Below are 281,175 nucleotides of genomic sequence, written 5' to 3'. Positions count from 1 at the left end.
ACCACTTGTGCTGGTAAGGGTCTGTAATGCAGAGACTAAAGCACCATCTTAGATGTGAGTGATGTTCGAATGACAGCTCAAGCTCATAAACAACTGGGATGGGATTGAAGTTAGTGAGCACGGTCGCAGGGGCTGTGAGTGGCCAAATCACTTCATCTCATGTGCCAATCTTCTCTACGCTCTAATGTAATTAGTGTGGATCCCCTCTGCCTGCTCTGGCCTTTTGTTGTTTGATAAATGCAATTAGATAAAATGAGCATCAGTAAGCTAAGGCCTCAGTAGTCTGAAAAATGTGACAAGAAAGTCATTGTCATCAACAAAGTGGATGAAAATGTGCTCAGCCCACTTCTCCTTGAAATAGGGTTACAATTGCATGTACCCTCATGCAAATACACACACACACACACCTGAATGTTTCCATATAGTCGACAGAAAATGTCACTGGGCTCAGATTCTGTTGGCCTTTGGTGTAACATTCATTAAACCTGAGGTAACTATTCCTTGGCCAGTTGGGGGTAAAGAAAAAAAACAGCAATAAGCACAACATTGACATACTGTCACCTCACACACAGCTCGATATGGCAAAAATATTAGCAAAAAGTTGCTTATGCACAACTATCTGATAAGGAGCAACATTAGCATTCATTTGTACTCGTGTTTTAGGTCTAATGTTTACTCTTTTTTCTGTCATTTTTCTTCTCCACCAACTCCCATCAGAAGCTCCATCTAAGTCTCTAGTTTCTAAATGCATTATGTGTTTAACTGTGGTTCTGGGCAATGTTTTCACGTTTTGTTTTAAACTTTTTTTGCTGAAAACAGTTCCCTGCTTTGACACTATGAGAGTAGTTGGTGCAGACCTGAAAATGCTTAAATGTATAAAGCTAAGGGGAATGCAGAACTGGGAGATAACTGTCTGTTGTTTCATCACTATGAGCAACCCCTTTCATAGTATGCTGTCATTCAAAAAAAGATTGATTTCTGCTGTGCCACCTTCTTGTCCTTATGCCATCCCTTTCAGGTCTTATACATAAATATTCTATTTTTTTCATGCTTTATGTTCTTCCAAAGGAGAAATAAATAAACAAACAAACAAACAAATAAATAAATAACAATGTCTCTTTACAGGAATTATGAGCCTGTTACTCAAAATACAGTAATCTATAGACCTTGCTGTGTCCACATCGTGATACAAAACAAAAATAGTTCCTACAAGAAACTGCTCACAACAAGGTCAGTGAATTTTAAGCAACCAGGTCAACCAAGGGTCCCATTTGTTCCATTATATTCAAGAAAAGGCAGACATGTCGACAGCTGTTATCTCTGAAATTCAGTAAACACACCAAATCAATCAGAACAACTTCTATAGTCAGCTAATCACATTCAAACTAAGCTGAAAAATTATATTTTGTAGGTGTACTGTGAAAGAGGTGAAAGTGGATTAGGACAACAGTGTGACTGAAGGATGATCGGATGGAGAATAGAAGGACATTTGGATCATCTATACATACAGCGGGAACCATTAGGTGGCAGTATATTGGAAAGCAATGAATAAAATATACAAATGTTGTAGAAGAAGATCATCTGACTCAAATAGATGCATCTGACTGTAAACATTGGACTGTGCCGGACTTTCAAGGAACAATGGAGGCTGCTAGATCGTACGGTTGTATGGTATGATGTTGTATGGTGAAAATTGAGATGGAGCCATTTCAAGCGTAAGAAAGGTTGTTGAAATTATTATATCAAGCTGAAAATGGGTGTTTTCCTCCATCAATGAAATATCTGAGCTGGAGGAATAAAATAAAGTAAATTATAAAGCTAATTATAGGGTAGTGGAAGAGTAAGTCAAGTGGTTGGTAATAGAGTTATTAATGTGTATTGCACTCTGTCACTTAAAATATGAGTCTGGCCACATACAGTATTATAGGGCAGGAGGAGTGAGATAAAACCATATGGATAAGAAATGCACTTTAGAAAATGAAAGGCAGAACATATGGGTAGCTATTGTATCCTTTGTCTCTAAATTACTGCCCACAGGAGTCTGTTACTTCCCTCTCTGTGACATTTTTCTCATGCGCAAGTGCCAAATCCAGCCGTGATACGGTACATTCAAAGCTGTTTCTGAGGATTAATTTGACTGGGCGAATAAACCTGAGTGTGCGTTTGCACAGATAGCCAGCAGTGATGTTGGAGGGTAAACAGTGTGTGAGGGATGAACTCAAAATGATCCCGGAGTGAGATAGCACAATTATATCCCATCAGCAATAATGCTATGCAGGATTAGGCTGGTAAAAAGGTTTATCCTTCAGTCTAACGCAAGCAGCGGTACATGATTAGCATTCGTGTGATCTCTGTATTAATACCATTTATTTTCTTTTTTCAAATTTTCTATATATTATAGATATTTACTTATCTGTATTCATGTTGGGATGAGCAAAGTAGCAGAAAGCAAATAACACTGGCAAGGCTTATGAACACAATCACATGCAACTTAAGGAAACCTGACAAGAATGAATATTTTTAACTTATTTTCAGTTCTCACGCAAGCACTTCAGTCTGGAGGTAAAGAAAGTGAAGCAGAACGCACCTACTGTAATTATGTTTAATTGATTTAAATCTAAGATTTGCATGCAATGCTTTGTCTCAACCCTAATGAAGCTAGCATGTCTGGTTATAGATTGTAAATCACATTCAATTATAAGTGTGTGACCATCTTTTAATTTTAAGTCTGTACATTTTTTTTTCTAAGTCAATTTGGATCCTTACTTGAAATAAATACCTTTTTGTGTGTGACATTCCTCAAGGCACTGCACACAATTTATATCACTAACAAGCATAAATTACACCTGGGCCTAAAAACCATTTGGCTCTTCATAAATTCCTGCTTTTGCAGTTTTGAAAAGAGGAAATTGCAGAGGCATTTTCCTTAGTCATTTTGCATTTTGAAAGGTAACACTCAAAGATGCCAACACCGTCTGCATCAAAAGACTGAGACTGGGAATGCTGAATAGTCACATATGAGACACATCATTTCAATTCTCCACAAATAATGTGCGTAACAAGAGTGACAAATAATTCTCCATCTTCTGGAAGTCTTTCGTGGGAAGACACTTAGTCAGACCTAGCATTTAACCAATCCAGTGGCATGAAGATGAGGGAATAGAAAGCAACACGACAAAGCAGTAAAAATAACGATGTTAGAATGATGTTGGTCCATAAAAACAGAGCAAGGTTTGAATTTACACATTTGATTTGAACTGATTTAGAATGATTTTCAAAAACTGACAAAGAGGCTTTGATCATATCATAAAAAAGGGTACTTAATGGATTTACCAGTGATTATAACATAGTAAAACAAGTCTGTGGCGTTTAACCACATTGCTGTATATTGGAAAAAAAAATACTGAACTAGAATTATGTTAAATTTATATGCCATTCCTGTTTTATCCAATGTTGAGATCACACCCGTGTTTCATCTTTATTTGTCGTCTTCCCTGCGGTATGTCTAAATCCCTCAAAGCCCTTGTGCTGCCTGCCAGGTAGGAAGGCAAACATCCCATCCTTTCCATACTGTTTCACAAACTTTGCAAGCACCGTCTTTGTCATCTTATGTGTGCAGAATTCTGATAACTCTGAGATAAGACCAGTCACATTAAATACTCATTCCAGCCTGCGGAAACATTTCATCCAGGTCTTTCCTAAATAACCAAGGTGTGTCTTCACACTGGTCAGTTTGATTGCCTGTTTGCAAGACTCTTGACAACTATGATGGTTTGGGGCTTTGTCCATCAGTAACTTAAGGTGAACTGGTAAACAATTTCTAAACGTGATATAATATTCTAATCAGGGTGGTCGATTTCCAGGGATGTACTGTAAAATGCAGTGTCGAGCAAAAACTTGAAAATCTATCACAGAGCTGAAAAATGGATTGTAATATCAACTGAGTCTTATCAGTTGGTTATGTGAGCTGCATGGCGTAGAGGCAGAGCATCACTGGGTGCTTTTGATTACCAGTGTTCTTTCTCATTTCACAAAATAGATACAAAGTAAATTTTCTCCTAGCTTTGACTGCTTTCCATGTGTGTGTGTTTTTCTGGCTGTAAACAGTGAGTTGAGTTTCTCTGACTGGCATTTCCTGTGACAACAAACCACAAAGTTCCACTCATTTTGACTCATTTTGGCAAACTAGCGAAGGGTGTCTACTGGATGCTTTAGATAGTTACTCGATTTTTTTCTTTTCCTTTTTTTTTCTGTATTATGCATTGCATTGAAATAGCCCAGTCACCACAATAAAAAAGAAGGGGAGGCAAGGCAACAGCTACCAAGCAACAGACCAGTGCTCAAGACTACCAACATTTGAGGCAACATAAACAGATATTTTTAACATACCAAGCATATATCTTTGACAGTGTTTAATGAAAATACATCTTACAGGTGACAAAAACAGAAATTTTAAGCCAAAATATGATATTTTCCCAGCTCTAATCAAGTGGCTTTTGTGCCTAAATCTAACCAGAACTTGTGCTCAGCATTGTAACAGCATACATTTGTAATAATAAAAATGTAATGAAACATAAAGCATCTAACTTTGTGCCCCTTTGTATGAAGCAAACCTGAACCAAGAGCTTCTTTTACTGTTACACATTTAACATTTTGAAATGTGAAGTTTGATTTCATTTCTCATCTTCTTCATTCATTTAAGTCTAAGCAAATGCTAGTATCACTTGCAGGTTTATTAGCCAGTTGCATCTCAACAATGGTCGTATGCCATTGTTATATGCTTTACATGGCAATTTTGTTACTGGTACTTAGTGGAGAGATCTCCCAATTTGTTATTAAATGAGTAAAGGCTGTGTTCACAAATCTAAGCAGTCAAAACTTCGGTTGGTGAGAGAGTTCGTGTGTTTGTCTCAGGAACACATTAGGTTCATTTCCTAGAACTCTGTCATCACCACCGCCTTCCCACACAGTGTTATGTCTGGCCAGGTGGCAGAATCGTTCCCCACTGACAGCTTTGGAATAATATTGGACCTGATTCTCATTCTCTGAATTAACAACAAATGTCTGTGCAGCATTGTACTGTGGTGCACACATCACTTACAATGACAGTATTATTTTTCACATTTCGTGCTTCGCTATATATTTTCAGTATTTTTAAGCTAAAGTTAGTGCTTTAGTTTTAGTAAAGAGGTTTAGAGCACATTGTGTCTAATGGCGACCTTTTCTGTTATCTTAGACAATCAACATGGTGCTTCTCAAATCATCTGCAGCTGACTGCGAGTACGCAGTGGAGCAGTTGCCCCTCTTTTGACTTTAGTGCAGCAACAATCGATTTATATGATCCATCCTGTTCACGTGCCCTGATGCAGAACCAGTCTTCATCATCCAGAAGTGCATGTTCCAGGTCCGTGCATGACAGATGAACCCCCGCAGAAATTGCTGCAGCACTGCACCATAACTACTTCTTTATTTGAAATGAGAAAATGACAAAGGTGATTTATAAGACAGCATAATTGTTGCTGCATTGCTTAAATGATATGTTGCATCACTGAGAAGTGCCTTCTATTGAATCTTCTCATATTCAGTTTTAAAACCTACCTTGGTCCTCCTGTTTTTGCTGCAGCAGTTTTGAGATCCTCAAAGTCCAGTAGCACCTATGGGTTCACACACTCTACTTTTCAATTGCCTCAAGCTCCGCCATTTGTCAGCTGTCCTCTATGGAAAGGAATTCAGCTGTTTATTCAGACATTTTGACTACTGGCAGGGTTGGATTGTATGTGGTATTCAAAGTTGAGATAAATTTCAAGCAAGATGAACATTGTATAACTCCCGTGTCCCTCAATGATCCTAACCTGTACTGATCACTTATAATGGAGAAAGAAATTTGGATAAAAATATCTTTCGTAAGCACTTGCAAGTGCCCACATCCCAGGTGTCACTGTTTGTATGTGTGTATGGGTGTTTGAAGGTAATAATAGTTTGTCTGTTTACCTGCTGGAGGATAATTTCCTTCTGGAATTCAACAAGAGTATCCACAACCTGCTCCAAAAGCAGAACAGGAGTTGCACCGTTGCATCTGGCATGAAAACAGTGGACCAGTTTGCTCCACGCTCATGCCATATCTACAACAGAGGACAGGCTGCCGAACATTATGGACAACCAGCATGAATCCCTGGCATCTATCTATGATTTCCAGATCTGAGGCGGTGGTACTGGGGTTTGACAAGACCACACAGAGGCTGTAGTGTTGAGGATGGATATGCCAGTGAGGTTTCTCTAGCAAGAAAAAGCATATTTTCAAGGTTGACAACGTTCCCAAAGGATACTGAAGCATAATATCCTTTAAAAGAAAAAATACAGAGATAGAACCAGGCTGGGTGCAAATGTGGCAACTTTGCTGGCAAAGAATTTATTTTTAATACAAACACTTCACTAGTTCAATAAACTTGGTGAAAGAAATACACCTACTGGATAACTTTCCAGAGCAAACACAAATAATATGGTTATGTTTAATAATGTTTAAAATAAAAGAAAAGAAGGTGAAGATTATGATGAATAAAATTGGGATCGCTGACATCAAAAACTCCGAGAAACATTTGGCCAAGTCATCATGCTGTGCCAGTGTTCTCGATACAACAAATGTCTTTGGGTATCTTCAATATTCATAATTTTATTAATTTATTTTTTACTGGGCTCAAGAGAAGTAAGGCTCCCTGAAATGTACTTGTTAGCAAAAGGACTGACGTCCCTCCCCTAAGGTTGCATTCAGCCCTCTCATTCATTTGACTTGGACCACTCTATTAACACATTTGTGGTGCCAGCACATAGAGCTTTGCCAAAAATAAAAGCACGGGGTTGTCCAACAAATGCAGTGTGACATCACCCGGACAATAGCAGTGGTGGTAAATCAGACATATGCAAGCACAAATTCCTGGCAAATTACTTTGTAATAAGAAAGTAGGATTTTATTGTTCACCTCACAATCACACAGACAAAGATAAAATGAATGCTACCATGATAACTTTCCCAAGCAGTACAGTCACTGAAACCATTGTCCTGTGTTCTGGCATCTGGCAAGCCTTCAAACTCATGGATCTAATTCTCCAACTGGTCTTCCTGGATTGTATTTCATTGTCTCACTGGTACCTGAAAGAACTCATTCCCACCAACATGGCCCTTTCAATTTTTCAAAAGCTTATTTTCTATAAACCCATTTTCCCTGACAGCTTTTTACTTTGAGTGAATGAGATCCTACTTTTCTGCCACAGTTACAACAGTTGTGGTTATTTCATATTTCTCTTTTTTTTTTTTTTTTTTTTGTTCATGTCAGTGGTTTGACATAGATGGGGCTCCACTGGAATAAAATGATCTCATGCACAGAAGTGCATGAGCAAAGATTTAGCAAAAAGAAAAAAAAAGTAGTAACATTTGTAAGCCATTGTCAATCAAAGCTGATAAAACTATGTAGTCGTCATGATGAGGCAGTTTAGTTGTTTTTAGTTTTGGAGTGTTAAATACAACTATAAAGAATTAATTCTAAATTAACCACTAAGCCCTCTTAACCTATGTTTACTTGCAACCTATGATTAATTTTTACATTCGCAATAATTTGCTGGGACAAATGAAGGATTGACTGTCTGTCGTGTTAAAAGACAATGAAGCCTTTCACCTCAGCAAATTGGAGCATTTGAAACACTATATTACCCTGATATTGAGAGGTTATTTCGATTTTGTTGCATAATCCTATTATGTAAGTAAATGATCTGTTTGTTTCACATCTGATTTTCTGATTTAATAAGTACGGCTTAAAACCAAGCGGTAGTATCTGAATACTGCTACCCACAATAGAAATGCACTATTAATTTGCTTGACTGCTGAGTTAAAATGCGCATTCTTTTTGTTGTCTGTTGTATTTGGGACCCACATAAACATACACCACTGACTAGATAAAGAAATGACTAAATAAAAGGGGGGAAAATGCAAATAGTCTGGCTGTTAGACAGTACAGAGCAAATCCATCTTGCAGACTGTGCTTCAGGGGTGCTTTGCAACACAGGAACAGATATATTTGTGACTACAACTCTAGAGACTTTATGTGAATATGAATGCTCAGGGAGCCAAAAAAAAAAATCTTCTTTATTGCGTGTACATGTGTGGGTATGTTTGGGTGGATGCATGACAGCAAGGATATGTGTGAGCATGTCTATCTCTTAATATGACAGGCACATGCAAGTGTAAAAATTTCATTGCTGGCAGCAGGAAAGAATGCATGTTGACAATTGTGAAAGCTTTGTGTGTTCCCTTCCACAGTCAGGTGAACTTGAGCGGTTTCAAGCTCACTGCCGTAATGAATTTTCAAGTGAAGCATCAGTCATAAGCGTTATATCTCACCATGACTGCGGCCCATTGAGCAACATCTCTGCACCACAGCTTGATCCATGGTCATTCCTCCCCCCCTACACTCAGTCCATTTCCCCCCTTCCCCTTGTCTCCACACCTGCCTCTCCAATCATGGATGATCCTGGTTGATGGCGACTTCACCAAGGCCAGTATCGAATGCATTACTCATAGGGTCAAATATTGGTCTCAAGTAATATAATGCATCTTGCAGCACTACAGCTTCTCAAAAACAAGACCTTGTTGTTGTTCACTGACAACGGCAGATTTCAAAACTCAAAGAAGGTCATGGATTGACTGTCATGTTTAGTTATATCACAGTAATAAAGACTAAGACAGAATAAAATCTCCTTATAGAATAACATGGCCGGTCGTATATTTCACATATTCTTATAGCTTATACTTGGATTTAGGATCACATTCCTTTTCTGCATAACTGTCAGGCATAACCTTTAGATAATGCTGAATGACCTTTAGCATACTGGCAAGCCTTACTCTCTGGGTAATCTTACCCATCAACATTAAAATCATTTACCAGGTGGGGGGTTGATAAAGCTTACCGAGCTTTGATGATACCACAAGGGCTGCAGCAATTTGCAGATACAAATCAGAAAATGATTTTGCATTAGCAATCATCCCTGGGTATTTGCAATTGCCCTGTGGGATGCTGAGAAAAAATATGATTATATGCCATATACTGCACTTCAGACAGTTTTTAATTGAGGGAAAACTGGCATTTAATTAACAATTGACCAAAAGGAAATGAGTTTTATTGATTTGTTTGCTAAGGGAAAACATTCATCTATGCATGTGCAGCTCACTAGTTCAGTCCTTGGAGGGAACAGACAGAGACTGAGTTGTTTATCAGCAAATATTGTAGCTAACACTTTGAATTCTCTCTTGAACATTCAATATGCAGACACGTGCCTTCAGGGAAGGGAATAATTGGGCTGAAGAATGGGTGAATTTTCAACAAATTCATATGCTTGACACTTGCGAGGACAACCGTGTCATCATGCCATTATATGTCACATGTCCTCAAATGACTGCAAGTTCAGATGATCCAAAGTGAATAATATAAAAGAGAATCATGAAAATCACATGCTTGTCAAGTGAGTTCCAAAGTAAGTTTGCTACATTTTGACAATTTAGACTGGCTCTGTGCTGTGTGTAGCTATGATATGTTAATGCATTATGATAAAAAAAAAAAAGGAAGAAAATCAACCTGGAGCTAAATTTATGCATTTTAAGAAGGACTGAGAAACAACCATGAAGGAGAGGGACAGAAATTGTTTGAGTGACTGAAACAATGGAAATGCTTTTTGTAATATGCTTCTGCCTGTTCCACCAGGAACATGTGATTATGTTTGTTTTTCAGAAATTGAAAATGGAAAATAAATTGTTTTGTGGCCAGACTGATGACAGTAATGACCAACATAAGGTGCATCTTAAATCTCACTGTGTTTTGTTTTAAATTAAATGTTTTAAAAGACCTGTCTTATTTAATTCCCCAAGAATATGAAGCATATAATTTAAGTGTGTATTCTAAATGCTGTTTTAAATAATACATGCAGTTGATATGTGTAAAACATTTATGAATTCTGTTAAATGACGAAAATTCACATAGTATGAGGGCAAAGTTGAGACACGGACATAAAACAGCTGCGGTTCCAACTGTGCTTTAACATTTGGGTTAAAAAGGTGTAATGATGGAGAAAACCACTTGATTGCTTCTCGTGCTGGGTAGACATTTTGGTCAGATCAGCTAAATAGGTTTTTGACTGCTGCATTTCAGCAAAGACACACAACTCACAACTTCTTGTGAGAAGGCTGCTGGGTGGGTGGCAGGGATGGTTCATTCCAGATCTCCTCGCTAGCAGAAATGTGTGGGTGGAGGAGCATGTCTGGAGTATGAAAACAGTGCCAAGGTTGTAGATCATAACACCGGGTAAACACATGGCAGTGCCACACAAGCACCTGTAAACCTTGTCACACACACGCGCACACACACACACGCTCACCTTTCCTTGTTCATGTCTGTGTTGGAAAGATGCCTGCCTTGTGCAAACAGATAAGAGCACTTTCACCACCATCATCCAGGCCTGGGTCTGATCATTACAGTCAAAATTAACTCAGCATCCCCAAACCTCCTGTTTAGCCTCCCTTTAATTTCTTCCCCACCCCACCCCCACCCGCACCCCCAACCCCCACCCCTGTCTCTGCTCCATCTACAGTGCCGTGAGCTACACTGAAGAAAGGGCTGTGGACTAGAATAGTTAAACCTCTTTGTGCTTTCTCTCATTTTATTACCTTGGCTTTATTTCGTGATATTAATATGTTGTGTGTTGTGCAGAATTAAGTAAACACAGCCAAGGGAGAGTGAGAATAAACAAAGCAAATTAAAAGTAAGTAAAAATGACTGATCTCTTGTCTCCCTCACTTGATGGATCTTGAGCTTGTGCTGACTGCTGATTAAACTGGCAGAGCCGTTCTGACTCTTGACTCATTGAACTGGTTTCAAAGCAGCCTGTGTGTGCAGGGTGTTTGTGTCTGTATGGTGTGTGTGCGCTTGTCTTTTCATGTCTAAGTGTGTGTGTGTGTGTGTGTGTGAGAGTGTGTGTGTGTTTGCATAAATAAGCAGTCCAGTCATTCATCATGGTTTCATTTCTCAGCTTCATGAATAATGTCAGTGTGTATGCATCCATCTGATGTCCGCCAGTATGGGACTGCAGTGCAGCTTCTGGGATCTCTATTCATTGTAAATCAAAATTAGTCAATTGAAGTGAATCAATTCTCTACACCAAATGCCATGTATATTTTGTGAAACTGTAAATCCCACTGATATGGAAATCAGCAAGCATGTGTTTGAACACTTTCTAATAAAGCAGGGTGACTGCTGCCAAAAGATTTGATTAGTCTCTGCTCATACTCATGTAAGGGTAATGGGCCAATGAGACTACTAAAAATGTGCATTTTGAATTGAATTGTAAGTGAGAAATCTAAGTTTTCACAGCAATGGACTAACATTTGACTGTTAACAGTAATTTAACAATAAAACTGGTAAATACATGTTATGGGTATAAATAATCTGTGGTCTAATAGAAACATTGCAGTGATTGAGCCTATGGGCTAAGCAATGAATGGAGTAAAATAAATAAATAATTAAATGAGGTCCCTTGTGGACTGGAAAGACCTGCCAGGGTAATTAGAGGACAAAGCCAATACCAGAACTGAAACAATTACTTGATGAGTCCACTTACAGAAAATTAATTGGCAACTATTTTGACAATCAATTTACCATTTAAGTCATTTGCTGAGCAAAAATGTCAAACAACCTCTGGTTCCAGCTTTTCCAATGTGAGGATTTGCTGCATTTCATTTTCTTACATGAGACATTAGCCAAATCTTTTTGGTTTTTAGTGCGCTAGTTGGACAAAACAAGACACTTACAACATGAGTTTCACTGTTTTCTGAGATTTTACATGGTAAATATTTATTCTGATTGCTTGTTTTACCCTAAAAAAAATCCAAAACACAATACTGTTCCATTTAAAAAAAATCAAAGATATCGACCTTCTCCACAACCTTCTCTTTCTATAGACATTCTCTTCCTTGTTGTTGGTTAACAAATTTCTTTTTGTTATTATAATTGGACTTCTCCGTTGATTGACTAATCAGTTCATCAATTGTTTCAGCAACAATGAAAACCATATAAAATTTTTAAACATAAGTTTGCTTTTTCTTTCTCTCTTTGTCATTATTGTAATAGTTATATTATTAGAATAGTATTAATAAAATAATATAAATGTTAAATCACAGACTAGAAGTAACATACAGTCATTCAAGACATGGCAAGTACCGAGAGGAGGACTCTCTATTTTTCCTGCAAACACTAGTGTCTGTCACCACTGAGACAGCATAAAGATTGAAAGGATTTGAAAGAGGCCAAGATTCCATATGTCGTTAGAATAGAACGATTTCTCAACTTTGAAAACAGTCCTAGCTCAGAGTGAACGTTATTTGCTCAAAAGACTGAAAAACAAGACAACCAATGTCTCTGCAGTATCAGAATAAAGACACGACAGATGGATGACAGCCTTCAGCTGTCCTCAGATCCCAGTTTTTCCTACATCCTTGGGTTTGAAACCAAAGGAGAGGGACAAAAAAGATGGATGGAGTTCAAGGATGTCTGACAGATGGACAGTAGAGATGCAAGGCTAGCCCCTAGCAGTTGTAATTAAGTTGCGTAATTGCACAGATAATGAGTCAGTCTGCCTTCAAGTCAAAACACTCCATGACACACAGCAGAAAAGACTCTGTCATTCGCATGCTTTACTGAAAATGTCATTTTGCAAAATTTGTTTTAGTGGCGTCTGCAGCCAATGAATCAAGACTTAACCAAAGTGGTGGCAGGCATGATACAGTCCCCATGATTACCACTGCAGTTTTTCACCAGAAAAATCTGTCCAGAATGCTCAGAAAGTTTCTTAGTAAAGTACGCAGTGTGTTTGTACTACAGCACAGAGTCCACTGTGTGTGTTCTGTGTGTGTATATATATATATATATATATATATATATATATATATATATATACACACACACATACATATATATATATATATATATATATATATATATATATATATACAGGCCTTACAGTTTAAGCTATCCTCTAAAGAGCCAACACCCTAAAACACATAAGGAATAAAGATTTAGCATTTGTGGATTTGTGGAGCTGCCAAACAGAGAACCACCAGCAAGATATATGGATTTGTTCATTGCAGTTGCATTTGTTAGTGGTGTAAAATGCATTGCAATGCACTAAGAAACTAAGACTTCTTTTACAACCTCCTTTCTGACTCCTTTGTAGATGCCAAAGCAAGCGTCAACTGTCAAGGCAAGAGATGGTGTGCACAGTAAATCTTTGGATTGTTTGGATTTGCAGTTTTATTAAGTAGACAGAATGGCACAGTGAAAAAATCTGAATTCATGAGAATCTTTTTTTGGTATTATCGATGTTAGGCAAGAAGAAAAGCGTGTGGAGGAGAATGATGTGGCAAGGTCATTAGCACACTGTCTGCATCAAACTGAGAGGCTGCAGGAAGACTGTAAATCAGTCAAAGCCCCAACTAAAATAACCTCGCACTGAACACAACAAATCTGAATATGATTTTGTTTTCACAGTAACATTTTTGGTGAAAGGGACGATAGAGACAGTGAGTTTCCATAAAAGTGACCTCAGTGTACTCCACTGTGCACTTCAGGCCACAGCAACTGCACTCACAGCTTTCACCCTCATCTTTGTGATGGAGGTATCCAGTGAAACATGCAAGAACTCATTCTCAAATCTTAAAAGCATTTGGCTCTGAGCACTGCATTGCACGTTGTTAAAAAACACAGGGCTCATCTCATTCGGCTTGCCTTTCAAAAAGGCACTCAAACGCAAGTTAAAAGATGCATGGACGTTTTGGTGAGGACTCTGTGTCCAGAAACACAGCCTTAGTGGGAACAAGTCCAGAGGAACTTTGGGTTTTGTGGATGTGTGCGTGTTTGTGTGTGAATGTTGTGTTGCCTGATTGATATATAAAACACTACATAACACTGATTCACTCTTTAAATGGTCTTTGCCTTTGGCTGTTTGGCCTTAATGGCATTGTACTTTCATTTGCATGCACACCTGTGGTCATTAGCTATGTTTACAACTTATTGTAATATTAACTTTTAAAATATTGCCAAAAAGGGGGAAAAATGCAAATTAGCTATGTTTGCATCAGTAAGTTGGTAGAAGCTAAACTAGGCTACATGAAGCATAGTTCTGTCATAATTTGACTGTAGGTCATAGGCTACAATGCATGCAGAAAGTATTCACACCGCTTCACTTTATCCACATTTTGTCACAGTCTCATTCCAAAATGGATTAAATTCATTTTTTCATAGATTTTTTTGCAAATTTATTAAAAATAAACATGTACATAAGTATTCACATGCACACTTATTTTTGGGCAATTTCTCCCACTCTTCAATGCAGAACCTCTCAAGCTCCATCAAGTTGGATAGGGAGCATCGGTGCATAGCCATTTTCAGATCTCTCCAGAGATGCTCAATAGGATTCAAATCTGGGGTCTGGCTGGGTCACTCAAGGACAGTCACAGACTTGTCCTGAAGCCACTCCTTTGTGATGTTGGCTGTATGCTTAGGGTCGTTGTCCTGTTGGAAACAGGTTATCAGCAAGGATATCTCTGTACATTGCTTCAGTCATCTTTGCCTCAACCCTTACTAGTCTCCCAGTTCCTGCTGCCACAGAACACCCCCACAGCATGATGCTACCACCACCATGCCTCACAGTAGGAATGGTATTGGCCAGGTGATGAGCAGTGCCTGGTTTCCTCCACACATGACGCTTGTCATTCATGCCAAAGAGTTCAATCTTTGTTTCATCAGACCAGAGAATTTTATTTCTCATGGTCTGAGAGACCTTCAGGTGCCTTTTGACAAACTACAGACGGGCTTTCATATGCATTTTAATGAGGAGTGGTTTCTGTCTGCCAGCTCTAGGAAGAGTCCTGGCGGTTCCAAACTTCTTCCACATACGGATTATGGGGGCCACTGTGCTCTTTGGGACCTTTAATGTGGCAGAAATCTTTCTATACCCTTCCCCAGATCTGTGCCTCAACATAACCCTGTCTCAGAGATCTACAATTGCTTTGACTTCATGGCTTGGTTTGTGCTCTGACACACGCTGCCAACTGTGAGGGCTTATATAGACTGGTGTGTGCCTTTCTAACTCATGCCCAATCAACTGAATTTACCACAGGTGGACTCAGCTCAAGTTGTAGAAACCTCTGAGGGATGATCAATGGAAACAGGATGCACCTGAGCTCAAGTCTGAGTGTCATGGCAAATGGTGTGAATACTTATGCACATGTTACAGTTTTTGTTTTTCATTTTTAATAAATTTGCAAAAAATTCAAACAAACTTGTTTCACTTTGTCATTATGAGGTATTTTGTGTAGAATATTGAGTGAGAAATTTAATTTAATGCGAGTACTTTCCAGATGCACCGTACATTGCCAGGACTGTAATCGCTAGAGTAAAGATTACAAACCAGAAACAAAACCAGTCACCTTGGCAATTTTAGAAGGGAACACGAGAACTGATCTGGGAATGGAAGTCTTCTGGTAAGATGTCATTGTCTTTCTTCGTCTTCTCCTCCTCCTCCTTCTCCTTCTCCTGGAACTAAATCAGCTGGTCAATAATGTGAGTTAAATGTTTGTTATGTCAGAACTGTTCACAAAACGTGCACACAAAATGTATTTCTGTTGCCATATGTTTCACATTTTTATGTTTTCATGACTTAAACCATACTTAACCCTTGTATTATGTTACGGGTCAATTTGACCCATTTCAGTTTTCATGTTGACCAAAGTACTGGTTATCCTTTCTTTTTCTTCCTGCAATTTTGTGACTTTTCCTCATCTTGGGTCATGAACTGGTGTGTAAAATCTGGACTCTTTGATGTGTAGTAAAATGTCTGTGCAGAGTTTGTATACGAAGATGATGTTGCGGGTCATTTTGACCCGGACACTTTAATGTGGGTAAATAGCTGTTTAGATCCAAATTAAACACTTTGATCTCTTTGATATACTTTGTTTAGATTGCCAAATTATTTGTATTTTGAAACAGAGGCCCAGGTGTGAATGGAGGAGGAACTTTCTCACCCTTGTGCTTGTCACTGTTCTCATGTCATCTCTTTGACAAACACACCAAAATGAGCTCCAGAAGTTTTACAGTTGAAGAAACTATGGCACTGATGTTGAACTGGGATAGTGATGCAGATGAAGAGATTTCAGAGACAGAGGATCTTTCAGAGACTGAGGACAATGTTATTGATGATCCAGATTGTCAATTTTCTTCCGATGAGGATTCAGAGGACGAGTCTGCCGTTGGATCTCCATCAGCTGAAAACCAAGGAATGCAGCAACCATCATCCACAGAGGGGACATGGACATCAAAAGATGGTAATATAAAATGGTCAACATCACCACACCAAAGCCGAGGTAGACTGTCATCTTCCAATGTCATCAAAATGACTCCCGGTCCTACACGATTTGCTGTCACACCAGTTGATGATATTCAATCAGCATTTCAGCTCTTCATATCGCCAATAGAGAAGATTATACTGGACATGACCAATTTGGAGGGGAGGCGTGTATTTCAAGAGAAATGGAAGCCACTGGATCAGACTGACTTGCATGCTTACATCGGAATTCTGGTATTAGCTGGAGTGTACAGGTCAAGGGGAGAAGCAACTGCAAGTTTGTGTAACGAAGAGAATGGAAGGCCAATCTTTCGAGCAACAATGTCTCTGGAGACATTTCACATGATATCTCGTGTGATCCGATTTGACAACTGCGACACAAGAGCTGGTCGACGTGAAAGAGACAAGTTAGCTGCGATCAGAGATGTATGGGATAAATGGGTTGAAATTCTGCCTTTGTTGTACAATCCTGGTCCCCATGTTACTGTTGTTCCATTCAGGGGGCGCTGTCCTTTCCGACAGTACATGCCCAACAAGCCCGCCAAGTATGGCATCAAAATATGGGTAGCTTGTGATGCAAAACACAGCAACATACAGCTGCCAGCGCAAGACTGCCCGTTGGCCCTTGGTGATTTTCTATAACATTGTGGATGTGTCTGCTTACAATGCCTATGTCCTGTGGACTGAAATCAACCAACAATGGAATGCCGGAAAATCGTTCCGACGTCGGCTTTTCCTGGAACAACTCGGCAAAGCACTTGTTACTCCTAAGATGCAGAGTCGAGCCAGGCCACCTAAAACCCCAGCAGCTGCGGCTGTCATTGAAAAGGTCAAGCTCACGTCACCCAACCAATCTGTAATGGATCCATTAGATACAGGTGTGAAGAAACGGAAGAGATGCCAGGTCTGTCCCCCCTGAGATGACAGTAAAACAAGTACCTGTTGTGTGAAATGCAAGAATTACATCTGCAGAAAGCACACAATTACATTCTGTCCATCGTGTGGAGAACAATGAAAATGTTGAACATTGAAAATGGGGAAAGTCAAATGACAAACAAAAGTGTTCGTGAAGAGAGGAAAATTAAAATAAAGATGTTATTGGTTTTAAAATTAAATAGTTCTTAAATATAGTGTTGGGATTAAAAATATATTGTATGTCTCTTTTCTATATGTTCCTATAATCTAAAATAAAGATGTTATTGGTTTAACCTGTTTTTGTTTTACTGTTAGTTGATTTACACAGTACGGGTCAAAATGACCCGCAACATAATCAACGTCATTTTTTTTCAACATAATACAAGGGTTAAAGTCACCCAGCCTTACTGTAGTCATGTTGTCATGACTCTTTTAATTTGACTATTGAACAGTCAGCGGTGATGAGTGATGAACAAGGGAAATAAAGCATTTGTATTAATTCAGTGTAAAGGGAAATTAAAGTGCACTCATCAGTCTTAAAGTTCTTAGCATCTCATTTAGGTGTGCACTGAACTGCTGTTATTCTTTCATAAAATGTGTTCTAACAAGCACTGAATCTAACATGAGTGATAATGACCGTACATCCTCTCTCCTGGTGAAGACGGGGATGGAAGTCAGAGACTCCCCAGAGGGCACATTTGTTGCCTCAGCTTTAGACTGAACATGTATCAGGATAAAAAATGACTGGAATCCCTCAGTCTTTCATCTTGACAGTCATGCAAGACATTCTGTATGTGTTTACAACATAGGCGGGAGGCAGACAGACAACAGGCATGAGCTTTGAGCGGGTTTGTCACTCTTTCAGTGCTTGTCCTTCATCTTTCTTTTTTTACCTGCATCTTATCTAAGATCTTGATTTTTGTTTTCATTTGATTTGGAGCCTCAGCCCTGTAAACAGCCTCAATAAAGCTAAGACAAAGACTGTCCTCATCAATAAGTAACCAAGCTGCTAAGAATTTCATTGAATATGTTCTAGATGACCCGTAAAGTAAAACTAAAGAGATCAAGAGAGCTTATTATTATGGGCAGACAGAGAAGCAAAAATAAAAACAAGGTAACGTTAGAAATGTAGTCAGTTGCACTTGTATTATCCTCCACATCTGGAAAGCAAATTCACTGGATAATGAATACTGATCCTGCTCAAATACAGTTGAACTGACCTATTGAAAGAAGTTTGATCAGATGCAAATAAATGCCTCTCATATATTTTTAAGCTACAGCATGCACATAAATGTTGCAATTTGATGTATCTGATTTTATTTGATTGAGTTATTTTAAAAGTATGAAGAGTACAAAACTGTCAACCAGTTTTCATAGATAAACATTTTTTTACTCAGTATAAAAAAATTCTGCATGTTTTTGATAGATGTGTGTTGTTTAACATGATGCATTTTTATCAATATTTAGATCTTTCAATTTAATGTCTCACAACATTTTCCACAGCTTTAGATCTTATGGCTTCCTTACGAATAAATAAAGTTTTGATGGCCCATAAATGAATCCTTTTGCATATTATAAAATATGAGGCTACTTTCAATTCCAGCGTTTCACTTACAGGTGAATATGAAGATATGAAATTTGCACTCAGTACTTGCACTTCATTTACAACTCTTTCTGAACAAAAACAGTGGGTATTGGCCTACAACATGAGTGAGTGCTGACATGGGGTTATACTAATGATGCAATGCCTGAGGCATACTGACAGGTATGCTGTAGGGGGGCCGAGCCAAAACTGCAGGCTGCTGATGCTACTGCTGACAGATATTGACTTCTTCTGAGGCAAGGCCTTGCGTGGATGTGTTGGTGATTACCATGTACTGCTTTTTGACATGTGGAGTGTGTCAGGCATATTTAGACATTTGAAGGCTCACACCATGACACCGAAGTAGTCTTACAGACTAAATACATCTTAGTTAGAAATGGATTCCTTTAAGGGCTTTTATCCCCAACTATGTGTAACGGCTGGATTATATACTCCCATTCCGTTCTGAGCTCACATTGTGCACCCATCATCCATCCTCACCAATCCAAAAGAGAATTAAATCCATACAAGCACTTCATCCAAACAACAGAGCTACTTGTAAACATTAAATATGAAGAAAATATCACACAAATAAGATTTGTACTATTATTTCCACAACTAGTTTAATTCTCAACCAGACCACCGCTCCAGCAGACACAGAACTATAATCAAGCATCAAGTTTAAATGCATCTAGCTGAGGTTAGCCTTTTTGCTAATGATCAAAACAAGTAAAATAAAAGACAACATGCTTGACTTAACCCTGTTAAATAAATCCAGCTTATGCATCCATGGTTGACGTGCCAACAGCAACCACTAGCAGCTAATGCAACATGACAAAATATAAAGAAATATTCATGTATACACCATGTTGTCTTTTATATTTTATATAAATTATATTTTAGATTTTTACATTTTCTTCCACAAAAAAACATATGATGCAAAAGCTGGATTTAAGGCATGCAGGCTCTCCAGCTGTGGCATCTCCTCTTTATTTAATTCCAAGGATGATGTGAGAACTTGTGATAATGACTCCTTCCCGATATAGAGTAGCTTTGGGGTTTCTACACATTGATGCTTCCTTGACACTGACACCTTTGTAAAATAAATGCCTCCCAGTGCTTCCAAAGTGAGTGCTTTAATGTCAGCAAATATAGTATTTTTCTCCTAGTCGGGAGGAGCTGTCATGCATTATGTAGGGCTGCAAGGATGATTTTTTATTATTATTATTATTATTATTATTGTTATCAGTGTTATAGTATTATATCAAATATTGTTGTTTTTCAATGTATTTTGAGTGAGCTTGAACATGTAACTGCACTGCAGTGCAGTACATCCAGCCATGATACACATACTATACACTTATTTGTTATTACAGTACCTGTCAGCTTTTTAAGTGAACTTTCTGCATTTTCATACACAGGATATGATATCTATAACCCATCAATCAACAGTAATTTCAGTATTATCAGTTATACCACGAGGTCATCAAAATATTACAAATACCTTTCAACATGATGCATTACAGCTCAGCAGTATGACAAACTGAACTGCAGTAACACTAACAATGAAAACACAAAAACATACAATAAGCTTGTAGGATTGAATGTAGGTAGATGTACTTATGTTTAACTAGTGGTAAACTAATTACCATTTCTAAACTGGTAATGAATGAATATATGAATGAAAGATCTTTCAACATATTTACAATATCATCTTAAAATGCATATTAAAATATCTAAAATTTCTAAAAATTAAAAAAAAAACTTTTTACAAGTCAAGTTTTTTTTTTTTTTACAAGTTTTTAGTCATTTTCCAGCACAATTTGGCCAGCGCACCAATAGACAGATAACTCAAATATGTGTAGAATGTGACAATCAGGCCTCAGATCTCGTGGCTCTAAAACTTATCCAGCAAAAACAGGCTGGGGAAATTGACAGGATTTTTATGCAAAGGAGGGATGAAAGATATCTCTTCTCAGAGACATGCACAAAGAGTATTAAAGAGGTTACGATAAGAGCTGAGATACTGAAGCCAAATATCACATCCAGCAAAGCTCTCTGAAGAATCAGACTGTGATCTGAGCTCCATCGCCAGCTGTGGCTAAATGACACTTGAGGAGGATCTCCGAGGCCACTTGGGTGGTGAACCATTAACAAAAGGTGTCCTCTGTAACAGCTGTCACAAAAAGGCTTTGTTACATCGGAAGATGTGTATTGAAAATATATATACTTTGCCACTGTAGTTAGTAAACTTTATAACACTGGTAAAGTATATAGTGTATTTACCCATAACGACATAATTGTAAATATAAAGTTGAGTTCAAAAACATTTTTACAACAACAGTTGTAACCATTTAAAAAGGACAATGAACGGCTCGATTCAATATAAAGAGAACAGATAGTCCATATTGAGGCTAAAGGTCAGCTGAGCCAGAGATTCAATTACTCTGCTGGAAAACCTATAAAGTGGAACCAGTGTATGGCACGGTATGTGACTGCACAGCATCACGATCAGACTCCAAGTATACACAGAAACACTCAAAACACACAAACTCGGCAAGTTATATTTCTAGTTCTCACTTCACAGAGAATTTTTTACTCCAGCATCTCAGCTCACCTCAGGGATTACAATAGTCTTCAGTCAAAGTAAACAAGTGCAGTGTAGCACAGATGGATAGATAGACGGATAGATAGATAGACGGATAGATAGATAGCTGCTACATTTTAAAATGTATCATGTATTCCTGTAGCCAGTTACACTGCCATAACATTTATTAATTTTGGAGTTTGTATGTGACAAAGTAAGCTACTAAAACAAACGATAAGTTAAATGACAAACAACAAAACACAAAACAAAATCAAATCTGAAACTCAACACAAAATAAAGAAATTCTGAAGGGTAAATACGGAACCATATGTAGGACACAGGCGGCAGATAGGGAGGAAATGACAGATAATCGCCTTGCAAAAGGAAACTGAGTTGACACCTTTATCTTGAATTCATAAATAAATAAAAGTAGTGGCTGAAATGAAATAAGCAGCAACAAGGGTCTAAAACTTTGTTCCCAGCAGTGACAGAAATTGCATTTTCAACTCTCTGATTAGGTTTTAATGTGAAGAATGAAGGTGATGCACCAGCCTCATCACTGAGGGCAGTTGCTTGAGAAACACGTCCAAGGCCTTTGTCACCATATCACCATTTCTCTGTCTAGAATTCCTGATCTGGAGCATTGTCACGTCTCGTTGGTAATGCCTGATGTTATCACTTACCACAGCTTGAGGACAATACACAACAGCGCAGATTATCAGAGTTTTAAAAAATCCAATTAATCAGGAGTTTAGCGGGAGAGAGTTTAAATTTAATCTCCCAAGGGAGGAGGCTTCATGTACCTCATTGAAGCATGTCAGAGTTCAGGGGTTTAAGGGATTGTGGCACCGGCTTACCGTGTCTGGACAGGGACAGTTATTGAGTGCACTCGTCCTTGGGGTCGGACAAGGGCTTACGTGCAAGTGATGAGAGTGACAATGGCAGTTGTCTCTGATTGTGTCCCACAGTGTTTGGTTTTGCAAAGGAAATGAAAAGGAGAAAAAAGAGGCACGAAAGAAGTGTGGAAGAATGCATTCAACTACAGCTGAAACGATTAGCGTTTATTGAATTCAATTAGTGCTTAAAAGGATTAGAATCAAGTATTCGAAACAACAATTTTGATGAATTAATTAATCTCAGAAGTCGTTTGTCACACAATCCCAGGTTGCAGCTCCTCAAATGAGAGGATTTTCTGATTTTCTTTTTTTCTTTTCTCTGCTTCACATTGTTCATTAAATATCTTTTTTGGTTTTGGCCCGTTGATTGGACAAAAGAAGCAATTTAAAGACCTCAGCTGGAAAATTGTAAAAGTGATTTTACTCTGTATTATTGCTAAATGATCACTAAATTTCAGTATTCATTTCTGTTCCGGCGTCAGATCCACATGCTTAACAAAAAGATGGTTTGGTGTCTCTCTTGTGTCACAATGCTCTGCTAGAAAAAGGTGGATGGTCCCCAGCTGGAACTGAGTTGTTGCTCCACATGAGGAATTTAAGTATGTCGGGTTCTCACTCACAAGTATGACTGACGGATTGCCGACCTTGTCTTGGTTCAATTCCTTATGGTGTTGCTTGAGATTCATGCACATTTTTGTCATCATAGTCTTAAAGTCTTTGCAGCATTATCCACTGTGCGCTCAGCAGCTGTGAAGGACTCTGCTCTGAATATTTGTGACTCATGCTATCAGAATTCTGCTCATATCAGTCCATCAGATTAATTAATTCAATGCTGATGAAAGGGCTCCCTCCATATGTTCACCTATACAACAAAATACAATTCTGACTGAACTGCTGTTGAATATGATGCATCTGACCCTGGGCACAGTGTCAGTAATAACAGACACTTAAATTTATGCTTAAATTCGTTGACATTTATATGTATTGTTTTTTGCTGGATGTTAATGCTCTGCTCATGTATTGGAACATGCTGTTGCAGTCCAAAAAATTAACAGTTGCAATTTTATGAGAAAAACAAAACATATATACTGTCTGAGATATTAATGGATATGGAGGGCGTATGGATGTTATGAATTAGTGAAAGCCTCTCTTATCATCAAGCTAAAGAAACAGCCTGTATAGCCTACAGGGACCAGTAGAGGCACAGTGAAATGTCCATGCAGGTACAGGTTCAAATTACAGAAAATAATGTGTTCAGGCGAATGGCAGGAGGATGATTCATGCATACACGAACTCAGAGTGACAGCTGTCTCGTATTACAGCTTTCAGTTATCAGATGTATTAGTGTTTCTGTCTGTGCAGTAGCTGTGACTGCTTCGACACAGTATGTTGGTGCTTTAGTGTCAGATGTTGCTAATAATGATATAGTGTAAAAAACAGGGTTTTTTTTTTTCCTCTCTTAAGTTTGCAACTTTATATCAGAGTTTTTGCTCTAATAATTTTAAGATTTTAATCTAAAAAATTTTGTATTTTCATTTATTTTTTCGACCTTACGGCCCTACGATGCTGTTATGCTATTGTAGCACATAGCCTGTTAAAAAACAGAGGTAATACATATTAATGTTATACAACTAATAACAATGTAGACACTTTTATTGTTTTGTATGCCCTATACAGAAAAATCACCACACAAAAGTTAATCATTTTTTCCTGCATTGGACAAACAGCATACAAGCCAGTCCTGACTGATATCATCCGTCAACCTAAACAGGTCACGTCCTTTCTCCTCTCCTTCCTTCTCATCTCACCTACACTCCATTAGGCGCTGCAGAAGTTCAAGTTCAGTTACTTAACCGAAAATATCCATGCGCCTCCAACAGTGTTAACTCTGCGTCGATTATTCAAGTTCTGCAGATCAGAATCCCTCTTTGTACTTTTGTGCATTTCAATATTTCACTTCATTGCCTCCCTCCTCTCTCTATTGTCCTTTAACTTTATTCTCTTTCTTTTACACTTGAGACTCAGAACTTAGAACTGCACACACACACACACAACACACACACGCACACTTACTGTCAGTAGAGGTAATTCTACCAATATATTCCCTCCTACGTGATTGTGACTTAGGTTGAAAATGTTTTAATTTATTTTATTTTTTTTGTACCACTATTGTATTACTAAATCACATTGTTTCTCAGGTATGAAGCGCAAAAATAAATGTCTTATCACATTGTTTTTGTAATTATTGTTATCCATACATTCCTCTCCTATAGCACTGAGCCTATCCCATGATACACTGACAGGCCTGTGTATGTCACCAGTCTATCAAACAAACAACACAAACAGACCGAAAAAAAAAACATTCACACTTGCTGTATCTGTGTCTTTACTTTCTTTTCCCTTTTCACATCACTGTTTCTTTCTCTCACATGTGCAAACTGAACTCTCTTCAGTTTCAGCAATTCAGGACAAGATTAAAAGCTGCATGCTCACACATTTTTATATGTGTTTTCTGTGTTTCTTTGTGTTTGGAAACCTGAAGGGGGTTGCTCCTTGGGACTCATTTTCAGGCGAGGGAATTTTTTGCTGGCTCTACAGAAAGCACACAGTCATGATTGAGTGTGTTTCCTTGGATCAATAATCCTGGACTATGCAGTATCAAGGACGACAACAGATTCCTGGATCTCTGCAATCCTTCTCCGACACCTGCGTCAAGCCCTTCCTTGTGAAGACAGGGTCCCATGGTTAAACGACGGACTTGATGCACAGTCACGATAAAGCACTACACCCAGAGAGTCAAGGCAACGGTGGTAAAACAAGTTCTCATTAGTCACCCGTTCCCTATTCTGCTATCTCGCCTGGAGCTACTGCACATGCTTTGAATACATTCACACTTCACATACACACCCATATAGATGCTTAAACATGTTCAAATGCAAGTTCAACAATATATTTGAAATCGAATTTGACTTAATTTTAATGGCATGTTTTATGAGACCACTGGACATCTCTTAAATAATTACACAGAGCTGTATCATATTAATGCTTATTTGTAATCAGCTTTGGTGTAGCCCTTGGCTGGTCTTCCTGACTTGCTAACTGGCTGGTTGAGATGGATTTTATGCAAGCAGCGTGGGAGGTTTACATATTATCAAACTGCCGTCATGGCCTGCAGTTCATCTGCCAGCTTGTTTATCTGTTTATCCCTTGCTATTACTTTAATTAGGTCTTTGTACTGGAAGCCACAGCAGTCGTAACAAGAGCTCAGAACAGCATGTGAAGACAGAATGATAGTAAATAGGGCAAAAGCAAAATGGACTATGTGTAGAGCAGACTCTCTGAAGAGATATAAGTCAGGGCCCTGGCAGCGCTGAATGCTGTAATTGCTCTTTTCAAAGAGCCCCTGCCTTGCCAGGACACAATGGGATGACCTTTTTGTGATTGCAAACCTCTATTGATGGTGAACCACAGTGGCCAATACCACGGTCTTCTCCTTTATACTATCCCCTGCTGTTGTCATTCTAATTACGTAATAGAAGTGTTTTTACAGCATCAGTATTTTCTCATTTATTTAAATGGTTATCAATCCATGTTATTTCAAAAGAAACAAGCCTCAGTTTTGTTTTGTGTCTTGCCGTTCATGTTATGTCCTTGTTTGAGTCAGTTTTGGTGACAAAGAACACGAGCTCCCTGGCTGTCAGCTCAGATATTCACCATCTGGCTATTCTTTGAAGACTTTTTGACAGTTGTTTGAATTTCTAATTTGCTGAGGAAGCCCTTCTGTGACGTAAGGGTCCACAGGAAATGCAATTTTAATGCACAGCTGCAGCACGTAATAAATGATTATTTGTCATTACGTATTTGGAGGCATAGCTTTAATGAACCATAATACAAAACTGCTTTATTAGTACATAATGACACTTAAATGTTTGACTGTTCCACTGCAATATTATTCATCTCTAAAAGTAACACCAAAAAAGATAACAGACCTTGGCAATATCCAAGTCAATGGGAACATGCTAATGTGTTGCTCAGAAATAATGTCTAGTTACTAGTCTTATTTTAATTAGTCCATCATATAAAAAAGTGTTATCAGTCATCATAGTACAACAGTATAAATATCTACAGTATACTATCAGTTTTGATAAAGGTTAGAGCAAACACTTCAGCAAGGTTAGGACTGCGCTACTCATTCATTTTCAGCTCCCATTTTTTCAGCCAGTGAAGGAATTCATAATCCAATATGCCAAAAATGTTGAGCCATTGACTTTGCCAACATGCCTTGGACTTCACTGAACGCCAAGTGCCACCCAGAGAAACCGCAGAATCAATCACATGGTGTGATTATCTGAGGTAGAAGTGGAGAGAAGAGTATGCAGGTCTGCTCAAAGCTAACTTCACAGGACAGGCCAAGCAATATTTCACAAGGGGACTTAATTTGGCCTCAATTAATTTTTATTCAGGGGATGCATCCTTTAGAGTCAATATTTCAAGACTGAATACATCATAATGTGGAAACAAGGATGTTCCAAAGACTCCTCCACAAGCAGCTGAGAAATGCAGACTTCTACTGTCCAAATCTGAAGGACACAAGTAATGTTTTGTTAATAGGCTTAAATATTCCAAAGACTACTCATTAATGGCTTCACTGCTCACTTTGGGGCCTTTTGTAGACAATAGATTCGTGAGCCCATCCACACAGACATGTGTGAAGCTTCCCTAGCTTCATAGAAAATATCAGGACATTGAGCTAGGAAGTTAGGAAGTAAAATTTCAAATATCACCAATTAAAATCTGGCATGCCAATGCAAAGCAATTCGTATCAATTCTCAATTTTATTTAAATAGTTACTTCTAAAATATATTTTTGTTCTGTCAAAGCAAAATGCATCTTGTCTGTTTTTACTGAATTGAAAGTTTTGCCATGTACCAGAGGTTTGGCATTGTGATCTATATATTTTATGACTCTGTTGGTCTGTTTGGTCCATGAGACTGTATGTTCTAGAAGAGAAATCTCTACCCTGTGGATCTTCCTGATGTTTCTTCCTTTTTTCTTTTTTTTTTTGGAAGAAACGTACCCAAATAGAGGGTGTGACGAGAGGGGGTGTCATACACTTGTTCCTATGTAAATATCAACAATAACTTGACTATTGCAAATACTGTGCTCAGAACTGCATCGACTGAAAACTCAAATATAAAAATCCATTATCCATCCATTAAGTAGTTATTTTGGTTTTGGTGAAAATTGACTGGCAGTCTGATGCTTAGCAACATGCTATAAACAGAGCTGCATAGATACTGTGAGGAGGCAACACTCAAGCGCAATGGATCTAATTATAAATATGTGTAAGCTTTTTGCTTTACAGAATGCATATTACTCCACTACTTCTTTGCCCACAGAATGTGGGCTCCTATACATAATTACTATCACAACGTGAAAATATCGATTCACTGTACATCTGACGAGTCGACCAACAATACAAAGGAGACTGTGCCCCATGCCAATCATGCACCTCATCAAATTGTCAGTCTGTCAGCGTATTCCAAGTCTAGCTGGTGATTCAGTTTGAACCTGGAAAAACTCTGACACTCAAATGTGATACATGAGCTTAGATTTCAAGGCCAAATTTTTCATAAAAGTTCATCAAGGCTGTTCTGTCTGAAGGCTCCCCCTAATTCAGCTGAGAAATTGTGATGTTGTACACATTCAGAATTTTAGTATTTCCTTAGTCTTCCAAAATTCATACAGAGTGGCACCATGAGCATATTAAGTATTTCAGGAATAGAGAGAAGAATGGATTAATTTCAGTGTATTTTACCTTTGCTGGATGTTTTTGTTTTTAGCATTTTTGTGACAGAAGACAAAGGTTTCTGAAAGACAAAAACTAATATAAATTTTTAGACATAAATTTAGATGGGACACTTTTCTACAGGGTGCAACCTGTTAATAGCACGATCAAACGATCCTACAAATATGACAGATACAGTGTAGTAGTAGTAATGTTACTAACCCGAACGAGTAAGTCCTTCCATGTGGTAAAAAATTATGAATCCTGACCACACTTGCAGGGACGAGCCAGGATGGAGGCCCCTGTCTCTCAGTGATGTGTAATATGAAATTCCTGACATTCCTAAAGTCATGAGCCTTACTTTCAAAGCAATGAATCTGCCACCTTTATCAAACCTGAATTACAAGCTGCCACCAACTGACACAATGAAACGCTTAGCTCTAACATATCCTGACACACACCGGACCGCAAAGCACTGATCTTATTGCCAGAGAAAGCTGTCGGCCTGTTGGCCAGAGCATCACAACGACATTAACATCCAGGGCTTTGACTACATCTGCGCTATCTGACATAAGATGCTCCAAATTGGACAGAAAGCTCTTTCCTTGACAATTGGTAACAAGAAGTGCATACTTTAAACTCACTGGATTAGAAACAGTTGCAGCTAATTAGGGTGCACTAAGCATAACTTGCACAGATTAGTTGATTCCTCTTTTAGGGATAGGAGTTTTACAGCAGGGGTCCAGCATTCCTTCTAAAACCCTGTCAGCCCGGATCACATCACCCAGATTCAGTTTGCATGATTTGAATAGGTAACACACGGTAAATCTGACATAAAAAGAAGAGAGAGAGATTTTAGAAATAATTATCTGGCATTTTGATTTTAAGGTTTTGCACTGACATTCACGGTCCCCAGATCTGAATATCACTGAATACCTATGATTATTTCTCTGAAGTGCAGTGCATAAAAATTATCTATTAATACAGTATGTCTGAACTAGAAATGTTGTGCAAGGAAATGAAAACATTTCTGAAGCAAACACGGATAGATGGCTATAGAAGGCGGTTTAGCCTATAGGTCATGTTCGAGAGTTCCCTGCAGAGGTTGAATTAACTTCTTTTCACTTAAAAAACAATACAAAATCAACAATTGCCCAAGGAAACCAAACTATTTCTGAGCTATTGTGTACCTGCATTTGTATTATGTCTGCATTCTCCGCTGCCGCTTATGTGCACTCACTGCATTGTACATCAGTGGATTTACTCCAAATAGCATGGCTCCCCCCTACCGCCAGTCATCCCCCCTATTTTCTGCATGTTACGTGAGTAGCATTGATGTAACATCCCCAGACACTGCCCTGATTTTCTTATTCAGGAGGTATAGGGCCTCTAAGTAGCCATCTATCAGAAAATCAGTGCCCCAAAACCAGTTCTAATTGTGCTCAGACTCTCTGGTGGCCACTGCCAATGATGCATCAGATCAAGTGTGTATGACCAACCCATTAATTTCCAATCCATTGTTTCGCGAGTACTGGAGCCTCAGTGAACGTGAGTCTTGTTTGTTTTCAACTCCTCACCCCTACTTTCTCTCTTTTGCTTTCTCCCTAACTTTGTTAGTCTCCCGACTCTAACTTTTTCCTCAAAATTTTTTTTTTGGCCTCAGCTTTGTGCTTGGATACATGAAAGCAAGGCAGCAAGCCAGTGGCAGGCACTCTGTCGGACATGCCTGTTTGTCATGGATGCCTCTCAATGGGCAAAAAGAAGAGCAGCAGACAGTGTTGCTCTGGGCAACACAAAACTCCTTGTGTATGGTGACTTGAGTCACTGGGTGCATCGGTCTTTATGTCCAGCACTTTCAAGTGCCATTAGCGATGTCCATGGCTACATTGACATTAATCAGGTTATCCTCTTTGCATTACACTCATTATTACAAAATGTAGGCTGAGTGGCTGATCATTGCTCAGACCAATGCATCTTTAAATTCCAGTCCATGTTATTAAGTTTCAAAATAATCATGGCAGAATTATAAGGAAATTGGATATGAAATTATGCTCAAGACATATTTTCCATAATGGCACACAGGCCAAAAAAAAAAAACATGTCATATTAGATTTGATCCATTTTGGTTTAATCCATTTATTTTTTTTAGTTATTTATTTAATTCTTGCTCTTTATATGTTTTTGTTTCTTCCACAGTCCAAGCTATCATTTTTTTCTGCTTTTCATATTTCTGACCTCCAGAAAAGAAAAACGCTTCAAAACAAGGTCACAGTAACTTAACACCAGCATATTAGGCTTCTCAAGGTCATATGAGTCTAGATAACAAACATATTACACATCAGGCAGAAACAGCAACATGGTCATCCCTTTGTAGTCTGTTTCTCTGGCCAATATTTTCTCAACTTTAAGCTCTGCCTTGTTGCACCAGCTGATGACAAACTCTCTGGTTGTTTAGCTTTCTTTGCCTGCCAATTAGCACTGGGTAGATAGCATAAACTTGGCTTGTCTGAGCTTGTTCACAGAAAATGGGTCTCTATCTAATGAGTCAATAAGGACCAGTGAGGAAATACCATACATTCCGACTGTAATGAAGAAGTCAAACCGTTGCTGTGATTTTTTTGGAGATTTTGCAGTCACCTACAGGCAACCTTTCCTTGTGCCGCTGACAGTTTAATTACACTGAAATTTATTTAATGTTAATATTGCCTAATGGAATTTTAATCACACCTCTCCTCATTAGTCATTCTTAATGTATGTGAGGTTGTAGCTACCTTTCTCTCCTTCTGTTCCTATATCTTGTTACCTTTTTCCTCAGTCACTGCCTCTGCCCTGCTTTCTTTTGCTTCTTTGCAGCTCGCCTTCCACTACCTTTTTCTCTTGATCCCAACCAGCAATATTCCACATCTTTTTAATTCTCACTTTGCATCCTTAAGCTCTCCCTTTCCCTCAGCTTTCCTATCCCTTCTCTTTCTCTTTGAGGTGTGGCTGTCATGAGATGAAAAGCCACTTTTTGTGCCTCCTTCTTTTCCCTCACTTCACCCCATCTATTTGACTGCCTTTTTCCCTTCTGCTCTCCATCCCCTCTCACATCCATCCTAAATCAAGCAGAGAGACGCAGCCGGGAACTGTTCAAACAAAATGCTAATGGTCTGCTAATGGATCCCTGTTTTCCACAGCTTTGCCTGGTAGCTGGTAAACTATATAGAGAATTTACAGAAAATGCCACCCTGAAGACATACATCCATAGCTACCTTATTAGGAATCATAATTTAAAGGGAATGAAGCCATGAGTAGTGCCGGATACCTCCTGGTGGTGGTAGTGATTGGAAGAAGACAATGCTGAGATCTGAATAGATGTGAAGAGGATGGGGCTTCTGGTGAGCTCATACCTGGGCACTGGAACTGATGAAACTGGAAGTGAATGAGGTGAAAAAAGAGGTTTGTGACAATTTACACAGAAATGGCAGTTAACAGCAGCAGAGTGAAGAACAGTTTTAAAGTTTGATAGCAATGATATGATTGTCTGATAGAGAGCTCGGCAAAATGTGGTTGGTTTAACTTCAAGCGTAAACACCCCTTATCAGCTGATACAAGGAAACAGGTGAAGAGTGGGAGGGAGAGAGAGAGAGAGAGTGCAATGAGACTGAATGATTAAGATAAGGAGAGTCTTCCTTCTTTAACTTATGCTAAGCTTAATTTGAATGGTATGATGTGCAAGTGGCAGATATGGCAGCATAAAGGTTTTTACTCAGGTGTTGGACGATCAGCTTCAAAGCCACTTTGACACAGATTCTACACGTCTCTTAATCTCTGGAGCACCCTGGCCCAACATCTCCCGGGCTGTGTCTCACTATGTTAGAGAATACTTCACTTTAAGCACACATTTACTTTTCATCAATCTTTGTCTTAGTAACTCTTTCAAAATGTAAAGCAAAGTTCTTATAAATGGTAATGAGTAAAGATACAGAAAATTTTACAGAAAAATCTTAGCATTTAAGGTGCTTTTGGGTCTCAACAGGTACAAGCCACCCAGCCAGCAAGTACCTCTGGCAATGCCAGTCCGGCTGTCCATTTTCAAGCTAGGTATCTAAAAAAAAAAAGCATTGTTTTATAGAACAAACACAGTAACCGCAATATTATTTCCTATAGTTCCCTCTTAAACTCTTATCTCTAAGCATTCTTATGTAGTCCTTCCAGTAGGTGCTCTGCTGGAGTGTCCTCTTACTTGATAGTACCTGAAATTCTTGGAAGAAAAATGAGTCCGTATCAGATGTCCAAACAACCTTTTCTGGCTGTTGTCATTGCAGAGCAGCAATCTACTGGCTCTGTGGTCCATCCAGATCACTTGTGTCTTCGCCCTGTGCACGTGCAGCGTCTTTAGTTGTTGCAACATGGTTTATTACATATCTGCACTAATAAATTCTGCACCATTATAAATAAAAATACAAGGGTAATTAGAGCCGCATAATTATGTTATAATTATCCAGTAATATGGAAATGAAGTGCCACCCAGTTATTTGTCAGTATTCAATTGTGAAAAGTGAAGCAGAAATAAAAAACAAAACAAAAGTAAAATAACAATAAATTTGTATATTCAGTATGTATGTGTTGTCATCTGTTTCCGATTTGTGATTTTGTGTGTGTGTGTGTGTGTGTGTTAGACAAACAAAATCAACAAAATTCTGAGTGCATATGCTGGATACTATATGGCATCTGTGTGTAAGTATACAAACACTGTATCTTGTAAGTTGAAGAGCCTCAGAGTAAATACAAAGTATGCCGATTTGTTTGCTCAGCTATATTCTGTGAATACATTGCACAAAGATGAGAATGTAAATCTACGTTCAGTGGAAAAACCATTCAAGCCAACCTATCACACTCAAGAATGCAAACAAGCAGGGCACTTTCTGAAGTGCTGCACAGTCAACACTGCAAGAAGAGATGTCAGGAATGAAGCACCAGGTACTGTGATTCTTGATTAACCTGTCGTAAAATACATAGGCCCAGGTTGCTGTAAACAGAGGACTTCTCTCATCCAAGGTGGGCACTCAGTCCTTCGAAAGCCATTTCTCAGCATTATCGATTCATTCCCCGCTTGGTGAACTGAATTACATTCGATCCAATTTGGTTTCCCACCTTTTCTCCTCTGCAGGACAGGAGACTTATTTGCATGAAGTTGCAATTGAATTGTAGTGGTAAGAAAGACAGGAAAACAAGGGAGAAGAGGTCAGCCACACAGCAAAATCAGCGTACCCAAATCAACTCAATCAGAGTAAATTCCAACACTTTTGTCTATATTTTGTCAGGGGCAGTCGTGGATCAGTGGTTAGGGTGTCGGACCCGTAACCGGTGGATCGCTGGTTCGATTCCCCGTCCCGGTGTCCATGGCTGAGGTACCCTTGAGCAAGGTACCTAACCCCCACTAACCCCCACCCCCGCTCCCCGGGCGCTGCACGCGGTCGCCCACTGCCCCGGGTTTGCTGTGTGTGTGTGTGCATGTCACTTGGGTGGGTTAAATGCAGAGAACAAATTTCGTTGGAGTGAGTTCCCCTCCAATGACAAAATATGTCACTTTAATCTTTAATCTTTAATCTATATGGGTCCACACCACAAAGTGTTAATTTTACTCTTTTTGAAGTGTTGATATCTTAACACTGTAAATGAGTTACTATTCATAGAGTCAAAATCGAACACTTTCCAGCATTAACCAGTGTTAGACATTAACTTTCTCAGTGTTGTTTGCTATTACAAGTGTTGAATCTAATTTACACTGTATGGTGTAAAAATACTTTTCTTTTATCTGATACATGTCAACTAAACTATAATTAAAAAAAGAGGCCAGGTTAAGGTTAAAACATTTATTTTTAAAACTCTGCACCACATTAACTTTTTAAAATATACTTTTAACATGCAACAGTATGTAACAATGTATGCTGCCTCACTGTCATTAGAATATTGTTTATCAAAGGGTCTAAAATAAGTCAACTTATCAACACAGATGACATCATGTTCATTATTTTTCTCCTCTATACAAAATGCATGAAAGTGGTCATCAAAATACACTATATTAACAACACAATCTATTATAAAAGCATGCTTTTCATATATTACAATGTTGCAGATCTTTTTGAAAACCCATAGGTCACTGAATGTGCCAGTGCATTTTTTTTCTTCTTCTTTTTTTTTTTTGAGCAAATTCTTAACACAGTAACTAACTTTAATAGATTCTTTTAAAGAAATTATGTTTTGCTTTGAATCTCATACACCACATATGAATAAGAGACAATATTAACAATCTGCAAAAAAAGAAGAACAAGGTTCCAGTGACTATTTTCCCTTTCAACTATATCACCAAATATAAGAGGCATATTGCGCAAAACACACCATGACTGAATGGGATTTAAACCTAAGTGCTTTGTGTTGTCGTCCATTTTTAACCCACCTGGTTTGTTTTTACGTTCTGTATAACCATAATTAAAGCTCTGTATCCTGTCTGACAAAATGTGCAAAGAAAGGTATCCATTTTCAGGTACTGAAAAAAACAGCTAAAGCTCATACTGTACGACTGCCTCTAGCAAATCATGCATTATATCAACAGCATAGTTATCAGTGCTGTAATAATACTAATGAATTGAGCACACAAGATTTTTTTAACACCATAAACAGCTGATAGAGCAGGATCTTAGCTTAGTGCATTGCAATGTTCAATGTGAAGTTCTTTGGAGTGCAGAATAAGTCCAGGAATGTTTTCAATAAATACAGATTGACTTTCTTCCTTACTTGTCAAACAGAACCCACACCAGTGTGTTGCACTGAATGACTCAACAAAACCTAACAATCCATTTAAAGCAAGATTATCTCCCTTGACCTGAATTACAGAGCCAAACAATTACAGAGGTTTTTTGATAAATGGAGGCTGTATATAAACTTCTGTGTAGAAATGAGCTGCAAGATGTATATTAATAAGTACAGAGTTCAGCTTGGGTGGAAGGTTTTTGAAAGTGAAATAAACACAGCCAGCTTATGGATCCCTTTTTTTTGCCATTTAGCCATTTCAAAATCGTCATAAAAGAGTAATATCTGTAGAGTGTAGCTGTGTTTTGAGAATAACGGATGGTTTTGGAAATATGACCCATCATTAATGTCTTTGTATATCCCCATTTAATTAAGTTTCTCTTGAAAGAAGCACTCTCTATTTTTGAATATTGACTTTAGTGTACCTAAAATCGGTACATTCATGTACTTGTCTGTGACATGAATTTGACTATAGACCCCTGTGGTTCTATCTCTTCGTGTATCCATTTTCACCCCAAGAACAAGTTCTTTAGGCTCAACTATTTCCCATTTTTCATCATAAAAATTTTGCCTTTTTGTCACAGTGTTAAATTTTGTAAAAGGATTGTCTAGTTGATTTACATTTTGCTCTATGTTTTGATAAACCCTTATATTCAGGAGAAAATGTCTGGAGAACTGTTTCTCAAGCTCACTCTTGATCCAGGGGTTTTAGCCAACTACAGGCCTATCTCCAACCTGGTCTTCAATTCAAAACTTTTGGAGAAAGTTGAAAATTGAATTGAATTGAACTGAACGTACTTGAATGTTTTAACCGTTTTCTGACCTTTCAAAACAGATGACACATCAGCGCTCTCGCAGTAGTCTTGCTTCCTTCCTTCCAAGTTCCTTGACCCGTAGGGTTTCTTTTGCATTTCCAACGTCCATATTGTACACGGTTGTTTGAATGAATGTGTAGAAACTGCAGAGAGCTTCATCACAGGATAGACTGAAGACGAAGTGAGCTTTGAATAGCTCATCAAAAGCAGCCACTGATGTCTGAGCCTTGCATGGAATTGCCTTCTGGTCCACAATGATGAAGAACCTTTGGACTGTCTTCTTGTCCCGACCAATGCAAAGGGGGAAGGGCTGTCTTTGATCCACTTTTTCAAGAAAAGTAGTGATGCTGGCTCCTTCCTGGAGTTGAAATGGCACATTAAACATAGTCATCAGATGTGGTATATTTTTTAACTTTAAAACTACATAAATAAACTCAAACTTTGTATTTTCTTTGTTGTTAATCAAATTAACTTCAAAGAATACAGAAACCTACCTGTAAATACCTTAACAAATCACGACAAACCACAAAGGTGGTTTGCCGCTTACGCTGAGCTCATCTTAGCTCATTTTTTCTGGCCTCTTGATGTAGGGGACAGGAGATATAACAGCAACAGGATAGCATATCACCATCCCATCCTTAGAAACAAAATGTGTATTAAAAGAGAGAGCAAAAACTCAAGTGGCAACTGGAGAGAAAACAAACCAAAACAAACCACACTTACCAGATTTATTCTCAGTCACAGGGTCAAAGGCTGTCAGCAGCTCCTCAACATAAAGCTTTGAAGGAAGATTCTGGTATTCTGTGATGACTTTACTTTTGAAATATGAAAACCACTTTGCAAGAAACCTTCCAGATACTTCATTGCCGAACATCAGAGAAAAATCCAGTTCAATCTTTAATACCCATGTACAGGTTAATTACTTTAACTTGGAGAGGAGCATATATTTGAACTACTAATAAAAATGTCTGGTTTTGTATGTATACACATAGATACATATATGTCTGCGTGTGTGTGTGTGTCAGGGAGTCAGCGTGTTACATAATCCACAATGCAGCACATTGTAAACCAACATCACATGTTAACAAATCAGTTTTCTTACCACAAGAAATACCAAGAGAACTTCTGCCGGTTTCTGTAAGGATCTGTGGATAAAACCATAATGACATAAATAAAGTCTTCGTTATTCATGTGGTAACAGAAACTTTGGTAAATTTGGAAATTTTACCCTACATAAAACATAACAATAGTACAAAAATGTCTTTTATCTGTACACATTGCCAAAGACAGGTTGGAAATATTGCAACACTGCATTAATGACAAAAAACATGATAGAATACTGTAGCTACAAGAAAATGCTATGACCCCTCAGTTTTGAACTAGAGAGAAGGAGACTGGAATTTGTTGTACCTCAGCAGTCATACACTGGCAGTGTTTTCTATCTGGTCTCCCTACCATACCATTTTATCAGCAACAGAGCCATTTTCAAATATTAACAGCCTTGAGTCATCTTCTTTATGAGTCAGGGTTTTTGTGGTAACCTTTGCATTGGAGAAACTCCTGGGTGTAGAAGAAGCTTGGTGGCATACAATTTCACAGTCACACAGGTCACAGATGTAACCAACAACAGTCAAGATATGCCTGTTCGCGCATTCAGTCTTGTTTCTTGTATCACACTTCAGGATTGCTGCATGTCTGCTTAGGACAGTGCAACAGTATTATAATGATGTGTGGACACCCCACATTTCCCTCTTTTCAGTAGAACACATCTGGTAAAGCCAGGGGCTGCTGACAGGACAGCAGGCTTATTAATGATTATCTTCAGCAGGTGTCTCATCGTACTGTATCCTCTGACCTTTCCCTCTGAAGAAAACAGTCGATGGACTGCAACAGCGCCCAGTCAGATGCCCTTCCTCCTCCTCCTCCTTATGCCCCGCCAGACATGTTAGAGAGCCAAACAGATTTGAACAAGGATGGGAGAAAATATGGGCTACTTTCAAAGCTTCTTCATTTTACTATGGGTTTTAAAAATTGGCTGTTTGTATATTTGAATTCCACTGTTACCTTTTGAAAAAAGCAGGTTGTTGAAGATATAATTCTGAGTTTGTGCCTTTTCTAATTATTTATTATTATTATTATTATCCCCTCTCTTTTTTTTCAAAACACTACATTCTATGCTTTATAGCATACAATTATGCACAAATGTGGGTCAACATATTCCTCGGATGAAAACTCAGAATTGATGACATATCTTGACAAGCACTCCAGCTATGCCATTATCAAATATTGCCTAGAATCCCTAAGCAGCACTTAGGGGAGAATGAATAAATTGACCCTTCATTTTTTAAGACAGTCGGATGGGTTAGCTATCCCCACATCACCTTTATTTTGCACTGACAAAAACAAATTAGTGACAGGTCTTAACGATGCCTCATCTGTTTTGTACCTGCGTGGAAAGTGAGGTGTTATCTAACATCCCAGCTCCCTGCTGAAGAGCAAAGCAGCACCCCAAGAGTATCTTTTTCTTAATTTCTTGTGCTGTATGTTCAGAAGAGATATCATGGATGCCATGAGCTGCACTGCTTCTGTCTTTGCTCCCGTTTGAAGCTCCTGACAGGCTATATAGCCTGAATCTTCCTTCAGGGAAACCAGCAGGACATTTCTCAGATAGAGACCCTTTAAAGGGTTCCAGTGGTTAGGGCTCTGAGAGAGAGAGCACGAGCTCCTATTAGTGTTACCATTTCACTCGGAGTATATCTGAGCTGAGGGTAATTAAGAGACTGTTCCATTTCTGACTGAAAAAGGATTATTTTTAATTGATTTGATTTATACATTGTCTTATTTTCACCTTAATTACCCTATTTTATCCATAATAAATGATGTTAAATAAGGTCAAGCAATTTATTGTATCCCTTATTGTTATCTAAAATTGCTATAGTTCTGGGATAGGCCTTTTAGATAGGCGTTTTCAAATGTTACAGCTGGAAAAGCATGTGTGTAGTCATCGTGTCACGTGAACAATGGCTGCACGCCATTTAGGTTTCACAGTTTCAGAGATCTGCTTTTGTGCAAGTTTGTTTAAGGACACAACTCAGTTGCAAATAAAATGAAAGTAACGTGCTTTTCCAGCTATCATCAGTATTTAATTGTCTAACAGGTGAAAAGGAGTTTTTTTGTTCTTTTAACATTTTTGAATTCACTCTACTGCTGTAAATTAAAAATTTGTTCTAATTAAAACAAGCAAAATAACCGCTACCAAACAAAGCTTTAATACAGATCATAAAATTAACATTTTGAAAAGGGAGTTTAGGGACTAACTTATGGAACCAAAAATATATTGCTGGATCAAAATTATTAATTAATTCACAAAATTATGAAATGTGTCAAGCGCCAAACACAGGAATTCTGCACTGGCAAAGATAAACAGCGTTGACAATTAGACCCAAGACATTTACTGGTATATTTGCTTCAGGATGATACAAACTGCTTCCTCAAAATTTACTAGCATTAAATCAGCATGTCCCTAACAAAGTATCAACAACAAGCTGAACACTTTTACTTTCACCAAGGTTTTATTTGTTGTCGTGTTAATCCATGGCATGACACTACTGCAGTGTACTCTTGATATTTTATCCACCCCTTGTATGTGCATCATTGTCCTGAGGGAGTCCAGCCTGTCATCCAATTAGGACAAAATCTGATTTCACTAAAAGGCTCCATCATTTAGGAGGTCTTTTAGGGAGCAGGCACTGAGATGCATTACAACTGGGAGATTGTTTGCATTCATTTTCACAGCAGTTAACACATTCTGCTTCAGCTCTTAAGCAAATCTCTCTCCAGCTCATGTTTGAAAGGGCAACTGGCAGACACAGAGAGGCGGATATAGTCAGAACATCTAAAGCAGCTATAGTAGACTGTTTATAATAACAACATAAAGTAACAATATGGAAACAGTGTGAAAGGTATGCCCGAGGTCTCCTTTATAGACTCTTTAGAGCTTTATAGTTTCAGCTCACTGTCTGACTCGCAACTTGTAGTTTCACTCTCATCACTCTCATGGTGCCGTTTTTGGCCTCAGCAGGCAGATTTTCTCAGTGAAAAAGCTATAAAAACCGAACTGCAGAGAACCAAACAGCAGGCTAACACAGATAGTGACTGCTGATGGCTGCTGAACATAGTGGAGCATTAAGTAGCTAAAGGGCAGATATTAACCTCAGGGGTTGATGGAGACCATAATGTGAATACCTGACTCAAATTCATCAGGTGGCCAGAAATTCACCTCCAAATAATAATAATGTTGTTTTGTAACATCTAATGTTCACTATATCGATCATTGGTCATTGATATACATTGATCATTTATCAACAGTGTGTTCATTCATGTCCCCAAATATCTCAGTTAATGCTCCGAACATTCAACGGCTCTGCAAAACGTTTTTCGTTTTCTCTTTTTTTAAAAAAAAAAATGCAAGCTTTTTGAATAGCCTGCAGCTTTGAAAAATTAAAATTAAAAGAACTCATTTGAAACTGATTAAAAAGTAGAAAACGCACATTTTCACAAAAAAAGAACAAAACTGAAAAGGTAGTGCTCTAATACAAATCACAAAGCTTGAAAAAGCTTCCAACAGAAAGGCAAGGGTACTGGGTCATGGGAGCTTATTTCTGGCCTTTTTCCTTTCTTTCTTTCTTTTTTCTTTCTTTCTTTTTTCCCCCCATTACCTACTGTACTTTTAAGCAACCAACATAAATGCTGGAGATGGATTTAAACTCAACTAGCAGTTGAATTATAGCATCTGTAAGGGAAGCTGCTTACCACAAGCTTCTGTTTGTCCAAGGAAGGGTCTAATTAGCCAGACACCTGTGTGAAATAGGAACCCTTTTGAAAGCAGGACAGGTCTTTGGGCGAGGAGTAATTTCAGAAGCATCTTTATTGAACAACAGAAAACTTAGCTGTACTGAGGACCAACCAGGGAAATGTTTTCATAGTGAGGCAACAGCGCAAACCACTGACTAGACATGCCTCTACAAGCACACCTGGGGAGAAGGCTCATTAACAAAATGCAACACACCTGGGATAGTCTTTTAAAATCCTAAAATTGTCAGAAGGATATGGGAAGTTTGTCTTAATTTGTTGAAATTGTTTGTTATAATTAATTCTTCCTTGATGGCTGTTACTAAAGCAATGGCCTGTTTGAGCACTGAGCTGAGCCTGGAATGACAGCTTGACATGAAGTCATTCTGACGACTGGATGAAAAAGAGCATATCAGCCTCTCAGTCTTTTATATTGCAGCAACTTTTCAACACATTGTGTATTGTTCTTTTGACCAGCAGTTGCTGACACTGTAAACTGGCTGACATTAATCTGTTCTCAGTGCAAGTCACTGGAAAACCCCACATTAACTTTCAGTAATTCAGGAATCATGTCCTAAACTAAGATGTAAAGACAATTTATTAAAGTACTGAATCTTGTCCTCTGACCTGCATTAAATGTGAGTTTCAATAATGGTAGGACAGTTTTCTGTTCTGTTCTGTTGTGAAACACAGCCATATTTTCTTTTTTCATCCACTTTATTTTAACGTATTCCGAGGGTGAAGCTGCTGTCTTTACAATCTGGTGTTCATACCCTGACTTTGACCTTCAGGAAGATGACTGACACTTTTATATGCTTCAAACAATTATCCAAATTGACATGTATTTGCAAAAAGGCCAAAAATGTCAATATGTATCAATTACATTGAGAAGGTGAAAATACACAAACATCAAGAGTCACAAGGCGAAAAATTAAAAAATATTTTCTTGCATCAGGAGGTGGGAGCCCAGGCATAAGGAAGAAACTGGAAAAGGAGTCAATTTCACTGAAATCTCACTGGATGATCTCTCAGTGGTGCAGTATCAACTATTACTATCGCAAGCAGGAAATTTAAAACATGACTCATTGAGGTATTTCCAGTAAAATTGCATTACTTGCAGAACATATTCAGTGGTGTGTTAATATCTACAATGATACCGAGGATTATGTATACACAGGTAAAAAAGTATGAGAAAAAAGTTGCACTTGTCTCAGGATGACTGCTATATGTTAAGAAGCGACAACCACAGCATGGAATAGAAATCACAAACTCAACTCAACACTGGCACAAGCTATGAGGAGGTAAAATAGGCTGTCTGTCTCAAAGGCTGTTTTGTGGTGCTATTTCATTGGATTTGGTAACACTTGTGCCGTCTGATTGTCACATCAATATTTCACACATCCATCTGGACAAAATCTAGTATTGACAAAGGGAGCATCAATATGCCTTGCAGCATCTACTCTACCTGGAGATTCATTAGGAGCAGAAGACAAACACAAGAGACACCCCCAACGAAATGGTTAAACCAGGGGAAAAAAAAAAGAAAGAAGTTTTTTCTTATATTATTCAAACTCTGCCTCATTAGCAGTTGCTATAGTCTCCACCAGCTCGTCTTGTGTTTGACAGTATTGAATATTTGTGTATGAATCATACTACGTGCATGTATCAAATTTACGTATTTACTGGGACCCCCTGGCACCCAAGACAACTAATGTATACAGAAAAGGAAGCACTTACAGAATGCAAATACAGCCTGAGTATAAGCCAGCCTTCATTATAAGACTCATTATAAACTAGAAAGATATACAGTATTTCACATTTTTTACATGTCTTGTCACATTTAAATAAAAGTTCATTAACATAACAGGAAAAAACAAATCAAGCACTGGTTAATAGTTATGGTGACTGCAGCCCATCTCAAAGACAACTAGAGATTCAGCTTTCTGTTTATTTCCAAAGCTTTCAACTGGATCGCTGCTCTGGTGAGTGGCATTCTTCATTCTATTTTTCCGTCACACATACTCTACTGTCAAGTTCTTGGAAGCACCTAGTTTTGGGGCCACAGAGAGATTTCCTCTGACTGGATTTCTAAGGCTGTCTTTAAGGATTTGCCGTCTTCTAACATGAAGTTCTGTGACAGTATATTTCTTGGCCAGTCAATTTCTGTGGCGATGTCGGGAGACACTTTCTAATACTTGGGAATTCTAGACAATGCTTTCAGTTTTCTTATTTGAGGACTGAAACCATCACTTCTCTGCCACCTATAGCAGCTGAAATATTGATACAGCAGAAATTATGTACAACCCTGCACAAATGTGCAATTTGACATTATTTTTGGTGTGGCTCAAGAGCTGAAAGCATCAGAAAAAGAGGATGGAGATGCATCTGTCAATATGAGCTACCTTGGAGAAGCTTGTGCTTACAGACCTGAACATCTGCCAGAACCCTAGGATGAGGCCTGACTTATGCCCTCATATTTTATTACCTCTTGATGAGCAGGCCTGTGGTGCCATTAATCAAACGCCACATGCCACACATCCTCCTTGGTCAAGCACAGCTCCATCTTCTATCCCTCTGAGGCACCAAACTCCACTTTGCATTTTACCTTTGAAATTGCTCTGCCGAAATGCAAAGTAATTTCCGCATTGAATTATTTCACAGGCTAGTCCATTAATGTGACGGGCTTTGAGGCCAAGCATGGTCAATCAATGCCTTTGCGATTCATAAGCAACATTTTTTGCTACCATTGAAAGCCGTTCAAAGACAGAATTTAAAGTCACAAAATTCCATTCAGAGAAACAGAACAAACTATTAGTTCAGAAAACATCATTTTCCAAGAAAACTTCTGTGCTGCTATAGAGCGCAGGAGACAATTTTTTTAAAGGGGAGAAAGTACAAAAATATGTAATGAAATTCCTACGAACATGTTGTCATTCCCTTACCTGAACCCAACAAGAAAGGTCAACCTGTCCGAGATTCACATTCCTCAGATGAAGCATGGCCACCCCACACACCATTCAACACATTTTTATATAACAATCATCTTCATTGATTTTAAAATTGGCATTCATGTCCAAAAGCTGCTTTTTCTTGAAAGTATTTTCATCATATGTCATCCAGGTCAGAGACAGTCCTCTGTTGCAAAATGGCCTTTCCAGCAAGTTTGTCTGCTATCTCAGCTATTGTCATTACGTTTTGCTGACCTCCATACTGTGGCATCTCATCCCCATCTCATTAAACCTTCCCATTCATCTCTTCCTGAGCCCAGCACTGCATAGTATATTGAAATTTCTTTGTTGTGAAAGTTGTCCCTCTCAGCTGGTAACATCCCAATACTGTGGATGTGTCAAAAAAAGTAAAAAGGCATTTGTTATCTGTTTTGCATGTGAAAATTTGTTTAAATATCCTCTTTAAGACATCCACAGTATCCTAATTTAAAATGCAAAGCCTGAGCCACCAGCTCTGAGAAAGAGCAAATGACAAAGGAGATAGGGGACAAATCTGATGAAAGGTACTAGCGACAGGGAAGCTGTCACAACAGGTGCTGGCTGTCCAGATGATTTCATAAAGCCAGTGTGGTTGTGGGGCAAACCAAGTGGGACATGTAATACTCTTGTTGAAGTGCCAGGACCCTTTTGTTTTTTTGTTTATTGTGTTGTTTTTTTCTTTCTTTTTTGTTTGCTTTGTTTGATTTCTCCGGTGTCTCAATGTGCTTTGTTTGACTTGTGTTCTACAAAGGCAATCTGGCAAGCTGAAAAGATTGAAAGCAGTCCATGAGGTGAAGACTGCTTTGTCAGGACAAATATTCATGTAACTGAGACATCGACTAGTCTTAACCTAAGTGTCATCCCTGACTTATCTCATTTATTCTAAGGAGGACGCTAAGCTGTTTGAATCCTGTGCTATGGTTAACATAAATAGGGAAAAATACATCCCACATGCCCGTTCACCAGTCATTGAATTTGCTACAGCAAATGAGCAAAATAAATCTCCATGAGTAAAATGAATCATTGCTGACCTTTGGTTTTAAACGGGACACAAGCAGTGGTCTCCTGGGTGAAAGTGTCTGACCACCCCATCCACCCCAGCCTCCTCCATATGTGGACTTTGTTCCTTGTTTATCTCTTGACTTCCTCCTGTTCTCTGGTCAAAATTAGTACAGCTGCTGGAATTCGCCACCTAACAATAAACATAAATATGAGTCCTAATAAGCCACTTGCACAGATGACCTATACAGTCATTTTTGATGAGAATGGACTGAAATATCATTTCTAAACAATATTTTGCCCGGTTGGTGGGGTTACTTGGTCTTCCCTGTGGGCATTATTAGGTTTTGCTTGGTGGTTGATATGCTGTTGTGCATTTTTATTTCATTTTATTTATTTATTTAGAGTTTTGCTACATAGTTGCTGGGGTGTCTGCAAAAAGTGAAAATCTAAGATAAAATGTCTAAATGAAGGCAATATTTATCCAACAAGATATTACAACAACAAGATTTTCCTGGATGTACTTGAGCACCATGGACAAAGACAGAGGAGAGTCAAGCATTGAAAGGTATTGACAGCATTCACATTTAATTTTCCTTGGCTCTCTTTGTTAGAGTCCACAAAAATACCAGAATCTATTGCTAAAAAAGATCTCTACAATGTGCATCTAATTATGGCAGTCACAGTAGTTGCAGAGTGATGCATGCATTGCCGGTTAAGGATACACCAACCGAATCCTCCACCATCAGAATGAATAGGCTTACGAATTAGCAGTACCATGCTAGACATGTAGTCCAACTAGTAGCACGCTCTGCTCAGCTTGCTATTTTCCGGCTGACTGCAAGTTCATCAATGGTTTTGCAAGCTGAATAACATAACAGAGAAATTAAATTTTTACACAATGTGCAAACACAGACACAGTTTCAGTCACTGGAATAAAGAGAGCTTTAACAGTACTTTAAAATGTACGCATGGGGTTGTGTGTTTGTGTGTGTGTTTGAGTGTGTGTGTGTGTGAGTATGCATCCTACTAAGGGTTTCAGGTGTCAGTTAATTTGGGGGTGGAATCCATTAATATCAGCTCAGTGCCTCTCCTCTCCATTTGTGCAGGTAGAGACTGACTGGTTCATTCTGACCTGAGAAAACCATCCAGGGCCGAATCTCCTGCCTGCCAAATTAATCTGCAGGTTTTACTGTGACCACTCTGTTCTAAGTCACCAAATACGCCATAAAATCCCTCACAGGCTGCAGCAGTACATCTCTTGATATGTGTGGCTTGGTGTATGGTGGCCAAATAAAATAACCATTAGAAATCTGCATTTGAACTCTGCAAAACTGCAACACCCACACAGAACATGGTCTATGCTAACAAACAACATAATTAAGCATTCCTATTTTAAAATGCTATAAATTCCTATATTCCAGGTTAAAATGCAGATATATTAATGTTATAACAGTGCTGAAATAGTGTTATCCACTCTTTTTAATAAAAGTAGTATTTAGTGGTATTTATAATGTCATCACATATTAACTTACATCACATGTTGGCAATAGCAGCAAGGGAGAGTTCACCTTAAGCCATGTGAAAGGTCAGATAGAAAAATCTAGAGGGATATCCTAGTCTACATCTGACATCAAAAAAGTATTTAAAAAATTTGCAAGGGGAGGGAGAAGATCAAACAAACTGTTTAAATATTTACAAGATCAAACTAACTATTTACGTATTTACCAGCTATAGAACACCCCAATCCAGAGATCAGAGCATTGAAAGTGAGAGAGAAGCTCAAACTAACCATATCTAGTATTTATATAAGGGATTAACATATTTCCAGAACAAAATCGGCGACGTGATCATAGAAACTTGCTACAACTGTACTCCCACTCATTCAGCAGGAAGCGTCCTCCTGCCTACACCGACGCCCCAGCTACTGCCTGCACATGATGCAAGAGAAGAGGAAGAGACCCCAGGACACACTCACGCGGCACGCATGAGAATAAATTACATTATAGGATATTTGAATTTATTGCTCACTGTATCCCCGATGGTTTGAATAATATGCTAAATTTGACACTGGCTGCTTTTAAGAATTTGCCAAAGTTGGCAGCAATGCACCTGATGCAGCAGGCGGGTCGGGTATTGTTGCAGTCCTACTCTCAGGTTTACTGAGGGTTTCTCTAGTTTCACCTACACAAAGTGTATGTCTGCTGGTCTGACACGTTTGCTCTTCTGTGGCCGCTGGTCAGTTTTAAAGTGATTGCTTTTCCCATTGTTGCGTTTTGATTCTCAGTCGCTCTAACTCTTTGTTTATGTTTGGATCACAGAGTGCAACTTTTAAAAGCAGTCAGAGAGCACTGTGGTTTAGAAGAAGAGCTACAGAATGTGTGACATGATGGATGCTCGGGCCCAGTGTTGTGGAAAACGTGATTCCACTTCACACCTAATGGACTGGCAAGCCACCCCATAGACTGAGCTCCTAAATAAAGGCTCAGACATTTTGCCAAGCTGACAGCACTGCTGACATGAAATTAAGGCTTCACTATCTATCTCAGACAAACACTCCCAACAAGTTGCATAAAAAAAAGTATATCCTTCATTTGGGGAAATCGGCATCCCATGGTTGCAAAAATTAAAATTAAGAATACATTTTAGATGTGTGTAGAACCTGCAGACACGTAATAAGTCTGAATCAGGCAAAGGAAATGAATCTTGTTCAACTTTAGTTAGTGGTTGCAAACAAAATGACAGCGAATACTGAGTCTAGTCTGTTCAAGAGCCACATCTGATATCTTATCGCAGTGCAGTGAGCTTTACACAAGAACACAGACAAAAACAGATATCGGCAAAAAAAACAAAGACATTAAAACACAACACCTTCCTGCTTTTAACCTTTTCTTAAAGCTCTCCAACTCTGGGTATTTAGGCATCACAAACACAGAAGAGAAGAGTGTGCAAACAGGGAGGCTGCCCTGGTCTGACCTCACCAGAAATGGGATGACTTTGATATTCCCTGGGCACACGACATAAGGTACTCAGATTAAAAGCCTTTTATTCAGCATGACCTTTCCCTTTCCGTTTTTCCTCAGAGAAATATTCCCTCCTTCTATTGCCATCTCAGTGACAGGCTATCCCCACCAAAACAAAAGGCCAAGTGCTGGGCGACACAAAGTCAATATGAGCGACTTGTTCGCGTTTGAACACATCACATAGTAACCTCTGTGTTATTGTTGTTTATGTACCAAACAAACAGAGGAGAAAATGCATCCTGAGATGGGACATGTTGATTAATCGATCAGAGACTGATGCATTTCTAACTAGATGTAGATCAACTCTATTCATTAATGTCTAACGTTGAAGCAGATTTTGTGCTAATCTGCTCTTTCGTCTACAGCCTTAAAACTTTTAAATTAACATTTTCAGTCTTTGTTTCTTGATGTAGTTTTAATCATTTGCATTTAACAGTGGCCATTCTATCATCCGGCATTGTGTGGTCAACAACACCCGGTGCGATACATACCAGATTGAGTTCCAGTCTCCATCTTTATCCCAAGCATTGGTTATTATCACCTCCTCTCGCGCTCCATATGTCAGGCCTGTGTGAAACCAGTGCTCTTCTTATATCTTATATTTTCATGCTTTACGGTGCTACTACAACATACCGGAGGTTTTGACAGCCCACTTATGTCAAAGTTTTTTGAAAGGTATTGTTGTTGACTGCTGGACTGTTGCTCAAACACATGTGACAAAAATAGAACAGAATGTCCTGCTTCAGCTGAGCAGAGTGATTGATTAAAACTAAACGCAAATAATATTTTTTGATATTCTTTGGGCTGCTACAGCCTGGATATCTGTTCTATAAATCACGTATCCTGTTTTTACTAGAAAAAAATCAGAGGTCAAAGGGAGGAAATTTGTATTTGATATGTTTTAGTTTCATGATGGCACCCCCAGTTCCCACTGGCTGTGATTTAGCCTCTGGGGGCCAATGTTTTGGGGCTTCCAGTATAGCAAGCAGATATACGGATAACGGATTACAGATTTTCAGGCCGCAACTTCCTCTTTTGTGTGCCATTCATTGTTTATAGTCCAATTAGCAACTTGAGACAAGAGAATGGAATTGGAAAGGACATTTCAGCCAATCTCTATAAGCTCAAATCATCTGCATATGAATGTGTATCCTCCCCAGCTTCACCCCAATGCGTCATAATGCCAAACTAGAGGCTTTAAAGCAGTAGTCAATAAACCAGTGGGGGACGTCACAGTAGGTTTGCACTTGATGCAACCAAAGCCCACTCAGACATGATTGATCGGTACTACTCGGACAACAAACAGATTACAAACAGAAACCAGAACAGTTCCGATACCAATGCCTTACCCCTCACCTACTGCACAACTATCACATGCACTCTGCTACAAAACATAAGAGTAACAGAATTTGAAGAACAACAACAAACACATTAGCTTTCCTGCTAAAGTGTAAAGTGTCCTTCTTATCTAATTCACAAATAACAAGATACATCCTGACCTGCAATTTAGTTTGCTGAATGAGCAAGTGGGAAAGTTTGCGGCTTAGGTAGCTAATTAGCTGCTCAGCTGCAGCACATTAAACAGCATGTAAACGTAACTGCAAATGTCATTTACATCCGGTTAGATGCTATTGTGGTCTTTACTCTTAAGTGCCACTAACAACAAGTTGTCTGCCCACGACAGGGAAGGTATAGCACAAATTTGTTTACTTTGTCTTTCACTCTCTACATTGTAACACCAACATGCCGGCAGCCTGCCAGCTGCTGTCAATCAAACAGACACAAACACACCCCTCTAGCCAGCTGAGACAAAAAGGAACATTTCTGATTTCTTTCCCCAGAGACCTTTATTCTTCCTTTAAATAATAAAACCTCTAACAACAATATATTTTTTAAAAAAGCACACTGACATTTTTTGATAACAAGATGGGATGACTAAATTTAGTTTCAGTTGGACTTTAAGGCATTAAGTGTCTTTAAGGTCTACCAGCAGAAATCCTACAGGTTTTAAATATGGGACAAAAGACAAAAGAGACTGTGGTTAGTAATGTTTAAGTACACTGCAGAAAATGAAGGCGATATTTTCCCATACTTTCCCATACCTAAAAGTATATTTAAAGCCTCATAAGAAAAATCATTAGCCTACATAATAGCTCTCTGTCATGTGTGTGTGTGTGTGTGCGTGTGCAAAACAAAACCCACTGACATCATTTGTGAAGTAGTCCCATAAAGTTTGCTTGCACTTGAGCAGTACCTCACAAATTTGGAGCTGTGCCTGTGACATCTGACCATACACTCACTTTACAATGGTTCAGAACACACCCCAAACATAATACTGGAAAAATATATTCGGGCACATATTGAGGGAAATTGTACAACTAAATATATGGTGTTATGGTTAACACATATGGCAAAGGGCCTCATTAGGACTAAATATCCGTCTGAAAAAGACAAGAAAGCGACTGCAAATGTGCATCCACAAACACACATGAAACCATTATCTCTCTCACTAACGCGCACACACACACACACACACACACACACACACACGTCCTCTATCTTTGATGTGATGATAAAACATGGAACATAATCATGATAATTTGATTTTCGCACATTAACATGTATGTTGTTCCCCTAAATTCATTACGGCTGCGCTTATGGCTGAGGGCTTTGTTTGTCATTGTCCAATTGGTCTGTGCCACACGCTCGTAACTTTATCTCTCAGTCCAGCTTTCCATCCACCATGGCCAATTCCTCTCTCCCTCTACCCACAAAAACTGTCCTCTTTGCACAAGGCCCCCTCATTCATTCTAATTAAGCCAACTGAAACTAAATAGCAGGAGCTTTGTTTACAAGGGGGCTGACTGCGCTCAGCATTCTGTGCACGCAGGCACTTGTCTTTACAGCCAGTCAGGGGTTTATCTGGAGCTACACTTAACTGCTTACACTAATTTATATTTGTGTTTTCCTTTGCACTTATTTCCATATCTGCCACTGTGGGGCTTAGGTTGCCTTCACAGAGGAAATTTATCATTCACATTTAAACCATAACACAGACTGCATCGCAAAAGTACGGGCACTCATTCAGGTTGGAGAGACTGAGTGATGATGCAATGACATCATCACCAGAAAAAAAAAACGGTAATGCAAGACAAGGTCAGTAATGTAAAAAAGCAAAATAAAACAACTATGAAAAACATTTAGATTAAATACAAGCAAGTTAAAAGAAAACATCAAATCCTAAAAGTCTCTTTGGTGCCTTCACATGATTGATAAGGGATCAAACAGTTCAACACAATGCATTTTGTGCCAACCTTTGGAATTGAGACAGAAAAACAAAAAAAACACTGGTTTGCTTATAGCCAACTTCAGTGGTGTCTGGATGAGTTCAAGTTACACGTGACATGCAGAAACACTGCCTCAACTGTGCACTTAGAAAGTCTGGTACTGGGTTCAGCCCATTTTCAGTAAAAGCAGTAAACATGAAAAGAGAGACCAGCATTAGCTGTAAAAAGATAGAGCAACAAGGATGAGAAAACTATAATCTGTTGTGGCAGTGAGAGGAGAGCCAACCCAGAAGACAGAAAAAAAAACCTCCAATACCTGCAAAGCATTTAGCTGTGGCCAATTACACATCAGCCTGATCACCAAGCAAGAAGCTCAAGGAGAAAATGTTCAGTACCCTCCATCTTACGCTAATGGTCGATTTTTAAAGGAAAGAACATTACTCTTGTAGAATATTGAAAACAAATGTGTGATGGGCTGGTGCTGCGGATCAGCAGTGCATATCTTCCTTATTACAGCAGCACAATGCAACAATGTATAACTTACTTAAACAACTTATGAACAATTTTACTGTCGCAGACAAATTTCACATGTTGGAATAAAATCATGAGAGTTTTTCTTGGGTTTTGGCATCATCAAAAGTACGTTTTCCCATCATCAAAATCTTTTGCAGTGAGTTTATGATGTCACCCAACAAGCTACAAGCCCTCCTCCAACACATGGAGGTGCAGCACTTCTTACCATTAAGTTATCACATTATCACATATCACATTATAACCTTACCCTGAAATTAACCACATATTAGGTAACTGATTAGTTTTGTATGAAACGGTACAATAACAATCCTCTCTTGTCCTCCTTTGAAAAGAAATTCTGCAGGTTGTTCCACATATAAAAGACAGACAGAGGTACTGTCCTGCTCCTCAGTCTATATATTTTAAAGCTTCGTCTTTGCTATGTTTCTCTCCATGAGGATGTCTGACAAAACCTGCCTTTATGGCAGTGAAAAACACACTTCACTTGTGGGTATCTCATTTGAAAGTGTGACTTGAGACATTCAGCTGGAGGACACCTAACAATTTTAGACAAGGTGACAAGCGAGGATACGTGATGGTAAAATTGCTCCAGAAATGGGACCTGTTGTCCTTCCCCATGCAGTGGAAGCTGTTCAAGCTTCTTGTGGGGATCTCCATGTGTGGCACCGTTTGTGTTCTTAGCACAAGTGAGGAGACCACTGGGAAGTGTTGGAACATGCTAGGACATGTACTTCTCTCAGCTGCTGCAGAAACAATTGTGAATCCCCAGTTTGGTGAATGGATGGACTGGCGTGTGTGCTGGACTTTTAGTTCAGAAGTTATTCATTTCAGTGATAAAAGCATTCACTCAAATAAAAACAAAAACAGGGTTTACGTGATTTTGGAGATGACTTTTAGACATGGCACATGTTATGAGGTGGAAGTGTATTTTCCCAAAAAAACAAAAATCAAATGCATGATCCTTCCTGGTTTGCATTTAATATTCCTTCTGGTGTGAAAGAGATGATGGCTTCAAATCACAAAAAAAAGGAAACCATCCACATGCTGCTCATGAAATTCATTTTTCATCATCATCTAATATCTGTAATTACAGTAAAAGTTTAATTTTGCGTTAACTGTAACACACCAAATTGTTCTTCGCCATATATTACAGTAATTACATAGGTCCATAGGTAGTTGCCACTTCACGGTGAGCAGTCACATATCCAACCTGCAGAAAGTGCTTTATGATAACAAGCAATTATTCCAGTAATAACTTATTGCAGACTGGACATTTTTATGAAATGGCGCATGTTCAGTGGTTATTGGTATGTAGGGGAGCATGGAGCATAGAAGAAGAGCAAACATAAAAGGAGACAAAGCTATGTTCTCTCACCTCTGAGGTGTCAGCTCCAGATGTGTCTGCATTTTAAGGGAATGGGATTTGCTTTGAGCACACAGCACAGCCTACAAGTTCGAGGATTACCCCGGTCCAGGTTGTGCATACTCAGTGAGGTGTGAGCAAGATAGGGGTGTTTGTGAGAGAGTGAAAGTCTGAGCGTGAGTGAGAGATGGGGAGAGAGTATCGTCATTTGTAAACAACCTTGTGTGCAGAAAAGCGCCTCAGGGAGAGAAAGTCTGAGGGAGAGACTGCTTACTCCGTGTAGCTTCAGTTATGCTCACATATAGCCTCCCAAATTCAACATGCCCTCAAGGCTTTGTGGGCTCCATGTCAGGAAACTCGTAACCTAATGCTAAGAAAGGTATTTAAATAAGATGATGTGAACTGCAAACAATGTGTAAAATCATGAATGTGTCGTCCAAGTCAGATCATTTTTGTGGCACTGCTTATATGTGGTGACCAATTTATTTTACACAGATTGCAACGTGTTTCCATCGCTACCCTGCGTTACCGAACCCATTAAATATATTATTAACATATTTGCTCTGTCCTTTGCTCTACAGTGAGGCTGAATGTCTTCTTCTGCTCCTGGGCAAAGCAGTCAATGTTGTGTTCAGAGAAAATTAAAAAAAAAAAAATAGCACCATCTGGTGGTGGCCAATTTTAATCCATTTATCAGAGTAATTAAATGTAATGGGACGGTTCCCTGCAGCCACTCATTATGCAGTGTTACCAGAAAATCTAACACTATAATGAAAGCTATACTGGGATAGTTTATCTTTTTAATTTCATCATCATCACCGGTCAACGCTACACAATTGACACTTTGAGGAGTACTTATGCAGTGCTTGGGGACATACAATTAAACAATTGACCTTTAGTGTATATAACTGTATTAGGGTCATTAAACTTGGAAAATGTTAAGGCTCATATGATTTTCTCCCACCTACATATATGTGCTCTTTAGTTGTTGTTATTGTTTGTCTTGTTTTCACTATTTATTGCCTGTTTATATGTAAGTAAAGCACTTGATTTTGTAAAAAATAAAATAATAATAATTTCAGACTAAAAAAATAAAAATTATTATCACTGTATTTTTGTTGTTATTTTAATGTACAACTCATAGCAACCTGAAAGGCATCTTCTTTCATTTCTTCTATAGTCTAACATAATGTGAATTTTATTGGAGGTCGCAGAACAAGACCGTACCTTTGATCCGATCTGTTTATTCACACCAGCGCAGCTCATTTCTCCTTGTCTGATCCCATTTCCTTTTCTCTCTGTACTTTTCTGTTATGGATGTTTTTTCACCTTTCAGAATGGTTAGTTATTAAAACTGAAATCTGTAAACATACTGTATGTTCTTTGGAAAAACAGGAAGAACATCCAGAGGACCCTTTGACTACTGTTTAAAACAAAAATTGTTGGTGACAAAGGTGACAAAATTGAAGTGTACTCAAAGACAAAAAATATGCTTGATTTTTGAGTTTGTTTTTGTCAGACAATGCAGGGTACATAGGAAATTAAAGAGCTACTCTCTGCTGGAAAAAAGCGGAAAAAAAGCTCCACAAACATCTCAGGGAAAAAAAATGAGATATTGAGTCTCTGGATAAACATGTTATTCCCCATTGTTGAGTTTTCCACTTGTGCAAGATATTTAGTGATCTCAGTTTCATTATCACATAATGATGCAAGCTGATGCAGACCATTAACAATTAAATGAACATGTCAACAACCCACAGTCCACTAATTATTAAACTTATTTTCGCTGACTGAATAGAAGTTGTTATTCTGATGGTCTGACTAATGTCTAACACTGACATGTTGACTTGAGAGCCTAGCAACACCCCATGATGTATATGGTTGATAAGCAATTCCATGGCAACAATGAGGCAGTACTTTCTTTTCTACCTGAAATGTACATCTAACATGAAATTTACAAAGACACAGGGCTTTGAAAAGAAATGTGTATATTTCTCACAGCCCCATAAAATGCTAAATCTCTTTTATCACATATAAAACCAGACCCTCTTACCAACGCCTTAATTTTTATAGCTTCAAGGACTGATTTTGCCCTGAGGTCATTGTTGCATGCTTCAAGTATACATAACAAACACTGCAGCAGGTGCAATTTCGCGGTAAAAAACAAAAACAGATTTATCTTGAGACGCACACAACCTGAAGAGGTAAGCAGGAAAGCACGTACACACACAGAAACGCTCGTCACGTAATGCATTCTGTGCAAGGCCAAATGGTTCCATGGTTGCATTTGGAGATGATGACAGTCCATAAACATGTATTGTGTGCCTTGGCTCCAGCCCTGAAAACACGATTGAATTTGTATAAAAATATGGAAGGCTCAGAACTTCAGTAAAGGCCATAAATGGTTGAAAACACCATTATTTCTATAATTTCACCCAACAATAAAGGTTGTATATGACTCATTGTAACGCTATTATAGTGTAATGTTTTCTTCTTTCTTGTGTTCCAGGTCATTCATGAGTCAAACTTTGCTGAACCAGATAAAAATAATTAAAAGAAAGACAGTTTTGTGTGCTATTCTATGATTTGAATAAACAGATTTGCACATGTCTGTGACATTGATGTGAGAACATCTTAGACAACGATGACATTAATTGATAAATATTAAAAAAATACTTTCACAGTGTTGTAACTCCAACCCAACTAGCTCCAGACATAAAAAGCTCTTTATGTGTGTCCAGTCCAGTCTAATAATCTATGTATATATTAATATACACAAGACTAATAGGCTGATGAATTGAATTTTTACATTTCATTGCTTTACTTACTATGGAACTTTGTAAAACAAACTTTTTTATTGCTGTTACCACTTTCATTAATGAAAATAACCTGAAAACATGACTACAAGTCGATGCTGTGTGAAAAATGCTACAATTTGACGGTCCTTGTTTTCAAAATCTTAAAATCTCTTCTTTTGAATTACAAACACTCATGATCTCAGCTTTAGTCTTGTGGCCTGTAGTGTGGCCAACGCACTGACAGCAGGCTGCGTGCATAATACGCCACTAAAACCTGGCTTTAATGTGTTCAAACTGTGAGATCTCCCTCATCCGTCATTATGCCAAACCGTGCTGTACATGTCCACTACTTGGGTTGAAAATAAATTTTCCTCCATGTTGCTAAGTCTCTTTCCACTGCCAGCGCTGACACAGAAGTGTCATCAGATCAGGGGCAGAGAAGTTCATCTCATCGACTGCAGATGCGACAAGTCAGCAAATGAAAATGTCACAACTGTGGCAAACAAGACCAGTCAAATATCTGAGTGTAGTATTTAGGCTCTTTATTCTGTCAATACTCTGCCGCTTTTCTTGCATTATTATTAATGTTTGTTGGGAGTTTGCTATTTTCTGACACTGCAAGTCTGTATAAGGCACCAGAAAACACAAAGAACAGTTTTCATATTTACTTTATTAAGATAATTTCAGACAAAACATATATTTCTTCAGAGACAACAAAGAATTAGATGACACTGGATGAATGTTGTCTCAACAAACAGACCCATTTTAAATGGTAAGAGGCTGCACAAAAATAACACAGAATTTTATAAAGCAGACATTCTGACTTGTTGTTAAGGCTTCAGAGTTTTTGGAGAGAATTTGGACATTGTTTAGAGACTGGAGGAAGAATGTAGGCACATTTTGTATTCTATACCTACACACATACACACACACACACACACAAGCACACATAGACACAAAGTATACATATACTCTGTATATGCACACATTGACACTCAAATATTTCGTTAACTGTGCCCGAGGTGGAGGAAGTTGTTGTCAGAGGCAACAAAAGGACCTGCAGGGTTAACAAGCAAATCACTTGACAGCCTACTTGACAGCCTGTCTAATTTTACTGTCAGTGCTCAGACAGAACGTCACGGGGCTCGTTTAATACAGGTACGAAATACCTGACATTTGAAAGAAAAAAAAAAACAAACGCTGAATATTGTTGCCATTTCCCCAATTTACATTTAAGAAAGGTTCTCACTTAATGGCACATTTCCACAGTTTTAGCTTTGAACGTTTCCTGGAAACGAAAAGTTAGTGAGCGTCGAATATTTAACTGGGAGGCTCCTCTGTGGTGAGAAACATCAGACAATACAATGTCAGGATGTCAGTATCAGCAGAGAAACGTCATGTTTTTGAACAGCAGGGTGAATCTTAGAGTTAGGGCAAATGTAAAACAAATAAACCAAATGTTCTTTGACGTGTGATGTGACACGTACTGTCTGCTCGTATGTAGTTCAATTGAATCTATATTAGAGTTAAAAACAGAAATTGCTATAAAAAAACAAATTTTATGCATTTGGTAAGTGCTTTGATTAGGAAATGTCCCAGTTCACCAAATACATCAAAGAACAAAATAGGTTAAGAAAATAGTTGAAAGTAGGAATATTATACAGCACGTACATAAAAACATAATAATCAAAAAAAAAAACGACATACAGACATTAAATACAAATTTACCTCATCATATTGCACAAATACTCAAGTGGCAATTTGTACTGGCCCTCTCTGCTCTGTCTCCACTCAAATACAAAAAGAAAATCAGGAGTGCACAGATAAACATACATGCACACACACTGAGTGAGAGAACAGTCAAAAGCTACATAACTCACATACAATGAGGAGACATGTTCCAAAGGCAGTTGGATGAATGTTATTTTGGCATTCAGTTTGAAGGTGAATAAATTATTTTAGCAGTTCAAATCAGGTGGTGAGTAATTATTGGGAATGTGATTATACAGTATATGCATCAGTAAATCAGAGCGCGTCAAATGTATATAAGGAAAGGTTCGAACATCACAGTTTTGATGCTTGTGTCAAGGATACAGTATGCACTGTGGAAACAAATTGCTTACTTACGTCACAAGACTCGACGTGTGATGGGAATATTTTAAGGAGGTAAAAAGAGTAGCATTAAAAATATAACATACATTTACATTTGTACACTGAAACAAACAGTGAGTTGCACGGATCAACCGTCATGCTACAGATGCAGCCCTCATGAAAGTCCCCTTCATGCACCTTTGCAGCTTTTAAAGCAGTCTTCATGGTATTGTTGCAAAAAGTATATACAAAATACGGTCTTATACTGTTGTTACTAATGATTATATTATGGAGTCCAAATAGGCTGTATTCAGAGCTGGTGCTTTATATGGGAAGTTTAAGTTCAAAAGTTAGGGAAAAGTGAGGGGGCTCGCAGGTGTTTTCTCATTTGCTTCCTTTTAAGGAATACTAATTAAAGGTGAATTTCACTGTAGAATATTTTAGCCATTTGTTTGTACCCCTCCACAAGGAGTAAAAGTCCCTAAGATTTTAGTGCCTTTGAGGCAGCAACACTTCAGGATGTAGCAGGGATGAAGGATTGCTTGTTTGTCAAAGCGAAGTCTATGAATGTGTTGGTGATCCATGACATCCATTATAGGTCTGAAAATTCTTTCCCTTCTGGGCACTCATCTCCAATCGCAAGACAGAGCAGAACATTAGTGTCTGACTCATATTCAATATATGAGCAAGCACAGTGGACAGTTTATACTTGCTTAAATTCAATCTTCAAGGAAGAGGAAGGAAGAGTAATGGCTTGTACACCAGAAATAGCTGCATCTTTGTCAATGTTGTGATGATTAAGCTGGTCTGAGGTCATAATTAAATTTGCCTGAAAACACTTTATATGAAATATATAAAGGTCTTTTTCTATAAATGTGTTTGTATATGTTATCATAGACTAAATTAATTGTGGTTACAACCAATAGTTCAGCAATAGTGATGGACTTACACTTGATTATAGACTGTGATGATTGTGTAGTGACAAGAAAAGTACTGGATTCCAACTCCTGACAGACCATTCTGAGGAACTCCACCCTGTGGGCGTAGCTGTATTAGTGGCGTTTAGTTCCAAATATAACACAAGTCAGAGGTCTGAGTACTGATGTGGCAGTTACTCCATATTAGGGACATGTTACTCAGCTCTGAATACAACCATGCTGCATGCTGTACTGTACATACATACAAGAGTGAATATTTTTAAGCTCGTATAAATGAAAGTACATTTTTAGCGATGGTTCACAATTTATCGCTACCTATGATCCATAAATATGATTTAAGAGTGGATTGGTTGACTTATTAGGAAATCAAGTATGTTAATCTGGGAAAAAAAAAAACTTGACTTTGATATGAAGGCCTTAAAAGAGCTATTGGATAGCATGAAAATGGCACCATAACTTCATTTCAAATGACCAAGAGTATCAACTTTAAGTTTCACCAAGTGACACACAAGTAAAACAAAAACTGAAAAACGCAGAAATTAAGATCAATTCACCAGAGAAATCTAGTGTTAAGTTCAAACTCAGCACCAGACTTCAGAGTAATAGGAGGTAGCTGTTAATCATTGACCTAGAACTCCAATTAAGACAAATAGCCCTTCAAGTGAGCACTTCATTGACTGATCAGAGATCCTTAACAGGTTGAGCTTTTCAAAGCCCGAGGCTTGTTGATAACTTTGTGAACTGACCTAGCCAAAAGGCCTCTGTATTTTCGTGGCTTAGATGTGAATGCAAAACAGCTTTTCATCTGTTTTTCAAAGTCAGTCTTTTGACTGGTTTGTCTCCTGTCTAACTATGATTGTGCTGCCATCACACAAGCACAATTCATTGAATGGAATGCAGTGAATTTCCTGTTAGCTCTTGGGGGATATGGTTTGTTTTTCCTGTTGCTGGGAGCCAATTTTTTTTCTCTTGCCCTCTTTAACTTCCTGTCTAGGAGCTTGACTTTACAGAGAGGCTGCAGAGGTGAGCGTCAGAAACCAGTGATTAGACTTCTGTTAGCTGTCATCCATTACACCCCCTCCCTCATCTACCATTTCAAACTCCCAGATCACATCCATTTCAGGCTTGGTGTGTCAAAGATGTGGACTGTGCTTTTTAATAACAATTTGAAGGGGAGGGGCAGGGAAGTGAGAAATGCTTTTTAAGCATCTCTAAAGAAGACAAAAGCACAAAACCCGTATAGGTGACTTTGAAGGGAGGTGGCGGCCCTGCTGGTATTGGAGATTACCATAATCTCATGCCATGCTGCTGGTCGGTGTGCTCTGGGTGCTTCCAATGCTGGCGTTGGCGCTGCTGTTCTCAGAGGGGGAAGGGTTGGTGGAAACAGGCTGCCGTTTCGCTCTGGAGCAGGGACATCCTGAAGAAACATGAGAGAGATGCCGATAAGATGAAAAGAAGAAAAGAAAAAAAAATTAATAATAAAAAGAAAAGGAAATAAAAATCCTTACCAGGAAGATTTGCAGTCGAACTAATGTCCAGTCCAGTTGGGTACCCTGAGTTAAAGTAAATAAAGATAATTTCAAATCCAGACATCAAGCCAAACATCACTTCAGATATTTATTCATCCAGGAATGTTAGTCATACATTTACCTGTTTTAATTTTAATAAACCACAGTGCTCCAATAAGTAATACTCCAATCAGGAACCCTCCGAATGCAATGCCCAGAACACCAGGTAGGCCAAAATCAAAGCATGGTGGGGCTGAAATTGATACATGAAAAAATACAAACAATGTATGCAAGCTTCATTTAAACAACAGCAATCACAACAACCACAAATCAGAAGGGATGGTTACCGTTCAGGCCAGCACAGTATGAAAACACATTTGTAGAGACTTGAAACACAGTAGGTGGTTCATCACAGTGAACAAATCATCAATGCAACAAAGGATGGATATTATGTTACTGTACATGACAAATACTGTACAGAGAGATATTTCACTTGGCTAACAGCAAAAAAAAAGAAAACATTGGTTCTGATCTGACTTGTTGATTTCTCCAGAGAACCCTAGCAAACAAGAAGTCACAGTTGCCTGGTTGCCTGCAGCAAATTTTCTTGCAGTTTAACAAAACATCCAAAGAGTAATTATACTAGTGTGTCTAGTCAGTACTTTGTTTTTAGGCTACAGCATCTTGAATTGAAGGTGTAGGAGTTTCCTGGCATGCAATAAACAAACAAGTTTTTCTTCTTTCTTTCTTTAAAAAAAAAAGAAATCCCACTTTCATCTACATGATCATCTACATAACCAGGTGTTGTATTCCTGTTTTACTGACACTGCTTGTTAACCCTAATAAATTTTTGACCAAAAAAGGGTTCAATATAAAGATTGATGGTCCTGTATAGTTTCCAAAACTACTCACAGTAATGCAAAATATATGCAATTTCTTCTCCTCCTAGTTACTGTGACAATACAAGCAAAGCCCGGACAGTAAACAGCAGTCATTACTTTTGCAGGGTTAGACCGCAGCTTCACAGAAATATATATATATATATATAAAAATTGTTCTGTATTATTTTCTCTGTTCCAATTTAATGATACAAATTTTAATTTACAAACAAGTTTGGCACTGGTGATGTTCTTTGGGCACACTGTGTGCTAGCTCACTCCACACAACGTGCTTCACTGCTAACAAACTTAATAGAAAATATAAGACCCCGAGCCAGCAGCAATAAAGAAATCATTTTCCCTCAGTTCAGCTCTAAAAGAGTAAGAGAACAGGCAAACACTAAAACTCGCTCAAGCCTTTGACATACAGGGCACAGATAAAGTGCACTAGCCTGACAAGGCCAATCCACAGCTTTGCTTCACTCATTGTGGTCTGGCAAGGCCACGAAAGGATTACCTTGGGACAGACGTCATCTCTGGAAGGCTGTGCAACAGATCATTAACACTTTCCCCTTCACTCAGACATCACCTTAAACTCTTCCAACATCTCATTGTACAAACTAACTACTCACTGGGCAGCCATCGATCATTGCTTGCCATTTTCAAGCTGGAAAAAAAAAACATGCCAGAAATTATTAAATTCTTGAAAAGCTTGAAAATGTTCCACCAAGGTCAGATTTTAAATAATTTTGAAATAGAAAACTGTTAAGGAGTTTGGAAAGTTAGAATTCTGACCTAAACTTTGACTTCTTCAATATGTTCTGTATGTGACTGAGCTGCTGTCACATTGTTTCCAGACATAGCCAGTGTGTGCACACTATGTGCTGCATGTCAAGAGAAACTGTGCAAACACAAGCTTGTTCACGTGTGTTTCCGTCTCCCCTTCTGCTACCTGTAGATATCCGCCCACAAGTATCTAGAACATTTGGAAGAAACTAATCATCACCTTTGTACGAGTTTCTCTCACCTGCCTCTGCTGCCTCCTGCCTCCTGCCTCCTGGTGGTATGTGCTAGGCTAAGAACTATACTGGGCTTCATACATTACAGCTCTCCTTTCCTGAAGTACATTAAAGAGAGGACATGAAGGACAGAAGACAGCGAGTTTGTTTTGCGGAAACGTGCCACCACTCAGCATCATGTGTGTTTAAATAATTGTAGTTCAACTTCCTCTACATGAACTTAATACCAAACATGCAAAATTTCAACTGAACTGCACAGCACAAAACCTGATATTTTACATGTGACTCCGTAAAGTTTTATTTCTTGAATTAAAATAAGACTACATTACATACTTTGTACTTTAATGTTTATTTATATGATGTTTATGATATTTATTTGATGATTACACAATAAATATGACCCGGAGCACTGAAACAGTGACATCTTGTGGGCATGCACGCCAGCTGCACCCCAGACCCCATTTGTTGATCTTTCAGAGAGAAACATTCCTTGACCCCAAGTGAGCCAGAAACATCACAGCAACTTGAGCAAGCTTTCTCTAGAGACCTTTTTTTTTGTAATCAGCTGCTGCATTAGTTTGTATAAGTGAGGCTTTGACAGCAAAGCTGAGTAAATAAGAACAGGAAGCAGAAGCTCCAGTACAGGTGGAAGAGAGGATACAGACAGCAGGCCTGTGCTGTGACTCCCTGGAGCCCTCTGTATGAAATCTAGCAAACAGGAATGACTGCTCAATGGAGCACTCAGCCCTCGCAACAGAATGCAGTCTGCTAGTCCTGCTGATATAACCCTTGTGTCTCTGACACTTGGCTAATGAATGGAACCCCATAAACAGACCTACCAAACCACCATTGTTCCTTTAAAACTAATCCCATTCCTGTATTTCACTAGTGTCCTGAAAAAACATTTCTAATTTTGTAAGTTAAAGCAAAACACTGAAGAGGAACACAAACAGGACACAGGAAAGCAAGAATGAGTAGTTTAGTCAGTTTCTCCAGCACATACAGTCACAACACTGACATATCCACTTTTATCTTTCTCTTCTGGCAGAAAGGGGGGGGGGATAAAAGAAGCTTAAGGTATAAACAGGTCAGTTATCAGTTTTACAAAAGGAGTCTGACAAACTCCAGGTGATCCCCCCCTTTAATCAACATCTACTTCCTTGTGTCTTTTTAGCCAGAAAATGAATCATTCTAATTTTCCTGGAGATGAATCATCTGGCTGGAGACTATTTTTTTCTTTGAAGAAAGACATCTTTCGTTGTTTGAGCCAATTGTGTTGAATGGTCCAACAATAGTACCAAACCCAGTGACTGTGTTTGGACAACAGTCAAGCCCCCTTGGAAACACAAAGGACTTTGCCCCTCTCCCCTGAGGGCCATTACTTCTGATTGTGGCCACAAGGTCAGCCTGCAGACCTTCCTAAAGGACAAGGCCCTGCCCCGAAACCCCTTACTGGCTTCACCACATATCCTGAGTTCACTGCTATGACAACCGAGCGTGCAGCACTTGTTGTGCACTGAGAGCAACAATAGAATGAAAATCATAGCAGCAAGCGGCAAATCGCTGGCCAAGCACCAGACTAGCAATTAAGTCCTGAGGGCAAAAAAAAAAAATTTCAAAGTTCTACAATTTAAAAGCTTATGAAAGTTCAGAGAGTTTACTGTTAGAAAATTAAATTAGAAAAATCCATCTTCATGGTAAGGGCTTGTCAAGTAATGACAACGTCAGGGCAATTTTTCCCACAATTTTGTATGAACTATTGTATTTCTGCAGTTGTTATGCTTGGTGCATTTTTATTGATGTGAAAGAGAATAATTTTTATAATAATAATATATTTTTTTATAAAAATAATAATTTTTATATTATGTTGTTATTTGTTATTGTTTATTCTTGGAATGAATCACAAAATCAGAATCAAGAAACAAAATGAAAAAATGATTGAAAAAATAAACACTTATTGTTCTTATTACTGTTGCTAATGTCTGCGTAGCGGTTGTGAATTTTCATGTTGTACTTAACTGACTAGAAATTATTTGTCTCATTAAAAAATTTAAAAAAGAAAGCAGCATTGGAAAACACCATATGACACATCATATGAATACTATATAACCCCGGGCATGAGGAAAAAATGCATAAAGAATATGAACAAGCTAGAGCATCTGAGTTAGACTCAGAAATGTCAAATGATCCATATTTTGAAGTTTAAAATGAACTCACTTGGTGATTGCAGACATGGCTGGGTAACCTGCAGATTCCTCTTCACTCTTCCTCCATCTCCACATTTCTAGTGAGGTGGTGTAAGAAAAGTAAGTTTGCCATTTGCTGCATTTAAGATTGGTTTTATGATCAAGTCCAGTCAAACTCATCAAGTCCTCTCACACAAGACATCTACACTATCACTCATTCAAAACCAGGCTGATCAACTCCTACCTCACTGTAGCAAAGTTTGACGGAGCATTCCAGATCCCATGTGGTGGGCGTCAGCTCTTGGAGCTGATCCAAGGAGAAGCTGAGTCGAGTGCTGTTGGGACAAGAATTTAAAGAGCAGGTCTCTGGTATGAAGGGCAGCTCTTTCACTACAGTGCATGAGCCCTTGGAGTGCACAAAGCAGTTGATCACCTTGATGGTCAAGGCAATATCCCCAAAAGTGTGCCCTGAAATCTGCAGGAAAAAGTAAAAAAATCAAATGAACTGGAGCAGGACAGAAAGAGCACAAGATTCTGTCAAACGGGCATCAGTTAAGTGCAGTGAAGTGAAATGTTTTGGACAGACTGACTAAAATTAAATATTAGCTGCAGGTAGACAGCAAACCATTTTGGTGCTATTCCACGTTATTTAGCCATTTTTGAACAGGAGGGTTAAGAGACATGAAAAAATAACTAAGATGGGTTAATGATACCTTACCTCTGCATAAATTCTCTTGTCACTCTGCACTTTGGTGTTAGGGCCCAGAGGAGAACGGTAGTCTGGTGAGGTGTACAGCTGCATCTGCAGAGGCATCTGATGAGGGGCATTAGTTGTAATGGGAATGACTGGTTCTGGGATTGCTCCTGTGACTGAGAGGGAAATGGCCGAAGTTAAAAAAAAAAAAAAACTCAACAAAAGATAAACCATATAGATTTTAGTCATTCTTAATGTACTTTCTTGAATTTCTAGTGCACTTAATAGAGATAGTTGTCCTTTCCTGTATGTGCTTTGCTAGTGTACCACTCAACATCGGCATGTAAAACAATATACTGAATGTGATAAGTACAATGATGATAGTGTGCGAATGTTTATTAAGACAGCTATTATCCTCCCAACTTTCCATGTCACTGCTGTATTCTATCTCCTCTCTTTGTAGAAAATGCCTCAAAGTTGAAAAGAAATTCTGACCTTTTGTAGTCTTACCTGCTGGTCCTTCCTTTTTTGTGAGGACTAGTAAAATCATAGAGCTCCCTGGTATGAGTTCAGTATAGCTGGTGAAAGTGCTGGATTTAAAATAATTTAAAGCCTCCCGTTGTACAGTCTTTGTACTGTCATTGTTCAATACAAGCGAAGGCAAGATTCTGTGTGTCATGGCAGGCAGCAGGATGTCATTGTTAGACTGTAAAAAGAGACAAGTTCAAATAAATCACTTAGAGACAGTCTTGTACAAACACTCGCTCAATAATAAGCACATTTTCACAGGCATGCACAGGAAAGATTGTGTGTGTGAAATCATCCAGCTGTTATTTAGCAATCTATACTGACAACAACATAATCACATACAGTGGAGTCTTTGTCCTCTTAATAAATCCTATCTTGTATGTGGACAACAGATATGCTGACTGTGTGTGTGTGTGGGGGTGGGTGTAAACTTACACCAAACTGCGTGTGCTGTGAGTTGAGGAAGGTCCATGTGGTTCCCTTAGGGCCTCTCACGAACACACTGGTCTTCTTCTCACTGTCCACACGAATTGATACATTGCTGCAATATTAAGAATTTGAATTAGAAGACCAATTTCATCAACAACACATAAGATGCTACGTGTCGTGAATCTCAAAGTTTACCAAATGCTGGCACTCTCTGGGATGTTTATGATGTGAAGCTCAGTTTCATCACTGGGGTTCTGTTGCTGTGGCGAGCAAGATTTTAACGAAGAAGCCAAGGGTGTTGCTTCAATCTTCATGAAGAACTTCTCAAATGCATCTTCATTTTGAAGTACGCAGTCACGAGGGCCAGGTTTGGTTCCTGTAAAACCACAAACATTCTTTTTCCATAAATGTTCATTTATTGTTCGCAGAATTAAAATGAAAAATGGCAAGTAGAAATTATAAGTAATAAAATTATTTCTGCATGCATAATCCCATTTAATAAAGAAGACAACGGCTTCAAAAGTGGACTGCCAGCACTTGTGTTTAAATACTTAATTGTGGCAGTGAGATAGTGGCTGCAATAAGCAATATTACAATAAAAGCCTATTTTTGTTATATTTAACAGGGTAGTTTCACTGAGAGTGATGCTCTGAGAGACTCTTTCCATTCAGCGGGGCTCGCAACTGAATCACAGCCCAGTCTGTAACAGGAGACCAAAACTGCTGGGGCAGGCACATTAGCACCTTGAATTAACCACTACGGGAGGTGTTACAGGAGCAGTCTCATGAGAGTACACTATGCTCAGCCTTTGACCAAATAATGGTGACCGGTGGTTTACCGGTACACCCTGATGCACTGCTCAAATTGCTGTTTACAGTTTGCTTCAAAACACCACCATGGAAATGGGAATGTACATCTCCCACAGTACCTCATAAAGGCTGAATGAAAATGTCCATCTTCTGGACTTATGGACTGAGAACTCTTGGGCTTCAGTTGCATATCATCTGGCACGTTCACCGCCATCATGTCAAGTCTGAAAGTTGCGCAATTATATATACTGCCGAAAGACAGGCCTAAAGGCTACAATAATGAAATGAACTTTGATTTCTACATATTTCTGTCATTATGTGGTTGAACATTATCTCTGGTCAACAAGAATTAATTACGGTTTCAAGAAAGTAGGCAATCATTGTACATCAGTCTAGGGAAGTCTGCGCCCCCCCCCCCCCTCCCATGCAAATTCCCTGAAAGTCTGCTTGAGAGCCCTTGGGGACAGGGGTTTGGACAGGTCTCACAAACGTCCCAGGAATGTGCCCCTAAACTCCACCAGCCGTGAATTCTGGACATTTGGATTTAGCCATAGTCTTATCTCATCAATAGCCACACGCAGCATCTTCGAGCCAAAGTATATGAGCACATATACATATGGATGTGGATACAGTGGAGTGGATTATACTACAGGCATGGTCTGAGAAATTTATTCCACTTGAGCCCAACTGTTCTTGTATAGAGGAAACAACCTACACAGGTCTAGAACAATTTTTAGTGCAGCATCACTTTAGACTACTTTCATTACTATGTTCTGATTGGCTTGTAGTTGAGCAACTAGAATTAAAAAGTAGCTTCCTTAAGACTGCTAAACGTGCCTCTTTTGCCTGAGCAATAGCACAATTAGAATTTAAAATGATATTCAGACATTCAAGAGACCTGAAGATCGTGTATTTTCTCTTCACCGAGCCTTCAACTTGGCAACCTCCTGCTGTGTAGTCATTGCACAGACTTTTCAAACGCCCACAACAAGGCCTACACAAGTTCACCCAACACCCCATTATGGTCCAGGGGATATAACAAAATAGCGATGTAAACTGCTCTACTGCTTGAGTACTTTGTAAGCACTTGTGAACTATGAGTCAGTGAAAGCACAAGCTAAAACTAAGAGTGGCTGAAAACACAGCATTTCATTACAATTTAATTAACACCTTTAAAAAGGGAATGGAGGAGTATGCCAGTGCCAGACAGGGATGTTAACCCATCACCAACTGCAAAACCCCAAAGCTAATACACCTGGAGAAGTAAAGGCTATCATAAAGAGATTAAAACTTAATTCATCCAAAATACTTAAAAAAACAACAACTGGGAATAAAAACAGTCAAAATTCCAGCATCACCCCAGCTCACTTATATCTAAATACATCACAGAGCTCTGCTCTGGCTCAGACCGCCTTAAGGAGGCTTTGTTAGGAAATAATTGTGCTTGCGTTGAGCGTCCCGCTGCTTTTGCTGCTGGCACCAGCAGCAAATACTGTTCTTAATGTCAAACCTTCATGCCATGAAAGCTCATTTTAAATCATAGTGTTTCTGTGCCTCCATCATCAGCATTGGTGGCTGTTGGTCCACAGATTCCCATTCCAAACGCCTTGATGTGCAATGATGTCCTGTCAAAACTTACAAAGTTGAGCTCAGTTGCCCAGGGCCTTAGTTTAAGATTTGCATTGACTACTCGAGATTTCCCCATATGACAAGGCATACATGCAGCTATTTGTGTTTCAATCATGCAGCTATTTTTGGAATATAAAATATGAAATCAGTTTGTTGGCAAAATCAAAGCTTCACATGTTCGGTGCTCCATAAATACAACTTTAGGCAGGCATATTTAAATCTACACGAGCTGTGAAATTCTGTTTTGCTGCTGTTATTGCCCATGATGTTGTGTGCCCACTGCTGTGTGTGATAAAGGATTAGAGGATTAATTTCTAAAATGGTCACACATAAGACTTGTCCAAATCAGCCTGGACAGTCATAGTATGTATAAATAAAATGTGAAAAGTATAAGCATGCATATAAATTAAAAGAAATATTCAGTGAGGAACTAATGTTCCCTAAATGATCAAATACAACTAACAGGTGATATTAGGGGTTGTTTCCACCTGAGCAACACACATATGACTTTTAGATTTGTATTCAGTATCATATAGAATTGTGACACTGTGATATGTTTCAGTAGACTGTAAATTCTCTCATTTGGTTAAGGTGCCTGATGGCAGCCGGTGCTTGGCTCCCACACAGATGACTCTAAATATTAAAACAGCATGGGGTCTTTCTCTGTATGAAACGCAGCTTTAGGGGGCAGGCTTTGTTGTCATGTTGTCGTGTCTCTCAGTCAGCTCTGTAAATATCGTCTGATCCTGTATGTACCGAAAGAAAAAGAAAAGAAAGGACACAGTTCAAAGCAGCATGCTTGGTTTCCTTCCATTTATCTGTCTGTTTATGAAAAATCTGTCCATGTTGCACCATTATGATGTTAAGATCAGTGCGTAACAAGTGTAGGTTTGAGGTCCTTCGGGCTAAAATGTAAAAATCAAAAAAGCCAGGTGGAAACACTGCTTTTTGTCATGCAATCCGGTCTTCATCACAGCACAGTGTTTTCTCAGTGATTTCATCAGGGCCGGTTTTACACACCCTTAAGTTGAGAGAAGAGGTTAGCAGGCAGAGAGCCCTGCAAACAACACCACATCCATCCTTCATTACTGTACTGCAGACTCACTGCTGAATTACATAAGCTGAAGCTGTACGTTGTGCCGACAGTAATTACTTTGCTCTCTTCAGCACCAGAAATATTCTTTTAGACCACAGAAGCGTGCAGATAGCACAGTCCAGATAGGGATCACAGTGTCAAGGTTGAAAAGTCCTTATAATGCTGTCACATGCATCCTTATTTCATATGCTGGCAAGAGTGTCTAGGTTACTCAGTAGAACAAACACTGTTAGTGTAAGAAAGTATGTTAATAATATTCACACAAATAATTCTCACCATTATTTGCCATCAATGACACTCTTTGCAGATTTAGGATTGTGGTGAATGAAGTCACACCCCCAAACTTCTGTTTCGCCCACTCGACCAGCTCCTCATCTTGCGTAGGGAAGTCTTGCTTGTGGAGGTTGTGGTGAATCCCATGTAGAGCAATTGTTGAGTTACTGTTTACCTGCAAAGTAGAGGGCACATAATGGAGTAAGTCAGCGTTATATTTATTTATATTTATCTCATGTTTGGCCTCATTTTGTCATATCAAACATGTTTGCCCATCCCTTTCATTCTCTTCTATTACTCCACCCAACTCTCCCTCTATTCTCTAAGCAGGGTCCTGTTAAAAAGAAATGTTTATTATGGTTAAGTGTCCACGAGCCCAGTTGCACAACCCTGTTGGAGCCATGGTCTTTCCTTTGCTTCCTGAGTGGGGCCAGGAAATGGGACCTTTTTTAGCCTTGTGCGTCACCACAGTCGGCTGGAATCTGGCTCCATACAAGGTATAAATATATACATCCATCCCATCGACTAGACACCGCTGTTTCCTCGTCTGGACCAATGGGAAATAATGGAGTTTACATTACGCTTTGCATGAATAAGAAGGCAGGGGAAGGCATTGGAAATATAGGAGTAGAGATTGTCTATAAAAGGCATCTGGACAATTAGACAATCAAGATAATAAAGTTTTATTCCAGGCACAGCCTTCAATTGTATTTTAGTCTACACTGATTTGTCCTCCTCTTCTTCAGCAGTCCGAAGGCTTAAGTAGAAAATAATGTGTAGTATAAGTATATGGCCTCTTCATTTTGTAAACACTTATGCCCACAACCTCTCAAGAACAGCTCATTCTGATGAAGGAAGCTCTTAAAACTTTGACAGGACAGAACAAGGATATCATCAAGCAGAAACACTGAGGATATCTTTTATTCAAAGTTAAGTTCTAAACGGAAATAAACTGAGCTGCACATTGTAAGACAGTCATGTTTTAATGTGATCCGTTTTAACCGTTTCATTTATTTTTATTATTATTATTATTAGGGGGCTTTATAATGTACAATGCATGAGTCGTGTGATACATATTAACTAGATTCTGACTCAACAATTATTCAGCTTCCTTCATGTCATCACTGTTTTCTTCTCTCTTAAGTACAATACGACAACTATGTATCATACACATGGATATTTGGACAAGGCAACACAGCTCAGAACATTTCACCACATGAGATTACAGTGGGGAAAAAAAATGTGAACATTGAAGAGTGGTATTGCACTGAGCAATGTTAGATAGAGCTGTATTTTTTTATGATTCATTCTGTTAATGGTTATTAAATCTGAATATTGTTGCTTAAATAACAAAATCCCACTCTTGAACTGTCTAGTATGCGTGACAATTTTTATGTGTGTCCTTGCGTCATAAAGTGAAACAGAAAAAAAAAAAATGTTGAAAGCCAAGTAAGCCTAAGGGAGTCATCGGTCTTTCTACATGAATATTTGATTGACGTGAGATCAAAAATAGCGTGAAGGGAAACTCCAAAAATAAAAGAGGGAAAACAAGTCACGATACAACCAGGCAGATGACGGAGGCCTGAGAAGACATATGAGAAGAAAAAGGGAAACAACAGCGGTAGTCTTTCCAGTGATTACAGAGGAATTTGACTCAGATTAGTCTCTGTGAAATCAGACTGATATTCTGCAGGCTCACAGAGAAGTTCAAGGAGCTCAAAAATGTTTTGAGAGAAAAGCGCATCTCTATCTGCAAGATATGACAGGAAGTTCTGATGATACTCAGCTGTAAAAATGTTGCGCAAAAGCAAGGTTTAGGGAACCTGTTTAGGTACACTATATAGACAAAGGTAATCAGACACAGCTCTTTATGAATGGGCAAACAGTTCCAACAGAAATACTCCAAAATCTTTTGGAAAGCCTTCCCAGAAGAGAGAAATCTGTTATACTTGCAAAGCTGTCTTTGTACTTAGAATGCAACGTCATTAATGTCCCTTTTTGTGCAATGGTCCGCTGTCCCAATACTTTTATCTATACACAGTGTATCTTAAAAATATGTTATACTGCATAGTATGTGAAGTAAGGTGACCAACAAACGGTTAATAATCTACTGAAAGTCACAACACTTTAATTGACAAAAATCTTGCGGTCCCCATTATTTTTTCTGTACTCAGGTCAACTTTGGGAGGCCAACAAGAGCTGTAGGTTGTGACACCGTGCCAAGTTGTCAAGCGGGTGACGTACCGCAGTGCGCATGCGTCGATACGTGTGCAGCCTGTTACAGACGCTCCCGATCTTTCTCACTGTTTTTTACTATTTTATTATTATTCGTGACTCCTTTACTTTCTTTTTTACTCTCTGGACTACAATGTCTACTATCTACCACACACCAGGAAGTTGTGGGTCTTTTTGGTGTTTTTGTTCGTCGCTGAACTACACTTTTCGGAGCGGCGATGCAACTCCTCGCTGCCCGCATTGTTTACACTCGGGATCAGCTGATGGACCTGAAGCCGGCCACCGCTCCAGGGAAAACACCGCGAGTAATCCCTGCTGAATGCTGGGTTAAAACGCACAGGGGATGCAGGGGAAATAAAAAGTTACGGAGGAAGAGGGAAGCTTTGAAACAGCGGAGGCTTATGACTAGGAAGTTTAAGCCGTGTCTCCCCTCTATCGTCATGGGAAATGTGAGGTCACTCGGGAATAAGATGGACGAGCTGACGGCACTGTTGCAGAGTCAGAGGGAATACCAGGAGTGCAGTTTGATGTGCTTTACGGAGACATGGCTGCACCAGGACATACCCGACGACAATGTGACGGTAACGGGCTTCCATACAGTCCGTGCGGACAGAGACTGCGCTACCAGCGGTAAGCACAAAGGGGGAGGGCTTGCCGTGCTCGTCAACAACCGGTGGTGTAATCCAGCTCACATCACGGTGAAGGAGCGCATCTGCAGCCCGGATGTGGAACTTTGTGCCGTTGGACTACGTCCATATTACTTGCCCAGGGAGTTTTCACATGTTGTCATGGTAACTGTTTATGTTCCCCCCTCTGCAAACCCCAGCAGGACATGTGACACTATTCACTCTGCAATAGCCCGGATACAGACTCAGCACCCGAGTGCATTCATTGCAATCTCGGGTGACTTCAACCACACTAACCTGGACAAAACACTCCCCACTTTCACTCAGTTTGTGAACTGTCCTACCAGAGAGGGAAGAACAATAGATCTGCTGTATGCAAATGCAAAGGACTGTTACAGCTCTTCCCCCCTCCCCCCACTAGGCAGGTCAGATCACAACCTGATCCACCTCTCCCCCTGCTATGTGCCTCTCGTAAAGCGTCTGCCCGCAACTTCAAGGACTGTGAGGAGATGGACAGATGAGGCGAATGAGACACTCCAGGGCTGTTTTGAGGTGACAGACTGGCAGGCACTCTGTGAGCCCCACGGCGAGGACATTGATGGGCTCACTGAGTGCATCACTGCCTACATAAACTTCTGTGTGGACACCATTGTCCCAACCACAACGGTAAAGTGTTACCCCAACAACAAGCCGTGGGTAACCAAGGACATCAAAGCCATCCTCAACAACAAGAAGAGGGCTTTCAGAGCAGGCAATAGGGAGGAGGTGAGAGCTATCCAGCGCACCCTGAGAATAAAGATCAGGGAGGCAAAGGAGAGGTACCGGAGGAAGCTGGAGTGGAAACTCCAGCAGAACAACACGAGAGAGGTGTGGAGTGGCATGAGGACCATCACAGGTTACGGGCCAAACAGAGGAGGAGTTGATGGCGGTGTGGAACGGGCGAATGAGCTGAATCAGTTTTTTAACAGATTCGACACAGGGACCCCAATTCACACTTCAAACGACTCCTCAGCAGTAAGGTTGCAGCAACCGGCCACTCCAGCCTCTCTCCCTCCCCCCACATTCCATCTGGATGACCTCGCTCACACCTCGTCCCCAGAAGCCTGGGTGGACCACTCTCACCCGGGTACCACAAGCACTCCTCCCCCACCCATCACCCCAACGATGACATTCACAGCTGACCAGGTGAGAAGACAGCTGCAGAGACTCCGTGCAGGCAAAGCTGCAGGCCCAGATGGCGTGAGCCCCAGGGTCCTGAAAGCCTGTGCCCCCCAGCTAAGCGGAGTACTTCATCATGTCTTCAACCTGAGTCTGAGTCTTCAGAGGGTCCCCGTGGTGTGGAAGACGTCATGCCTCGTTCCTGTCCCGAAGACGTCGCGTCCCAGCGACCCCAAGGACTACAGGCCTGTGGCCCTGACGTCACACATCATGAAGACCCTGGAAAGACTCGTCCTGGAACAGCTCAGGCCCATGGTCCAACCACTTCAGGATCCCCTTCAGTTCGCCTACCAGCCCCGCCTTGGAGTGGACGACGCCATCATCTACCTGCTGAACAGAGTCTACACTCACCTAGACAAGCCGGCAAGCACTGTGAGAATCACATTCTTCGATTTCTCGAGTGCGTTTGACACCATCAGGCCGGCTCTGCTGGCTGAGAAGCTGACAGCGATGCAGGTGGATGCCCCACTGGTGTCCTGGATCGCAGACTATCTGACGGGCAGACCGCAGTACGTACGCCTGAAGTGCTGCCTGTCAGATGAAGTGATCAGCAACACCGGGGCTCCACAGGGGACTGTCCTCTCTCCCTTCCTCTTCACTATTTACACCACAGACTTTACGCACTGCACAGAGTCCTGCCATCTTCAGAAATTTTCTGATGACTCTGCAGTGGTTGGGTGTATTACTGGGGGGGATGAGAGAGAGTACAGGACGGTAGTGGACAACTTTGTCACATGGAGCGGGAAAAACCACCTACAGCTCAATGTGACAAAGACCAAGGAACTGGTGGTGGACCTGAGGAGGACTAAGGCTCCAGTGACCCCTATCAACATCAAAGGGGACACTGTGGAGGTGGTGGAGGAGTACAAATACCTGGGGGTGTACTTAGACCACAAACTGGACTGGTGCAAGAACGTGGACATGGTCTACAGAAAGGGCCAGAGCCGCCTCTACTTTCTGAGGCGGCTGAGGTCCTTCAACATCTGCAGGACGATGCTGAGGATGTTCTACGAGTCGGTGGTGTCCAGTGCCATCACATATGCCGTTGCCTGCTGGGGCAGCTGCCTGAGGGTGAGGGACACTAACAGACTCAACAGAATCATCAAGAAGGCCAGCCATGTTGTGGGAGAGGAACTGGACTCTCTGACAGTGGTGTCTGAGAGGAGGATGTTGTCCAAAATAAGAACTATACTGGACCTTCCCTCTCACCCTCTCCACAATGTGCTGATCGGCTACAGGAGCTCGTTCAGCAACAGACTCATACTGCCACGATGCACCACAGAGCGACACAGGAAATCATTCCTGCCTGTCGCCATCAAACTGTTAAACTCAGCACTGTGACGGACACACTCACTGTTTATACAATGTACATATTGGCTACTTTTACACATTGTACATACCTGTATTTTTAAATTTTCTTAAAAAATTTTTTGAATACAGTTTTTGTAAATACTACTGTACTTGAGATTTTAGTTTTGGTTTATCCTATTTATATACTCTGCACTTTTCTCCTTTCTTGGTCGGGAATACTGCATGTGCAATTGTCTGTAGAAACAAGAATTTCCCTCCAGGGATTAATAAAGGAATTCTGATTCTGATTCTGATTCTGATACTTCGTCAGACACAGAACAGATGCTGTTTCTCTTACACTGCAATCTGCAGTAAAACACTATTATCCCCCAGTGATACTGCTCATCCCACGAAAACATCCTGCAGTCACAGGCAATGTTGTCCAGGCGCTCGACAGGACATGATACAGGATGTGGTATCGCACTGCTGTCAGCGTATCACTAACTGATGACACTCTATAAACATTTCATCATCATCACTGTCCAGCTGTGATTTTTATTTTATTTATTTATGGGGTTTTTTTCTATGTACTGGCCTGTTGTCCATTTCTGCAAAGAATTTACAATACTGCTGACCATTTTTCAAGTATGCCATAACTTTTTAAAAATATGTTTTCCTGTCTTCAAGATATTTCAGTGTATGTCAGTATTAGAGTAGGTTGAGGTATAGATTGTGAAAAGATTGTGTCATCTTGACTTTTGTGTCAACGTGAAAATATTTTTTGTGTGTTGAAGACGCTAAAAAGACAAGGTTGTAAAAAGCCTTCAAAGTGATGAGTTCATGTACAAGGGGAAAACTCTGAAAACTCAAAACATGCGAGAACCAGCTGCCAAAGAGATATTTAGCCATAGGTTAGGACATGGAAGAAAAAAACTGGCTATAACTTCATAACAGAGCCAGTTTAGGAGCCTCTTTTGTTAGAAAGGTTACCGGATGCCAACCGACAAATCTCAAGTGTTCCCAAGACGACAATCCAAGATTATGCAATGATAATGTAAGTCTGAGAAAGAAATAAAGCTGATAAAATGTTCATTGTGATCCTTCCTTCAAGGAATTTCAAACCTCAACTCAACTGTCACGCTGCACTGATACGAACTGACACTGGTGGCTGCCTTAAAGGTAAGAAAAACACATTAATCAGTGCAGAAAAGTGCAACTCTGACAACTGAGACTGGCAGGCAAAATGTGTGATGAGAAGCTGACACACTAAACAGCACCAGCAAGCTAAAACTGCTTACTTCATGGACCGATAAGATTTGGAAATGTAATCTTAGAGAACTTATTTTGTAGCTGGGTTCCTTAACAACTGGAGATGCTTAATGGTTTGAATTGTAATTTAATCAAAATTATTATACATGAATAAAACTCATTAGTCTTTTTCATTAAGAAATGAGTTTTATCATTAATACGTTTAGAATTACTAATCCAGGCAATCTCATTTATTTGGAAACTTTAGTTCTTTTTAATAAAATTTTGTGTTTAATACAGGCTGTTTGGTGAGAAAAGATTGCACCTACAGAAAGACTTTTCTGTCAAAACCAAATTTAGGGACTCAGTGGTTTGTTTCAATAACAATAGTTTTGTGTTTGATTCACCTCAATAAGTTCATCATCAACAGCCATCTAAATACCAAAACAGTCTGACAGCACTATTGACTAAAATAACCAAACTGTTAATGGCCACACTTTATACACAGTATTATTTCTGTATTTAATTACACACACAAGCTGTTGAATAAAAGTTGTCTTGTGGCCTTAGTAGATTTAATTCACAGATATAACTGGAGGACAGAGTGTAAAACTAAAAATCTCTAATCTCTTTGGAACATTAATGCTACAGCCCATGACATCAGTCCCTTTCATTGCTGGCCACTCTAAAGCTTATCTTAGCAATTTTATGGTGTGTATAATAAAAACACAAACTGCCTCGTGCAGAGCAGCCACAGGGGAATATCTGTGGAAAGCCAACATGGTTCACTGTCTCTTAACTGTCCCTGAGAGCTGCACAGCTGTGGCAGACTGACTGTACGTTAAACAGCTGGCACTTGACGGCAGCTAAGCACATGTGGAGAAATTTGAAAATTATACAATACTGAAAAAAATAACCTCCTCTACTGGTGTCCCCATACCCTGTTCATTTTTGCTAAACAATCTCTTATATTGATACCAATCTAATGGGATCACACCCTGAAGGTTGACACAGAGGAACACAGAGGCATTACTCACATAAATGTTAACATTGGTGCCGATGTTGCATGCACCAAAGGCCACGTAGGGAGATGTGAGGATGAGGTTCACTGGCTTGGCACTGGTCATCTCCAGAGAGAACATTTTGGTATCCTTGGAGGGAAAAAAAAAGACTTGTTATTCAAAAATGGAAAATGACAAATTACAACAGATTATTCAGCTGCAAATTCAACACTGCTTAAGCATGTTAATAAGTTAACAACCTCTAATCCTGTATGAAAGCCAAAGGGTTTGGCGTTTGAGATTGTGTCGCAGGCGAAGAAAGTTTGGCAGTGGTGTGAATCTCCAGGTGGAACACTGGGAATGATTAGGAACACAAAATAGCCGTGTGGCATAAATATTCGCTCACCCTGTGAAGCCACCCATGGGGGAACTACGATGCTGCCTTTTAGTGAGTTTTTTAGTGAGTGTACCACCCTGTGTGTGTGCTGTGTTATGCAAACAGAGCAATAAAATGACAAAGAAAAAACTTTGTGAAACGTTTCAAATAGTTCAAACAATGCATGGTGCTCCTATTATTACATAATGGCTCATACATCCTACAACACACACAGGGATGCATTTATCTGTGCAGTCTTGTCAAATGGATACACATGTGACAGGCTGCAATAACATGTAATACTGAGGGTTCAAGCTTTGCTGTCAAGACTGAAAATTCAAAACATTCTAGCCATGTGATTTAAGCATTTTATAAAATATGACCTAAATTATGAGAATTATGAAGGACTCTGAGACATCACAAACAAATACAGAAAAAGCCATTTTATGATCTATTAGCACATGATCAAAATCTATCAAAATCTACTCCAAGCCAGCATTTGTTTTCTGTATAAAAAGGAATATAACTGTTCCTGAAGTTGCAAACCTCCCCATCTGGCGTGGGGGTGTCATTAAATGAACACACCTCAAGTTGACAGAGAAGCGAGACATTCTGCTTGCAGCATCAAGTTTAAAAATAGTTCCAGCTGCACTTTAATTCTACACAAGTTTGATTCCATTGCTGCCCTACTGCAAAAATCAGTGAGGGATGTGACAATTACCCTTGTTTTCGCAACAATGAAATGTCAACACATGCATCTCTCCAGAAAAAGCAGTGCCAGTCATTTAAGGAGGGCTCATAAAGACAGACAGGAAGCTGTCTCTGCTGTCTGCCTTTGTATTGACAGAGACATTAATGAGGTAATGCAGCTTGCCTCTATCCTTACTTCTATAAGCAGTGTGAATCAACTGGGGGAAACAGTCAAAAAGCAAATCAAAAGCTATCAAAATGATATATTCACTTGACATGCTATGAGCTTTTTTTTTTTTATTTATTTATGCAGTATGTCTTTGAAGCATTGGAAATATGAGACAAAGCAAGGACATAAGAACTATTTTAGGCATAGAATTTATGATCAGTTATGTATTTCTTATAACTCGTTACCCTGTGTCCTCCCACACACACGGCTGATTCCGGTAGTATTTATACACTGTATATAAAACCTCATTAACATAATTTTACACATAATGTAATACCTCATTAACCATATTTTCAGCTGAGGGTAACACAATGGCAATGTGATTTGCTAATCACCACCACAGTCACTCTATGAATCAGCCTTAATTACCGTGCCGCACATGTGCGTAGGGTAAAGCTGGAACTGCTGAGTTTTACGGATATAAGTGGTGGTGAGTAAACCTTTTCACCGTGGAATAATAAGTCTCAGTTTGGAGGCATTTTTCCCCCACTGACTTAATTCCAATAAATCCTAGGTCTAATTACTTTTATTTCTGCAATAGCCCCAAGATAATTAGGTTTAGAAAAGTGAAAGAGTCATGGATTTGAAATTGGTTCAATTTTATGACTCAATGCATTAGAAATGAACAACAGCATTGGAAAAAAAAAGCAAGGAAATATCTCTCCAGTGTGATGCTTTTGTGGGAATTTAACATTCATAAATACAAAATTCTGCTTTCATCCATCTGTGATGCCTTTCTGACACCAAATACTTTATTCTGTTTATTTGAAGGTAGATTGTTTTCAGAGCCTGGCTTGCTGGGGAGACAATGAGCATGCTGGGGAAACAGCGTGAATCCCTAATATTAAATTCATTTCCTTGCTACCTGATGCTGCCAGAGCTTGATTCAAGAGAATTGTGATGAGCTCAGGCCTGTGCTATGGAAATTTTCAGACCGGTACAAAACAAATTAGGTCTTAGGAGACCATCAACAAATTGCCTATGAGCCAAACACAGATGCATTGCACGCCCGGTGCAATGGACACAGGGATCAGTAATAACACACATACACAGACACACACACACACCTTACTACCAAAGTCTTGTACAAAGTGGGTTTTGCATAATGTCTGCTGCACTGCATAAATGTGTTCAGTCCCTTCCTTTTAAAAATTGGCCAAAGGGGGCACTGTGGTCCCAGGAGAAAACATAGTGACATTTGTTACTGAATGGACCAGGAGTCAGGTTCACCCGTAAGAAAGACCTGCTTGCTGTTGTTAATGTTGTTGTTGTTGTCATTTTAACATTTTAACAAGATGTCTGCTTTCTATCCTTGCTGCAAAATATATTAATAATAAAAAGAATACAGCTTGATTTCCCTGAAGAGAGGAGGAACATAAGAGTGGCTGAGTTATCATGACACGAGTCTCTTCCCATCACAGACATTTTGAATTGTTGGCGTGCAGTGCCTTCCCAGAAATACAACTTTGTTTTTACCTGAAGCTCTTTTGCACGCACTTGCAGTAAATGAATGAATGGGTTTCCTATGGTGTCCATTGTGCCTCACACAGAGATATCTCAGAGGTGTTTTCTTTAAATACACTTTCCTAATGAGCTTCACTGTCTCGCTGTCTAGTTTCCCTCCCTTCATCCTTTTGTGACTTTCATTCTTTCATTTTGAACTTCGAGTCATGACTGTTGCTGACCCTGATCACTCACCTTTGCTACTTTTGTTCCTGTGCTTTCAAGATACAATTGTTTTCCTTTGGAGACTTTTTTTTTTCCTCAGGAGCATTTTTTTGTAGGGCCTTTGCTGATGCAGTTTCCAGTTATTCTTTTGGCTCTCTCCCTTAACTTGAATTGGCTCCGCTGGTCTAGTCTCGGCCTTATGCCAAGACCCTGACTACCCAAGCCAGTGTGTGACATCAATGGACCCTGTAGAAGCAGCTCCTCCCTATGATTTCTTCTAGTCTCTGGCAGCCCCCTTGATGCTACCTTTATAATTCTCTGTGGGGTCAAACTGTGAGAGTCAACTGTCTCTGGCAGGTTGTAAATCAGTATGAAAAACAAAGGGATGGGGAAGAAGGTGATAAGAAAAATTTAAGGACAAAGAAAGGGGGAGGCAAGCACAAAACTCCCATCTGACTGGATAGTTTGGCAAGAGATGAAGACGTTTGTCTTCCTCCATGTTTATAAGAAAGATCTGTTCTAAACAGTCGAGAGCAGATAAGGGGTCTGTGTTAGGAGATCTTATGTCCACTTTCTTCTTTCATTTGATAAAACACCCACTCATAGTCCCAGAAGAGAACAGAATATGTTAACTCTGTACGACATCCATTGCATCACACAGATCCCCAGCCAAATTCCTCCCACAAACCCCACATCAATTAATACTGTTTTATAAGACAGCTTGTACATTGTTTTTGTACAAGCTCTTTTGCAATGAAATTTGACTTTTCTCATTTTCCCACAAAAACATAATGTGTCTGGTTTTACTCTTTAGGCCTAATAAGATGGCTGAGGGGAACATTTCCCTCCTAATATGCTTTAAATCTGTTCAGTCATCAAACTTCTTTCTCTTCTGATTTCCAGTCCATTAAATATGCTGCAATACTGTTTTCCATTAACTGAAACTAAAAACTTGGCAAAATAGTTCAGAAATATTTATGTCAATAACCCATGCTTTAAAGAATAGGCATTCATCTGCTTTCACAGTGTTAGCACTTAATTCAGGAAGGAAACACACCTACAGATCCAGGCGTCAGACATGTCAGACACTTAATGATAATGTGTCGTTATGTAAAATAAAAACTTTGGTATCCTCAAAATGTCAAATTCAAAAGACGTAATTCTGAAAGCAAAGCACTACATTACAATTACAAAACTCAATAAGCCAACTGAGTTTAATGGTGAAAGTTCCCTTAAGAAAAAATTATGACAGGATTCTCTTTCTTAGAAGTCAATGAAGGATTTATAGATGTGATGATTCAGGCAGGCATTGTATTACACCATCCTGTGTTGGTGCCTTAGTTAGACTGCACATAGCACATCAGCTTCCCTCCTCATAATCACTACCAAATGAGAAAGAATGACCAACAGAGTAAAAAATAAAAAGAGACAATAAATAAACAGCAATTGCTTAAAACAAGTTATGTGAAAGTACTCCATAAAGATCCCTAAGTGAGAACAAACAGAAGAAGCAAACAAACAGAGCACACTGATAAAGAAATGACTAATGTGAGCTGAACAACAATGTTGGACAGTGAAAAATGGAGTCTGGCACAGCAATAACAACATATAGATTAAAAGTTTTCTGAAGTTACTTTCCAGTGTCATTCCCTAAAACTAAAAGTTGTACAATCAAAGTGACCCAAACACTATCTTGTTAGGTAAAAAAGGAATTTTACACATCTATACTTTAAGCAAACAGTCCAACTTGCAGAGCTGGATTATCACAGAAGCCTGTTTGTTTAAAAAAAAAAAAACTGGGGCATGTTAATGTCTGGCATCTGTTAAGGGTTAGCTAGTTATTTGGCTGACAGAGGTCGGCATGGGAGTTTGGATGAGGGTTTGTGGGAACTTTGGGGTCAGACTTTGTACAATCTCAAAATTACTTGTGCAAAAACATTAACCAAAATAAAGAGCACCAATTAAGCATGGTGCAATAAGATAGGCTAACTCAAGATTTAAGAATAAAAATCATCAAAATCAATTCAGCAGGACCAGGGACATCATCTTTTTTATTCCATACATTGTTCTTCCTCACCAAAACCTAGAACCTACAATACCCATAATGCAACTTTACTTCCGACAGTCCAGACAGGCATTCAGGTGTGTTATGTATGGCGTGGAGACAATGAGCAAGCTACAAAGGTTTGCTAAACACATTTATTAAGCCAAGGTTTTCACTTAACCTGTGGTGATGCTGACTCGAGTGACATCACTTGAGGTCATTTATCAGAAAGTGATTTTATCAGATTTTGTTCAGCTTCCTCTGCAGCTCTAAAAACCTTTGAACATTAAAACATTAAACGTGAGGCAATAATCCTTACAACCTGCAAACAGCTTTTATTGTTTAAACAAATATGGCTTTTGCTTCTTCCATCTTGCCTCTTCTGAATCTAGTTTATCTGATGAATCTGTGTGGTGCACACTAACCTCTCATTAGGTCATTCTGAACGTGGCATTTTTCTCCTACTTGCCAACTGTCAGTGTTGAGTCAGCTCATCACATGACCATCTACCCTGCCCACCCAGCTGCTCCTTGTTAGTAATTAGCCTCAGTATATACAGAACAGAGATTATCCATGTTGTCTCAGCATTCCTGTCTTTATACGCCTTTTCCACAGCAGACATTTTGACATGTCACTAAAGGAAAATCAGTCTCCACCATTGGCTGTCCTTGATTTTAATGCTGTGACATATGGCTTCCAATCTGACAGAGCCTCCAGATCTGTCCATAAAAGATTTTGTTTTATTTTTTGTGTCTGTGAGTGACATGTTCTATTATCTGAAAAGTGTAACATGCATACAAAGTGTGTGTGCAATGCATGGACTGGCAAACTACTGCTCCTTAGGTGTGAGTGAACTTGACATACAGTACTGTCCACCAAAAGGGATGATTAATAGCATGACAGGTGACGGTATTGGATTCAAATGACAAGTAAACTGAATTGTCACCTTGACAGACAGCTATAGTGTTGACTGTGCAGTCCCATTTCGGAATTATTATCTGGTCTACCAAGAAGGAAATTTTACTGTGACTATACATATTAAGCAAGTAGTAAGTGCATTTCTTCAATTACAATATTTCAGTTTTACTAGCCTGTCATTCCGATTTTTCACCTCTTCACATTTACATAATTAGCACTGGCTGCTCAGTCTCTCATTTGAATAACCCTGGCATGCTTACCATTATATTATAGTTCAGGTTAAAGATGTGAACCTCTGCGTTGTCCTCACCGATGAAGCTGGTCCAACAGCCAGTTTGCATCTCACGCAAGTGGATCCATGGGTTGTCAGCATTTCCTGGATCACATGTCTGACATGTAGCTGAAAGAAATCAAGTTAGTGCGTCAGTAGCATATAATTGAGTTACAATGAATAATTTCTTTGTGAATTTCCCCATTGTGGGACAATAAAGGAAATACTATCTTCTTGCTTCCAACACTAGTACACAAATTCCAGTAACTCATCTTATGTGTCTAATGCAAAATAGTGCAAAATTATGGCTTTATCCACAACAATCCATATGTCATATTTGGACATCAATAGCATATGAACAAAGACCTACATCGACTGAGAAATGTTACATAATCTATGTATGAAAGGGGATAAATCAGCGGATTGGATTTTAAAATGTGTTGGGAGGACTACAATTTTTAAAAAAAAAAACGAATCTGCCAGTTCAAGTTTATCGGACGTGTCAGGATGCCAGTGTGCAGTCATCCATCAAGCCTGCTCACTCTGCTCTCTGCTACAAGCTGGCTGTTTAACCTGGGGATCCATGTCTCAGGAGGCTGAATTAATAGAGCCAGGGCTGTGTGGTCATGGAGGAGGCAGGGTATAAAAGCCTGGTGTTTGACCTGGGCTCTGTGTGTGTGTGTGTGTGTCTGTTCCATTGTACTAGATTATAGTGAGTCGCTGCATGCACATTCTCAGTCTAACCTGCCTGTAGTTGGCAGGGACAGAATATTTTCCAGCAAACATCCTCTTTTGCCAAGAAGAATACAGTGTAAAGGGTCAGATGTCTTTTCCAGCTCAATTAGGGATCTCCTTCCTGGCCCATCTCCCACCTTTAGCTGATTAGAGATGAAAGGTTTTGACTGGTACATCCCGTGGCATGGCAGTCTTGGTGACAACCATCACAGCTAAACCTCTACTGCGCATGCCTCAACTACCCCCAAAACATCTGGTGCTGAGACATATAAGCAAACAAGTGTGCCATCATAAGAGAAACAACTAATTTAGTAAGCAAATGCTGCATGACATACTGCTCCACTGAGTTTTATCGTGTATTTGGTCTGTTTATCCAGCCAGACACAGAGAGGAGATGTGGAGTAAAATAAGTGAGATGAGAAAGAAAGAGGAACAGAGAGGAAAGGGTTTATAGGAAATTGCAGAGTTTGGAAGGTCAACAGGATGTGCCTTATTTAGCAGCGGCACTAATCAAAGACCTTGGTTGAGGCAATGTCATCACCAGTGGTGGAGGAGAATGGACAGAGACAAAGATAAAATGGGATAGAAAGTGCTGAATGCAATGAAAAACAGCAAGAAAGAGCTAGAACATGTTACATAATCAGCACTTCCTCCCGTTTTTGTTGTTCATATAATGAAAATGTGGTGGGTATGATGGTCTCTTATTGTTCAATTCATTTTTTTATTTATTTGTTCATAACGTTTCTGTCCCACAATATGTCAGATGGAAAAAGAGACACTGATGAAACATAATTTTAATTTGATCTTTTTTTTTTAATTAGATTGTCACACATACAATATCTCAGATGCTACTGACTGATGGAAATATGTGAAAATAACACATTTTTTGTTTGTGTCCCATGGAAATCTTTTCCTTCCTTTCTGGAGGAGTGATATATTGCACCCCTACTCTTTAGTAGTATTTCACAGTCAAATCTAGGACCCATTTGGCACTAATTAGGAAACTGGGGGGTGGGGGGGGGGGCAACATCACTGTTTTTTAGCTTAGCTTTTCTTGCAAATCAAGATGGAAAGTCAACTATGCTCCTTTGCCATCTCGTTTTCCCTCCCTCTCCACGGAGGTCAAGGCTGGTTTCCTGTTATTCCGGCCTTCTCAGTTAATGTCTGTTGTTCAATATCCACATCCATAAAGTTATTTCTCTCTTGTTCTGCTGTGACAGAGTCAACAGCCCATGACTGTCGCCCGAGAGGTCTTGATATAAATCACACTGACTGCGTAAGACTGAGCGAGCACGCGCTTGTGTGTGGGTGTGTGTAGATGCATGTGTTCCTGGTCACATTTTTTACGACTCACCATAGGATATGAAGAACATTCATTTTGCCCTCTTGACCCCGGAAATGCCAATGGCCCCGCTAAGCGGTCTTCTGCTAAATGAGGTATATAAGAACCATTCCATTCCCTGTCCCTTTTATCTACTTACATCAGTCCCCTGCATTTCCCATTCCATGAGAAGACATGTTTATGGATGCGGGTGATTTCCATTTAGATGTTAGGTATGATGGGGAGATGTGAATAGAAAATATTATGGGAAATTAGGGAGGGAAGAAAGTGGGCTCAATTCACGAAAAGTTCATATAATCAGATTTGCTTGAATTCTTAATGCAAATTCCATTTCAGTAGTTACAGACTTCATATTAATTGGTATCAATTCATTTGTATGCCTGAATACACTAATGATAATTACCACATTAACAACACCATGTGCCCAAATTACCAGACTCAATAGGCCGTTTTATATCACTAAAAATTTATTAAACATATTAATGCAAACTGATCAAAAGCATATAAAACTGAGACCAATGAGTGTGCAGGCAGAATCGATCACGGACAATTTGCCGTTAATGAGGCGGTGTTTTGAGAAAGCTCATTTCTACCTGGGAGTCACGATCAACTTAAGCTGTAATTAAACTTTCCATGTCTCCAAGTGCACCAGAGTCTTCTAGGGTCCACATAAGTAAATTTCATCTTCAGAGGGTGAATGTGTGGGCTCTGCATTGTGCAGAACGTATCCTCCAAATGGAAAGCAGTATGAAGAGAACTACCACATGTCTGTAGAGTCCACAGCTGTCTGCAGGTGTCCGTGTAAGCATCCATTTGGAAGTACATTCAAGGCCCTTACAGTATAACTTCCCTCAGCAGTTTTCATGGTTGTCTCCAGCACCCTGGAGCCACAACTAACAAGAAGAGCAAAAGCCCCTATCTTGTAACTTCACATGTCGGAGGTCTGTCTGCTTTTTCTTCCCTAACCCTCCAGGGCAAAGATAGGAGACTAGCTCACCAAATCACAGACATCCGTTTTCCGCATGTGTTCAATTGTGCATAGTACCAAGAAGACGGCACCACTTAAAGTGACCATTTTAGGGCATCTCAGCATCTGCTTGGCATTAACTATGTTCTGTTTTCAACAGCCACTTTTTTCATTAGCGCGTTAGCAAAGTATGAACTACAGTACAATAGAAGCTGAAGTGAAGTTGAGTCTTATGGATACGGAGGTTAACCCTTACAAATTTGAGCTCACACTGACAAAGCTGAGTCCAGTATATAGCTGAGTCTGTCAAGTTGAGATTGAGATGTACATAACATTTTAATATTGTTATCCTCATTATAGTCATTGCCATATTTAGCTGGGCAGAGTGAACTAAAGATGTATACACTGAAGCTAAATTCACCAGTAACATCCCAATAAATGACTCTCCATGAGTGCATCTCTGTTGTTTTAGGATTTAAATTAAGACACAGGAGAAATGTGATTAATTCATGCGGTCAACCTGAACCTCCTGAATTAACTTGTACTGTCCATAATTATGCCTCATAGCTGCACTGAGGCCAGCAGCTGTGCGTGGGCATTACTGGAGACTTTGAGGTGATTTATTATTAGGGATCAAAGAAGGCCTACACAGTGCTAACATCCTGTATTTCTCCTTCTTCTGCTGCTTTCTGTCAGAAGTGTTTGAACAGAAAAGTCCCATGACATGCTAAAGAGGGCCCATGCCCTGCCAGCGTGCAAAACCTCTCTGAAAGACTTTAACAATGGTGAAACATAACAACTCAATAACTGTCCAATATCACAAATATTTGTATATTTCAAAAGTTGGGTGGGTCAGATGACATCACTGTGAGTAATGCTCAAGAAAATAAATTTCCGTAATGTGGGAAGCCAAAGAGGCATTAGTAAGACCAAAAGGCTATATGAGAAGTGCACTCACAACTCCATCCACATTATTACATTATGCTAAAACACGTTACACATGTATTGAAATTATGGTGACGAGAAAAAATTATTAAATGAGTCAAAAATAATTAAGAATATAGCAGAAGTCACGTCGGCCCACTGTGGCTCCTGACTGTCTAACTATACAAAAAGCAGATGTTTGCTGTATATCTGACTGACTAGATCATCACTTCTTGTTTCGAAGTTGTCAGCATCTCGTTGGTCAGCAGAAATAAAGATGACCTTCGCTAAATTTTAAAATGAAAGAACTCTGATGGGGTAATAATCAGATGAAAGAAGAGGACACATCTTGGGAAAAGGACATAGAAACAGGACATAGAAATTCAGTTTGATGGATTCAAAATTTGGATTGACACAATTTCGTTGCAGTTGTTTGCTGTGATCTGCTGAGGTAATGTTTTCCATTCACAGCATGGGTGCATGTGTGTTTGTGTGCGTTATTACATCATACTGTATATTATTATATTATGTATGATATTATACTCTTCATATTTGCATATGTGCAAATGTATTTGGTATACAAGGCTTGTTGTTAGTGCTTTGCCACTGCTGTTTATGTTAGCCAGGTACTTCTGCCAGCAAATTTAACACCTCAAGAAGTGCCCGTCTGTCTGTAACTGTTGCCTCAACCTTGAGCATCAGCGCTGTGCCGACACTGCCAACTATCGACAGGCGGTAGCAAACACTTGAATTTTGAATTTCTATCACACCATAACTAAATGTTGATTTAGATTCAAGGGATTGAGGACCTGCTGCCCAATAACTAGCTGCCTTTTCCACTCACCTCGGGCGAGCAAGCAGGCCAGCTTGATTTCATGCCCTGTCTTTCATGCCCTCCCTCATTGTAAGTCACTGTGGAAAAGAGCATCAGCTGCTCGCCTAGGAGTTTAGATGCAAAAGGGAGAGTTGTAGAACTTGAAGCTATGGTGCGTGGCTGTGTTTGAAAGAAAGAACGAAGGAGGGGGGGGAAACAGAAGGGAAACCCTGACAGCAGACAACGTCAAGCCCAACTGTCTCCCTTGGTCCCTTGGGGTAAACTGTTTGTGTCGAGGGTCGGACGACGGAGTCACGATGGGGAAGGGGGGAGGGGGCGGTCGGCAGTCCTATCAGAGTTAGTTGGAGAGGGAAAGGGGAGCTTCAAGGCTGGCTCAAGTCTCACTCTGGACTCCATACACACACACACACACACACACACACACACACACACACACCTATTGTCCCGCCGTTTCCGCAACTGCAGATTGAGGCCTGACCATCCACAGGAAGGTAAACAAGCTCTTATCAGTGCTCTGCAGGGGCCTGCACTGTCCCCTGGCCTCTCACCCCTGCATACTACACATTACACACTCCATACAACACACAAGCTTCCTGACCATCTCACCTCCTTCTCCTGAAGTCCTAAAATTCTTTCAAAAAATTTTTTTTGCTGATTAGTCTTGTCAGTTTAATAGCTTAAGACTTTTCGTGTGTGCCTGTGTGCCAAGTCCTGTGTTTGCTGGAGAGGAACTGAGGATGTGATAGCGGGTCTGGAGACAGCCTGTCTTCACACTAGCTCTGTTTACACCTCTGGGAGCCATTCGTCCGTCGTCTCATCGTTGTCGGAAGCCAGCTGAACAACAAGTCTAACTGTGGCGTATGGAAGGTCTATGGCTCACTTCCTTCGTTGTTCGCTCACTCACTGTATGCCCCGTCTGTTGCCAGTAATTAGCCAGTCTTTGCTGCATTTGATCGTATATATGTTTTGGAGGGTATTTGAAAGCAATCAGCAGCAGAAGGCATAAAGAAAATATACAGTAATTTTAATGTTGATGCTTGTATGAGCTCTCAGGTAATCTGTTATACTCCAGACCCCATCAATTACTGAGCAAAGTGTGACTTTACCTATTTACTTAAGTGGTTAGTTTTCCCTCAGTACACTGACAGAGCACTAGCAAAGCACAATTAATCATCTGAGTGTTAACTGGTGGATAGACTAATTTAGCAAGTTTCATGCTAACTGCCAGCAAACCACAGCAGATTGAAGCGGTAGAGATTCACTGCACAGTGGTTGCTCCCAATCATTCAAGATTAATGTAGCTTTGCACAACATATGCTTCTCGTAGAACCAACAGAGATTAGCTCGTTTTTGCCAGTAAATATTAATGCTTTCCGACATGAAGGCGGCATACTAATAAAGGCTCTGTTATTTTTTTTTTTTAAACATGTTTAATGTGAGTGAAGTCAAAAGTGTAAACCACCAAAGTGCAACATAGTGGTTCATAGAAGCTAGCATTTCCACTGACCGCTCTTTTAATACTCCACATCAGATGAAATTTTCAACATCAATAAAAGCAGCCTGTTTTCCATTATGATCAGTTGAGAAACACAGCTAAGACTACAATATTATGTGTAAAAATACCTTTAAATTTATAAGATATCAAACAATCTAACCGGCCCTCTAAGAACTTAAAGGTTTCCGAAATATCTCATAGATCTATGAGATGGCTTCAGGTTACGAGTTCATTTTTACTCTAAAACTAATGGAAGTGTCTGGACTAGGGAGAGTTGTTTGACAAGTGTAACTTTATTCCCTCCAGTCTGTGAAAAGATTATTAAGTATCCTGAGTTTGACTGTTGGATTTGTGGTTTGTTACAGTATATGAGCAGATTAAAATAATCTGTCAGATGTCTCAAGGCTTTTCTCTTTGAGTCACATATTCTGCTTTCTGTCATATCACAGAAATATGAGCAACATGAAAAATCCAATGTCCAAAGCCAGTGAGGATTCTCCCATCACATCAAACACAAACACACACACCCACAGTCAGACATCAGAGAGAGAGATTTCAGCTCTCTAAATACAGATTGACCGGTGTGGCACCTGAATCAACAGGAAAACTACCCACCCAGAGCTTGAATCAAGAGGTTCTGCCATTACACAACACTGAACTACAAACTGCACACTGTACAGCACTGATCATTTTAGAAATCAGCCATAAACTGTGCTCTGTGTAGAAAGATAGAAAGATATGTTCTCTTACAGAAAAAAAAGAAATTGCATTGACATTTTCTATTAGGGGCTTTGCTGGCATTTCCTTTGGGCCAAGTAAAAAGTAAAAGCAAAGCCTCTTCATTCGTGGAAAAACATGACATGAAGCATTTTAGAACATTTCAGCTGAGAACATTTTGTTCATAGATACTCTGCCAGAGACAGATTAAGTGGTAGATTCTGCCCTGCATAACACTATCCTGATTATTTTAAAGTCACCAGTGAATAAGGGTTTGGTACAATGAAGACATATATAAAATGACAATATAAAATACTTTCATGTTTTTCCATGTTTTTGGAAAGTCCTCCCCAAAGTTTCTTTAACCCTGCTTTGTGAGCCATTGACTTAAAGTCATAGGTGAGTCAGCTGACACACCAAATTCTGTCCCAATACACAGGTACACTTCCTGCATTTGTGCAAACCTCAGGGTTCAACACTGGCAGACCAGAAGATAAGAGTACATAATGCCATGTTTTATCTGTGCAGACAGCAGGCATGTTGACATGAGCACAAGTGGTCGTCGTGCTGACGCGGCGTTTATCTTGCCCACTACTAATGAGCCAGTCAGTGCCCATGCAACTGCAAAATGAAAAGCATTTGGCCAAAAGGCGGAGGGTCAGGGGATATTCAGACAAAATCCAACAAAAAAAGGCCATTATCTGTTAACAGACCTATAATGATTATTATACTCTTCATATGATGAACATTATAGATTACTAAACTTTTCTTATATACTAAACTCTTTCTACACTTAAAATTTAGAATCAGACTTGCCTATTAAAGTTTTGCTGAAGCACCATTAAGAATAAGAGGGACCCAGTTACATAACGCTGAGGTGAAGATCAAACAGTATATGTCACGTAAAAACTTTATCGTTGTGAGATTTTCAACAAAAAGTACTTTTACTGTGTAGCATGATTTACAGAAACCAGTGTCCTCTCTTAGCAAGAAGAGCCACAATTTCTTTTCCAGAAAGAAAGTAAAGTAAAACAGGGAGACAACACAAAAGACCTGCGTTACATGTAATTCAGCTGTTTTTTATTTTTGCTTTCAGGATCCCACAAATATTTTTGACGTGCCACATTGCATGCTAGAACCGACATGATTATCAGTCAAGTGTTACCTGGTGAAAATCATGTGGGAACAAACAGAAGAGAGGAACGTAGCATTAGTGAGGCTCTCTCGCACTGCGTTCTGTATTCAAACAGAGGAAAAGCAAGGCAGTCAGAAATGGATTGTTATTTGGGAGGGGCATAACACTGGAGGAGATTGAAATCGGTCTGAGGCAGCGACAAGTGGTCGCGTCTCCCTGCCACCCAGTCTGACTGCAGGCAGAGCTGGCTCACTACAGTAAAACAGGGGAAGTGAACTGTTTTGACTCTCAACACCATTTTTAACATGGCATTTTTTTTTCTTCTTCTTCTTTTTTTTTAGCTTTCAGTTTATTCTACTACAGCATGTCTTTCAAGAAACCTTCGTCATCTCTTTTAGACTCCCATTTTCTTTTTTTTTTTTGTTTCTCTTTTACTGTAATTAGTCAGTCTTTTATTTTCACTTTTTCTAAATTATCACGTAACAGAATCTCCATATCTCCTAGTCTTTATCTATGTCTCATTCTTTTTCCTCTCTCTTTTTTTAATCCCCTATTTACTCATCTGTCCCCACATCTTCCCTCTGAACCACTTATCTGCTCTTTGACAGTCACAAAAATTTGACCCCCCACTCCCTTACTGTCTCCATGAATCAGTCTTTATGAATTGTTATCTCTGTTTGTCTGTCTGTCTGTCTCGCTCTCTTTCCCTCTTTGAGATTCATTTTCAAACAGCCCTCCCTCCATCTCCAGCGGCTCGCTAATCACTTTTGTGCTTTTCCTTCAGCCCGTGGAGGGAGACTCTGGGGTAGGCAGAAATGCGGCTGGAGGTCTGGCAGTTAACATCATGATGCCTGGCTCCCACTGGGAAAGTTGTTGCAGCAGGGGGCATATTCAACACTAGTTCCCTGCCAGGAAATGCCGGGCACACAGTGGATAAAAATCGCTAAATACAAAGACTGCAGCCAGACGCATAGATAATTGTTAATGCGTCCAACTGCTTCAGTGAGCTTAAGTGGTAGCGGTTATAGTGATTTCCATTATAAAGTGGTCAGGATATATGAAAGTCTCTCCTAACGGCGTGCAATACAATTATCTCCCATGTAATAAGCGAGTAGGCAAAGAGAATATGTAAGTATATATACTTAGATTTTGAAGTCCTTTGAAAGCCCAATCAGGACCACAGTGCTATCTAAGAAAAATCCATATGCTTGAATTCAGTTTTTAAAAGCTTACTCATTAAAACGGCTTTACTGTATCTCAGTAGATGTAGTAATTAGTTGCATAATGTCTTTGCGCCCTGAGGCGTGAGAGAATAATGATGATGTCACTGAGGTTATTTAGATTTGGAGACAATTTCACTACAAATTCCTCACGAGAACTTATGTACAATACACTGATGGTGTGTGATCTGACAGTGAAGGTCTGCTATAAGATGTCAAGTGGCCATTTTTAGAGCTTGAAAAAAAGGAAATAAATGAAAGTCAGAATATACTGGCCTTTGTGGCTTCAGATTGGCCTGTTCTTCAATCTGTCCTCTTACTATGGATGAGAAATACTAAGTTGCCGCAGTAACCCATTCAGAGATATGTAAAAATGTATTTAGATATAAATTATGTACATTGTCCCGTCTGAAGCAGATGGCGTCACATTTGTACGAGGCCAAATTGAATAGATCAGAAGAAAGTTTTGCAGCTGCCCCGTAGCAGTGCACAAACAGGATGAAATAAACAAGATTACTGAAAGAGTAAATGAATGAAAAGCGGCAATACAATTAGAAGCCCAGGAGGGAGGGCGATACTTTAATGTGTTTTATTAAAAAGGAAATCACTCAGCTGACCAAAGATAGAGAGAGAATGAATTCCCCTTTTGCAAAAACATCAATGCCTGTATGATCTCAGCACGAGTACCCAGTTAAATGACTAAAGGCATTCAGATTAATAAAGACACCACAGGCACTCAGACTAAACCCATAGACTGGACCATGTAAGGCCTTCAAAACAAACAGCAAAATCTTCACCTCTGGGGGTGGGGTGTAGTGAAACTAAGGCCAGTGTGGTGTTGTTTGTTTTATTGGAGCCTGACAGTAGCCTGTCCAGAGATTATGGATGAGCTGTAAAAAAGAGAGACGTGACTGATGCCCAACATATGGGGAATTTTAATAATTAAAGTGTGAGGTGGAAGCAAGCATGATCTTTCCCCGGGTTTGAAAGAGAGCCAGGGCTGCTAAAAACAGGAAGTTTTTGGCAAATTTCAGCATTAAATTAAGAGTTGTGTCTCAGTTCTTTTGTCTGGATATTCAGACAAAAAGTGAGTTTTGAATCAGGTGGGCTTAACAACATAATCACAATTTATTCTGATCTCATTGTGAACCATCCGGCAAGTATCTCTAAATGTTGCAGGATCGGTCAGATTGTATGGAAGGTAGTGTATTTAGGGCTGTACCAGTTCTGAAATTTCCATCTTTTGGCTTTAGATCAACTATAACCACTTAAATATTATATTACTGGCAAACTATTGCCAAGTAATGTAAGACAGTGTTGAAACTGAACTTCCTTCATTAATCAGACAGTCATCACATTGCACCTGTCCAAAAATTAATAAATGCATAACACAGGCCAAGGAGTTACTCTAAGAAAGAATTAAGTCTCCAGTTTCAAGAAGTGAAGTGTATAAGCAAGTATATGAATCTCAGGCCTCTCTGGCTTTTCTGACTCACTTGGCAATTTTATATATCATATATAATGTTATCTGACAACTACAGAGTAGATCTAGCTGAGGACTGTTTGGGATACTTTAACTGTGAGCGTAATAGCTGCTGTCCATTCAAATCGTTCTCCAGGCATCACACAAGGATTTATTAAGGCTCATATCAAGGAGCTGACTGACTGTCAAACATAGAAAAGTTTCAATAAAGCTAAAGCAAAACTGAGATCAAGTAAAACAATATACCGTCACCTGCAACTGAGTGTTGCGGACTTTGTCGCTGGCTTCAGGCAATTTTTGATTTACATAAACTTTTTTGGTGCACATTTACTTCTTCTTTCGAGGAACTTTCACATCGTCTCTGCTCCCACGGTGGTATGCAGCTGGCGAGGACACCATTAAACAAGCTGACCTCATATCCCTGTGTGATATGGGTGCTGTTTTATGTTGCAGCACTATATTCAGTCTGGGAATGTGTAAATTTGATTTTGTATAGAGTACACTCTTGGCTTCGGTGTGTCACACCCAATGTTTGGGCTTCATTTGTTCAACAACACCACAGCACTAAGCCCAGGAGACAATGTCAGAGAAAATGACAAAGTAATATGACAATACTGGACAATGTAACGATGAATAAACAACGCCTGAGATATAGGAACTCATACATGTCGCACCAATGTTTTGATTAATGCTTCAACATTCGGTGCACGGGTTCAGAGCACACCTGCTGTCTGAGAACAGTTTCACAGCTCCCTCTGGGTCGTCTCCTACAGCTGTAGTAGCAGATTAAAAAATAAGAGGAACAGAAAAAGAAAATCTTTGGGGGGGAAAATGATAGCAAATCCAGGACTATGTGTCACAAGGCCAATTAAAGCTGAGCTAAACAGCTCCTTACAGACTTCACCAGCAGACAGTGAGACTCGTCCCCTGCGGTGGAAACTACATGAGGTCAACTCTCCACAAGTCTGCCAGTTGGCCAAAAAATACCTCTGTATCCCTGCCACCAGCACTCCTGCTGAGAGGGTGTTTAGCACTTGTGGCAATATTGTGATTTGTCATACAGGAGGTCAGAACCGAAGCCAGATTCGGTGAACAGGCTTGTTTTCTCTGGCACATATTTCTAACAGTGATGTATGCTTTCCAGGGCCATGTTGCCTTATTTTTAAAAAAAGCAAGCTGGAAATGCCAGTTTATTTTTCTGATGTATGTGCGAAGACGCAGAGGAAGAAAAATGTTATTTGTTATTAGCTTCACCTTCAAGCACCTTTAATGCAGACAACCTTATTTTGCTGACAGTTCATGTTAAAACTGCATTACAAAACAGGAGTGTGCATTATGCTTGCTTTTATGGCATTTAGAGTCTGAAGGAAATTGTACTTTACATATTCATTATCACATTCATATGCTTTGAAAATACCAGTTAATCTATAACAGATTTAAAACTATATCTTCTCCCCCATGTTTTTAACTAAAGTTGCTTAGCATACTGCACTTTTGTTACCAATATTTTTCAAATGTTATCAGGGGATTTAAATGGAATGGTAATCAATAATAAATATTTTAGCATCAACTCATTAATTCAAAACCATGCAGCCACCGCAAAACGCCAGATTGTTGCAGCGAAGTGAGACCCAACAGCCTGAAGCAGCAATGCAGAGTATTGGTAAGAGTCTGAGGCTGGATCGTGGCCTGAGGGCACGAGGTGGGTTTCAGCTCCCTTTGCCACCTTGTATGGATTACAGGTTTGAATTTGATATGGGCAGCCACGGGCAGCTGGTGGAGGAAGTGTTGGAAGAGGCCAACCGAAGAGGATCACATAAAATCAATGAGCGGCCCACAAGTTTTTCTTCTTTCCTGTGCCCGGATTGTATTTCAATAAAATATTCTTTTTCTGTAAAACCTGAAAAACTACACAAACAAACTCTTTCCAAGATGACTCAGTGGATTAACAGTCTGAATGTCATTTGGAGTTCAATATGTTTTGAACTTAGCTCTGGTGTTGTGATCCTAATCTCCCTTCTCTATTAACATACTGCGCTGTATGATCTTTGAGCTGCTGTGGGGATAAACCACCATTCAAGCCAAAAGCTACACACACACAGCAACAAACAACACAACAGCATGTAATATTATGTCCTGAGATGGGCAGGACTATGTGCCTTTGAACTTTTGATTGACAGAAATATAACCAGGAGACTCAAAACTGACTAAATCCCATGGCCCATGGTCTGTTGTCTAAGGTAATACACTTCTCAATAATTGTGTTTTCATGTTGGTGTTTTATAATGAAACCCAGTAACAAGAGCTCCAAATGTCAAAAGCATTTAATATCAGCCTGTAGACTTACCAGAGGCTGCAGCCATGATGCACATGAGCAGAGCAAACCGTGCCACGTGACCCTCCATCTCTGTGAAGCTTGATTTTGAGGTGCTGGTGGAAGCTGAGTCTGGGTCTCTGGGGTGTGAAGTGTTGAAGTTTGAAGCGTCCTTGTCTAACGGCAGAGCAGCACCGACTGTGACAGCAGAAGCGCAGACAATTCCAGTCTGTGAAGGTTGAAAGGTCAGGGAGAAAGAAAGAAAAGAAAGGAGGCGGGAAACAATGAGTTGATGTGATGGTTGGCAAGGATGTGATCCGCCGCCAGTCTCATGCATGTCACTGTCCCACTCATGTACACGAGTCTTTCTCCTGTGTCATGAAAGCGTTGCAACACAAAACTCTGATGCTGTTTAACCACACATAAGTAGCCTATCGATGATTCACGTGAACATTAAAATTGCAGTTTACCTCTTTTAAGATGTCTGACTAAATCCCACTTCCATGAAACAAAATAACTGAACACAATGGAGCACTGGCCATTTGCCCGAGCTATTCAACCTTGACAGTAAGGGAAATGTTGCTTAAATGTCTTACATTCCTTCAGTGAGATGACAGGATTGTCTTCCTGAGACAATCCCACAATATTTCTGCTTGGTGCACAATGAGGGTCTGAACCCAAGGGTTATCTGGTGGTCACTAACTTCTGGCCGACCGTTTCCGGAAGCACTACGGCATCGCTTTCTTTAAATAATACCACAATGCCGAGATCAGATAAGAAGGAGACTGCTCTTGTTTTATGATTCATATAGAGGGAAAGGAAGAGCCTGAGTAAACTGTTTATGTTCTTCCAACGCCAAACAGAAACGTTATTTCCTTAGACTTACTGACTGGAAGAGCAAAATGCCTTTAAACCTTAACTCCAATAGTAAAAAAAAAAGTGGGGATACTTTAGAAGAGGCTCACTTTGTGAAATAAGAGTCCGCTAATCTTGATAACGGAATTAATGTGGCAAAACGGATCCCTCACACACGACTTTTTTGGCCACAACTCCTGTTTGATTAGTACTTCCTGTTTGTTTGACCGCAACATCGGCTGGACACATCAAAAGAGTGACAGACTAGTTTGTTTTATTGTCGACGACTAGTCTGTTTTATTAAGGAAAGAGTATTATAACGGCTGACAAGAGTTACTGCCATGCAAGCTATCAGGGAAACAAAGTAGCCCACGCAACCCCGAGTCAATACGAGAGGAAAAGCAAAGTCATGAGTGTCAAAACTTACTTTTTAGAAACGGTGGCTTTCTCGAGTAAGCGCGGCTTTGTAATCCACAGGAGCGCATGCGTCTGCCTTCAGCGATGTGCACTAACGTCAAGGATGTCAGGACTTTCCAAAGTTTTGTGCAGCCTGGGCGGTACAGATTTACTTTTGTACTCCTCCCACCGGTCTTTTTTTTTCTTTTTTCTTTTCTTTTCCCACTTCATGCTGCCCCTGTCAGAGCATTGTCTTATCTGGTCAACGCAGAAACAACACAGGGTCTCAGTTAGTTCAGTGATTTTATTGCACAAATTAATTTTATATATAATGAAAGCCCCGTTTAAGCCATAGCTTTTAATCTCTGAGGTAACTTACACTCTCATCTGCTCTGTGACAGCTTGGTCTCTTATTTTGGCAGCTCTTCACCTTCAACTTCCAGCTCTCACTGGAAATATTGCTAAAAAGCTTAAAATAGGCCATTTGAATCTTATAAGGACATGGCTGAATTAGGAGAAGAGGAAATAAATATCACACAGTAGGCTACTGACCCACAGATGATGATGATGATGATGAACAAAAACAACAATTTCTCTGACATTTTCGGAATACACTCTTGTGTGACAAACTGTAGTGGTACTTTCCAAAGTGGGCTAACATGAGGATTTCTAGACAAAGGGTGGATAAATTCGCCTTCGTGGAAGACCTTCAAGAGTCATAACTTAATTTGGCATCAAACTATTTCCAGCAGAACATCAGTCACCCGTATTAGTAATATCCTAACATTGTTGTCTCAAATATTCTGTTAGATTCCTTTAATTATAGCTGGGTTTTTCATTTTTTTTAAATGCCACTTCTCTTGGTTTCCCCAGTCATGCTCAGTATTTGCATCATTACAGTCTGTTGAAATGTAATTGTGAAGTGTCATGTTCTAAGTGTTCGTTCCCTTGTGTTTGAATGTGGTTAATATTTTGTGTTATTTTTTTGTGGTTAGGCTGTGATTGCGATGTGGCTGACCATAAATACAGTAATATTTCAAAGCACACCCCCTACAAAGAATAGAACTGTATGTACTCTGAACCCTTAGCCCTTAGCTTTCCACCTGCACAACATGCGTGACACGTCTACTTAACAGCACAGCGTAGCATCGGTCTGTCTTTGTTGTGTTGCAAATGAAATGATAAAAGCACTGACAGTGATGAGAACAGTCAGCTGAATGAGTATAATGTAGAAGTGAGGTTTGTATGCCTCAGGGAGGCAATCTCAGTGTAATTACAGCGCTTGTATTGAGATTATTTTCCATTTATCAGTTAAAGGACCAGTAGTAGGATTTAGTGCCATCTAGAGGTGAGGTTGCAGATTCCATCCAACTGAATACTCCTCACTCTGAGCAGCGAAGTCAGGAGAGATAGAGTAGGCAAAGCTTCGCCGAAAAGAAATGTCAAATTTACATGATAGTTGCTTATATTGATCATTTCTTTATATGGAGAATTCAGTTTTATGTTTTGTTTTGTTTTTTTTTAATTTTTATTATTCATATTTTGTCTAAGGGTTACAGATAACTTAATTAAAACTGCTCAGAACAGTTGTTTCAAAAGTCTCAAAAGAGTTAAAAGAAAGTTTCACACCATGTATTGTATTTGCATATTAAAAAATAAAGGAATCTGTCTTTATTGTTGGCTAATCAGTTTATCTGGATGAAAGCTAAAATGAGAAAAAGCAAAAGCTTCTCTTGGAGGCACATCATTTATCTTTGATGACTGCACCACTAGTGGCTTGTGAGGAAAAATAGATTTGAGCAAAGAGTAGACGAAGCATCCTTCATGTACTGAACAGACTCAGAGGCGTTTTCATTGCGTCAAATCAACTCTCCACACACTCTGTCCTCAGGCAGAGCACAGGAGCAGCAGGAAAGAGAAACACATGTAGACTTCAACAATGCTACAAAAGCATTTAGAGCATTTACAGCAGCACAAAACTGCTGTGGCAAACAAAATTTCACACACTGTAACCCCTGTTTTGACTGTGTGTGTGTGTGTTTATGTCATGTGTAGTGTTAACAGCAACACTGGTATGCAGCAAGAGATTAAAAACAAGCTCTTTCCTCCTCCCCTCTGCTCTTCAGTGAGAAAAGCCAGTCAAGCAATTTTCAGTTAAAGGTCCAGTGTGGGCTTTAGTGGCATCTAGTGGTGAGATTGCAGATTGCAACCAACCAAATACTCCTTCCCTGGTTTGTCCTTTCTGGGCTACAGTAGAAACATGGCAATGCAGCACAGCAGAGTCTGTTGAGGAAGTATTGCTGTAAAGGATTCATTCTAAGGTATGAAAAACACAACAATTCTAATTTTTAGATGATTATAGGCTTACATGGATGAAAACATGTAAATATAATATTCATTTTCTGCCAACATTTCCCCCTAAATCCTGTGCACTGAACATTTAGATTTGTTCCTAATCCTGACATTAAAAAGTTGAAAGGAGTGTTAGTAGTAAAGTGTATCTCCAGGCCCTGACTGGCCAGAAGGAGTGCTGGGAGAATTTAGCGGTCTGGCACCCTGACTGGCCTGTAGTGTATACTCATTTGTCAGGTGGACATGTCTCCAGTTATTCTGAGCAACCAGAGCTTCATGATGATAAAATAAGTCCAGTCAGGTACAAAACTAATGCTAGGAAAGAGCACAAAAATCAATTATAGAAGTGCTCGACTAACTGTTGAAACTGAGGACTGCTTTTTAAACTAAAAATGAATTGGGTAAATGTGGAAATTGGCCCGGACTGACTTTACCTGCGTATTTCCTCTCTCATATATCAACTTTGTGATTCAGAAACACAAAGTACCTGCACATCACAGGAAGGAAGTGCAGTAACAATGCAAAAAAATAAAATCTGTTTGTTACAGATTCAGTGCCGCAAAGTCATAATAAATGCAAGGCTTGAAGGAGGCAGTGTAGGCTTGCCTAGTAATTGGAAACTTTGTATAAACTATTGTAATGGCTCTGATTTGAACTCTATTGATTTGACAAGTGGATCAATATTTATCCCACAGTTTTCTTCTCTTCAGTTAAGCAGTTTAGCTGATAATACACATGCTCGAGATACTGAAGAAAAGAACATATCTGCTTCTGTAATTCTAAATTGAGCTTAATGTGCGCTTAAACTATAGACACTCAGCAGCAGGGCAAACCTAGTTAATCCATGATTGCAGATCACAAGTGCTTAATGGCTAATTGGAGTAACTGACAAGTGCTAACATATCCACAGCTGTACACAGAGCCTTGTCTCTGACACTACTTGATATGCTGCTCATTCACTCTGTGAACTTGCTTTGACCTCATTCCTTCAGGCAGCACGAACAAAGAAATGGGCACATGGGATACTACACCAAGCAGAGACGATTTTGCCTTACACTTGTACTCTGTGTTACTTAAATAATTGCTATCCTTTAGTAGTTGACATGACTTGGATTTAGAGGCATATGCCGCAGCTGGCATTCATTTGAGGTGCTCCATCACATCTGAGGCTGGCCAGAAGACACTTCTACAGTAGCACTCTCTTTCAATGGCTTTCCTTTTTATTGAAGCCTACCCCCGACTCTACACCCCCGCCCATGAGTAGTGTTTCAATAACAGGAAACAATCGGCCTTCATCTTTCATCACAGGTTGACGCTGGTTCCCGCACGGTGCCACTGGGTCTCTGTGGTGCCAGCCAGCCAGTCCGCCACAGTGTAGACCAGAGGAGAGAGAGAGAGAGAGAGTCATAGAAAATCAAGTGTATGCACCAGCTTTCTCATTTCCTTATCGTCCTCCAAGGGGGGATCTGACGCATGGCCTTGCAGCGGTCATATCCGAGACTGATACTAGATGAACAGAAGCCCGTCAGGGTTACAAAAGGAATTGAATGTACTTCTAAAATCCCACGAGGTAGCTAATTGACAGGGACTTCATTATAGAAACATCTCACTTGTAAAATCAGATCTCACTTGAACGTGAATATAATTCAAGAGGGGTTTTTGCTGGAAATGTAGGATTCAGTTAAGTGAGTGGTACTGGATAATTTTACACTGGAGTCACAAAACTGCATGCATGTGACAGCTACCCATGTTTAAAGCTGCATGACCAGGTTACATTCAGCCTACGGGATTTCTTTGGAATTCATGAGTGACAGTACATTTTCCATCTGGTTTATTTTAGTATTACCGGCCTAATTGAAAAAGTAGATGATGCCAAACCGGTGTGTGATATTCATAGATGATTGCACATTACTCTCCCTATAATTATGTCAGACTCTGCAGGTACAGTAAGTGCACACAATTAGCTTATCTGCCTTGGCCATTAAGCCCATTTTCAAGGATATAACCTTTAGTTCTGCAGGTGGATGGGAAACAATTTATTTTTGTTGACACTTACAATATCTACATGTGATGAATGTTTCTCATCCTGATGAATGTAAGCTCTTCCCTCCTTGTGGCTGATTATTCCTTGACCAAGTTGATCATCTATACTACTTCTGAGTGACCTAAAACTGAATATACAGTATGTCTTGCTTTACCTACAATAAAGGAATGGCAAGATTGCAATTGCATCACTATTTCTGCACTTGGTAGTTCAAGGGGTCATCTTCAGACTGTATTCATAAGAGGTTCACTCCGGCTCATAGTTTCCTCTCCCCCCCCCCCCACATTCACAGAAATGTGTCCCCTTCTGTCTTTCCCTGCTGTACGTGATAAATATCACTGCCACCTCCTTTATTTTCCTTTGTTTTCTGCTTTTATGAGGTAAGAGCAGCATTCCAAGCATTCAAACAGCATCCTCGATGACTTTATGAAAGTGCATACGGACGGCTCTTCTTGATTGACTTTCCGATAGACGCATCCTGTCCCCCCTCAGAAGCTGTTTTCCTCTTCCTTATCCCTACAGTGCAGAGTCATGATCAGAGCTCTCCTTGGAGGCTGGTCCGGATACCTGTTGCAGTGTTTGCTTGGCCAGCTGGACATGTGTGTGTGTGGGAGGAAGGTGAGAGGTAAAGGAAGACCTGTTGTTCATCACGGGCTCAAAGGAAAGGTTAGAATAACAGTAGTGGCTGCAGCAGCGTGTCCTGTATCCTGTTGTGTCTACATGCCCCAGCACCTTGGCCATGTTTTCTGAATAGAAAAGCATTTCCTTTTTCAACTTTGAAATGTTATCAAAGTCCCTTGTTTAGGCATGTGTATGCGGTTGTCCAGGATTACTCATAATGTATTACTAAATAGTATAAATATATATTGCACATATTATGTGTTTTTCCTTATACTTTAATTTCATTCTTGTTATATACCACTTTATAGACACCTTATTACATGTGTACACCTTGATGAAAAAAATAGAACCTGTGATTGTAGCTGTAAGTGTATGAAGTCCATGAATGTACACGTATTTCACCAGTTTGCCAACATGGGTGATCTCTGCCATTGTTCAATGACACAATCATAAAGGAGTCTTTTTCCTTTTTCCATGAGGTCTGGACTCAATATGGCAGGGTCAAAGAGAGAAAAAAGGATTGTGTAAAGTGCAGGTTTGCCCAAGTGTGAGCAAAGTGCTTTAAAGGTTAGGAGATGGTTGGTACCTCCTGTGTGCAGTATGTTTTGAAATGTCACTTGGATGCATCCACAGACATGTTCACCAGACTGAGAGCAAGACTTATGTAGAAACAAAGTAAATAAAAATAAATAAATGGATCTCTAGATGCCACTTTAAGCAGACTGATGGCTGTGTAAGCTTAAAACTGTGAATTCCTATTGCTGGAGGAGTACAGTTAAGGCATCTTTGGACCTTAATGGCCTTCGGTATTTTTAACCAAAATGAGTGGGAAGAGTATTGTTTCTGTTGCGTGTTTTGTCCTTATGAAATTGATTCTGAGAAGAGAAGATTAAATAAATAAATAAATAAAACAACAACAACTAGGCACAGCTCATCCAGTTATGTTGTTTTACTGCAGTGCATCAATAGCCTTGCAAACTTGGCTGAAGACGTCATCCACTGGCAGTTCGGAGTCAACCTAAGCAAAGCAAGATGACTTGTGTGAGAATACGCGTATACATTATACATTTTTATATATATATTTAAATTTGCTCCTTCATAGCACTTATACAGACCTTCCTCACAATGCCACGGCCCTCGTAGAATGTGATGACTGGCTCGGTTGCTTTGTAATATAAGTCCAGACGCTTCTTGATGGTCTCTTCGTTGTCATCAGAGCGGCCGCTGGTCTCACCGCGCTTCAAAAGCCTCTTGACCATGGTCTCTGATTTTGCATCAACATACAGCAGCAGGCAGGGTTTGCCAATCTGGGATCAAAGACAGTTCGCTGGTTTAAGATTTGGGGTTTTTTTTCTCCTTGTTTCAGTGATGAGTTACAGCTCGACGTCTCATGCCCTCTCCTACCTTCTTCTCAAACTCCTCACCCTGCTTCACCTCACGGGGGTAGCCATCAATAAGGAAGCCCTTAGACACATCAGCCTTGGCAATCATGGCATCCTTAATCATGTCCAAGACTGTGTCCTGAAAGCAGACCCAAGACATTATGATGAACCTTCTCAATGATAAGGCACTTCTGGTGGTTTATTAGACTGACAGTTGTTTCTGTTACTTTGCTCTTCCCTTAAGTAAGAGGAGGCTCAACACCTCTTTAAGACTGTTTAAAAATATGAACATTATAATCTTCATAAAAGCGGGATTTATTGTAGGATTGTTGCATTAGACTGTTAGGTTTAGGTACAATGTAGTTAGATAATAAACCTGTGGTATTGCTCAAGTATATAATCAAAAAACAATATTTTTTGTGAAAATTATGAAATTAATTTTTTATCCCCATCCTCTTACCAGGGGCACAAGCTCTCCCTTCTCCATGATGGCCTTGAGCTGCTTGCCCCTCTCAGAGCCAGAAGCCACCTCAGCTCGGAGCAGATCACCAGATGACAGGTGGGTGTAGCCATACTTTGCAACTACCTTCTCGCACTGGGTGCCCTTTCCAGAGCCAGGCCCACCTGAAAGCAGTGGTAAATAGCTGAGGTTAAATGTTTTGTGTGGTGCAAAATGAGACAAATTTCAGACTCGGAGTGTACTCACCCACAACGAAGATGATCTTGGCATCTTTAATTTTGTCTGAAATGAACAAAAGAAGTTCATAAGTGAAAAATGTGTGATGTGACAAAGCTTTCCTCCAGCAAGGTAGATTAGTTAAATTCACTGATAAAAGATTTTTGTAACAAACCGTCTCGACAGTCAGGTGTGGAGGAAAGGCGTTCAATGGACTCGGCAATGCACGTATTTCCCATTTTTAACTTGCAGGTCACAGTGTCGCCTGGTCAACTAGGCTGTTTTTACTGTGCTTGCTTTAGTGGAGGTTTGTGCTATGACTCAAACAGTGTTGCCACGGCAACAGTTGTCACCTAATAATCTTATGTAGCCAGGTATATACAACGACTGAGAGAGCTCGAAGGCACTGCAGCACATGCAAATGGACAAAACACCAGCAAATAAAGCAAATGTCATCAATATTTGTATGTGTTGTGAGAATTTGCTGCGTGTTTGTCTGTCTGGTTGTGTTGTGTGTGTTTTGTGTGTGTTTGCAGTGCATATTTAAAATTGATGAAGATGTTTTCTTGCATTTGGAACATCATAACAGTCTATCAATCATATCTAAGTGCAGTTTCTTGTAATATATGGGCAATGTTAAATGTTAAGACTCTACTGTATTCTCAAAAATCAGCAAAAGAGGGCAGTAGAGTATAATAAACCAGAACCAGTCTGCTTCTGCTTTGTTTTACCTCCATAAGATTTACAGTGCAAATAAAAGCTAGATAGAGATAGATAGATAAAGATATTATTTACCTGCCATTGTGTTGCGTTAGATGAGTGTTTTCCTTCAACTGAAAGACAGAAAATGACACAGAAGAGTAAATAAGTTAAATATGGCAGATATTTTGACAAAGGCCATTCTGTTGTGGTTAACTGACATTCTGTATTCTGTGAAAAGAGGATCATAAATGTTATCTCAGAAGAGATCACTTTAAGGGCTTAATGACAGAAAACCCAAATTAAACTTTGACATTTGTTTTTCATTTTTAAAGTTTATCAAATATTAACTTTGGACTCTCCAAATAAATAGTTTCATATTCTAAATTTCAAAAGCTAGTCCCAAAAAAGTATTTTTATTGTTGAAGCAGCATATTCAAGGTGATTCGGTTATTTCTCCAAAAGCATTTTGTTAAAGTGTATGACATGACATACAGTAAATGTTGTGAAGTGAGTCTTCTGCTTTTACCAAGAAAACCACATCTTTGGCTGCAGCTTGCTATGTGTAGATATTTTAACTCACACTGTGAAGTTTTTCACTTCCACTTTTAGCACGTTAAATCATCTGTAGCTGCTAGTAATGTGTGTTCACATGCGCATCTCTCCATATATCTTAAGGATGGGTAATTGGTGCACACCCTTATTTATGTAAATTTGTAAAAATTGATTTTCAAATGTTTTTATTAATAGAAACCTTACAATATAAACTCACTTACACGTAGCATGACAACATTAAGTAGCTTTTACATCATGTGTCATCTCTGTTAAAACATTAGTATTATATTTTTTTAACAGTGTTTGGTTGCGCTCTTCAACAGCAATTCAGTTCTTGTATTAGAACAGACAGTCAAAGTCGTGTGTGAGTTATTTAAAGCTGCCAGTTCAGAATAAGATCACAACAGTTCCTCAACATTTGATCTGGATGGGAAATGTCTACGGCATCTGTGTTAACAGTACCAAACATGTCTACAGAAGACAAGAAGACATGGTTTCCTGTTTACACTTCTCTTTTAGCTGACTGAAAGACGAAAGAAGTTAAGGAATTCAAGGGGACTGGCATGTGTAAATAGATCAGTTCATGTAGCTGCTTGCCTGTGTCATGTGTCTTGGTTGAAAATGGACACGTTTGAAAGAACTGGCTTTAAATAACTTTAAAGATTTGGCTCAAAAGGTGCTGCCAAAGCTAAAAGAACCAAATAGTTTTAGCTACAGAGTATAGTATATTTGGTGATACACTGACTGAAATTTTGTCACCTGTTTTGCATGTTCTTAGATAATAATGCGTCCCACTGATGTTTGTCAGTGTCAGAATGCCACCTTATGGAAATCAAAAAATAGAGAAATAGCTGATTTGAGTTTTGTCAAACCAGATTTGTGACAAAGGACTGGTTTCTTAGGTTAAGGAGTGAAGAGTCATGCATGAACCCATGAGAACTTAGACTGACAGTGACAAACAAAAGGTCTATTTTGATATATTTGATTTTGTCTCTCCTTAAATACTTACTGAAAAGTCTTGATGAGTAGTCCTCTTCCATACATATTTTCTTAGCCCTACATGCTACCCAACATTAGACTAGATTTAACAGGATCTGAGTGCAACCTTGTGACAGTGTGGTTGTTTGCACACCAGCACACGCCTCCTATTCAAACATATTGATAAATAAGCTTTAAGGAAGGTGAAAGGTGATATGTGTCTATATAGATATCTATATCTATATAGATATCTATATATATAGATAGATATATATGACAAGTTACATTTTTTTTTAGCTTTCTAGAGCTAACACGTGTCTCTTGGTTCACCATAAAGATATACTTTAGCAGAGCATAAACCAAAGCAGCCTTACAGCTTGTTCTCTGATTCTCACATGCAATACTATTCAGTGCTAGTGGCGCCTCTTCTCAGGTATCCAGTTTTATGCCACTGGACATTAACCCTGTGGTCTGTGTAAATGTCACTTGGAGGCTGGCATCTGAGTCAGCACCGAGCCTGTTTGGGAATCCCTCTCTGGCCTATTATGGTGCCATCGTCTGGGTCCCCTGCTTCTTTGGCATGTCCAACGTGTCCTGGTTCTCATATGGTGCAAACAACGTTACATCGCTCTCGGTGTGGAAATTGCACAGTGCAGTGAAACATTACATGGCTTTGCTGCAGGTATGATTGTACCATTACATTTCCCAACAGAGGCTGTATCAGTGCTGGAAATGTAGCAAGATGTTTGAACTGGACTTTATCATGTGAGGACAAAGCCCTGTGAATGTTGCACCAAAACTGGATCCATATTGTTTCCCCTTTAAAATGCATGATTCTCGTATGACATAAATAATGTAACACCACGCGACTGAGTGTGCTGTTAATGCAGAGTGTACTTTAGAGAACCTGATACATGGAGACACATTTGAACATGTGATTTTGTAATTCTATCCTTGAATTGAAATATAGGGAGGCTGGACTCACTGCAACCCCCACCCCAATGTGAGTCCATCTCGCCTGTCCTGCCCTCATGTCTTATTCCTGTTTTTTAACATTCAGCCCTGCTAAAAAAAGACTCAGTCAGTCTGCAGCTGTTAAAGGATAGCGTGTCAACCATTCTTAAAAAGCACATGGGGATGAAGCTTTCACCGACTGCTCCTGAAAGCAACAGGAGTGCAAACAAGGCACTGAGTACATGGTCTATTAGTACATTCTTTCTGTGAACCACTGGTTACTAAGGCAGGCTGCAAATTAATTGAGTGTACCGTCCCTTTAAGATAGAACAGGGCACCCTTTGACGTCAGTGCAGTGAGAGATATTCCATGATGATTGTGAAAGGATGGAGCCAGATCATTTTGGTGTTAGCTGTGGCTGTTGTGGAGGTGTTTGTGTTCCAAATTTCAAGCTTTGGCTTACTTTAATATGCAGCATCTACTCAGAGGAATCAATAGCACTCAGCCCCTAATCAGATATTAATGACCATTACTGGCACTACAAGCATGGCAGTGGAACTGAAAGGCTAGAGCAGCTTGTACAAAAATGGTCTTTAATGGCTGTAGGTGGAGCATAATGTCAACATGTTTTCAAAGCGAAAGCAAAGCACCTGCGGTGAAATGTCAGAGCAAGTGCCATTTACATTTTAGCAAACAAGTATGACATCCATGTGTGAATGACACATGGGAGCGACATGCCTTTGCACGATGCAGAAATGCCTGATCTTCTGACAGTGTCAACCATTTTAAACTGTGTGACTAGCCAAAGTGACAGTTCACCATTACAGTCTCTGTTATTCACACTCCATCCCATCAAATAGCCCTGCCCACTGTGGCTGCACACACTCTTCCTCCTTGACATCTCTCCATTTGTCAGTCGCTCTGATAAAGTTAGACCCACTCCCTGTCATATCTTTGCTGCTCTTCCTCTGTGGAGCCTTTGTCCTCTGTACTGACCTCTCTTTCGCGCTGTGGCTCTAGATCCCAGTGCAAGGGGCTGCCGTCCCTGGATCCCCGTGTGTGTGTGTGGGGGTGTCTGCACAGTTCCTGCTGTACGGCAGCCCTCCCTCCCCCTTGCTATGCCTTTTTATAGCTCAGCTGAGCCTGCTCAGCTCGTGTTGCATTCTGGGTAAAAGGGAGGGAGAGCGGACAAGGAGAATGAGGGAGGGAGCGAAAGGATGGACAGGAGGAGGCAGGGGTGAAATTAGAGGCAGGGGGACTGGAGGGGAGGGCTATGACAGAATGCAGTTTAAAATTTGGTTAGTTCAGATGACCGTTGTTGGAGCCTTACTTTAAATTTTGTGTTTTAAAAAATTGTTTGCATTCCTTCTGAATCTTGGTTATGCAAACCAAACTGAAGGCTGATAACAGGTTTGGTCAGCCCTTTGTGCTTTGTTCCACCCAAGATTAGAGCTTGGGAAAACTAATCCACTGATTGTGCTGTTCTAAGAAGGTCTCCAACTTATTTCCAGGGAACTGAGTGTGATATTTCTGTGTTATAGAGATCAGTGTTACTCATGCAATCTTGCTTAAAAATACAAATGGATGTGTGCTAGCATTACAAAAGCTTTTCCTATTCATATTTTTAAACAACAAAAGCCAGAGCCCAGAGAAACATCTGAAACATTTTATTAAAAGCATGAGGGGACATATTCATGTCCTCAAAAGGAACATAAATACAAAATATATTTTTATGTACAAATTATGGCAGACAAATAGAAGCGTACCAGGTACTTTCTAAAAATGTTAATTCACAAAAAACAGAAAAAAAATTGTTTTATCTCCCAATGCTTTGTTTATCAAAGACAGATGAATCAAGCAGAACCACTATGAAACTTAGTATGTGATCCATCCATCCTGGTTCAGAATATCTCTAAGGTTCATAAGCTTTGAGGTACAAAAATGAGGTATGCACTAACTTCTGAATAAAAAGCACACAGGTAAGGTCAAACATGTTTTTTTGAAGTACCATCATAGACACTCTGTACAGCAAAACTTAGAACGTTCATAGGAACATATGGATAGAAATGTACAATGGGGTTCGCTTGATTTTGATGATGAAATGAAATGTTACCAGATATATAATAATTCAGTAAAATCTCCACATTTATGGTACATGTTTGCAAAACTGCTGATGAAACCAGAGAAAAGTTCTCAGTTTGGTCATACTTGCACAGTATTACAATGTTGTCCTGCGAATATTTAAGTGCAGGGAACAGAAAGCACTCTGTGTTTCACAGAGGTAATACAAGGTTTTGACCACATGGGGGCAGCACACAAGCAGCACAGCTTGGAATTAGTACGCCAATGTTGTCCAAGGTCTTAAATTCCTCAAAATTTGACACATCCATCTTACTCACTGGGTTTCTGTTTCTATGTTAAGAAATAATAATAATGGCAGTGAGCAGGAGTCTGTTATCTGAAGTTGAGATCATTATGGGCAGCACATAGCGTTACTTTAAAAGCTAAGCAGAAACATTTACTGGAGCTTTAATTATTACACAACTTTATTCTTCAATCTAGAAAATAAGCAGCTACGTCATCATTTGCCTCGTAACCCCTGTTACGGCATACTGTGTGAACAGATGTCTTTTTCTAAATACCGGTACATGTAAATAACATGTATGTGGGAAATTGTAATCCAATCAGCCTGTCAGTTTAAATAAAGTCAGAAAAAAAAGAAAAAAAGATGAAGTTGGGCTCTCAATCAGTGGAAAGCCTGAACGAACCAGAGCAGTTTGTTTAACACTGGATGGACATCCCTAATACTGTTACTGCACGACACATAACACCAGTTTTCTATGAGAAGTGAGAACCACAAAAACGCAACGACAGCAACAGCTCTGATCGGAACTGACCTGAAGACAGTTGGTATACACATTATCAGTCACGTCTTTATAAAAACTGTTCGGGTTTCAGTGCAAAACTGTCAATTTTCTGCAATTTTCATCAACTCTGTTTCTATCATTAAATCTTTGTGATTTTCACAACTCACGCTAATCATTCATATTATACTGTATGGCCATCATGTGCTTCCACAAAACACATCTGACACCAGTAAATACAATCGTGAGTCTGAAAAAAATGCTGATTAAGGCATTAGATTGAGTACATATTTCAAATTTGTTATATCTTTTTACCCCAAAGTCATTTGTTTCTTCCCCCTCACTACTGAGCCTCAGTTCTGCTTGTTTTCCTGTTATAGTTACACACATTTAGAACATAATACATCCAGCAACATTGGACAGGGCACCACCTATTGCACATGGACTTTGTCTTGTTATTAAAAATCTTGTTAGTTCACCCTTCAGTGCTGTCTTTACATGTTGGCTCATGCTTTTTTCAATCCCTACGCTTTTACTCTCTTAGACATGAAGTTGTGCAGAATTCTTCACCGAGTCCTAGCTGGAAAAACCACCAGGTGGCTCTGGATCAGGGGACTGCGGGCTGTCCTGGTCTTCTGTGGGCAGCTGGACACGCTGCTCATCCATCCGCTTGGCCTGCACCCTCTGGATTAGACTGAAGAAGTCTTCATCAGGCACTGTGGGGGCATGCTGGCCTGCTTCTGGCGGAGAGCACCGCTGATCATCAATTCTGGAGGACTGCAGTCAGACAGATTCATAAATTTAGAGCGCAAAGCCCAATGTGGGACGACATCACTGAATCCATGCTTTACATATGGTCTGCTCCTTATACAACAATCTACAAACTCTGTGAGACTAATAATTCGGAATCAAAAAGGGTGAAGCCTTTGAGTTCCTGTCAAATGAGAATTGTGGCCTTGCCTGGCATTTGATAAGCATGTTGAAGAAGTCATCGCTGGGTTCCTGATGATCTCCCTCACCCACCAGGTGTCCCAGATTGTTATGGGTGATCCTCAAGCCTGGAAGGTTACCAACGTTAACACGCTGGTCATCAAGGCGGCGGCTCTGAGAGCTAGCAATTAAGTCAAACAGTTCCTCAGTCTGGGGGGAAGTGGTAATTGCAGGATCTGGGAGAAGAGACAAAGCCCACTGAGGTTTCGGGTCTCTAGAAAATAGCCAACAAACAACAACAAACAAACTAAACAGGCATGTAAATACTGTTCTCAACTGACCGATCATCTCGTTCAGGGATGGCATGGAGTTCGCAGCACCTTCTCCATTGTCTCCGTTCTGTGGTTCATCGAGATGGCAGCGCTGGTCATCCATGCGGCTGCTTTGGAACTTACTGAGGAGGTCAAAGAAACAGTCTTCATCGGAGGGATCACGGCCCAGCTTCTGAAAGAAAAATACCAATAGGTGATCACATATTCTCAGCTAATAATATGGATACATATATTGTGATACTTTTTCCTCATTGATGCTTTTATTTCACTGCTTTTTCTCAAAAAGCTAAGAGGTGACACAGGCCCAACACAACTGAGGTGTTTCAAAACTGTGTTTTTGAACTGTTTCTCAATCCAAGAAAGATGCAGTGCAGATAAATTAATTAAACTCAGTGTCAGTATGAGTTGGATGAGTGTGAGGATTTTCAAGATGGCCAGCTTGTGGATGAGTAAAATAATAGGATTAACCCACAAGGGATGTCTTTCCTGCAGAGACTACCTTGGCCCAGATACTGAAGGTGGTACAGTATCATTGAATGTAAAACAACCCATTTGTATTTAAGTAAAATGGCCCACACAGATGAACCATTTAAAAGCAGGTAAAAATACATAACTTGAACAGTGTAAATAGCTGTGTGAATAACAATGTGTATGTTAAACGTCCTTGATCTCATGTCAAGCTCGCAGTGCTGGATGTGAGCATATAGCACCAATCAATGATCAGCTGATCAATGATTCAATCACTGACTGACTGAATGTTCTGACTGACAGGGACAGTGCTGTTTGTTTTGAGATAACACCAATAGGTTCTCTCTCCCAGAGACACAGTCGAGCTAATGTGCTTAAGTTAGCTCAGGCTGATAATAAATGCATGAGAAATGTTTGCTAAACAAATAACACTGAGCCAGCAGAGCAGATGTTTGACCAGCGCTACTGAAATATCCTGGCAATCAGACTGCCATATTATGATACCGATTGAGAACTCATCTAGTGGACAGCAGCAATAAAATGAGTTGTATACAGTGATGTGAAGCCAAAATAAAAATTGCTGCTGGCTCATTGAGAAATGTACAAAACAAAGTAATTGAACTACCAGAAAAAAGGCTTTCAGTTATATTTTTGAACAAAATAATACATTTCAGTTGTACTTCCTCCAACACGTCCTACAAACTCACAGGCAAGAAGCGGGTTTCCTCACATATCTGAATGACTCTGCAGAGTACAAACTGGAACTCCCTCGAATCCTGATCACCCTTTTCCTTAAAGTTTTGAAACAGTTTTGTTTATCACACTGTGTACCTTTTGAGTTACTAAAGTCCGATTGTTTAAGCGTTCTCACTTCATCAGTTTGAGAGTTGTTATATTAGACTATTTAAAACAGACACAAGATTCTGTGAAAATGACTCAAAGAAAATTCAACATTATAATACACTATACAGCTCACTTCTAAGCTAAATATCATGGTGGCATGCTGATCAGCCTTTTAGCTCAGTTTAATGTTTAACACGACACGACAAAACAATATTAACAACATGTCTCGAAGCAGATTAATGGGAGTTGGAAACAGTCTGATAGTGTCCTCATTTAAAAAGAGGAAAAAAAAAGCTTTTTGACCGTAATTCTGTCCCATACTTTAACAAACTAGCCAAATAAACATTCACAATTAAAGTATTCCAATGTACCAAGATGTAAGATGCAACTTCTTTAATGCCAACTAACGGATGGAGTTAAAATCACTTTGCCCTGCGGCAAGATGTGAAGTAGGTCAGCGTCAGCAAGACACCTGATTTCACTCTATTCTAGGGATAATTTATTTTTCCTACGGCAACTTTTGCTTCAGACAAAACAGAACTTTTGACTGTTTATCGTTAAAAAAAAAAACTCCTCCACTTACATCAACTCACTGAGAGACAGAATAAAAATACACACACACATATGCAGTAAAAACATGCAAACTGCAAATGCAACTGCAAGTGTCAAAAACAATCTAAAGGAAAAGAAAGCGAATGACCTCCTGTGTCCTCTGCACCATGTTGTTATTCAAGCTGCAAACTATAAATGAAACATCTTACCAGCAGCACTTCTTCTTTGTCCTCTATCTATCCCACTCTCTCTCTCTTTCTCTCATGTCTCTCTGAGCTCTCTTTCCCTCTCGTTCTGTCCACACGCCTGGCTCACACCTCCTTCTGTCATACTTTCACCCACCACTTCACATTTCTCTCTCTCTCTCTCTCTCTCCCTCCCTCTCTCTGCACTCCCTCCCTCTTACTTCCTCTCCCCCTGTATCCCTCTATTCCAGCCATCTTTGAATTTCTACCATCTCTCCCTCTTCCTCCTCCTCCTCATCCCTGTCTCCCCCTTTTTTTCCCCTTTCTGTCCGTCGCCCCCCCCCCCCCTCTCTCTCTCTCTCTCTCTCTCTCTCTCGCCATTTTTGTTCCCTTCAGTCACTGTGGGAAAACAACTCATTATGGGAGGGAGGGTGGGGGTGGAGGTGGGGGGGTTGACCCTGCAGGGAGGGTAGCAGTTCTGTGATCAAGGTCACATTATCAGCACAGAGGGAGAGGTGGGGGTGGAAAGATGGGTGCAGGAGTACAGTTATTAGTAAAATGCATGCCAACAGTGGTAGCCAGCAGGGATCAGCCACCTCAAGTGTTAAAAAACCCCTATGCCAAAGGTCCACTCACAATTTAGGACTGTTTTCTAACGAATAAATAAATACATGGATTAATAAACAAATAAAAGTGGCCATGTGATTATTATTTACTCTTTCCATGCTAATCAGCTGTGACTTGCAGCAGTTTGTCATCTGGCCTTGGCCCCACGGTCTCTGTGCAGATCTCCTCACTTCCCTCTCTGCATTGTCCAATTAATCAAGTAGGCCAAAGGGACGGAACAAGAGAGAAATGAACTCATGGTGATGATGAAAGAGACAGAAAAGAGAGAGAGAGTGTGAGGGGTAGGGAAATTAAGATGTGTATGTGTGTGTGTGTGCGTGTGTGTGACAGAGAGAGGGGAGAGGAGTGAGTGTGAATAGATGAGAATAAAGCACAGTTACAATTACATCTGAGGTATTACAAAATTTAAAGAAAACTGAAAAGAAAAAAAGTTTGTGTGTTGTAGTTTTTGTTTGTATTTTTTTCCTTATCATGTGTAAAATACGAGGAGTAACCAGCTGCTCTCTGTTTTATTTACTGCATGCTGGATGTCATTACAGCTCCAGGACAGTCAGTAGTCATGGGAGTGAACCAATCTGTAACATCGAAAAACTAACCTAAAGCAGACTGGATTTCTTTGCATTGCTTACACCAATGAGATGTTTGTTTATTTCAACTGGTTCATGAGGAATAACAATGACAGAATGTGAAGTTTACTTTGACAACTAATGATTCGATGGCTCCACAAAGTTGGTGCACTATTGTTTTTTTCTAGCTTCCCCTGGACAATACACACTACGGACAATGGCTTGACAGCCGCTTTCACAGACACGCAATTATTGTTAAAAAGACTGGCAGATTTGAAAAGAAGGGTATGCTTCAGCATCATCACGATTACCAACATTTAGATCTGGATTTCCAGGGTCTTGTGGTGAACTATCATTATGTAGTCCAGTAATTTTCACTTTTTTCTTTTCTAGCATGTCAGCTCGCTGATTACAACAATTAACAGTGTCACAGAAACACGGCATGAGTGGGTACAGAGGAGACACAGGACGTTAAGGATGCAACAGCTGCGAAAAGGCATATTCATTCTAGTTCACAGCAAATGGAGCACTGTTGGGATTTAATGAGAACACACCCTTTACACTGTATCTGACTTCTTACATCATACTGTATGACCTCAAGGGAAATTAAGGGAACTGTTCCCAATTTAATTTCTCTAATTTCTCTCATTTTCTCTTCAAAGCAGAAGCCCTGAAGACATTTTGGTGAGCGGGGTGAACACACAAGAACGGAGAAAAAAGCAGAACTCAGCTGTCTGTATTTCAGGTCCCCTTGATGCTTTCTATGAGAAGAATTACACCCATCTTTCCTCAGGTGGGCTCTCGGTGAATGATTTGAAAGGAGAGCATACTTTACATTTATGGCGAATATGAAACTGGGGCTGACATTAGACATTTTGGTGGGCTGCTTAATACTCTGAGGAATGAAATATAATTTACAGCGTCAGCATACTTTTTTCTGCAGTTGGCAAAAAATAAAGAGGAAAATACTTTGATTTAATTCCTGATCCTTAGGCGTTCTATCAAGTACAGTACAGTACAGTTGCAATACCTGAGTCCCAGAACTGATGAGTGTTTGAATTTGACTTTACTGGAAATTGGACACTGTGCTATGGAGTGCAGTAATGCATGGCGTCAGAGAGAGCAAAAGTCTAATTTTATGATCACAGTTTCGATTAATACAAATGGATTCCAAATTACTGATCGATACGACCTGAACTTCAGAAAAGGATGAAGCTAAAGATATCTAAAAAGATGTTTACAAGAATCTTTAAAGAAACAGTCTTAGAAAAGACTGATACCACCACACCGCCGGGGAAAATATAAAACCATCATCACCAGTAGGTCACCTTAGCTTAGCATAAAGACTGGAAACAGCTAACCTGATTTAGTCCAGAGCTAAGCTTATACCTGGCACCACATAAGGAACATAATAAGACCAAATAATGAAACTAATGAGAAAATGAAGCTACAGTAACTCACTGGCACTGGAGGTGGGACTTGTACAGTGATGTCATCTGTGTCAACAGGAGAGTCCAACCACGGTCTTTCATCTGATGACTGACTGTCGGGATAGCCTTTTCTTTTGCCTGGATGTGACAGTTGACTCTTGGATTTCTTGGATATGCTTTCCAAATCTTGGTTCTCACCATTCTGCAGTAAAAGAACATGATTTTAGAAAACTCTTTGGGGAGAGGTGTGTGGATCACATTTCCAGCACATTTCTCTCTGGAGTGAGGGACTGAAACGTGAGAAAGAGAAATCACCTTATCTGAAGAGTACTTCCACAGTTCTACACTGTCCATGCTGTTTCTCTTGGTGAATTTGGGTCTCGCTCCTACAGAACAAAGTATACAAGTGGATAAACAATATATAAATAAACATCAGTATATATTTGTAGAATCTCTCCAAGTCCGGTTTCAAATCGAATAAAGCAAAGTGTGCTTTGTCTTTTCTCTGCAGCAGCCTTTCATGTCGGCATTGGTCCCATGATGGTCAGTGTGGATATGTGGTTTCGAGCACACAATCTGAATAAGAGTCTGTTTGCCAGATATGCACGAGAGAGGAAAATGTAGGACATGAGTGTGAGTCTCTGCCCGGGGGAAGGTTCAAGAGCACAAACATCACACCAAAGCCGAACTGACTGTAAAGGTAAAGACTGAACAGTTTCTTTAAGCTTCATGCAGATGCTCCCAATAATCCATAGTAATTTCTTTATTTAAGGCTGTTGTTGAAAATGGTGATTTAGAGCTTGTAAAGACAAGAATGTTCATCTTACCCCTTGGAATGTACGTACACTCTGCTTTCTCTCACTCAACATCTCAGTCTGAGATGTCTGTCTCTCCTTAAGTTATTTTCACTTTTAAATGGCCACCAGCTTACTCAAGCCTGCGTGTTATTTTCATCAACATTTATGTTAAAAGAGCAGAATCTAAAAACTGCTTGAGACAGACTTTAAAGTCAGTTTTAATCTCTAAAATAATTCTGTAGTTTAAGGCCTCAGGTCTCTGTTTTTAATTCGTATTCAAACACAGAGTTGTTTTTTTCCCCATTGGCCGCACCCTTTCCCTTACCATGTGTGAGGAAAGGGAGTAACAGAGGGCTTACATAACATTCAAGAAATCAGATTACAGTGCAAGTGCATGTAACACAGAGGTGGAGAAGACAACAATGTCCGAAAGAGGCCTGAAGTCTTCAGTTCACCGAGTCACAATTTGATTCTACAGTCAGCTAATGTTTACATTGCTTTTTAATGATGACCAATATACCAGACTAAACGATTTAATAAATATTCAATTCACTGTTAAAATATTTAATTATTTACAATATGCAATATGAAAGCTCTCCAGTCTCACTAACAGACGAAGAGCACAACTCCATTCACACACATCACATCATCTGAATAATTGTAATTAGTGGGAACAATGACAACGTAATGTTTTAATGATTTAGGAATATAAGAGGCTTCCAGTGTTATTTCATTATGAACATTCAACAGAGAGGCCATAACAAACATACAGTAAATTAAGGGCCCTCTAAAACCAGACTCTCCCACTTAAACATTATAGACACACGTATCTCCTTTTTTGCTAAGCGAAAAAAAATCAATTTGAAATAAATTTGAAGCAGCAACAAGCTAACCTAGCTTAGCATAAAGACTAACAACAGATTGAAAGTGCTAGACTGGCTGCTGGTCTAAGTTCACAAAATCTGCCTACTAGCCCCTCTGAAGCTCACCAACGGATACATTAGGTTTCACACAAATAGAAAAAGAACTTTTAGTGTCACCTTGCATCTCAAACTCTGAACTGGAGGGGGACAGGTCACTCTCATTGACCCCCAGAGCCTCCATCAGCTGCTCCACATTCATTCTGGCTGTTAGTTCCCCATTTCTGTCTCCAATCTGAGGAAGAAACGAAGAAACAGGGACAAAAAGACAAACACAGCCAGTGAGGTCATGTTAGGCTGAACACGAGAAGCTTTATTTTTGCGAAAGGTAATAAAAATAATTGTCTCACTTCTTTTGAGATGTCCAGGTGCTTCCGGGCATAGTGCAGAGCTTGTTTGTGGTCCCCTAAAGACACATATGCATTTCCCAGGCTCCAGCAGGCACGACCTTCACCAACTCTAACAGGACATGCAGACAAATGTTAAAACTACTCGTGCGCTCAGGTGTGTTTGTGTTGTGTGCATTAGATAATGCTCAGTCTACCTATCAGTAAGCTCCTGGGCTATGTACAGGTGTTTCAGGTGGTAGTCTATCGCCCTCTCATACTGCTGCAAAAGAGTGTAAGTGTTCCCAAGGCTGTAACAGGCCTGAGCCTCCATAACCTGGTCCCTCAGCTGCCTGGACAGTTGCAAAGTTTTCCTACAGAAAAAGAAACAGAAGGATAAAATAAGCAAAGGAAAGATTTAAGACATACTGGTAACAAGAGATTTTTGTTCTTGTGTCATACATCAGAAATGCTCTTTTTATATTTCAGCGTAGTCACATCTTTTTAGCAGAAATTGGTTCACTTCACTTTCCTTCCACTAGATGTCAGACTCTCCTCTTTCCTCACCTGTAGTACTCTGTGGCTGTGATGAACTGGCCTAGGAATATCAGGGCATTGCCAAGGTTACTGTAAGCTCGCCGCTCTGCCGCTTTATCCCCAAATTCTTTGGCTATGGATAATCGCTGTGAACAACAGAGAGGACAGCAGGCCAAGTCAAACCAAATTAACACAATATTTTCAATCTGCCTCTGATTTTTAAAAGTTAAATGACACAAAATGTTAAATTCTCATTTCATTTTACCTTACTTTACCTTCATTTAACCTTAATTTTTTCACTCAGTGTAAAAGAAGAGGCAATTACACAAGACTGAGTTGCAAGCTGTACTGGACACATGACTCCACAAAAAGATGTGATGCTGAAGCAGTAGTGCATCAAATCAGCTCCTCTGATTCCCTTTAACTGCAGCATGCTCCCTTACATGGCACACTGATAGATTTATAATGGGAAAGAGAGAAGAGACCAACTTCTGCTGTGAGGAAACAAGTGGATCACAATTTAGAATGACATGAAACATGGGGCGTGAGTGCCAGAGGCCATACTTGCCAATGATTCATCCCAAAACCAATTTCCTCTGTTTTTTTTTCTAAGAGAGACCATCAACCTTGTTGCTGAACATTGCTGAGCCAGAGGTTAGATCCCCCTATCTAAAACTGGCTGTGACTTGGCAAGTCTTGCTATTTTGCATATAAAATATTGGCCTGGACTGAAGGCTGTACAAGGCAAACTAGGGAAGATCTTTTTCCAGCAAGAAGCAAATATCTGTGGCCTGTTCCTTCACTGAAAAGGGAGGTCACAAGAGGCTGAACAGGCCTTTGACAACAGGTTTCAAATTTATCAAGTGGCTTCAAGGAGGACATTATGCCCACACAGCAAGGGGACAAGTCACCAAAACAGCCCCAAACCATTTTGTGATGTGTATGTTTTGGACAAAGCAAACCATACATACTGAACATAAAACAGGAAGATGTTTTCAGCTTTTTGCTCACAGTGTTTGTGACCTTATCTAAATAAAGGGAGCATAGCTGCAAGGTGAACAAGTTTGTTAGGCCATTGCTCTGGTGACGCAAGGTCACTGTTCTGTTCTAGCAACAACAACAGGGCTGATGCCTCTTATCTACAGCAGCAGCAGTATAAAGACAATAATGTGATGCTGGGAAACATTTTAAATTTCTCACCTGACGATGAAACTTGATTGCTTCAACAAAGTTTCCCAGCAAATAGTGGGTGTTGCCCAGGTTCCCATAGGCCCTACCCTGAGCAGCTCGGTCCCCAAGTTCTTTGACCAAACACAAGTTCATCCTACAGACATAAGCACACATCAACATGTTAGCGTTAATGTTCTTAATTTTATATGTCCATACAGTAATCCATTGACATTAGACAGCTAAATATAAGTCTGTCGTATATTCCTAAATATGTGCATGGTGTCCATGTGTGAATCTCTTGAACCTTTGACAGTTTCCCAGTCTGATGTTAACTGCTCCACTGTCGAGCTTTAACAAGGCCAAGATAACTTCACTATGAGATCAGCTTCTATTTGGGGTTCATTATTTTTTATTTATCCAGGCAACAGCAGATGTGCCTGATGTTTTTCAGGAGCAATCTGATTCACATTCATGGAGCAACACACATTCCGGCTAGTGAGTTGCTCTTCTGCAGTGCACCCTCAGAGAGTTTAACAACGTGACTTCATTTGCATTTTACCGCATTTAATATGTAATAAATTTTAAGAGCTTAACCCCGATCTACACATTAACCACAAACTTAAAGCGTAGCACTTGTACACCCATGATCTCGAAAGAAATATAGTATCTCTAGATAAACTGGCACCTCAGAGCAGCAACTCTACGAGGTTTAAAGAACTGTACACAGAATTCATACGGAGATAAAATGCGTATATAATATGTGTATATAATATTTCTTTTGTGTTTAGTATCAACATATTACTTACAAAACCTTGTGGTCTAACTAAACTGAGCCATCCAAGGACAAATCTGACAAAGCTCCAGAGCCCTTAGGTGTGACAGTAGATCTTATCTAAAGGGCAGCAGTCAGTGTAGCTTTTCACAAAACTGGGCTATGAGGCAGACTAGCCTGCAGGAACCACTTCTAACAGAGGCAAACATGAGTCTGGAGTTCGACAGACAGCATAATAAACATCAAGAGCACAGAGTAAACCAAACTGTGTTGTGATAAAAACAAACTCAAATCTACAACAACAATGTAAAGCAACATTTTGTTTAAAACTGACACAACTTATCATCGAAATGAAACCGAGCTGTGAAGTATGACAGCGACAGCATTTTGTGAGGTTGTTGTTAAGCAGTAAGTGAGGTGAGGGAAATGTGAAAACAAATGCAACAACAAATAGTTGATAATTCAAGTAAATGTAATTTTGTATATAAATGAATACGATCTTAAGGCAAACACTAGCCATGGAAAAAAAACATCAAGGCTAGACTGTCTCTCGACAAGAATTATGAAACTGCAAACACACCGTGTGGCCAAGTCAATACGGAAATATCAAAATGTATGTCATGTATGTAAGTTTGCTCTTTTCCTCCATGGATGACACACTCCATCCAAGTTGATTAAACTTGAGAAAACCTACAGGGAAACTTGAAAAATAGAGATCTGAAAAACACACATCCAGATTTGGCACAAAAGTGCAGATGCATTCAAGAACAGCAAAAGGGGCAATAACTACCAGAGGTGTGTCAAAGCAGGGATCAAAGCAGTGACACACAACCCTTTTAACTGAAACATCTGCATGTAATTTTGAAAATTATTCTAAATGTATCAATGTTACGGAGTTTTCTGCATGAAATCCATTTTAGCACGACAAAATGCATTTCGGCCCACCTGTTGAATACATCCATCTGTCACATACTTTCATTACTCAACAATACATACTCATAAAAACCTGTAGCCCTTTGCAGTGTGTCTCTGACGTCAGGAGGCAGGTCTCCCGGTTCCTGGGTGCAGCCCCATAACTGCTGTTTGCCCTTCGCGTGAAAAACGTTCCCTATGTTATACAGAGCTCTGGCTTCTCCAACCTATAGCCAGACAATAAAGAGACACAGAAAAGAAAGGTTTATAAAAGGGTAAATATCGCTTGCAGAAAAAGCTCTCTGCAGATACCGAAACGCGTGTGTAGATCAATTACAAAGAGTTCTTAGTTATTTATTTTTATTCTAATGATTTCTCCCTCTTTTCCCCAGAAAGACTGAGTACACTAGTGCATCTGGGACATCCACATATGTTGCACAGAAATAAACTGGAAGCATAAAAATGCAAAATGTACATATAAAATGTCTCAGATATTATGTGGTTGAAAGAGGGAATAAACAATGCCCACAGCAAACTTCTGAATGTATTGTAACTTTTTTGCTATTAAAAAAACCCCATGCTTGTTACCTTGTCACCCTGCTCTTGAGAAATATCCAGATGCCTTTGACAGCATACAACAGCCTCATCAAATCGCCCCAACACTTTTAATGTGTTACCAAGGTTTCCACTGGCTTTTCCTTCTCCAATTCTGTCTCCTATTGTTCTGAGAAAGCAAAGACAAACATTGTTGATGTTCAGTGGCAGGAGCAAAGACTACAGTTTGTCTCCGTTAAGGTGTTTAGTTAAACGGTAGTCACTGAGGTACTTTAGCGTGATTTAATTGGGAGATGCTGTGTAGTAAATTTTTAATTGGATGCTTACTTCCTAGGACCAGGTCCCAGTGGCCCTGGTGAGACTGTAATGTAACAAGATAAATCTCCCCTGGGTCTTTGATCGCTTCCCTGCTGAAAGTACCAGCTGCACTCACTGCAGGAGGACTGGATTATTCATATAAGCTAAATATCCAGCTGGTGGTAGACGACTCGCACTATACGAAAGTCCCCTCACTTTTTCTTGGGATTTTCATTGTGTCAGTGTCAGCATAATTTAATTCCTAATGCTCAAGTACGTCTGTCAGGAATGGTTACATCAATCCTACTCTCCTGAAAACAGCTATTGCCCAGTTTCAAAGCATTTTTTATTCATGGAAATTATAAACTATTACCAGAACAAAACAATAAGGATTCCTTGTAAGTTGAATTGCCTGGCCAGAGCAGAATTATCTGTCTTCGCATTTGTCACAAATTACATTGTTTCTGTATCTGCTACAGTCACTGACGTATCAAGAACATTTAAAAATGCAGACAGCAACTACTGTCCTCAAGTGAGCCAAATGAAAACTTGTGTAACTGATAACAAGAAGCACTTCTCTCTCACAGTTCACGATTATCAACATAGACTCTGATTTTTTAAACACCACAAAAAGGCACCTTCAGGTTAATCATTAGAATGTTTAGTTAATTTATTATGAGGGCTGTGCTCTGTTGCAACCAAAGCAAACTAACAAAAAGCTTTTCTCTAAAATACAGTTGAAAGCTGCCAAACATATACAGCCTGAGCATTTCCAACCACCTGATATCTGACTGGATGAAAATATTGGACCTCCTACAGTAAAGAAAGTTTGTTCATGCACATATTCTCACAAAACTCAGAGCAGCTCAATACAATTACAAACAAACAATTTACTATGTGGTAGATAGCAGATACAATGCTCACCTGGCCAAGGTAAGGTCATGTTTGTGGTATTCCAGGGCTTTGCTATACTCTTTGAGGTAAAAATATGCATTGCCCAGCTGGCTGTATATGGCACTGAGGGTCTTCAGGTCTTCTGTACCGACCTGCACAGCAGCCTCAAAAAACGCTGTTCCACCTTTAAAGTCCCCGGCCTTGCACAGCCGCTCTCCTTCCAAGGCCAACTCCAAGCATGAGGCCTCCATCCTAAACATACATACAGGGAAAACAATATTGAGATATCAGCAATAACCATACGTAGAACAATACATAGCAATATGTTTTTTAGATTCTGATTTATAAAAACATACAGTTTTCTTGCATTATCGGTCAAATGTATCAAGCTGCATCACATATTTGGAGTGTATGAGATTAAAAGCAACTTGGCATTATGTGTACATTAATGCTTTCCAAAAAGATTACAGTACTCCGTTTACTGATAATGTACATAGTCCATGTGGACACGGACAGCAAATCAATAATGTGAGTTATTCCTGTGTCAGCACACATGTATCCCTGCACCCCTACACATCTAAGCTGAAAGATAAGAGAAGCAAAAGCTATCAAAAGCTAAGTCAAGAGGAGTCTTCCAACAACTTTGGCAATGGGCTGGTTACCATGGCAACTGGATCAATGACGCTGACTCAGGGAAATATTCAATCCGTGTCTACAGTGAACTTCCTTGCAGTTCAGGGACATTTCAGTCGAATTCTAAGGTAGTTGACGTAACCTTTTGATAGTCTGAAAAGTACACATCTATATGATACAGAACACATAGATCTACTATTTTTGAGACATTTGCTATGTGAAGAGACTTCCAAGAGACAAAAGAACCATTGATCAGAATACTGATGATTCAACAAGGGCCTAGTTGGGGAGTTGTATCCAGAAAGCATCCATCCCAGATTCAATGTATAATCCAGGATAAACTAAAGTACATCCATTTTGGTTGCAGCTCTAAATTCCAGATAAGGTACTAGAATGTCGAGTTTAGTCAAGGATTATCCTTGACTCTAATCTGTTTTACAAATAGCACCAGACATATAGCGATGAAATGTGGACCATATGCAGTTTCACCTGCAGGGTTAGTGGAAATCTCAAAGTGTTTCAATTTGTTTCATGGACTTATTCAGAAAACACTTAATGTCTTCCACATTTTTACACTCCTGTTCATCCATAACGTATGTCTTTCAGTTATTTATTTACACCTGGTTGCCCTTTTCTTCTTAGTGCCACCATACATGATTTTGTTAGGGATACAGACATGCCACTACCAAACCACTAGTTTGATTCCTTGTAATATGGTTATCCTAAATTTAGGACAATTCAACAATTAACTCAGTACAAGCACTTTAGTAGTTTGGAACCATTTTTCAGTCAAATGAAAAGGTAGATCTCTCCTCTTTTGTCCTTCATGCCAAAAACATGACTGTAACAGCAGGCATTTTTTCAAAAGGATTATTGTAGCACATAGTTAACAATAATTTACATTAAAAGTATGATCTTCTGGTCAATTTCTCTCTATTTGCCCTGGTCTAGAATCAGTGTTCTTAACAAAGCCATTTGTTTGCAAAACCTTGCTTCCCAAGCAGCAAAATGACCACAAAATCTGTCCTTGTACCTGTGTTTTTGCTTGGTTCGTGTTTTATCCACATACATCTGTAGCTCCAGGTGTAAAGGCCTTAGCATAGCTTGAGGTCGGGGTCCATGGTGGACCAGTCTACACATAGCTCTCTCAGCTCCAGTCAGAGGACAAGGCTCAGAACCCATGAGGTCAATGTCAAAATAAGGCAGTCCACTTATCACTGACCATGCAATGCCGAGACTTTTAGTGATATCGGCTGATATATCTAATTGAGATGAATTTCCGAGTCCATATTGTCCATTGAATTACTCCATACCAATCCACAATGTCAGCAATGGTGCAGCAAACCTGTATGCAATCCAAGTGGAATTTCTAGACTGAGTTCAGAGGTGGCCAAGAATCACATCTGCTCTTCCAGTCCTCAAGAACGTTCCAAAAAGCGAAGGGTGAACAGTTTAATCTAATAGTGAAGTAGAGAATTCCGCAAAAAGTAGTTTCACTTCACCACTGAACTATGTTCATTTGTCTACAAAGAGCATGTTTCACCACCACAGAAAGCTGAGATGTCAACTGCTGTTATGTCAGTAAGTTCTTACTATCCCCAACAGAAATGTGTCCTCTTCTACCTGTCCTCAGCTATGGCAGCGAGATCCAGAGTTCTGCCTGTCCATCACCAGTCATACTCATACAAAAGAGGGAGGGCTGTGATGTGGGGAACTTATTGAGAGAGAGATTAGGGTGACAGTCAGTGGCAAGAAAGCGAATGAAATTCTTCGAAGCAAGGCCACTATCCCAATGAGAGATGAGGGACAGAGAGAGAGAGAGAGAGAGAGAGAGAGAGAGAGAGAGAGAGAGAGAGAGAGAGAGAGAGAGAATTGCTAATCCAAGGACCTGCACATCCTTGGTAGACACCACACTATGCACTGATTGGCTCAGACTAATCCAACTATCTGCTGACACGGGCAGAAACATTATTAGGTCACCAGCCAAGACAAATAAGACTGTGAGTAAAGAGGAGGAAAGGGACCTGTAAATGTCATCTGAATATATTTTTTCAATTCTTTTCACTATGAATAAACAAATGTATGAGCAAGACCTCTTTATTTATGTTCACATTTGTGTCTGTTTTTCCTGCTAAAAATCATTTAATGTTGTATTTTGATTTTAACTCCCTACACAAACAAATCATGCTTACATTGCGTGCAGAATCTCCATTGAGGAAATCAGTCAGTGGTTAGATAACGTTTAGCTGAATGGATCCACAACTTGAGTAGTAATAGCTGGTAAATATAGTATGATCTGCATTAAATGATCACACTCATGCTTATCTGTGAGACGCAATACAAATCACCAGGGCATGTCCTCGAGGCTTTGACACTGTGGTGCTGTGGTGTGTAACAACATAACAAATACAAAACAAGTCCAAACATGCTTTAGGTGGGCTTGCAATGACATTAAAAGGTCACCATTCTGGAAAGTGGAAGGATCTGGTTACCACTGTAGATAAGAATCCTTTAAAACACACAAGGTCATCTCCTTGGCCTTAAACAAGACAGTAACAACTACCTCCACCGCTGTGGGGGAAGCTCTGCAGCTCTGAAATCCTTCACTGGAAAAAAGCTCCGAAATGCTTATAATTCCAGTAATCCCAGTATGACAAAGTCATCAAAGGAGGGCCCGAAAAGTTGTAAACTGTGCCAAGGCTAGCCTTCAGTGCAAACAGGAAAGTGGAGAAGCCACTTAATAGCAGTAGCCCAAGGGATGGAAGGTATATAATCAATTCAATTACAAAAGATTACAGACGTGATATGTTTAGAATTGAGTAATCACATCAATGAAGATAGAAGATACCAAATGTAGTTAACCGATAAAAGCTGTAAAAGCTCTCTCCCTTCAACTTCAATTATTCTGATGCTGCGCTCAAGTACACAATAGAGGAGGCAGAACTGTTTCCATGTGACAATGGGGTTTCAAGGAGGTAAGCATATAAACCTAACATCCATACAATGAAAGGCAGATGCTGCGACACCGCAAGGACATCCGTGCAGCATTTTTATGGGAGCACGATATTGACAGGGCGTCAAAACAAAGATGAGGAGCAAGACATAAGGACACTGAGTCCAGTCACAGATGGTGCAGGAGTCTCGGGAAACCACGACTAAACTGTAAAACCCCAAGTTGTTAAACAGACTGTGGAAAGAGGGTGTAGCTTTAAGAGCACATGGTGACGTTATTTAATAGCTGAGCTAAGTTAAAAGGTGAGCTAAGCTGCCGCAGTTGTAAAATTAGCTTTTTTTTTCTTCATTAAAATTAGCGGCCATAATATATTATCACTCATCTTGATCAAAGTCAGCAAACTACAAGTAATGCACGAGAGCTAGCCTTAGGGATGACTGACAGATGAAAAAGAGGGACAACGGAGAAAGAGAACAAGAGTGATAAAAAGACATTTATGGACAAACAAGACAACAAAGGATTACAGTCCACGAGAATAAAGTGACTTTCATTCTTGCCATTGTTGTGGTTGGCAGAAGAATGGATCTGCGCACTACAGTATGCCATTCTCTCCTCTGATTACCACCGTAATTGGTCTGTTTGGGAGACACTCATCCCATAATAGCCTGCCTGTGGTCTAACAGAGACAGTCTCACAGTGCTGTTACCATGGCAGCACAGAGCACATGTGATGTATTAGACAGGTTCTGTGGAGTAAGTTAAACTGCTGTGTTTAAGATGAACTATGTCATGTTTGTTATTTCAGCAGATACGGCAGATTCATTCAAATACGTGAACATTGTGTTCTTCTGCCATGAGACAAACTTAATACTAGGCTTAGCTTTGGGCAAGTTTAAAGAATAGTACATAAGCAGACACCCGTTTAGATGAACATATCAACTGAAAACTCCAGTATTACAATTCAGATTTTCAGAATGACTTTTGAAATAAATCCTCTGTGAAAAATCTATAAGGTCAGATGAACTCTAGTGAAATATAAGCTCCCTCAGATGGAGAATGGCAGTCAGTATGTTATTAGAGCTAATAAACCCAAGTAAAGCGCAGTAATCCAACTGCATTAGCTGAATTAGGACAGGAACATGATCAAAAACCAGTACCTATTCATGACACTGTATCCTTAAATGGTTCTGCACTGTACTCTGTACTGTACTTCCTTCTTTCTGAAAGACAGTGAAATGTAGAACAGGATTTTGAGTCATGATGAAACCTGACAAAGTCTGGATTAATGAAATGGCACACTGTCCTGATATGACAGTGTGTAAGAACCTTTACCACCATCCAGTACTGTTTTATTGCATTTAATGCATGTCACTGTACAAAGTACAGACTGCACATATTCTATATCCATTCTTGATTTCAAAAAAGGTGTTGCACTGTGAACAGTATAAATAGAACAGAGTGCGATAGGATGCTAATGCTTTTTGACATACACTCAATTGAAAACAGTATAAAGACAATATCTTTAATGTTTTACCACATAAAACTCATTGAGTTCGAAATATGCTTATTCTGACTTACAGGGGCAACAAAAGAGTGGGGAAAGTTGTGTAACGCTCAAAGACCACCTGTTTGGAACTGGCTCAGTGGTAACACTTGTTAGTATCACGATTGGGTATGAAAGGCGCATCCTCGAAAAGGCTGAGTCATTCACAAGCAGGAATGGGGCGGTCACTTTGTGAAACACATAATTTTCTAAAGGATACAGGCTATGACCGGAACACTTCTTGCAACTGTTGTCAGTAAACACTCAATTGCAAATCATTGCATTCTGTTTTTGTTTGTGTTTAACACAACGTCCCAACGTCTTTGGAATTAGGGAGATTAATGTCAGACATAATTAGGGGAAAATAAAATTCTAAATTTATTTCATTAGAAAAATAAGCAAAATTCTCTTGTGCAATTTTCTCTTGGATTTCTTCCTTTATTCATGAATCCATGAGCTACATCCAGGGTTCTGCAATACTGTCCCCATTATTCTTGGCCTAGCTAAGAAACTGTGTGCTCAGAGTAGTAATCCAGCCATAATTACACGGTGCCACAGCTAGTTGTCAGGGAAACCAAAGAGAAACTCTCTAGGAATGTTTTTTCCTCTTGCAGTGCATGTCTCTTTCAGTCAGACCAGAGCTATCTCCTTTCTTCTTTTGACTGATTCTGTTGTAAAAAGGCCTGTTTAATTTTCCATGATTCAGTTTCTCTTAGTGTCTGTGGCAGTATTAATAGCGTACTGTCATCATGTATCATCCTAGTAAACAGTGAGACATAATAACATAGTACAAAATTTAAGGCAGGAATAACTATAATATTTTGTGAGGTTTTGTGAATTCTAAGATTGAAAAAGTGTAGATTAGGTGCAACATTTGGCTCAACTTTGGTTCAAATGTCTCAACTTAAATTTTGTATAAAAGGTTTTCAGCGTTGAAAAGCAATTCCTGTATTCTTTGACATGGTCTCTGTGAAGAACAGGACATTAATGACATGCTATCTGCAGTGTCGGTCATTTAGTCTTCCTCACAATGAGGCAGCTCCTTCTGATTGACAGTGATTATGTTTTTTAACCAATTCTGTAGTTAATTGAAAACATTTAATGTACCACTGAAGACAGAGCAGAATAGATATCTGATGCAGTGTAATTAAAAGCTAAGTCTCTGAACTGATAGTCTTTCAGTCTATATCCATAGCCTTACACTGCTTTCACTTTGGCAACATCTAGAAACAAGCAACATCTACAGTCTGGAACCAAAGTCCTAACAAAACAAAAGCATTTTACGTTAATTGTTTGCCAACAAAGACCCTACAGTTAAAATCAGTTTGTGGCTTATCTGTGGCTACAAAAGCCTAAACACACACACACACAAGTAGCTACAACCCTCATTGTAGAAAGGTTATGTATTGACTTTACCCATTTGTAAAATAGAGGAAATGCAATCAGAGGGTAGACCTGGCCATATGATTATAACCAGCACTATGAGCAACTCTATGTGCTTATTTTGTATGTGTGTGTGTGTGTGTGTGTGTGCATGTGTGTGTTTGTCTGGGACATGACAACCTTGCAGGGCTTATGAATGTCACTTCACAAGTCAACAGTTAGCCTATAAACATTCCTGGCAGTCCACTCTGTATCACAGACACAGGACTTCCAACTGTATATCACAAACTTACATTACCTTGATCCACCACAATGATCAAGGCAAAGAGATGAAAAAACACGAGTCAACTGATGAGTTGACTGAAGGAAAACTGACGGCTGATTAACTGTTTCATTCATTTATCAAGCTAACTAAGTATCTTAGAAGTCTGGACTCTTGATCTGATAAAATACTGATTATGAATACATCAAAATGAGAATTTTTCAGTGGTTTCTGACAGTTACATGCAACAAGTAACTGATTCATTGAAAAAATAATAATGAAGCCCCACTAATAAGCACTATACACACATAGTACTAATGGTTATTAGTTATCTGTTTTGTTAAAACTTAACAACTACAATGTGAGGTATTAAATATTATTATTCAGTGGGGAGGGGTATTGAAAGACAGTTTTAAGTTGAACCTGTTTTGTGATTTGCAAATAACACAATAATACAGTTATTAGTCAGGCCGGCAGAGTGAAAATTTGCAAATGAGGTGGGTTGTGGCTATTACACGCACACTATGAATGCAAATAAGGGAGTTTAGACTGGTAACATTTGGACAAATACAGCTATACAAAATCCATCTTCCCACACGCATGCGTATGTGCATATTTCATCTATGTGATCTCATGACCCTGCACATATGGCGTGATTCTGTCCACCTGACACGCTCAAAGCAAAGCCATGTGTGCTGTCAAGCTAAGTGTCCAACTTGGACAGAGACACTCCTTGCTACAGTATAAACCCCCCCTTATGTCCACATCTTATGAGGCTCCTCTCAGTCTGTACATTCCAGCCACAGCAGCTCAGTGACCCGAGCCAGGAATGAGGCTTGGAAGTGGGATCTGGCTGCAACTGCGGCTGGGTCTTGAGCTTTAAATCAGTGAAAGCTGGCTGGTCAAGTTCCGCCTGCCTGGCTCCTCCTCAGTAAGCAAAAGCCCTGAGCTGGCAGCCTTATTCTCTGCTCTCCCTCACTTCTGTCTCTCCAGCCGCTCCCTTTCGTCTCTCTTTTCTGTTCATCCTGACTGCCATTCCAAGAAAGGCTACCAGGCTGACTCCCTCCCAACTGTGTGTCGATGTACCGCCACGGGTCCTACCTCGAGTGCAGCCTCTTGGTGGCCAGATCCTGGTCCACACCGTTAGCAGCAGACTGAGCCATAGAATCGCTGCTAGTCTCCCCTGCCTCCTAGCTTGCTTCTTCCCGCTTTGAGGCACCCTTCACAATGACTTCCTCCAGAGGCAGCTACCCTTTTCTTCCCTCTTGAGCCGTTCCGCTTGTCTGTCACTCCCCTCCCCGTTTCACTCTCGTTCTTTGCCACTGTCTCCTTTTTTTCTCCCTCCCCTCTTTCCTCGTACACCACAGCAATGGCAGCTACTGAGGAAGTGAGGTATTGTGCAAAATAAACCATTAAAACACGCGGCCCCGCCCCCCAGATTACGTCACAGGCCGGAGAGTTTGTGTGAACGTGCGAGCTAGCGTGCGCTTCACATGTAAAAACGTACTTAACGTAGTCCCGTGCTCAGACAGTGTAACAATATATTGTTCTCTAAATGCATGTAGTTTGTTTCTTTCTCTCTTTGAAGAGTGATCTTTGACTTTCCTGTCTGTGTTTATGACCACACCCATCTGTGGTGTGGTCAGACGTGCTTTATTCTCACCTGCACCCACAACCAGCCAGCGGTGGGTTCAGGGTCGGGCGGAAAAAACAGCTGCATGCGCTGGGGCTTCACTGTGAAAAATATTATTGTGGTCAAGCAGCTCCAAGCCCCGGTTAACATTAAAGAGATTTTATTGGTTTTAATGTTGCTTTTGATAGTCTGATATCTAATTAACCAGTTACTTCGACTGAACTTTAACACAACACACTGGTCAGGTTTTCAGCTAGGTTTTCTCTGGCTCTGAGTGAAGAGCACATTAGTTTTGCATAGTTCGACTTATTTCAACATTTTTGTTTTATTGCTGTGCCACAGATGGGGAAAGGAGCACACAGGACTGCAACTCCTCCTGTCAGTACAGCTGAGATTTGTTGTGCAGCTTTCCTTTGTGAGATCTGTACAACAGTGATTGGTCAAAGCTAGTTCATCTGTCCTGGCTCGGCTGACTTTCAGCTCACCCTTTTCCACTAAGTAGCAAAGTAGTGTTGCTACGTCTTTGTCCAGTGTAACCTCAAGCTTTTCCATCATTCTTCAGTCTGCCTCACCAGGCTTCTGTGTTTGTGTGGTGTGATCAACAGTAATGTAAACAAGCAAGCCAATTGTCTAGTAGTTAACACGATTTCATCACACAAGTATTGGCATTTTTGTGATCATGTCAGACCCCTTAATGAAAAACTGTTTCATAAAATCAGTTTTCTTTTAAGGGCATTTAAACACAATGTGCAGTGTTGCTCGTACTGTTAATTACAGTGAGCATCAGCCAACAAATCCAAGGCTCAATGCAGCCTTCATCTGCTTTACACTGTCTTGTCTGTCAGAGTTGACTTTTGTCCACCAGTCCATCCCCCATCACTTGAATGTGGGCCAGGTTCTCCTAGCTCACTGACGGAAACAGGCCTGGTACCTGGTATTTGTAATTTTGTCACCGTAATTTGTTTATGCTGTGATGTTATTGTGCTCTATACACTTGTGACTTGGCTTGCAGTCACTGAACTTGAAGCAAGAGTCCAAGGAGCACTAATGCTAATCTGTTCCTGCAGGAACCCACCTTGTTTGATGACAGTTATTATCAGTCATATCAAACATCATTAGTTAAATTCTACTAATAGAGTGCTAAGCCCCACATACATGCTGACTGGTGTTTTCTCACTGTGCCAGTTTTGATATACTGTAAGTATAGAGACAATTAATGCAGTGTGCCACATTATCAGTCTATAGAACAAAATTGCAAGCACAGCAACTTTCAAACTGCCTGACTGTCCTGAACGATTTCCTAATGCGTCCAGTTACACTATATAGACAAAAATATTCAGACACACCTCTTTGTGGGGCTGTTTTTCAGGAGTTGGGCCCCTTTACTTCCAGTGAAGGAAAGTTTTAATCCTTCAGCACACCAAGACATTTTGGACAATGCAATGCTTCCAACTTTGTGGCAACAGTTTAGGGAAGGACCTTTTCTATTCCAGCATGACTGTGCCCCAGTGGACATAGCAACAGCCATAAAGACATGGTTGGATGAGTTTGGTGTGGAAGAACTCGGCTGGCCTGTACAGTCCTGATCTCAATCACAACTAACACCTCTGGGATAAGCCTCACCATACAGACACAAGTGTTGGGCCACCTGACTATTACACCAACAAAGACATTAATGATATTGTATTATAAATACATAGAGAGCTTTACAGCTATAACAGCTTCCAGTCTTCTGGGAAGGCTTTCCACAAGAAGTGTTTCTGTGTTTCTATGTTTCTTGCCCATTCATGCATTGCTTTTAGAGGGGACCAAATAAATGCATGTGATGCCTTAATATTTCTATGTCTTTAATACATTTCAACTCAATAGTTACTGAAATATTTATAGAGGATTATCCATCCATCCACTCATTAAAACAGCTTAGCTAATTCCAATCACATTATGTGTTACATTCATGTATAACATGAATATGAACATAATCCCTCATAATATGCTGCATATCGTTTCATTGTCAACTTGTTATAAAAGCTGCAACTACGACTACAACTATGTTGTGCCTGTATTCTCTAAATATATCAATCACTATGAGCCTCACATAATTAAGATCTATATGGAGTGCCTGAGCTTCACCATAAGAGGGCAGCATTGCACTAGTGAATGGCAAACGTAAAAGAACAACATTTGTTTCAGTTAAGGTCTCTTGTTTTGGTTGCTACCTATCAGATCTTGTGGATTTTCAGTTCCTCTTCAATGATATTCATATGAGAATGTGAAACGAAATTCAGATATGTGACAATGTACAGAGCCACACAAACCTATATTTCCGTCAACCAAGCCTCCTTCATCTGCCAAGGTGGGAAATCAAGCACAAATAAGACGATAAGACATCATGAAAAATATGCTTAAAAGTTAGCTCGTCTTTAAGAAATCCAGGCCTTCTGTGAATTTTCATTTTATGCAAGGAATATTCTGAACACATATAAACTATAAATTAATTTGCTATTATACATAAAAGTTTATTTTCATTATTCTATATAAATAGTAGTATTATGATATATATTACAGTATGATTTTGTATGGAGTATATTAATTAAGCTAATCATTATTTACCATTTACTATTATTACTATTTATTCTTATGTCAGATGCTTTTATTGTTCAGAGCAGCTATGACAAACTAAGGATAATAAGAAAAATGTTCCTAGAGGACAAGTGGCCAGTCACTAATCTTCAGAGTTATGTATGTTTATGTCAAATTTGTTATCTGCTATTCTATTATTGCAATGAGAAGCACTTATTTTAATGAAATTCCATTTGAAATAATAAGCTCCTCAAAACAGCTACCTCATGCTCTTAAATTCTGGTGTTTTCTCTCTTTCCCTGGTCTATTGCTTTACGTTTTGTTGTGTTTTTGCTTTAATCCTCCGGCCGTATATCTGTTGGATCTTGCGCATGGCGGCAGTAGCAACAGCTCATTACAGACAACAAGGAGCAACAAACACAAAATGAGACTGAGGTAAGCTGATTTCAGATTTAAACTGAGCAACTCAAATTTGTCTCTCTCTTGAGAGGCAGCCCTTTTTACAATAACAAAACCATCTGCTTGCATATATTAGGTACTGTAAATTTTGTATTGTTTTTCACAGGGGTTGCAGAATCTTCAGTCACACCAAAGAGACAAGCATTTTCTTTTCTCATTCTTGGTTATTACTGTATTTAGTGTATTTATGTAGTGTAAAAAGCACAATTCTGTTTCATCATTGTTCATAAAACATGGGGGTTTATCCATTAATGAGGCACAAAGGTCACATTTTTGTTGTCTGATACTTTACTCCAATCTTGAATCTATTTCATTCTTAAAACATGCCACAGACTAATGCTAAAAAAGCAAAGCACCTGTCACAGTATCTCCTGTGAGCAGCACCTATGTATATATAAGTTTCAAATATAGCTCATTTTGAACAGGTTCAAAATGGCAGAAAACGATTAAATCTGCCTCAAGCATTTAGGTGTTATGTGTAAAATGTGCAGACTGCTAAATATGTAAAGCTTGGGCTTTTACATTTACATTAAGCCAGTTTAAAATCACTTGACCTCTCATGAGACACAATCTGAAGATTACTTCAATCTGTGTCTTCGCTGATTTAATCAGTGGGATTTATAGTATTCTGAAGACATGCATATAAACCATTTAACTTTATATTAATTTTGATAATTTTCTCTTATTATTCATTCATATTTTTGTTTACATGAATTCAAAAACATGTGCCCAGACAACTTTCAGTGAATTTGGGTTAAATGAACTAGTATATTTACTGTCGGGTTGCAGTTTATTTAGGGATCATCATCTTAATTGTCACATTCATCCACGTTTTGAAACAACCAGGAAAATATTCTCAAAAACTATGATGTCTGGCAATGACATCAATGGTATATCATTTAAAAATAATAAATTAATAAATAGAAGTAAAACTAATTTGGGCGATATAATCATTATTTGTGGTCATAATACCCTGGCATGCAACAGATATCCATAAACTGTAGGTGCAACATTAAGTGGTGAACAACTGATAAATCTATTATCGTAGCATCTTTTCTCTGCCAGTGTTGTTTCTTTTACAATTACCTATCAAACATCTGGACTTTCTAATATCTGAAAGCAGGACAACAGGCCCATGTGGCTCATTATAATGCACTTTGTTAAAACCTGGCTATTTTATGGCTCTAATAATAAAGCAATCTCTCAACAAAACTATGCGGTAACAGGGGCTGTGCAGCAGAAAACAATCTGAATAATGGGAAAATCGGACCTAATCTTCTGCAGAACCTCAGCCAGGAAGCTTGTAGAGAAGATAAGGGGAGGGAGTGAAGGGCAAAAGCAATGGATGAGCCTTTAAATCTGAGAACCCAACTGGAGCTGAATTTGCTCAGCTCTATCCTTAAACCTCTTTGAAAGCCTGTTATCCTGCAGCAATCCCCAAGACAATGCTTGGCCTCCAACAATCCCCTTATTATCTGTAGAGGCAAAGTTGTGTTGACTTAGTTTTCTGTAATGTTATGCAGACATGTTTATGTCAAGGAAGAGTAATATTTAGCAAATAATGTTGCTATCCACTGTATCTTTACAGGGACTTTGAAACCACATATCCTTTATGCATTAACTACAGATTGGATTACAGTTGACATATTAGATGTGCCATACAACACAGCTTTCTAATTTTAATTTTTAATTAATTTGACATGTTGTCTATTGGGCTATATACAGTATGTTAATATATTTTGGCTACTGCAAGCTATGTATGGCTAGATTTTCTCCTGATGACCAATGGGTGGCAGTATTGTTTACAGACCTCTCTGGCATGGGTTTACTCAAGGTGGACAGTTAAGGTGAAGATTATAATGTCTATTAACAGTGAGGAAATAATAACATGAAATTGAATCATGGAATGTGAAATAAAAAGCACTAAATAAAATAATACTTGCATGTACATTGTGATGTTTTGTTTGTCTCAATAATTGTTAGAATTGTTATTCCTCTCATTATTGGGCCTACAAAACCATTCCCAATGCAATTAAGTAATCAGCAGCCTCTTTTCCTTGAAATTTCCTGTTTGTGTTTACACCGGCAGCAGAGAGAGTGTGAGAGAGAGTGTTTCCCTGATAAGATTGTACCTTTGGATGCTAGCCATTATATTTGTCTAAATTAGTGCTAAAACGTCATATTGACTTTAAGAAATGCAAATTTGCAAAAAATAAGTAATGTGGATTTTGTTTCTCCCTCACTTGCAGTACACTGGATCACTTCATAGCTAGTATGGACAGGAAAACATTTAAGGAGGTTATCCCCAACCTTGTTCATTAAAGGGACAACTTATTGCAATCTTTTGATGATGACTTTTGGTGTGCTTTTGTCATTGAGCGGACCACTATGGACATGTTTACATAAAGAATTATTTCATATTGTTGAAAAATGGCATGACTTTAGTTTCACCTGTTGTTATGGCAATGCTTGTAAGCATGTTTTTCCATGAAGATGGTCCCTATGGAAAATGGTCCCTTCTTCTATTTTCTTACAGGTTGCTGAAAACAGCATATGGGAAAGAAAATTATTGATTTGTGTTCAGAGCTTATACTCAGCCCCACCTGTCATGCTGAAAACAGGGTGTTATCTCCCATAAGCCACTTTACAATTAAAGAAAGTTATTATGGAGTGAAGGTCTGTGTGTGTGTCCGGTATTCAGTATTGTGTAAGGATCACAAAAAAGAAACTATAGACACAAATGTTTGCACGATTTTCAGGTTAGCATCTGGCTGTGTCAGCTTGTCATATGTGTATACACTATACCATATATCAGCTTATCATCTGTCCATGCTTCTGTCTGTTTGCATGTGTGTGTGTGTGTGTGTGTGTGTGTGTCACTCTTGTCTGTCTGTCTGGCAGTATGATAATGCTGAGCCCTCATGAAGCTGCTTGCATCTCTTGTTGTGGCTCCTTTTTCTTGGCCTACTTTGAGAGAGGTGAATTGAGGGCAATTCGAGTCTATGGGTAAGGGGATTAGGTCTCCAAACATGCTCCTCTCCAGTTTGGGATTTTGCCCCGATGCCAGACACTTAAAGTCTGCCAGGGATTAAGATAAAGAGAGAAGTAAGAGCGGCATGTATTGTGGTGTGCGTGAGGAGATGTTTTTAACAACACAGAAAGGAAGAGGAGGGGTGGGTGGTGGTTAATTAAAAAAAAAAGATGTATGATGATGATATGATCTAATACATCAATGCAGCATTTGTTGACCTATTTGCCTGTGGCTCGTGCCATGATGTCGGTCAGTGTGTTTTCAAGGGATAAGACTTAATAATGGAGAAGCTGTTCTTTTCATTTCCTTTGTGTTAGTGGATGATCTCTGCTTAATTCAGTGGTTTAATTAGGAAATGGCGTGGATCTTATCTCAGTGTTATTGGCATCACTGTTTCCTGACTTAAGAGGACAAAAGAAAACTTTTTGCCTTGCACAAGAGCATCCAGTGTTAAGAAGCATGCAGGGAAGAATCGTAGTCCATCTGACATGAAGGCCCAATTTACAAAGCAGGCACATTTGCTATTTTGTTTCACTGACTCCATTTTGAATCTCCCAGTAAAATTGGACATCATCTGCATATAATTATATTTTCATAGGTCAAAGGTTTGCTGAAATACTACAGTTAAGCACAACAACAGGTGTAATCAAGAATTAATTAAGGCCTCAACTCACAGATATTTTGCATCGAGAGAAAAGGGGCACGTCCCCTGAATTAGAGAAAGATTAGAGCATCAGGTTGAGGTATTAGTGTTCCTGAACCTCTTATTTGGTTTTCAGAGTCTTCGTAAGAGTCTGTCTTTTCCTTTGTGTTGACAGAGCAGGGGGCTTCCTCCACCCCTCCACCCTGCGTCTGGAGGCTCCTCCTGGGTAAGAGGCTGCTGCTCCATCACGCTCCTCCAAGAAAGTGGGTCATGAGTCTGAGACTGTGGGATTACTGACCGTCAGGCAGGCGTGTGCCGGGCCGCCTCTTATCTGTAATGTTTAGACCCCCCCACCCACCCCTCCCTTCAATGGAAAAGAAAGGCAAAAACACACACATGCCCTCCACCACTCACTGGTACACAAACACCAACTAGCCTGGCAATTCATAATCACAACACACTACGGTCATCTCTGATGGAGTAACTGAGGAACAAGTATAACCTTACAACTCCCAAACTTCTTATGAATCATCTAAATAATATTCACAACAATTACAACTTGGTTTAGTTTTATCAAAATTGAACATGCAGAAAACACAGTTGAGATGTCACCCTGGGATGTGTGATTTGTACAGATTTTCCAATAATCTCTTTTATAATTTACAGAATCCCAACCAGCTTGGCAATAATGACATGTAATAGTGACACCATGATAAATGCTAGCTTTTAAACAGCTGACCTGGTGAGACTAATGGCAGGCTGGTTGTCTGGTGCGCTCTGACATGTAGTATGATTAATCAGCAAATGAATTGCTCATAATAAATACATTCATTTTGCAGCACAATGATTACATCCATCATTCGAGGTCACTGTTGCCTTTGTACGGTCGCTAATCAGTATACCTCTCCCTACTTTCTACCTACTGATGGTGATGGTGATGGTTAAGACTGGATTCAGAGCAAGAGCTGGTAATAAAGTGATGGGGTAGGTTTATTGGTAGATGTAAGAGATGAGTTTAAAATGAAATTGGAATTAGGGCTGTTTTATCTTATCTTATCTTATCTTATCTTATCTTATCTTATCTTATCTTATATTATATTATATTATATTATATTATATTATATTATATTACATAGAAAAGGAACTATAGTTCATCTCCTTATCTCACTGTTTTGGTCCAGTTTGGTGGTTCAGCTAACTCTGCTTCTGGGAGGGTTGAGGGTTCATTAAAGCGAGAGATGGGTGGGACAGAGATTTTAGTTAGAGTTCAATTATAAGCACTCACTGCCACACAAGACCTCCTTTGATTGAGTCAAATTGAGCCATGATGTTTCCTTCAGCTGATTAAGGTTTCTTTGTTGTTTTATACTATCAGTCTTATAAAAGTCTTCTAAAGGTGTAGACATTGTATATATATACAAAATTACATTCTACTGGAGTACCAAGTTACAAGACAGTAATATTATTGTCATTTTTGTCAATCGGCTAATGTATTTAAAATGCTGTCTTTTGTCTATCTCTTTCACCTGGTTAAAAAGGTACAAATATTTTTGCAAATAACATGTTTTTTGTAATTTGATACCAGAGGGAATATATTACTAGAACTCAATGCTTTCTAAAATGTAAAGGATAATGAGTAGGTTTGATAAGAATCTGGTTCCTTCCTGCTTGCCTTACAATAAAATCCCAAATGTAACTGAATGAAATATTTCAGGTGAGGCCTGCTATGCTAAAGCAAAGACTTTTCAAATTCCTATGCTGTATTTGTGAAACATGTTATAACATGTTAATAACATTAATAATGGTTGTATTCCATGCCAGAGTCTTGGCTATTGTTAGTAGTGCAGTACGTTACTATTCATCTAAGATGCTGTCAGAACATATCTTCAACTACTGATGTTAAAAAACTCACTTATTCAAATTCTGGTTAAGATGAAGACTGCAGTAAAGCCTCATTTCAGTGAGTCATATTTTATTCCTTCCTTTTTGTCAAATTTATTTATTCTAAAAACTGTAGAGTCTGCCTTTTTTAAAATTATAAGAAATCTCCCCAAGGTTGCTGAACCACAAATTCCCAAAGAAATATTGTGAACTCAATGTCCATGTTCTAGCTGTCTGTCTGTTAGACATTTATATAGAAATGTGAAAATGAAATTGTTAACTAGCATTTTAATCTAGCTACCTATCCTATCAAGTTTTCCAAAACTGATTAAGTGTAGATAACATAGGTTATTTTTAAACAGTCTATGGCTGTTAAGCTCATATTACTGGTAAGCTTCTTTGAATGTTCTCTGTGAAGTATTCCTACAAAAAATATACCACCTGCGAAGCAGACAGACCCCACAGCAGGCTAACATCTGTAATGACAAGCTATGGGTCAAGCCTCAGCTCTGCCTGAAAGGTTTGAACTCTGACCTTCCAGGCATTATGGCTTTGGGGTGGCTTATCATTGCTCTCAAAAGCAGATATTTCCCACCCTGGACAAAGACAGCTAAAACACAACGTAACCGGTCGGGTCCCCAGACGGTATGTCGGAACTGAGGAACAGCATCCCCCATATAAATGGATGGAGAGTTGTTGGCCTTTATTGTCTGAGCATGAAACCCGGGACACATGTTGGGTGGTAAAAGTGTCAAGGCCTGACTGAAGGGCCATTGTATTGGTTTCCAGTGGTAGAAGTCAGGCTTTGTTCTCTGTGTTGTTCACCATTAGCATATCAATATTCAAAAGGGTTGATGCTGGGCAGAGGTGGCAGTCTTTTTAGGCTAAAGTAGACCCTCATGCACAAATAATGAAACCTGCATTTGACTCTTAAGTACCAGCTGTTGAAGTTAAGCCCATAATAATGATAAGTGTGATGTATCAAAACCAATCTAAAAGATGAGCTGACAATGAATCACAGTGTAGGGTATGTATCCATTTTGTATTTTTCTTTAAATTAATTTAAAGATCGATTTAAATGTCTTATGCCAGTTCTCTTGTATAAATAACAAAAGGGCTAAATGGTGTCAGCCATGCTACCACACACCACTCCTCCAGCATTCCTCCCTCCCCTTCCTCGACTCAGGCCAGCTGACCCCAGGACTGGCAGGCCAGGCCGGGGGACAGTTAGCCTCTAGTGTTATTGTGTGTGTGAGGGGTAAAGCCACCAGATAGTGTCGGTTACTCCGAGGGCCAAGCGGAGAAGCGGTTGGGCAGTTTAGCCAGCTGCTGGGGGGACTGAGCCACGGCTGGCCTGGTCAGTGAAACCTTGCCAGATGGAGCCATTTCAAAACAATAAGAGCTGCCTTGCTATGGTTGAAAGCTAGAGGTTGGTTGCTGAGGAGACGCAGAGGGTGGGCCTTTATTTACAGTATACTTTGTGGTGGTTGGATTTGCTATGCGTTCAAATATTTTTTGGGTCAGCAACTTATTCCTCCAGAAAATTTGATTACCGTAGTTTCCCACTTGTCGTCTATTACCACTTGAATAACCTCTGTGGGAGCTGATTCATACCTGAAAACTGATATGCAACATCTAAGTAATGTTAAGTTTTCCTCTATTTATTAAATATCAAGGATAGCTTTTCAGATTCAGATGTCATTCTCCTGCCATCTTTACCAACTTTTTTTCTCCCTCCCTCCTGGGATCGTTCTCCCTCTCTCTCTCTTCAACACACACTTGCTCTCTTCCTCTTTCTCTCCAGACAGCAACAGGCTGAGGTGTCCTGGGACTACTCCGCTTAGGAGTAACCAAGCCTGGGTAATGAGGCGTGTGATTGGTCCCCTCCCTCTTGAACAAGGCCAGTCTTTGGAGGACATGATTGATCATGACAGGGGCACAATGGCAGCCTGGTGTCGGAGGGGTGGCATGGGTGCACATGGACCCCCCGCGGTAACACTCAGCCACCCAACTCTGCTGTGCATAAGCAGTTACATACACACATGCACATGACATGTATGCACACAGCGGCATTTGAGGACATGCACAAGCACGTAAAATGACACATGAAGACAAAACAAGACTGTGTGTTCCAGTATGTAGAAGAAGAAGAAGAATCAACTTTATTGGCAGTATATGTATTTTTACATAAACATACTGAATTTGACTACTGCATTTATCCCATCCTTAGTTGAACACACACATGCAACACCCAGCAAATTACATGCAGTGAAACACACACAGGAGCAGTGGGCAGCATCAAGGGCCCAGGGAGCATGTTGGGGGGTTAAGTGCCTTGCTCAAGGGCACACCAGCCGGCTAATGAGCATTTTTTTTCGCATTAATCACTCCACCACACCCAAATTTTTCCTGCCCGTCCGGTGGGGGAATCGAACCGGTGACCCTCCGATCACAAGCCGCTTCTCCAACCTCTAGGCCACGGCTGCATGTGCATGTAAAAACGCAGTGACAGTCAGTGAGACTATATATTTTAAAAAAACTTCTCAGATAATATGGCAACTCTCTCTTGAAGATCGATAATAGACAATTTAGTCTCAAGATGTTTTTTTCTGTTCTATTTCTGCCATTCAGTTAAGGTTTCAATGGTAACAGTTTCCTCTTCTCAAAAACTGCTCATGGTTTGTGTTTAGCTGCATTTAGCTGCATATTTATCTGCATTTGAAAGATGTCAAAATTGGGATATTTTTTCACAATTTTTCAGTGTATTCATTTTGAATATCACTGTCAAACTCAAACTGTATTATTTTACTGCATTATATATGGCAGGCTGTACAAGAATTTGGCCAACGTTCACAATGTTTTATTGTTGACACCTGCAAGAGGGGTGAGGGATGTTGGGGATATGTTTTTGCTCCAACAGAAATCCTTTTTAGTGCAACAGCACACCGATATAATCTATTTTATTATGCATGAAACACAACAGATCCAAGCAAAAATTTGTATTCACATTCCATTCTGTTTTCAGGTAAGTGCCCCCACTCGAAGGAAAACAGAGGTAGGTTCACAAGCAGCGTACCGTTTGTTCTTTTGAAGTAATCCTTAAGGGCAGAGGCTTGTCTAATCCGCAGGGCACTTGTAAGCCTGTTGATTCAGCTCATATTCAAGGTCAAAAATCAAGTTGTAGTGCAAAAGGCTGAGTTTTTATGAAGGACCATTAGTGACTGATTGCAGCTGCTTTCTCAAGTAGGACCCAGGTGTATTAACATCTCGCCAATTTTCGGTGATGACGCTCTCAGTTTCACAGAGGAAAACAAAACAGGATAAAAGCCTCTGCATGTTTTAGGGGTTTTGCTCATCATAAAATCACAAATTGGTTGTAGAGGAAAAGAAGGCTTCTAGAAAGTCTTTTTGAAATCTTCACAGATTATTAATCCACCTTTATTAGTAACTATTTGAGATCACAGTTTGACAGATCTCCTAAGTCTCCATGCATGTCCTCATTGTGCTGCGTTTCAGTGCAGTAGCAAACACTATCTGCGAAGAGTCTCTTCTCTCAGTGGATGAAAGCAACCGGAAAGCAGCTGTGTTGTTGTGCTTGTATTCTAAGCTCCTTTGATGCTGCGTTGGCTTTAGGTTACTGTGTACATCTCCCTTAAGTTCTCTGTTAATCTGCATAAAGATCTACACTGGCTTGTTGATCAGAGATTAGTGCCTAACACAAAAATATATTTTCTGCTCATCCTTGAAAACAAACGTGAAATAAACTGAGCATAGTTTTTCTTCTTTTCTTTAAATCTTGACATCATGTTGATGTAGTGGATGGAGGGAGAGAGAGGGTGCAAAGAAATAAAAAAAAGGGAGGGGGTGGGGTTGATTTCCTTCCCTGATTGAGAGTTTAATTGCCCTGCGTGGACTAATGAACAGCATAGGTCTAATTGGCTCGCAACACTTGTGATCTGGCGTGCTGAGCGAGTAAAATTGAATCAAAGCTGTAGGACTGCGTCAGAGTAGGTTTGCGCTCTGTGGTAGTATTTGGCACAGGGTCAAAGGAAAGAGGCTCAGCACTCAGCCAAATGTCTCTGCGCAAACTAGGCTTTATATTTTCTCAATCTAGAGCAAGAAACAAACAAAAAAACAACTCCAGTTTTTCTATTTAAAACAACGTTTTAAACTCTGTGGAAAGAATGTCCTTTCACTCCTTTTTTAAATTTCATTCGATCCCAGACGTAACATCACACAAGCTAACCGCACGTAGGCCTCCGCCTCGTCCACTTGTATCATTAAGGCGATGCTGTCTATTTTTAACCAAACAAAAGAGAGACGCAGCGGTGGAAAAGCATGACAACAATGTCCCGTGCAGGGCCCAATTGCCCCATTGTGCGCCTTGAAAGGCAGACACGTGCGCCACAACGCAGATAAAGAGAATGAGGGGAGGGCAAGTTTGTGTGTGTGTGTGTGTGTGTGTGAGTGTGTGTGCATTTAAAGATACCCACGGGGGACACAGGAGCAGCATACACGCCTCCCGCCCGTTAAGAGAAACTCCCCCTTTCAGCACCTTGGACAGAGGAAGCTCTGACCGCCTCTTGCTTTGGTTGAAGTTAAAGTTGCAGGCTCGCCGGGCTCACAGTCAGGTCAGCTGACGACGCTAATGGTCAGACACTTTCCCACCGCCTCCCACAGCCGTCCCTCGTCTCCACCTCACCTCGAGCTTATCAACACGGAATCAAAGAGGAACTTGATGAATATTCAAAGTTTCCGTTCTCGGCAGCTGACGGAAGGAGAAAGGTCGACGTGCGTCCTCCTGAACGCTTTGCAGAAATCAAGCTGTGGTCGAAGAGCGCTCAGTTCACTCTCGAGAGGATAAATCTCCAGGGAAGTGCGTGTTTGAATCCACTGCGTCCTCAGCAGCTTATTAGACCACCCTGATTTCTTCAGCTGGAACATCACCGAAATGTTGCTTGAACATCCGGGCTCAAGTTGTCAAAATACAGGAAATTTCTCCCGGTACAGCTCGGGCCAAGGTAAGAGAGTATTGTTAACTAATTGACTAATCCATTGTGCATTTGGATTTGGGAAGGATACAGGCGGTATGGAGTTTAAATTGCTATCCAGGGGTCCGTTAATGAGTCAGGCTACACTTAGGCGTGAAATAGAGGATAAAACAGCACAGCAGGAAGTCAGAGTTAACTCTGATAATGGTAAAGTGTTATTTTATAAAGAAAAGCAGCCGCACTTCTACAGAAGGGATACTACCTGTGATTATGATCTATTATATTAATTTAGATCATTTGCGGATTGGAAACGGGACACAGATATCAATAAGCGATGTTGCAGAAACCCTTTCTGTTATTCCCCAGCTCGCGTTGATGCACACAGACCGTTTGGAGGCGTTTCTCGTGTGTGCGTTGCGTGTGGGAGACGTTATGAATCTGTAATGAGCCTTCATTGTTGGAGAATCACACCAACAGATGTTATACGCGCGTGCTGTCATCTCACACCGCCGCATGCGATTGTAACGCGAGCGCAGGGAGCGGAGAGAGAGAGAGAGAGAGACTGAGAGAGACCGCAGGACGCGCTGTGGTGGCTGCGGCCGTGCGACAGGCTGCAGGCAGGCGCGGAGCTGCTCGCCACCTGCAGCCCACTGGCTCGAAGTGCTCAACAGGTGTCACGTTCCCTCCCCGACAGGTGGGACACCTGAGGTTGCTGTTGGAGGCGGTGATCACGCAAGTGGTCGGATTCAAAGCTTCCCGACAGCAGCTAAATTATTAGTGCCTTGCAGGACTACAAATAATATATCAATATAGGAGTAAGCGTGTTCTTTCAGTTTCAGGAATAAGCTTATTGTTTATATTCTATTCGCTCACAGTTGGTTTTATGCATTTGAAATTTTATTTCGTGAGACAAACAAGTGAGGCTGGACACAACATTTTGAAATGGATTCCTGTAGGTGTGAGTTTGTTTTAGCAGTAGCTGCTGGCTTTTGGAAACAAAATAAACGCTTTGTTCATAATAGATGATTCAATCCAAAAATTTAGAATCAGGTCTGTATCTTAAAAAAAAACAAAAAATGTACAAAATCAAATTAACGCAACCAGGTCAAACTAAAACTGTGAATCTATTCCTGGCTGTCATCCTTGCGACTTTCTCTGACCGAGTGACCATCACTCTGATGGTCATTTCATCGCTTTGTTGTCACATTACAGTCGGCTTCACCCCCTCAAAAGTGAGCGATCAATACGACATAAAAATTATTACAAAGCTGAAAAGTAAGAGGGGCACCCATGAACCCCTCAGCTTTCTCCAAAACGTCTTTCATATACTCCTAAAATACAGGCAAATGGGACATTGATTTTAGATTCATCAGCGGCTGTGGCACTACCCGTGATTTCCCCAGGCGCTCTTTTGTGCCAAAGATCAGTGTCAATAAAATTCATTGGGGTGTTGGCCCGATCAACATGTTATTGAACAGCCAATCTCTCCCCTAAATAAACACTTGTCTTTGAATGCTCAACACACGAGTTGAAGATATGGTGTGTGTGTGTGTGCGTGTGTGTTGAATTGATTTTAAAATGCATTGCTGTCCATAATAATGATAAATATTAATTATGCCAACAATCAAAACTGGGATATTTTTATCATCTCAAGTGTGCAAATCTGTTTGTAAAAACAGAGCCATCATTTAATACTTTACTAAAATATAATTACCAGACCATTTCTGTATATATTTTTTTTTTAGATATACAGTGTTCTATGCACTGCCTGGAAATAATAAATGAAATTAATTAACATTGCAGGCCAAGACAAGGGTCTAAACAAGCTCACAGTATTCCCTCAGGCCCCAACCTTTTTCCTTGCATGGCTGTACTGGAATCTGAATTATAAATGAACTGCCATGAAAAAAACTATTTGGTCTATTTTACATCATAAACCAACACCAAAATATTTTGGGGCTGTAGATCTAATTTTGTTGTTGTTGTTTCTGCTGCGTTGTTCCTCAAAAGTGCAATCATTAACATTTCTTTTAATAATGTTCTCTCTAAACGGATAAGCCATTAGAGAGGCTTCGTGCTCAAAAACAGTGACGATATTAGAATCATCGGAAACAATATCAAAACAGAACTGGCTATAGAATATAGTTTATTTTACGAAAAAGCGGCCTGTTTGCCTCTTAGAAAACCGCAGGCCTAATAGCATGAGTATGTTTTTCATTTCCTTTTTATAAACATTAAATAATAGCCATCAATTTAACGGTGAGAATGCTTGGAGAAATGGATTTGAGGACGAAGTCAATTCAGTTTTAAACGTGCAGTTGGGATAAATGGATTTTTTGCAAAATACAAGTTCAGTTTAGAAACCAACTTAAAAGACTGCGTGACTTTGGATATGTTTTTCATGTTATCTGAAGAGTAACAGGCCACAATATTGTAACGCATCTCAGAGTAACGTTACCACCCTGCACTGAAAGTCCATTGGCTTCTCCTCTCGCCTCCTGTTTATTCTCCTTCCGGGTAGAGGTACTCGGTAAGTGATGTTAATCTATCTCCCTGTCGCTCGGGAAACGGCGCAGCGTAATCCTGCACAGGCTTCAACGCGGTGAGGCATAAAAGCAAACTCCAAGGGGACACTGGCGCGCGTTTATCTTCGCACTGCGGCTCGTGCAACGCAAATTTGAAAGCAGCTGCTTTGTGCATGAGTGCAGATAGATCTCAGATAAGACAGAATCGCATTAATGTGAGCGTAAATCATGAGCAATGGACGGACGTGGTGAGCGTAACTCTCCAAAAGACGCACCGAATAACACGGAGATGCTCCTCGCTTTGCTGTCGCACAGCGAAGAGCTACGGAAAGGTAACCGAAATATCACCAATTTCTGATCTGATTTTGTACTCTTTGTGTTCTACGTGTGTGTGTCTCTGTGTGTGTGTGGCATTTGATCCTTACTGCTGGCCTTTTAACAGGCCTGTAAGTGAGACTATTTTATTAATTACAGTCTGTTGATAATGTTTCCACTATGTACAGTAAGTGCAGGCTATCATATGGATGATGGATGATGGATTCTGTGTTTTAAGTCGGGAAAATCGTCGTTTCGGGTGTATCAGTTTTACAGCTGTTGACACCGAGGACATGTGCCAGTCTCCGTGATACCGGTCTGTTTTAGCCTTTCTTTTACCCGAACCGTCGTTCAGATGTCGGCATATTTTACATTTTGTGCACCATTTTAAAGGGAAAATCAGGCAAACTCAGTTTTAATTTGGAAATTTGTTTGTGTTTACGCGGGTTTTTGAGCACGACATAAACTCTCGTTTAGCTTCAGAAGGCTGAGCGTGCTGAAGAAAACATGTCTAAAGTATAATCAAAAGATTTCCTCCGTGTTTATGCTTTCAGTTTTGAACAAATAAGAGCCGAAGCATCCAGCCTCACCTTGCTAGACGTTGTGAATTTAGGTGAGCAACTTTTTGGGGGGATTTTCCAAGCATCTATATTTTTAATATTCTAAGTGGGCCCCACAAGGTGAGCAAATTGCTTGGACACCGTATTGGTTTGTACCGTGAGACTATAGGCCGCAGCTTTCTAGTTTTACAGCAGGCGTTGAATTAATGATGACCTGGATACACCTGTTCTCGACGTGGCTCCCACCACACTTGTGCAGGGCTTCGCTGGCGTTGCCAGAAGAAATGCTTCATCAATGTTTCACGATTTGTCCGCAGCAGGACAATAGGAATGCGATTCCTTGCAAGGGTGGAATATGAAGTGGTTGAGCCTTTTTTTTATTATTAATAATAATAATGAGGCTTGATAAAGTCTTACTTGACATTTTAACTGTCCATATTGTCACTTAAGTTTTTGTTTTGTATCTGTTTGAAACTGACTTTGCGTAAAAGTGCTTGTTAAAGATGATTACACTTGAAACAGTAATAACCAGCCGACCATTATTCAGTTAATGAGGTATTAATTGCTGTATTTTACAGCTTATTTAGGGGTTTAAAATACCTCTCATATATATTTTGTCTTTTCCAAGAATCATACAACTAGTTTTGCATTGGATTTATGCTCAGAATCGGTGTCCATGTGGGCTTTTTTTTCCAGGATTAATTTTATATGTACTGCTAGTGATAAGATTTTAAGATTATTTAAGATTATTTTTAATAAATCATAGACTTTAAAAAGAAAAGCCAATTATTTAATTATCTATTAATCAGTGAGGTATATAAATGCACAAGTGGTTTCAAGTCAAGTTTTATTTAAATGTCTGATTTCGATCACCTGAAACCCTCATTTCCACGTCAAACACAAGGACTGCCTCCGTAATGTAAAATCAAATAATCTATACATAATATAGTCCAGACATGTGGTGATAAGGTGACTGAGTTTGGGAAATAACTTAATGTTTTATGTTTTTCTTTCAATCGTTTGAAACGAAAGCCACATGTAAGCTGGGGGTGGATGTGGTTTACTTATTTTGATGGGCTTGGAGAAATTTACAGGTACAAAAAAGTCCTCCCAGCACGAACCTTCGTGACTCACTGACTGACTGACTGACTGACTGTATGATGTGGACATGAGACACAGTTAGTGAATATTGCAATAAATTCTAATGATGGAAAACGATGACGTGGGAGTGAACTTTTCAATTGAAACGCTCTCATTTATTAATTCATTCGTTTCTAAACTTACCTTTCTTTTGTTTGTGGATTTAGACTACCGCGCAATGCAATTGTGTTTATGTGGGTTTGTGTTTGTGTTTGCATCTCGCGTTTGCCGGCTACTGGAGTCCACATGGTGAATAATGTTTGTGCTTTATTTACTGACCCCTTTTCAATCAAAGAGCTGTTGAATTGGCTGGGAGGTGTTGTAACCTTTTTGTATTGTTTTATTACTTTTAGGATAAAAACATTCAGATAGAGATAACAGTTTTTAATTACATTCGTGTTGCATGTGAACCTGAGTAATGATGATGTAGAGACGGAAAAGGTCTTCCTCGGATTTTTTGTTTTGTTTCGTTTGTTTGTTTATTAAAGTCAATATAATTTAATTTCCTACTGAATACTGGTGTTGAAATGGTGCGTTACATTTTGTATACTGTATTATAAAGTGCTAAAAATGAAATGAAGAAATCCCAAACTTCAAATAAAAAATATGCAAAGGAAGCAATAACAAATCTACAAAACGTTAAATCTTTACGCGTGTTTCTACATATTCACGCTGGTGATCTTTACAGCTTCTCACTGTCACGTCTCCTTCTTGCATAATCAGTTATGCACAGTAAGAAGTGAACAAGTCGGCCTAAGCACAATAAGCACATCCACTTGTCGTCGTTGTTCCCCGGGGCCATTTGACATCTGAACTGGCTAAAGCGATTCTTTCTTGCCTCCTGCAGAAATCCCCGTGTGTGCAGGCTGCAACCAACACATCGTGGACCGCTTTATCCTCAAAGTGCTGGATCGCCACTGGCACAGCAAGTGCCTGAAATGTAGCGACTGCCAGGCGCAGCTGGCAGAGAAGTGCTTCAGCAGGGGCGACAGCGTCTACTGCAAAGAGGATTTCTTCAAGTGAGTAGCTCTCAAATATTTTTATTTTGCGTTCATCTCTTTTATGAATAATATCTCCAGTGACTATGATGATGTTCGCTAAGTTATTATGAACTGATGGCAACTGTCTAATTTCCCAAAAGGAGATTCGGGACCAAATGTGCAGCCTGTCAGCAGGGCATACCGCCCACACAGGTGGTGAGGAGAGCGCAGGACTTCGTCTATCACCTGCACTGCTTTGCCTGCATCGTGTGCAAGAGGCAGCTGGCCACTGGGGACGAGTATTATCTGATGGAGGACAGCAGGCTGGTCTGCAAGGCCGACTACGAGACCGCCAAACAGAGAGGTGAGGCGACGCACTGTTTTAAAGATACGGAGCTTACGCTTGCTCTGTAAGTTACGTGATGCGTAATCCATTCTTTGACGCGACAGTGAGGTCACCCATAAACTCTGACCCACCTGTGCTAATTGTATCGTAGCCCGCAGCCCGATCGATAGCAAACTACTTCAAGAGGAGGCCTGCAGGCTTACACTCGCACTCTGCTGGCACTTGAGTGAATCAGCTTTCAGTAACTCTTATAAATGTGATCGTGTGTGAGTTCCCGAGCACAGAAAGAAAGAGGGAGGATGAGAGGTGTGTGTGTGTGTGTGCGTCCAGGACCGTGTGTGTGTGTGTGTGAGAAAGATATTAATATGATTAATGATGTTATAGGTGCAAGAACTGATTTAAATATCTAAATGTGTTAAATGAAAATTGCCTTAAAAGACAAAGGAACGTTGTATTTTCTTAATTCACACCCTGCAGTTTCCCACTTTGATTCATGTACATTAGCAAGGCATCGACAGGGAGATTTTCATACAGGACAAAAAACGATTAACATTAAATTAAAACAATTTTAACACGTAAAAGAAAACTTTAGTAGAGGCAGACGTGTCAGACACACAGCAAAATTCCCTTTACTAGAAAAACAAATCTGAACACTCACACTTGTGTCTTTGGGTTGGTAAATATTTACCCGAAAGGAACTTGTAACAACTGTTCAAAGCAGAGGCTTAAATTCTTATGAAAGTGTATGTTAAGTATAATTTTGTGACTGTTTTTTTATGGAGACATTACACAAACAAACAAAAAGTTGCCAACACATTGTAAATCTTTAAATTAAGTCATATGAGAATTTTGTTCTTACCAAAAACCCACCTACAGTATAGTCATGGAAATCTGTTTCTCATCAACAGGAAATAAGGGCTTTAACCAGGCTCTGATTGTTATTATGCACATCTTAGCATCTAAGGCAGGGATTGCTTTGAAATAGTTTATTTATTATTTATAGTGGTTAAATATACGTAAAGTGTTGCTAGATTTTCATGTTTAAAAACATTTTCGTTAGATACGCTGCTTATTTTAAGCAACACTACATCACATACAGGCTGTGTACCTGATAGGGCAGGCCGGGTATGGTCTGGTTTTATCTCCCCATCTGTTTGTTTGAATTTACTGCCCCACCCAGTGTTGATTTATGCAGCGAGTTAACACAAGTTTTCACTAAAAACACACACGTTTATTTTACTAATGAGAGGGCGCAATTACTTGGGCAGCATCCATTTGGATGATGGTTTTGTATTTTGCTGTGCTGGCCAACAGATGTGCAGACATGATGCAATTATGCAGAGGATGCCAGTTTTTAGTTTATAGGCAGAGTGGAATTTATCCATTTATGTTAAATTAGAAAGTTGTATATTATACGAGCTGTTTTATGTTATCAGTTGCTAAGAATATGTGATCCTGTCACATATTTTCATGCTTCTCACCCAGAGACATAAAGTATTTCTCTCAGGGACAGTATAGCAGAAGATCTCTCTTGCTGATGTTATTATTTTTATTATTATAAATAATTTATACAGTATATAAAAAGTTGTATAGACAGCAGTGTCTTGAAACACTGTACATAAATGTGTAATATCATCATTAGGCTGTGAATATTTACTGTATAAATTATCCAATCTGCATTATTTCTTGTTCATTTAAATACTGCAATTTCTTTTCCTGAGACCTTTTAAAGGTCTTAAACTTTAGAAAAACATGGATGGCATTGAGCTCCACGCACTTGCAGAAAAACTGTCCAGCATTTGCTTAAATTGTGTGCTTTCCTTTCATTTTTCAGAAGCAGATTCGACTGCAAAAAGGCCACGAACAACCATTACTGCTAAGCAGCTGGAAACGCTGAAGAACGCTTACAATAACTCTCCCAAACCTGCCCGTCACGTCCGGGAGCAGTTATCTTCAGAGACAGGCCTTGATATGCGGGTTGTGCAGGTAAAGTATATTATTATCCATTAAGGGCTATTTCATTACTGTCCTGACTGCATTATCAAGAGACAATTGTGACAGAACTGGCACAGGCCTACTGTACGAGCAAGCGTCTGAGTGTGTGTGTGTGTGTGTGTGTTGGAGGGGGATTTACGGTCAGATGGAGTAAAATGAAGTCCACGTGAAAGTCAGCATGGTTTAAGTGCAAGCTCGTTAACAATACTCGAGGGCCCCTCGCATATTGTGGGCTGCTGAGGAGCCTCGCGCTGGTTGCTACGCGGTGGTCATATATATCTTTTTATTTGCAAGGACAAAAGTAGAGATGGAAGCCTGTAAAATGCTCCTCATTATTCAGTGAAAGGGAAGGGGTGAAGAGGGCTCACTCAGGGTGGAATATCATTAACAAGAATGTAAAACTGCTTTTTTGTGTTCGTGACTGAAATGAATTAATTTTGCGTGTAAGATAAAATTAACAAGAAATGAGGCATTTTTTTTTTTACTTTGTGTTGAATTTCCTAAGCAAGAAGGTTACACGCAGTTTAATTTCATGACTATATTGTGTGTGTTTTCTAAAGTGCCGACTAAAATTTATAAGTCAGATCAAAAGTGGATATCGAGAAAATGTTAATAAATTAAATCAGTGGAATGCTAACCTGTCTGCTCCCTGGGGTGAGGACAACTTGTAGCTGTCGTGAAGTTAATTAAATGCGTGATAAATCTGGTGCAGGAGAACCTGGTCCCAGGATTACCAGTCAGTGTCACTGTTTCAGTCTCCCACTTGGAGTTAAATTGTTGTGAAGCCACCTCCAGACAGTCCTTGAAACTTAATTTTGCATTAATGCTTCTAAGTGTGATATTTGCATCAAGGAAAGAGCAGAAGACTTTGACTTGATGAATAAAAAACATTGTGGGCTCTTTGTATAGTTTTTGTCATCAAGACTGAGAAGATTATTTAATAAACATAAATTGTGTTAGAAAATATTTTATTTCATTTTGCTAAAATTCTCCGCAGTCAAGTTTGTTTCTAATAAGTCTGTTGGCAGATAATACATCTTATCTTTTCTACCTTCCAGGTTTGGTTTCAGAACAGGCGAGCTAAAGAGAAAAGACTGAAGAAAGACGCCGGTCGGCAGAGGTGGGGGCAGTACTTTCGCAACATGAAGAGGTCACGTGGAAGCTCCAAATCCGACAAGGACAGCATCCAGGAGGAGGGCATGGACAGTGATGCCGAGGTGTCCTTTACAGGTGGAGTCAAGCACACAAAATGAACAGAGTAGACTGTTTTCACAGCAGACATTTTGAGACACGGACAATGGCTGTATTCTGGTCCAGTAAGTCATGACAAACAGTCGGCCAGCGTTAACAACACCAGGGCCTTGAAACTTGAAACAAACAGATTTCTGACATCATTCATTTTGTTATTTACACCTCTGTTTATTCTACAAAGACATCAAAATTGCTGCTTTTTAAGTCGCTAAAACAAAGGTTAGAACAAATGATGTCAACATTCCACTCATCTTTTGAAGGGTGTTCATTTTAAATTGTTTTGTAACTTAATTAATAATTGTTTTGTTATTTTTGAGTTGAGACGATACACAGATATGAAAGGGATCTCGAAAGGCCTGGTCACACTTGAAACACACACAAACACTTGAAAATGCACAAAAGATTAAAGTGTTTGTTGTTGATTATTACAGTTTTAATAAATGCACTCCGATCAGAATAACAATTATCACCTTCTGGTCCTTGTTGCACAGATGAACCACCCATGTCAGAGCTTGGCCTCACTAATGGCATCTACAGCAGCCTGAGTGAGTCCTCTCCAGCCATGGGTGGACGCCAAGGGAGCAACAACCACAGCTCCTTCCCCCTAGAGCATGGCGTGCTGCCTTCTCAAGACCAGTTCCACGACATCCGCTCCAACAGCCCCTACGGCCTTCCGCAATCGCCGGGGTCACTTCAGGTGCTACCCAGACACCAGCCTCTAATCTCCAGCTTGGTCTACCCCGACTCTGGCCTTTCTATCATGACCCAGGGCAGCGGGCCCGGGATCAACCCTCCAGTGAGAGTCTCCATGGGGGCCGCCAACGGCCCTAGCTCGGACCTGTCCACCGGCAGCAGCGGGGGATACCCGGACTTTCCTGCCAGTCCTGCCTCCTGGTTAGATGAAGTGGATCATGGGCAGTTTTGATTGGTCAACGACAAGAAATTGGACTTTTTTTTTTTTGCTTTGTTTTCTGTGTCTTCTGTTGGATTTTAGAAACTGGAAATTAGTCACACAGGACAGTGACTGTGTAAAGGATTAGACTGCTGTCCTTGGATCTCACCAATATCTGATCGACTGGTCCTGTTGATATCTGTGATTTGGATGGAAGGAAGAAGGAAAATGTCCTTCATTAAAAGCACTTGGCCTGACAACTGTCCTCCAGTAGTTAAACCATATTTAAAGCAAAGAATCTGTCAAAAATGTTCAGTTTTCCGATACCACTATAAGCTTTTTCAGAACAGTTTAGAGACTACAGGCAGGAAGTTTAGACATTGATCATTTGGATTTTCACCAACTGTCCCTGTTTATTCTCTTCAGCTGTGTGTTCAGGTGCAGAACTCAGAACTCAACGTTCGGAATCTTTAATTGTCTGGTTGTTGCCAAATGTCTATAATATATATACTATATATATATATACATATATATATATATATATTGGTTTATCATTGTGGAGACTTTATTTTTATACAAAACCCCTTCCTGGACATGAGTAAGAACCCAAATATGAGGACTTTGTACATTCTCAAACAGGGATATAGGCAAAAATGTAGATGTTGTCTTAATGGTACCTAGGGGTCCAATTACTTCTATGCATTTGTGTGTTCTCAGATGTATCTCATTCGTTTTGTTCTACCGAAAACAACCCCAGAAGGTGAACTGCTTTAGCATTTGGGGTCTGATGTGTATGTTTGTTTATGTGGAAAATGTTTTATGTCTTATTTATTCCTTCTGGTAATGATAATGATGATGATGATTCCTGATTAAATGACAGGACTTTAATAAATTTGTCACCAAAATCAAGATGGAGTTCTATCCTTTTTTGGTTATGTGCAGGAAATGTGCATCATATGAAACAAAATGAGTAATGAAAGGTCTTAAAACAAAATAAGTGCGTTCAAAGAACTGCAGAGGATAGTAGTGTTTTGGACATAAGTCATGTGTACAATTTGAAACCAAGAAACCAGGTAGAATCATCCTTCACACTTTATCTTACATCTCACACACTGCAACTATCCTACATATGCATATCTATAGCACATCACAGTCCTGGTCGTGAAACCAGAGCGAGCCCACAGTTCTGCCCGTGTCTGCAAATTGAGTATCTGGCTAACTACCAACACTGTATCAGCTCTGTTCAACAGCTCTTTAGTGGAGAAATTTGATGCAGACAGAGAGTCAACTCATCAATTCAGAGATTACTCAGTCTTGTTTGCCCGAATGCCCCTATGGGAAAGGAATCTCCAATCCATTAGCCGAGAAGGGATCAAGTGCCCCTTGTGAATTTCCTCATTTGTTTAGTTATTCAAAGTCAGGTTCAATTAAGTTGATTAAACAGTACATGCATAGGTGGGAGCATGCATGCAACTGCATGTGCAATTGTATGTTTTTGTACTTGCTTCTATAATGGCTGGTGACACGTGTATGTGACATTCTTGTGTGCTTGCATCAAGCGATGCAGAAACTTTTTCAGCTGTCTGAACTTGATGCATTTTTTAATATTTAATTGTTTATTTACAAATCTATTATTTATTTTTGGGCGAATTTGTGGTTTGTTTATAAGGCCTGTTAAGCCTCAAATCATATTTGCAGGAGTCCATTTTTCTAGTCCTAAATATGCAGATCAAATGTGTTGATTTTGGACACATTTACAAGTACTTGCAGAGTGTAAATGAGATTTTATTTATTTCTATATATTGTATTGCTACCTTTACTGAGGCTACACAAAAGATGTAAGTATTTTTTGTTGGCATGTAAAATAGTAGGCTAGCAGCAGTAACAATAGTCACACTGTAAAATTATTTTAGATTAGATTAGATTAGATTCAACTTTATTGTCATTACACATGTACAAGTACAATGCAACAAAATGCAGTTTGGCATCTAACCAGAAGTGCAACAAGCAGTAAGTGCCAGGTATACAGTAATTTACAGTATGTACAGGTATATTATAAACATGATATACATGATATTTATGCTACACTTCATTTATACAAAATTAGACAATCCTGAATAAAATAAGTGATGGTTGAGAACAAAGTATTTAAAGCAAATACAGACGTGAGCTTAATGTGTTTTAATGTTCGTCTCCATCATTGTGCACCTTAGCGAGCGTTTGTGTGTATGTGTGTGTATTCAGATCTACAAAGGATGACATGCATGAAGGTGATAGCCAGCTGTCCTCCAACCTTTTGTTTTGGAGTGTAACCTCCGACTTCCTCCACCATTAATGGCTGCCTGCTCCACTCCTCGGGTTCCCAGAACAAGAAAAGAAACACCAGACAGGAAATTCAGCCGAATCCTTCCAGCTGAGCGGCAGGTATCACTTTGGCCTCTCAAAAGCGACAGGTGTGTAACTTGACCCAAAGAGTTTTTGGCAGAGACAGAAGGGTGGTGAGAGTTAAGTGTGAAAGGCCTGCTTTAATACCCTGCTTGGTCAGTTTACAGGGCTGTTTGTATTTGGGGTTAGACAGACTGATTTGTTGCAGAGCAAACATGAATTACTCTGTTAAAACACTTAATCTGCTGTGGTTTTGTTTAGCTGAATGAAGACAAGGAACAAGCCACTGGTGCTGAAGCTAACGAAGTTTTAGGAAATTTGTTGACAACGTGGTTTTATTAAAAATACTTCACAGCTGGCAAATTATGTCTTAGCGAATGATCACACGTCACCCTTAATAGTTCTGTCACACAGCAGGTGTGAGATTTTGGTGACCGTGGGAAGAACTCCTCCGAACAAAAAGCTGGGATTATCCAACCCCACTCTTTCAGATTGAGTTGGAAATCCACCGTTTTCTGAGTAAAGAATTAGATTAAACTGGGTATGCAATTTGTCAGATGGGTAGGATAAGACTGGTGGAAGGTGAGAAAAGGAACTGTCAGCGAGGTGTTAATGTCAACGATATAAATGGAGATGGATGCACAACAATTAAGTAAATGGTGGGGGAAAAAAGGGAAGTCAAGAAATTGTGGGAAGATCCTGGTTGTGGACATGATTACTGTTGTTCTACATTAAAAGCCATTTGAAGGCCAAATGCTTCCTGACTTCGAGTATAGCCGATCTCTTTGAAGAAAACTGAGAATTCATATTTTGAAATCCTGGCATCAGAATTTAACAAAAGTTCCTATTGTGCTCTGGCTGGAAAACAAAAAATATTGGGATAAGAAGAGGCAGGATTCCTCCAAGCAGACCAAAATCTTTTAGTTACTTCAGTAACGACCTGTTTACAGTGACATGACGCTGGTGAAATAATAAATATATTTTAATTGTTCTGATGCATGTAATTGCATTAGAATATGGCAAAATGTGAAGAAACTACTGTCTTTTTCTAGTCCCAAACTATTACATTTATTCACAACACAGCACTTACAAATTCACATTCACCCCGAGCAGCGCATCACTATAAGCTTGGGTCCTTTCCTTACCCCAGAGAAAGTTGACCTGAATTTTCTGTTTATATTTTTGCATGAGACTGCTGGTCCACCTGGAAGAAGAGGACATTTCTGTCCTGTATTTTGTTTGTTTCTTTTACTAAAAAACCACTCCAACTGCATCTCTATTCTGATCTTTGGAAGTATGTTGTTGTTGTATGTTGTGTGCATGTTGTACGTTTACCTTATGGACCATTTAAGCATCACTTACTACATTTATTATGAAGAATAAACTACAAGGTATAAATCGTCAAACATATTGTACATTTATATCTCAATGACTGCTGAAGTTTCCTACTGCTTTTCAGCTACTGTTAAACTGTTGCTTTCCACTGTCCTTTCTGCACTCTAAGCCTGACAGTATGCCTGTTGTGTCTCATAGACGCACACATACAAACATGCACAGACACACACACACCCCAACACACACATACACACATGCACACCACCAACACACACACACACATACACAAGCCCACCAACCCTGTGTCAGATGGTGCTGAGTAAATCAGGTCTGACAATAACACCTCCCGTGGGTCCCACACATCACAGCTACAATTCAGACCTAATGGAGCAGCAACAGAGGGGAGGGCGCTTGGTGCGTTGGTTTGTGTGTGTGTGTGTGTGTGTGTGAGTGTGTGCGCGCGCAAATGGATGCATGAATGCATGGAGGCAGCAGTATGCTCTTTTTTTCATTTTGGGATCTCTGGAGGAGGGGAGGGAAGGGAGTGAAGGGATCTGGTGGAAAGGAGGGGGAGCACAGTGGATTATCTGTGGTACAGATATCAATCAATTAAAGCAATGTGTTAATGAATAAGATCCTGCAGTGATTGGGGGCTTTGTGGTTGTAAGGAGGCAGAAATGGGGAAGGAAAAGACAACGGGAGGTGGAAACCCAAGATATGATTTGGCCTTTTGTTTTGTTTTGTTTCATTTACACATTTTCATGCCTTAAACATATTTGGTGTAGAAAAAATGAATATGTTTTGTTTAAAAATTCCTTTTTTCCAAATAGCAAAACAAAAAGTCTTAAATAATAATAGAAAGCAAAGTGTCACCGTGATGGTGCACACTCAGAGGCAAACAAACTGCAAACACTGCAATGACCAACAGGATACTTTTGTTTATGCTGTAGATTAATGGCAGCAGCAGCATGAAAGCAATCTAACTAATCAACATGGTCATTAGCGTGTGTTTTTACTGACAACTTTAATCAAATCCATCACGGCTCCACCTCTCCATTACCCGCCGGCTGCATAATTATCTCTTCATTTCATTCTTAGACGGGAATGCAATATCTGGTAATCTGTCTGCAATGGTTGACTGAAATGCATTCAGGAACATTCGTATTAGAAATGTATCGGCTAATACATCACTCAGAGCTTCTTCTCACTGCTGCCGTTCTGGTGTTTGTCATTTTTTATGCAATCTTCAAAGCACTTCGTAGACGCATTAACCCAGGAGTGTGTGCATGAGAAGCATACTGATTTCCAAGCAGCATGTTTGGCTATCATCATTAACGGCTGCTTTACAGTTTCATTTCAGCCGAAGGTGAAGCCAACAGTATTTAGGACCAAACTGCATGAAAGTTTGCGTGATTGTAACTTAATTGTTATTATTTTATTATCTAGTCCGTCTTTTCAGTTACAGTACGGAGTGGATGACATGACTAAATTAAAACATTTTGCTAGCTATGGAGGCCAAAATGGTTTCTACTGATGAAACTGTTTTGTTTTTTCATTTATACCAACCAACACTGAAATTTATTTTTTTTAATAAAATTAATTCATTTTTACTCGAAAAACAATGAAAAGTAACCAGCTCATTTGCCTGATGCAGCTGTTTTGATAAATGACTAAAACAAAATGATTATCGAATCTGGATTTTAATTAATTTCCCATGGATCACCTGAATAATTGAGCAATCATTTCAGCATTAATTGTTTTTTTTAAAGGTAATAAATCATCCATCTACGATTATGTTTGCAAACAAATCACCTGGAACAACATAACAGCAATGATGTGGTTGTCACGTTTGCACAGGCGGTGGGAGACATCTTTAAAAAAAAGTTTAAATACTGACATTTCAATCACATTTCCAGTGTGTTTTGCCCTCACATTAGTGTTGTCAGAATTCATAACAGCATGTGTTTGTGTTTGCCTCACAGTGGAATAATCACCCTTCCTTCTTATTAGGAGCCTGGGCTTTGCAAAGGGCCATTTCAGGGCCTTCTGCCATCTATGAGGTGTTAACTGCTCCCCACGGGAGGCTGTCTGGCTCTCACATAACCCTCGACCTCCCCGCCCACGAACGCAACACTTACCAAACCACTCAGACTCACAGATGGTCGCTCTACCAGGAGCCAGCCATCACGCTTTTCAATTATCACTGCGCCCAGGAAAGGCCATTGCTCAGCTGTCAGCACGCAGGGGATAGGGGAGGAGAGGGTGAGGAGAGGAATGGGAGGCAGCGAATTCCTCCATCCAAAACCTGGAAAACCCAAAGAACAGACTCCAGCGTGCTGGCAATACAGTGAGTGACAGCAAAGTAACTGTGACACATCTGCTGTTACCATCAAAGCGGGTCTTCCTCGTCCTGCCTGCTCTGATCTCTGGCTGAAAGAGGCGAGAAAACACTTAGCGTAATTGATGTTTTCGGAGCTAGCAAATGCAGCAGCAAAGGGAGGAGAAGGGGAGCTGAAGCACTCATGGCTCACTTTTGTTGCATGCATGAAACGGAGGGAGGGGAGGATAGACAAGAAGGGCAAGTCCTCTGTATTTGCTTGTTAGTGTTTTAATTTGAATATTGTTTCATAGTAAGGGGAATGGAGAAGAGGACAGGATACTGTGGATCTTGAGTGCTGTTTCCAGTTGGCTGTTATGAGACAAAAACATGTCTGTGCATTAAGTTAGTTTGTTAGCACAATTATAACACAGTTGTTTCAACTTTGAATTGTGATTTTCTAAACACATTTGGCAAAGAGCCGGTACATCATTTGTGTGCACAGCGTTGGAGAAAAGAAGAATCCTGACTGGAAACTGATAACAAATGTCTTTAAACACTTGCTGGGTGTTAAAAGATCCCTGAATATTTTATCTATAGTTTTATTAAATCTATCCTTCTTACTATTGTTGTTCCCCAAATCTGAATAAACTTTCTCATCACAAAAATGTTTTGAAAAAAGTTCTTATTCACCTCCGCGCTAAAAGAGCTGAGAAGATCAGAACCAATCGCAAGTCATGCTTACTGACTGCTCCTTCAGGCGGTACAGGTAGTTCGTCTACTCCAAACAAAACTAAGACATATAAATAAACTGCCAATAATTAGACAGAGGAAAACCACAATATGTCATTTTTATACTTGTTAATCTAATCTCATAATCTAAGTGTTAATCCAGTTACATGAAAGTAAATGAGCACATCTGCCAAAATTCCTTTGAGCATTTTGTGTCATAGCTGTGTCCAAAACCTCTCAAAAATGCTAATCATGAAGCTTTCCAGTTTCCAATTTCAGGGAAGTGTTTGTGATTCTAATTCTATGTTCAGTTCAGATCAATAATGCACCTCCAGGCCAGGTTATACCTTGAGACACAGGCAATTGTGTAAGTGCTCAAGTTCCCGTATGACGCAGCCTATTACCACATATTGTGTATTATTTGCTTTATATTACAGTTTACAGTTGCAGAGTAAGCCAAGTGGCCGCCTCAGTTGTTTTTATTTTGCTGTATGCTGATGTCTACCTGTGTTTTGACCCGCTGCATGTTTAAGATCTGCCAGCTGCAACCATGTTCTTTCGCATACTGAATTTCTGAAGTCCGTTTCTCTTGTTCTGCCTCAGCATCTGCCATGCGGCCCTCAGTCCTTTAATACATTTTCCAACTGTCACAAATTTAGAGCTCACCTTACCCCCCCACGCTTGTCCGTGTTTGGTGCTGCATCTGGGGGCCAACAGGTAATCAATGAGGCCAGAGACGTGACAGGAAACAGGTCTTCTCTCATTCGGCCTAACAAAATGAGGACGGCATCTGTCGAGTGACAAAGCAACAACAGCGTCGCAGTTTACCAGCGCAATTATGCAGGTCAAGGTTGATAGATTTATCTGTCAAAACAGTCGAGTTTTGTGGCAATTTCAACAACTTTCAGATGGAAAGTGAATTTCTTTTTTGTCATCATATACAGTTTAGTTAACCTTTAACTTAATATCTGATAAACGAGTTATGAGAAAAGGTTGTATACAGATTGTAGTTTAATTTTGGAATAAGGTTCTGGTATAGCATGTTCCACGCTGTTAAGAGCATGTTCTAACATCTGAAAATGGATTCATTTTGCCCATGTTGAACATGAGTGCCCAGGAATTTATTTCACTGTGCTTCCAGCCATGCTATTCGTCTCTCCCAGGGAGAAAAAGTAATCCCGCTTCAGCCTAAGGGCCCCCCAAGGTCACCACCATCAGTTGCCAATGCTCAGTCCAGGTTGGAACATTTGTTCCAGCCCGTCTCTACCTCAACCCTTGGCTATTGTTTTCTTTCCTTTTTTTTCATAATTCATGTCAAAGGATCTCTTTAGAGATGAGTGAGGGTGGTGTGTGTGTTGGGATGGGGGGGGTGCAGTGGGTGGAGAGGACAAGGGGGTGGAGAGGGCATACACTTAATCCCGGGGTCAAGATGTATTTATTGAAGATTAATAACCGAGCAGCAATCTCATCATGCTCTCGATGATTTTATAATTTGGTTTCTGGGGGTGGGGAGGGGTGGAAGAGATCAGGGACAAAAACAAGAAGGAGATGCTGAACTATTGTTAACATGGGAGCAGAACGCAGTACAGTACAAGATTTTCATGTTGTGATTTTAATCTTAGATATGTGAAAGGGTTTATGGGCTTTAAAAGAGTACACCTTGGAGAGCAACACATGCAGCCAGACAAACACATGCACCATCTTTCAAGAAATCTCCCATCATACATGTTTCAGCAGCACTGAAAGGAATCTCTCCAAAAGTCTATTTAAACCAAAGCGATTTCTCATGTTGAAACCAAAACTTAATAATGTCAACCTTTAATCTCACCTTCTGCCATTACTTTAACCAGCCTCACAGATTGTGGATTTTTACCACCCCAGTCTTCTGTTTGTGTTTTTTTATGTCATAAACTCTATAGATGACATAACTCTTTACTGCAACATGAAATTTGTCAATATGGGACCTGTATTTCTGAATGTTGCATATGTAGAGTGGCAGCATCCATCTAATCCAGTTAATGGATTCATTCAGACTACGAGTGTGAGAGAGAGGTAGAGAGGCTGAAGAAGAGACACCTTTTGTCACCAAGCAACAGGGGAAAAAATGGTAAAAAGATAAATTTCAGCTCAGGGTAAAGGGTCAAGGTTCAAGGTGCAGTCTCCCATCCTAAATTTATTTATACTCCTAATAATAATGAGTGGATTGAATAGATTGTTCGTCCCTGACCTTGGTGATCAGGCAAACCTTATGCCACTATATCAAAGCAGACAGGCAGACGTGTCTGCACGGCGTGACGGCTGCCACAGTCGGCCCAGAAATGAAGGGAAGGGTGGAAGGAAGGAGGGGAGGAAGGAAGGAGAGGTGGAAAGAGGAAGGGAGGTATGCAGAGCAGAAGTGGTGGGAGGTGAAGGGGCATCATGTTTGCATTTTGTATGGAATGAGGTGCAGGCAGAAGGATGTGTGAAGGACACAAAGGAAGGGCAAATGTGTGTTTCTATTTTTGCATGTGTGTGTGTTTGTGTATCAGTGTGTGTATGTGTGAGTGTATATTTGAGGGTTGTAAACAAGAGAAGAAAGGACACCTTATGTATTTCCACTGGTGTGTTGGTCAACTGATTGCCATTAAATTAATATCAAACATGTACAAAAACAATTCTTGTGTTGGTTTGCATCATATCCTATTAAAAAAATGTACAGCATTGTTTCTTATTGCATTGTTAAAAATTTGAATTTGATGTTTTTGGTGAAATAAAAACAGTGATATTGCACCTACAGGATTAAGTTTTTTGGTTCACTGTAGAATAAGGTTTTTGCATCCTTACCTTAAATAACATAACTTAAACGGTGTGGGTTTGCTAGTTGTTCACTTCATTGTATTTATCACTTGAAAAAAAAATTGACTTCTTTTTGCACAAGAACAAATTTCTGCTAAGATCAGGTTCTTACCATACATCATCCCCCCCACATCAAAATCCATGTTTCTCCTCACCCAAACTGAGTCATCATCAGATGAGGAACTGGGACGTTTTTCCCCAGCACATCCCTCCTGAGACAAGACCATCACTTTAGCCATCAAAGGACCATTCCTGGCTACATTAAATGTATTTAGATCTTACAAAGTGCTCCCCCTTGAATCCATCACTTCTTTCAGTGACCTAAGAAGCCAAAAAAAAAAAGAAAGAGAAAAAGAAAAAGGAGGAGGTATGAGGAGGAGGGGGTTGGCGACTGGGAGAAAAGGGAGCTCGGGGATTTACGGTGACAAAACGCTGGGGTCAGGCAGGGTGTGTGGCAGCGGTATTGATCAGTGAAGCATGCAGCTCACACGCCGCCCGAACCCTGACCCTTAAATAGCGAATGAATCTCAATCCAATAGACTGGAGTGTCTGCTACAGCTTACGCACACACACAGCCACATAAAAACACACACACCATACAAATATATATGGAAAAATACACTCAAGCCCTCACTGCTATTGCAACGAAACAGCCACACCAACCCCCAGGGCCACGTGGATCGATATCAGCAGAGCATGATTTCCACATTATGGATAGGAAGTTCCTTAATAAAAGAAAAGGTGTGCATGCGTGTATGAGCTCTGGTGTTTTCATGCATGTGCAGTATGTGTTTGCTTGAGGAGAGAGATAGCAGAGATAAAGGAACGGAAACAGAGTGACGTGATGTCCAGTTGCATCAGGTTTCAGCAGCTGCACACCCTGCCACAAGATATTCCTCAAATACATTTTTAAAAAAAAAATCCAGACAGAACACACCGGAACAACGTTTTCTTAAACACTGTTCTGTATTTTTCTGTATAAAAAAAGGAAAGACAATCCGTTCCCACAATTCTGAAACAGCTCGGTGAAGCCTTTCGCCTCCTGGTCTGTGGGCTGCTTCGCACACATGGATGGAAACAAAAAGGTGGTGCGAGAAAGGTTAATGGGTTAAAAATAATGCTGGATGAGATGAGATGCTCAGGCCAACTTAACCTCTAATTACACTAATTGAATCAAATCCACACGAGGACATATATATATATATATATGTGAGAGTTATGGCATAAGCAGAGCACCATGAAGAGAAGAACATGCACCCACAAGGACATGCAGTGATAAAACCACTGTGAGAGATTCATACACACATGAATGAATTGTATGCATATATGCACAGTATATAACGTTTTTATGTGTTGATGGTGAGAATTATTGTATTAATTTACTATAAAAAGCTGCGTTTATGAGGTCAGCTGAGGAGCTAATCAAGATATTTTAAGAAAATGGTGACTGAAAATGATTAAAACGATTCAATTGTTTTAAAATTGATTAAAAAACGTACTTAAGACCACTTTGATAAAGATTTTAAAGTATTCTTTGTTTTATCTTATCTTTGTGAGAATTATGAAATATTTTTGATTTTCACATACATGTCAAATATAAAAATCCCATAATATATGGTCTATGAAATCTTTACAGAAAACATAAAATGGTACAGTTTACAATTTGTATGATTGAGATTCCAGGTATGTGGCTGTGCTGCTTTTTAAATACCATAATAAAACACACTTAACAAAATAGAGTGCATTCTAATCTTCATTTATGTTTCTCATAAGGCTTATCGAAGTTGACATCAGCTTCTGTTTTACTTAGAATATTAGAAATTATTGGGATTTTCAATTTAGTCCCATATGTAGATTGCCTACCTACATGAGTGCATGGTAAAATAACCAAAAAAAAAAAAACAACTGCTTGGATTATTCTAATGTCAATGAAAGGCTCTCCTTTTTATTTAATGCCTCTGCCCACTTTGCATTTTTGTGATCTTGACGCTGACACGCGTTCACCCTCGACCCTGCACAGTACGCGCAGGCATGACACAAACATAAAGCTTTACTAATAATCACTTCTTCTATCTTCTTAACCCCCAAACCACATAGGCTACACATCCACATGCACACACACACACACACACACACGCCAGAAAGACACAAGCACACACACGCATATACCTCCTGCTCTCTAACAAACACAAAACCCTTTTACGTAATGAAATTACATCGAGTCATATGTTACATCGTCCGCTAGAGTTATGGGTACATTTTACATAAAATTCACATCGAGCCACATTGTCCAGGATGCATGTGTGCATACGGATTTACATTTTAGAGGGTATTAAAGAAATGAGCAGGGTGTAGTAAAATAGCAAGGAGGTGGGGGGGCAGCCCAATTTCCTGTTCTATCATCTCAAATCCTGGCAGCCATAAATAATGTGAACACACACAGACACATACACACACTTGCACAGAAAAAATAAGAAAAAAAATCAAACACACATCTGTGCAAAGGGTAACATTGTCATTCCTTTTTCTAACATGAGATACACAAACATATTTCTATTTCTGAACTAAACTCAACTAAAATTTGAACTTTTTTTTTTTTTTTTGCCAGGATTCAATCACTGCTAAAGATAATGAAACATTTTCATTTCAGTGTCACCAACTGGAAGTATTACACTATCCGAACTTGTGCTTTTGACACTCTCCTCCCTGTCACTTCCATCCACCCAGCCATGATTACCAGGGGGGGCACAGAGCCACCTCCTCCAGGCCAGCCTAGGCCACCCTTAATCCAGCATGGCTCGTTGGATTCCAACAAGCAAATCTCATATTTCTAAACACTGGATTATGCTTTTCTTTTATTACTGCTGGAGCCGGAGGAAAGTCGTGGGGTTAGGGGGTAAGGCTGAACTGATAGGATTACCAGAAAAGCCCGCGGACTTAAATATGAAAGGAGGAATAATAAAAATATATATGTACTGTACGTGTTCATTAAGATGATGACTGAATGAAAAACCTGAATAAAAGAAGGGCTAAAAATACTGATAAAAGGTAAAACTAGGGCTGACACAGAATAATAATCCTGAGATAAGCTCAAAAGCAGTTCGGGGTTGACACAGAAGACGGTTGGGCAAAGACATTTGATCATACACAGTGGGCAGAAAAAAATGTACACACAGAGAGGACACAAACAGACAGAGAGATAAACCTTTGATTGTGAATGTGGGGCAGATGCTACGACGCTACAGAGAACCTTGTCACGACGCCGCCCTCTGCTATCCTACATGTGTATATTTTCCCAGTGTTCACACCTTTATGAGTATGATAACACCATCATGCCTTGGTGTCTCGGCGTGCCAGGAACCGCAAAGAGGAGAAGCTGAGAGAGACGTTGAGGGGCAAAGGGGGCAAAAATGACCTTGCTGGAAATAACAACAGCAACCCTTAATGTGCTGCATTACAAGATATGTGATAAAACACTTTTATGGGGAGGGCTGTAAATGCTGCGGTCTCATCCCGCACTGTACCCACTCAGCGGCCCATTTTGTGTGCGTGCGTGTGTGTGTGTGTGTGTGTGTGATTTGAGAGGTGTTGGTGTCCGGTGCCCACATCCTAAGACCCTGAATGAGATGGGGAGGGGGCAGCACCACTGACTGACTGTCTTTGTGCTCACCTTGTCCAGGTTTGTTTTGGATCGATGGATTTGTTCCCTCTCTCAAGTCATGCAAACACTTGTGTCTTATTTTATCATAATGAAGGTTTCACTGTGCTGCGCAGTCATATCCTACAAACAGTATGGCTTTCTCCAGTAGGCTTAATGTAGTGTTTTGTCATGTTTTTCTTGTGTGTGCTGGTAGAGGAGCATGGACTCAGACTCAGCATTGCCCCCTATTGGATGTGTTGCAGCATAACATAACATCTTAACCTGGGGAATTGTAGGCGTCAACTATAAACAGGGCAACAACTGACAACTAAATGACAATTATTCATCAGATTTTTTAATGATTTTCTAATATCCGTTGTTTGGCCCATAAATGTGCCAAACACTTATCATAAGCCCTGCGTGATATCTTCAGATTACCTGTTGTTTTTAATTTACTGTCCCATAAAACAAAGAAAAGCAGCAAATCCACACAAATGAGATGCTGAGATGACATTTTGTTTGAGAAATGAATTAAAGGATTCGCTTATCCATGTAATTGCAAATTCACTTTCTTTTTTTAAAAAAAAATAATCATTTTGATTAGAAGTTAGTTGTTTTAACATGTAGCAGTTTGGCTTTCATGCTGCTGTGAAGCCTCAAAGATTGTAAATGTATGGTACTATATTTATACAAAAAGATACCATGAACCAGAGATTAATTGTGTTTTTTTTTCTGCCATTTTGATCATGTAATATTTCCACTCCAGTACAATCAGTCCAATTTAGCCTCATCAAGTGTTAAAAGAGAAATTTGTGCAGGACTTACATGCTTTCGTTACAGTGCACAGAGATCAGAAATCAGAAATCAAAAATCAGAAAAGACTTTATTGCCATTGCAAGTGAAGAGGTTTCACATTACTAGGAATTTGTCTTGGTGATTGGTGCATACATAGAACGTAACAAGTCACATATAATAGAAGAATAAAATAAAATAAAATAAGATAAGTAAAATAAATATGTTTCTGGAGGTAGTCCAAAAGTGAGGTAGTGCAGGGTGGAGTGTAGTGCAAGTGGGTGAGGTAAACAGTGCAAATGAACAGCAGATTAGTACTAAACTAATCCCACCTCTTCGGTCACTTATTTGTGATTTTGTTGATCATAATTTTGGATGGTATTCTTAACCATGTCAGCCATCACTACGACAGTTTTCTTCTACTGGCTGTCTCGATCGAGATCTCCACAAGCATTCTCTTCTGTCCTCTATTTCAGCACTTGAACATGCCATGTCTTGTCATTTTCTTTATGTTTTCCGTCTCTGAAAATATGATTTCCATACAGCTCTCTCCATGCCTCTGTCCCTGTATATGTCTCTGTCTGCCCCTATCAGTCTCTCTTTGTGTCACCTTTCTCTTTTTCAGCGTTCACCTTCTTCCTCGTTTGTGGACCCTGACACTCCTTCCAGCCCTCACATCCAGGCAGTATAGATGTTAGGCCAGGACTTATCGATCAGACTATAAATTACCCATGCATCTCCTCTCCTCTCCCCGTTGCGTATCTCGCAAGCCGTCTGAGACCTTATAGAGAGAGAGGAGAGAGGGGTGGGATGGGCAGCAAAGCGGGGAGGGAGAAAGAGTCTCCAGCAAATTGTTAATTAAATACGAATCAATCCTCTGCCATTTATCAGGCCATGCGTCCACCTCACCTTTAAGAGGGGGATAGAGAAAGGTGGGGAGGGGGGAGGAAAGGGGGAAAATCAATAAGGCGGACTGAGGGGAGGGATAAGTGTTTAATCCACCAATCAAACTATATCATGGCCATTAAAGAGAGACAACTAGACATTATGGGGTGAACAGGGTGGGTTCATGTTTCAGCATCTTTTAGCCTACTATAGCATTCAGGAAGCATTGTCCAAGCCCACTGGATTGTGATATGTGCAGATCAAATACAGATGATACATTTTCATTTGAAAGCACTGTTCAGTATTTGAGAGAGTGCTTGGTAATTGCAGAGATAAGCTAAAATCTATATGAAGTGAGGAGGCCACACAGTTTAATCAACAAACATGTGTACTGTGGAAGCAAGACCAGCGACGGTCAGTAACACATTGCTTACTAAAAAAAAAAAAAAAAAATCATAATAATGGGATTATTCTTTTCAGTGACAAACAGTGTGAGGGATTACAGTTTGAATGGTAGTGATTATACATGACAGTTACTAACCCCAGTAACACTTCGCATTGACATTCGGTGGACTGGCTTGTTAGGTGTTAAGTGGGAGTTAGACGGAGGACATCTGCATTCAGGTTCAGTAGATCCTGTTATGTAAAAGTATAATAGTATTTTTTGATGCTTTAAAGTCAGTTTACACATCGATTTGTGTTTCCCTTTACTTTTACCTGACCCCAATCGCATCCCTAACTCCAACCAGTTTTCTCAACAACACCTAACAATAACCTAAACTAAGTCCTTACTCCAACCATGAAGGGAAACAGTGTGGAAGGAGGATGCAGACTTTGACACAGTGTGTTAATGAGAATGAGAATGAGAGTATTATTGAGAAAAGACAAAAATATTTAGCTAACATTTCATCAATGTCATGTTAATGTGAGGACTGGCAAATCATTGCGCACACTGGCATTTCCATCTAATCTGTCTTTGTATGCATATACTGTATGTTTTATTGTCTGTGTGATGGCATGTGCATGTCATTGTGTGTGTGTGTGTGTCCTGCATTTTTATTCTTATCATGAACAACTGTCCGTGTGTGTCTACACTCACTGATGTGTTAATTAGTTCAATACCGGCTGACCAGAGAGACTCACCCAAAGTCCACAAATCTGTGCAGACGGAGAATAACAAGGGATCAGACCCACCAACTGTAAATCTGGAACAGAACACTAAAGTTAGCAGAGGCAGGAAAACGATCCTGATTGGAGTTTTAACACGTTTACACTGACTGAATGACTTACACAGGAGGTCGTTCTATGGTTCAAAAAACAGCCCACAGACGCCATGTTGGATTTGATGAAGCAGCAGAGAAGGTTTCTCTGACCTGAGCTCCTTTGTGACCTTTGTCTGTTCCAGCATGAGATCCAAAAGGTGACTTTTGTCCACTGACTTGTTTAAATCATTAAATAATAAGCTAATACTTTATTGTCCATTTTTATGTCCAGTACATGTGCATTTTTTTTTATTTGCCATTAAAATAAGGAAGATTGAACCTAAACCGTCGTGGTTAGTGGTGTCCAGCATTTACATTTTTTCTGTCTTTGAGCTAAATGCTAACATAGAAACATGGATGCTTTCATAGAAATGCATCCAACAGCCTTCATTTCACATTTCATTCCAAACTACAACTTAAACTTGATTGTGGAGGAAAAGTCAAGAGTAAACCAAAGTCTTCAAGGAAGCATAAATGTGTGCACCACATTTTGAGTTTGCCAATCCATACAATAGTTCTGAAACAATTTAGCCTCAATTAAAGTGGTGGACTGACTGGCCAACCGACTGACCGACATTACTATCCTTAGAGCAAAACTGTTAACGTTGCTAAAAATGCTCCTGAGCTTCCTGTAATGCCAAAATTCCCAAATTACAAGTTCCCCACATGATGGGACTTTCAATTTATGAAAGATACCCCCAGAATGTGCAAAGCTTTAGTCATACTTACATGTCTGATTGACACAGAACTATTTCATAACCACTGCCCAAACAAGGACAACTTTCACTTCTCCTTCCCTAAGAACCCCGGGAGCTTAACAATCATCCAACATCTGTCTGGAGCCCAGAGAAAGGCAGAGGCCCAGATGTCAGCTAGATTGGTCTTATGGGAATAGGCTTCTTGGCCCCTTCACTGGGCAGCCCAGTTAGTGAGCTAGGATTAGAGTTATGGCATATCCCGGAGCCAAACATAGCCGGACTCGATCCTCAGATTTAGAGATTGTAACTGTAAGAAAAACTCTGCTGTTGTTATATTTGATTAAAGAAAAAAAGTGATGACATCACAACAGCAATATCCATATAAAAGACAAATTAACAAGGTGATCCACACACAGAAAAGCCAGGCGAAAAATAATGAGCCTGATTTATGGTGTCTGTATAGACAAATGTTTATCACTTGTCTCTCAGATACTGCTCTTGGCTTGTTGCCTTGTTCCTGTTGACTCTAAAATCCACTTCTAATGTGTATGTGTATTTTATACTGTATCCCTTTGTGTGTGTGTTTGTTTTTTCTTTTGTTGTTTTGTGCTGTTAATGTGCCTTCCCGGCTGGGTGGCAGAGCTCGTTCCAGGCAGCTGGATTGTCCACTATTAGTGTTGCTTCTGTTTCGCAGGCATAATCCTCTCCGCTGGAGCTTCGCCTCACTCCTAATCTGAGGCACAATCTCTCCTGCAGATGGTTCTCTCCTTAAGCACCGCAAAAGAAGTGAGCTCATCCCCATCTCTCCTGTTATCCCCCTGTTATCTCTCAACTCTCTTATCCCTTTCTCCCGACATTACTCCCTCATTTCTCATCCTCAACACTTGATTTTTCCCAAAGCATAGAGCACTTTCAAATAAGAAATTCGATGGTGCTAATGTGTTGGCTTTACTTCCTGCCTTTCTTGAAACCCAGGCAGATTGCAAGGCAATAGCAAAATAAATAGAAACCTAAATAGAGTATAAGTAATAGTTTAAATAATAGTACAAGTTTTAAAAAGTGTTTTTCATTTACCTGTAACACTTATTTTTTATATTTAAGTATTGAATATATTATAATTTATTTATTGGGAGAAATATCTGTCCTCATGGCCTCAGTATACTGACCGAATGTCTGCACAGTCTTTATTATTTACTATTTCAATGACCAATTAATATTAAATTGGATCTAGTGATGCCATAAACTTTTACATGCATGTTGCTATTCTGTATTTAAGAAGGACAATATTCTTTAGATGAAAAACTGAAACTGAAACTAAATAAATAATAAAACTGTCTAAAGATTTAAAAATCATGTGAACAATATTTTCAAAAAGGTTACACTCTCTGAACTGTATGACCACATTACCAAACTTCCACATCATCTGACTTGGAGAATTAGTCGCTCTCTCCCTGGAGGACTTTTACCTTTTCCTCCCCCAACTGCTACACTAATAGTCCACAACTGATAGTCCACTCTGATAGGCGGTTTTCTCTAAATGCCGCGCCAGGCAGGGCAAGGCAAAGAAAGGGATAAATGACGAGGGGAGATGGACGATAATCCGAGGCAGGTTTCTATAGCAACAAGGCAATGAGAGCCAGGTATACAGTGTGAGCAGTAAGCCAGGAGGCTGGCGCAGTGATCAGGTGCTGTCAGGATACTGAAGAGAGGGAAGTAAAGCTTTTGGTGTAGGAAATGGATTGCAGGGTGTGATTCACTGCAGTTAGAAAGAGAGAGGGAGAGAGAGAGAGAGAGAGAGAGAGAGAGAGAGAGAGAGAAGGGCCTGAGGAGAGACCAGGAATGGGGGAGGGAGGGATGGAGGAAGGAGGAGGTGGGGGAGTGGAGATGAGAGTTGCGGCACCATTTTTCACAGCAGACAAAAACATTTGCTGGGATATCAATTTAGAGCTGTGAAGCAGTCTTCCCCTCCTGCCCCATCATCCATCATCTTTTCGTGCTAACCACCACTTGGGCACTCCTCCACCACCCACACACATGCACACTTAACACCCTTACCCTCTGTTTTCCTCTCACACTCATGGCCATACATACATACACAACTTTCTGCAACCTCATACAATTACATAAAACATACATGCACACACACACACTGGATGCAATGCCTATCTCAAACAGGACAGAGGAGTGTGACCCCATATAGATGTGTGGCAATAAAATGCAAAGCAGAGCTGAAATGCAGCACCATGCGTGGTGGAGGTTGAGAAGGCGGGGCTGAGCGGTTAGCACAGCGGCCGTCTCCCCTAGTCTTCTCCCATTAGCGCCAGTAGGGGAGACCCCACCCTACGGCTGCCCCCTTATTGGCACCTTTGCCTGCACCCCATCACTCATCTCCCAGCCATCATCCATCACCCATCGCGATCAATAGGAGGCCACGCATTCATCAGCCCCTGGGTGCTGATGGGAAAGAGGAGGGTCGGCTGCGGGGGGGAGGTTGAGATGGAGTGAGAGGATCACGTGGTACAGCGAGGGAGCAGGAAAAAAGAGGCGAGAATATTTGAAAGTGAGAGAAACTGAGCAAAAAAGGAAGAAATGAAGGAGGAGGAGCCATAAAGTGTGAAATCGGAGAAGCAAAGAGTTGCACATATTAATTTCCCTCTCACCAAGAGAGAAATTAATGTGTCTTGGGGCGTGAGATATGAAAATGTATAGAGGTGCATTAAAATGTAAAAAGAAAGAATTATAGGAGTCTTGGGAAAGGAAGAACGCCATTACTGTGGCAATGAGCAAAGGAGGCTTGTTCAATTTGCACCCGTCACATTCTTATATGACAGAGCTGAAGTCATCATAATGATAAGTTGGCGAGCCTGTGCATGGCCTCACTATGTGGAGGGTGGCAAAAAAATAGAAAGATTCTTTAGGGCAAAGGGAGAAATATAACTGAAGGGAGGTTTAATGGTGCATGATTATACACACAAGCATACAAACATGCACACACACACATATAGGCAACATAACGGTGCAATGTCCCTGTCAGTCATTCAGTGGTTGTCAGTTTCCGGCAAGGCTCTGCACTTTATGCTGACAGCCCATAAGTTGTGCCGACACACACACACACACGCTGGCTCAGGCCTTTCCCCCTCCTGACTGAAGGTGGACCGGAATAGATCGCACTTTAAGATGATGGATGCTTCTTCTGCTCAGAAAGGTTAGGGACAGGGCGATAAGTTACTGAGCACCACGTTCAGGGCAAGTCGTAGAGGAGGCCAACAAAAACACAGTAATTTTGATTGCTTGACGGCTGGGACATGAACCTCTGTGGCGACTGGATCGAACCGTGACGTACTTTGGTGGGAAATGTACAAAAAAGATGCCATATTGCAATTCTCAAATAGCTGCAGGTATTAATTCATCATGTATTTAATTCCTTTTGTCAACTAGCCATTTGCTAATGTTTTCTAAAAAGACGTCATCAAAACTTCTTGCATGAGATAGTATCTCAGATGTTGATGCCTCTTTTATTTATTCCTCTTCCACACCCATCAGTGAAGGAACAGAGGAGGGAGGGGGGAGCAGAGAGAGCTGTGGGTTAGGTGACATGTCCAGAGGCCACACCACCAACCACCTGAAGTCATCCAGTCCCCAGGTCCCCTCTGTGTGTATGTGTCAGATGTCGCTCTCAGGTTTCGAAACCCAGGCCTCCATCTACCGAATGCTCTCATTGGATTATTCAGGAGAGGCTAAACGCTCTTTGTAGCAAGCAGACTGGGACAAAACCCCACCTGGGCAGGATAAGCCACCACAAGCTCTGAAGCAAATCTGAAAAAGTTGTTACAAGTGAGACGTTGTGAAGGAAATAATTAGAATGGTACACAGGAAATGCTGGTTTTGACTGAAAAAGGAAACATGTTTCTATCAGAGAAATAGTTTTAGAGTTTGCTGATGCTTAAAGAATGAACAGTCAGCCAATAGAGCTTTCACACAGAAAACAAAAGTGGAAAATGGCTATTTCCTTTTTATCATGGAGTATATTTCTCCAAAAAGAAAAAGTTTCAACAAAATGGGAGACAAAATAACATTTTTAAAAAATTAATACCATACACAAGTGAGATTATGAGACACTGAAAGTCACAAATATTAACTGCCTGTACAAAAATGCTAAAGCTAAGAGTAGCGCAAAACATTTTCAGGGAAGGACAGGAAGTGAATGTTGTCAGCATCGTTACATTACGCACATAACCACAGCCACAAAGTTTGATGTTACCTGTTTCTCCTCCTCTTTTCTCCCAGTGATGTGACCTCTAACACCTTACAGGCTATGTGCTGCTTTCTCTTAAATATTTCATTTAAGTCCAACCATTGTCCTCAGCTCACACACATACACACAACACAACCAAAGCAAACACACGGGCACTTGAACGGGCAGTTACTTGTGTATGTGCGCGCATGTGTGTCTCTGCGTGTGCACCTGTGTAAAGGGAGACCAGCTGCAGATAATAGATGTCTGTGTTTAATATTGGAAGAGTTTGAGGTAACCGCAAACCTGCAAACCTGGGGTCACTGTGTGTGAGGCTGGACACCTGATCTGCAGAATTGAACACAGCTATTGTGAAAAAAAACAAAACAAAAAAACAAAAAACTGCAGTCTGGGGGGCAGATATCTTTAACCTGATTTCTGTTTCATTTGCCTGACTCATTCATGCAATTTATGTGTGTTGGAGGGTCTGTAAGATGTAACCGTAGCTCTTTATATCCTCCTTCTTATCAGTCTCAGGTCGTTAAGAGAATTTCAGGGATCCACTAACTGGGACTGCAAATCTACTGTCAGCTAGTGAAAAAATATGAGGTACAAGAGTGATTAATCAGCTACTTAAAACCCTTTCTGCTGACGTCTGGAGCAAAAGGCACAGGAGGGTGTGGACAATGTAAACTGTTGCTCCCAGGTGGAGGGATAAAGAGGAAAAAAGAGCCAACAGAATGAGTAACAGATGAAAAGAATGTGAAAAGCGGAAGACAAATTAAACAAAAGGCAAGCATGTGTAACAAAGCAACAGCAGAACAGAGACAACAAAGTGCTGACATCATCTCTGGGCTGATAGCTATTAGCTGTCTGCTACATATTCCTGAATTTTGCTGTCCGTGTTCTAGGTTAAATGAGCCTCTCCTACAGCACTTAATTTGAAGCTTTTGTGGTCTGCTATAATATTTTTAAATTAACAATACAAGGATGTGACCGTTCATTTACGCAACTCTACAATTACCCTCAACTCTGTGCAGCTGTTTCGGTTAACCTTCACCTCAGTCACCAGCACAGCAGCTGTTTCTACAGGGAAAAGTTCTGATAAATTCACTGTTTATTATCAAGATCAGACTGGAACTAAAAGCCACAGCAGTGAATACTGGACAGGCATTTATCAGGTTGACACAAACGCAGCTTAAAGAAAAATAAAAGCACCAGCACAGCACTTCCATGATTTCTTTCATATCCACGATATCCGTCAGTGCTCTTTCAAATTTGTTTTAATTTGTTTCCTGTAATCTTTGCTGTCTAGAATGGCATTCAGCCTTCTAAACGAGCCCTGGCCACTCGACCTGCCCATGGACAGGACTGTTCTTCAGTCAAACTAGTGACATTTAGCCCACAAAGGTGTACAGCAGAGTTTGTGGAAATTGCTGGTTGTTAAAGGCCACTTAAAAAAAATATTAAATTTAAAATAAAATATGGATTTAACTGCAAGACATACTGTTGAGTGAGGTCTGCTTGGAGATATAGAACTCATATATTTCAGTTTGTCTTTGTCTCTATGCAATAATATCGTAAGACAAAAAAACAAAACAAAACTGAAGTTAAAATAAGTTACTATTTCCCTCCCTTTCAGTCCTCTCCTTCCTGAGCTGGTGGTGATGATGTAATGAGGTTAGGTCACCAGCTTTCCTGACCCTTAACCTTTTGACCGCCGACATCATGTTGCTGGGAGCATCATGTGGAGGTATTTCTTTCTGGTGGCTCTGGATTTGGCAGGTTAAAGAAGAGTGGTATCCGAGCTGGGCTACTTTTTGTACTTGCTGTATCATTAATGGGGTGCCGTTAAAGATACGCAGACCTCGTGGCGGTTTGTTACAGATTAGGAGACAGGCTCCGAAAACTGATGCGTTTATCTTGTGTTTTCAATCTATGCCACGCTTTGGTTCAAATCACATGTAGGTCTGGCTTTTTCAAAATTGATGGCCGTAACTGATACATTATAGTGAAATGATGTTGAGTAACGCTAATGGTATACGTTGTCGAAAGTTATTTTAAGAAAGTGGTCTTTTATTTCATTTGGTTATCAACTCGCTGGTTTGAGAAAATCCAACATAAACACACTTGAGACGTCAGACCTCACGCACCCATATTTTACCACAGTGAAATAATTTGCGGCATAAATCTTCTTGCATTAAAAATGTTATCTTGAGCTGGTCAAGAAGGTTGACGGCCGGTGCAGGCCACACGTAAATCAGCATAAGTGATCGGATAGATTTTTTTTCTGTGTTAATGTAACTTAGCTTTGGCATGCACAATAACTCAGCCAAAGGGAGGGAAGAGTGAGCGAGTCCAACGCTCTCTTTGCCAAACCAATGTGGTTGGGTCATCAAATCGACAATGTGATTGACCCATCAATTGGCCCCTGTTGACCTCTTCGGCCAATCAGGCTAATGGTGGCTAGTGGTTCAAGCTTTACCTCCCTAATATCCTTTCGCTTGTACTCTTTATTTTTGCAGCCACACACACACACAAACAAACACAAACTGACATCCAGTCCAGTCTCACACCCTGGGTTTCTAACCCAGCCCTCTCAATTTTAACTGCCTGTATTGGCACCCTCTTCACTGAGGGATTCTCGTTAGCACTGACCTTTCTGTCTCTGCAGGCTTGTTAAAAACAAGCCTTTGATCAGTTCACTTTATAATGCGATAACACAGTAGCCTTTTATGGAATCACAACCAACTTTTTTCCTCACTCTTGTGTAAAATGTCAAAATACTCCATTTGGGACCACTTGTTCATATTAATCATAAAAATGCCGAATCACCATATTCCATCAAAACTACCTCATGTGGATCAATATGTTTCTGCAGGCTGAATCTCCATAAATCAATTATATAGTAAAATTCTCATTCTGAATGTGTGTGTGTAGATGGGAAGTGGAAGCAGGGGCTGTATCGACTAAATCCAGTATGTGGTACCTGTTTCATGTTTCCGCTTATTTGATGTAATGGTGGTGTATGAATTCTTAATTGACAAGCAGGTTTACATCAAAGGTGTTGTTTCAGATGTGGTGGAGTGAACAGGCTAAACTCAGAAACCAAAACCCGACAGGACGCTTGTACCAAGATTTTAAGCGTTCATTGTCACTTCTTAGACGTGACCACATGGTATGTAGACCGATGCGTAATAAAAGTTAACAAGCGTCACTTAGCACAACAAGCTGATTGGTGCACAAATCAGTCATACTATAATGAGACCCACCTGCAACTTTAAACTCAGCTGGAGGGAGAGTTGTGAATAAGACAAGTGTGTATCATTGTTGCTCCATTGCTGTAGCCTATGTGAATCTAAATACAGTGATAACGCTAGCAAACATTCAACAATAGCACAATGATAAAAAGAAATCTGTCCTTATGCATTTAGGTCTTTTTCAACCCCCTCGTACCAGACCAGCACTGAACTCTGACTCTTCGACTGAAGCTGACTGGGACTCATGCGCAGTAGGGAGCAAATGTGACAATACTGTTGCTTTCCCAGAGAGCTGAAATGTGTCAAGATGTAACTGTAGAAAACAACTGACACGGTGTTTCAGCGTGAGAAATAAAGCGGGCATGTTTTGTTCATCTGAAACATATGATTTTGCCAAAAGATGACAAGATTGCAGCACTCATATCTGCTCTCTGCCAAACTGTGGTCCAGCTTGATCACCTGGCAGCGCCAGGAAGTACTGATACGAATAGAATATGCAGCACTTTCATGTCTTGATCTGGGAGTTTGAGATTTGCACAAACTGCATGTTGTACCTTCACTAGTTTGCTAGCCTTTTCCCCAGGTTTGCATGTTTGAAAGTCACAGTCCAAGCTCTGGACTTCTTTGGTGGTGGAAAGTACTGACACACAGCTGCACTCACACTGTCAAATTGTTGTTGTTTTCAGCTACAAGTTGCGTTCCATTTACTTAATGTTAACAATTATATTGAATTCCCTGCACTTCAAACAAGAACAGTAAAAGGAAATATAAAACTAACTGTACTGTAGAGTTCAAGTCTGTCGTGATTTATGTTAATCTAGAAGCCTCACCTGTTTCCTACCGTACAAAGGAACTAAAGTTCGCTCTGCCCGTTTTAAAGTAACCACATCACCCCAAAAATCAATTCTCCCCATCTCTGTTTCCAATATCAACTGAAATAAATTGCACATCTCTTCCAAACAGAGCAATTTCTCCACCATCTGTTCACCGACGTAAATCAGGGCTTGTTGATGTAAACCTCCTCCTTCCTCAAACTCCCCCCAGTGAGGACTGAATCAGGCCTAATCCCCCAGTCTCCCATGCCCTCTAAATCATCCTTGCATATTAATTGATCTGTGCTGTGATAGAAATGGGTCTATATACAAAATATGCAAAACACAGGCTCATAATGAGCAAGATTTTTAAGCAGTTGTGTCTGCTGGCAGATTGGCAGTAAAATTAAAAAGAATATTAATTTTCTTTTTTATTGAAAGATGCATTTTTTTACTATAGATATATTTAGCCTTAACACTGTATTATTCCTATTTTTTTTAATTGTATTCTTTCATGCGCTAAAATGGCAAGTTGAGAGAGGACGCATTTATTGTGCCCCTGCAACTGACAAACACAAGCTATGCCACATACCAATTCTTTCATCTGCAGCCAATCTAAGCCGTAGATGGAAGCCTCACCGCCCCTGCTGTCACAATGGGCTCCATTGGGTCAGTCCACCCAAAACATTCCCTCCTGCATTTCTAGGCCCAAGCTTCACCCTTCACACAAACCCTCTCATCCACCCATACAGATGTTTCCACATCAGTTGATAATCCAGCCTAGCCTCCTTATGCCAAGGATTAACACTAGCCAGGCCCAATCCAGCCACATGTGGCAGGGGACAGAGCAGGGAACAGAAGGACGTCACGACAGAGCAAGAAGAAAACATCGGCATCAGTGACACCTGTGAACTGTCTTGTATTTTATACAAGAATTGACTATTTATAGACAAAATCTGCTGGATAAAAGTGCATTATTGAAATAAACATGTTGGACAACTTATAATCTTGAATTAAGAATATAAAGTGTAACTTCTCTCAAAGTGATACATATATATTTTTTTAACTCAGCATCCTTGAATAAGCTATTCAAAGCTGCTGAAATTTGTGTAAAGCAACCAGCAAAACTTTAAAGTCTACTAGTTCAAACAACATTTGGCCAGATGAATACTTGGAATCTATGGTGCAACAGGAGCAGATTTTAATGACAACAGATGGCTTGACAGGATTATAAAACCCACGCAGAAGTGTGCATTTAACAGACACACAAGAGATGAAAAAGCACAGAAGGAGATCCGGAGTGTTTGAACGGGCTAGGGGCTATATTCCCTTAATAATTCAACTTTATATAGCAAAGAAACTTGGAACCAATCTTCTGACCCGCCTGCCTGCATCATGTTTTATTTTAATTAGTTTAATTGCCTACTTAATTTGCTCTCCAAGGCTTGGCATCCTCTGCACACCTAACCACCCTGGAAGTGGATCAGTGGGCCCGTTTCTCATCTTTTCATTTTATTTATTTCACTTTTTTAAGAAGTTTTTCCGTGGATAATTTGATTCCTCAACACAAAAACGGGCTCAGCCCAAGAGACAGATTGGCAACCACATGCATTACATTCCTTGGAAACAGATAAAAGTGGGCAGAAACTCTTATTACTAAAATGGAACTAACATAAAAGCAGATAAAACTGGAGACGTTCATATATTTTCAAATAAATTTACCAAAGTTTTGTGTGACAGGCCTAATGGATCTTTCCGTACGAGATCTATTGAGCTGCTTCATAACACGGCCCAGCGAAAACGTGGCTTTGATTAAACTTTCACTAATTAAAGTCTTCCTCATCTTATTAGCCCGACTAATTGATTTAATTTGTCTTAGCTCAACTATTGGCTGTGACCTCTACTTAGTTAATGAATTAATTGATTTAGCCCAAGTGTATTTGGAGGAGTCAAAGAGGATTTTGACATGTTGCTCCTTTAATCTCACTTACTCTGGACACTCTTTGGGTCATGATGGCGATGTACTGGCATAAGGTTTGAAGGGGTCGAGGGTGGATGGCTGTTTTTTGCTACTGCCACTTGACAAGGTTACAACTACCGAGGAGATTTGGCCTTCTGCAGTTTGACACTTTTAAAGCATCGTTCTAGACTTACTTTCAGACTTGGAAATAATTTTGAACCCATGCAGAGTCTACTTACCAAGAAGAAGAGGCAATACTCTAGACTTATTCACGTTTTAGAAGAGAAAAATATGAGCCCATAATATTGCCATAATGCATGATTAGAGACAGTATACATCCTTTACAAGGACACTTGGGTGCCTAACTCACTACAACTCACTTTATTGACATCATTTTTCTTGATAATAGCACGAGACAGATGAGCTTCCTCAGCTAAGATGCAGTTATTAACCAGATGCAGAGGGGAAATGCAGCCCCTAAACTTGGCTCTATGTAGTGGCATTTGCAGCTGTAAAGGTGCTGCATGTGTCCATTCATCAAAGACGGTCATAATGTAGGAGCTGGATTTTGTTCAAATACGCCTATATAAGAAGGAGGAGGGAAAGTTTGTGCCATGCCCTTGAATGTGCTCTTCCTCCCTTCCAGCACTGGATTGGAAAGCACTGTTAACATACAGCGAAACCTGACCAAACAGCTCCCTCTAGTGGTGAAAAATCTAAACGTTTTCTCCTGTGTACTCATCTTCCAACATCCAGCAAGGACAGTTTCATTAAACCGTGTCTCGTGAATAAACGAAAATGCAATGCAAGTGTTTTAAGTGATACAGATGACAAAAGGAAAGTATAAATGTCTGTTTGAAAAACTCCTCCTGTTAAACGCCTGTGTTCCTGTGGGCAGATTATGTCAGATTTTCCATTGTGAAACACCAATTTGGAACTTGGCATCACAACTAAATTCAAACATTGCTTTGTTCAGTTTGATCAGTGAGCCTTGCAAATAGGCCAACACATTGTGATTAAAACTCATTAAAAAGAAACAGCTGATATGCTTTGTTCAAAAGCAGGTTTCAGTATACGTATGCCTAACTTTGCATGTTTGGGCAATCAAACTGAAAACAAGTTTACTGCAACCTTCATTTCATATGGTGTAGAACTTTTTATAGGATTTGTCCTCAACTGGTAAAATAAATCCATATTTGTGCATTTTTAACGCTCATGCTTGCAACAAGCACTTGCCCAACATAAAAATGAACTATCATGTAGATCATTCTGATGTCTTGTCCTTTAACTTTGATCTACCTGCATCCTCTGCTACTGTACCGGCATCTTTCATCCCTGAGAAAGGAATCTAGTTCTTCACAACCTGACAAGCAAGGATAACCTTCAAAGTATTTTTTTTTTCTAAATGACCACCATTAATCTTGTAACTAGGAAATAGAGGAAACCCATTACAAGAACACATCCCCAGGGAGTTAGGAAGGAAGGAAGATAGGCAGAAAAGTTTATTTCCAAATAGAAGTGCACCAACTTACACTGCAGACTCTGGTCCCAAAGCAATGCAAAGATCCAGAAAATCTGGTTCAGAGCAAATAAAGAAAAAGGATTCCTGCTGGAAGGACAAGTCTTAACTAAATTGGTGTGATAACTCAGTGATATACAGCACAGGGATTTGATTTGTGTGGCTACAAGGGAATTTTTGGTTGATGTTTATGATGTTCTATAACAAATATTCTGATATAACATTTGTCTGTATATTGAAAATGAAGAGTCTTCTTTCTTTCTTCTTCTTTCTAAAGGAAGACTCTGAGCGCCTTTCTGAAAGGTTCTTTCTTACAGTAAAAGATCAAGTTTGCACAGGAGCAATAAGGTTACATGAAATGGGAGAGAGCATTAAATCAGCTCTTCAGTGTAACACAAAGTCTTTATCAACCATCAAGCCATTTGGGTCAGTGGATCATGCAACAATACTGTCGGCAACACACAATTTTTACCTCAACTTTCATGCTGACAGAGGTGCGTCTTCACTTTGCCTTTAATGAGAATGGATGAGATGTGATGAAGTGATTATTTGGCAAGCAGGATTCAATTTAAAGGTACGGTCTACACTAACGAGATTCATTCTGCATGACTTTGACACCCTGCAGTCTGAGATATAATTACTGCAGCTCGTGTATTTTTTAAATGATACTGGACATCTTTATTAATGTTAGAATCTACCGACTGGTGTGTTTGTGAACTTGTAATGTTATTTTTTTGGGTGTTAAAAGATGTTTAGTTATGGGGTGGAGAGTGAGCACTCTCTTGTGGACAACAAAAATAATAAAGTACAGCCATTTTAATTTTGTAGGCCAGAGCTGACTTCAGACTTTTGGCTGCCACTCAAATTATTATGCTGTGAATTTCATTAGTAAACACAATCATTATTATGAAGTAAAGGACATTCTTTAATATATTTAGCATCAGTGACAGCTTTATGTATGTTGGATTAAATATTATAAGGTTTGTTTTTCTAATTTTGCATAATACACCTTTAAATTCTCAGTGCAGCGATCCAGCGCATTATTAACAACTGTAATAAACTCTTCTTTTAAAAAAGCCTGCATTTATTATGATTTATCATCACCTGCTGCCTTCTGGCTTTCTGACAGAGAGCTGAGATCTAATCATTCAGGCCAACCCGTAAATCAACCCAATGAAGGTTACTTGATATACAGAGTGAGAGGCTAGAACACGTTTTTTGTGTCTCACACACTTGTGAGGATGTGTGTGTGTGTGTGTGTGTGTGTGTGTGTGTGTGTGTGTGTGTGTGTGTGTGTGTGTGTGTGTGCTTGTGTGCTTGTGAGCACGGTGGACAACCTTGTCTGGGGTTTACACACACATGAATGCAAATCCATGCATAACTCAGTAACTTTTTGACTGAAAGTCCTCAAGGCACAAGAAAGTGAGACTCCAATTTACTTTGGCCTCTAGGAGTATGATTGTGATAATACAGGACATGTCTGGGGGTGTAAGTTACCCAGCCTTCTTATATCCATGTTGCAGGTATATTGATAAAAATATCAATAAAAATACATATAATATGATGAACATTTCCTTAAAAAGCGATCTTTGTAATGTTTTATTTCTGAGTATTGCATATTTGATGTCAAATTTCTCTCAAACTATGACAGCGGTGGAAGTAACTAAGTACATTTACTAAAGAGCCTACTTTACTAAAATTTGGATGTACTTCATTATTATATTTTATATATTATTATCAGTATTTCCATTTTATGGCACTTTACACTTCCACTGCACTACATTTCAGAGGGAAATACCTTATACTTCAGATCAACCAAAGATTTCTCCTCTAAACTTTACACATGGTTTCACTTAAACTATTGCTTTTACTCCAAACTGTCCAAATGATCCAAAGTTTATCCAAATGATCCAAAATCTAAAATAACAGAGGAGTATTTTACAAAAAAACGTTGTCTTTTCTTCTTTCTTCCCCCACTAACGATCTCACAACAAGTCAGAGTTATCTTGTGACCCTGTGGAGGGGCCTGACCCCTTAACTGGGATCCAACACATTAGCCACTGGTGCACCACCTCAAGCAGCAACAAGAGTGAAATGCAGCTTAGATGCTGATTCATCAGTATAAACATCCATCCATCCATCCATCTTCTGAAGTCTGGGCATCCCTGCTCAAGCTGCTGCCCCCGCGACACACAATCACAATATAATATTATTAGACAGAATAATATATCAATCAGAAAGGACATTTTACTGTAGAGGAAGTGTCTTTACATCTCTATATCTTTTTTTAATTTATCATCAACGCTGTATTAGATTGGCGTGTTGACGAAGCAGTTGTGAAATGAATGACCTTGCATTTTCATATTTAATTTTGAACCCAGAAGCAACCTCAGATCCCCTTTCTTTTATTTTCCAGTTTTCTGTACTAAACACACACACACACACACACACACACACACACACACACACACACACACACACACACACACACACACACACACACACACACGTACAACATAAAACACCTGCTTAAAGCTTGCCCAACAGCACGTATTTTAATGTGAAAATCCACAGCGTACATCCTTCCTTGGGGCGCACTTCCCCTTTAAGTCGGCAGCTGTCGTCACAGCAGGATGACTCGTATATTTTGCGACAGAACGCACAAACACCGGCTCGCCGTCGCTGCCTGAGCTCTGCTGCCAGAAAATGGTGTACCGTGTGGGTGGGAGAAAAGAAAACACATCCCGTGTGTTTATGTTTCAGCCAACTGTTTACACTGTGATACAATGCTCTTCTGAGAATCAAACGCCAGCCTTTCTTTTGTTTTGGTGAGGAGGAAGACGCCGTAGTGTTGCATGTAAGATCACCATTGGTTCTGCACGATAACTTATCTTTAGACCCGGAATATGCATGAACGCTCCTGCATGGGTAGGAGATACTGCGTGCTAGCTTTGATTTTAGTCATAAAAACCAGAAAAGGTAGCTTTACGCTGTGACACAGGCTTAAACATACCTCTCAAGACGGATCTAAACCAGTTGTTGAACATGTCAGCACAGGCCTGCATTTGTTGTATTAGCTTTGCAACAATGTGTGCATATGTCTTTGTGAAGGTGTAGCCAAGGAAACGCACAGTAACATTGTCAATTCCCCACAGGATTCCCCATTGGAAGGAGTAAGCCTTGCTGACAGAGGTTCACAGCAGACAGACACTTTACCAGCATACAAATCTCATCCCTGGACTCCTGCAGGAGCCAGCTTTTGCTTCGCAACCAGATGACGCTAACTGCCTCCCCTGAAGCAGCACTCACAGAGGACTCCACCTGTAACTCCCGTGCACCGTGCTGGGCTCCAGTAGCCCACCCATGCCTGTGATCCCCATCCCACGGCGGGTGCGCAGCTTCCATGGCCCCCACACCACCTGCATGCACTCGGCCTGTGGGTCGACGCATGCTTCCAAGCTAGTGCGCACCAAGTACAATAACTTTGACCTCTACCTGCGCTCACGGTGCATGTACAGCTTCCTCCGGTTCCTCCTCTACTTTGGTTGCAGTCTGCTGACCTCCCTGCTCTGGGTGGCGCTCTCTGCTCTCTTCTTCCTGCAGTACGTCAGCGTGCGGGTGCTCCTGCGGCTGCAGTACAAACTGTCTGTCATCCTGCTGTTGTTGGGGCACAGGCGCCTAGACTTTGGGGTGCTTAATGACCTGATCATCTACAGCATGCAGATCACCATGTTTTTGGTGGGAGGGCTCGGCTGGTGCTTCATGGTGTTCGTGGACATGTAGCTGCAGTGTGAGCAGCTTTGGAAATGCAGCGTATGATGTGGGTGAATCTCACTGTAACTTAAGTGTTGTGTGTTGTTATGGGACAATATAGACTCTGTATTGCTCTTGGCTCTAGTTTCAAATATGATAGAATTTGATAAGAATGTCCGTAGCAATTTTGTGTACAGTCCTTTAAAATTGTTGGTCTTGTATAACTTGGCAAGAACCACCTGGTTCCTTAATATTAAAAGTGATGCACGAAGTCAGTGTGAACTCAAGAGTCAAGCTTTGAGTCATCAGGACTTCCATTTATAAACTACAAATTTAGGTATCTTCTCTAGAAACTGATTTGTTTACAATATTGGGAAATGTTTAATGTCTAAGTTATTGTTGCATGGAAAAGTGAGCAAACACATGACTGATGTGCGTCATGGCTGTGTGATGCAAGACAGTCATTTGTGCCAAATCACGAGTTAAGCTTCAAACGCAAAAGTGTACCATTATCCTCAGGATGAGATTATTTTGATAATGTGGTATGTAAACACAATGTCACACATACATGTACCACAGAGATGATGTACAGTAACATGGTGGATAAAGTGACCAAAAACAAGTTGTCAACTTTATGTAATGTGCTTTTGTGGTGCAGAATAGGAAACTGACAAACTATAAGTAACAAACATCAACTTTTTTTTTTTTGTAAAGTTATTAAATAAATTTCCTGTTCTGATGAAATGTTTTTTTTGCTTTAAAATGCACAGCTTGAGTGAATGTGTTCTCTGTGTTGTGTAACACCCATGATAGCATGCCTGTGGCTGTGTCATAAGAGTGTGTGACAGTTCAAATTGAGAACGTCTTTGGGTCAAGTGTTCCATCAGTCGAGAGCTGCTCTGACAGACTTCTCTGTTTAGCTTCCTCCGGCACGCAAATGCCAGCCACAACTAGACCCCACTGTTTCTGCCAAGCATAACAATGGAAATGGCTGTGTCCCAATAACCTTATATAGCCTCATTTTCACATGGCATGAAGAATGCTTACAGGATCTAACAAGAGCCAGTGGTGGATTGTAACAGAATGTAAGTATGTTTACTCAAGTACTGTAGTTAAATACAAGTTTGAAGTAGTTGTACTTGAGTATCTTAGTGTCTTAGTCAGGCCACTTTCTACCTCAGTCCATTTCACAGGGAAATATTGTACTTTTACTCCACGGCATGTATCTGGCAGCTTTAGCTGCTGCATTGTCACATTGTCACATGCTGAAATTAGTCAACTGGCAGAAAAGTAACTGATAACAATGATTATGTTGAAACACTTCATGGTGAAGATTGTTTGTTCCGTGACTTCTACTATTAATTATCGATTGGCTGAACACAACAAGCATAGTGTGGGTGTCACTTTGCGCTCTGGGTAATTTTGGTGACATTTTTAACTATTTAAAAACTGAACAATGGAGAAAATAATCAGCAGATTGTGTGAAAGCAATCAAGTTGCACTTTAGATCCATGTCTGTTCAAACTCATATAATTTTATGTATGTAGTGAGAACTTCAAAGGAATTTAATAAAACTGTATCGATTGTATTTTTTGGCGAAACGGAAGTTATCCTCGTACTGACATGAATGACTGTAGAGAATAATTTCCAGTGAGAAACATGCTGTCATGTTTCAGAGGCCGTTTTTACAGACGAGTGCAGAGGCCTGACTGTGAACTTTGTCACATGGTGCAACGACAGTCATCTGAGCTCTGTATCAGCAAAACCAGCGAGCGTCGCAAAGAGGCTTTCTGAAATGTGGATGCTTCTCACACTGTCAGCCCGGCAGCACAGACGATCTACACAATCACCACAGTTTCAAGGTGTGTACCCAAGATTAAGTTCCCCCTTCTGTTTCTGAGTTATGGGTGTTGAATAACAGCCAGGAAAGTGCTGATCTGAAGTTGACCTTCGACCTTTTGGATATAAAATGTAATCATTTCATCATTTTATGCTGTTAGAGCTTTGTTTGAACTTTTGTCATAATGACAGTTATGTGTCAGTGACCTTTGACCTTTGACAAATAGATTCTTGTCAGTTCATCCTCGTGCCCAAGCACAAATTTGTGCCACGTTTGAAGAAATTCCCTCATTCATTCCTGAAATATCACACTCACATAAACGGGGAGGGATGGGCTGAATTTTCCTGATTAAACATACATACTTCGATTTAACTAACATTTCCAGTGCACTTTTAATTGTTACTATTTGGTATGAGTACTTCTACTTAAGTAAATGAGCTGAATACTTTCTGGAACACTGACAATTGTACAACAGATTAAAGCACTGAAATAAAATAAACTTTTAACACTTAGCTTGGTATAATTGCGAACATTTGAATCCTGTATAAACACCAGTTTAGCCTTCATTGTTTATCATCAGTGCAGAAACTATCAGGACTCCATGTTTAAATCCATACTTTCGACACAGTGGCTGGCGACTTGACTGAGACATGCTTGAGACTGGTATGGCCTCAGGCTGTAAATGGATAATCAGGGGGCAACAATAAGCTTTTGTTCTGGAGATCAACACATCATATGCCTCGCGCTGTGAGCCGAGCCCAGTTATACCAGAGGAGAAGTAGAAAACATGGATTGTCTTGTGATGTCAGTATAGTGCAATAGGTAGGCTTGAGGAATAGGTCATGATGTACTCATTTTCATTTCTTCTTTTTCGTTTGAAAAGATGAAGTTTCCTGTAGTCTGAATGACTTGCTAATTTCTTTATTTTTTTTCTGTTCCCTGATCAACTTGACACCTCCTCTCCGTTTGATGAACTCCTTCCCCTTCATATATTAAGCCCTTGAATGCCACATTCATGAAAAATATAAAACACAGGGGTCTGGGCCCTTCTATGTGGAGTTTGCATGTTCTTCCTGTGCCTGCGTGGGTTTTCTCCGGGTACTCCAGCTTCCTCCCACAATACCAAAAACATGCACATTAGGTTAATTGGCTACTCTGCATTGCCCCTAGGTGAGAGTGTGTGGTTGTTTGTCTTTGTGTGTTGGCCCTGCGATTGACTGGCAACCAGTCCAGGGTGTACCCCGCCTCTCGCCCGTAGTCAGCTGGGATAGGCTCCAGTCCCCCCCACCCTCCGCGACCCTGACGGATAAGCGGTATAGAAAATGGATGAATGGATGGATAGAACACGGGATGATATGTTATTAATCTGTGCATTTAAAAAAATCATTGTATGCTGAATTAGAAACGGGCGTAACAACATGTGAGCTCATCCCATAATTGCAGAAGTTTGATAATGAAATTTGATCTGCCGTGTTGTTACTAAACCACAGTTAACAACTGGAGCAAACACAATCAATTGCCATTTCATTGGGCTACAGTTACAGTTCTGCTAGTTTAGCTGAACAATGCACAGTGATGCTACATCATTAATGAAAATGCATTTGTGCCAAAAGTATGGACTCAATTACAATGTGATCATTATAAAGTCACCGCTAGGTCGCCTACCACATGACAGTGCCTATAGGAATATCACAGTGGTACAATAAGAGCGCTGTACACTCTATCAAGTATGACTGACCCCTAGTAAGCTTATATAGAAACATCACAGGACTAATAGAGTGATTTCTCGTAATTGTACATATAAATACACTTTATTTGAAAGGTTATCACATAGAAGTGCTTTCACACAACGAGATGGCAGAGGTTACAAAAAGAAAATAACACAATAAGAGAAATAAAGATAATTTAGTCCCATCATGAGCTGAAGCCATAAACAGAGCTGTCCAATGTAGTCACAATGAAGCGAGCAAACTGGAACCAGTGGATATAAGCACAAATGGGAGGTAGAGGCCACATATATTAAGCTAGTTCATAGCAAAGTTTTGGGATCATTGTAGGTCATTTAAGTACCAAGGTGTCTTGCTTTTACTCAGCATTTACTGGATGGCTGTGTTTGCTAGTTTGGTGCTTTTCTGTGGTTCTCGAGCAGATGGTCGGGACTCACAAGATAAATTTGAGAGGTCACAAGATGAGTAAAAAAAAATTTCTACAACAATTCTCAGAGCTCATGCTGTATAAATATGTAAACTTTGACAAGAGGTCGCAGCTTGCCATTTCTTTGCTTTAAACAGTCACGAGCCAAAGAGGAAAGTGCACCACGGGCTTAAATACAATTAAAATACAAATAAACACCAATTCATTCTTCCCTTGTTGGATTGTAGACACAAAAGGAAAAGTGAACATTCTTCACAAATAGTTAACATTTGCTTAATTAACTTAATTAGGAAGTTAACTTTAACTTCGAAATAAAGGTTAAATATTTGAGATTTTGAACATGACATTGGCAAATAAGTTTCCTCTATGTAAACATAGAGAGGAGTAATGGTGTGCTAAGTAACGAATGAAGTCACACTCCCTGTGTGTGTGTGTGCTGTACTCATGCAGAATACTTCAGGATAATGTGTATTACATTAATGAAATGTATGATACTTTATTAATCTATACATCATTTTACTGTTGCAAAGTTTTTACTACATCCACTGCCAAGTAGATTGTGATTTCAGCCTTCAGCCTTAGATCTGCCTGTGGTTGATGAATCAAATGGAACATCAAGGCCCACTAGGTCCTATCAGAACAAGGTCTATATTAAAATGTTAAAGTAGGCTCTACAATATATAGACAAAGTATCGGGCCACCTGACCATTACACTAACAGGGTTTTTAATGATATCACATTCTAAATACATAAACAGCTTTGCAGCTGTTCATCCCAAAAGTGTGCGATGGGGTTGAGGTCAGGACTCTGTGTGGGCCAGTCAAGTTCTTCCAAACTCATCCAACCTTGTCTTTATGGAGCTTTGCTTTGTCCACTGGGGCACAGTCATGGTGGAATAGAAAAGGGCCTTCAACAAACTGTTGGCACAAAGTTGGAAGCATAGCATTGTCCAAAATGTCTTGGTGTGCTGAAGCACTAAGGTTTCCCTCGACTGGAAGTAAGGGGCCGAGCCCAACCCCTGGGATGTCTGGATACTTTTGTCTATATAGTGTATTTTCAATATAATCTTGCATCCTGTGTAGATTTAAAGATTTTAGGTCACACTATCCTGCACTGTGATCTGGTGTGCTGTGGTTCCGTCACATTGTATGCCTGCAGTAAAGAAAAGTTGAATTGAGCCAGCACTGCCAGCAGCTGGCGCTTATAATTTAGCAGCACCGCACACATGCGCATCATGTAGTCTGGGCTGTCATCACAGAAAGGACACGTGAGGTAACCACACATGTAAATTTTATTTAGCAGCACAACAAGACAGCCCCGCCGAACGTGTAGCTCCAAATCTGCCCCCCCCCTCCCCGCGTGTTCTCTGCCCGCCACACACACTACACACAGTGTCTGTAACTGGACAACTCGCCCGCTGGGTTTGTTTTACCTACACCAGTCTGCACCTTTAAGCCCGCAGAGTGCAGCGAGTTCATGTGTCCATGAAGGCGGCACGATAGGAGCGAACGCTGCCGAACGCGTAGACTACAGTAAGGACAGTGTACCTTCAGAAACCTGGCAGGTCCGACCAAAAATGTCTGTGTCTTTAAAAAGTAACTCTTTACCGAGTGGTGCATGATGTCAGGCTGCTTGCAGTCCGTAGGCTATACTGTTCATGTGAGCGGCGTTCACTTCCTGCAAAGGGACAGAAGCGGGCAGAGTGAGAAAGAGAGAGTGGGATAGAGAGATGGGGGACGAGCGGCCAAGATAGGACGAGAGTGATAGAGTGAGCCAGCGAACGAGGGGGAGACCGGGGCCTGCTTGCTTTTTTTTTTTTTTTTTTTTTTTCAAAACACCCCGCAAACTTTATAGGTTATCCGAAGAAGAAAAGCCTGCCACATCTGCGCCAGCTGACAGCCGCAGTTTATGGAATAGCGACATATCGGGTAAATATATCTCCCCTCTGTCTTGGCTTGATGTTTACAGTGTCTGATTTGTATGACGCATAGGGGTTTTTTTTTAAGCATGCATTATTCCCTCGCTACTCCTTCTTTATAGGCAGCTGCATACACCGACAATGTGCTGACATTTCAGCGCGACACTTCATTTTGATAAAACTACCAGCTAAACTAAAGTTAGACCCGTAAACTTTCACGAAGTAATAGCACGAAATGTGAAGGGTTTTTACGCCGGAGGATGGTTGGTGATTCCCGCTTAAGTGTACCACGCGACACTAGAAGAATTTAATCGAATCTGATAATATTTGTAGTTTTTTTTTTGGTTGTTTTGATCACCTCAAATTGTAATCTAATTATAATGTTGGGCAGCACTTTTGGACACATTAAGTACAGTAAATAGTGTTGCCACTAGTTCCGACTGTACGAGTGGAGAAAGTGGCATGATATTATCGGTCTTGCGTCACGATGAAGTGTTAAAAAAAAATCTCCACCCATAATGCATCTATTGTGGCGCTATATGTTGGATGACTGCTACAAGGAATAATTCAGCCGAATCAGTTGAAGTTGCAGGTGTTGCCAGAGCCGTTGTTTCACAAGTGAAATGTCTTCCCCTGCTTAAAATGTTGCATACGGCATCAAACGGCTGAGCACTAAGCTGTGCATAACATTTCAAATCAAAGTTGCATGATAAAGGCCATAAAACGTTTGGGGTGTGAGGATTATAGAAGAGAATTCAATTCATTATGATAGATAAGATCACAAAAGTCAGAGTGATTGGTGTATTAGGAAAAATTAAAAATATGTTTCTGCACTTTGACTGTTGCCTGCTGTAGTTTCAGTTGCGGCTCTGTTTACCTTACCTGAACCCTGGAGGAACTGACTGACTATACATTCAGTGCCCCCCCACCCACTCACCCCCATAGTCCTGTGTGTACATGGGTGCGGTGTGTGGCTAGCCGGCATGTAGCTTGTGGCAATTTTCTTCATTTCCTGTCACTTTCCTTCCCTGTCACATACTCTCGTTCTTATTGTGTAGTCCGTCATCAGCCAGTGTGTGTGTGTGTTTTTTTTCTCCAGATGACTATGACAAAAAAATCCCAGATGTTTAAACTGGTTTTATGGTCTTCATTTATCTTTGTCATTTGGTGAACTTGGGTGTTGCAATATACCAGTACTGACAATAACCCTTATGTTTGAAAAATGAAATATAGATATTGTGTTAATAAGATTATTAAGAGGTAAGGGCTTGTGGATTTTTTGTTTGTCAGTTCATCTATTTGCCTTTTCACTACTCATTCATATGTAATTTTTGTACAGTTATGATAATAGACTCTCTCTCCACCTGCCTGCACTCGCAGACAACACACACACACACACACACACACACACACACACAATGAGCAAAGTTAAAGATGAATCTGATGGACAGCTTTTGTTTTGCAAATTTTCTCTAGACATTGTGCTAATATCAGTATCGTGACATCTTTCAGATTCAATCATTGTGGAATGAAACTCTGATATCATGACGGCCCGGGTGGTAAACAACCCGGTGTGTAACGTACAGTGTCTCTAACAGGTGTCACATGGGCTGCAGCTTGAAGCTATAAATCATGGAAGTCGCTTAGTATGTTAAACATCAAAGCCCTTTGCATTTTTGTGTTGAACCCTTTGTCACCTCGAGTAACCATATAATTACCTACATATGTGCCTGCCAACCCCAAGGTAACACAAAGACAGCTTTTATGCAGGTAGTTTATGATCCCGCCCCCACCTCTAAATACGTGGAAATCAGTTCGGAGTATAGTGGGTTTGTACTGCCAAGTTTCTATCTTCAGACTTTAACACAACATACATGGAAAATGTGGGACTTTTTTTTTTTCTCTTTCTCTCTAAACGGAGGCCTTCCAACAGCACTCGTCTTTGACTTGGACGTCTGCCAAAGGGTTGTGATGGCTCTCAACAGCTGTATTTGTCTGTGTGTGCGTGTTTGCATGTGTCGGTGAGCGTGTTAGCGCGTGTGTGTGTGTGCGTGCACTCTCGCTGTGTCCCAGGATGCCCTTCCTCCATAGGCCTCGCACTATACAGCATTCCACAAGGGGGCCCGGGGCTGTGTGCAAGTGGGGAGTGTCAAGGAGAGAGAAATCGTTAACAGTTTCAAACGCGACTGATATGCATACTGACAGTAAGAGGGTGAAAGATGGAGAAAATACAAATACTGAGTTTCTTGCCTCAGTGACGGTCTTGCCTCATTAGATCCTTATATGAATAAGAGTTGAAGTTGTCTCAGCTCATGCAAAGACGCAATGTAAAAAAAGAAGTATGTTTAGGCTCCAACCTCTGTCAGATTCTTTTAGAACTTTGTGTGGCATACAAGATAAAAGAGTAAAAGTGCATGCTACTGATATTAAAAATCTTAGCCAGAGATTTTGCTTTATTAAAAAGACCTTCATTTAACTACATTTGAAAGGTGGAGATGTGTTTTTGTTCCTGCTTCATTTGCACTTTGTGTGTTTGCCCTCAAGCTTGGTGCACTTTTCTTTGTACTGTATATGAGTGCATGCTCATGTGGGGAGTGTGTTTACGTGTGTATGATTTTCCTTTCCTGAGACAGTAATGAGTCATTGCTGATGGTATGCGATACAGGGCGCCAGTCATACATTAGTCTTGTCTTTTCTTTGTAGCACAGAGCCTGTTCTAGTTACCCTATGGATAAAAAAAATGCTGCTGCTGGTTTGTTCAGGCTTGTTGGTTGCTGTTAATGGAACTGAAATCCAAACAGTTTACTGTGAAGAAGCAGATTTCTACTGAATGTTAAGCCAGAAAGATCCTGTACAGATATCCAGGAAAGAAATCAGATGATGTTACAGCTGTTGGAGATGTAGATGATATATTTTATTTGAAGCTAATTTGCATTTTATCTTAATTTTCTGGATAAATCATTTGATCTGTAACAGACGTTTTTAATTGAATGTGTAGGTGTCAAGGTGGTTTGGTTTTTGGTTTGGCAGCAATTAAAATTTGCTTACAAATTATACTTAACTATTTCCAGGTCTTTAGCATTGGGTTCTGTTTGGCCTACACGCATATGTTTTGCTGTGTAGCTTTTCATGTTGTGCCATTTTTTTGCAGAACACATTAACTATTTAATGTACCAGTGAGACTGAAAGGAAAGTAGCTTGATTCTCTGGACAGGCCTGTCAATATGAGAGTGGTTCAGAATAAATGCACCACAAGTCCTGAGACCACCCGAAAGGTCTGACAGATTCAAACAGGACTAACTAACAGAACTAACTCAGCCCCATGTGCAGAGTTAAAGGTATAAATTTGCAACTCCTGAAACGTAGATGAACAGCAAACAAAACTGGAGACCAGTGACCTCGTCTTGTCCACATATTACCTTATTAAAGCCAAAATGAAGTCTTGGGGTCAGAGCAAATCGGATTGACTGCTACATGTGTGAATTTGGCAGCACTGCTGAAAGATAAATTTACTTAGATAAACTGAATTACCTTCAAATGACTGGTGTTCAGCTTATCTGTCTTCCAGCTAATACGCAGTGTCCGGTAGGTTAAGTTTCCCACCTTCATCAGTGGTAAAAATTGCCTCAGCACATGTTTATGCAGTATGACGCTGTTAGCTTATGGGGGTGACAAGTGACGGGGGATGGGCAGTTCTTTGAATTCACTACTCATTTAATATAATAATAATATGAATAATAAACAAATAACAACAATGAAACATGTGATCTTGTAGTTGTATTCTTGAATTTTCTTCTTACAAGGTTTTGTCAGTTCCTTCTACCTTCAGCCTCATGCAAAGAAAACTATTTTGAGGATAAGATAAGACAGAGGGGAAAAATCTGTGGCTTTAAAATGATATATTTTATTCCTCCAGTGGTTTGTAGTCCCCACAGAGATAATAATGTAGCCATGAATCTCATTTTCTGAAAGTATAAAGTATGAATTGTCCAGCTTTATAGTCATTAATTAGACACGAACACACAGGTGGACTCCTTTTATTCAACATGCTGAAACGCAGAAAAGTGGGAAAATAATGAGGGAGCAAATTAAGAGGAAGAAGGGACAAGCAAAAGCCATTAGGATTCTTGAAATGTAACTGATTTGGGCTGGTTTGGCTCGCTACGTGCTTTTCAGGAAGCCTTCCAAGAATTTAGACAATGAACAGTAAACATGGCATGTTCCTCAGAACAATTCCACATTAGATCTCAAAGATCACGTGTCTCTTTTTTCTCAGAATCGCCAGCCCTCACACCACAGTACATTGCAGATAATTGTAGCAGCTACATTTCATGCTCCCTGTGTATGTACTGTACTTACACTTGACAAGGAGCTCTCACAAATTGGCAAATGTGCAGAATCTCTCCCTCTCTCTCTCTCTCTCTCTCTCTCTCTCTCTTTCTTGCTCTCTTTCTCACTCTGTCTCAGAGAGATTTCTGGTAAGTGACATGTTTGGCCGTTGGCATAATGCCTAGCAAGATCACATGGCATGAATGTCGTGCCTGTGTTTGTGTGTGTGTGGTGTGTGTGTGTATGAGTGAGAAAGAGATTGTGTATGTCTGTACATTTGTGCCTGAGCAGAAAAAAAGGGAGCCTTTGCACATTTGATTGTTCCAAGTATTTTCAGCATGAATAGGAGCACATAGCCATAGTAGAGAATTGCAGAGTGCTGAGAAGTATGACTACGATGTGTTTCTCATACAGTCATGAGATCACATTCTCAAACTGGATGGAAAATTCGATTTTGCACTATAACACTTATAGTCAAAGCTATTTTGCTTCATTTGAAGATATTTGTGGCATCAGTATATTCAATATTCACGAAGGTTATGTCGCCTTATAGAGAGCTCACCTCACTTGTTAATGAAGCATGCATGAGAGGCAGTTCGGAAAAGCTTAACTGAATTCTAGTTATTCGTTCTTGTGTAACAGCTCTTAGTATTATAACCTGTCACTCTAACCTGTCCAGTTCTTGGAATTCTGTTTGAAAATTTAAATAAATTTACGGTGTGTCCACCTGGTCACCGCCATTTAGTGACGTAACAACAAAAAAATCTGTGGGCTTAAATCAACCTGTTTAACCACCCCTGTCTTTGCAAACGTTTTGCTCTAACTGAAGACACCAGGCTGCGTAGGTTTAGAACAATTTTCTCAGATCCTTAGAGTTTCAGTGAGGGGACATGAGATTTACTGTGAAAGTCAAACCTATAATTCGGGGGATGACACACGCAGACATACACAAAAACACACACACACACACACATTCACAAGCGCATAAATAAACCCCATAGAATCATGCAGTGACACACACACACACACACACGCACTCAGAAGTAGACAGAGACACAGAGAGAGAGAGAGAGAGAGAGAGAGAGAGCTCTGTAGATGGCATTTATCCTTGCAGCCCACCTCAATTTTCCATGCTCTTTTGCCGTGTGCTGTACATAATTAAATTGCTGCAAACTTCAAGCCTCTCTCAAGACTCCTGCCAGTAAACAAAGCCTGCTAATTAGTGCATAAGGTAATAAGTGAGGAAAGCAAATAGGCTGACCCCTTTTCTGTGGCAATGACCTGTCCTGTATGTGATCTTCATGTCCAAACAGCTGGGCAGAATGCTGGTAAGGGCCAGTGGAAAAAGTCAGGAATCTGAGGCAGGTAGTTTTCACTACAGAGCCCCCTCCACCCCCACCCTTCCAAATTTCATAGCTAACATGCGTTAGCAATTACTGCTAAATCACAGCATTACCTACCTGATGTTTTCCTTACAGTTGTGCTCCTCACAGAAAGCCGCTCTGACTTGAAATTTTGTCCTGTCCTTTACTGGTTTGTAATATACGTAAATGCTAGAAATGTGATTTGTTTTGTAGTTATTCTGATGGCAGCAGTGTAACTTTGTAATCCCCTGAATGTTTTATGAAATTATTTGTGAACACAGACAATAATATGTCTGTTACTGTATTTCTGTGTTTTTATTATTATGTTATGTGTTGTATTATATTCTACAGACAGGGGACAGTTAGTGCTTAACATAAAGATGCAACGCACATGGATGTATTAAGGAGAAACTGGATACAGTGGCACATGAAGCCAAAAAAGTTCAACTCCCTGGGTATAAAATTACCCAGATCTTTCACATTGCTTCCACATTGTGGGGACCATAGTGCGTGCACACTAGAAACTTCCACCAGCCGAGCCAGCAAAGTTCTGCCTCTGCTAACTTGAATCTGATAGCCTAACATGATTTAATCATGTGGCTCTTCTAGACTTTCCAAATGTCATTAGACTGAATTAATCAAATTCTGATAGTGACATGAATTATTTTGCAGGAGTTTTGATGCTCAAAAAATGTTTCCACTGCTTTACAGCTGCTTCTTTCACACGTGCTTATGGGAGAAAGTCTTTGGCACCATGTGACATTGCAGTTACATGGTTTGGCCACAGCAGCTACTTGGCCGCTATAACAGCTTGAAGAAAAAAAACCCTCCACAGCGGCACCACAAGCTCACTATTTAAAACATTAAACAAATGAAATATTATGTGTTAAACGGTGACCTTGCTGGTTGGCGGATTTGTTTAACCTTTTGACAAAGCGAGGCTAACTTTTTCTCCTTATTTCCAGTCTTGTGAAAAGCTAAACTAACTGCCTACTGGCTGTAGCTTCAAATTTTCCGGGCAAATATGAAGTATCCTTCTTCTGTCCACCTGTCTTTTGTCTTACTGTTATTAAAAGTGTATTTCCCAAACTGGAGAACTTTTCCTTTAGCATAAAAAAGCATATATTTCATTGGTAAGAAGCCTCTTTGTATTTACATGAACTCATGAACACTGCATTGCTCCACAATGTCAGTCCATCAGCAGTGTTCCTACAGCCCTGCTATCAATTTAAAATGACCTGACACATAAAGGTAATAAAAAAAGATCCAGATCTTTATCTATGTTTTTTTTTTCTTTCTTAATGTTATCTCCTGAAGGAAGGCTATCATAAATTATGATCTATAACTATACCTTTGTACAGGATCATGCAACAACAGGAACTTAAAAACACGCAAGCGTGAATTCCAACTGATTAGTTCCTGGAAAGTCTATAGAAATTTGTGTGGTAAGGATTATTGGTTTCTACTTGTGTGTGTGTGTGTGTGTTCATTTTGTGGAACTACCACATGTTTTAGATGCTGTGTGAGGGTGTGCCCATTTTCAAGTTGTTTGCTCAATTCTTTATTGAGACAAGCTCTGTTCGTCACCTATCGTTCCTTTCAGGGTTTTACCCATGTGATAAGGTTAACCAAGGTGACATGTTATTTGAGCACACATATGCTAGCTCAGTGTGGTGCTGACTGAAAGATTCTTAGGTCACAGTAAGTGTACCAGCGTGTGTGTGTGTGTGTGTGTGTGGGTGGGTGGGGGTCGTTGAGGAGAGTGTATGCACTCAAAATAAATGTGTATGTACTCCTGTGTGCTTGAACAAACCGTCTTTTATGTTGCATTATAACACTAGACAACATTATGATTTTTATCATGGGAAATCTTTGCCGCATGTCATGAGACATTCTTTTGATTCACCTACCCCGATCATGATATCAAACAGCGTTTCTTTCCCCTACTGATTTTTTATTTTTTTTTTTTTACCCATGCAAGAGAATGAATTAAACCATTCTCTCTGCTCTAAGTGAAAAATGTACAGTCAGTGTGGGCGCTGCTTTCTCTCTGTATGTCTTTGTGTTTGTATTTGTGTATGCCTATCTGTAGACAGTGGGGCACTGATGCTGAAAGATGTGTCCTCATTTTTGCATTGCACCGGGCTCCTCTGGCGGTCCTGTTGGGCTGCTCTGATGTCACGCATGTGTCACTGCCGAACATTCAGCTCAGAAACGACAGTGTGGCGGGGTGATCAAAAAAAAAAGAAATGGCACATTTATTCTCTCCATATCGCCGCCCTCTGTCTGCTTTTGTGTCACTGTTTTCCTGTCAGTCATTCTTATAATGCTATATGCACTGGAAAATCTTCTTTTGTCTTGTTTTGTCAATAAGTGGCCCTTTCCACCCTTGCTAGAATTCAGAAAGGGGGGGAAAAAGCAGTTTTACTGGCGAAGAATTACTTGCATTACTTAATTGCACACTCTAAGGAGCTACAATCCTATCGGAGTACAACCTCTTCTTGTTTTTATTTTTTTTTATGTTCCTCTCACTGTGCATGCTCCTGTTTGACTGACACTTTGGCTGCAGCTGTTATCCACCATGTTTAATTGTTCTTGGAATAATAACCTCAAACCTAACCTGTCACATTTTCCAACATGTGAATACCTATAGAGCTCTTCGCTGAAATTGCATTGCACCATCCTTTTACCAACAGGTAAAATGCCACAGTCACGCTAACACTGCACTGCCAAAGGAAATAAACTTGGACCCATTTAGACACGTTCATATTTGAAGTCCTGAAACGATCTGTACAGTTTAATAAGGGGCGTGATAAGAGATAATAAAATGATGTTTAAATAGTCTGCTCTGTTCTTTTCTCCAGGAGACTTTTTTCAGTATAATTAGAAAAGGCTTGAAAACTTGTAAACCCATTTGGTCTGATGTACGGCATCTCAGCAGCCACTAGAACAGAAATTCGGTACCAGAATTTCTGCCTATGTCAAATAGATTTTTTGATAAATTGGATGTTCCTTCAAACATAACACCGTCACATCTTCATATAAGAGGTATTTTCAGGGGATTAACATTTTAGATTGAAATCAATAACAAGTTTCTTTTATTTGAACCCCCCCCCGCCACACATACACACAAGCTTGCTGTGATGGAAATGCCAAGGAGCCACCCACCAATCTGTCGAACCAGTGACAGGCATTGGATGAGTCTAAAACAACAAATCCAGCTGGTTTTAATGTCAAGACAGCGTTTGACCTGGATGACTAAAAATTCTTCACAGACAAAGATCTCAGTGTTGATATAAAGAGCCACATATCCACCAACCACATGGGCAGACAAAAGACTGCAGCACTTAGAAGTGAAAACGAGTGGCAGAAGCATGTTTGTATGGTAAGCACCTATAAAAGTTCACATCTTCTCGCATCTTGAATTAAACCCTTCATGGTTCCCTATAGAGTTTTTGACCACTAGTAGTGATGTGGAGCAACATTTTTATGAGTCAGTCCCCAACACTGTATGATGTGACACCATAGGGTCTACTGTAGTCCTGTTGCTACAGGTGCACCCCACTTCAGGTTTGGCGAACCAGTCTTTGCCGGTTGACATCAATGCATCACTACCGTCGACTACCGCGAAAAACTGAGTGATTTATCTGCCGTTGAGGAGCTTAATCTGAATCGGATGAACCCATTTGGCAGGGGCTTGCATGTAACAGACGTTCATTTAAAGAAATTCACGTAGTGGGTAAAGAAGGCCTCAATGATGCACATTGTGTATGGCAATATAACTTTTAATAGTTTGCAAGTTAACTGCCCCTTAAGTAGGATGTACAGTAGGAAATTTGAGTTATTGATAAAAAAAAAAAATCAATAAATAGCAACCATTTTGATTATTGTTCCAATTCTAAGGCAATCTGCTTAGCAGATCATTATTAAAATACAATCCCCACTCCTTTCACTTGCTGTATAGACCTACAACAAAATGAGGTTATTTTCACACCCACTTCATTCACTTGGTACCTCTTTTCTGGAGTTGCCATTACCACGGATATGCTCTCATTTCATGCTGATTCATCTTATTTCCCTCTGTGTTTTACTGTCTCATGCACCATGAAAATCAAATCATGTTTGGAACAAATGCATAGGGAGTGTCGCCACTGATACACATGCACTCACAACACTCACAAACATACAGACATCCTGTGAAATCTAACCTAATTTTAGTCCTTGTGTGACAGTCAGTGACACTCAGCAGACTATTTCATGGCCCCTCTTGTCCCCAGATGAAGGTCATGTTATGGAGGATATCAAAGAGAATTTAGTGCCCTGGGCTTTTGAAACAACCTACAAGCAAATGCACAAATCTGCTGTGTTTTAGCATACTTGGGTATCAGATGTCTTGTGGCCAGGAGCGCTAGCACAGCAGTGACACACCTGCTTTGTAATTGTACTTGCAAGAATAAATTATCATGGTGCTGTAAAGGCAGGCATCAACTACAGCCAATTAGCTCCTTCCTAACCAGTACACTCCCTGCCATGGCACAATCACAGTTTGGAAATGAGGGAGAACATTTTAAATGCCACAAAAGCTTCTCCTGAGTGTAAGCCGATGTCTTTGTCAAAGCTGTGTCACAGGATTATAACACCTGTGTTGTGATGCTAAGGGCAAATTATGTTTGTTTCAAATGGCGCTCATCCACACTGTTCACACTGCATTCGCACTGTTGTCAGCACACCGAGCTAAACTAATATCCCTCCCTCTTTTTTTCTGGACATTGACTTTAATACGATCCCTAACAGCACAATTAGACTGCTATTAAACTGTTTCCTTTTTAAGTAATGTCATTGCAAACCTTAAAAAGAAAAAGGCAAAGGTGAAAGAAATGTCCCCGAGCCCTTCAAAAACTGATGCTTTGCTGGCAAAGAGCAAGCCAGCATGAAATTAGGGCCCTTAGGCTCCTGGGGAAATGTACAGTTCTGCATTGTCTTTTGGACACCCACCAGTCACATGGCAGCTGTGAGCTGATGTCAGTGTAGAGGATTTATTAGTAAGAAACTGTCCCAAAAACAGATATCACATGGCAGTTGTGGTGCAGTATACTGTGTCCAATTGTCTGCACACGCAAATGCTGCTGCTTAACATAAACACATTTATTCGACTGACGCCTCTTGAATCATTTCTTCTTCGTGCTGGTGGATTCTCTCTTCCCTACTTTTCTTCCTGTGCTGCTTACGTAGTTTCCTTTAAAGTTGGAAATTGGGGGAGTTTTCGGTCTTGTGTCAGTGTTGGTTCAAAACATCTCAGTCTTGCATTAGACCTGGGCCTGAGATAACGTCACACTTAAATATTGCTATAAACTGGAACGACCTGCGGGTCCCTGTTGTTCTGCAATATGAGCTTAGTATTACCGAAAAACCCGAGCGTCTTTGTCCCTTAACGCTGTGGATTGTCGTTCTCGTGTTAAACTGTGTTCTCTTCCCTTTTCCTCTGTCGTACAGGAGGATTTTCTCTCCCTGAAAGTGGCAGTCTGGGAAGCCTCTTTGGTGGAGCTGACATTTTGGAGTCAGTAATGTGGAGGTGGAATCTCTTTTGATTAGAACGAAGTGTCAGTTTGTTAATATCACTTGGCTTCATCTGTTGCCTTGCTATGAAAAGCAGACACCAAATGAAATGAAAAGAAATTACACCACACACCAAGTTATTGCCCATTCCGATCAAGATTTGAATGGGAATGTGACTGGTGCAGCCAATCAGGTCTATTTAGCCTAGTAGTATTTTTATTTTTATTTCTTTTTCTACATTTTTTTTGTTTTTTGGGCCTCTTTTTATTTTTGTCATCTTGGCTCCTTTTCCTTTCCTTTTCCTCCTCTCATCCAGAAATCTTTTTGAGGTTTACCTTTATCATTCCGCCTAATTTCCCTGTTCTGATCAAACTTTTCCCTGTGACTGTGCTTTGTCAACTTATCTCTTGTTCTTTTTCTATTTGCATCTTTCACACGCACACTCTCCCTTACTCTTTCTCTCTGTGTCCTCTCTTTTTGTGTGTCGATCTCCTCTATTCCACCCCTCCTTTCTCCCCTTAATTTTATCACCCTCCTTTATTAGTATTTCTCCAACTCTTGACTGCATGTATGTGGGCTGATGTGTTTGTGTGTATGGGTGTATGCTGCCATCCTGATGTCCTAGGCGCCATGTTTGGTGTGATGTAGTAGCCGCTGCTAGTGTTTGTTTGTTTACCTCCCACAGCCACTTGGAGTTCATTAGCAATGCTTTTGCCTCAGGAGGATCACTCGCACACAAATGCTCATGCACACACGTACATGCTCTCCCTATGTCTTTCCCGCTGCCTGGCTTTATTTATTTGTTTATTTTCAAGCACATCACCACAATGACATGCATCCCACTGAGTTTACTGTCACAGCTTTGTGTTTGATAAAGTCCGCTGTGAAAAATTCTATGCACAATCAGTGGTGATAGTCATTAACTTGTACTGCTGTCTTCCTCCTCAAAGTTTCTAGACATTTACATAGGGTGGATGTTATTGCTCATTTTGCGCAAAAGGAAATTGAGACTTTGGCAGTTTGATTTTCAGAGAAATAAACTGTGAGTTCTAATTACGGTAGCAGCAGATAAGTCAGCTGAGTTGATCAAAATATCGAAAGTATGAATCACTTATCAAACCAGCTCTCAAACTTCAAATATAATTTTTTGCATTAGTCCTGCATATAACCACATTGAGAATTGCTACAAAAAAGAGCTATCACTTTTCCCCCCAAAAAAGTCAAGTTTAAATGATTGAGAACTGACACAATATTTACTTGAATGAATTTGAACACATCCCGCTTAGACTTTTCTGAGCTCATAGAATTTATGTCATTCATCCTGGTGGCTGGTGCATTTTAAATCATGTCTCTGGCCACCTGGCAAATATTTGCACTCCTTTTTATCTCTTTTTCTGGTTGACACCAGGACATTAGAGAAATATCTGGCTCTGAAGCTGCTAAATACTCTTCACGAGCTAGCTGCTGACTTTGACTGTCTGCTTTCTGATGTTGGCTGGTGGGTTACAGTGGATATTTTTTGCTGGATGTACCTGCTTGCTGTGGCTCAAACAATGCTATGAGAGTGATTAGAGTGAACCAAAACAATGTGCTAAAAGAATATAAATCTCTGTAAAGAATCGGAAGCAGAATCCCAAAATATTTTATTGATCCCTGGGGGAAATTGGGTTGTTTCAGTTGCTTCAACCAAAATCAGAAGTCTGAAGGCCAAGGAGTAATGTTAAAAAGACAAATAAGAGTATTTTCAGAATATAAAGCCGATGGGAACTGCATAGTCACTTTATCACCACAAGCAACCCCTTTCACATTACACCTACTCTTCTAACCTAGTGTTACTGTAAATATATTGATCATAGCTGCTTTAAGTCAAACGCGAGCAGGCGGTTTCAGATTCATCGTTATGGTAAAGTTAAATTCAACAAATCGATTGGGTCACAGTCCAGTCCAAAAGTCAAAGGAACTCTTGAGCGGTCGTAATGTATTAATTAGAAGTGAGCCAGCACTGATCATCAAAAAACTGAGTAACAAAAATACTCATTGTTACATTTAATAGTATCTAATTAATTGCGACAAATTATTATGACGCAGGTTTTAGGCCACCATCTTGCTCGAATATGTAGTATTTCTATGAGACTTCATATTTGTTTTATATTGCCACTGGTAGCACTGAACTATTAGTTAAACCTGAATTTCTACCTTTTTTTCTTTTCTCCTAGTCAGACCTCGAGTTACATTATTGGTACATATTGAGTGAATACAAGTGGAAAGATACCAGACAATATTCAGCCCACAACAAATCATTTCATAGTTGTCTGTTTGTTACATAACTGTATGAATCATAGGGAGATTTTTATTTTATTTATTTATTTTTTTATTTTTTTTCAAGAAAAGATGATTTTGATCCTGACTATGTGCAGACAACTTCACCCAGCGGGGTCTATACACAGAGAATGATGTTGCATTACAAGCAGTGATAAGCAGCCTCTCTCTCTCTCTCTCTCTCTCTCTCTCTCTCTCTCTCTCTCTCTCTCTCTCTCTCTCTCTCTCTCGACATCCCATAATGATTCTCAGACAGACTCCAGCAGACACCCGCTTGGTCCCGATTGGTAGGACTGTTGCCAGGGAGCGTTGCCGTCTCAACGTGGATAGAATCTGTTGTCTGGTACACTTTAGACATGAGAACAACTGCAGGATCTGAATATTTATAACGAGGAGACTGTTCATATTGAGATTGTATAGAGGCAACATAAGCACAAAGGGAAGGAGCTGTTCCTGTTCACCTCACTTCAGAATTTTCGTTTAGTTTGCTTCTTTTTTTTTTTTTGGAGATTGCTTTACTTATGCTGAGATATTATTTAATATTATCTGTTATTTGTATTTGTCTGCTTAATATGTCTTAAGTCTACTTAGGTTTGTGTTATCTGCATCTTGAATAAAAGTTGACCGCAGCTTAACTTCAACACTGAACTTGTATGAACTGTTCCATGAAGCACTTAACAGCAAATGCACGAATCGTAAATGTGTATGACTTTTATGGTTTTATGTTTGAATGTTGCCGTTTAGCTACAATATAACTAGTAATTAAATCTGTGCGTGTGTGTGTGTGTGTGTGTGTGTGTGTGTGCCATCTGGTGAATTGTCCCATTTCTTCATATTATTCAAATATGCCTGGACCTGCTGCTACAGTTAATAACACTGTGCGTAGGTATGAATGCTTGATTAAAATGGATGTAACACATTCCAACAAAGCAGGCAATGGCAATCAGAACAGCATTCAAATCTCATATATATCAACATTCAAACTATACTGGCACACGAACACACACACACACACACACCTGACGTACCGTGCTAAAAGTCACAGCTAGGTATATAACTGTGAGTATAAAAACAAGCCTTGGTATATTGGAAACTTTGACATTGAAATACAAACAGAGCAGCAGAGAGGCATGTGCCCCTGCACGCACACACATACATATACACATATATAATTACTTGTTAGGCAAACAAATTCCTGCCTTAAATTGTTTTATCAGGGATGTGCAGTCTATATTTAATGCAGGGAGGAGGAGGCTTCAGTTTCCTTGTCAATGTTTGCGTGTGTGTGTGTGTGTGTGTGTGTGTGTGCTTTTATACACGTATGAATGTGTGTGCACTTACCCTCATCATGTGCATGTGCATGCATGTTTCATATTCGTTCGTGCAGTGCATTTACATGCGGCTGTGTGTCTGTATATGAGCAGTGGGGCACACCACCGTCCTGTCTGCCTGACTCAACATATTCTCTGTTCACTCTCCTTTGCTCTTTCTCTGCCCTCCTCCCTCTTCCTCTTTTTCCTCCCTACACCCCCCCCTCACCCCACCCTCCTCTTTCTGCCCGGCTGGCACGTACATGCATGTCTGTAGACTCTGTACTGTGCTTGCTGCCGTGGCACGCGCCAACCTCACTGCAATGCAGCCCTGTGTGCATTAATTGGCAGAGAGACAGTGGGTATGTGGTATGCAGGGCGGATGCAAGGAGAGAGAAAAAGGCGGAGGAGAGAAGCGAGAGGCGATGTAAGGATGCAATAGTCACAATAACTGATTGATGGACAGACTGATGAACGAGCACGTGTGGCGGGTTCAAAGAGGGACAGACAGACAGACAAACAAACAGGATGTGCATTGCTGAGTGTGCACGAGGAGATTACCTGGCTGTGTGTGTGTGTGTGTGTGTGAGAGAGAGAGAGAGAGAGAACAGAGAGAGTGTGTGTTTATGTCTGTTTGCATTAGTGTGTTTGTGGATTTGTGTCTCCTGCGTTTGACTGTGCTCTTTGTGTGTGCTCACTCATGTGTGTCTATATGTGCCGTGCAGATATCACACTGCTGGGTAAAGCTCTCTAAACCAAAGTCTGACTCACTGTATTCAGCGCTTTGTGATATCCTCCCTTTCATATTTCCTCTGTGACTAAAAGTAAAAGTTTGCTCAGTTTAGCACAACTTTCTCCACTTGACGTTTCTTTGGCAGAAAATAAAGCGCAGTGTGTCTTGATACTTTGTGGGGACACGCTCAGACATAAAAATGATCTACATCCTCATTTATTTATTTATTTATTCATTATCTATTGTGCAGTTTAGTATCTTCGTGTTTCCTCTGCCATTGCTTTCTCCATCGCTTTTTTTTACTCTTACGTGCAAAAATCACTTAACATTTTTGCACGTGTGCGTGTGCACGTACTGTAAAAGTACACTTACTTATCTGTCACAGCAATTTTGCATTCTTATCCTCCCACACATATCTTTCTGGAAGTTATCCCGTCTCTTAGCTGTTGTCTTTTATCTTTCCTTTTGCCTGTCACAGACTGTGACATCTGGCTCCTGTCCTCCCTCATTCGCATCAAGCAACATTTAGGGAGGCCTTCCATGTGCTGGTCAAAAACTGAAAAACGCAGAAATGTCACCTGAATAAGCTGAGCCACCACAGCGGAGGCGTAAATTAATCATTTAATTTATCAATTCATGTAGAAAAGACAAAATAGTCTTGCGTGAAGACAGAACTTCTCTCCACTCGTGTGTAGGTGTTTGGCAGAGAGGTCCTCGCATGATTCAAAGAAAATACACAACACTTGCTCAAAAAGTAAACCTTTTTTTTTCCCTTACTATTGTCTTCCACAGATTTTAAGAAAATTCAGAATACCTCGAAATGAGTGTTTTTGATTGACCTTTTTAATTCTACAATCAGAGGGATTAGAGGATTACTGCATCGTGTATATTGAAGCTTCCAGTTTAGCGAAGCTTTGTTTTACCAAAATGTGACACATTCTCTCCAGACTTGCGTCAAACAGGAATTTCAAAAGTTTCACTGTTCGATGTTCTAATTAATTAATGGCGGCTATGACCTCTGTAAGCTTTTCTCATTTCTCTTTTGTCTCTTCTCCTCCTCTTTCTGGTAGACCATATAGACATCTGTGTCCAGGGGCAAAGCGGCAGAAGTTGCTTCAACCTAATTGTCTTTCTCTACTCGTACTGTCCTCAAATGACTTTCTCTCTGTCTCAACTCTCCCGTCCCTCCCTCCCTCCCTCCCTCCTCTGCTTCTCTCTAGCTCTGCCCAGTCTCTGTCTCCATCTGTAACTGTAGCCTGTGTTTTTCTCTCCCTCCCACTCCCTGCGACGTATAGATACTGCATTGATCAGACACACGCGCGCAGACACATGCGCGCACGCACACACTGAGCCTCCCACTCCTTTCATCATTGATTCGCTCTGTTCTGCTCTGCTTTCCTCCTCTTTCCCCATTCTTATTCGCTCTCTCTCTCTCTCTCTCTCTCTCTCTCTCTCTCACTCTCTCTCTCTCTGTATCTACAGCGGCACTTGTTGAATTCAACCCTTGGAGAATAGAGAGAGGGGAGAGAAACAGAGAGAGATAATGACAGGGAGGCAGAGGGAGGCTTTGAGACAGTGCTAGAACAGTGAGCAGAGAGGGAATGGGGCTTTGGAGGATATAGAGACAGAAGAAGAAGAAGAAGGAGAAGAAGAAGAAGGCTGGAGGGAGAGAGACAGAAAAGTCAGACAGCAGAGAGAATCATCTTTGAGACAGTGGGAATGACTCTTTAAGTGAAAGAGTCAACCAGTCGGAGTGCATCGGAGTACTTTCCGTCCATCTCTTAACTGCTCCTCCTTCGTCCTGGTCCTGACTGCTGCTGCTGGTGTGTTTGTATGTGCCCAAGGCTCGATGGTGTGTTTTAACCAGAGGACTGGCTTACACAGGTCAGCACGGTCTGGGATAACAGCGAGCGCTCTTTTCTGCTTTTGTGCATGTGTGAGAGACTGCTGGCGGAGGAAAGTCGTGTGCTGGTTACTCCAGGTGAGACTCTGCGTGCCAGAGTACACAGTAATATAACCTGTACTGTATTTGTGTATGTGCATGTGTGAATACTCATGCACACTTTTATGTAAGTAAGCCAGAGTGCATGTCTGTCTGTATGGAGTGCATGAAGTGGGAGAGAAAGAGAGAGAGAGAGCGTGTGTGTGTGTGTGTGTGTGTGTGTGTGTGTGTGTGTATGTGTGTGTAAGAGAGGCGGTGACATTTTTTTTTCAGTTTGCATTCCTGGAAACTGTTCTGCAGCATTGCTTAATAATGAAACTACTGCGTATATGTATGTGTGTGTGGGTTGGTGGGGAGAAAAAACAATGACACAAGGTTCAGGGCAGGAAAGAAGGTGCAAAGACGCCTGGAAATTATTAAAGGGAAGGAAAAAAAAAAAGCAGCTGTTAAAGTTAATATGAAATTGATTGCCTGACATGAGTTGTTTTGTTTTCTAGCCTGAGTTTAGAGGGAGGACAAATTAAAATCACCAAAATCAAACTGAGACATGAAAAACTGGTTGCATGCAGAGTGGTACTTGCTGACAACTTTTGTCAGCGCTTATAGATCATCAAGTCCCTGCCGCAGGAAAAATGTTTTAATGTCTCAAGCGCAGTCTTTGGAATGTCTCTCAAGGTTCTAAGAATTTCAGTCATGTAAAACAGCATTTAAGATTAAAATGTTCACAGTATTCTCATGTATAGAAGGCACGGCATTGTGTTCTGTTTTTTTTTTCTTTTGAGGACTGATTTGACTCCTCCTTTCTCTCTCCTCCTTCTACTCTCACCCACTATCTCTGCATATCCATCTCTCTTTCACACACCTCTCACTTCTCCCTCAACTGTATTAATTTTCTCACTTTATCTCAACTCTATTTTCAATCTTGTTCTTTGCCTCCTTTAAGGTTTTTTTCAATCTTCCCTTCTCACCTCTCTACCTCCCTGTGTCAGGTCTTTTCATCTTTCACGCATTTTCTATTCACTCCTTTCCTCATCACTGCATTTCACTTCTCCAGCGCGTTCTCCAATGCCTCTTTTTTGTTGTTGTTGTAGATGCCTCTGTCAGTGGCGAAGTCTGCAGTGAATATCTGAAACCTCATCTTCCTCTTCTTCTGTGGCCAACATGTCCCAGCTGCTCCATGTGGAGATCCCAAACTTTGGAGCCACAGTTCTGGGCTCCCTTAATGAGCAGCGCCTGCTGGGACACTACTGCGATGTATCCATCCTGGTCAAAGGTTGTCCTGTAGTAAACTTGGAGATTTTATTTTACTTACAGAACTTTGCAGTGATACTTGAATTTTGTCAATATTAACTTTTTTTTTCTGTTTGTCTGTTATTTCTATCAATCAGGTCAGGCTTTCAAAGCCCACCGGGCCGTTTTGGCTGCCAGCAGCCTCTACTTTCGTGACCTCTTCAGCAGCTCCACCAAGACCCAGTTTGAGTTGCCCTCCTCAGTCACACCTGCTTGCTTCGAGCAGATCCTCACTTTCTGCTACACAGGGAAGCTAACAATGGCAGCTAGCGAACAGCTGGTGGTCATGTACACAGCTGGCTACCTCCAAATTCAGCATATAGTCGAAAGAGGCATGGACCTAATGTTCAAGGCAAACTCACCTCACTGTGACTCTCAAACAGCAGGGTCTTTAGAGGAAACAGGATCTGAGCCACAGAGTCCTTCTAATAATGGTAACGGACTAGCAGTGGCTGCCCTTTTGGGAACCCCGGGTTGGTCTCCATCCTTACTCTTGCCTCAGCGTAAGATTAAACTAGAAGGGGGTGACCCGACGCCCGTCACAATACCCTCCACGCAAAGCAAGCTTTCGTCCTCAGAGTTGGGGAATCGGCTGGCGAGGGCCGGTTCACTGTTCTACTCAGGTGGTGGGAACCCCATCCCTGGTATGCAGTCTTACCACCTTCAAGGAGCCGGTGGAGGTGGAGCAGGAGGAGGAGGAGGGGGAGGAGGAGGGGGAGTTGAAAGGTCCAGCCCTGGAGCGTCTAGCCTGCCAACCACTGACAGTCCTACATCCTACCAGAATGAGGATGAGGAGTTTGAGGAAGAGCCCTATGATGGGATTGCAGAGGATGCCTACAGTAATCTCTATGGACGTTCAGCTAACCTCTACGGGAGTGAGTATTGTGTTCTGTTAATGCGTTTATAAGATCATTGTGTGTTGCAGTTCTTGCTTTACTTGGTGGAGAATACTTACCAATGAACCTTTAATCTGGAATTTTAATGTCCTCGGTTCAAGATAAAAGTTCTTTTTATACTTTTAACTTACAGCGTACTAGGGATTACTTTATTCCACCGTGTAAAATTTTATATATTTTGAATGAAAAACTGAGCAAATGGACAAATACTAACAAGGTCCTGCATCTGTTGGTGTCTTTCAAGTCATGTAAGGTCTGAGTAAGTGTAAGTGAGAAAGTGAACAGTAAAACTGGCCAGATGTGCAGATATATACAACCATAAATTTAGGGCTTTTAGAACATAAATTCTCCTTGTATAAATTTGTGTAATGTGGCAAAAAAACCCCTTCACATTCATTTCATGCCAGTTACTTCTATCCTGCGCATCTTCAAAAAGCAGGATGTTGTGCCTCCAGTGTGTGTGTGGGTTCTCGCAGCATAAAGATAGCTTTATGGAGTATGATTGGAGTGTATCGTGACCAACAGCACACTCCTTATCACAGCTACAACAGCTGACCTGTACTGCTTTTTGGTATGATTTTCTACAACACTTTGATATTGGTGCAGATTTGCTTACACACGAAGGCATAGATTAACTTGTGTTTACATTAACATATAAACCCACAGACTGGATACCAAGGCTGGATGTTCTCAAACTCTCTCTCTCTCTCTCACACACACACACACATACAGTCCACCATTCTTAGCATTCTGCAGCTCAAAGGCATCACTCAGGTTTGTCAAATTCTAGAATTTCAGATATTTATGAAATCCACTCTATCTGCAATAAGACCGAGTGCCCCAGGGTGACATTGCGAGATATTTGAGATCCATGCACGCCTTTCCTGTGTGTGTGTGTGTGTGTGTGTGTGTGTAGGTGTTAGTGTGAATGCACATACAAATGCATTAATCCACACTTTTCTGTATACTTTATGTGCATGCGGCAGTTAAAAGATTATTTTCTCTGTACATGTGCATGTTAGTTAGCATGTGTGTGTACAGGAAGTGCGTGCATGTGAATCCACTCATGAGTCTTCTCAGAGGTTAGGGGAAGCGATTTTGTGATTAAGAACTCAACACCCAGCTTTGGATCTGTCCCCCTCGAAAACTCAGGTTGCTGATGCAGCATCGTGACTTATCTGGGATACATCTGCAGTGCTCTGAAACATTTATGAAACACAACAAACTTGTATGAGGTTACACCAACCTGTTTTATCACCAAAATTGTGTAGCTTCTTTCTAAAGTATGTTATTGTCACTTATAGGCTCATGAGTATATTGTTACACATATTTATCTGTTTTGCTGTCTCTCAAAATCTGCTTTGCTTTTCTAAAGCTTTCTGAACTCTTTCTGTTTTTGCTTTCTTTCATCAGTCCAGGACAAGCCAGAGATGGCAGCGATGCCCTTGTCCTTGGAGAACCGCAACTGTGTGCTGATCCGTAGGGACCTGGTGGCACTGCCTGCTAGCCTCATCAGCCAGATAGGCTACCGCTGCCACCCTAAGCTCTACACTGAGGGCGACCCCGGGGAGAAGCTGGAACTGGTAGCAGGTAGGCACGAGCGTACAAACAGATGCATTCACTCACACTCATTTATTTGCTCAAAGTTTATCACATGCAGAGAAAAATTTGCCATTGCACTGAGCTACCGTACCTCAGCCCATTTGCACGTTTAGATAATCTAAAAGTAGACAGCCGGTCAAATTAAACTAAAGCTGAATTTGATTTCAGATAATAAATTCAGAAGCGTAGAGGAAAAACTAGAATAAAATAGAAAACCATTAAAATCAAGATCTTTCCAAAAGCAAAGATGTTCCAAGTTATGTTATCCATGACCCAGTGACCCTTACTCATCACTTTTGGTTAAATTATGTTCAGATGTTACAAACATTGAACTGTATGCTCTTCTCTATAATCAAAACACCATTCACTGTTGTCTGACCCATGTTCAACTAGATTTTATAGTATTTTTGACCCATGTCACTATAATGATCTGAAAGGGACAGAACAAAGCTGCAGACTTTCTCTGCAGAGACTGAAGGACAACCATCTCTGCAGTGCTCATCAATCAGGCCTTTATGGTAGAGTGACTAGATAGAAGTCACTCTGGAGTAAAAATATATAAGACAGCCTGACAGCCTGCCAAGCCTTTGCCAAATGGCCCTTACGGGCCTCTGAGAGCATGACAAAAAGATTCTTTTGGTATGATGAGACAAAACGGAATCTTTCTGAGTGCCAGGAGCAATATATTGCCAGACCAGAGAGTTTCAGAGAGACCAGGGACCACTCAGCTGCAATTTCTACAATGGAGCTTGGCAAAAATTTGAATCAATTTAGAAATTAATCTCTTATGACAAACAAATTTGAGAGAGTCTGAATACCGCCGAGTGTACTTTACAGACAGACACCACTTGAACGTGTTGATGTGTGGTTGTAGTCAATGATCAATTAAAAAAAAAACTGCTCAGATTATAGGGCGGCACGGTGGTGCAGTGGTTGGCACTGTTGCCTCATAGCAAGGTTCGAATCCCGGTCTGGGCCCTTCTATGTGGAGTTTGCATGTTCTCCCTGTGCCTGCGTGGGTTTTCTCCGGGTACCCCGGCTTCCTCCCACAATACCAAAGACATGCACATTAGGTTAATTGGCTACTCTGCATTGCCCCTAGGTGAGAGTGTGTGGTTGTCTGTATTTGTGTGTTGGCCCTGCGGTTGACTGGCGACCAGTCCAGGGTGTACCCCGCCTCTCGCCCATAGTCAGCTGGGATAGGCTCCAGCTCCCCCGCGACCCTGACGGATAAGCGGTATAGAAAATGGATGGATGGATGCTCAGATTGTAATGTAATTGAATGGAATTGAATGTTCTGTATCCTGCATGTGAGGTACAGAATACAACACATGAGTGTGAAGTAGTTTTTGAAGAGGTTTTGAAAATAAAAAAATCTAGAAATTTATAGTTTGCTGTTCTTTGGCCTTCATCTTTATTTCCTCAATTAAGTCAAAGATGAATTCAGAAGATCTCCTTGAACATAAACAAAGAATAAAAAATGGACTGGTAATTGGTTCAAAGAGAGACTTCAAAGACAGGAAATGGATTGTAATATGAGCAGTTTTCTCAGCAAATTGTCTTTTTTTTTTATACTACACCAGGTACACAGGTGTTCATGACTCGAGGCCAGCTGATGAACTGTCATCTATGTGCTGGCATCAAACACAAAGTCTTGCTCCGCCGTCTGCTAGCCACATTCTTTGACAGGTGAGTATGAAGGCATAAAACTAAGCAGTACTGTTTGTATTAGTTTTTAAGGGCCTACTGCAAGATCTGAGTTCTGTGTATGACTCCAACACTACCGCTGTTGTCACAAACCAACTTTCACACTCCATCTGTGGCCATGTTGTGCAATGCGGTTAGTGTGTGTGTGTGTGTGTGTGTGTGCGCACGTGTGTGTTCCCATGTTCATCTACAATATATAGTTGCTGCTAACTCTGCCCCCTGGTGTTGACTCTGTATCCCTACAGAAACACTTTAGCCAATAGCTGTGGGACAGGTATCCGTTCCTCTACTAGTGACCCCAGTAGGAAACCCCTGGACAGCAGGGTCCTTAACGCTGTCAAACGTAGGTTTACTGCCCACATCATCTATTATTTGTGATAGAATTTTAAAAGAGCACAGTTTTTCTACAAGGAGTTTGTTTTCTTCTCTCTTTTACAGTCTACTGTCAAAATTTCAACCCTAACTTCAAGGAGAGTGAAATGAATGTGATCGCTGCTGACATGTGTACAAACGCGAGGCGTGTCCGCAAGCGATGGTTGCCCAAGATCAAGTCCATGCTGCCTGATGGCATGGAGGTGTACCGTGCAGGAATGGGCATGAGTGCTGCTGTGGGTCTGGGCCTGGCACTGAGTGCTCCTCAGTCAGGGGTACCCCTTACCTTCGAGCCTGACTTCAAGACCCTAGAGCAACGGTTGTATCCAGATCGCAAGGACCCTCTCAGGACTCACCCACCGCTGACAGAGGGTAGCCCCGGGTCTGGGGCAGCTGGAGCAGATGCTGAAGGTGAAGGTGAAGGAGTAGTCCAGGAGGAACAGGAGGAAGATGAGGATGAAGCTGGGTTAGAGGGTGTAGATGGATCACTGGGGGCGCCAACTTTGATCCCAGGAGTTGAGGCAGGCAGTTGTGGTGACATGCCACCTGAGCAGGAAGTGGAAAGTTTTGGACAAGGTCTGAGGGTGAACGGACAGTGAATGTCCCTTGGGCTGCCTCTCGCATTGTGAAGTCTGTTGAACACCGCATTTTCTTTTGCTTGCTCTCTTAATCTAACATCTCGTCCACCACTTGTTCTTCTCCTCTATGCTTCCTCAACAGAAATTATTCAACAAACTGCGCTCGTAGGTCTTACCATACAGGAATTTTTCACACATGCATGTGCACATGTGTGCTTGTGTACACGCATAATTACTGATCGTGGAAGTAAAACAGTGATAGTAGAAGTAGACACAGGCATGGCATTAGCACATTGAGAAAATCAGCCCTTTCTGCTCCACCCATATTCTGTATTTACTCAATATTTCAGCACCCGCAAAAATATTGCAAAGGCCTCATAGCAGAACAAATGGCTGTAATGATTCATCTTTTCAGTGCAATACAAAAGTAACAGCTGCTTTGCTGGCAGTTTATGGAGTGTGGTATAATGGTTTGTAAAATGATTCCGTTTTCTTGGAAAGCTGAATCTGAAAATAACCCATGCAACCTTGGGAAAACAGATTAGAGAAACATAGCTTGCTTAAGAAGCAGCTTATTTGATGTGTTTGACTACTTAACATCATATTGTTGCATCATAAATATGTATGAATATATAACAAAGGCTGTATAAAAACTAATGGTCAATTATTGTACCGCCACCATTAAACAAAATGATTTTTCAAAAAAATCAAAACAGCACGTCATTTTTATGGTAAGATGAGGAAAAGTTTTTCTGTGAAGGCTTTTTCACAATCTAACAAAATAATCTATCACATGGAGTTGTTTTTTCATGCATATGTGCCTGTGACATATTTGATTAGATTGTCAATGTGATGCCTGTGTCTGCTCCAGACCACCCCAGCCACACACCACACATACAGATACTCACATGTGCCCACCTTATGATACTAGCCTTTAATATCTTTATCAATGCATTAAAGATATACTGTCCAAAAAAAATGTAACAATGCTTTTCAACTTTTTAATTACATAATTCTGTCTTGGAAATACAGAGAGAGAAATGAGCAAGAACACAGCAGCTTGCATGCATGTTACAATCAATGGACACAGAGAACTATTGAAAACAACAACAAAGCCACAAACCTGCATCTAAATAGGAAAACAGCTACTGTTGTCTCAACATATGCCGTTAATGCGCAAAAGAACTTTTTATCCTATCTCTTACTGGGCTCTGACCTCAGTCTGACATGCTAGAACTGAACTGGGTGGATGTGACGCAGGATTGAATGTGTTTGCCACAGTATGGATTGGATTTTCTCTCTTTTTTTTTTTTTTAAACTACGAAGTGTGCTGTCACCACAGTCAGAGGAGAAATTAGAGGAAGTGCACTACACTAAGTGGTAGAAGGAAACATGTCAGAGAGAGGCAATGTTTCACCTTGATGTGGTGGTATGATTGGCAAGACTACATAGTCCTGCTTTCATTCTTTTATTTCTTCCAGGGAAATGGGTTGGGGGGTAAATTATTGAATAAAACTTTTAGAGGAATTTCTGCTGGCTTATTGCATTGGCACTCAAAAAAAAGGTTAAAGGGCGGGAAACTAAGGAGTTTGGCCAAATGTGACTGTACTAAAAACTAAAAATGTCCTTCACATAACCCTGATAAGTTATTATTTAGGGGATTTTGGGTTTGGAAGGAAAAAACTGGAGTGAGGCAATGAGTCGAACAGGGACTTTAACCTGTATTTGTTATTTTAGTTTTTGTTTTAGTTTTTGACATTTGTTTTCATGCTTTCTGCCATGCATAGGGACACAGTCCAAATAGCCTTCCTTTGTTGTTTTGTGCATTTATTTTAAGAGATATACTGTTGTATAGTGTTTTAAGAGATATATTGTTGTTTCTCCTGATCATTGTCAAAGCACATTTTAACATTTAATGACAAATTCAGACCATCCAATTGATAAATTGAATGAATGAACCCCAAAGTTCTTTTAAGATGGCAATATTTTTGAAAAGTGTAGCTCTGAATAAGGTGATTGAAAAATGTATCCGATTTTTTCCACTGCAGAAATTGATGGCCTGAGTTAACAACCAAGCAAAAAAAAAAGAGTCTATGCCCCTGATCTATTTAATTTGTCTGTTTATGCTTCAGTGCTGTGCCACCTGAAAGGCTGGGCTCAGATTATTCTCTGACTTTGTTCTGCATGTCTTGTTTCGGACTCTTTAGGGGAAGCTTTAAGATGGCCCTGCACAAGAAACACAGGGTTATAATTGCACTAGGTAATAATAATGACGTTTACAGTCTTGTTTTTTTTTTTTTTTAAGAAATGTGATCTGCCATAGATAAAACAGGGCCATGAAAGAATGGTTGAGATGATGAATGAATGTAATGTAGCACTGCTTTGGTGAGGGGTCCAAGCCTTGACCCAAATTGGTCAAATGCTCAAATACTTTTTATATGACTCAATTTTTCCTTAATTGTGTACTCTTAAAAATAGGCCATTATATAATTTGAGAATGGGTGATGTTCTGATCTAAAGCTTTTGTGATTTTGTGATTTCTAAACTGAGGTGAACAGGTCTTCCAATGTGGTGAACACCAGGGGATATTTCCCTATAATCTACAGAAAACTGAGCAAAATTTGAGTACAGACTTTTATTACTCTATTGTTTATTCTATTTTTATCCCAACGAGCTCCTTATTTTTTTTTTTTTAAATATTTTGGAAGTTATGTATGTCTCTAATGTTGAAATGTTCACATAACTGAGAGGCCCTGAACTTTTCTTTAAAGATATACTTGGAGATTTAGCAAATTATTTCTTTATCTTATTTTTAATTTATTATGCTTCCGTTCCTAAAGTTGCTCTTGTAAAAATAATAACAATAATAATAATAATAAAGATATTCAGTTGTTTAATGGAGCCACTATTTTGATTTGTGGACTTTTCAGGCTATTACCTGCACTTCTGACTGTGGTAACCAAGGTAATAATCTTCCCAGAATGCATAAGTATGTAATTTTATAATTAAACCAAATTCACAGTAACTACTTTATATTACAAAATAGGGTACAACTTAATCAGTATAACACCCAAACAAATAAAACCTGTGCACTCCACTGTTAAACAGCACAGTAAGTTTACCATATATGTTTTTCTCTTTGTATTTTCATGCACAGTAAGTCTGTGTTTTTGGTTCTACTAAGATCTATTATCAAACAGTCAACATTGTTGCCATTTTAACTTAGAGGAATTTGAAATTAGCTCCAAATAACACAATTAACATGGCATGGAGAACTGATATACTCTACTGTAGGGATGAAGGGGTGTGGACAGTGCCTCAGACTGTATGGGTGTGGCTGTTGTGAGATTAATTTTTATGTTCAGAGACAACCAAGACAAAAAAAATTTGGTCCTTAAGAGCCATTGTTCAGTATAATGAATGTAATATTTTATTCATTCTTTTTCTTGTGTTTGCCATCATGTCATTCTATGAGGAGAAAGTGTGCATCAGCCCAGTGAACAGATTTACTGCACTTACATACATTCAACATCCAATCAGCAGCAACCTGGATCCCCTGAATTGACACACATATGTAGGTTAACAATTACACATGATCAACATATTACGTTTATTCCCTTTGACACATTCTCGTTTCCACTTGTTCAATTTGTTTACCCTGCTATAAAATATATTTAATTCTGACCCGGATACCAAGAAAATGATTTTTTGTGATAGGACATACTTTTTTTCTTCTCCTTGGGATACTTTTTGTTTCTTCTGCGGCGTGAATTTGAACATGAAAGATGTTGCACTATATGGTAAACTGAGAAATTCTCAGAGAATGTCTTGGCTAACCCTTAAGAGGATGAGCTTTATTTGAGGCGGCTGAAAGAAAGGGTCCTGTAAAATGTATGTAATGTTATGTATTTTTACATGTATGTTTGATTGAAATCAGTGTCTCCTTCACACCAACTGTGTAGTTAAAAATTATTATTTTTTAGTGACAGATGAATCTTTTGCAATATATGCCATTCACCTGGATAATCATTAAAATAACAAAACAAGAGATGGGATGGGATTGGTGGTTGAAAAGAACCTATCTTCACAAACATTTATTTGCAAATAAATTGTTACTTACTTTCTAAAGCCTCACATAGTGCTCTGTTATCCCCATTACTATCAAACTAATGGGCACAGTAGTGTTTTTTTTCCACTGAGTGGTTTATACTGAAAACAATACATTTATATGCAAAGAGACACTTGTATCATAAAATGCATGCCATTCAGACACTCACTCTAACCCAATGAAACCTCTGATCTTTATGCACCATGTATTTTATGCTGAATAACTGTTGTCACTGTTAGCAAACAAAGACTGGGGAGTCTTGCAATGAGGAGGGTTGTATTTTTATCACACAACCCCGCCTTTTATTGAATGTTTGGGTAAAGTTTAACCTGCTATAGTCATGACAGCAAAGTGATGAAGTGTGGAATACAGTGACTAACTACCCAGTTGAGTGTGCATTTGAACCTTCTGCAGACTCAGAAAAAAATGCACTAAAAGTTTGTATGTGTATGTATATGTCTTTGAACATAATGCCAGCACTTTAGAACTACTTAGACAAATGAAAGAAAAGAGAAAAGGATGACCAAGGGTTAGGCGAGGAGAGAACGAAACTTATAAAGCCATGTGTTCAGAGCGCTGACAATCAGAATAGGGATGAGACCCAAAGTGCATTATGAGAGATCTGATATGACTCGCTGTGCTCTTGCTGTTTGCTTTGTCTTTCTCCAGCTTGCTTTGATCTGTGCTAGCTTACTTTTCAGAGTGGAGGGACATGGTGATGTAAACTCCAGCCTTCTTGGTTAAAAGTGTTACTCTCTGCAACAAGGACTGATGGATATTTGACAGATAACCTTGGTGCTTCGTGAAAAGCCGTCCCATGTTGACATGGACCATATCTGTAATGCTCCAGTAAGTGTGGGCCAAACTTGGTCCTTTGTCTGAGCTTACTGGTAACCTCTCAATGGACAACAATCCACATGACAAAAAAAGATTTTATCATGCAACCCTACACTTTGATCATGGTAACGGTCTTCACTATCAACAGGGCTTGGACCAGGCAAACTGGGATGGAACAATTTCAGTGTTGATACTGCTTTATGTTTCAAATGAAAATTGTTAAAATGTTTATGCGCCTTCTTACTCGAGCATCAATTATATATACAACAGAAATGCAAGTTGCCACTTTTGATGTTGCATAAGAATCTACCTTTCATTCCCGTCATGGTATCTGCCATCACCAGTTTCAGTTGTGTAGTCCAAGAGTACCTGATTTCTTTAAATGCAATACAGAAAAATCTGCTTTCTAATAAAAGTCCTTACTTCACCATATACTATGTTCCTCTCTCTTTAGTCTTTGTTCGTATGTTATCACGATATTTTGTTAAAACAGCTGTTTCTTGAGTGCATTGGCTGGGATTTACACAGTGCTAACCCACAAATATAACCTCAAGGAAGCTTGTTTTTTTTTTCAAATTGTGATGTACTTTAGGACTATAAAGATGACCAAAGTGTAGGTCAGGAGGTACCAACAGAAGTAAAATAAAATTAAGATTATTACTTTCAGTTTTGAATTACAAGACTTATCATGAATTAAAATTAAAAACACAGCACAAAATTAAAACATTACATTCACATAAAACAACAGAACATCAACAAGAAGCACAGCTCACTTTTACAAAATGTTTCATTTTTTGTCAGCTTCTTCACAGAATTTAGGCTCTGATGAGAGTTTAAGTATACCAGCATGTTACCTTGATAACATATCTGTATCACGCTTACGTCATGCGTATCCTGGTTATATCCTTTACTATGCATTACACATATGTCCCACACTAATGCAGAGTGTATTCTCCCTTTGCTATGTGTTTGACTATTGATATACATTAATTTATATACATTTAACATATTGGAGTTTTAGCTACATTATTTTACAAGTTTGTATCTGACACACTTTCACATGGAATGGCTGAGTCCACAAATATGGTTTTATGCTTTTATCTCAAGTATTATGTCGGTATTTAGCCTTGTCGCATTGTATCATATATGAGTTTGTTTAAATATTAAATTCACCAACACTTGGGGTTTTTTTTGTTTGTTTGTTTTGTTTTTTTTATTGCATTGAAACGCAACATTGAAATAATGCCGGATTTTTGTGACCAGACTAGAGGTAAAAGAATGTTAGAATGTTAAGTCCAAAGTCCAAGGGTAATAGCTGACACCAATAGTTTCCAAATATGGTCCTAAGGGGAAACAGACACCGCTAGGCTTGCCCTGGGGATAAAAGTTAGAATAGACTTGGGGATGCAGTTAGGGAAAAAACTGATCCCATTAAAACCTGGTTTCTTTGAAGGACGGCCCCAATCGGGGCACAGAAAGTACCTGGAAGAGACCAGGAGACACCAGTATTTAAAAAAGTAATCAGAGACTTTTCAAACCTACAGTTGCATGCTTTAGAAGACTTCAACTTACACTTAAGAAGCTCAGTGCTAAATGCAATGGGGGTTAGCATCATTAGTGTGGACTGAGATCTTCAACTCCTGCACACTGACTGACACTGACTATATGCCATCACTCTATTTGTGAAATGCTAAGAGATTTATGTCGTGATTGTTATTAGACTGACATTAGTGAAAGCAGAATGGACAAGTGGAGGGGCTAATGGCTGGGTGATGGTGGTATTGGTGAATTAGTAAAGCGTATTTCTTCCAAAATTCGTGTCTTTTTCAAGCTAATTTTGGACTGTACATATTTTAATGAAAGTAACCATCAATTATCATTATTATCGAGTATGGGCAGATTTTGTACCCATTTTGGAAGGATGGTTTGGTGCATGAGCTCAGCGTTGGGGTTCCACGCATTGACTGTGCTCTGGTATCTATTGGTCAGCCTACGTAGCTATGACGTCGTTTCCAATGCAAAACGGCGCGGCGTGTGTTCAGTCGTCCTGGCGGACTAATGCGGCTCACCAGAAATTAGTCTTAAATACAGACCAGGAAGGGAAAAAGTAGTGCAATACACCGACTGGAAAAGAAACAGCTTCTGTGCTTCATAATGAGCGACGACACAGACTCCCCTCCCGAGAGGGAAATGAAGGTATACTCTGTTTTCGAAGTTGTGTTGACAGGTTAGCATGTGTAAGCTAATGTTTGGTTGCGCAGTCAGTCCATCGTCAATGATTCTGGCTAGCTTAGCTGGTTAGCTACGTGTTCTGATTTAGTCTTCAGGTTTTCTGTTTATTTAACCCTAATTCAAAGCATTTACGGAGCACCATTAATAACGCTTATGCTTAACAGTCAGAGTTCAGTTTACATGTCTGACAAGAAAGAGGTTGCTGTAGTAACTTTTAGCTTGTTTGGTTGAAGCCAGCTGCTTGTGTTAGCACTGTTTCTATGAACCCATAAACGCAATATGCTGTGCTCCTTGATAATACAAACTTGAGAGTAGGTATATTAACAACCTGTTGTGTTTGAAATGAAGTTATCAAATACTTCACGTTCAGTAAATGTAACGTAACGTAACCCTCACAACTTAGCATCATTAGCCGACGTGACTACAAGTTATGCTTAACTTTCATTTTCAGGCTATGCTGATAGTCTAATCTAGCTGAAACCACTAGGTTTCACGCAGTCAAAGGTATTTGTTAGTTCATATAATACTGTGCATAACGCACAAGCCATCTTGTCAAACATGATTACAATATCATACTATTAATTTTTTTCGTAGAAGAAGGTACGGTTCATTTTAAGTTTCCACTTATTGAGTATGAGCCACACATGCTTAACCACCTGTAACTGGTCTTTAGAGGTAAGAGACGGTGCTTGTCTGTGTTTTTCAGGATTTTCAATTTCGTCAGATGAAGAAAGCAAGAGTTTTTGCGCCAGCTGAGGATTTGCCAAAAGAAAGATCAAGTCTGCTTACCATCTCAAACAAATTTGGTTTAACATTTGTTGGACTTGACAGAACATTCAAAGTTTACCTCACCAAAGACATTCTCAGTGCTGATAAAGTTGATGGCAGCTCCAATGACATAGGTATGAATATGACTGTACATACTTGAATTTGAATATTTATCCATTCAGTTTTGCGCTACATTGACATGTGATTTTTTTTTTTTTGTTACTATGAATACATATTAAGTTACAGCTGTTCCTGACAGTTTATTAAAATTTTCCTCTTACTTTTTCTAGTTGAGGGAATAGCAGCAATGGCGGAGGTAACTGTGGAATTGGCTCTGCACCACTTGGCTCTCAGTTGTGATGAGCTTACTTTGTCAGTATGTGGCATGTCTGAGGAGGTGGGCTTGTCCCTCACATTCTATGATGTCCGCACCTTGATGAACAAGGTAACTACTTTAGTCATTGTGTCTTAGTTTAACGTACATGGAGATACGCTTGACAGTTGTGTTGCTGCTGTTCTCTGGATCACCACAGTCCTGCAGGAAATGATTGTCTTTTTTTTTTTTTAACTTAACTTGTTATTCTGCAGCAGTCTTGTACATGCCCCTAATATGAGGAAAGCTCTGACTTTTACTAGCAAAGTGAACGTAATGTATAATTCACCATAAAGTCTTAAAGTTTGACCTGTTTGTTTATTTATTATTGGTAATTTTTTCGCTTTCCAGGCAAGATCCCAGAAGTTACCTTTTGCGTCACTGCTGCCAGCAGTACCCAGTGGTACTTTAGTTCAGGACCTGAAGTGGAATCCTGCTCAGGCATCCATGTTGGCTGCTTGTATGTCTGATGGCAGTATGCAGATCTTGGATGTTGTCGAGAGTGTCAGAGTTCTGACTGAGCTACCTGCCTCAAATGGCATCACATGCAGTGAGTTAAACTCTAAACATAATGCTGAGTTTGCCTGTACTCCATCTCTGCTGTGACTCACTGGCAGTTAATGTACTGTTTCACAGTTTGCTGGAGTCCAAAAGGAAAACAAGTTGCTGCAGGAAAAATGAATGGCACAGTCAGTCAGTATACACCAGTAAGTGAACCTAATTCACCATCTTTAAAATAAGGACACTTTTTGCTCCCTGAGATCTGCCCCATCCAATGACTATGAATAACTTATTTTCTCTTGTATTTAAAAGGCTTTAGAAGAAAAGAAAGTTATCCCATCTCCCCACTTCTACACCTCCGATGAACCTGTCAAAAGTAAGGGAAATCCCTTACTGATAAAATTAAATCTGTACTGTTTACCCATATTCAGAGCTTGGCTCTTAATGTTATATAATAATAGTTTTTTCTTGCCTTTTGCTTCAGTTACTGTGTTTAAATCCCATCTGTGAATAACACCTCTCTTTCCTGTTACCTCTTGCAGTTCTGGATGTGCTGTGGCTGAGAACTTATGTGTTTGCAGTGGTATATGCTGCTGCAGATGGGTCCCTGGAGACACCTCCTGAGCTAGTGCTGATCTCCCTCCCAGTGAGTACCGTATGCATCAACAGGGCGCTGAATTCACACAGTTGGATTTTGGTCTGATTGTGCTCCCCCAAGTCTTTAATACCATCCTGTTCATAGACTCAGTTGATAAATTTGACCACAGGTATTCAGAAATTCACTTGGAGGTTGCCTGTTTAATTGGTGATATAATCTTTACATGGCAACAACAGCAACAGGATGAAAAATAAATGTAGCGTTAGATCCTCTGCCGTGTCATGTATTGTAGTTTTGAAGATCAAAGACTTTATGGTGTTACCACATGTTTGTGTAGTAGCTCTGTTGTAACATAGAGGTTCCTACTGCAGCTGACATGCACCTCCTTATATATTGTTAAATAAGTGGGATGCTTGATGTAACCGACCACTTAACCACACAAGGTTTTGTTGCTGGTTTCATAGAGCTACTTGGTTCACAACGTATTACGTTTGTGCTTGTGACTGAATTATAATTAACAAGCTGATATATGCTGTAACTATGTCACAGTTTGATCAGTTGTTCCATCCTGTTCATGCATATAAAAAATGAATGTGACGAAATGTGATTTGTTTTTCATTATTTTTTTTGTAGAAGAAAGATGAGAAGACAGACACAAAGTATCTGAACTTTAGTGAAACGGTGTACGGCAGCTGCACTGAGCGACAACATCACTACTTCCTTAGTCACGTAGAGGACTGGTAAGAATGGTCACAATTAACTGGCACGAATGGTGTAGTAGACACCCAGAATTATGGTCGCTGGTGAGATTAAATGTATTGTTTATCCCTTCAAACTGTTCAGTTTGTTTAATTCTAATCTCACGTTAAATTGATGTAATATGTTTATTTCATCCAGGGACCTCGTGTTTGCGGCATCGGCAGCTTCTATTGAAGTCAGCGTTATAGCCAGACAAGACGACAAGGTACCTGAACGTTCGAGATGTTATAGAACTAAATGCTAAAATGACACGCTGTTTGAATATAGTTAGCACTTTTGTTGTCATGTTTTAAGATGACACTTGCACCTTGAGACTGAGGGATGGACATTCTTGGTTATAGTTTGGAGGCTAAAAAAATAACATTGTCGTGATAACCATCATCTCATTGTAAAAACTAAGAAAACAATAAATGATTTTTAGTACAGGACAATTGGGGGATCATTCTTCAGTAGTAATATGACTCTTCCCATTTCTTGTATTCAAAGTATGAAATGCTTCCCTCAGGTACAAGCTACAAGCTTCCAAATTTATCCAAATCATATTTTCCTAGGGACAAATAAAATCATTTTGATCTCGATCTTGAGCAGATCTTCCCCCATCTACAGTCAACAAACTTGATGCCACATAACCAGCTCTTGATGACAGATAAACCAGCTTGCGAATGCGCTGAAGTACCGTCTTGGGGCCCCAAAAACAAACTTCAAAACAGTGTTATCTTGATTTTTACCAAAGCTACAAGTGATCACAAAAAGTTCTGATGCTCATTTTTGTTTTACCTAAAAACAGGTTTTGTTCTGATCGTTTTATTTAGCTTTAACTTACTGTTTTTCCAATGCTTTCTGTATGGGGAGAGGAAAATGCAGCCGAAGTCTGCACATTGTCATGACCACAACAGATTGTTGTCTTTTTTTTGTAGATCTGGGAGCTTTGGATCCTGGAAGATGCGAGTAGGGCTGAGCTTCCAGTGACTGAGACAAATGAAGACACTCTCCCCCTCGGCTTAGCAATAGACTACACCAACCAACAGGAGATCAACATCAGTATGTGAATTTATTTTTTTCTGTGTATCTTTAGAAGAAGAAGAAGAATCAGCTTTGTTGACAGTATATATATTTTTACATACACACACTGAATTCATCTTCTGCATTTGACCCGTCCTTAGTTGAACACACACATGCAACACCTGGCAAATTACATGCAGTGAAACACACACAGGAGCCGGCTAATTGGGGGGGGGGGGCATTTTTCGCATTAATCACTCCACCACACCCAGATTTTTCCTGCCCGTCCGGTGGGGGAATCGAACCAGTGACCCTCCGATCACAATCCGCTTCTCCAACCTCTAGGCCTCTCTCTTCAGCTGTCTGACCTGATTTGCACATCTGTACAAAGTGACAACACTTACCCTAGTGTAATGTAAAGATGGTTGTGTGTTTGTCAAAGTAACACCAATCCAGTTAAGCAATCAACAAAATGTTAGGCTCTGTTTTGTTATGTAGGTATTTGGTCAAAAGCCTTATATCACAGTTGGGTTGTTTTAGTCAGTCATGTTGTCATGGGAGAATTCCTATACTGATGTAAGTAATGCCAGAACACCAGTAAAAATAGAGGCGGTTCATCCCAACCTCAGTGTCACTTTGGTGCAGTTGAAGTAAATATTTTTTATATGCCATTTTTCAGGCAGGACAGTGTTCCACGTCAGTGTGTAGGACTTATTCATAGCAAGACTGGATTTGCAGGATTTACCCATCAGTGAGGCGAACTTTGCTTGATTTGTTTACTTCAAGTTATAAGCCCAAACAGATACTATAATTTATTTATTTATTTTTTTAAATTCAAAAAATATATTGTATCCCAACTTTTATATGATCACTATCGTAATATAAGATCACATTCTCTGCCATAATTAAGCTAAAATCGCAACATGTGCCACTTTGATAGTCAAAAGATGTCAAATTCTGTTTTCATCTTCACGTTGTTATTAGAAGCTTATTGAGCTCACTGGGATTTTAAAATAGCTAAATGACATTATATCCAGTGAGGAGGGAAAATTGAAGCAGTTTAGGCAGGTTTTTGGTTTTTTTTTTTTACGCCATCTGCCACCAATGATACCAACACCCTGATGAGTGTTTTAATGAACATGCATTTTATTTTATACTAAGACAGGTAACATGTATGTTTTACCTAGTTTTAAAAGAACCCCATTTGTCTTCTCCTCCAAACAAAGGATTTCTGTGGTATAAAGTTGTCTTAACCTAATAATAGTTGATGTTATCTCTTGCAGTGCACTCCATTGTATATATTTAAGCCCTGAAATATTTCACCACTGCTCTAATGATCAGAGGAATCTGAAATCCATCAGGTTTCTTTGTGCATACAGCATCCACTGCAGTGCTCTATTGCGGCATGTGTAAAGAATAGTGATAAGCTACCGTCTCAGTACACTGTTTTATCTTAAATAGCCCAGTCTGCCAGACATTCACGTAGAGCTGCTGGTGCTGTCTAGTCACATCTCTCCCTGCTCACTCTAAGAACTTCCTCCCTGGCAAGAAAAAAAAAAAGAAAAACCTGCAATTTGAGCAACATTTTGTCATGACTGTAGTCTGATCAAAACTTTTATCAGAAGTGATACATTAGATAGAGAAAGCGAAGGGAGAGTAATGAGAGAGTTATCTGCGAGGAGAAAAATGCACTCATTAAAATGGTTCAGACAAGCTAGAGGACCTCAGCAAAACAACAAAGCCCAGACAATCCTGTTGCAGAATGCTGATGAGGTTTACCGTGTGCCTCTCCCTTCTGTTGGCTCCCTCTTTCACCCTCCGTCTCATTGCTTCTCTTTATCATTCAAACTGTAGTTCCTTTTCTGAGATTAAACTTCACATTAGATGCTGTATTTTTTGTGTTTCACTTGTGTTTATTTTGTGGAGAACCAAAGATCGCTTTGTTACTTGAAACAAAATACTTATCTATTTTTGTTTTACTATGCAGAAATATTTTTATGTGTGGGTGTATGTATCTGTGGTAGTTAAAGGTTTGAATTTATGCAGGTAATAAATTGTCTTGATGACAGAAGTGTTCATGCAGTGCGTGGACTGAATGTACAGTAGATGCAAAGTATAAAATAATTGTCAGGTGAATCAGTGGTAATAAATCAAACACTGAAATGCACTGACAAAGAGCAGCTACTGCTGTCATCTCCTAACAAAAGTTATACTTCAGGAATAGTTTTAGATATGATAAACGATTGTACAGAGAGCAAAAAGGACAAAGTGTTCAGTTTGACATATCTGAAATGACTAATATCAACTGTGCCTAATGCATCTTTAATTCGGGGTGTGAATACTGACTTTCTTCATTTAAATGTTGGTTTAGCCTAGATTTGCCATTTTTGTCTGCAGCCCACAACTCACTGTGTGATTTTGGAAAGGGCATGAAAGTGGGTGTGAAGAGCAGGAAAAAGTTTGGGGGTTTGGCAAGAAGAGAAACATGGTGGACTGTGTTTCATTAAAAGAGGCATGTTAGGACAGTTGTCTCAGTGACTGTAGTGTGCCTCTCTTAACTGAATGCTGGGTATTTATTTTAACCACTTGACCATGATCAGCTAGAGAACTACAGCACTAATATGCATATAGTCTTTGTACTTATTGAAGTGATAGACAGCGTTTTGCCGTTACGAACATAGCAAGCATAGTGAGCAGACGACACTTGCTGTTAATTGTCTCCCTTGTGCTGTGGTGTGATTTTGAAGAACATGCAAAACGCTAAATAATTTCTCACAGAAGTCTGTTACTGCATAATGTAGATTGCATTCCCACATGGTTCTTAATTAATAGACTGCAGACAAAATTTCCGACCACAAAGCAACAGAGATTCCTCTTGGATCTGGAGGGTTGCAAAATGTTTTGGAGGGGGAGGAAGTGAGGAACTCTGTATGTTTGTAGGAGAGAAAGAAAGTTTAACTGGAGAGTTATATGTTAGATAACCCATTATACTTTGTGAAATTCTAGTTAAATTATCATTTATGTTTTTCTCTGTCTGAAAGTCTTCTGTCCTTGCCTCTGTCTGTATCTTTCCACCTTCTCAAAGCTGATGAGAAGACCTTGCCCCCGGCACCCACTATGTTAATGCTATCCACGGAAGGACTACTCTGCCCATTTGCTCTGCTCAACCTTAATCCTGGGGTTAAGCAGCTGGTCTCAGCTCCCACGGCCCTCACCTTAGAGGGGGAGAGACTGCCAAAACCAGGTAAGCCCACAAGCAGATGTTTTGGTCTAAAATGTTGTTCCAACAGATACAGTTACTCATAATCGCACATTTCAAAATTTGCTCAAGTGGTAATTATGTGATGCAGTGGTGGAAGTGTTTGCCAGATCTTCCATTTCCTGGTCTTGGAAATAGAAGATGTTATACCCATGCTGTTGTCAAACATGGACATGTCACCTGTTGGTTTCTGAAGGGATATTTTTAAGTGTGAGGTTTGGTATCACCCCTGTTAGTTCTGTTAAGATGAGTGGAACCACACCAGAAACTTGCTCCACAGCTCAACTTAATGGCCTGAGAGACCTGTCAGTCAAGCAAACACATTCCCCGTTAAGCTTATCTAAAGCCAGTCTTAAAGGAAAATTCATTCTGTATAAAATTTTACATCTTAATTAAAAATCCACCAATAAAATTTGGAGATCTTGTTGTGCTTTTACATTTTCAACTAGAGCTTACAGAGTTTTGAGTTGTATTTGAGCATAGTGTTATGAGTGGTAAAAGAAAGAAAAAAATATTTTTAATTGCAGTATTATTGCCAGTATTATTATAGTCATGTATCACACATACTTGAAAGCCAAATTCTATTTATAAATTCTAGCAATAGTCTTTGTTTTTTTTCAGCTGTTTTTCACTTCATAGTCATTAACATTTGTTGATTGAAACCAGTTGTTTTGATCATACATGGATCTTTGACTAGACTGTGAAGAGTTAACTCTTATATAAAGCTATAAAACAAGTGTTTTTTCTCATCCACTCAATCAGAAAGAGGCTCAACAACATTTGTGTAAACTCCTGGAAAAAATAAAACTGTCGATAAAACTTGGCCAACGTGCGGTGAGATCAAATCAAATTTCTTTTCTGTTCACAGGTTCTGTGGCTGCCCAACCACCCAAAAGTGCTCTCTCTGTCCCATCTGCTCCCACAACATTCCCAAGTCTTGGTCTTACTTCAGCAGCTGCTTCTACTCCTCCAGCTCTTGCTGCCCCTTCCTCCACTGCCCCATTCAGCATTGTGCCCGAAGCTCCTGTGTCGTCGTCATCATTTATCTTCTCGGTCCCAAGCACGTGCTCCACTTCTTTCTCTTCAGCCTTCTCCTTGGGGGGATCCGCACCTTTTGGCTCCGGATCTTCAGTCTTTTCTTTTGCCTCCAAACCCCCCTCAGACACTCCCTCGGTGCCTTCAGCATTTTCTTTCACCCCTTCCATCAAACCATCTACGGCTCCGGCTCCGGCTCCAGCTCCAGCTCCTGCTCCAGCTCCAGCTCCAGCTCCAGCTCCAGCTCCTGCTCCTGCTCCTGCTCCTGCTCCAGGTCCAACACTGCAGAGCCTTGCAGCTCCCTCCCCACCAACAGTGAAACTGAATCTAAATGAGAGGTAAATCATCTATTTTTTTTTTTAAACTATCAATTACTAGGGCATTGCAACTCAAAAATCATAATTCATACAAAGGCTTGTATCCTTATTCCCAAGGTTTTCAGGATTAGAGACCCCAGCACCGCAGCCTTTCTCTTTCAGTTCTTCGTTGCCCAAAACTGTTGTTTCCAATTCCAGCAGTTTGGCTGCCCCTCCACTTTCAGCCTCCAAACCATCTGCTGTTTTAGGTAAAGACCTTCTTATTACACTCTTCTTAATTTTTATCAAATGGTTCTTTAAATCTTAACTGGTTATGACTTGGATTGTTGATTAAATATTGTTACTTGTGTTGCAGCCCCTGTGCGTCCGGTTCAAACCACCACGCCACCCACAGTCGTCCAGAAACCTGCTCCTGCCACACAGGGTCCTGTTCAAACTCCACAGGTCCTATCTGGTTTTGTTCCTGTTTTTCTCAGAAATATGTCAGAGATAACCATAGAGAACCTCTGAAAGCATAGAGCCTCCCATTAGTACACTCATCCATCCATCTATTTTCTATACCGCTTATCTGTCAGGGTTGCGGGGGGGTGGAGTCTATCCCAGCTGACTACAGGCGAGAGGCGGGGTACACCCTGGACTGTCGCCAGTCAATCGCAGGGCCAACACACAAAGACAGACAACCATATACTCTCACACTCACACCTAGGGGCAATGTAGAGTAGCCAGTTAACCTAATGTGCATGTTTTTGGTATTGTGGGAGGAAGCCGGGGTACAGGGAGAACATGCAAACTCCACATAGAAGGGCCCAGACCGGGATTTGAACCTGGGACCCTCTTGCTATGAGCTAAACCAACTGTTAGTGGCGACAGTGCTAACCACTGCACTCAACTTCCTATAAATTTTTAAGGGCCATTAAAGTGTTCGTTGCCTGCTCTCCATTGTTATCATCTTAACTCTTGTAAACTAGTAACAGATCTGACAAAATGGTGGATGTAAAAATGTCAGTTAAACCGCAGCTGCCATGGTAGCAGTTTCCACTAACATCAGAATGTTCAACAAAAACCAACTGTTAGTGGCTGAAGAAAAGCACAGCATTATATTAGATTACAGAAATTCTCACAGGTTTTCTGTTCAAACTTATATGGTTTGTGGGTTTCTTACTTTGCCATTTCTCATTACAGGCAGCTGTAAGTGTGAAGGCCCTGGAGAAGCAACTACAGCAAAAGAAAGACTCTGATCCCATTATGGCTGGTATACTGGAGGAGGTGAGACATATGACAACACTGGATTACCATGCACTTTTTTTAATTGGTGAACTTGTGGGAAAAGGGAGAGGATCATGGCACCCACCATTTGAGGTTAAAAATTACTTGCTAGGTGCCTGTGTTCATGACTACATATTACAGGTTTCTTTGTATGAATTTTCCTCATAGTCAAATATAATAGTACATTAGATATATATTTTAATTATTAATTTTGATTAAGGCGTGGCTATCTTCAAATTATGAAAAGTTTGATATAAAGCTTTCATTTGAATTTTTTACTTATAGCTAGTTAGTGTTAGTACAGTTTGGGCATAGTTTGAGTTTTGAGTCATTTACACCAGTGTACATTTTACCTTCTAACAGTCAGTTTGATTTGCAGATAACTAAGCATATGTAATTCATCCACAGATTGCACACTTCCAGAAGGAGTTGGATGATCTTAAGGCACGAAGCGCAAGAGCTGACTTTAAGGTTGGCACCCGTGAGGAGATGAGAGAGTTGAGGAAGGAGTCAGAGGACCTCCATATTTTCACCTTGGAGATCAAGGAAACTACAGAGGTAATACCCTGATTGAAAAACCAAAAGACAAACACACATTGCTTTGGTTGACCCAAATGCCTGTTTTCAAAATCACCCTCACAAGCTAAATGCTGCCCCCAGCAGCTGCCTCCTCCTGGGAACTCAATGATCTTAGAATAGCAAAATCACAGTGATAAGTTTTTTATGCTATGATAAACAAAAATCTGTACAGTCTTCTGTTCTTATAACTTGGGGAAACAATGCGTAAAATTTCAGTGCTCGGGTGTTATTAATTGGGCTAAACTTTTAACAAGGAAATGTTTGAAATTATGTACCCTATGTTCTGCTCCTCTCCCTGAAAGTGGACCAAAACAACCAATCCATAAAGAACAGAACAATGTTCTTCAAAGTATATATTTACTGTATTTCCAGAAAACAAAGTTAGGGAAAAAAGTGGCACTCTAGAGGGCAAAAACAGCAAAAGATTTGCAATCATGTTGATCTTAGGGGTATATGTATTTACCATTAATAGGCCAACAAATCTTTTACTCTATTGTGCAAAACTGTTCTCTGCGTGATGTCGAAGAATACATTGTCATACATTTTTAGCTAGTTTGTTGATCAAGGATTCAAGGATTCAAGGAGCTTTATTGTCATTTCACACACGTAGAACATGAGTGAACGAAATTAGTTTCCCCGGTCCCAGTATAAGCCCAATTGCCTAACAAATAAATATAAATATAAACAATGCTATGTAATATAAAAACAGTAGAATATAAAAAAAATACAGTAGGTGATGTAAACATCAGTGTAAACAGTATAAACAGTAGTGCAAATGACTGACAGGGTAGTGCAAAAGAACTGACAGGGTAGTGCAAAAGATTTAGTTTAATAATTGTGGTCTTCTTGTTGAATTAAAGTTTCATTGCTGTCCTCATCCAACCTTTTATTGTCTTTTGTCTGTTTTTGATTCGTAGTCTCTCCATGGGGACATTGGTACACTGAAGACCACCTTAATGGAAGGCTTTGCTGGGGCAGAAGAAGCCAAGACCCAACGTGAACTGAGCCGAGACAGAAACTACAGACAGCTTCTGTACAAAAAGCCTCTGGACCCACGCAGTGAGGAACAGCTCAAGGTGAGCAGGAAGGACGATAAATGATGATCTCGTGACCTGATACTTTTCACAAAGCCTTGACATGAATCGCCTACATACCTATAGCATTTTCGGTATTCTGTTCTGTGTTTTCTTTTATTCAGGAAATTCGTAGGCTGTACCAGTATGTTATGTTTGCCGTGGAAGATGTCAATGACGTGTTGGATGTGGAATGGGAGAAACACCTGGAGAAGAAGAAAAAGCAGAAGTAAGCACAAATATACCAGTGTTTGAGTATTTCATATTGAAAAGATTTGGGGTGAAGGATAAGATACAATGAAATGCTTCTCTTCTTCACAGACATATGGTCGTGCCAGGGCGTGAGAACCTGTTCACTACACTGGCCAACAACCTGTACATCATCAACCAGCAGAAGAACCGACTGGACCAGCTGGTTAAGGAACTCACGTCACTGCACCTCTACAACAAAACTGCCACTTCAGCTGTAAACCGCAGTACTGCTACAGCAACAACGGCTGGGTAGGAGCTGGCAAAGAACAACGAGTAGGACTGGAAGAATGTGAAAAACTAGAAATTAGACAAATGAGTATTACATGTTTTAGATTTGTTGAGTAGGGAGACTCTGCAGAGAAGGTATCAGAGATTTCATATTTGAAGTTAGCCTTGACTTAAAGGCTGCAACTTAAATCTGGAATAGTTTTTAAAAAATTACAACTGAATAAATCAACGTTGTTTTCGTAACTGGATTACTAACAACATAATTACCATAATTATGGTAGTCCGTAAATGGTCTTTGGACTCACTGCACTCATTTCTTTTAGTGTTGCAGCCTTATAGGACATTAACATTCATTTCTGAATATATGCATCAGTGCCCTGCAAATAGCTCTTTGCAACACTTTTCTTGCCACAAAACAAACAACTTGTTTTTGTGTTTTACAACAGTATGGAAAGTGAACTTGAGAACTTAAGGGACGCACTTTTGAAAACCAAGCTGGACAGTGCCCCTCCTAAAACAAAATCCAAATCTCCAGGTATCAATCTTTACATATTTTTGAGACAAGCATAATAAAGCATGTTTCTTAATTTCAACTTACCAAGCACCATGCTTATTTTTCTCCAGCAGCCAAGATATCGCCAGTGAAACAGTCCCAGTTGCGTAACTTTCTCTCAAAAGGGCAGATGCCTCCTGTCCGCTCTACTGCACCAGGTACACATATCCTACTCGAACTAATTTAACAAGGGTACTCTAGTATTCAGATGTGGGAATCTTTATTGGTGGGAATGTTATTGTAAATTTTTAGTTTATGTTTTTAGCTTATGTAAATGTAGTTATGTTGCCATACCCTAAACACCTCACATTTAGAGGTGATCTAGATGCTCTTTATCTTTTCTCTTTCAGCCAACCTGTCTCGCTCAGCCTTTCTTTCACCTAAATATTATGAGGACTTGGATGATGTGAGCTCCACGTCCTCACTGTCCCAGTCCCTGGAGCCTCGTCCAGCTCACTTGGTGCTGGAAGAGGAGGACCTGCAACCAGAACCCCTTCCCACAGCTCTCATTCCTCCAGCACTGTCCACCCCTCGCCACCCCACAGTTGTGAGGACCCCCTCTATCCAGCCAGGTTTTGGGGCCATCCAGTCAACCCCTTTAACTAAAATTCACTCAGCCCAGGGTATGGGCTTTGGACTCAGCCCTATTGCCAGCCCTGGTGAGTTTGCAGCTATTCATCAAAGATGTGATGCAACATTGATGCCAAGTTGTCTGGCATTTAAGACCATGAGATGACCACGTTTAAATTTCAGACATAACGTTGAGTAGACCAGTACATATGCTTGTGTCATAAATGTTGCTCACTGTATTCATATTTCAGTTCCAACCAATAAGATCAACCTCAGCGGAGCAGACAGCACTGCTCTTGCCACAAAGACCGTAAAACATGGGGCCCCACCAACTGAGAAGAGCATCCCTGTCACCATTCCTGCCCAGCAGGCTGCTGCCACTGCTGCTCTACGCAGGCAGATGGCCAATCAGAAAACAGGTAAGAAAAACATGCCACAGTTACCCTGAAATTGAAAAGAATTATGTGCTTGTTTATTTTTAAATGGCAGTGAAGCTGTAATGAAGTTGTCATGTGTGTCTTAGGAGCTGCTTGTATAATATCCTATTGCTGTGCTCACTGTAATTCACCAGGGGGAGACACAGACTTCCATACCAAATATTGTGAAACTGGTAGCTCTGTGTCTCAACTCAGTGCCTCATCATACCTGAAGTCATTAAACTGTTAGCTTCAGCATAGTAAAAACAGGCTTAAATCTCCATGGAAACATTCATTTCGTATAATTACACCTGGCTAGTATGCTCTTTTATAATATAAATATTGGTTGTGTGTGTATGTGTTTAGGTTATCTTTTTGTGTGAATTACCCTCATATTTGTTGGTGTGTGTTCCAGCTGTTGTCAGTGCATCCTTGACGGAGTCCACATTAAAGACTGTGCCACAGGTAGTCAATGTCCAGGAGCTCAAGGACAAAGGGCCTCCAGTTGCAGTTTCCGGTATCGTGAGGTAAAAAAAAAAAACAAAAACAAAAAACAAACTGTATATAAAGTTAAGTCATGAAATTTGTGTGTGTGTGTGTGTGTGTCCATGTGAGAAGATAAGATAAGATGTGTGTGTGTCTGTGTGTGAGAAAAGGCACGATAGAGCCTTTTAGCGAGCTTCAGGGCTGATTGCTAGCTATCATCATCAGGTTACTGATGTTTAATTACACTATGTAGTCTGGTTCAGAAAACATGCAATGAAGCAGACACAGTATGCAAACAGCACATCATTCTATTTTTTTTAATTTAATGAATTATTGCATTTGTTGGCATGTGCTGCTTTTTGGATTAAATCCCAGTTCATTATGCAGGATTGTGAACACGGGTCTGTTGATGCTCTCATCATAGCCTGACAATAATACCACTAAACTTTTTGTAATTTGTGTGTGGTATAGAAAACTGGTAGATTATTAGGCACTAGAAAGGGGCTAGGATTAATTTTTGCTTTTTAAATAGCTCTCAGTCCCTGAGTCATTGTGGATAAATGCATCGTTTGGTTCTCTGCTTTTTGTCACTGGGGTGTTCAGATTTCTTGTTTTGTCTGTCATCTATCCATCCAATATGTCCAATTTATATGTTCAGTGTTTAATATTAAACATGTTGTATGATATTCATGGTATTACATTGTGCGTATCCACTTGAATCTTATTTATGATGCAGTGAGAAGGCTGTCTGTCACTGAGTGCTCAAGGGGTCCAGTGTTTGTTTTGAATGTCTCTGTGGTATAGATTTATCAGGTCAGTGACTCCACCTAATCTTAGACAATGCACACGACTGGAAGAAGCCTCCAGTCTTTGAAGACCTGTTACAGTTCTGTTAAACTGTGAGTCAACGTAGTTTATGGGTTAATTAAAAAACTAATATGCTGGAAAATGGAGCAAAAACAAAACTGTAAATACGTAGATTGCACTGTGTGTGCAGTGTCTTTTTTAATACCGTTGTCCTCTTCACTTCCCTTTCTTCATGTTTTTCATTTGGCTCTTAATTCACTCCATGATTCATTTGCCCCTTTCTGTCTCCTGCACCTTACTCTTTCTGACTCACTGGGTTGTGCTCCACTTTTGTGCTTGATATTTCAGCAGGCCATCCCTCCTTGGGGCTTTTCCCAAATAAAGCACACTCACAATAAACTAGTAAAGCGAGGCGTTGTGAGAGCAAGTCGATTACGAAAATGGGCTTTTCCCTTTTTTCATGCTGATGCTTTTTATCTCTGTCTAACAGTGACAATTCAGACATCTCTTCAAGTGATTCCCAGCTCAGTATAGCAAACAAATATGTATATTTTATTTTACTAGTAGGCAGTTTTACATTTTACATACATCACATTTTAGAGTACTTTACTTTATACTTTAATTTATTTAATCTAATGCAGTAGCAGATCTGAATTATTATTAATTTAGATACTCAGTTTGAGCCAAGCGATCAGTATCAAGATTTTGCCATAATACAATTATATAGGAAGATATAAACTGTTTGTCCAGTCCAATACAAAGAAAGTATTTGATAGCACCGACCAGGTTTTTGGTTGTGCACTCCTAAAATCATGAGGCATAAATATCTCATGTCACTAAGTAGTAATGGGTTTGTTGTCTCTCCCTCTTCTGCTCTCTTTCCCAGCTCATCAGTACCAGATCCAGCAGCTCAGGTATTTGCGACAGTGTCTTCAAACCAGGCCAAACGAGTGAGTGCTCTTTATCTCTCACCAAGCTGTTTTTCATCTCTTCAATTGTTTGTTCTTTCAAACAACTATATATCTTCTCATGTAAAATGAGAATGTAAGTGGGTAAAATCCATCTTGAGTGGCTCACAATTCAAATATTATACAGCACTGATGAAACATAATAAAGTAATGGCAGTATAGTCAAAATGTTATGAGGATATTGTTTTTTTCCCAAATGCCTGATCTCCTTTGGTTAACATTTTTTGTTGACATGCCATTACTTACATGCTCAAAATCAAGAAAGTTCACTGTCAGTATCCCTCTCCGCACTACTTTAAAGTACATTCAGCCTGTGAAAATTCACAGATTGCTGACAGTTTTGCATGTGAAGACACACCATTAACTGCATTTGTGAGAAATGTCCCAGCTCCCTCCCATGTTGATGTTATAAATTGCAGTTGGGTGACGGGGGAGCTCCTCGCACAAATCTCCATCATTGTTCCGGCCCAAGTTCAGTTTCATGGGAGTGACCCGGACATACTGTTCTCCAGCCACGTCTGCACGCTCTTGTCTGTCCTCAACGTCTGCTTTATGATTGACGTTAATCGCACCTGCTTATTTCTTAGTATTATATATGCTGTTTGTACAGTAGATACAAAGTCTTTCTGTGTTATTGCTATATAGAATTCTTTAAGAAATCTATAATAGCCACTGTCTATTTGAAACTGTGTCTGTGCAGAATCCTCCCCAAGGTGTTCAGAAGATGACTGAAAGTACAACCACCCCACAGGGAAGCTTTGTGTTTGGTAAGCACTGGTCAAATATATCTGCATGTCTTACCCATCCCCCAGATTTGGATAAGCAAAATGTCAGTCCAGAACATCGCATAGCTTTCTTGACCATAGGTGTGCAAACAGTAATCCTGAGGTTTTATTTTGCAAGGTGATACCTTATATGATAACCTTTAATACTTTGTAAATTTCTGTGTCCTTCAGGTCAGTTGTCCAAACCAGATGTTTCTGTGGCCCCTGCGAGCTCAGCTGAGCAAAGCACCAGCAAAGGGTTCACCTTTACATCAGGGTGAGTCAGCTTATGCAAAGTAAAAGGCCATTCTGAAATGCAAAGAATGCCTAACGTTGCTTATATGTTCCTTCCTGTTATCCTAAAGTATATGTATTCGTGTATTCATGTATTTATTCATGACTCGTCATACACGTGGGGGTGTTTACATCAATTGATTTATCCAATCACAAGTGATTTGAATCCAAACAGGACCTTCCATCATATAAAACTGCCCTTGACTGTTAATTTGTGAGATGTAGATATTAAAGGAATATCATGGGTTGTGGGAAGCTTAAGATGCTCTCACTGTTGTTTTACTGTAACTTGAGTTTTTTTTTTGCAGGTCTGCAGGCTTCAGTTTTGCTTCAGTTACGCAGGGACCTGGAATGTCTCAAGGTAGAAACAATACAGCAGCTTGCTATCAGAGTGTTGTGGTATGGTGTCAAACAGACAGACCTGCATCATGTTCATTTTTTCCCTTATGTTTTTCCAGTGAAAGATACGAATAAATTCTCCTTTGGTGGAAATGGCAAGGCGATATTTGGGCAAACTGCAGAGGAGTCGGTCTCCCCTGCTCTTGGCACTGGCTCTCCCACCCTGCCTCTGAATACATCAGGAGACAAACCCACCTCCTCTACAACTGTGCTTAGGTCAGAGCCACAGCCGCCGAGGACAGCTGGGGGAGAAACTCTGGGCAGCTTCTCTGGACTACGTGTGGGCCCGGGAGAAGAAGCTAAAGATTCATCCATTAAGTCTGCTGCTGCTGCTTCATTTGCCTTTGGGGAAACCGGACTTGGTTTGGGCAAGGGAGCATCACAGTTTAGCTTTGCTGCAATTCTCCAAAAGTCTGCAGAAGATTCTGCTGGAGCAGACTTGTCCAAGTGTGCAGTGTCAGGCAGCTTGTTCAAGCCTCCTGAATCAAACCCCAAACTGGCCTTCTCTGCTCCCCAGTCTAGCTCAGCTGCCTCAGCTTTACCCATATCTTTCAGTAGTCTTCTTGCAGCTTCTTCAGATTCTTCAGAGGAATCAAAAGTTGCTCCACAATCATCTGAACACACACCACCCCCTGAAAAAGAACCTGATGCTGAACCAGCTGTAGAGAGGGTCAGTCCCCAAGGAGTATTTGAACCCCCAGTAGATGCTGCCAGCGCAGAAATCCCAGCAGCCACAGTTGCAGCACCAACACCGGCTCCTCCTTTGGCCGCACCTGCATCTACTCCAGACCCTTCATCCTCCATCACTGCACCAAATGAAGCAACCGCTCCTGTACCAACCAGTGTGGCTCCCGCAACAGAATCCACTCAAGACACCATCACCACCACTGCTCCTGTGCCCACTTCAGCTACTGCCACTCCTGCTGCTGCACCTCTCTCCCAGGTAGCTCCAGCAGTATTCCAGGTGTCCAGTTCTGACAAACCAGGTTCCATTTTTACTCAGCCTGCCCCTGCAACAACAGACAGCAGTTCCCTTGGAGTTACACCAGTTATCAGCACAGTTGCCCCTGCGGTCACCACCACAACCCCTACTGTTGTTAACAGTACAGCAGCTACTGCTGCTAGCACTGTGTTTGGGCAGTCTGCTGCACCTCCAGCATCCACAGCTCCTTCAGCCTCCTCCGGCCCTGCAGCCCCAGTATCGACAGCATTTGGCTCAAGTGGGTTTGGTGCATCAACAGGATCTGGTTTTGGCAAGCCTGTATTTGGCCAGACAAGTGGCTTTGGCCAGCCTGCCAATAACACTGGGACAGCCAGTGGCTTTTCTTTTGGCCAATCAGCATTTGGAGCAAGCTCTAACAGTGCAACTACTGGAGGGTCTCTTTTTGGTGCTTCCACTGGTAGCAATGCAATTTCCTTCTCCTTCGGCACAAGCAGTGCCAACACTGCTAGCAGCACAAGCTCAGGGCTGTTTGGACAAAACACAGCACCAGCATTTGGCCAGAGCTCTGGATTTGGACAAGGGTCTGTGTTTGGGAGTAACACCACCACATCCTCATCTTCAGGATTCAGCTTTGGACAGCCCACAGGTGAGCGTGAGTCTGCATTTGTTTTCTTATTGCTCACTGGTGCAATATGGTGACAATTTGTGGCTGTTAATACTGTTATGTCTTTTCACTCAGTAATTAAAAAAAATGTAGCCTGCTAAATCTGATGCACGAGGTATTTGATCCAAATCCTGGAGGCTCTCATTCATAATTATTAGTTTTTTAAGTTTAAATTATTGATAAGATATGACAAGGTTTCACTGGGAGAGGGTGACCCCCTGAAATTAAATTTGAGGAAGGATGTATCGCTCTGTTGGATTTGTTAGAACTACAGAAGCACTTGTTACGCTCTCCATTCTACAGTGTAGTCACTGATCAGAGCTTCTTTGCTCATTAAAGATTTGTGCTTGGGTACAGTCACCAGCTTGTAGAGAACAGGACTGCAACACTCGCGGGCAGAGGCTGAACAGTAAAGGCTGGGTTTTGATCTGCATCATTTTAGCCTGTATTGAAAGTGTATCTTATAAATAATGGAATATTTACCTACTGAAAGCTCAATCAGATCATTACTCTGTAAATCTCATTACATCAGTGTTGTTTATCATGTCAAGAGTACCTTGAGTACCTTGCACCTTGATAACGTTTCTGCCCCTCCTGCCATTGTTATGTGAGCTAGATTTAAAATATTTCCACATGTTAATTTTGTCAAATCATTCTCGTTTTCTTGCTTATGCTATAGCATATGCAAAGTATAGTTTCATTGTCCCTTAATGGCAAGTGCTGCACTGAACCTGACGTGCATTTCATTCAGTTCATCATCTCAGCACACCATCTTCAGTTCACCGAACTCATGCTGGAAGAATTTTATACTGTCTATGCAAAAATTTAGAAAATGAGACCTTCAGGCTTTCAAAGTAATGCTATACACAAAGTTCTCAATTTCAAACCATTGTGTCACTCACAGTGTTCTTTAGGGTGAGTGGGTAGTGAAAGACGCTATGTGAAAATACCAACTCCTCCAGCTGACCAGCTTGCACCTACTGTGGTGATTTATGTCAAATGTGACACTTCTTTTGGTTGAATGGCCATCATCTTGAAGGACAGAAGACTCCCAGTTGTGTCATGTTTTATTCTGCCGGCCTGAGTTGGTTGGAGGTGTGGCAGTGATTTGGTGTGATGTGACACTCTGAGTGAGGCATGAAGGGAGTTGCCCCATTCCTAAAGATTCTCTAAATTCCCAGCGCAGTATGGGAATGTGTGTGTCTCTGTAGACAGCTGAAGTTAATCAGCAGTTAGAGGCAGCTTGTCACTCCTGGTCTCCAGATTTTAAATGAGTCGGCTCATTCTGTTTTATGACACTGTGGGAAGAAAGAGAAGCAGTGCAGTGATGATGGGGATATTTATGTTGTAACATGACATGTCTAGTATGCAGAGCTGACAGAATGTCAGTATTTACTCTTTCACTGTCCTCCTCTTTACAGCTTTTGGCTGCTCTTCTGCCACGCCCGTGTTTGGCCAACAGTCAAGCAGTGGGAGCTTATTTGGACAGGTATTATCGACTGATTGTTGTTATTATTTATTTGTTGATTGATTTTTATAGAGCTGCTTGTGAATGTTAATGTCCTAAATTTAAAAAGAATGTTCCTATTCTTTTGGACACATTGCCTAATTAGCCTTTCACTTGCAGCAACAGCAGCCATCATCTGGTGGGAGTCTGTTTGGTTCGAGTTCAGCCAATACAGCAGGCTCAGCTGCCGGAGGATTCTTCAGTGGCCTGGGAGGTAAACCGAGCGAAGACGCTGCCAATAAGAACCCATTCGGCACTGCTGCCCCTACCGGAGGGTTTGGGCAGCCTGCTCCGTCAGGTATCTGTAGGGAAAAAAATAAGATTGTTGAAACTGTTAGGAAAATTAGCAGAAACATTACATTTATGTGTCTGTCTCTCATGTAGGAACGAACAGTCTGTTTGGGAATAGTGGTGCCAAGACCTTTGGTTTTGGACAGTCCTCCTTTGGTGAACAGAAACCTAGTGGGACCTTCAGCACTGGTGCAGGGAGTGTTGCCTCCCAGGGATTCGGCTCCTTCTCTACTCCGACAAAGCCAGGTACATCTTTGCCAATTTTGGGTTTTATTCTAATAGTTCCCAAGTCCTTATTGTCTCATCCACACACTGAAAGTGATGCTTGCTTGTACTTTGCAGTTAACATTTTTCAGATGATTTTTTGCTGTTCATAATTCCTATGGTAGGAACTTTTTATTATTGCTCTTATTAGGTATTTACAGATTTCATAATTCCACCTGACCGGGCTCGTATTAGAGATCTTTGATGTTGTCTGTTCTGTCACATTTTTTTTGTGATCTGGCTTAGGGGCTTCTAGTTCAACAGTGTGTGACATTCAGTGATAGTGACGCGACTGTGAGAGGAAGCCTGTGCACCTAAACATAATCGCTGTTGCACAGCAGCTGCTCTTGACATCACTTTTTCCATTATCTTCTGAGATAAAGCAAACACCGTTATCTGCTCACCCCAGAAGAGCAGAAAGTGAGGTAGTCGGACTCCAATATTACCTGCCTGAGTTACTGTTGAGGCAGTGTTACTTTTTAACACTGCTAAGTCACAGTGCGATGACTCAGATGTGATGTATATATTTCAGTATCCTACATTCATTTTAAATGGGTGATCTATGTGTTGGATAAGCACCATTCATCTGCACTGCTGTGGGTAAAACAGTGTAGATTTGTCATACATGATTAGAAAATGAAACGATTTTTTGCTACGATCTACTGTCATGGTTTTTGTAACATGGAAAGCATGTGAAGCTGAATATAAACATCACAAGATAGTGTGTGTTGTCATGCTATGCTTTGTGAGCAGGAGTTGCTTTTTGCCAGATGAACCACAGCCACAAGTTTACACGTAAAGTCATGTAGTTCATTTGTGTCAGAAGTCCCAGTGCTTTAAAGCTGATTTGCTTTGCTTTGACTGACATACCAGCTTGTGTCAGTCATCACAGCTTCTGTCCTCAATAAACTCCTCTACACCCGAGCTCCAAGACTGTTTGACAGATTAAGAAGTTAGACTGGATCAAGTGCAAATGAAATTAGGTGCAGAGCACGTTTAACTATGATGAATCAACTTAATCCCTCCACAAATTGATTGCTTTGTTTCAACATGTAAACAGGACTTTTATTCTTTTTTTTTGTTTTGCAGTTCTTTGGTAATAGTAGTTGTCACTGGTAGCAGCGATCTAAGTTATCCCTTAGTTCCACAGGGATACTGGTACCCCTCAGCACACTAATGCCCTATCACTGGTCTGCATACAGGGAATGTTATCTTGTTACATTAGCTGAATCAATTATTTATTGTGGCATGCTGGTAGCCAGGCTGTAATTTCAGCACACCCTTTCTCCCTCTGCCACTCCTACATCTGAGGCTTCGTGTTGGACTCAAGTGTTTCACCCAGTCACTGAGCTGTCAGTGTGTCATTTCAAAACAGTGGCATACTGTGCACGAAAAGAAACCGTATAGTAACTGTATTCACCATGCTCAGGCAGTTACTTGTGAGAAAATATTTTAAAAATAATTAATATAATCGGAAATATGACAAATGTTGAATGTATTTAGTCAGTGCCATATAGGTAGTGTCTGCCCTGGTTCAGACCACGTGTAGAGTCATATTTACACTCTCCAAGCAGAATTGTTCAGCCCAGCCCATAACCTCCACATTGGTGAAATATCATATGTAAATATACTATACCATAATAATTAAATAAATATACCATACTATGCTTCAGAAGCCACAGAAACAGAGTCCTGACTGACCTTTTTAGCCGTGGTTGTGATGTTGGCACGTACATGCGTCCCATTCTTGTGAACATGTTCTCTCGGGAGGGAATTCACTTACAGCTGGCAAAGCTGTCCACATGCACTCAAAGGATGATTAGAATTTGGTGGTCAAGGTCAGTGTGACCTCACAAAACATGTTTTTGGCCATAAGTCCTGATATTCTAATTATCACACACATATTCACACAAAAGTCTAAGATTATGAAGTGGTTTTATATGAGAAAGATCAATGGTCAACTTCACTGTGAAATTCTGATGTTCTGGAATGAAATGCCCACTTGTCCAGCCAGAGAAGTGACCATATTTCACATCTGCTTGAAGAAACTTTGCTGACAACCATATAATGCTCTACAGGTGGTTTTGGCAGTGCTCCAGTGTTTGGGAGTCCCCCTTCCTTTGGTAGTTCCCCAGCATTTGGTGGTGGAGCAACGTTCGGCTCAAGTGCTTCCTTCAGCAACACCATGGGTTCCTCAACTAGTAAAGTGTTCGGAGAGGGCACAGCGGCTTCCAGCATGGGCGGATTTGGGTAAGAAATTGAATATGTTTTGTGAACGATTTGAAAAATGATTTGTTAAAATCAAAAATAAAATTGCTTTTTTGAGGGGAATTTATAATAGATATAGACATAGACATGACTCCAACACAAAGACATGGCTTTGGCAATGTTATTAATAGATGTGGACTCGCATGTCAGTATATGCAGTAGGGCAGTCAGTTTTTCAAAAGTTAACATTGAAGAAATTCAAAACGAGCACCTAATTAATTAAATTTCATTCCATCGCAACGCATCTAGTGTAAAGTCCCCCTCACTCACTTGCCTGTCGTGATTATCCAGTCAGTATGGCTTCACTCCTAAGTGTCCTGCTGCATTTTTTTTACTTACCACCTTAGTTCACTGATAGGTCCCGCCATACATTTTAGGAATGCATCACACGTTACGTCACACAGTAAATCAACAGTTTATTTTTTGTTGTTCTGTTGTTACATTGCAGTCACTAAATATTGGATGAAGTCCGTTTCTTTGTGCTGGAGAGGAGCAGCCTATAGTGTAGAGCTGGCGGTTAGCTTTTTTTTAAAAAAAAATCAGAATCATCTGTAATCTGTCTTGCTCAGAGTGCCGTCGCCCAGGCATAACACACAAAGCAGCATTCAGCATGCAACACTGTCAACATTGCAGTGAAGACACAGAAATCCCATTTCCATTTACTCTGATGTCACACTGCTGAGTCTGCTGTTGGAATACTGACATTTTACTGACTAAGAGTGGAGATTTAAAAATTTGAAGTGCAGGTCAGCTTACTGAATGGGGAAATCTTTACAGCCCCCAGCAAGTCAGAATTATATCTGTTGAAATTTTGTTTAAAAATGCAGGAAAGGGGATAATTTTATCTTTTCCTCCCTCCCTTAATTTTAATTCTTAATGACTTTTCCAGCTTTGTCAACACTGTGCGTCCACAGCGTACATGTGTTTTGTTACAAGCAGTATGGTTATGAGCCCCAAACTATGGAGAACTGTGCAGGACTAGATTATTCGCTTCAGATAATCTCACTGCGGTCTGCAGATTAAGCTGGCTCTCCCCCCTGCCTTCCTCCCCCTCTCTCCCTCCATTTTGCTTATTCTCCCATCCCTCTCTCTCAGGCGTCAGTGGGCGTGGGTCCTGTGGAAGGGAAGGGATTACTGCTTAAACCCCCATCGCTCAGTCTTCACAAACACCATCTGACACTTACTTCCTTGTTGGCTTGTTTATAAAGAATCTACAGTATAGACGATAGTCATTTGTATTTCTCATCTCCATTGTTTTCACTCTTTGTGCAAATAAGTTGTTGGTTTAAAGTAGGGCTGTTAAATGGAAACCAGCTCTGTTACCAGTATTTTCTCTCATTTTGATTTAGTGGTTATAGATTTTACTGTTGCGCACCACATCATATTGTCTGTATCTGTTTCCATTTTCAGGTTTGCCTCACCTCCCAGCGCCCCGTCTTTTGGTGCCCTAGCCAATCAGAACACGCCTTCATTCGGTAGCCTGGCCCAGCAAGGTTCTGGGTTTGGAAGTCAGCCCAGTAGCTTCTCAGGCTTTGGACAACAGCCACAGACAGGAGGTGAGATGACTAATTCAGTTCAAATGTCCTTTTGCTCATCAGCACTCAGTAAGTTTTACAAGTGGAGTCAAGTGGTCTTCCAACATCAGTTGGTTTATCCTATGTCTATGCACTTCTTAAGTTTTCCTAACAGCGTGAATATTCAGGACAGTAAATTATTGTTGTAAAACAAAAATTGATTCTTAGAGCCAAGCATTTACTTGTTCCAGTGATTTAAATGTCTTGTCAGCATAGATTTTCCACCAAATAACCAATAACTTGTTTTTCTGCTTCCTTTTAGGGACTTTGTTGTTATTCATGTATAAATCATTGGAGTGGCCCATTGTCTCATTAATCCATTCGTTTTCTCAACCTTCTCTGTCTCTGTCCTTGATAGCCCTGAGTGGCAAAGCTTGGCACACGGATAGACAGATCTTCGTTATTGATAACTGTGCTGTGAAATTGCTTTAGGATTGTGTTTTTTTTCATCCTTTGTCACACTGACAGTCGTGTTTTATTGCCACGGTCACCCAGTAAGTCACTTCTTTTCCCCCTTTTTTTTTTTGTAGGATTCTCTGGAAGCACCTTTGGCTCTGCAAACCCGTAAGTTTTTGGTCTATACATTTTCTGTTAATTGAAGTGTTTTTGTGTCTTCTGTGCGTGTGTGTGTACGTGTGTTTGTGTGTGTGTGTGTGTGTGTGTGAACCCAGTGAGTAGACATACCCACATTTCCCCCTGGCAGCAGTGCATGTTGTGCCTGTGGGTCTGAACTCTGCTGAATCTCACAAAAAGACATGGCTCCACGTAGAGCCTGTTCAGGATTAATAGCACTTCATCTACCCTCATTTATTTAGTTTTCTTTCCCTTTTTAAATTGAACTTTATGGCTGTTTTTGAAATATCGAAATTCAGTTCGATTTTCTTTATGTTTCAACATTGAATAAGAACAAATTTAAATGATTAATCATTAGGTCATGCTATGATCTGATACATACTAGAATGAATACTGTGCAATGCCTATGGAAAGTCGTTACCTGACGTGGGTGATGAATGATTGAATGCTCTCGTAGCACTTCGTTACCAATTGCCCCCTTGCGATTATATTTCCATTCCCATCCTACTGTCTCTCCTTTTCTGTCCCTCCTACCTCAGTCCCACGTCCTACGCCTCCCTCTCTCATGCTGTTTCTCCCTCCGTTTGCTGCTGTGCGTCACATGGCAGCCAGTGTTCCCCGGGGTGTGTTCCAGTGGAATGCGCTCTGAAGTGTGCAGGAGTGTGTACAGAGTTGAGGCTTAGGCTTTTGGACACATTCACATGCTGTTAATAATCCTTCTCTCTCATTTTTATTGTCATTATTATTAGTAGTAGTATTATTGTTGTTGTTTTTGTGTTTTGTTTTTTTTTTCAAGATTTTCTTTTAGTATCTTCCTCCTAAAGTATATTCAGACAGAGGAGATATGGATGCAGCAACATTAAAATAGCGACCATTAAAATAGTGGCCTCTGCGGAACAAGTTTCCTGAGTGAAACTAAAAATTAAAATTAAAATTTAAAAAAAAAAGCAAAAAACAAAAAAACAACAGTTTTTTCTTCAACCTAATGACTCACCACAACCACACTGGGGAGGACCCTCATACAAAATATCTCAAGGAAATTCAATCGAATGCAACTGGACTTAGTTATTTGTCTTTGAAGACGTTTCACCTCTCATCCAAGAGGCTTCATCAGTTCATGCTCGCTTGACTAGGCTGGGACTAGTGAGAATATTCACATGACCTGGATGAATGAGAATATTCACAGCCTCATACAAAACAAACAAAAAAAAAAAAACAAACAAAAAAAACCAGCAGCACTCATTATCCCACTCATTGGTTAAAAAATCAGCTTCGTACATAATCTGTAATAGTGATATTCAATAAATTACTCAAGACACAAAGCAAAAAAAACCTAAATATTTATTCATTCATTCATCCATTCATTCATTCGGCCAGATCTACTGCTTGTTTGTTTGTCCTCTTGAACCTTGAAATTCCCATTTTACTATTATTGCCCTCAAATATCAAATTCAGTGTGCCGTACCTTAATAATGGCCCCCTGATATGAGCTGGAAGATTGAATAGGTCTTGTGGTAATTCTAATAATAATATTACTACAAGTGCTGTTTCAAGCATTGGAACTCATTTTCAGTAATTTCTCCCTCTCTGCTTTGTCTGTCATTTCTTCTTCCAGATCAAACTCTGAAACCTTTTCCAGCTGGAGAAGCTAGTTTTATTAAGAACTCCACGAGCTACTTCAGTACTTTCTGCAATCAAGCCAATATGCCACACAGTGGGTGGAAGCTAAGGAAGATAGTTGTGTTGGGTTAGAGGATAGATTTACACGCATACATTTTCTTTGCAGAAAACGTTTGTGTATTTTAAAATAAAAGCTTTTCAAGCAGATTGCAGCAGTTCAATCTCTATATATTCATTTGGGAAGTTCATGCTGTAGGAGGTGAATCGAGTAGTGACATCCATACAAGCAGAAGTCGTGTCGTGTGAGAAAACTAATCTTTCAAACAGGTCCAGAAAAAAAGAGTACACTGTTGTTTACAGTTTACTTTTTTGTCATTCATTATTTATTTCGTGGCCAGCATTTTTAAGATTTTTGTGTATGCTCATATAACATATAAAAATTTAAAAGCCTTTAGTTCAGGTGGTGTTTTCACTGTGACTGCATGAATTATTTCAGTACAGTCATGAACAAATGTCAAACATGTACACCCATGTAGAATGTACCAAAATTAAACAAACTCAGCATTATGGTTTGAGGTGAAGAAAACATATATTTTCTTTTTCAGATGATTTTTTGCATTAAATCCCAGCTTGATGTATATTTTTTACATGAAAAAGTGGAAATAAATGAAATTTCCTCCAATTATTTGTCTACTCAAACTTACATTTAATCATGCAGTCATGTCAAAGGCACACTGATTCTTTCTAGTGACTATCAGATCATAATGTGACCCACAAAGTTGCAAAATGTCGCTTTGATTTTATGCCGTTTTTATGTGACCCTTGCAAAACTTTTTCTAAAACATCTTGACATGCATTGTAACATCACTTGGCATCATCACAGTCAATATGCTTTGTGCTTCCTTGATACTGAGGATAGTGAAATCTGAATATTAGCCATTTTAAATCAAACAGATTAATTCGAGATGGCATGAAGAATAGCATGGTAGCAAGCCTACGGCCGTGTTTAGATGGTCCACTAATTAATGCTAAATCCCTCTTGGTATGCAGCTCATTCGTCTATCTCCAGTAAAGAATTGGTTGACTCAGAGCTAAATTTTGCTGTGGGAGAATGCTGATGGGGATCTGTGCCTTGTGTAGGAGCCTCCATGTTGTAGCATTAGGCCGCCATAAGCAGAATTATTCTCCCGGCTCATGGCTGTGTGTGGGGCGCGTCACTGTCACTCTGTCCACCCTTATCTCCACCCGTCTCCTGGAGGTCTTGGTCACTTTGAAGTGGCACTGGGTATGTCAGGGTCATAAAATGTGACCCGAACCTTCCACCTGCTGAAATGGTGAAATCCGCATTCCTCAATAGCCTTTAATAGGTTCAAAGAGTGAACCACTGGCACCATTTGCTATGAATAAGACAGTAATGATGTTGTTTATTTTTTTTAAGAGGAATCATTTTAGATTATTCTACCAAGTAAACCGAAATATCTTCAGATTAGTTTTGTATTTTTTTCTGAAGTGGACGGCATGATCACAACAATGATTGATCAGCACCAGATCCATTTGTCTTAGGTGTAGAATCACTGTTGGACACATTGGCAGATTAGAGAGGCACTCGGGCAGTTTACGGAGTGCGAAGTCTGTAATGCTTTCAGCTAAAGCGGATGAGCTTATGAGACATTCACTACCCACTCCACAACTGGCCTCTTTGACAGCATTAAAGGTTGGGTGCGTGTGCGTGTTATTTTTATTTTTTATTACACCACAAATATAACAGAAATACTTTGCGGCGACAGTACTTCTTTCTTGTTTCCTGTGTCACTGTTCCTGGTGATGGAAAGTGCAGGAAAGTCTCACAAACACTCAGAAGGATGACAGCTGTCTTCATGGAATCCAGATAAAAATAGCTCATCACCTCCCCTCCTCAACCCCCCACCTTTATTCTGCCTTTTTTTTTTTTCCTCCATCCCCCCCCAAGTGACTGATGATTAGCAGCTCTTGAGCACAACCCTGCCTCGCTTTGGTGATGTATTCATCACTACATGTGCATCTTTTGGGTCTTCAGGCGTTTTCTGTGAATAGTGTGCTGCTGATTCTGGTCACTCAAGTGTCTCTTATAGGTCACACTGCCGTGTGAGGTGAGTGTTATCCAGGGCCTTTGTGAGCACCAGCTCCTCTGAAAGAGGAAGAGCTACAATTTTCTCTGATGGACAGTTTTGACAGCACAGATAATCCAAATCCAGTAATCCACTAACAGACAAGCGATCTCGCCCCCCCTGGTTCTCTTCTCTCTGCACACTGTGCTGACCTGGTGGTGCACTACACACCACATTTTCCTCAGGCCTCTCCCAGTTTGGAGAACAGCACATGAAGAGATTGCAAGATTTTTTGTATTATTTTTTATATAAAAATAACCAGAAAAAATAAGTAAGTGAACTGGACACACTTGCAGAGTTTACCAGTATCACTTCATAAAAAACTGAGCTATTTTTACTCTGCAGAGCAACCAAATTCAGACCACTTGTATTCATAACATTACATCTGTTTAGGTTTTTGTTGTTCGTTCCATCACGTTCCCAGAGGACGAATCCTGAAGACTGATGAGCGGTTGAATTTTCTTCTAGTGTCACCATTAGGGTTCAAATTCACGGTTTGAGTGAAAAATATCGGCTGGATGGATTACTGTGAGATGTCAATTCTTATCTAGCACCATCACCAGGTCATTGTAATTGTAATTTGTATTGTACATGCTAATAGTTTGATAAATATTTTCTGTGCACCAAATTTTTGAAGCCTGTCATATAACCCCAAAAGTCTTCATACTAATATTTGACTCGGGTTGTTACCACCTGTTGTGTGGCCGTGGTATTTTCTAATTTTGGTGTTGTGACAACCTTAGTTCACACACATAGCACATAAAATATGTGTGACAGTATTTGCTTTGTACCTCGCTGTACTCTTACATTGTCCAATTTTATCATAGTTAATTTTTTTTTTTTTTTAAGTTTATGGCCGCTCAGTCACCTCCACCTATTTCTTTGTGTTCTTTAACTGCTCTCTCCCTGCTGTCCTATAGGTATACTGCTACTGTTAAGTTGCAGAATATAAGGACAAGATCACTTTGTATGCTGGTATTCTTGCTTAATTGCTAAGCACAGCTTTAAGCGTGTTCGCACTGCACTGACATCAACATAATACATGATAAATAACACCCAAGCCGCTACACCAGTAAGTCCACCCCCACCTGCCATCCTTTAATTACCTGCCCGCCTCAGTTTTCCTCTTTCACTCTCTTTTCCTCTCTGTCTTTCACTGACTCACAGGGATTATGCAGTTCAGTGTCATTACTTATCCTGATACTTCAAAGGAGCTTTATACTGAAAGTTTAAATTTCAAACTCAATTTAGTCTTCAAGTATCCAGAAAAAAATGTCCAGAGAAAGAACCCTGCCTCTGTAGAAGAAGCTGGCGTGCCCTCTCCATTGACGTGTGCTGCAACACAAACAGGCACATGCAATTTCAACACTTCATTTGCCTGCGAATGGATTAGGGAGAATGGGCTTAAAGTCTTATCTAATAGACTTGATCATGGATGTCAGGCATTATCACAGATGTCAGGGAGAAGGCTTTAACCATCATTAGAGCTGCGTGGACTTAATGGGGTTTTAAAGGAATGTTTCTGTTTTGAAACACACCTGCCAAGACAACAGCCGCTCTTTCTGTTCTCACTATAAAACATATTTAATGTTAATTCTGTTAATGCTCCTTTTGATACTATTCAAAGGTAAATGTAGCGAACATCAAAAAAATAACACAGCTAATGTTACCACTGATCCATCTATGAAAGCTAAGACTGTGTGATATCAGACATTAGTGCGTGACCGATACTTGTTTTTTGAGGCTAATACTAAACGTATTTGTATCCATCCATCCATTTTCTATACCGCTTATCCGTCAGGGTCGCGGGGGAGCTGGAGCCTATCCCAGCTGACTACGGGCGAGAGGCGGGGTTCACCCTGGACTGGTCGCCAGTCAATCGCAGGGCCAACACACAAAGACAAACAACCACACACTCTCACACTCACACCTAGGGGCAATTTAGAGTAGCCAATTAACCTAATGTGCATGTTTTTGGTATTGTGGGAGGAAGCCGGAGAACCCGGAGAAAACCCACGCAGGCACAGGGAGAACATGCAAACTCCACATAGAAGGGCCCAGACTGGGATTCGAACCTGGAACCCTCTTGCTATGAGGCGACAGTGCTAACCACTGCACCACCGTGCCGCCCCACGTATTTGTATTATTGACATATTCGATTTTTATTTATCGCCCGCAATTACATGCAAGCTCTGTAAACTTCATTGGAAATTTTATTTTATTTTATTAATTAGCCCAAGCATCTTTTTTCTGCCTATACATTGATGCCAGTATGGGCAGATTTATCTCTGATATCTTAATATCCTTATCCTAACCAATAAACTATTTAACATCCATCAACACATCTACACTACTCTCCTTTCTGTAATGAGAGCCCTATATTGCAGATACCTTTAACAAGCTGCTTGCACCCCTGATATTCGAAGTCCTCCTTCATACACACTAAAATACACTTGAGGTCAACTTCTCACTTTGGCCACTAAAGCAGTTTTTCTTTTTTTAGTGTAAGAGCTGAGCCACACATCTGAATTTCCCACTCAGGTGAGCATTCCCTGTTTCTACAGCTTGGGAATCCAATTTGACCTTAAACTTCACCAGGGTCTCATCACCTTCGTCAGAACCGACCCAAATGTAACTTTGTTGTTAGCTTGACCAGCCTTCTTGAAATCGAATCTGTTTTGCAGATGACTTATTTCATAGACGTTCCATCGAGTGTTTCAGTTTGAGCTCTTGAATCTCGCTCAACACTTACAGTAGTTAATTTTTTTATTTGCTGAATTGATGATGTTCCCCTTTTCCCCAAGCAAGCATCTTGCATTTTAATGCACATGAAACTGCTCCAACACATCGACTGGTGTCAGCAGATGTGTTGTACTGTCCAAATTTGAGGTAAATCCATATCCACCATTGAAATTATTCCTTTTTTGTCCTGTTTTTTGGATCATTAATAGAATTTAAATGCCTCCTGATATTGCTTATGATTCGGCACTAAAAGTAGGAGCGTTTGCCATAGTTTAGACGGTGACATATTTGTCATGCAGCTCTCTTGTCTGTTCTGTTTGCTTACCACATCAGCATTTGTATGCTTTTATCTATATTGTGTGTGTATTTAAACAGGCATGTGGACCACCTACCAGTCACCAAAGGGCTTTTTTTTTGATTGGTCAAAGAGGTTAAGCCTGGGAATCATGAGACATGATGAGACATGTGGTCACTAAGCTCCTATAATAATTACATCCAAACTGTTTGTCTGCTCAATCTGTGATTGTGTTGTTTAGCTCAGTTAGCAAATGCAGAAAATGATTAACACTGAATGCATGTTTAGATTTTTCCACATAGTAAGACAGAGCAGTGAAGATAAATGGCCTTATTGAAACCTCTGCAGATATTGCAAATAGCGTTCTATTTTGTTGTGTACTGTATAAATAATAATATTTCTTTGTGTAAAGTTTTCCAGTGCAACTTATGCTGGCTGAACATTAAAATTCTACTGATCATTAATTTTTTTAAACAGTTCACCCTCATAAAGGTGTTAAAGGCCATGATTAGTGTGTTTGCGGAATGTTAAAAATGATGTACTTATCATTGACAGATCAGTTACATTTGGGGTCAGATCAGCACATTTTGGGTTGCCAGGTTGTGAAAAGTTCCTTTAACTGGTTGACTGTTGCCTTGTAGACCAGGTTCAGTTTATGGACACTTACAACTGCACACTTAATATTAAATAGCACATATTAAAGACCTCTTCACATTTATACCCGTTATGTGAGTGTTCGAAAGTGACAAAACCCATGAAAGTTTAAAAATAATAGCTGCCAATAATTATATGGCAGCTTGTTGTTGATATACGGAGGTGCTACTTATGGAACAGTGGCGTGGAATGGCGAGACATGACAGTCCACACCAGTGGATTTTGTTTGAGCTAAATGCCGCTGAAGAATGTTTCACACGTTGTACCTACTGGTGTCAGTCATGATGAAATATTTGGATGTCTGACAACATTCATAAAAACCAAACGACAGCTTAAAAGTAGAGATACACAGGTAAATAACATACTGCAAAAGCATGCTGACACTAGAGGTGTGAAGAATGATCAGTGCGACCTTAGTAAAATGTCACAGAAAATAATTCTGGACAAGGCAGGCACCAGTCAGATGAGGTGCCCAGTTTAACCTCCACTTATAATCGTGTAAAAGAGCATGCTGCTTGTGATGTCTGGGTTTATCACAAAAGCCTTGGCAGAGTGTGGGAGGTGTTGGATCCAGTAAACATTGCATGCTGTAATTACACTGATGGCAGTAAATGTTTGTCTATGAGTACCTCCGCCCCTGCTTGCAGATGTTCATTGTTTAATGGCTACCATTAATTTAAAAATTACACTGTATAGTAAGCAGTTATTGTCCTTATTCGGAATGTAGTCTGACAGTCCAGATGTAGCCCTGGTGTACATGTTGTTTAAAAGCCAATTTCTTACATAACTGTAGGGGCTGCAATATGAGTGTCTGGCTTAAGCATAACAATGATTGATCTACTTTGCTGCAGCATTGTATGCAAATAAAAGTTATATAATCATGTCTGTAGGGTATAGTCTTTAAATAATTCTCAGTCAGATGATGGTTTTTCTATTATACTATCATGCTAGGGCCGTTATGATTGTAAAAGTATTAACTACCTTGTATAAGTTTTTAAAACGTAGAATGCAAACTCCTCACAGGTTGCTAAAACCTGAAAAACTACATATAAACAAGAGATAGAGGGAAACCCCTCATTAAATCTCATGTAAATATCTACCAATCTATTCCACTACGTGTGAAAAGGCGTTGCACTTCCATGTTTGCAAGTGGTATAACTGAAAATCAGTGAGGTGAAGTGTAATCTAAGCCTTGCAAAGTATGGAGGTCCATCCTGGTACGGATGAAACTCTTTTCAAACTAAAATAGGCCAGTAGATTTCTGTGGATCAGTGGTCCCTAAGCCCCAGCATTATCTCTGAGATGACAAAGAATGATAGAGAGCTATTGCAACTCTTACATCGGCACCGCAGGGATATTAATAGTAACATCTGGTGCCAAAGATACAGTGGTACCGTGATTATTTGGCATTACAAATAGGGACAGGTGGATGTATGCAGGGAGACACTGCGACATAGCCTCAGACACTGAGCCAAGTAAATATAGCCGCGAATGTGAAGCTCAGGAATGTGACCAGGATAGCAAAGACAGTAGAGGCTGCAGGTCTGGAACTGAAGTCCAACTGGATAAACAAGCTGCTGCTGGACTTAAAAATTTTGCTTGGTATATGGACAAGTTGTAAAAGCAGCAATTTTTGAGTAAAACACCCCTTAAATCCATGTATAGTATCATGTTTCCTTATCAGCTACTCTGTCTTCTCTACTTCGCTGTCATCCAGTGTTTCCACAGGACTCTTTAAAGACACCAGAGTTTAAATCCCAAGCTGCTCTTAAAATTTGTGAGTCAGTGTCCATATCATATCAGCCCTTCTCTGTATTGAAAGAGAAAATATCAGCTCACTGCTGGAGACTAGAGATTCATTTTAAGTCTTTGCCTACATGCATATGTGATATTATTATATACCAAGTGATGAACTCAACATTAAGGAACCCAAAGGTGTACTTTACAATTCTTTGTGAGCTACTTAAAGAGTTATAATGGAAGTGCAGTGCAGAAAGGCAGAGGCAGAAAATCCACCATTATTATCACTGTTCTGCATACCTGTGCACCCTCTTGAATATGAATTGCTCAGATCCATGTATTTTAATGAATTTGACTCAAAGATTGTCTTCATCGCACAAAAAAAAGAGTTTCTGAGGACACTGAGAGTTAGTTATTGCTAGCTTTGATTAAAGTCAATCCTTTATATCAGCTTTGATCATAAGAGTCTAAACAGAAGAATGACAAATAGGGGACTTTACACATAAACTGCTAATTTTAACAGTAGAATATCCCCAGCTGTTTTCAGAAATTCCTATCAAACTAATCAAAACTTCAGTCAATTCAGTGGACGGATTCTAGAACCAGGCACGCACTTGTAAAGATTAACATGCCACAGAAAGAGTAGGGAAGTCAGAACATATTGCAAGGCCGATGAAAGCATTCATGGGATTTATTGACAATACAAAAATATAGAATACTGCCAGCCTTATCTTAAAAATAGTATGTGGCTAGATGTTGCTTCATTTTTTGTTGTTTGATACCAAGGTAGAAAGCTGTCCAAAATCTCTCTCATGCTCTCTAGTTTAAGATCGGGGTGACTGGTAAGGAAAAATTCAAAACATCCTGGTATTTTCTGTCATTGAATCTGGATTTCCCTTTAGTATTTGTCATCTGACTGACTTTTTATCATCTCTTGTTTTTATTTTGTGCGATTCTTTCACTATGGTGTATGTCCTTCTTTACTCTGTCTTTTATTACTGCTGTTAATCGCTGCTGTCAGCTAAAAGAGACCTATTTAGAGCAGTAGCTTCCTGTCTAATGTTATAGAAATCTGTTGAATGACTGAGATGTACAATACCTCATGTGCGCAGCCGTGTATGTGTAACCTCAGGGTTTGTTCGTACCTATGCAGGTTTTCATGGTTTTTCAATTCAGTGTCTGAGACTGCATATCCTTTCCTGGCTAAGAGGGTCTCTTTGATTTATGCAATTTCTACCAAAATTGTCAGAATTTTGGGAGATATATTTTTTTTGTCAGGCACTTTACATATTAAAAACAGGTATTTCAATACACCACACATCGTATTTGAATATCACTCTGGGACAACAGACATTTTTGATTTTATTCATTCATGAAAAAAGACCTTTCTCATATATATATATCTATATATATATATATATATATAGATCTATATCTATATATCTATATATATATCTTTTTTTTTCTTTCAGGGGTTTTGTCCACAGTGTTGTGCATTTTCACAGTTTTAAATATTTGTCAGGACTGACCCATTTTCAAGTATTAGTGTACAAGCTGAACAAAAGAACACAAACTGCGTGAACTATTTCAGTGCTGTATTTCCAGAAGACAAACCAAACAAAATAAGAAACATACATAGTTGTTCATATTACCTTATGTGCTACATTTAAGGTTGTATTTAAACCATGGGACTGTGTTACCTTTTACATTATGTTTTATTTTTAAGTAAAGAGAACAGCAAGATGAACTGATACTACATTTTTCATGGGACAAAACGCCAGAAAATGCAGGCAGGTGGTCCTGAGTATGAATTTGGGATGTATAAATCAAGGAAAAACGATTCACTTGTGGGGTGGGGCGTTAAATAATGACATAGAGGTCTGAAGTAAAGGTAGCAGCCCTCAAGGGAACTGTCGTGGTGTGGGTTTAGGAGAGGAGATTTTCACTTGGCACACCCTACAAGCAGAAAACACAACAACAAAGAATCTTACCCATAGCTATATTTTGCATTTTCGGTTTGCCTTTTTATTTTCTCTCTCTTTTTTTACTTTGTATTTGGTGTTTCTCTGGAAATACAAATATGGTAAATGCATTTCATGATCAAAAACAACTGAAAATAGGCATATTAAGTGCCAAGAGGTGATTTGAGTTCGCAAGTCACTCACAATGTCCTACTGCATAGCTTTGGCTTTGTCCAATTTTGGCACTTTTTGCCGTCCATACAGCAAAAGAACAATGTGCGATTTTGTTGTTCTGTGGCTTAGTTAAGGAAGCACAAAAAGCATGTACCGAGTTCTTCTATTGTGTGAACATAAAACACACATCATCAACACATCTTTAATTAATTGCCACACACAGAAAACAATTAGTCCCCCTTTTCCCATGATATAACATCAAATTCTGTTGACAGTTGACGGGCACCCACTCAGAGACCTCAGTATTTCCATTCCTCTTCTATATTAAAACCTACTCAGTCTACTTTAACCACACAACAGATACACATATCGCTTCATGTTTATTAGTTAACAGGGTTGTGTGCATATGGCTTTGTTTGCATGTGCATGTGTTCAGACAGTCCACGTGCAGGCTGATCAACAAGTTCACACTGCCAATGTGACACTGCTGTGACAATCAGATACCACGCCAGGCCTGCTCCTTTCCCCTCAGGGTGTTTGTGTGTGTGAGGGCAAACGCTGTCCCTGTTTTATGACAAGGACGTTACCTTCCCTGCACTTTGTGTGTGTGTGTGTGTGTGTGTGTGTGTGTTTCAGACAGATAGAGAGAGAGAAAGAGAGAATCATGACTCAACGACAGCAGAAGCACATCAGTGAAACTCCTCATCCTGGATAAATCCCTCAGATGGGATTTAAAACACACACTCACACAAATACACACTCGTTGTGAGTGTGGGCCACTCTGTATATCAAGGTTTAATTACATTACGTGTAGTAGAGCTTGAGTGCTTTCCACAGTGTTCATAGGTCACTGCAAGACATTGCGAAGCAGTACGCAATGCACAGAGGTTCCCATATTAAATTAGGTTAAAAGTCACCGAGTACATAATATGAGCTGCCGCTTTCTCTGCTACCTTCAAAACAAAATTAAAATATCTTATGGTTGACGTCCAAGTTGTGCTTTGCAAATGTCAACGTTATTTTGAGTTGTCTTTAATGTCTAAATGGATTCAGTCTGTTGTCGCCTTCATATTCATTCCCCCCAGTGCCTCTCGACTGCCTAAAGTAGCCTAGAACTTAAGACTCTGACATTGTGACCCTGACCTTTGCTATTTGACCTCTCTTTGCGTGAGTTGCGTCGCACAGCACGGCTCGGCACAGTTCAGTCCATCTAGGGCATGTAAGTGTGTCACTGCAGGTCTAATTATGACAGCAGTCACCCAATATCCTTTTTGCTTTAACTTCTTCTTCTCCCTTCAACACCACGGCCCTGTGACACAGCCTGGAGCAGCAGCTATCATGGCCACACATTTTCTTGTAGTTAAAAATGTGAAGAAAGCAGTTTAGCTGAAGATCATAACTTGATGTTTGAGCTCTACTTCAACTAAGTATTATTTCACTTTTACAACATGAATCTACACGGCAAGCCTCCAGCTAGCCAATTCTCCATAGTGTCATTCTACTGCACTCTCATGTTATTGGATTTACACTGGAAACCATTTCACTGGTGATTAAAGAAATGTTCAGACAATTTGGGCAAGTGCTTGCTTTCTTGCCGAAAGCTAAATAAGAAGACTGGATATCTCATACCTATGTGCTAAATATGAAGCTAAAGCCGGGAGATTAGCTTAGGTTAGCTTAGCAAAAATACTGTAAATTCTGTTGTAACTTTTAAACTTTGGATTTTGTATGTATTGAACCAATGAATTTTAATTAGTGAGCTGTTAAGTTGCTGGTTGGCATATTTTGTTTCTTTTGGACAGAGCTAAGCTAGCTTTTTCCAGTCTTGATAGGCTGACTGCTGACTGTAGCCTAATATTTCACGTAGCCCACAGACATGATATTGATCTTCTCTATTTCTCAGCAAAAAAATAAAAAGCAAGTAGGCCAACTTCCCAAAATGCGGAACTCTTTCATAATAGAAAAATCCAAGTACAACTGTTTTAATCATAAAGTAATTCTGTTTTGTTACGGTAGAATAGACAAAATATCTTAAGAACACACAAACAAAAGGTCTGAACCATGTTTGATGGATGACAGTCAATAGTAAGGAGATGCTTGGGCACTGAAACAGCAGCAACTTACTGATCTTTGTGAAATACATCAGCATATCAGACTTGCATGCAAATTATTTCTTTGGTGGGAGTCAAATCACAGGGGCTTGTTGGGTACAAGGAACTTGCAAGATGTTTCTAACATCTTAAAGTGAATAACTGGCCATTAATGGAACAAGCTCTTAGAACTCATTCGTGGATAATATAGTATGTGTACAGAAATAACTTTCCTTTTTATACTTTATAAATCTGGCTTCCCATGATAAGATGATAAAAAGCCCTGAGGCCAAATTCATCCTTTCTCTCCGATTTTAAAAGAGTTCAAATTTGACGCCCTTCTTGAAGGTTAATCATCATTTCATCTAGCATTGGTATTTAGCTGACCACAGCTGCTCGTTTGTGCGTCTGTGCTGTGCGTTTCCTGGCAGTAAAATAAAGAGAGACAAGCCTCACATTTCTGCAGCGAGAGCAACAACTGGCAAAGCAGAGAAGTGGGTCATCGATATGCCGTCCGAGCAGTCAGGATCAAACTTGCATGCTTCATGCTCTGCTTTTCAGCCTCCACAACAGTTACAAACGAGAGAAAGAAAAGGGGGAGGAAGAACATTGGTGTAGATGAGGATTACAGGTGTCCAACAATGAGGCAGACATATTTGGATTTTAATAGCAGTAAGAAGGATGTTGCACAATGTGCATAAGAGGATGCTGCTGCTTTTATTTTCCAGGTATTATGAGTTATCTACCCTATGTGTGACTCCTTATTAATGAAAGTACTGATTGTTCAACATGAGCAATGCAAACACTTAGTTATTCACTGTAGCTAGAAAGAGGATGCCGAACAGGGTGGATGAAAAAATAGAAGGAAAGGAGGTGAAAAAGGGGGCCCTGAGATGGAGTGATAGAGGGAAAGGAAAACGTTTCATTGTTGAATGCTGCAACTGCCACTACACAGACTAAAGTGAATGAAATGAGGTTATTGAGGAGTGCTTTTGAATACTTTTTGCACAAGTTGTTATTGCACATTATTGTATTGAGTGCTATTGACAAGAGTTGGCTTTGCTGATGCTCTCTGTTTATCCATCAATGCAGAGCATCTCCTCTATTGCATAACACACTTGAAACACAACCTGTTAGCTTGGTTGTATAACTGTGTCTATGCATAATGCTGGTTGCACTCGTGAGACAATACATCTGTCAGGTAAATGCGACTGAACCAAAAGCTGCAGAACCTGGGTCTTCTGCGGTATCGTTCCTCCCCTAAACCCACACATGCCAGCACCAGCAGTCTGGAAGAGTCAGGACAAATGAGCAAAATACTGCATTGCACTTAGGTTAAGGCTAAAATGTTTGCAGTGGGAAGCGACGTAAACTTAAGGCAGCATGGATTGCATGTTTTTAAAAAAGTACTAAAATCAAGTATGACACCCAGTTCAGTTCGTCATGTGACGCACACAACAACAACAACAACAACAAGCAAAACTGAATGCACTCTCTCCCAGCCCATAAATAAAAACACAACTGGTATTCATACACAAGGTTTGTGCATATTCATGTATGTAGCACGTGCACAAACATGGTCATGGAAATACTTAAATCCAGCCACACTCACAAACCCCATGGTAACTTGGCCCAAACAGCCTAAGTATAAAATTAAAATAAAAAAAACAAAGAAATTCTCCAGTCTTTCATTTTTGCAGTGATCTGATTTAGCACAGTGTAACTCGACCCAATTTGCAGGTAGAATGGTTGCAGTTTGTTCACTCCAGTTTTAAGTTCAAGCCCCTGACTCCAAGCAACAGCTGGCCTTTTTTCTCAGCTGGTTTCATTGTCTCTGTCTTTTTTTCCTCTGTTCTTTTTTTTTTTTAAAATATATATATATATATATATATATATATATATATATATATATATATATATCAGAGAAGAGTATAGAGGCGGGGAAAAAAAACAGGGAAAGGGGTAAGCGGTGAGAGCTGGTGACGAGCAGGAACAAAAGAAGGAGAACAAATAAGAGATGATACTGTTAAGGTATCCAAGGCAAGTCTGGTCAGTGAAACAGGTCAGTATTTGGGTGGGATGACCACCACAGGGTCACCATTCTTTGGCCGCCACATCAGCACCTGGGCGTCGTTGGCGTTGGGCTTGACCATGGCATTACTGGGGATGGGCTCATTCTTGCCCAGGATCTGGGGCTGTTCCTGGGCCACGGGCTCGTTCAGAATGGCCCTTTGACCCAGGGGCTTCTCTGGGTCAACTCGGATGTGAAGCCGCATCCTCCAGTGGATTGTCTGCAGTACGAGGGTCTCTGAAGTGGACTGGTTGATGGCTACCAGCCAAGTTGTAAAGCTCTGGTCACGGTAGATGCTGCTAAGCTGAGGCACATTGCTGTCACTGACCGGCACGCCCCAGGTCACACTGGGGTAGAAATTGTCATTCATACTAACGGTGAACTTGCTGTCCTTCTTTGTGGGGCCTACGACGGTGCAGGTCTCTGTGGTGTTGCCATACCACGGGTAGTTCACCCCATCCGAGTCGCTGATGGCCTGGATCTTGCCATCACGCAGGTCAGGGAGCTCCCAACTCGACCTAGAAGTTGACAAAAGAAATAGATGAAGATTTGGCTGTTGAGATTGAAAGATAGCTGCAGTATTTCTATTGGTTATGGTATGAAACACGAGAGAGCAACATCAAGCCAGTTTTTACTCAAACCAAAAGGAAGTCGGCATACGTGAAATGTGTGTGTAACTGCACAGGAAAACTCCTGCATGCATACGTAATGCAAAGTTGATCCAGGAAGTCGTCTGTAAACTGAGATGAATGTCTGCAACAGACAGATAGGTCATAATCTACCATTTCCCTTTGTTTTCTCCAACAAATAAGCTACAATTCCTGACCTGTCTGACTTATTTTAATTGATGTTATTTCTTTTACTGATAGCCATCATGGCCAAAAAAATATGAAAAACAAGACACAAGTTCTGATAAACAGAATTATCCTTTTCATTATTCCTGTTCATCTCTAGCACACTAAACCAAACCAAAACATTCCTGTAAAAATCTCTGGCATCTAATCCTTTCTGTGTAAATAGTTAGCAATTTGCATCTCAACAGCGTGACAACTGTCCCCCTTGATTTTTAACAACTCATGATAGAAACACGATGTTTACTCAAAAGTCTCACAGTTCGATCTTTCCATCAATTTTTTCAATTAGCTGTTGAGGAGGAATGCAATACAACAATAAAATATTGTGGCATACACAACAGGCAACACGGAACAAGTGACCTGGTACCTTTGGTCGATTTTCTGCCTAAAACAGGAGAAAGATTACCTTTGATTCCCTGAAGCCGAGGATCAGCAGGACAGAGACGATAACAGTGTGATCCCCACCCACATGACTTAGTGCCTCTGTGGCCTGGCTTCACATTGTGATTTATGTATTCACCCAGGGGGTGAGATTAGCATGTCGGGCATGATAATAGCCTAGCCTGTGTGTTTGTGTGTGTGTGTGTTTGTGTGTGGATATGTACATTTCTGTTCTGAAAAATCACATAATCCTCTCAGCTCTTACCTCCAAAATAATTTGCAACAGTTTTCCATTTTGTCCTGAACTCCAACAAAATTTGAGCAGTGAATATCTGCTGCTGATTCTCAATGGAAAATGTCTCGAATTTATTATTTCACATCTCAGTATAAATCTCCAGCTTTTCAACCATAAACACAATATGGCCTCTCAAGCACATGAACATATGAATGTCATCCTAATATATGATGTCCATAGCACTTACACTTCAATTGAAAGTAATCCACTACACTGCCTAAACTGGTTAATTTGACAGGCAAACTCAGACTTATACCTGTATGTGAAAATATTTTATGATATGCATCAAAAGTAAAAACATACTGTGGTAGCAAGCAGCACTGGCATGAGGCAAGCAAAAGCAAGAGTCGTGTGCACACAGGTGCATTGTGGGGTCATCCAACTGCTGAGCAACTTTGATCGTGACTGGGGAAGGCATTGCAGATATATATGCACACTTCCTGTTTGTGTCCTCACCGCCTGATCTGTCACAACCAAATGGCTTAAAATAAGCGGTGTTAAAAATGATGCACTGTGATGCATGTGTGTTAGTTCATGTACAAGCTGCATGCACTCTAGCACAGTGATTCCCAACCAGGGGTAAACCTGTTTCACGTAAAATAATTCAAATTGTGATTTGAAAAATAGGCCCCTATCCACTTACATGAGTGAGCTGAACACCTGAACACCACAACAGCAAATGTGAGCATGTGCAGATAAGCCTAAACAGTAGACATAACATTAAAAGGAATTTAAACAGTTTAGACTGTTGATCGCGTGTTAAGTGGCTGAAATAGAATACTGAAAGTAATGAACAAACAGTGGAAACAGATGGATAAATGGATGAAATGCCAGGTTAACCAAAACAAACTAAATAATATCCACTTTTACATATTTAATAGTGAGTAAGATCCAGTTTAAAATCAGCTCACATTTTCGCACATGACTGGTGGTGTTGATGAAAGGGATGAAATGAAACCCCACTGCACTGTATATGGTTGCGATTTCCTGTCACCTGTGACGTTTCACCAGTGACAAAAAGCCCTCCAATCTACACATTAAAACTGAAAGTTCTGTAGCAGACACTTGACTTAAGATGATACTGATCTTAAGCCAAAGTCACCAAGTCACACACATCATGGGCATTTTACATGAGTATTTCATTTGACAAAACTGGAGCTTAACTTCATGGGCTGAAATTGCAAGAATTTGCTAAAAGCTTCAGTGAGAACTACCTACTGAGCAATGTGGAAACGCTCATTTCCTGTTTCTGCAACTTTGCTGCCACACTCATTTGCATGTTTTGGAGTATCAAAATTCTGTTAAGAAATTCTGTTAAATAAAGACATTCACAAGATTCTTTCTTTCACAGATGGTGAAGATCAGATCAGCTTTGTAGCAGTGGAAGTGAAGAAACAGAGTGCCAATGCAATTATTTAACCAATTACAGCATGCTTAAGCCTCATCACCTGCATGTGTATGTGAAAACCCTGCTGTCCTCACAACAATATGGGAGTAAGTTTTGTGTAATTTCAAGAAATGTGTTAGCCATAAATACTGTTAACGAACTTTCCCAACATGTATGTTTTCATTTCTTCTTTTTAGTTTCATTTCTGCCACAGTTCCTGTTTTAGCACTTTTACATATTTAGTGCAGCACAAGAAGCTTTGTTTATAACACGCATACTCGTCAAACCTACAAAACTGTGCCTCACTACAAGCCAGTCACTAAAAGACTGAGACAACGAACAGGAGGAGAGGCAAACACGTGTCCACAATCCCAAAAATATCATCCAGAGCCAGTAGAGAAATCCTCCTCATTACTATCATTACTGTTTTGTCCAATCACAGCACGCTGAAGATTCATGGCCATCAGAGAAGCTACTTAGCATTAAAATCTCAGCAGTGAGGGACTCGTCATGACTTGTATCCTAAGAGTGACTTTAAAAATGAAAATCAAGAAAGTGTGGCCTCGCCGTGGTCCTTTCATGACTTTACTATCAGAATATGACGATATATAAGTAAATGTTTTGAGTGCATGAGCTACAGGGATACAAAAAAGGAGGGGATTTGCTCTTGCACTGCTGCAGAGGTAGATGAGTGAAATCCAACACCCCTATATATGATGCTATATGTGTGTATACATACACGTGTGCATCAGCTACATCCATTTTGGTTAGATCCAGCTAGCGAGCACTGTTCTTTGTCATTTTGGTTTTTCTGTATTTGCAGTAGGCTGATGTGATGTTTGAGAACATGTTGACTGTAATTTGGGTACCGATAATTTCTTCAGAACTATGTTAGCTGTCTCACTTTGCCTGAAAGCACATATGTGAAAGTGCAGATTGCCTTTGCCTCTGTCATAGCTGGCATTTAGCCTAATATGCCACACTATTGTGCCAGTATTTTTAAATATCAGAATAAAAGTCCTTTTAAATGAAGAACAGGTTATTTTGCATCCCGTTGTTTGGTAGCTAGAGCAATCATTAAAGGAATCTTTCACTGAAAAAAGGTAAAAGAAGGAAAGGCCTGTCTTGTCATTCCTCTACTGTGAACCCTGTGAAGAACAGTACACTGAGAGTTAGCCTCCAATTTCATTATTTGGGCTTCAAAATGTGTGGGCTATTCTGCTTATTGTTTATTCTTCCAAACTGGATGTTTTTGACAAAAGAGACAATTAACGTTCAGCGAGATGAAACCATAAATATCTTTGATAGAAAAGCCCAGCTTTGTTTAAAAAAAAAAAGGGGGAGGCAAGTGTTGTAAACAGAAATGCAGTTTTTAAAACATATTGATCGTAGTGGACTTTCAGAAAGCAACTGAGTGTTCTCTCACTGTCTTGCTCTCTCACACACCACACACAAGACCATACCGGGGTGGGGGTGTTGGGGAGGGGACTGCATCTCTAATCTTAGACATGCAGCACTCAAACATCCTCAGCTGCAATATCTACAGATAAAACATATTCTGGGTCATGTCAACTTGTGGTTGCCCACTACGGGATGGCAAGTTTTCCTTGCTCCTGAATTTGCTCACGTTTCACTTGTATATTACTGCTGCTGCAAAGTATCCGTGTATTGACAAGTGAAGGGATGTAAAAGGTCAGAGCAATTATTTTCCATCATAATGTCCTGCTGTCTGAAGTACTTTGTAGCCTGCAGGCATGCAGCCACAAGCCCACATGAACTGTAGATACCAGAGCAATCGATTTAATATTAAAGTGCACATACAGACAAGTCAATATATTTTACTTTTTTCTGACTAATGTTACTCATCTTCCTGAATACACATGTATGTGAATGTATATTATTTTGATTACACAGCACAGGCTTATGCTGGCTCAACGTCTGATGCAGCCATAAACCAGGAACACCAACACTCATAACTCAGCCCACGGAATTACACTGAAATAAAGGTTCTCTTTTCCCGTTTAGCACTGACTCTTACACGTGTCTATTTTAAGAGTAAGTGTATAGTTTTTTTCTTAAGTCTAAACTGGTCCTTCCAATATCCAATATCTGACAGGTAAGTGCAGAATTTGTTGACCTTAAATTTTCAAACTTCAAGTTATCCATTTAAGTTCTCAATCAGGATGACAGCGCTTGGCCAGAAAGTGCCTAAATTGAGCTTGTGTTTTATTCAAAGTTAATGGTTCTAATGAAATGTATGCAAAAATGTCCACCCCAAAATACAACATAACAATTTAGTGATGGAGGCCTGTTCTTAATCATTACATTAATCAACAGAACACTCACTGGCACATGCTTTGATCATCAGCCAATCATTTCAGTCATTTTTTCAAGCAAAAACTGTGAAAGAAAACGCCATTCACACCTCTTAGCTGGCAAGCTGCTTCCTCTTTGTCACATAGGAATACCTTTGAGTTTTTTGACCTTTTGGTCAGACAAAACAAGACGTCAAATGGCTTTATTCACCAGAGCTGTTAAATAGTCCAAACATTATATTTTGGCATTATTTTACTCAGGCCTGTGTATATTTCTCACTCATCGCTGGTACAAGTCCGAACCAAACGTGCCCACAGCAGAAAGAAAGAAAAAAAGAGCCCATGATACTCACATTCCTTTGTTTCCATAAGTGTTGTAGAACTCCATGTGGTTACAAGCTTGAATCCAGCCGATAGTCCATGTCTCTTTGGCGGCTACTGGTGGCACCATGACCCGGGCACAAGCTCGGAAGTGAGGTGTCCGGTAACGCAGGACCACGCTGGATGATTCGTCGATGCTGGTGGGGTTGGGGTCGATGGAACTGCTCACCTCCAGGACGATGATACTGTCTCGGAAACTCTTGGGCTTACACCTGATACTCTGGATACAGCCCATTGCATTAAATAGCAACACAGTCCACAACAACGTCCAGAAGTCTGGAGGAGAAGAAAGACGCATGGACACAGCAAGAAAATCACCACAGTGGGATCCACATCACGTTCATCCACCAAAAAAGTATCTTACCAGATTAAAAAGCGTACATTTACAACAAAATGTCTCACGAAAACATGCATCTTTGATCCAAAATTACTTTCGGAGGAGAAGAAGGAGAAAAAGAAGACAGGCCTAGAAAATCTTCACATTTGTGGAGCGCATGCTTTCCGGTGCGTCAACGCAACTTCACCAAACAAGCGCTGGTAGCTACTTTCTTTATCCGTGCACCGATGTTTTCATGCTGTCAAGTTACAAGTCACGTCGCCTCCTAAATGTGCTTTATCACAAAAGGACGTGATCCTCTGGCAACATGCATCCACCGGAAAGGTGCGCGTAAAAGGTTCAAGTTGATTGAACTAAATAATCAACAGTGTTACATCTTGGCGTCGGATTCTCTTTTGTGTGATTCTTTAGGTCGTTAACAGATAATCCCTGAACTGTCCAGCAGCTAAAGCTCGGTGCGCAGCTGGTTACAAGAATCCTAATAAATAAATTTTAAAAAAAAATGTGCTGGAGAGTTCACACAGTTACAAACGACAACCGGCAGCTCAGTGGTGACGCTCACGCTGTGGGTGAGCCTGGTGTCCATTTAATCCCTCATCATAAAAAAAGTGTAATTTAACGATTTAAAAATCCGTATACTGAACCCTTTTACACGTGCGGATTAATGGCTCATGCGGTTCAATTGCAATTGAAATTCTGGTCTATTTTTAGCCGACAAAAAACAACATGCAACAAAAAAAAAGAAGAAGAAGTCTACCTATAAAACAATTCACTGGAAAGTCTCCAGTTCCTGCAGCAAAATCGAAATCCTGGAGAAATTCAGAGTGGACGGTGGCTCACACAGTTCTCCGGTCACAGAGGTAATTCCGTTATCTCCTCCACGCCCGCTCCCCGTTATCCCCCCCTCCTATAGCTGCAAATTATTTCACCGTCCCACAGAGAGAGGTAGCGTTTCCACAAGCCCTGAAATCTAGCCGAGCTTGAGACGGAGCGCCGCAACATCCAAAGGACACCGCCGGGTCAACTTTAGCACCCATCTCGGCGGATCCATTCTTAGATTTAAAAATAAATAAATACAAAATAATAAAAAAAAAATACATATATGCCACGCTTCTGGGGGAGAGAAGTGCCAGCTGTCACATAGTTCGACCGAGCCGACAGTTGCAGTCCTGTCTGTGGCGGGATGCTGTTCAGCCTAAATTCCTGGACGAGCTGTCATTTCGCCGCGCTCGTCCCATCGCTGCCACGGCAGGTTCACCCCGCAACGCATTGGTCTGTCTCAGCCGGGAAGCAGCTTTATAAGTCTCTTTGAGACGACACTTCCGCTCCGCGCTGCAGACATGCTGGGAAGTGTAGGCACTTTCTGTTGGGAAGACTACAGTTCTGATAATATGTTCGCTCGAGAGGCTCAGTGTGATTTTGAAAAGAATATTTTTGGGGGGATTTTTTTTTATTATTATTATTTTGTCCACTGACCCTTTTGTACACGTATGCATTGAAGAATAATAATAAGGAAGCAGTAGCGTTTTTTTCCGTGATCATATTCCTTCCAGGTTTTAATTTGGAGATTAATGAAGATTGATGATAACTTAATATTAACTTTGGATTGATTATGTATTTTATGCGTGTTAATAAATAACCAATAGAGTCTCTCATATGTCGTCCTGTGGTGTGATTTGTCCCTATAGCCGTTACGCCACGTGAGAAGGAAGTTCCGTTGTTCTTTTTTAGTGATCAGTTAATTGTTGTGGGCTGTTCTCCACAAAACAACCAAAACGACTTCCTTTTGTTCTCCATTGGCTCTTGCTGGCTGGCACTTTGACAACCCTCCGTGTGTCTCTGTTAAGCTGAAAGCGTTGTGAGTGCGCCCCTCTGCCAAGCCGCTGTGTGTTTAAGCACCTTGGAGAACTCCAGCTCCACGGCAGTGCGCACCGCGGATGTTGAATCGAGACTGTGCGTAAACTACGTCGGATCCGGAAGAACTAAATGCTGCACTGGCAGGGCTGCTTGCCTTGTCTTCACCCTTTGTGGATGATATTGGTTGTCTGTTGAGTGTTTTAGGTATTGTCTGCATCGCTGTAAAACCAGCACCACCTTCTCTCCCTGGCAGGAGGTCAGCGAAGCTATGGCGGCTGCGCTTTAGTTTTGGCGATGCTTTGTGCTTCACGTTCATCCTTCGCCTGGTAAGATGACAACACCGCGTCTTGCGCATCTCTCGCACATTCTCTACACCGAGCCTGTTTTTCACGGTAGCACACGCAGCAAAACACCTGTTAGCTGCGTAGTTGTGCCATGTTGTGGTGTAACAAGATGCTCATGTTGTTATTTTATCTCCCTGCTGTAGATCTCGTTTCACTGGATTGGCCGAGGCAAATGCCATTCAGTACACAGTCGCTGCGTGCATGGGCCGAGGTATAAACAGCATGGCCAGCGCACATTCCAGTGGTTCTAAATATATCTATTAAGGCCACAGGAGGGGGAGGACTGCTGCATGGGGACATTTCACTGTGGTGTTGAACTCGTATCACTTGATTTAAGCCCATTTTCCAGAGATTGACAATCGGTCTTTGCACCACAGAGGAGAACTTGGCCCTATCCAACATGCCCTCGAGTTACAATGCGAGATCCAGGGCGCGGGAGAGAAACAGCGTCCTGAGCAGACCTGAGTTCATGTCACTGAACCATCAACCCCTCCGCGGCGGCGGCGGTGGCGGTGGCGCAGGTGGTGGCCACTCGGAGAGCCGAGGCAGCGCAAGGCGTCCCGGTCAAATCAAGCACCAAACAAGCCAGACAAGTGAAGAACCTACCGACAGTGGCAGCAAGGACAGAAGAGAGTCCAGCAAAATGCCAGAGGAAGACTGCATGCAGTTGAACCCTTCGTTCAAGGGAATAGCGATGAACTCCCTCCTCGCCATTGACATCTGCCTGTCCAAGCGCATGGGGGTGTGTGCCTACACGTCGTCCTCCTGGGGAGGCTGCCGCTCCATGGTCGCCCTGTTGGCGCTTACAGGGCACGGCATCACGTGGATCATTGGTACCATTGTGTGCCTCACGAGGAGCAACACTCTGGCTGGGCAAGAGGTCCTGGTCAACCTGCTGCTTGGTAAATGCCACACCTCTCTCACCAACCAGCAGTTCAGTGTCACCCCCCAGACCAGACCTAACGTAACTGACGCTGCATCCACGCTTTGGAGCATATTGTTTCAGTCTCCTAGTGCTACAGATAGGCTACGTGAACTTCAGGGCAGGAGCATGGCCCAGTACAGGCCAGCAGACATGAGTGTGTTTGGGTCAGAACTGTTTTCTACACAGTTAGGATTAAGACCTGGTGCATCAAGGTAATAAAGTGGATGTTGATTGGGAGTCCTCAGCAGGTATCTAAACCCAGAAGTCAGTTTTTAATTCTTTCATACGCACAACTGACTTTACCAATCCGAACTGGCAAATTGGTGGAACGGAGAAGTATTTATATTCAGATTAATAGAAAACATGAAACAGCATTAAAACTTAGTCTGAGTAACTTTCTGTGACTCTGAGCTGCCCATATTTACATCATCACTAATGTATCACACTTATGTGATCAGATCATCACGTTTAACTGTAGTGATTGTTCCCACAGGTCTTAGGCAGGTTGTCCACCGGGCACTGTGGCATTCTGGGTAGGCACAGCATCACACATTGTGTCTGCCATCAGACTCTTAACTGTAGCTGCAGTTAAGACAATAAGCCACATTCTGTAACACGTGTGCCTTTCATCAGTTTTATGTGTTTTACATAAAAATATATTTGTTGTTATCAGTGCAGAATTGTTCAACTCTAGTGATGGTAACAATTTTATTTCAACATATTTGTGCAGCAAAGAGCAGGCATTAGATTACATTTTTCAGAATGAATGTTGCATCTGTGTATGTGTGTGTAGGTGGGTGGTTGGTTGAGTGAGCACAGGCATGCACACACACACACACACACACACACACACACACACACACACACACGCGGTCTCGACCCAAACACAGATTACAGACCAAAAAGCAGCGCAAATCTCCTGGCTGTAGCTACGTTGAGCTCTGATTGAAAGTAGTAAATCTCTGGATTTGGGACACTGTTGTATTGTGTTTGGGATATTGTTCAGCCCCAAATGCTTGTTCATTATTTGTCGGTCCAGGATCATTTCTAGTCTGCTGAAGACTGTCAGGAGAAAATCTACAACATACTGAACAGTATGTGGGAAATTAATATTCAATGCGAACTCAAATCCTGTTGTTTTCACCGAAGAGGAAAGTAATGAGTCACGACTGGCCCGTCAGGAATGCTTTGATTCAGTCCACCGTCATGAGTTTATGAACAGTGCAGTGCAGAAATATTTCCCATACGGTGTTTTAAAAACACAGTTTTAATCACACGGTCACTGGGAACGTCTAAAAGACTACTGCAGACAGCAGACCTTGACAATGCAGAGGATGTTCCCTCCCTTATCACCTGCAGTGTGGTTCTGCCTTAGTGTTTTCTGGTTTCTTCTTCTGTGTAACCTAAGCTGCTCCATTGACTCCATTCTTTAGCTCATATCACACACAGTTCTTTTTTAGAGTTCGTTCGAAGATGACAGCTGTTGTGATAAGGCCCTGCTTTAAGCAAAGGCAGTCCTTCGTCTTAGCTCGTTGATAAGAGAAACAATGTGCATCGTGGGATTTCCTCACAATGCAAGCGGACCAATGGCGGCCTGAACAATTATCTTCCCACACCTGTCGCAGATCTGAGGGATGGAATTTCCATTCTCAGTACAGCAGTTTCCCCTTTGAACAGTTAATCTGAGTTCAGCACCCGGGATTTGACTCACTGATGGAAAGTGTTTGGCCTCTCAAAACAGTTTTTTTAGTGTGATCAATAACTGTGTGATGACTGAGGTCAAACATGTTATTACACTGTGCTGACTGCAGTTGTGCTGTCTGTCCTGGCAGCGTTTCGCAGCGATGAACGCTGAGAAACTCTCTACAGTGACAGTACAGAGTGTACATTGGAGATTTGTTCAGGACAAAAAAAAATTGCACAATAGTCCCCTCATTCCTGAGTTAACATGTTGATGATGCCAAACACAGTTGTCACAGTTACTTTAGCCAGCTGTAGTGGCCAACAAACAGGCTTGGCTCACGACAGGGCAAACACCCCAACTGTCCACACTCACCAGCTTCGTCTCCTGTCCTGGGCGGTTTTTACTTTTTACAACCTTGAGTATGACACTTTCTCACTAGCCTGCCTTTAAGGAGCTGGAATAGAAGTTTAAAATGATGGCCCAGTTAGGACAGCGAGTGGGTGACTAGAATGAGAAGTAGGGCAGAATAACCAATATGTCAGACAACTGACAGTTATTAGCCCAGGGCTGGTTAAGCGTGTGTGAAGATGGCAGGCTTTAACAGTAGTTGAGACGGAGATGGTGGGGATATTTTTGGGAGTGCTGTGAAGCTATAAAAGGGGTCTACAAATGTCTGGCATGTGGAACCGAAGCAAATGCTGCTCTGTGTTATAATGCTAATAATGAGAATTCTGGCACGCAAAAATAGTGGATACTTTCAGTCCTTCAAGCCTTTAAAAATCCTTCAAATGAGATGTCACCTTTTTGATGAAGTTCCACAAGTGGTCTCAAGTAAACTCTAAAGCCTGAGGAGTCACAAACCAGAAAACATTAACTGAACACAGATTTAGGGGAGGTGGTGGAAAGTAGCTGAAACTGTACATAAGCGCAGTTTTGAGGCTCTTTTAGCTGTATTTTTTATATATATATATATGTTTGTGGCATAAAAGACATAAAACTATCCAATATTTCATAACAAAGCAAAGATCTAAGGAAAATACAAAACCAAATTTAAATTTGTGTTGTAGAACTTTTCCTACCTCTTCGATCATCTAGCAACTGTTCAGACATATGTGAAGGTTATAGTTAAATAATGTCATATATAATAATATATCACACTCAGGGGCATTTTTCTGCACAATGAGTATTAGTTCATTTCTACATTTTACTGTTAATTCTTCTGTGCTTTAACTCAAGTAGAGTTTTGAATGAAGGCCTTTTTTTTGTTGTTTTTGTCACAGCCCTCCTTCTTGACGTCTTGACTGTGGCTGGAGTCCAGAGACTGGTGAAGCGCAGAGGACCCTGGGAGATGACTCCAGGCTTCATGGACTGCATCGCCATGGACATCTACTCCTTCCCCGCTGCTCATGCCAGCCGGGCTGCCATGGTCTCCAAGTTCTTGCTGTCCCACCTGGTCTTGGCCGTGCCGCTTCGCATCCTGCTGGTGCTGTGGGCCTTCCTGGTGGGCATGTCACGGGTGCTGCTGGGCAAACACCATCTAACTGACATGGTGTGTGGCTTTGCACTGGGCATGTTCCACTTTAGCTTGATGGAGACGGTGTGGCTCTCATCGAGCACCTGTCAGACTCTTATTTCCATAAGCACGCTCAGCTGGAGCCCCTTTTCATGAGCTTTTCATGTACGGCTATGCTAGCACACAAGGCTTATTTGAAACACTAAGTGCGTAATGTCGGGGCGTTGCGAAGTTCTTATCTCAGGGTTTGAACAGAGAAGCATTAACATTTAGAATCAGACACTAGCTTGCATGTAACGCCCAAGTCAGGCAGGTCACAAGATCTAAAAAGAAAATTTGTCTTCAGTCAAATCTACTAACACATACCTCTAGTGCTTCTTAATTTCATGAAAGTCCTGCTAATAAAGGAGAAATCATGACAGTTGTAAACTAACAGCGATTTGGTGAAAATGTACATGTGGAATTTAAGTTTTTAGAAAGTTTTCTTCGTTTAGTTTTTTGAATCTCTTGCACACTATTACCATTCATCCATAACCGCTTTCTATTCAACAACTTCTGACTCTGTGCACCCCTCTTTCTCTTTAGCATCCTACTTCATTTTACTTCCTCCTTCTCTGCCACCTCTTCCTCTTTTCTTAAATATTTGTGCTTTAGTACGGGATAGTGAAACACTTAGACCAGTTTTAAGGCTGAATAGAGTTTGTTTTGAAGCTGTAATAGCGGATGTAACAGTAAAATATGTGATGGGATTGTTGTTTGGATATTCCACTTTGTTCCTAATTGGCATGACTAATATATTTGTAGATCTCTGATGGGATTTTGTTGTTTTTTGCTGTACGTTTACCGAATATGAACTTTTTTATTTTTAATGCCAATGAATTTAATATTTTTCTTATGGGGTCAAATATAATTTCCTTCAGTGTGCCATTTAAGCTTTAATGTGTTCATTTTTATTTTTTTTATTTTTTAATAGCACATATTCAGCTCTTTTATTTCAGGCTGCTGCAGTCTGCACATTAGCCTAAGAGATGTTTTGCCAGTGATGCTGATTCTGTGGTGATTCTGTGCCCCACAAATCAACTGAAGCGTGTGTATGTGGTGTGTGAATGTTGGCATTTAAATATCAGTTTTAAACAAATCCTGCCTTTCTTTTCTGGACCTTTGAATGAAACCTGCTGTTTTGTGACAGTCATATTTCAGTTCAGTGGTTTGGTATGTAAATACAGTTTTGTGTACATTAGTTTGCTTTGTTCTGTGCAGAGATCTGTGTATCATGTTCTTACTTTGTTTCTGCGTTTCATTGATAAAACAAGGTGGGCTCTTAGTAAAATACGAAGGCAATTTTGTTTTATTATTTGTGTGTGTGTGTGTGTGTGCAAAAGCAAGAATAACAGTCAAATTTGGTTGTTTTTATATTCATTTTGAGGGTGAACAGTGGAAGCTTGTGAGTGTTGGTCCCGCTGCGTATGGGATCATCTAGAATACAAGGCTTTGCAAATATTTTAAAACGAAATTCCGGTTTGTATCAGCTAAAATGTGGAAAACACCATTAATTTTTCACAAGCCTAACTGCTTATTTAATTTTAGGTGGTTTTACACAAACAAACAACAAATTGCTTCGGACTGTAAGGCGTCACATGCTTCAGGACTTGCTCAGGACAAAAAAATAAAGAAGTGTGGTTCACTGAAACCTGAAGATATGACGCGGTCATTATGCTCTTTCTGGCAGTGGAAATGTTTTGGAAAAAAGTGCTGGGTTAAAAGGCTACAACTTCCATCTGATGTGACTTTTCTTTCACTTCAAAAAATATTTTCTTCCATACTTTTTCAAAAACTTTGTTTAAATTATATCACAGAAATGGATCCTGCATAAAAGAACACATGTTTCCTATCCTGGGGTAAAACTGAAGGAGCATGTGAAGCTTCTTTCATACAAATGCTACGGCTTAAGGAAACCAGGAGTTCACTTGACCTAAAACTTGAGTGTTTTTTTTTTAATTCAGCATAATGTGTTAGTCTTACAGCTGCCTATTAACTGCATTAATATCATTTTAGGGAAATCTGTTTATGCGCCAGAGAGAGGAAACATTCATGTACTGATGCACTGATAGTCCTGACAGCTGTATGTCTTTACAGCCACTAACGCTTGTTTCCTGTCACACTGCTCTTACCACAAACAAATCTGACAGGAAACAACACCAGTGCTATGGTGTGTGTGCTCAAACAGCAGGAACAGAAACTGTTTTTTGAAATTCTCTCTGGCAGAGAGAAGGTGAAAGTTTGCATGTTTATGTGGGCCCTAATAGCTGTCATTACATCTGATCTGACCAAATGTCTCTTCAGTTTTGATCA

At 40.2% G+C, this 281,175-nt stretch overlaps 9 protein-coding genes and 1 long non-coding RNA gene across 28 annotated transcripts; 5 read left to right on the top strand and 5 right to left on the bottom strand.

Moving 5' to 3' along the window:
• Positions 1-24,461: 24,461 nt before the first annotated feature.
• Positions 24,462-36,265, bottom strand: LOC124052061. Its single transcript, XR_006841922.1, has 3 exons — positions 35,823-36,265; positions 31,509-31,615; positions 24,462-29,032 (listed from the first exon to the last, which is right to left on the bottom strand). It is a non-coding gene; the product is annotated as an uncharacterized LOC124052061 (long non-coding RNA).
• Positions 36,266-56,308: 20,043 nt separating this feature from the next.
• eng (endoglin) lies at positions 56,309-98,144 on the bottom strand. Of its 2 annotated transcripts, XM_046374906.1 has the most exons (14): positions 97,998-98,144; positions 96,749-96,944; positions 83,538-83,677; positions 77,389-77,502; positions 69,738-69,909; positions 66,123-66,303; positions 65,934-66,039; positions 65,481-65,676; positions 64,995-65,146; positions 64,521-64,751; positions 64,308-64,374; positions 60,336-60,446; positions 60,194-60,238; positions 56,309-60,102 (listed from the first exon to the last, which is right to left on the bottom strand). In XM_046374906.1, exons 2-14 carry the CDS (start codon positions 96,804-96,806, stop codon positions 59,981-59,983), a joined length of 1,695 nt encoding a protein of 564 aa, XP_046230862.1. In that variant the 5' UTR covers positions 96,807-96,944; positions 97,998-98,144; the 3' UTR covers positions 56,309-59,980. The 2 variants fall into 2 exon arrangements, with proteins under 2 accessions (XP_046230862.1, XP_046230863.1); XM_046374907.1 differs by lacking the exons at positions 56,309-60,102; positions 60,194-60,238; positions 60,336-60,446 and adding an exon at positions 60,453-62,188.
• Positions 98,145-103,917: 5,773 nt separating this feature from the next.
• On the bottom strand, positions 103,918-109,350 carry ak1 (adenylate kinase 1). 3 transcript variants are annotated; one of them, XM_046375041.1, is made up of 7 exons: positions 109,224-109,350; positions 105,837-105,874; positions 105,072-105,107; positions 104,826-104,989; positions 104,388-104,504; positions 104,099-104,290; positions 103,918-104,001 (listed from the first exon to the last, which is right to left on the bottom strand). In XM_046375041.1, exons 2-7 carry the CDS (start codon positions 105,841-105,843, stop codon positions 103,933-103,935), a joined length of 585 nt encoding a protein of 194 aa, XP_046230997.1. In that variant the 5' UTR covers positions 105,844-105,874; positions 109,224-109,350; the 3' UTR covers positions 103,918-103,932. The 3 variants fall into 3 exon arrangements, with proteins under 3 accessions (XP_046230997.1, XP_046230998.1, XP_046230996.1); XM_046375042.1 differs by lacking the exon at positions 109,224-109,350 and adding an exon at positions 107,305-107,438; XM_046375040.1 differs by lacking the exons at positions 105,837-105,874; positions 109,224-109,350 and adding an exon at positions 105,217-105,345.
• A 529-nt stretch (positions 109,351-109,879) lies between these two features.
• gpsm1b (G protein signaling modulator 1b) lies at positions 109,880-132,387 on the bottom strand. Of its 2 annotated transcripts, none has more exons than XM_046375038.1 (14): positions 132,079-132,387; positions 124,235-124,456; positions 123,047-123,182; positions 122,543-122,685; positions 120,805-120,928; positions 119,635-119,750; positions 119,286-119,441; positions 119,092-119,200; positions 118,862-118,976; positions 117,340-117,410; positions 117,056-117,226; positions 112,363-112,522; positions 112,052-112,257; positions 109,880-111,868 (listed from the first exon to the last, which is right to left on the bottom strand). In XM_046375038.1, the coding sequence occupies exons 1-14, from the start codon at positions 132,138-132,140 to the stop codon at positions 111,668-111,670; spliced, it is 1,992 nt and encodes a 663-aa protein (XP_046230994.1). In that variant the 5' UTR covers positions 132,141-132,387; the 3' UTR covers positions 109,880-111,667. The 2 variants fall into 2 exon arrangements, with proteins under 2 accessions (XP_046230994.1, XP_046230993.1); XM_046375037.1 differs by having other exon boundaries at positions 112,363-112,525; positions 132,079-132,382.
• Positions 132,388-145,830: 13,443 nt separating this feature from the next.
• On the top strand, positions 145,831-157,084 carry lhx3 (LIM homeobox 3). Of its 3 annotated transcripts, none has more exons than XM_046376056.1 (6): positions 145,831-146,225; positions 151,583-151,754; positions 151,877-152,079; positions 153,896-154,047; positions 155,115-155,286; positions 155,799-157,084. In XM_046376056.1, the coding sequence occupies exons 1-6, from the start codon at positions 146,156-146,158 to the stop codon at positions 156,230-156,232; spliced, it is 1,203 nt and encodes a 400-aa protein (XP_046232012.1). In that variant the 5' UTR covers positions 145,831-146,155; the 3' UTR covers positions 156,233-157,084. The 3 variants fall into 3 exon arrangements, with proteins under 3 accessions (XP_046232012.1, XP_046232011.1, XP_046232009.1); XM_046376055.1 differs by lacking the exon at positions 145,831-146,225 and adding an exon at positions 148,650-149,052 and having other exon boundaries at positions 151,880-152,079; XM_046376053.1 differs by lacking the exon at positions 145,831-146,225 and adding an exon at positions 148,650-149,052.
• A 30,407-nt stretch (positions 157,085-187,491) lies between these two features.
• On the top strand, positions 187,492-189,362 carry LOC124052046 (transmembrane protein 250). 2 transcript variants are annotated; one of them, XM_046375930.1, is made up of 2 exons: positions 187,492-187,693; positions 188,021-189,362. In XM_046375930.1, exon 2 carries the CDS (start codon positions 188,229-188,231, stop codon positions 188,646-188,648), a length of 420 nt encoding a protein of 139 aa, XP_046231886.1. In that variant the 5' UTR covers positions 187,492-187,693; positions 188,021-188,228; the 3' UTR covers positions 188,649-189,362. The 2 variants fall into 2 exon arrangements, with proteins under 2 accessions (XP_046231886.1, XP_046231885.1); XM_046375929.1 differs by having other exon boundaries at positions 187,497-187,722.
• Positions 189,363-193,972: 4,610 nt separating this feature from the next.
• LOC124051533 (nucleus accumbens-associated protein 2) lies at positions 193,973-223,905 on the top strand. Of its 3 annotated transcripts, none has more exons than XM_046374984.1 (7): positions 193,973-194,540; positions 213,175-213,356; positions 213,472-214,248; positions 215,683-215,859; positions 217,455-217,560; positions 217,824-217,921; positions 218,017-223,905. In XM_046374984.1, the coding sequence occupies exons 2-7, from the start codon at positions 213,245-213,247 to the stop codon at positions 218,547-218,549; spliced, it is 1,803 nt and encodes a 600-aa protein (XP_046230940.1). In that variant the 5' UTR covers positions 193,973-194,540; positions 213,175-213,244; the 3' UTR covers positions 218,550-223,905. The 3 variants fall into 3 exon arrangements, with proteins under 3 accessions (XP_046230940.1, XP_046230942.1, XP_046230939.1); XM_046374986.1 differs by lacking the exon at positions 193,973-194,540 and adding an exon at positions 211,383-212,025; XM_046374983.1 differs by lacking the exon at positions 193,973-194,540 and adding an exon at positions 211,383-212,122.
• A 1,569-nt stretch (positions 223,906-225,474) lies between these two features.
• On the top strand, positions 225,475-270,495 carry nup214 (nucleoporin 214). 9 transcript variants are annotated; one of them, XR_006841936.1, is made up of 37 exons: positions 225,476-225,669; positions 226,412-226,607; positions 226,764-226,918; positions 227,198-227,396; positions 227,483-227,553; positions 227,660-227,723; positions 227,890-227,993; positions 228,579-228,685; positions 228,843-228,909; positions 229,622-229,745; positions 232,792-232,950; positions 233,834-234,338; positions 234,435-234,565; positions 234,673-234,761; positions 235,500-235,583; positions 235,992-236,141; positions 237,080-237,238; positions 237,361-237,464; positions 237,557-237,736; positions 238,162-238,250; positions 238,340-238,426; positions 238,619-238,927; positions 239,090-239,257; positions 239,670-239,781; positions 241,434-241,497; positions 242,216-242,282; positions 242,472-242,556; positions 242,882-242,934; positions 243,032-244,567; positions 246,001-246,068; positions 246,207-246,384; positions 246,471-246,623; positions 248,720-248,891; positions 250,320-250,465; positions 251,014-251,047; positions 269,432-269,574; positions 269,665-270,495. XR_006841936.1 is itself a non-coding variant. In XM_046376065.1 (36 exons), exons 1-36 carry the CDS (start codon positions 225,628-225,630, stop codon positions 252,706-252,708), a joined length of 6,033 nt encoding a protein of 2,010 aa, XP_046232021.1. In that variant the 5' UTR covers positions 225,475-225,627; the 3' UTR covers positions 252,709-252,883. The 9 variants fall into 9 exon arrangements, 8 of the variants coding, with proteins under 8 accessions (XP_046232021.1, XP_046232017.1, XP_046232019.1 ...); XM_046376065.1 differs by lacking the exons at positions 269,432-269,574; positions 269,665-270,495 and adding an exon at positions 252,672-252,883 and having other exon boundaries at positions 225,475-225,669; positions 238,343-238,426; positions 243,032-244,561; positions 246,213-246,384; XM_046376061.1 differs by lacking the exons at positions 269,432-269,574; positions 269,665-270,495 and adding an exon at positions 252,672-252,883 and having other exon boundaries at positions 225,475-225,669; positions 238,343-238,426.
• On the bottom strand, positions 261,835-273,781 carry fam78ab (family with sequence similarity 78 member Ab). 2 transcript variants are annotated; one of them, XM_046376070.1, is made up of 3 exons: positions 273,258-273,781; positions 272,136-272,439; positions 261,835-267,068 (listed from the first exon to the last, which is right to left on the bottom strand). In XM_046376070.1, the coding sequence occupies exons 2-3, from the start codon at positions 272,396-272,398 to the stop codon at positions 266,543-266,545; spliced, it is 789 nt and encodes a 262-aa protein (XP_046232026.1). In that variant the 5' UTR covers positions 272,399-272,439; positions 273,258-273,781; the 3' UTR covers positions 261,835-266,542. The 2 variants fall into 2 exon arrangements, with proteins under 2 accessions (XP_046232026.1, XP_046232025.1); XM_046376069.1 differs by lacking the exon at positions 273,258-273,781 and having other exon boundaries at positions 272,136-273,242.
• A 523-nt stretch (positions 273,782-274,304) lies between these two features.
• LOC124052111 (inactive phospholipid phosphatase 7) lies at positions 274,305-280,155 on the top strand. The gene is made up of 4 exons (XM_046376038.1): positions 274,305-274,683; positions 274,845-274,912; positions 275,079-275,603; positions 278,591-280,155. The coding sequence occupies exons 2-4, from the start codon at positions 274,903-274,905 to the stop codon at positions 278,977-278,979; spliced, it is 924 nt and encodes a 307-aa protein (XP_046231994.1). The 5' UTR covers positions 274,305-274,683; positions 274,845-274,902; the 3' UTR covers positions 278,980-280,155.
• The last annotated feature ends 1,020 nt before the right edge of the window (positions 280,156-281,175 follow it).

The sequence above is a fragment of the Scatophagus argus genome, chromosome 20, assembly GCF_020382885.2.
Source record: "Scatophagus argus isolate fScaArg1 chromosome 20, fScaArg1.pri, whole genome shotgun sequence".
In the NCBI taxonomy this organism is placed as follows: Eukaryota; Metazoa; Chordata; class Actinopteri; family Scatophagidae; genus Scatophagus; species Scatophagus argus.
The sequence above is the reverse complement of the archived record's forward strand: the minus strand, read 5'-3'. Positions and strand labels throughout refer to the sequence as shown.

Coding starts and splice junctions, on each gene's coding strand:
- eng (XM_046374906.1), bottom strand. CDS start 96,806: ATGGAGGGTCACGTGGCACGGTTTGCTCTGCTCATGTGCATCATGGCT. Junction 65,677..65,933: donor CACAGCACACGCAGTTTGGT/GTAAGTTTACAC, acceptor CTCTTTTTACAG/TCTAACAATGACATCCTGCT. Junction 60,239..60,335: donor GTTTATTAAAATTAAAACAG/GTAAATGTATGA, acceptor ACTTTAACTCAG/GGTACCCAACTGGACTGGAC.
- ak1 (XM_046375040.1), bottom strand. CDS start 105,280: ATGGGAAATACGTGCATTGCCGAGTCCATTGAACGCCTTTCCTCCACA. Junction 105,108..105,216: donor CACACCTGACTGTCGAGACG/GTTTGTTACAAA, acceptor TGTTCATTTCAG/ACAAAATTAAAGATGCCAAG. Junction 104,990..105,071: donor CAAGATCATCTTCGTTGTGG/GTGAGTACACTC, acceptor CACTGCTTTCAG/GTGGGCCTGGCTCTGGAAAG.
- gpsm1b (XM_046375037.1), bottom strand. CDS start 132,140: ATGGCTCAGTCTGCTGCTAACGGTGTGGACCAGGATCTGGCCACCAAG. Junction 119,201..119,285: donor GCCCAGGAGCTTACTGATAG/GTAGACTGAGCA, acceptor ATGTCCTGTTAG/AGTTGGTGAAGGTCGTGCCT. Junction 117,227..117,339: donor GGAAGTACTCTTCAGATAAG/GTGATTTCTCTT, acceptor CTTTTACTGCAG/AATGGTGAGAACCAAGATTT.
- lhx3 (XM_046376053.1), top strand. CDS start 148,956: ATGGACGGACGTGGTGAGCGTAACTCTCCAAAAGACGCACCGAATAAC. Junction 149,053..151,582: donor CAGCGAAGAGCTACGGAAAG/GTAACCGAAATA, acceptor TGCCTCCTGCAG/AAATCCCCGTGTGTGCAGGC. Junction 154,048..155,114: donor TTGATATGCGGGTTGTGCAG/GTAAAGTATATT, acceptor TCTACCTTCCAG/GTTTGGTTTCAGAACAGGCG.
- LOC124052046 (XM_046375930.1), top strand. CDS start 188,229: ATGCCTGTGATCCCCATCCCACGGCGGGTGCGCAGCTTCCATGGCCCC.
- LOC124051533 (XM_046374984.1), top strand. CDS start 213,245: ATGTCCCAGCTGCTCCATGTGGAGATCCCAAACTTTGGAGCCACAGTT. Junction 215,860..217,454: donor GAAGCTGGAACTGGTAGCAG/GTAGGCACGAGC, acceptor ATACTACACCAG/GTACACAGGTGTTCATGACT. Junction 217,561..217,823: donor CTAGCCACATTCTTTGACAG/GTGAGTATGAAG, acceptor GTATCCCTACAG/AAACACTTTAGCCAATAGCT.
- nup214 (XM_046376060.1), top strand. CDS start 225,628: ATGAGCGACGACACAGACTCCCCTCCCGAGAGGGAAATGAAG. Junction 239,782..241,433: donor GCAGTTTCCGGTATCGTGAG/GTAAAAAAAAAA, acceptor TCTCTTTCCCAG/CTCATCAGTACCAGATCCAG. Junction 242,283..242,471: donor ACAGGGAAGCTTTGTGTTTG/GTAAGCACTGGT, acceptor TGTGTCCTTCAG/GTCAGTTGTCCAAACCAGAT.
- fam78ab (XM_046376069.1), bottom strand. CDS start 272,461: ATGCGTCTTTCTTCTCCTCCAGACTTCTGGACGTTGTTGTGGACTGTG. Junction 267,069..272,135: donor ACTTATGGAAACAAAGGAAT/GTGAGTATCATG, acceptor GTCAACTTCTAG/GTCGAGTTGGGAGCTCCCTG.
- LOC124052111 (XM_046376038.1), top strand. Junction 275,604..278,590: donor CCTGGTCAACCTGCTGCTTG/GTAAATGCCACA, acceptor TTTTTGTCACAG/CCCTCCTTCTTGACGTCTTG.